The sequence below is a fragment of the Catharus ustulatus genome, chromosome 11 (genome assembly GCF_009819885.2).
Source record: "Catharus ustulatus isolate bCatUst1 chromosome 11, bCatUst1.pri.v2, whole genome shotgun sequence".
In the NCBI taxonomy this organism is placed as follows: domain Eukaryota; kingdom Metazoa; phylum Chordata; class Aves; order Passeriformes; family Turdidae; genus Catharus; species Catharus ustulatus.
This window is the reverse complement of record NC_046231.1, coordinates 2,904,442-3,189,081: the sequence shown is the minus strand read 5'-3', so window position 1 is coordinate 3,189,081 and position 284,640 is coordinate 2,904,442. Positions and strand designations below refer to the sequence as shown.

Here is a 284,640-nt window from a genome sequence, read left to right as displayed (position 1 = left end):
TTAGGAACACAGCAAAGGCTGGCTCTGGTTCCCAGGGTAGTGTTGAATTAAAACCAAACATGCCAGTGATGTAGGCATTGCACAGAACTCAGAGCTCGTGAGGCATTGGTCAGCAGGACAATCCTACTGGGAAAGTAGAAGGAAAGCAAATGTCCATCTCTCAAAAATCATTGAATTTTTGATTCCTTGGCCTGAAGTAGGAAATGCAGTGTTGTGCTCTCCATGGAGGTCACATAAATTTTCACTACCATGACAACCTGGGACTGTCCAGAGTCAATTGAATTTTGCTTGGAAAAACTGGGAGGAGTGAGAGTGGGATGTCCTGGATGTGCACATTGTGTCTCCACGTGCAGTGTGGTTTCAGGTGTGAGATAGCCATGACTGATGCTTAAGGGTCTCTATTTTTATGGCTGTGCATATGGCTGATCTCTATTTTGGCTATTGGCTGATGGAGTATATTTTTGTCTATTGCTGACCAGTTTTTGAACTTTTGTCGCTTTTCTATTTTTTTTTGTTGCACAAATAGGTTGGATCAATAACCTATTAATAACCTATTCAAGCCCAAAGTTCTATTCATCTGCACTTTCCAAACAAGAGATATTTCCATTGTTCATTATTACGTGCCACTTCCATTTCAACCCTGAACTCATAAATCATAAATGAGCTTAAAGTATTCATTTCCCTCTTTCAGCACTACCTTTATCTGGTATTTGCTGACATGGCTCATTATAAGTTATTTTTGAGCACAGTCCAACCTTGTTTTCTGAACAGATGAATTCATTGTTGGAAAAGACTCTATAAATAGAATTTAGGGCCCCCCAAAATGAGAAATTCTAGCTCATTAGGATCACAGCTGCAACAATGTGATCAGATGTACAGAAATTTCGAGCTGGTGAAGTGAAAGCAAAGTCTTAGCTAATTGGTTCTGAACCTATAAACAACACATGGGCAATTTTTGTATTACTGTTGAGGGTGACAGAAACCATCTGGAAAAAGAGATTCAAGACAGCATATACTGGAAGGAGAGAAAGAAGAAAAAATGAGGGCAGTTAATGCTAAGGAAAATAGTGTGGAATAAACAAATGATTTCTGGTATCTTCTGCTATTCTGGGCTATCTCCACGTGAGGCTTCCATGAAATTCAAGTCTCATTAACCACTGCCAGTCTTCCTCATATGCAAAAGGCAAATATGACTCCTGAATCAACACTTAATGCTGAGGTGGTGAGGCAAATTTATGGATGTGTGACTCTACTTCACTGTCCCAAGCAGGATTACTATTGGAAAATGCATAAAGCCTCTAAACCATCTACCTTCATGGAAAAATAAAGGCTTGCTTGCATCAGGCCACAATGAATTTCTCTGGGAATTGCTAACTCTGGGCACGCAGTGCCTCCAGAACTGGAACTCTGAACTTGGGCATGCATGAAGACTTTGCTCTAATTCCTCCCTTACTGTCACATTTCAAACACGGCTGGATGCCAAACCAGTCAGTTTTATTACCATGAAATAATACCCTGAGTAATGTCTTGATTTCTTCTTTCCTCACTGAGGAATAAAGCTCATTGTGCAGGGTGAGCACCCTGAGACCCATAAGGAAATGAGGGGGAGCTGGAGGACATTTTTCTGAGATATGACATTTGATATTTAAGAATTACATCATCATAAAATCCCAGAATGGTTTGGGTTGGGAGGGACCTTAAATCCCACCCAGCCCCACCCCTGCCATGGCAGGGACAGCTCCCACTGTCCCAGGCTGCTCCAGCCCCAGTGTCCAACCTGGCCTTGGGCACTGCCAGGGATCCAGGGGCAGCCACAGCTGCTCTGGGCACCCTGTGCCAGCCCTGCCCACCCTGCCAGGGAACAATTCCTGCCCAAGATCCCATCCATTCCTGCCCTCTGGCACTGGGAGCCATTCCCTGGCTCCTGTCCCTCCAGCCCTTGCCAATTGTCTCTCTCCATCTTTCCTGCAGCTCCTTCAGGCCCTGCAAGGCCACCCTGAGCTCAGCCCAAAGCTTCTCCTGTGCAGGTGAGCAATCCCAATTCTCTAACTTCTCCTCACACAAAACATACAAGAAAATGCATATATTGTAAATGCCTGAGAAAGGAATAAAGGGCACCCAGAGGAGTGGGAGAGTTTGCTGAGATCAGACCGTGCTAGAAACAGATCAATCCTGTGAGCCCTGGCAGTGCCAGCTCTGAGCTCAGACTCAGCCACAGGGCACGAACAGCCCTTGGGCAAGTCCTGCTTCCTCCTCCTCACTGTGAAGAGTGAAATGTCTTTGACATGAGGTGTTTTTCTTGTTCACACCCAGAACTGCAAAAATTCATTTAGTTATGCCAAGCATTCGATCTTTTGAGAGGACTATTTAAAGAGATATTTTCCACTTTGAAAAATTGTGTTGGCTAAAATTTTTTTAAAAAATAAAATATCTAATATTTGTGTCTGAAAGATAAAGATGACTTTTCTGTGTTCCCAGCACTGCATTAAGAAAAGAAGCAGTGATAATGGCAAGACTGGTAGTTGGTTTCCCCAGCTGTTTCTCACATGGCTTTTTGGGTGATCAGAGCAGCTGCTGGATTTAGACGAAACTGCAAATGCTTGTTTAGACCCACTTATACCACCCTAATGGGAAGGACACAGGCAGTACCTAAAATTACATTTTTTTAGTAGTGTTTGTGATTCGTTTATTTCTTGTGCTTGTCATTTCTGCTGTTAATGCACACAACTTGCGTAACTTCAAGGTGATGTCTGTCTTTCCTCCTGTGTTTTTTGACACTTGTTTTAGAAATCATCTTTCACTTCCCTGAAACTAGAAATTTCTTATGCACCTATGTAGATGAATTTTGTGGCAAAATTAGACTATCTAAATAGCAACTAGAATATTCTGAAGCCAGAAGAAGGAAGCCTGAAGCTTAAAATCACTGTATCCTTCTTTGAATTGTGCCTTATTACAATACTTCTCCAAAAACTAAAAATGCCCCCAAACCCTCAACCTCCACAGAAACAAACACCATTCTCTCAAAACTAAGCAAGTGTGAATGGGCAGTCAGTCTAAGCAGATTCTTAGTGTTTGTGAAGCTCAGAAGACTTGGAGGTCAAAACTAGCACCTCACATTCAGCTGACTTGATGTGTGAGCTGAAAGCACAAACTGACTTTAAAAAATCTATTTCAATTTTAGATTAAATTAATGATCTTAATTACACTACGGGTAGTGTAAGCCAGGACTGATTAAGGAAAAGAAAGTAATAGAAAATCATACATTGACCTGAAAAATAAATTTGTCATGCTCATTTCAAAATTACAGAAGTACTTCTTGCATGCTGGTCTTTTTCCTTTGGTCTCGGTGGATTTGCAAACTTTTTTCCCTCTGGCAAAGGATGTGTTGGTTTACATCCTATGCAATGCTTATAAAAAGAGACTAAAAATAATACATTGCCTAAATTTTTTAGGCATACACTCACAAAATTCACAAAGAGAAGTCTCAGCAAAAAGCATGAGGAAAGAATGTAAAATCCTCATAAAGTACAAACATTGGCAAGCAGAAGTAAATTTGGGTTATTCTATGTGAAAATCTCTGAGGTGTATCTTGCCTTCTCGTGTTAGTGATTTAAACGCAACAGTCCCCATCCATGAAACACAGATACTATGCTTGGGAGTGGCTGCCTCTGATCAAAGCTGCCAATCACCATTAGCTCACAGAATTTCTGCAGGAACTGATGCTGCCTTGCCTCGTTAGTCCCATCTGACTCACACCGTGTTTAATTGATACTGGCGGAGGAGGGAATTGTTTCACAGGAAATTAGGAACTGATTATGAATGTTGAGCTGAAGGAGGCCCTTCTGCTTTGTGCAGTGTCCCTGGGGGTGTTTAAGGAAAGGCTGGATGTGGCACTGAGTGCCATGGTCTGGTGACAGGGTGGCGTTGAGTCATAGGACGATCTCAAAAGTCTTTTCCAACCTGGTTGATTCTGTGACTGGGACTCTGAGACTGTGATTCTGTGATTCTCTGATTCTGTGATGTTATCCAGCCCAGGTGAGAGCAGGGGACATTCCCACACAGAAGGAGTGTCCTTGGGAGGGGCAGTTCCAAGCTGCCCATCAGGTTAACTTTGGGACACTGGAAAAATCTCCAGCAGCTCCCAACCACCTCAGTCATGCAGTCACTAGAACAAACAAGCTCAGGAGCCAATTTTAAGAAGCTGTTACATTTTCCCATCTTAAATCTTTTAAAGATGATGATTCACAATCTTTATTCATTAATGGGCAGCTGATTCATCTCTGGTTATAGGGGAAATTGATTTTTGTATTGGAGCATAATTGTTCAGATTGCTTTATAAAGACCATGCAATTACTTCTATGATTGAGGTCTATTTGGAAGGTTTACAAGTTGTCTGTAAAGCCTATAACCTGCCAAGTTACAGCATTAGGGCAATCACTAAAGTGATTTAAAGAGGTAATTTTTAATTTATGAAAAGGTTTTCCTTTAAAACAGTAAGTTTTAACACACAGCTTTTTCAATGGCCTATAGAGCTCTGATTTTCATTTAAAAATGAGACGTCATTTTCTGTTGGTTTAAATAAACTGGATTGTTCAGTCACATTTCACATGCTGATTTTCACAGGATAAAAATTGGAATGTTTGGAGGTAAGCAACAAAATATTAGAGGAAAATAAACTCTGCAAAAAAATTTTCCCCCCTTAGAGTAGGAATGAAAAATCTTAATTTCCTATGAAAAGGCAATTCAGAATTTCCATCAGCACTTTTTAAAGTTAAAAGGCTTATTCAAGTATTAATTTTAAAAGTTTCACTAAGAGTTAAGCAGGCTGGTCCAGTTGGAATCATAACATTACAGTGCCATTGGTCCTCAAGGCGACATTTGTTCCATTTTCCCTTGGGAAGAAACTCATGCTATGGCTGGATTGGGAACGTGCTGCTTCCTGCACAGTAGAGATGTGGATCATTCCTTAGGGAGAGCTTTACAAATCCCTTTGTGAATGCTCACTGCCTATTTCCTAATTTGCCTGGTAATTCCAAGGAGTTCTCATACTGCTGGGAGAGCTGAGCTGAGCCAACAGCACCAGGCTGTTCCTGGTGTCTTTGGTGTCTCAAGATAAAAGAAACTGGCTCATTTCGGGATACTTTAATTTATCATCATCATCACCACCATCATAATTATAATATAAAAATGTAAAACATTATTATTATTAATAGTAGTAGTAGTATCGTAGTAGTAGTAGTAGTAGTAGTAGTAGTAGTAGTAGTAGTAGTAGTAGTAGTCCTCCAATAATTTGGCTCCAAATACTCTGTTGGGCTTTCAGCAAGTCTTTGGCAAGCAGTAACTCTTGGTTGTCTCTCACTGTGGGTGTCTGCTGCAGAGGCTGGGACTGCTGAGCCAGGACGTTCACAGCTTTGGGTGTTCTGAGCTGAGGGAGTTTATGCCAATGATACTGTGAAATAATTATCTGAGAACACATTTGTCCTGGTAACAAGGACAGAAAGCTTTCCCTGTTGTTATGAAGTGATTGCTAGCAATCACTGCTCCTTCTGAGTTGCAACATGTGTAGGGAGTGGGTGAAAACACAAAGTTAAAACCTGGAATTCCATGGGGAAAAAAGGAAATCCATGAGAAGCTTTCAGATGGCCTGTCTTCAAAATCTGTTTGTGTCCAAAGGCCAGACAGTCCAGCTTAAAAACTCAAACTATAAACTTGTAGAAAATGGAGAAGCCTTGAAGCCAGCTGGGTCTTTGTGTGATTCTGATCTCCATTTTCAAACACAAGATCTCTGTGTAACACTGAGTGTGACTGAAGTGTAACAGCTCCCTCTAGAACACTGAAAACTCCAAGTAGCTGAGTGAAATCCACTTGTGTCAGGCAAGGATTGATGGTCTGCAGCTGATGGTTGCTGTGGAGGCTTTATCTCTGTCGCCTTTGATAGGTTCTCCTCAAAGTTTCCAACTCTGGCATTTAACCCTCATGTCCACTTGGACACTCGATTTTCATAATGTATTTTTTACAGTTTTGATGACAACTCTCTGTTTCATGTGTTGCTTTTTACTCTTCAGGGCTTGTTACCTCTATCTCATTATTATCATTCAAATCTTGTAAGAAGAGTTCACTCAGTGTGAAGGCATTTTTTTGGTAGTAAAAGCACAAAATGGGGAGCCATGAGTTATACTCAAGAGGTGTGACTGACTAAAGCTGTATTTATGTGAGCAGAAAGCAGCTGAACCTCTGAACATCCAAAATGCTATGCAGGCTCTTCACAGTATTCTCTTATTGGAGCCCTGATGGAATTTTCTATTTTCCAGCTTTGTAGAATACCCATTACTTTAATAGCAAGTGTGGAAATGTAGTTTGTATAATTCTAACTTTTACCACAATCCTCTATGCATTTTTTATTTAATATTAATACAACTAGTTGATATTAAATGTCTTATCTTATGTTACTGTCTTCTGAACTAATAATTGATGTCAAAATGAGAGGGTAAGAAAGGTGGGGAGGAAATATAATATCTGCTTAAGAGATAGCCTGAAGTGTATTTATATAGATTAACAGATATGCTTCATAAGTGCAACAGTAAGAGAGCCTAAAGTGTATTTATTTTTGTTGTTGTTCTTGTATTACTTTGAATTGGGAAAAGAATGCTCTGTTTTGTCACAATTTTCTCTGAGGCTCTGAGGACTGTGAATTGTTTAGAGGCAAAGTTAGGGAGTAACTGCAGCAGTGAGTGAAAGCTCTCTGTTTTCTGCCACACTTTAGACTGGTCAAAAAGAATTGGTTTTATATGTGAGTCTAGGTGGGAGATAGGGAATATGAAAATCCCCAATTCAAATTTGTGTTTTTTTCAGAAACTTTGGCAGCATGCACAGCTTTGCTCCGATGCTGTGGTGTCAGATCCCACTCTTCAACCACCTTATTTCTGTGTTCTTTTGTCTGGTGTTTCACCTCCTGGGAGGGAGCACAATAGGATTAATGAGATAATCTTATCTTCTACAAGGCATTGGAAATGGCATGAAATGGGAAGTATTAATACAGCCTTTAGTCTAATGTACAAAGGAGTTTAAACATTAATTCTCTGATAGGGCTTTGCCCTGTTACATTTAACTCAAAATGCAGATTCAAGCCAACAGTTGTGCAGAAAGAGGGATGGAACCAGGGGAGCATCCCTGGTTTACAGCTCAGAAGGGAAGTGTTCAGTTAAAGCCCAGCTGGTGCCTCTGAGCTCCTGTTAATCCACAGCTGTCAAATATCTGCAGTGCCTGCTCTGCCTGGGCACTCAGGCTCTGTGCTTTGGGTTTGCAGGGGATCAGCAATGAAATCTCAACCAAGGACACAAATTTATGCATTCAGCTCACTTGCTGCTGTATGGCATCCAAGATCACCTCTCTTTTAGTGGAGAGCTGAGGATTATTGTCCCTGGCTGGTTCCTGGCACGTCTCTGTGAGCAGCCAGTGATGAGACCATTCTGACCCTCCTGCTCATGACTGCATCCCTGTCACTTGGGATTTTCTGTACTGCAGCTGTGGCTGAGTATTTGTGTTCTGGAGTGGGTGGGGAGTCTGAAGCTAAATTCTGCTGTCCACTGGAACAACAACTGAAAGATCAGTTTGTCATGTAGTTTTTCTTGTATGTGTCTTCAAAGTTGCAGCTGGAAGTGCCTGAGATCTATGAAGCCTAGGCTGACTGAGCAGAATGTGTGCTTCCATTTCAGTGAGAATTTCCTGCTATCCCTATTTGCACTGGCTTCACCCTTAGAAGAGAAGAGCCAAAAGCTGTGCTACCAAAAATGTCTGAAATCCTCCTGAAGTCTCAAAGCCATCCTACAGAAGGGCACCCAGCCCTCTAAAAGCAAAGAAGACTTGAACAGAATCTGTGGCTACCATAGACTATTTTTAAAAACTAATTGCAGAATAAAAGTTTCCCATATATTTGGAAAACAGCAATACTCTCTTACAAGACTGAATCTTTTTGCTGCCTTTTTTTTTTTAATCTATGGCTATTTAAAAATTATCTCCTCCTGAGTATAAAAGTGGTAGTGTTCCACTATTCTGCTGAAAGTATTAACCAAGCTTCCCAAGACTTCTCAAAGTCTCAAATAGGTTAAGTCATATCCGCAGTTTGAAATAGCATTTGTCAAACCAAACTTTAATTTGAAGGTAAATAATATCAGTATGGGATATGTCCACACAGCATTCTGTTTCCTGGGTTTATGCACAGCAAGATTTGCCATCTCTAAAGCAGCAAACAGTACCTGATATTGCAGCACCATATTGTTGAGTTTTTTAAAAGCATATTTATGAATAACCACAGCCAGAACTTGCCTGCTAAAGAACCAGCATTCCATTTACTCATACTCATGGGGATGGGGAATAATGAGTCTGATCCACCACAGAGAGCAGTGCTGGACCTGGAGGTATGAAAACACACAAGCACTTTGTTCAGGTGCTGAAAAATAAGTTACAGAAGCAGCATTCAGCTGAGCTCCATGAGAGAACAGAGTCAAGCTGTGACCAAAACACAGGGTAGAAAAAGAGTAGAAGTAGTACCTGTTCAATTAGCTTTCAATATTTGTCTAGGATGCTCAAATAACCGATCCAACTAAATTAGAACAGTTCTGTTTTAGTGGAGTGGCTGCATATGAAAGCAAAGTAGGTAGCTCATTTCACTCCAGGCTAGATGAAATGCAATGTTGTTATTTATACATTTTGGCTAACTTTTTGTGTCTGTTCTGCAATTATTAGGCTGACAGCCTACATTTCAATCAATTCCTCTCAGGAGCTAGAATGCATTCTTTTTTACAGTTCCATTTAGACAAAAATGGCTCATCTGGCACCTTACAATTTTTTTTTTTCCAGGTATGTGGTGGAAGTGAAAGAGCTGAACTAAATGCAAGAAGGAACTGTGTCAGCTGTGGGTAGAATATCTAAACTCTGTGCCAGTCAAAGGAACAAAGCTGGATCTTTCCAGCTTTTTGCTCCAGGACACAAACAGTGGCTGGGAGTTACTTTGCTAGTGCCCCACAACTCGGAGCAGGTGGAAACACTGAGCACTGCCTGCTTACACTAAAAATATCCCAGCCCTTCCAGAAAAGAGGCAGGAAATCTGCTGCTGAAATCTGGAGGTAAGGGCAGCAGAGGTGCTGTGTGGAGAGATGCTTGGTTTTGAGAAAAGATCAAGTAGTTCAGGTTTTGCACTCTTTGCAATAGTGAAATGGGCTTTGACTGCAGAGCTCCTCTTTCCAGCAAGAGGAATGACAGCTTCTACCAAAAATGTGTTTCCAGTGCATCTACTTTATAGTACAGATTCTTTAGCAGTTCTAATTATGGACATTCTTTAGACTTCTATGGTTCTAATTATGGAAATACTTTAAACTATGTAAATCACTATGTGATTCCAGTCTTCCACTTGTGAGTTTAGAAATCTGCTGACACACACTGCGCTCACATCTGCTGAAAGGTCCATTTTGGGGTTCTCCCTCTGGGAGCTTAGGGAAGGTGAGCACCCCTGGCTGTGGGTCAGAACCCCACAGCTGCAGTGCAGGTGGCACAGGCAGCCAAAACTGCTCAGGTCTCACCTGGGAGCCCTCCCCTGCCTTTGCCCAATGTCAGTGACACCGGTGTCTGTCTGTCTGTCTGTCTGTCTGTCTGCCTGTCTGTCACGTGGGTGAGGGGGGCTGTGGAGCATCTGAGTCAGTGTTAGATGTGTGTTTTATCAGTCACCTGGGCTGCTGTCAGCAGCTCTCCTTTCCCCCAGCACCTCGCACTGGGCATGAGAAAAGCCCCCAAAGATTACGTGCTGGACAATTTGCATTGCACTCAAACAATCACATCTGACACTGAGGACTTCTAACAATCTTGGAAATAGACTGATAGCACTTGGATACAAAAACAACAGTCCAATATTTTTGATCTTTAATTTCAATTAATCAACTAATTTCAATTTTTCCCCTTTAAAAGCTAAATTACACGGCTATTTCAGACATTAATTGAGAGTTGTCTGTAGCTTAAATGATGGTCTTTGCTTTTTTTTAGCATTATTTCACGCTGAAATGAAGAGGATTCAGAATTATTTCCCTCCACTTGCCAACCTGCTATCAGGTTGTGTCCAAGAATGCTCATTGCTTATTTCTCTGAGTAGTGTAATCATAATACTTACATATTTCTTACATGCTTCTACATACTTACAGCATATAAATAATACTTCTAGGTAAAAACAGACAACCAAGACAGAAGAAAAAGAAAATAATCAAGATGTTGACCTATTGTTTTGTCATCAGTTTGGGGTCACAAAAGTGATATAGTGGGAGACTTGGCTTGGGTGTTTAGAATGGATCAGGCAGCTGCTGGTGGGCACAGCCATCACCCTCTGGAGAGTGCAGTGATAAATCACTGCTAAGAGGAGCAGTGGGTGAACCATAGCTTGTATATACCTGGGGAATTAGTGCACATTAGTGGCGTGAGTTGTGCTCTTTGTGCCATCCCCTGGACAATTTGCCTGAGCAGGGGGTGGGAGTGCCCAGCTGGGAGTGCAGAGGCACTGAGGGCTCCTGGGCTGTGCTGCTGTTCCTTTATGCAGTGCTGGGGTGCTGTGACCTTCACCCTGGCTCTGCTCACAGCTTCCTCAGGGAGGTTTGCACTTTTTCATTTTAAGGGAAAGGCATTGCCTTCTGCTCAGAGCATCTTTGTGCAGTGGACTGGTTTCCTTTCTGAGCTGCTTGCACACAGGAGATTGTGGACAATAACTACTAATCAGTATTTGCTTACCCTGACTTGCTGGTCCTGCTGTGAAGAGCCTGGGAGTCACTCCTGACAGACACCCCACACCAGGAATATTCAGCAAGACAGTTTCTTCCACTTTGATTTTCTGTCAGATTTTATAACACTAATAAATTGAGAGGAAGATGGTTTATGACAATGCAGCTGCTCTCTGATTATGGCTGCATCTCTCTTAAGCTTTCTTATTTAGCAGTATTTTAGCACATTTTCTGACAAATGGCAGAATTAAAAATCATTGCTGAATTTCTAAGGTAAGGGAAGGGAACTTTCTTCCACCCAAATTAACTCATTGTGTTACTACATATTTTTCTGATGCCTGTGCTCTGTTGACAGTGTAAATTGTGACTCTATTAATTTTGGTTTTGCCTGTTTTCTGTTGTTTTCCCAAGTAAAGCAGTTTTGGCAGATACAGCACAACAAGATGTAAAATCTTCAATGGGCTTTCCCTGGAGCTAGACCAGACTGTGGAGACCTGGAAACGGCAAAGAAGAAATCTGATCAAGCATAGGGACACCCATGCACAGGTACATGGATATTGTAGGTCAGCTTTAAAAATAAAAGGCAATTTTCCCCCTCTTACCTTAACCATAAGTGTAGTAACCTTCCAGTCCTTTTATTTTCATTTATTCTTCTAATGTTAGTGTTTCCATTGAAGGTCACAGTCCCTCTTCCAGCATTTGAAATGGTCAAATGCTAAAGGAGAGGGAGATTATGTACAGAGGAGCAATTTCCTAGTTGGATTAACAGCCATGAATAAATTCATTAGTGTGCCTTAGGGGAGAAAAGCTGAAGGGCTGAGGTTTCCTTGATGACCGGGGCTTTTACCATCAGGGAACAGCTGAAATGCATAGGTATATGAAAATACTCAGCTGTAGCAATTGCTTCCCAGGCTTTGAATCTAATCTGGTCAGGTTTTTAATCCTTTCAAAGTAATTGGGAAATGAATTGCATTCTGTGGTCTTAAAGCATACCTTGGGAATACTCTGTTAAAATAGGACAAGTTGGAATCACCCTACTTCCAGCCTTAAGCAGCCTTAATGCACTGGTATTTAGGACCAGATTTATTTCCAGAAGAAATAAGGCCTCATTCACAGACTTCTTGTGAAATTAACTTTTAAAATTATTTCAAATATTGGAAAATTGTTCACAACGCTGATTTTTTTCGCTTGTGCATTTTTTGCCTGGATTGGCTATAAAGTCAATATTGAAAGGTAACATGAGCAAGAAACTTCAATGAGAAGTTTTAAAGTACAGATGGGGATCTGTTCCAGCTTTTCTGATGCTGAGCCATGGATTTGTTTTTGCTGCATTTCTTTAGCTTCCCACGCTGTGTCTGTCCTGGGCAATACAGAAGCTGCTCTCTGTTCTGTGAATGGTGCCAGCTGCAGGGAGCAGAAACTCTCTGAACTGGAGGCTCTGGACAAATGAATTTCAGATGTGGCACCTTACAAGGCCTCTTCTCTCTTTTGAAGTTGTCCATCCAGAGCTGGTTCCTGTTTCCTGGTGTTATGTTTTCCTAGGTAAAAACTGATTTGTTATTTTGAACTAGTATTTAATTAGCTGCAGATGACGTGGTTGTCATGGAAATCACAATCTTCCTTTGGAAAATCTTGCCAGTGATGTTAAGATTGGTAAACTAGGTTAAGTGATAACCTAGATCTGATCTGGCCAGCATTCCTCAAGCTACAGGACATTTACCATCTAGACACCTTTCCTTGAGATTTGGCTCTGACCACAGCAGTAAATACCAGAAACACAGCTCCCTAGGATGTTGATAGCAATGACTAAAGCAGGTGGTGCTGCCAAAATGTTCCTATTCTGTTACCCTGCTGTACTGAACTGATGTGAGGTGACATAGTAAGGGCTCTGCCCACACAGGAGATTCTACTGCTGTTTATGGCTGGTAGAGTTGTACCAGAGGTACATTCTGCTTTAAAAAATGTGTTTGGATAAGGAGACATCTGCACCATCAATAAATAGTGAACTTCTATCTGCCAGAAGGGTGAATCAGATATCTGCCATTAATACCACATTCTCTTACTAAAATATAGATATATGTATGTGTGTATATATCTATATCCTCCCCATGTCATTAAATGAGGAAATGCATCAAAGTCATTCCAAGGTTACATTTTCCTTCTCATTAATTCAATTCCAAATTATTCTTTTCAGTTACATTGAGTATCAAACCATCAGACTTCTTAGGACTTCTTGAAGTGACAAATCCTTTAGACTGCAGCAACAATTTGGAAAACCTCATGTGACGGTACACTCTCCATTTTCTAGGTTAGTTATCCCTCCATGAGTACAAATGTCCAGTGGGATAAATATATTCCCTATCTTCAAGAAGAGCCACAAGAACTCTGACAGCACCTGTGTGCACAAGTAGTCATGTAAGCTAAAGATCATGAATGTTTTCCCGAGCCTGTGTGCCCAAAATAGCCCAGGTTTGGTATCTGAAATCAAAGGGCTGCTATAAAAAGCTGCCTGGGTGCCTGTGGAGTGTCCATGCATCCATCAGGGGGATATTTTTGGCCTGAGCGTTGACACTGCCACTTACAGTCACAGCAGGCAGGGAGGCACTGAGCCATGATCCCAGCATCAGCAGAGCCAGGCAGTGTCTGACAGAGGCAGTGTCATTATATAACTGTGTCCTGCTTGGTGGAGGCTTCCAGGACCTGCCTTTCCCAGAGCAACCCCATGTGTGGTGCCCTTTGTGTGGCCAGAGGCTGAGACACTGCCTTGTTATCAGTCAGCAGGGCTGGGCAAGTGCCACAGGACATGTTCATTGCCCACCAGCACAGCTGGGAGCCCTCTCTTATCACAGCCTTTTTTGACCCCCATACTTGAACTCTGGTGCAGCTGGGGGGTTTTTCTGATAGTTGAAGTAGAAAGCTGCTGTGTTTCCAAAAAAAAGGTTTGTCCACTTTTCTCATCCTCGGTGCTGTTGTATTCAAGGACTGTGCAATCTTATCCTCAAGAACCCCTGTAAAAGTTTTTCAGGCAGCAAACTGAGGCCCAGACAAGCCAACTACTTGTTCAAGGTCACAGAGGCAGATGTGAGAGTTCCCAAAGTGTGGCTGTTCTCTGCAGGACTACCAGCCTCTGACACCAGGTGTCCTCTGCTGGAAGACTTTACTGGGACACACAGGCTGGAGATTTATTGTGCTGGGCTTCTGCAGTGGGGCTTTACCCAAATGCCACTTCTGGCCAGGGTGTTCTGCACATCCAGGGTGCCACTCCAGCTTGGTGGGGATGGAGGTGTAAGAGTGGGAGCAGAGCTCTGCTGCCTGCTGGGCCTGCTCTGCCTGCCTGGGAAAGGACTCGGGGTGATCCCTGATTGCCCTTTCTATTAATTGAAACCAAAGAACTCCCCATCTTCACATTCCTGTTTCTGGCTGAGGAAGTTGAGGAGGGGCCTCAATGCATAAGAAATGGGCGAACCCCAGCTGATGGTGCCACAGCAAATATTTTGTATTGTGTACGGGATATGGATATTCAGCTTTCAGCATGCAGAGCTGAATGCAATATTTTTTAAGGTCCTTAACAGATTTTTATACACATTCTTCCATTCTCAGAGTGATCTGAGCTCCCTCATCCATCTATTGAGTCTCTATTCAGCTTTTGCAGGTGATGATAACTTTATTCCTGCTCTTCTTTTCTTCCTTTTAATAAGTTTTCTAAAAAAGGCTTTCCCTGAAACAAGGCTTTCCTCAGGAGCTGGCATATCCCATCTTTTCCCCCTGGATGCACTGTGATGAGTTCTTTACTCCATCCTGTGAGGCCACATTTTGGTCTGGCTGGAGCAGGGTTTGTGCTGGCACAGATGCTCTGGGAGCTCTGGGGGACCATCAGTGCTCACTTGTGCTCAATTTGCACCTCTCTGTTCCTGTGTGCCCAGCACACACAGACACTTCTCACCGGAAAATATCGGGAAAAGGACAAGAAACAAAGTCTGAGGGATTCCCCTCTTTCCCACAGATTATTGGGCAGTTCTGACCAAGTCCTGTCTTTCTGCAAGGTTCTGTTTTCATTTAGAGCCACGCCTCCATCGCTCCTGTGTCTCTGGTTTACACAAGATCCTCTTTGAACATGGAAAATTGCATCCTTGCATGTATCACTCTGTTTGCCTCCAGCCTCATTGTTATCATCTTGAAAATGTTGTAAAAAGCTCAGTTCTCTCCTCATGAAGTGGCTAAATAGATTAAAATAAATCTTAGTAGTGTAAATGCAGCGTGCTTCTAGTACAAATGTGAAGCAACTCTACCAATATTGGTCAATGAAATGAATTCAAAATCAATTTAACACGAGCAAAATTAGACTTTGAGAGCTGCTGACAAGGAATTTTCTGTTATACATTGGTAATGCAAATCTCTTTCTGCACAAGCACTGGGAAATTTAAATAATCTAAAGCAAATGCCATTAATTTGTGCCTAAATTCCTGTAAAACGAAACCCCTGCCAAGTTTCCAGGGAATGTGTTTGATAAGGAGTAGGCATCCTTGTGACCTTACTAAATACTCTCCTGGTGTGGGAATAGATGTTGCACGCTGTGCCCAGTGAGAATAGCAACGCTGCTAACTCTGTCCCAGATAGCTAAAAATGGGCTCCTCACACCTTGGGGAGTCACTGCAGAGCCAAAGGCTGAGGGGCCAGACCAGCGTGGGACACAGGAGGCTGGATTCAAAAATCGAGGGTCTGGGAAGAAAGGCTCAAATAACAGCTCCTGGGTAATTAAAACTGCCTAACCTGGCTCCTTTCTGACTCTGAAGTTACTCCTGATGGTTTACATTGCAGCCCAGCCCATTAATGATGGATAATTTGGGACACAGTTGAGCTCACATCACTCTGTCCACAGTTTGTTGACAGAAAAATGGCATTTCCCAGGTTCAAATTCGAGTGACAGTAAAGGTGCAGGTGACATTGCCAAACACAAATACCACAAAAATCCCTTCCATGTTATGCTGGGCTCTAGAGACCACCCCCTTTCTTCTCCCCCTTCCCAATTATTTTATATTTTAATGGACTGAACTGCAGAACCCAACATGTAGGTACAGAGATCTGAATGCTGCATTAACAGGTTGATAGGAAACTGTTCACTCCCCGTTTCTAAATCAAGCACAGATGTTGGGTTTTTAAATTCTAGTTGTAAAAACTCTGCTTTGTAGCACATGTAAGACATTTCATGAAATGTTAAAGTTAAGCCCAGGCATGTTACTAAGTGAGCCTATTATTGAAGATGACTGTAGCTGTATTTATTGTTAGACTCCAAAGTTCACTTCATACTGAAGAGCACAAATTGTTCTTGGATAGATTAGCTAACCAACAAAGCAGTGAACAGAATTTCATGTTTCACTGTCTGAAATAGATTGGGACCCATCAATAATCCATTTCAGAAATTAATGAATGCACTAGCACGAAAATGATCATTGTTGATTATATTTTTGAACAGACTTAACCCAAACTTGTGCCTCTATTTGGTGTCTCAGTGGAAATCTGTGATGGCTCAGTGCTAATGAACTGTTTAATAGAATTATGAATCTATTTTGCGTTTGACAAAACACAGCCAAATTTTCACAATGGGTCTTCTTGAGCCTGACTTTCATATATTCCTGCTTCAGGAGTGACAAACCATTTAAAAACTAATGATTAGCTCTGCCAACTGACCTATTTCAAAGCATAAAAGTACTTCAAATTTACATGGTGTAAGAGTTGGGGGAAAAGAAATAGATGCAGGTGTTTACAGTGTATTTCCACAGAAAACTTGGATGTTGAGTGAAATATGTATTTTACTTTTATATCCATGTGGCTCTCCTACTAAGTTGCTGTTCTTGTGGATTATTAGGTTTTCAAATGTCACTGAAGTATTTTAAGTCCCAAATTTATTATTTGCTACTTTCAACATGAAACTTGTGTAAGAAATTTGTAACGTTTGCAATACAAAACAAGATTTCACTGAAAGTTCCTACCCCGTGGCTGAATGGATAGCAAGGTACTGTATTTTGTCAGAAATTTGAAAGCACATTGACATTAAAATATTGAAATTCAGGTATTCTTGTCCAAATTATTCACATTCCCTCACACTCGCTAAAATATACTGTCTCAAACATCAGAAAAATCTCGCTTTTCAATCAAATGAGCCATTCATATTGGGTTTTCAGGCTTTTTAAAATGCAACTAACATTTTGGGATTTTAAAAATACATAAATTATCAAAATTACCTGGCAAACAAAACAAAATCAACTTTTTTATTGTATAGAACCCATCCAAATATACTCTGCTTTCCCACAGCTTTAACTGCAACACGCTCATTCTGCTAACAATGGGCTTTAAAAAATATTGCTTGATAAACTCCAGGCTATGCAGATATAATTTCCAACTGGAGTCTGCAGTGTTCTGGGAATCCTTGCACAATCTGGCAGTGGCTCTAAATAGCTCTAGCAGGGAAGTGTGACTCGTTAAAGCCACCGAGTGCTCGCCGCAGCCCAGCTCCCCACTTTGCTCTGGGGCTGCCAGGGCCTGGGCAGCTCCTGCAGCTCAAGGTGACTTCCAGCTGAGGGGAGCAGGGCAGGAAGGAACTTCCTGAGTCAGTGTGTTATAAATACATATTATGGTATTGGCTGTTCACAAATATTAGGGTGAATACTATATGGTTGAAATGTTTTTTAAGATACAGTTTTCTTTATCAGTAACACAGGCTGATGAAGTGTCTTTGCAGTGAGTGAACTGCCTGCTTGGTTGGATAACACCCAGTGAAGACACTGCTGCTGATGCACCAGTACCAGCACTGACTGTCTGCAGAAATTGAAGACCACAGCCCAAATTAAGACTGATAAGAAAAATAAATTAAAACCACAGCCAAGAAACACACATGCTCTAAAAAAGCAGACTCGAGGAGTGGCCTTGAGTAAAACAGTTCCTGGAATATGGAAAAGAGTTTATAGAAAAGTTTAAAAATGTATGATAGGTCTATAAGAATGCAATGGGCTGATGAATTTAAGGGGTGTCTCCAAAACATCAGGGGTGCTCTTGGCTGAATGCAAAGCACCCAGCTGTTATAAGCTTTTGCTTTATTATTTGTCTCTTATTGTCTTTTAATAAACCTTTTAAAATGTACCAGGAAAGTGAACCTCGTTTTTCACAAGTGCTTCCAGTCTTTTTCCCTTTCAGTGCCTGGGATATCCCACAGTGGGATCAGGGAGCCCAGGAGGGGCTGCAGGGCTGAGCTCAGCTCTGGGCTCTGCTGAGCCCTTGCTGTGGGTCAGCTGAGCCTTTGCCACTCAGAGGGTGATGAGGATGTAATTAATGAGCAGTTGTACCTTCACCCCATTTCTGGGTGCTGCTCACAGCCCCTGGCTGGCAGGAGAGGGGTCAGGGCTCCCACAGGAGCCACACAGAGACCACCCCAGGCACCAGTGCCCAAGGGAAAGCACAGCTCCCAGGAGGATGGAATGGATTTCATTCCTTTCCAGTTTCTCGTCCCATCTTGCCAGACCTGGTGGCAGTAACAGGAAGAGGAGACAACAGCAAGGCAAGAATCAGCACCTGAGTCCAGATTTCTGTCTGGCTGATGGTTTGCTTGCTTCCTTTGTGTTTGTTAGGTGCCAATCTTCAAAGGGCATTTTGGAGGAAGAAGGCTCCTTTTGACCTTCTCAGATCTGTGATTTCAAGGTGTTTTCTGTCTTAAGTCTGTTCCTGTGCATCTTTCTGAATCTGTACAAATGACTTGCTTCTGCTGTTACTATGGAAATCTCTGTAATAAAACTCCATTTTGTGTCATTTCACTCGCTTTGTCCGTGAAAGACAATTGCTTCTTTCTCATTGCTTTCTGTGAGTCATCACATTCTCCACTGTCAGGCCATCAAATAATTACAAAAGTCTACACTCTCAATAGCTGAAATGAAAAAAATCAGCCTTTCTTACCTATTTTCTCCAAAACTCCAAAGTATCCTGCTGAAGTATGAATCAAATTGGAGGATGACAGGAAGATGGGCAAGCAGAAACTCATTCCCATATCCTGGCTTTCTGAAGGTCTCACTGAAACAACTAGGTTACAGAAGTATGAAAAGAACAGAAGAAGGTAATTTTGGGTTTCTGTCATCCTCCCTGAATGAGGGGAAATGTTTTGTAGCTAAAGCATTACTAGAGCAGCCCCTCTTAGGGTTTAGGGTGAGATCACCACAGGAGGGGAATCCTGAGCCTGACACTCATGTGCCAGCTCTAGTGCACCCCTTTCCTTCCCTGCCAGGAAAATTTTGTGTGGCTGCACCACTTGTCTGAACTATTTCTATTTTAATGGGCCTCTGGAGCTCACTGGCACTGGTTTTACTGCAGGCTGAGCTTTGTCCCTCTGCTCCTCACCTGGGCACGAGTCCAACCCGAGCGGGAACAGGAGACCTTTCCTGCAAAACTGCAGTGCTCAACGGTGCTACAAGATACATGGAAACTCCAAAAATAAGTTTGAAAGCAGCTTCCAGGCACATGGTTGCAGCTGGGAGAAATGTTGGTATTTTTCACAGCTCCCTGCTGTTTTGATAACGTGAAAAGAGAATCAGCCACCAATTTCAAATAACTTCTGCAAAAGTCTCGCCTCTAGAAAGGAGAACTTGTACATAAAGCACAGTTCCAAGCTAGCAGGAAAGAGTCACTAAAAGGGATCTCCAAGTTTGCCTCTTAAGTGGATATGATGTACAATTTTTTTAAAAGAAATCAAATTAATACTTCATTATTTTCAAGGCTTGGAAGCCCCAAGAAACATTTGTAGAGCCATTATTAGCACTGACCCTTAAGTCGGAACTGTCAACCCTCTTCTTTAGTTCCACTCTGTTCCAAATCAGAAAAGGAGCATTTTTTGATGAATTCAGTAAAAATAGGAGACAACAGGCACACACTTATTTGTGACTTGCTGGAGTGTCAGGCACTATTCAGATTTTATACCCCAAACCACATTTTCTGGGCACTTTTAAACTGTTTTTCACCAATACCCAGGAAAGGTAAAAATGTAAAAACAGAATAGGAACTGGATCCAGAAAATCTTCACCAGGCCTTCCCATGGTACACACTGGGCTTTTTTCTTTCTGTCTTTTGTCACTGTCTCTGGAAAACCTGCAGAGCAGTGGAAACATCTTCCACTCTGGAGGTCACTGTCCCTGGAATTTCTTAGACAAGATGGTAAAAACGCTCTCTTTGAGGACAGTGACTTCAATCACTGGATAGCCTCAGCCAAAGGAAGAAACAAGTCTATGATTCTTTCCCAGATATGTCTTCTGAGATAAGGAGGAATCAGCTGAAGTCCTGGGAGAGCTCCACTGAACTCATGGAAGTTATAATCACTGACAGTAATTTTCTGTGTAGCTTAGCTTCTTACAAAAATGAGATTTATATTATCACACTCTTATCAGTAACATATTCTCTTTCCCTGGAGATGCTTTATACCTGTGGGACAATTTTAGCCAAAGCTGACAAAAAATGTGGAAGTCTGATTCATAATTAAGTTCCAATGAAACTGAAGGCTGTGCAGAAGAGAGAATCTGTGCTAAGTGAGGGGAGGAGAGGGACACCCTGAGTGCCACACTGTGCCCAGCAGGGCCACCAGGCCACCCCCAGGCGGGGAGATTTCAGAGCACACGGAGAGAAATTGTTCATGCAGTGGTGTAGGGGAGCATCTGTGGAGGTGAAGAACACAGACTGATAGAAAGCAGCCCCCTCATCATTTCCAGTCCTTATAGAAGAACTTGTCTTCCAGCAGAAGGTTGGAGACCTGCAGAGGTGCTGGAATTCTTCTCCATAATTACACTTTGATTCCTAGCAACAACCAGTTTGGTCAAGCAGTAAACTGAAAAGCTGCTTCTGAAAACTTGACACAGAATTTATCCTCAGTAATTTAGGTTTTCCTTCAGCAAGAGACATGCATATACCCTGAAATACATACCAGCAGTAAACACTTTTTAAAGTACCTTGCTGAATTATATTCAAATACAATAAGAAGCTGCATGTAATATTCTTCACTACAGAATAGTAAATCCCTTGACTTACTATAATCTTGATTCAAGCAGAATAAAGAAAAAACTATTACAGAAACAGACTTTTTTAAGATCGGGATAGAAAACCTGAAGTCCTTTTAAACCCCCATCAAGCTGCATCCCTGGCAGAAGTCGATATCTTGGCTTGACGTGCAGTATTGGAAGCGTGATTCCCAAAATAGCCCATGGCTGCCAACAGGCTGATATCTAACTGGAACAGAATCTTTTCCATTTTATCAGGCATATGATTTTTCAAAGAAGCTCAGCTGGTTGCTGTAACCACATGAAAGGTTTCCTACTTGAGGCAGGAATGGGCAAAATTCATTAGTGCTAAAAGAGACCAGGGTTAACCAGGGTTACTGAAGCAAAGCCTCTCTTTTTGATGTTATTATACCCAGCTTGGGGAGCCTGCATCACATTCATTGAGTCTTTTTGTGTTTTGCTGAGTGTCTTTAGCAATGGTGACATCAGGGATTGTCACTGTCCTTTATCAGTTCTGGCTGTGCTCAGACTGTAGCTCAGACAGGTTCTATTTGTAGCAGGGCACAAGCTAGAGTGGATTTCTTATTTCACTTCATGAACCATGATTGCTAAGAAGCTCCTGCTCTCTTCAGAAATATTGTGTGGCTAGTACTTAGAAGGGAGGGCAGATTCTGAATAAGAAGCTCAGTTGATCTGTTTAGAGCCATGATCAAACCATAAACAACCATTTCATTTGATTTTTCATTTAAAAAATATAATTAACAGAAACCTCTAATGGACACAAGAAGAAAAACCCAAAATCCTATGTATTTTAACAGTCTTGATTTGTATCTCATCACCTTTATTTTGGTTTTCTGTGTTCTACTGTTATTATTTGGGGGGATTGTACGGAAGGTGTTTATTTCCCATCAATGCTGCTTGTAATGTGCAGCAGTGCTGGAGGTGCAGCAAACTGGGAGTGGTCCAGTTTGGGTGCCAGTCCCTCCCTCCTGCCTGTGCTTTTCAACCAAAGTGGGAGTCACAGGGCTGGGGGCACACAGGAAAAGGGGTTGGGATTGAGCTGATCAAGTGCTTATCATTGTGGGATTGTCTGTTTCTTGGAAACAATAATATCTCAATCTTACCTGCTGGGAGCTCTGTTACTGTGAGCAGTTTTAAAACATTTAAATGTAAAATACAGTAATTTCACGATTATAAGACACACCTGATTATAAGCTGCAACTGTCTTGGGTTACAATACAGAGTGTGATAAAAGGTATCTATTCTATCACCATCTGTTGAGGGTGGGGGCAGTGATCCTTATCTCCACGGGAGATATTCTGCTAATGGGCCACCCATTGAAACCAGGCAGGGCATTGTTCTTTATCTTTTCACAACCCATCCTTCCTCCAGCGAGTCATTTTCTGCTAATGGCCATTGAGTCCCACTGTGGGACTGATAAAATTACTGCATCCCATTGGGAGTTGCTCCAGCCAGAGGGAAGAGCCCAACATTTCTTACCAAGATAAAAACAGAGGGTTTGGGACACTAAGGGAGCCCTTTCTCCACTGGACTCCAGACAAAAAACGGATTTCTCCACATCACCACTGGACCTCCAGAGGGAAACTGCACCTTGTACAGGAGCACTGCTCCAACTGAACCACATCTGTCACTGCAGGAGGATGCAGCCACCATTTAATGGGACTGCTACCAACACCCTGCCTGACGGGTGTCAGGTTGTACTCTGACTTTGTCAGGGTTTGGAGTTTGTTTCTTTGTAGTACTGCATTTCTGTTTTAATTTCCCTAGTAAAGAACTGTTATTCCTAATTCCCATATCTTTTCCTGAGAGCTGCTTGATTTCAAAATTATAATAATTTGGAGGGAGGGGGTTTACATTCTCCATTTCAAAGAGAAGCTCCTGCCTTTCTTAGCAGACACCTGTCCTCCAAACTATAACAGCAACGTTTCATTCTTTGTCCATATATAAGTCGCATTTGATTATAAGCCACACTTCGGGTTCAGACCAAAATTTTAGTCAAAATGGTGCGTGAAATTACTGTACTTTCAATAAATTCTTCTGAAATGAACAACATGCATTTCAGTGAGGTGAAGAGGGACTCACTTCCCAAATTTTCCCTTATTTTGGGAGCTTCCTGAAAAATATTTCTTCTAGGAGCCAATCTATTTGTAGAATCCTTAGGAAGGGAATCTCTTTGGGCATCCCTGTGAGCACAGGCACCGCGTGCAGCCCCAGACACCAGCCCAACTGGAATCATGTCCCAGGATTTTGTGGGAAAATCCAGAAGAATAGGCTGTTTGTGAGACTATCAGCTAAACCCTCTATAAACATACAAATAGACCATCTTATCATCAATAGATTTTTGGTTTTTCTGAAGGATCCTTTTAAAAACATAGAAATGTGAAGATTTTTTTTTGTTAAATCAGTGCTTCTGGATGTATAGAATAATTTCATGGAAGAAATGAGAAAATTGTTAAGCTATTACATGTTTCAGTACACTGATATGTCACTGTGTTTATTGATGATTCCTAACTGATAGGAAGGAGCAAAATAAATAATTTTAGGTTAAATTCAAGATCTCTAACATAGAAAGGTATTTTTTGAATGTGCAGCAGTAACGTTTTCAGCTTTGATGTTTTTGGGGGGGTTTTTCAGTGTTATTTAACATTGAAGGTTTCAAAGAAAATTTTGTGCAGCTGCAATGCTGCTTTTACCTGTTCTGCAGGATGTATGGAGAAATTTTCATGGGAAAGCTCTGGCACTCGAGGCTTGATACATACATGAGATTATTGGTTCAAAGAGCATCTGCTTCAAGTAAAGTCACTCACAAAATAAACAAATACGTTTAATATTTTCCTTTTCACCTAAATAACAAAGGTTTACTGCTTTAACACATGTGCAGGGCTTCCTTTTTGTGTCTGTTCAAACTCCACAGTGTATTTATGTCCAAGTTGAATTTATATCCACTTCGTTACATCTTTGCAGGTAATTTATGTTTTGTAAAAGCAATATTCTGAATAATTCTTATTCATATCCTAAAATTAGGTAAATAAAGATTGTTATTGGAAGATAATATGGTTTAAATAAAGCCATTAGAGAATGGGGGCAGTGTGGACAGAACCTCCCCCAGCAAACAGGCAGGGGCATGTTCAGTGGTATCTCAGAGACAAATAATGTCCTTGAAAATGGGCTTATCATTACTCCAGAATGGAGAGTTATCAGCAGCTGGAGACTAAGACATTCTAGAAAGTCAAAGAGAATCATTCCAGGAAGACTCAGCTTATCACCAGCTCCATCCCCCAGCAACATGGTAAGAAAACTGCACTGAGCCTTTCCTTAGCAGTGTCCTTAGAGACTCTCAGTGCAGGGAGCTAAAATATTCCAGGGTCAACTGTTCTGCCCAATTATTTGAAAATTCACTATTATCCTTGGAAAACTTTTCTAATGTCTAACCTGAAGACTATTGGGTTTTTTGGTTTTGTTTTTTGGGTTGGGGTGTGGTTTTTTTTTGTTTTATTTGGGGGGGGGGGGTGGTTGTTTTGTTTGTTTGTTTTCTGCAAATAAATATCTTTTTTTCTTCTTCTTCTTCTCCTGTCCATCTGGGGATCACTTATTTGTTTTCCCAGTTTTCAATGCTTTAAGCAAGACAATCCCATTTTGTTCGTTCTTACACAGAATTTTAAAAATCCTTCACTGTAGCTCTGAATTTTTTTAAACTCAGCAACAACTTTCCTGAAGAATGGCCCCAAAACCAGGGCCCAGAGGTGGCACCACTGCAGAGTAGAAGATTCCTTCACTGTCACTTCAAGCACTCAGGCTGCCACAGCCCATTTTTGCAGCTGCATTAGCGGTGTTGGCTCCCTGACTCATGTCCAACTCTGAGTCACTGAGGCTCCCAAGCTCAGCATTAATGTTTCCTCATCATTTATTCCCCACCTTGTATTTTTGCAGTGAACTATTTCTGTTTGGACCAGTAGAACACTTCTTCCTATTGACCTGCATCTCTTCCCAGACATTTATTTATTTATACTTTTATTTATCCAGGGCACTTGCAGGCTCAGCTTACTGGCATTTGCAAATTTAATAAGGACACACTATTCCATCTTCCAAGTCAGCACTGAGAGCACAAACAGGATTTTCTGGGACAGAATTAGGCACAAGTCCTTCAGTTTTCTCTGAATCACTGAATGTTGCAGTCTCAATGTCCTTTCTCTGCACAGGTCCTGCAGTAACTTCATCCAGAGGATACTTCCCTGTGTGGATGCTCCAGCAGACAGCAGCCAGGGCTTTACTGGAGCCCATACATTTGACTCCCACTCCTTTTTCTCCATTCCCAGGGCCAATTGTCTTTGAGAGAAAGGAATTAGATTTCCTTGACAGAATTTGTTCTCAGTAAATCCATGATGCCTGTGAATCTATGGGTTTCCCACATGCTTTGATAAAATGTTGGAAAATATGTCAGTACTTTCCCAGGAATTTTAATTAATGAGTATAATTTATAATTCCCTAGCTGCTAATTGCTTTCACTCTTTCTTAGAATAAGAACTGTGTTTCCTTTTTTTTTTTCCCCTTGGTACCCTTGTGCAGTATTTTTGAAAGAGAGCTATTATGAGCTGCAGCACTGCTTCAGTTACTTCACTAAATAACCAAGGATGACAAAATTCTCCAAGCCCATATGAAATCTCCCTAATTCCTATTTTTCCTCTTCTAGTTAAGATCCTGCCCCTCACTCACTGGTACTAATTCTGTTAGGCTCCTGCTATTGCAACCAATCTTTTTAAAAAGGGTGATGACAAAAGCTAATAAACACCCCAGTCTTTCCCAGAGCTGCCATTTGTTGATCTCTTCCAAGTCAAGTACAGAGATTTTCCTTGGACTTTTTTTTGCAAGCAGTCTGTTGGTCACACTGGCTCCCACTCCAGGAGATTCCATTCTGGAAAATGTTTTTACTGCTATTGTTCAGATTTCTTACAATGCAGTCATGCAAAGTGCCTGAAGCAGTGAGATTCTGAAAATCTCTTTGGCCAATCCTAGCAAAAATCTTTGTCTTGAGCAGAGAATATAACCAATAGGCACAATTTATATAATTTCTAAAATTTGGCTTGACTTTAGGCTACATACACTTAATTGTACCGTTTTCAGGTTTCAGACAAAATTTTTCAGAGAGAATAAGCAAGCAGAAATTAGGAGATTATCTTCAGAGGGATCATGAATTTAATCACAGGATTGCTCACAAGAACACAGATGCTCAAGTAAGAGTCACGTGGAGGATGGAAACGTCCTCATCACCAGGCTAATGGCGTCTTTAATTGCTTTCCTTACTTACAAACAGAATTGAATCAGTGGAGAGAATTACAATTGAGCTCTGTTTATGCCATGAACAAGTGCAGATCATATTTTATTTATTTTGGACAAGATAAGCTCCTAGGAGCATATCTTCTATATTGGTCTTATACCCTGGGAGATAGATCTTAAATTCTCCAATACATTGCAAAATATAAAATGCAATTAATTATATATATAGTGGAATTCTGACTGGCTTCAAGGCCAGATATATTCCTAACATTTTGGAACTTGATCTCAGGAGCAGACTTTGTATTCCAGTCCTTCAGGAGAGTGTGGAAGAGCAGCAGAAGGGATCTGCAGCATCCCACACCAAGCAGGCAGCTGTGTGCTGGTTTTTAGGGAAGTGCTGAGGACCAGCTGGATCTCACACACTGAGCTGCAAGAGATTTTATTCCCTACAGTCAGGGGACATCTTCTGTCCATTTGGATTCCACAGCTCTGATTCCCCTTCCCAACTCTGCCCTGTCTGCCTGCTCACCCACAGAACAGAGCAAGGTTTCCTTTTTGTCCTGAAAGGTTCTGTGGGAGGAAAGGTGGTGGTGGTGTCTCCTTTTCTGGTTAAGGCAGCTGCTCAGGAAGGAGGTATGGAAATGGAAGTTCTATTCATTCTTTTTGCTTTAAATATGTCAGAGTGTAAGAGCTCAAGACTGATTTCCATATTCCCTATGCTACAGAGCTGTTCTATCTTTATTCCTCTCTCAGAAAAACAGGGAAAACTAAAAATATCAGGCATCTCCAGATGGTTGAAAAGAATTCAGAATCACCATTTTGGTGCCGGTTTCCAATTAAGCCCAAGATTTATTTTCGGTACCAAAGGCCTGGATCCTCTGAGGTTTATCTTCCCAAACCCCATTTGACTTTCATGACAGTTTAATGAGAGTTAAGTGCCAAGTTACTCTCATAATTCAGGGCAAGTGAAGTCTTTGATTTACTCTGGCCCTCAGTTTTGAGCAAAAGACCCTTGGCATTTTGCAAGATCCCTCCTGGAGTGGAAGGTAGGGACAGAAAAATGTGGTTTTTCTTTCCTGTTTGATTGCTCATTACAATATTTTTTCAGTTACAGGAATTCATGTTCTTCACTTCCATGAGCACCTCCTGCCTCTGGAACTTGGCTGCTCAATGTGCTCTGGACTAGCTTAGGTTACTGCTTCCCTTCTGACTTGTTTACGTGCTGTTCCCTTGTCTTTGCTGTTGGGCAAATGCTAAAAATAAGAATTTGCTTATCTAATTTGTATGGATCTTTACAGTGTTTGTGATTTCACTGTCTCCCTTCCCCTCGAGCACTGGACAGATTTTCCAGGCCTTCTGACTGTGGACTCTGCATTCATTGCTGTCATAAGTCCCAGGATTTTTCTTTTCAATGCTGACATGTTAAAATAAGACACTCCAATTTTTCCATAGGGAATACATAGAGTTTGCAGTTTCTTCTTGTCCTGATTGAGCTCTGTACATACTAACTCTGTTCTGATTATATTTGTTACACATCCTGGAAATCTAATTGACACCTCGCAAATTTGTTTACAGTAAGCATGCTTTAAAATGTGCTTACACCTATGGAGTGATTTTTCATATTTCTTTGGACTAGATGGGTAAATTTTTCTTTGTGTCAGCTGAATAACTCATATGACAGAAGAAGAATCGGGGTAAGCTCCCCTGCGCTGACAGCCCCTATGCTAAAAGCTTTGCTTGAGATGCCATCTCAGAGAAAGATCAGGTTATTCTGCCTTCAAGCCTGTCCTGTCACTGCCCATTCCACCTAAGCTGTTCAGTATCAGTTCCTGTTTATCAACTGCAGCATTGTGGTTTTTTGCTTTTTGGAAAAGCAACTGCAGTACAGAGGTCACCAAATAGGCTTTTTCTGGTCCAGTTTGGATTTAATCAGAATAGGCACAAATTTCAATTATCTCTCACATGAATCAGTGGAGGTTTAAAAGGTCACCTCAGGATGGCACTTTGGGACACAGAGATGGCTGTTTAAAGTTATACAGACACAGTTCTGTGTGTACCCTTGCAGATACCCCAAATACACAGCCAGTTTAATTCAATATCTGCTACAAAATCTGGTGTTTGCAATGCTGAGTGTGTGTCTTAGGAGAGCCTTATCTGTATATCCCTAATGAACTCTGATCAGGAAAAAACTCACACACCCCTAGAAGCCTACAGATGGTAAGGAGCATTAAAAACTTCCCCTCTCTTCTTTCTGTATGCACTTTTTTTTTTTTTTTTAATTTGACCTGAGGAAGTGATACTTACAGAGCAGTAAGTTCTGTTTTGACAGTCTGGAAATCCTTTGTATGAAGTGTCCAGCTGTGGAAGTGTTTTACCACCTAGCAAACAGCAGAGCAAGGACAGGGATCAGGTGGCAGTGCTGGCTTGCACAGGGCTGTGATGGTCAGGGTGGGCTGGAATTTGTGTGAACACAATAAAATTAGCTGTGAGACCTGTCAAAACAAATAAATTTTTAAAAGGGCTGTACAAGAGAAATAAACAGTCTGCGCTATGGGAGATCAGCAGGGCTGAGGAGGATCCTGGGGGAGCCCAGCCTCAGTGCAGGGAGCACGGGAAGGGCAGGGACACTGCAGATATTCCAGGGGTTTAGAGCTGTACAGTTAAGTGACTTAACAAGCATGTGTGCACCTATTTACCCCCATGATTGTGTCCTCTCATGGATGGGATTTTGCCTGTGGAGGAGCAGACCTGGCACAGAGTTTGAATAAGGAGCTTTTGCCCAGCAGGTGCATCAGAGATGTCATGAACACCAACACCTGCACCTGTCTGGAGCCTACCTGGGCCAAAAGCATTTGAATAGCACAGCATGAACTCAGTTTAGCACCAGCTGGCAAACCTGTTATTCTGATTCTGATTCTACCCCAGCCACACCAATATGGACACACATTCATTTCCAGGACTCTGGATCTGTCCCGTGAGTCCATCGGCCCTGAAAACAGAGTTTGGTCCTTCTTGTGCAATCTTAGTTTTATTCTAGGATAGGTCAGATCCCCTGAGCCAATAATGAAACATCTCAGACCTCTGGCACATCTCCTGTCTGACAGTGATACAGGGCTAAAATAGGTCAGAGTAGTTCAGGGCTGATTTTGAATCTGTGAGATAGAATACACTGGAGTTTTTCTAATGCAGGAGAAGAGTCCTAGAGACAGAGAAATCACTTACTACAGGGAAGATGTAGAGAGAGAAAACACAGTTCTAAAAAAACCCCAAAAAACCCAGGAGATTCTAAGGCTGCTAAACCAGACATGATTAAATAAATTAATGACTTTCAAGTAATTCAGTACAGTGCTGACTGCCTTTTACAAATGCTTGAAAGGAGGTACAATTCTGATAAAACTGTAAAGTACAGTATATAGTGTGTGTGTGTGTCAGGGGGATATACAACACGTGACTTACACATATCTTCTGGACATATCAGTGTACTAAAACATAAGAATAACCAAAAAAAGTTTAAGAAGTTAAACCCAAGGACCAGATCCTGGCAATAACAGTTGGAGTCTGCAAGCACATATAGCTTGTAGTTTTTAAAAGATAGATAAATCACTATTCTAAACAAGATAAGTTTTTCCTCTTTAAATAGAGAATTAAATCCTGATTCTGAGAAAACTAATATCAGCTTTTGAAGCCATCTGAAATTATCCATCATCTGCAAGATAATTTCTGAAGGTATATCTAAAGGAAGAGTTAGTATGTTCTCATGACAGACCCAGACCTTTTAAAAAATCTGTTTAATGAAAAAGTAGAAGAAAAATAACCAGTAGCTGGAATTAGGTCAAGGCCTACAACAGAATATTTAATTTGGCTCAATGAAGGGGCTTGGATTTATCATTTGTTGTTAATCTAGGCACTCTGCTTGTCCTCATTTATCTTCCCTTCAAAGCTACTGAGAAGAGCTACAGAAATGCATTCAGCACACTGTGGAAACAGTCTATGCTCACATCGAGTAATGAAGAAATAATGGAATTAATTGCTGTTATGTAACAGCACTTGGCAAATTAACATGGACTGCTACACAGTAAATAAATAAAACCATGGGCTATTTCTGGAACAGCACTTAGAAATAGCTTGACCAGAGACCTGGAGCATGCAGACATTTGGCTGATGGGTATTTACACAGAGTGGCATCAGGGGCTGTGGTGGTGAGGAGGACTCTGGAGGTGAGAAAGGAGCCCATGTGTGCTCAGCTGCCCTGGCACACCCTGCAGCTCCTGAGCCCCTGCTCACAGGGCCCCTGCAATAATCCCAGCAGTTCCTGGTGTTGCCTGAAGTTGGGTGTTCCTCCAGTCCAGGGGTTTTCCAGATGCCTTGATGTCCCACCTGGGTTGCCAGAACTGATGCCTGGAAAGGCTGTCCTGGAACAGAGACTAGATAGAGCAAAAGGGATAAAACAGGTATTTATTGAAAGGATTCACCTTGGGCAGGGCAAGAGCCAGGCCAGGGCTACACCCAAATCAAATCCAAGATAGATCCTGTAACAAGTTTTACACTTTTATAAGTTTTGGTTCATCTACACATTGGGGTCAATTGTCCAACCACTGCCCCAGGCTATGAAGTCTCAGCCCCCTGGCTTGCCCCCTTTCCCTTGGTGTTGTTTCTGCTTTTTGGGTACTAGTTGTCCTTGATTCTCTAGCTAGGAAGGGATTGCTTTGTCAAACTACCCTGTGAAGAGAACCTACTAACATTTAATACGAAGTTTCAGAGTTGCACACTAAGCAGCAGAGATTCAGAAAAATATAAAAGCTAAAACTCAAGTCATCACTGGGATGCAGTGACACGTGTGAAACAAGGCCCCCAGAGCACAGGGACCCCACAGAAAGTCCCCTTCCAGGGAGCTCCCAGGCAGGGCCATGGTGCTCCTGCATGTGGAACCTTGGGGATGTCCTTTGGAGCTCATAACCTGGGATCTTTTCCTGCATGCTCCTTTCCTCCACACGAGGGAATTTTACCCCAGCTGCAGTCCATGAGAGACCTCCTGTGAGCCTGGAGGGTCCCTGACCTCACAGCCACCCACAGAGGCACCACAGCCCCAAACTGGGCTGGGCTGGGCTGAGCTGAGCTGAGTTGAGTTTAGCTGGGCTGGGCTGAGCTGGGAAGTGCTCCCTGCCAGGAGCTGTATGGGATAATCAAATAGTGGTCTTTGCACCTCTTAATTAGGGGTTTGTCTGAAGTTTCTTCTGTCTTCACTCAGAGCCAGGATTAAAAAACACGAAGGAGATGAATTTTCTCATGTTTGGGCTTGGTTGTTTATTAAATCTTATCTAAAGTACAGAAAGTTCTGCCACACTTCTAGCCACCAGCTACAAGTGAGCAAAATGGAACGAGATCCAGCTGCTGAAAGGTCTCAAAGCTCAATAGTCTAATAGAGAATTAACACCTGAATTATTTATACTTTTGACCTAATAACCAAACTCCTGTGACTCACAGTGCCGCACTGACTGTCCAACCAAAAGCTACTGCCTGAAAGAAGAAGGAGGAAGGAGGAAGAACACAGAAAGGAGACACTACCCAAAATCCTCCATCTTGTCCCATACCTATTACTATATTATAAAGACCCCAAATTTAAAACCCTTCACCATGTGAAATCACACATTCTATTTTACTACACACCTGTGATTTTAACTCCATCACTCAAATTTGGAGCCTTCTCCAAGGCCCCAGGTCAAAGCAGTGCTCTCCAGGGGGGTCAGTGCCAGAAAGCACAGAAAGCTCAAAAATCCCAGGTTTCTGTGATCCAACAGGATAATGGGACAGCTGCCAGGACAGGGAGCCCAGAGGCAGCAGCTCAGAGCTTAGCCCAACCTGTGCCTGCCCTCCTGGCACAGCCCTCAGAGATTCTGGTGGCAGCATCTAGACCTTGCTTGTTGTCATCCCCATCCTCATTCTAAAAGCTAAACCAAAATTAATCTTTTTGGGCTTGTAAATGGGTCAACAAATAAATGTATCTCTACTGTAATGGCTAGGAGATGCAGGTAGCCCTTTGCCTTGGTTTGAGAAATTTTATAGTAGATTAAATTATTGTTGCTATTACTACACACGTGCATCACAACCTGAATAGATTAAAATATTTTGAGGGGATAGCTTTTTTATTAAGGCTCTTACAACATTTCCAGTATACTATTTTAAAATTGTTCATCTCCCATTTACACTGATTTTTAAATTCCTTCTTCCTTTCCCAGTTGTATAACAAATCCCAAATAATAAATTTAAACTTCTATTTATAAAATGAGATGAGTGAGTTGGGGCTTTAGCTGATGATGAACTGAAATTTAGTCAGTTTTGAACCTTGATGTTTAACCAGTAATTGTTTCTTTGCTGTTAATCCTATCGTGAACAGAAAACCAACTGGTAAGAAAAGCAGCTGGGGAAATCTGATTTTACCCTGGGGATCCACTAACTTGTGATGTGATGTCTGCTTTGACTGCTTGCATTTTTATGCTGATAACTCCTTCTATTTGGGATTCTTGGACTGAAGCTGCTTACCAGAAATTGCCTGGAATGTAGAACTGAATACTGACTGCATCCAGCCCAGAGTTTGGTGCCATCCCCATGGCTGAGGGATGGAACTGGTGCTGGATGCAGGTGGAGGGATGGGCATGGTGCCACTGCCCAGCCATGGCCCTCAGCTGGCCTGGCTGTCCTGAGGGTCCAGGTGCCCAGGCAGGGGGTGGCTGTGGGACCTGCACACCCAAATGTTCAAATCCTGCCCTGGAGCCCCTCCCAGGGAGCTGCTGGCAGGCACTGATGTTCCTTGTGCCTGGGATGCTTCCTTACCCTTGGGATGTTTCCTTACCCCCAGGGTGTTTTCCTGGGATGTTCCCTTGTCCCTGGGATGTTTCCTTGTCCCTGGGATGTTTTCCTGTGATGATTCCTTGTCCATGTGATGTTTCTTTACTTCCATGATGTTCCCTTGTCCCTGGGATGTTCCCTTGTCCCTGGGATGTTTCCCTGGCATGTTCCCCTAGGATGTTCCCTAGTTCCTGGGATGTTTCCCTGGGATGTTTCTTTGTCCCTGGAGTGTTTCCCTGGGGTGTTCCCTTGTCCCTGGGATGTTTTCCTGTGATGTTTCCTTGTCCATGAGATGTTTCTTTGCTCCCAGGATGTTCCTTTGTCCCTGGGATGTTTCCTTGTCCCTGGGATGTTTCCCTGAGATATTTTCTTGTCCCTGGGATGTTCCCTTGTCCCTGGGATGTTCTCCTGTGATGATTCCTTGTCCATGTGATGTTTCTTTGCTTCTGGGATGTTTCCTTGTCCCTGGGATGTTCCCTTGCCCATGGAAGGGTTTCAGCAGGAGGAGGAAGGAAGCAAAGGGAAGCAGCCCTTGGCACACAGCTGCCTCTGCTTTTCCACAGTTCTGGAGCCCTTGCTGGGGCTGACAGGGAACCTTGCAGCTGCCTTTTCAGTGCCCTCCCAATTCAGCTTTCTCTTTGTATGAGTGTGTGGCCGAGGGCCAAGAGGAAGAAAAGGATCAAGGGCAGCTCTCTTACTCAGGGTTTGCTCACATCTGTAAGACTGATCTCTGTTACACAAAAAGGCTTTCCTCAGGCCAGGCCGTTGCCCAGTTTTAGAAAAACCCCTCACTTGCTAGCTTTAAATATAGATGCAAAATTTTCTTTAATCTTTGAAACTTGAGGATTTTTTCCTAAATTTGAATGCAAAAGTAAATCCAGCTCTTGGTTCCTGCAGCAGTGGTGCTGTGACTTGAATGTAAACATTTGAGAGCACAAAATATAGAAATGTTGGGGGGTTTTTGCATTTAAATTTTCATTTTTCATTTAAATATCATGCAAATTATATGCAAATATACTAATATCAAGTATATAAATATGTAAGTATGTCAGTGATCTATCTTGAGGATTGCTTGCACAGTTCTTGTGGCCACAGGAAGACTTTGCTCCAAAGTAATTCTGCCCCTCTGGTTCCTTGCACACAATATTTATACAATTGTTGTTTCTCTGAGTCATTTTTGCAGTATTCTCCACAGCAGTGTCTCCTTTTCATGGCTTCTTCAGGTGGACTCCAAACTAAAAAGCTCTGGCTCGAACAGAGAATCCTACCAGTGAGGTTCATAGCTGTTAAGTGGTGTGGAATCAATGTTTTGTCTGAGGGTGTGTTTCAAAGTGATTTTGGTTTTGTTTTTTTGGTTTTTTTTTTTCCCAAAAAGATTACTTTGATGTGTTGAGGATGTGCTAGTTTTGAGAATGTGTGGTGAGGGATCAGTCTTTATTCTCTTGCTATTTCTATTCACACTGTACCTGTTGGGACTCCAGCTATAATTATAATATAAACACCCTGCCAGCCTCAAAGTGCAAGGTATTTTAGTGATTTTGCTGTTTAACATTACTGGATTCTCATTTATTTCTATTTTTGTACATTCTTACTCTTTTTTCTTCTGCTTTGCTTACTAAATATGGGCTTTTTATTAATCTTTTTTATCCAAGAATTCCTGAGCTCTAATTCCATGTGTGGTATTTACTCTGTGCAGGCAGAACTTCTGACTCATCACACTCAGTCTAGGGAGCTGTTTCACCTCTCAGAATCTGGGCATTTTCACCACATTATGTGGGCAAAAGTGAAAGGCTGTGACCAGCTGAAACACCTGAGCATTTGTTTTTTAACATAATTTCAAGATGATCTTGTGCACTGCACATTTGGCACATCAGCTGTGCTGGTACAGTGGAAGGAGTGATGTGGATGCAGCTAAGAACAGGAACTTTCAAATAGGAACTGTTTAAATTGGCAACTTTTGCAAGAAAACAGAGTGAGGAACCCAACAGGGTGTGTGAGCCCTCTCTGGATGCTTGAAAAGCTTTGCCTAGTAAGGCAAGTGGGTGATGGGGAGCAGCCAGAGGTGGGGTGTCTGGTTGCCAGGGAGGGAAAAGGCAAAGTTCCAGTGGAACTGGTGTGGAAAAGATCCTTTTCCCAAAGCAGACTGACAAATGCTCTTGTTGCTAATCTCCTTCAGTGCTTGTCTGTGAATGCCTGCTCTGCTCAAGAAATGGGAGATGTTTGGAAATCTTTCCTTTCAGTGACAATGTGATTTTATTGAAGTCTGAAATGGCTGTGAATCTGCAGTTTTAGGATGAACATAATGAATGCAGTTTTTTCATTGAAATAAATAGTGAATGCTCTTTGTCTTCAAATTACAAGTGTGTAAAATGTTCTCCTTCCCAGGCAGTGGGTGTACAGGCAGGATGGCAATAAATGTACCTTGTACTGGAAAGACAATACTAGAGCAAGAAGTGATGCAGATCACCAAAACAGATCTTCAAGAGAAACTAATATTCTCACTCTGACTGGGAGACACTGATGCAACTTGGTTGTCTATTCACTTCCCATAGTTGATGGATTTTAAGTGAGCTTTGAAAGGCTGAAACTTGATATGAATCTGTATTATTTGGGAGGGAAATGCCACAGGAAGAGCTGAATGTGCACTTGGAAAAGCTGCAGCAGGAGTGTGTTTGTGTGATTATTGGACACCAGAAAATCCTCAGGGAGACGGATCTAGACAGGGGATGGATGATCTGGTGCTGACAAAGGTGAGTTCTGACTGCAAGGTCTCCCTTCTGTGCTTGTGGAATGGAGCTCAGCTCCTGTCCTTTCCCTCCCTCCCTGCTCTCTGTGTACCTGGAACCTGCAGGGCAGATGCTGAGCCAGGGCTATCAAGGTTGAAAAGGACCAGTTTATAAACACAAATCCTTCTCATCTCATATCCCATTTTATTTCTCATCCCATCCCATCTCATTGTACCATCTTCAACCCTCCCACATCTCCCATCCACAACCTTCCCTGCAATTCCCCAGACCATTCCTACATTTCCTAAGATTTTCTGCTGCCCTTCACCAGCTTTTCATTGCATTCCACCCAGAGTGTCCCAGCTGCCTGTCCTGGGCTGAGTGACACAGAGTGTTCTGCAGCTGACCTGGGGCTGTTCACACAAGGACTGGACACTCTGCTGCCCGGGGGTTTTTATTCTCTTGGGCAAGCACCTCATAAATTTAACTTATTAATAGTATTAGATGTTGCAATTTATGTGAAATTGTTCACCAGATTCAAAATATGTTTTGAGGTTGAGATGCACAGGTGATTACACATAAATATAAAGGTGCACAGATGTCTAAACTTCAGTTTTATAAGAAAGCAGTCTACAAAGAACTTAAAGGAAACATTTTACTTCAGAGCAATACCTGATGTGACATGGAGCTTCTACAGCCAAGTTACATACTAGTAGTAGTATTAGAAATAGTAAAGTATTGTTAGATTAGTTTCCCATGCAAATGCTTCAATAGGGAATGTAAACCTTGTTGGGTTCCCAACTGCACAGGCAAAACAGGGAACCTTTCATCTAAATATGTGACCATTCAGAAGTATAATTTGGGGTGAATTACACCTGAATTACCTGACTTTTCACTTAAACTCAGGTGCCAGGGTTACCAGTGGATTGAAAATGCATTTTCTCATCACACGTTTCTAGCAGGCCAACAAGTCCCATCTTTGTGAAATGGGAACTTCAATATATTTATTTTTTAGGCACATACAAAATGAAAATGTGTATCCATGTGTAGATCTGGGAGTATATTCTGACTTCCCTAACAGAGTGCTAGGAGATCATTGCTGGCTTACTGAACAGATTGCTAACAGAAATTTGTCAATACAAATGCATTTGTACATCAGTTGAAAAGATCAGTGTGGCTCTTCCTCAGCTCCAGAGCAAACATTTGTATTATTTAAGGTGTTGCACCATTCTGGGGATGGAAAAAGATTTAAAAATATGCTTCATGTTTGCATTCCTTGTGTATAGTGGCTCTATTCTCATTTCTGGTTTGTTTATTTAATCACTCATTGCTCATTTTTTGAGCTACTTTTGGACTGGAAACTTGTCTCATTTGGCCCCTTTTGATCTGGTGTTATTTCTGGGTCTGGGTAAGGATTGCACATTTCCACCATGAAAGCAGAAATTGTGCACGAGTTGTCAGAACCATCAGCACATCCCTGGGAACGTCTGACACTCGAACTGCCAGGATCTGGGTTTAACAAAGGCAGGCTCAGCTCCCCTCACTGCTCACTGCCTGAATGCTGAGGTAATTCTGGCACAATTTGCCTTCTGGGCTGCTAAAAATAGAAAGTTCACCTTAATGGCTTCAGTGGAATGCTGATGTCCTGCAGCCACGTTGGTGAAGCAGTCGGGCAGCTCTGGTTCCATTTGGGTAAAGAACACCTGGCTGCCCAAAGCAAATGCCTCAGGGCTAATCAGTGTGCTTGAATTACAGTAATTTCACGAATACAAGCCGCACCAATTTGACCAAAATTTTGGTGGAAACCCGGACGTGCGGCCAATATTCCGGGGCGGCTAATACATTAACAAAATTCTAAAAGCTGCCAACACGGAAGTGAGAGCCCGCGGCAGCCCCAAGCCAAGCTGGAGCCCGGCCGGCCCCGGCTGAGGTGGGAAAGCCGGGCAGAGGCGGGGCCAGCAGTGTTGGGGGCGGGCGGCAGAGCCTGAGCCAGCAGGGCGGGGCAGGGGGGAGGCAGAGCCCGGGCCAGCATGGCGGGGAAGCCCGGGAGAACTGGGGCTAGCAGTGCAGGGGAGCCCGACTGCATAGGGGAAGATAGCAGAAGCAGGAAGCCCGGCGGCGGGGAAAAGCCCCCTAGAAGCAGGGCTGGCAGTGCACGGGAGCCACATTGCATAGGATAGGATAGTAGAAGCAGGAAGCCCGGCGGCGCGGGGCTGCCCGGCGGCAGGGAAAAGCCCCCTAGAAGCAGGGCTGGCAGTGCACGGGAGCCCAGGGGAACCAGGGCTAGCAGCGTGGGGGAGCCCGGCAGTGCGGCGGCCAGCAGTGCTGGCCAGGGCGAGCCAACATGGCAGCGGCGGTGCAGACGGGAGCGGGGAGCCAGGGAGTCTGGCAGCGGCGGCGGCAGCAGCACCGCCCGCAGGGCAAGCAAACGCAGCAGTGGCAGTGCAGACGGGAGCAGGGAGCCTGGCGGCGGCGGCGGCAGCAACACCGCCCGACCGGCCCAGCCAAGCCGTAGCGCCGAGCCGGGCCATCCACCCCTATCGGCAACCATGAGCGGGCCGAGCCTGCCTGGCCCCGCCCCGAGCCAGTAAAGCCCGCTATGCCGCGATCCTGTTGCTAATTGGCCAATTTGTGAAAGCTGCGCACGGATTCTCGCTACGAACGAAAGTGCGGCTAATATTCGGGGTGCGGCTTATCTATTGACAAAGACAGCAACATTGTCGAGGCACCGGGGGTGCGGCTTATACTCCGTGCGGCTTGTATTCGTGAAACTACTGTAATTAGATAATATCATCAGAATTATCAGCTGAGGCCCTGTGGTTCAATTGGTCACATTTTGTGCAGCAAGGATTTTGTTTTGGAAATGACAAAGGACTGACTTGCTTCTCTCCTGCCATGAACCTCTTCCCTATCCCTCTGATCTTTCATGCCAATCCAGAGTTGTTGCTCATTGCCTGTTTGCTTTACCCAAGCTCTGCATTTTAACAATAAAGTCTTTTTTATAATGTGAATTTCACAACTATTCTCACTAACACCCTTGAGGATACTTCTGAAATGGCATCAGATTTGCAAGGATTCTCTCTAAACAAAGCAGTATTCTCCAAAAGGCTTCATCCAAAATGTGTGCCAAGCATTCATAAGAGACTTGGTTCATTTGTAAGTATTACCATTGTAAGGGAATGAATACTCATAAGAAAAAGGGAATCCCTGAATATCTCTTAGGGGAAATTTCATCCAGCTGCATCAAAACTGTTGGTGAAGTACATTAGTGATGGTTTTGCTGGGAAATACATAATTTTCCTGGAACAAAATGTAAACTAAACTGTACTCCATCTGATTAGCTTCCTTAATCACCCGACACAGCATGTTCAGAATCCCATGCCATGGAAGGATATCAATATTTTCTCCTTTCTCCTGAACACCACTCAGACTTGGCAGAAATATGTGCTAGAAAACAAAGTTAAACTGTCTTTAACTTATTAGGTTGCTTTTCCAGCCTGAGGATCCCTGGATAAGAATGGGGAGTGTCCCTCTTGCTCTGAATGCTCTGCATTTCAGTTAAACTTGGTCCTTTTCTCAGTAAGCAAGATGGACGTTTCATCAAAGTTTTCCCTTCAAACTTCTGTCTGCTCTGTAGAACCTTTTGGTTCTTTTTTTTGTTCTCTTCCCCAGAAAAGCTCATTAGATTAACTTAAAGGAGTTCCTACCTAGTAGTTTATTTTTAGCATTTTTTAATCTGGAAACCTCTTGGGACAGAGCAGCCCCTCAAGCTTCCACAGGTTTATAAAATTAGCTTCCAAAATATTTCTGATTTCAGTAATCTTTTTTTTTTTCCCTAAATGGTATTTTTTGGTTCCAAAAGTGACTGAAAACTTTGCTTTATATGTTTTTTTGTGGTTTTCAGTTTGATTTCTGTGCAGAGTTCAGTACCAAGCCTAAACAGAAAGTGCTGGTGCACTTCCACTGTCTCCCTGCCCTACCAGATGCTGCATTTCAGTTGTATTTCCAGTTATGACTTACTAAAAAATAGGTTCAGACATACAGGTAGTGGATTTAGTTATTTTACAAGTTCAAAACTCTGAAATAATAAATTATAAGAAAGCTTTCCCCCCTTTATTACAAGACAAGGGAAATTCCCTCATACGAAGTTCCCTTCATTGTTACAAAGGCACAAAACCACTCTTCTAAACCATTCAGGATGGGTATTTATTTCCTATCAATTATAAATGAGAAGTCTTCATTCTCTACCTGTATTTCAGTTTCCAGGGAGCATCGTTCAAGTGTGAGCCCAGCACAAAGGGGCTGAACTTTCATTCCACTGCCCCAAAGTGCCTCTGCAAGCACAGGCTGCATTTATTGAAAGTCCTTCCCTTCAGGCAGTAAAACTAACTTTTCTGTTGACAATTTAGAGAAATTTCTGCAGAAACTTGTACATGTTCAGCTTTAGGATTAGAGGAAGAGAAGATGCTTAACTGCTACCAGGGACAAAATAGATGTTTGAATTCCTGCTGCTTGACTCCACGGAATTCCCACTGCTCTTCCCAGTTCCTCTTTCATTTGCAATATGTGCTTGCTGGTTTCTGGCACAGAAACCTTGGCTCTGAATAGTCATTCAATGTATTTCCTAGCTTGGACTAGTGAGGCAGAATATTCTTGTCTGATTAAGAAGTTGTAGGTGCCAGTATATTCCTTTTTCTTTTTTTTTTTTTTTTTTTTTTTTTTTTAGTAGATACAAGAGGAAGGGATTGGCAGGTACAGAAACAAAACAATTCAAACAATTCACACAACCACAGAATCAGCTGAGTTGGGAGGGACCCACAAGGATCATTGAGTGCAGCTCCTGGCTCTGCACAGGACACCCCAAGAGTCACACCCAGGCTTGGTTAGAGTGCAAGGGAACAGGAGCATTGGCACCAAAACCAGTTCAGCTCTTCTCTTCATGCCAGCAAGTGTGTGACACTTGTTATCCTCAAGGAGCAGGGGTGGCTTCTGCTGGCTCAGGAACCTCTCCCCTTTGAAAAGCTGAGCTCCTGTGCATGTAGCTGAAAATTCCACTTTCCATACACTGGAGCTTGTTAAGAGGTAAGTGCTAGAGCTGTTTCAGAAAGAGGTACACTGACTTTTCCCACCAAAACACGAGTTTTCCTCACATCCAGAGATCCCAGGGATCTTTGGCAGCTGCCATGTGAATACCACCAAAGTCCTATTTCTTTAAAATCACTTCTGTGGGTTTGGAGGAGAATTTCTACCTTCCCCTCCCTCAGGTGTGCAGATACAAACAGCTGTGCAGTGACTGCTTTGCTTTGTCCTGAGAAGTCACCATCCTTCAGCTGACCTGCACCATGGCTACCCCAAACCACCCCTGCAAAGGGCAAAGTTTGAGTTTAACCTGGCTGGCTTTTCTCTGCAGTCAGGACATACAAAAAATGTTTGTGTTGTTCCAGGTGACAGAAGGAGTCTTTGGAGACAAAGCAGGAAGAAACCTGCCTGGCCTCAGTTACAGAACAGATTCCTTGGCCACTTGAACCTTTGGATTAGTACATGAGCCAAGTAAATTCACATTTTTTATGCTTTTAGTGATTTCTAGCTGATGCCTTAGAGCTGTGGAGCACAATGTAGAACAACAGTGCTTCTTACTGAATTTCATTACTGAAGGATGGGATACAAATTGAGTGCTGATGCTGCTGCTTTAACATCTGAGGATGCTTATCCAGTGCCTGGCATTCCATGGGTACAGTTTAGGAGCAACCAGGGAGGTATGTAGTGAACAGTGTAGCTTACAGATCACTTTGCTTATCAGATAAAACCAGCGGGTCATTTCACTTCAATATTGAGTAAACCTGATTGCATTTATGCAGTTTATAAACCAGTAAGTCTCATAAGCACTAATCACCAGTTCTGTTGATTTCCTTTGTGGTCCATAAATTTACAAAGCTGCTAAAAAAGCTTCCCAGACAAATCTGTAGCTATCCAGTGTAGTTCTTTAGTAAAGCAAATATCCTCATTTCCCACTTGTACTGAACTACAGAGATAAAGGACAGAAGAGTATTTTCTCAGCTTCAGCTGATAGTTGATAACCAGGAGCAGGAAGCAAGGGGTAAGAACGAGACATTCCTGTTTGAAGAGACAGGACTGAAATCCTGTTTAGCTACAATGGTTGTTTAAGATCACAGCCTGTGGTGCTGTGACCAAACACAGGGAGTTACCCATGGCCAATGTCATCAGGATGTTGTGCTACCACACACAGCAATGCTCCTCAGGGGCACAAGGCTATTTTCTAACAATAGATACCTCACGTGGGAAAAAGGGGAAAAAATTCTGCCTAATTAGGCTGCCATGGAGACCACACTAACTTCTCCTTTGATCCTGTCTTGAGCAAATACTCTACATAGAAAGAGCACAGGATCAAATTGGCTCTTCGCATGCAGCTCTGGGACCCCAATATAAGGACGTGGAGCTGCTGGAGAAGATCCAGAGGAGTCCACAAGGATACTCTGAGGGCTGGAGCCCCTCTGCTCTGGAGCAGGCTGGCAGAGCTGGGGGTGCTCACCTGGAGAAGAGAAGGCTCCAGGGAGAGCTCAGAGCCCATTCCAGTGCCTAAAGGGGCTCCAGGAGAGCTGCAGAGGGACTGGGGACAAGGGGGAATGGCTTTAAATGAGAGAAGGTGGATTTGTAATAGGTTTAAGGAGGAATTGTTCCCTGGCAGGATGAGCAGGCCCTGCCACAGGTACCCAGAGCAGAGCTTGGAGCAGCCTGGGACAGTGGGAGGTTGTGGGGACACAACACATCCCTCTGGTTTCCCTGGATGGTTTGAGACCCTGGCAGGGGGCTCAGGAGCCTGGGCACAGTGCCCAGAACCCCTGTGCCTTTGATTTCAACCCCTGGGAAAAATTACCACCCTTACATAAAGAATTACAAGTCACAAAAAATAAGTAGAATGTAAGTTAGATTATTACAAGGTGAAAAAGTAGGTTTTTAAGATTGTTTATAATAAGGGTCTGGGATCAAGATGGAGGAATTTGGGTGTGTTCTGTCCTTTCTCCTTCTTCCCAGCATCCATCTTTAGGGTGATGTTGGCATTTTTAGATTGGTTTAGAGTAGAACCAGACTGTACAATATAAGTGATAGGTATTGGAAGATAATTGTAAATAATGTTTACATAGTTTATAGTATAAAAAGACAATCCCACCCCAGGGGTGGGCAGTGTGCCTGGGGCTGAGCTGCTGAGAGGACCTGGGCTGGGCAGGGAAAGAACTTTCAGATTAGATAAAATAAACACCTCTGGAAACAACAGAAGAGTCTCCTGACTCTTTCTCCAGTGCTCGGGCTGGGACACAGAGACTCTAAAACAGCACAGGTGGTCGGCTCAGGGAACAGAGACACCACTGACCATAGGAGGTGTCCCTGCCATGGCAGGGATGGGATGGGATGGGATGAGCTTAAAGGTCCCTTCCAACCCAAACTGTTCTGGGATTCCACGTGGAAGCACTTTCTTATCTGAAAACCTGGAGATTAAACTCCAGTTCTGTAATAGACTGAGGAGGAGCTGTAGCTCTCAACAGAAGGAGGTTCCGCTTGATAAAGTCTTAATACTAATTATTATTAATATTTACTCAAACTTTCTAGCTTTTTTTGTTCATTATTAACATTCAGTAAGATAGTTGTTTATACCTCCTTTGCCAATTTTGGAATAGGGTGGAAGAAAATATGTGCAAGTGTTTCTGAACATTCTCAGAGTAGAAATCCCTGAATTTAGCTGGCAGCTAAATTCACCTTTGATTTTTTTGGTTTTGGTTTGGTTTTTGTTTTTTGGTTTTTTGGGTTTTTTTTGGGCGGGGGGTATGTTTGTTAGTTTGAGGTTTTTTGTTGTTTTGTTTGTTTGTTTGTTGTTTGCTATTTGTTTGTTGTTTGTTTGTTTTGTTGTTGTTGTTGTTGTTTTGGGGTTTGTTGGTTTGTTTGTTTGTTTGTTTGTTTGTTTGTTTGTTTGTTTGTTTGTTTGTTTGTTTGTTGGGTTGGGTTGGTTTGCTTTGGTTTGGTTTGGCTTGGTATGGTTTTGGAGTTTTTTGGGTTTTTTGTTTTTTGGTTTTTGGGGGTTTTTTTGCAGATGAGCAGCACAGCCAAACACAAGTGAAGAGCACAGGGACACCTGGTTTGGTGTGGACTCAGCAGTGAAACCCTATCTTAAAGGTCTGTTCCACCCTAAAAGATTTTTTTCCTCTCCTGAGCTGTAGATGAATCAGACTCTAAAGGACAGGTAAAAGCAAGGTCAAGCTGCATCCTAGTGCAAGGAGGAGGAGGAAAGGAGGAGAAGGGGAAGCAGCTGCCATGTGTCACACTGGGGCTGTGGGTGTATCCCCAGGAGAGCAGAGTGCTCTCAGTGCTCTAACAGACCTTTATTCACAAGTTAGGAGTTTATCTTCAGCTCAGCCTTCTTGGATTATTTTTACTGATATTTCTTCACCCAGCCTTGCTCCTAGCCAAGTGTGTGGTTGGACACACAGGGTGTCAGCTGTGAAAAGCCCTGACCATTTCACTGCCCTCACCTACTGCCCCAGGGAGAGTGGCAAAAATATTCCATGTATTTTTAGCTGTGACCAGCAGTGTGACAGGGAGAGATACAGCAAAGGAATTACTGGTAAAGTTGCTTTAAAATAGTAAAGAACTTCTTCAGCATAACAGCCTTCCATCCCCACTTAGCACAGTCAGCTGTATAAACCAACATTTTTGAAGCAAGATCTTGGATTAGGCTCAAGTTTATATTTAGCAGCCAAGTTTCAGTTCTGAGAATGAAGGTTTAACCCTAATATGGGATACTACTAGACATTGTTAGAAGTGGGTGAATGTCTTGGAACAATTAAATGGTGAATTTTAGTTCATGTATTGCTTGCAAATGTCTGCACCTATAAAATTCATTGTCAGTCAAAAACATTTGGCAAATGTTTCGCAGCAGGAAAAAATAGCTGTGTTACACTCCTCAAAACCTACAGGGAAATGATAAATAGATCTGTTCACTTCAATTTGAAGGACAAAAATAGTTTTTCAGAATTCAATCAGAGACCAAAGTTATGCCAGAAGTTGAACACTTATTATAGATTTTACAAATGCGCTGATCAGTCTGTCTGGGAGCTTGATCCAAAATGCTCTAAACAAGGAATCCCTTTGTGTAGCACAGTGGATCCTAATCCTTGAAATTTAAGGACTAAGATTCAAGAAGGGACTAGCTCTGTATATGGGCAATGTGTAAATTTATACTGATTGACCTTAGGACAAGTTTAATTGTTGTGTTCATCTCACAGCTCGAGGCTGGAAGAAGTCTCCCAGAGGGAATGGCATTGAGGTGAAGCTGTGGTTGTCACTCAGGGTGGCTGTGTGCGGTCCTTGTGCCATTGTCCATGAGCTCCATGAGCTCTGGTACCTCTCAGTTGGTCCTGGAGGCAGTACAGCTCTGATTTGGTAAAATATGCATATTCATATCTGCAGTTTTACTGCTCACAGAACTGGGATCAGGATCTTGCCTGCAGTACTGGGAGGCTGTGTTTGGAGCTGTCTGATTTATGTGACAAAGCCCATGCAAGGAGATTTTTTGCTGCCTGTCACAGTCCCTTTTTGCTAAGACAACAACCCATTATTAGATTTGTGTGGTAAACTCACAACAGTTGTGTAGGGAAAATTGTATATAAAATCAAGGCAACTCTGTAAGGTACCACTGCTGCCAGGAGATATGAACTGCACCCTCAGGATGTACTGGGAGCAGGAGCAAGAGGCTGGTGCAGCTCAAAATCATGTTGGATGCAGCTATGGCTGGAGCAGCCTCACTGTAAAAGAGCTGCATGAGCATAAAAGAGTCTTTTTGTAAAATTATTTCTTTATTGCAGCATGCTTTCAGCACACTTGAAAGTATGGTAAAATTGTGCCTCTGAATTGTTTATCACCACTTGTTTTAACAAGTCAATTATTACTACATTTTCTTACTTTTTAGTGCTGTCTTTTTAAAACAAGAGCTGTAGGATAGTGATCTGATTTTACGTGACTGAGACACAGTAGAATAGCAGAGCATAAATATTAAATGTTTCCATTTATCTTTTCAGAGTGTTCACACTTAGATTGTTCCACTTAACAACCCCTAAAATAGCCACTCCAAATGACTCCCTTCCAAACAAAGGAGAAATACATGCAGATGAATCACTGTGGCAATTTTTATAACAAACATTAAAACATTAAAGGGAGCATAAAATGCAAACATATATTGAATCATGGGCCCTTAAGAGTAAGTGCCTGCTGACCTTGTAAGAGATAATTGGGCTTTGAAACATCTTAGGGACTCAGCCAAAACACGCTGCAGTGCATTAGCTATTAAAAATCCCAAGCTCATTAAACAGGCAAATTGTGTATCAGACCATCATGCAGCTTCATCTGTTTCCAGTTCATGCAAAACCCGAGATCAGGACCCCACTGCAAAGGTAATCTCATGGAATAATGGAATTTCACGACAAATGTGAACCCTACAGCAAATGTGTCCTTACTTAGGATGAGGCCCTGAGTAATTACTGTGGGTTTTGTCCAAGTTTTGCTTTCACTTTGGTTTCCTTATCCATTGTATCGGGCTACAACACAGGATGTAACCAGAAGTATGTATTCTATCACCATCTGTTAAACCAGGTGGGGCAGTGATCCTTATCTCGGTGGGAGATATCTCCTGTTGATGGGCCAGCTGTTAACTCAGGTGGGGAAGTGTTCTTTATCTTTTCCACAACCCATCCTTCCTCCAGGAAGATATCATCTGTTAATGGGCCATTGAGTCCCACTGTGTGACTGATAAAATTACATCATCCCATTGGGAGATGCTCCAGCCAGGGGGAGGAGCCAAGCCTTTCCTACCTAGATAGAAACTGAGATTTGGAACACCAAAGTAGCCCCTTTTCCACTGGATTCCAGAGGAAAACCAGACCCTTCCACATCATCACTGGACCTTTGGAGGGAAACTGCACCTTCTGCAGGAGCACTGCTCCAACTGAATCACATCTGTCACTGCAGGAGGATGCAACCACCATTTAATGGGACTGCTACCAATACCCTGCCTGACTGACGGGATGTCAGCTTGGATTCTAACTCTGGCAGTGTTTGGGGAGGTGGGTTGGTTTGGTTTGGTTTTGTTTTGTTTTGGTTGGCTTTTTTTTGTGTGGGTTTTTTTTGTTTGTTTGTTTGTTTTGGTTTTTTTTTTAAATACTGTATTTCTATTTTAATTTCCCTAGTAAAAACTGTTATTCCTAATTCCCATATCTTTGCCTGAGAGCCCCTTAATTCCAAAATTATAATAATTTGGAGGGATGGGCTTTACATTTTCCATTCTAAAGAGAGGCTCCTGCCTTTCTTAGCAGACACCTGTCTTTCAAAACAAGACACATTGGTATCCACACCCAGGACTGCCAGGTCACTCCAGTGCCCTGCCAGGCAAGGCCCAGGATGGAACTTTCTCGTGTCCAGGTTTGTAAACAAGCAGGTGGCACCGGGTGCAGTGGCCCAGCTGGTAAAAGGAGCCATGTCCCTGAATGCACATCTCACAGTTCCTGCTGTGGCTGAGCAAACCAAAGAAGGGAGATTCAATTGTCCCTCAAGTGCCATCAAGCTGTGCTGCCCTAGGGCTGGATGACTCCTTCATGCTGGTTTCCTTCCTCTGGTCTGTGCTGGCTGGTATTGCTGGGCTGATTTTCCAGGGAGGCACTGACAGCTCAGGCACTCAAGAGAAGGCATGGCTTACATCCTGCACAGTTCAGTGTGGGGCAAGCACGGGCACAGGAACTGAAGGGGGGGCTTTGTTTCTGGCATTTAAACAGAGTGAAAGTGCTCAGTCTGAGGTGGGAGCTCAGCATGACCTAGAAGAGATCAGTTCTGGTTTCCTGCAGTTACAAATGGGCCCAGAACACCTCATCTGAAGAAGAATATACTGCCTCATCCCAAGAGGAACTCTACATCTCCTGAGCAGGCAGGTGGTGTCAGTGCCGGAGGTGTTACAGGAGGGCTTCCTTTGGATGTGAGCCCTTGGAGATGCTGAGGCTCATCAGGGAGAGTGGACTCCAAACTGTTCCATGAGTGGGGAAACCAGACACTGATCATCAATATCCTGGAAACAAGGAAAGAACATGGAAGTAATCTAGGAAATAACATGTTAGATGGATTATGCTCAATCTGCCCTGAGTGGTTGTTGTGGCTTGGTAGTACCCTACGCTCCAGCTTCAAACTCAAATGAACTTTTCCAGCAGCCCTTCCTAGTTTTGCATTTTAATCTTTCCTTTCATGGAAACAGATGAGGTCTTAATCAAGGACAATCAAGGAAGCTCTGCCCAGATACCAGTTGGCTATATAAGAGCAAAACAGGTCACTGCCCTCTTCTCTGGGTGGAAATAATTTTCTTCATCTGTGCTGCAGCAGCAACAGTCCTTGACCTTTCCACCCTGGTGAGTAAGGACCTGGAGAAAATAGTGAGCAATATTTATAAATGAATCTTGTAGGTCACTGACAACAGCAGGGGAAAAAAATCATTTTGGCAATCTGTTCTTAATTCTATTATAAGATGCCATGACTTCTTTAAAAGCAGCTACAACAACTTGGCCCTTCAAGGCCAGAGGCAAAGGTCAGCATGCAGGGTAAATTGAAGGCTGCTTTGTTAGACTTGTGTGATACAGGTGCTGAAAAGTGCTGTGGTGCAGGTTCAGATGAGGGCCCATTCCAGACTCCTGCCATTACTCCTTTTTCATATTTTAGTGTTATTTTCTCAGTCTTGTCCTGTTGTTCCCTCCACTTGATAGTCCACAAGGCTGTGAGGCCAGAGGTGTCTTTTCCTGAATGTGGATGATGTTATTTCCTGCCTTGGTCAGCCTCCTGTGTCCTCTGCACTTGCCCTTAAATAAATTTCATTAAGTCGGTCAAACAAGATTTACTATTTATGTAGACTTGTTTTTAACAGTTTATATATCTTGGTATTGTGATTTCATCTCTTATTCATGTGTCAATCTACCAAGCCATGGGAGACAAATTTCTGCTTCCCTCCTGCTTGCTTAGTAACTCACTTGTCTTCTGCAGTCCCTCTCTGCAGGTGGGTGCCATCACTGGAAACCCTTGACACTATGCCCCCAGTTTCTCCTAAACACACTTGAGCTGTTTTTCCACCCAGCTATCACTGCATGTGCTTGCGCCTATACTACAGGAAAAAAGCTTGCTAATGGAATTATTAAGCAGATAAATTCTGTCAAGAGTTTTCATTACTAAAATGTGTTTTTCAATTAAAATGAAGTATATGAACAGATAATTAGAATGGTGTTATATTGGGACATTGAACACAATCTAGATTGAGGTGCAAGAGAAAATAAGGTCTTGGGCAAGATTTATACTCTTCAGTTATTTTCTGCATTACAGGTGGCAAGACAGGAACAAGGACAAGAAAATAATTTACTGTCTAGATCCCACTGAAGTTGCAGGTGACTTACCAAACGCAGAGGCATTTGCTGAGCAGCAGCATGGAGATATTGGAGTTTTTGTTTTGGGACAGGATGACAGAGAGCTTCCATGGCACATTGTCAGATTAACAAAACTGCTTCTCCTAAAACCGTGTTTTGGAGAGCAGCTCTGAGCAAGGTAGCAAACATAGCATCAGTGAGAATGCATGGAGCAACCTTAACATAAAGCTGCCAGGAAGGCAGGGCTGTAACACGCAGTTCTCTGAATAATGTCTGGGGTTTTGTTTTGGTTTGCTTGTTTGGGTCTTTAAATAAATGTATAAGTATATATTTAAACAGTCCTCAGCTTTTAAGGAATGAAATGGGAAGCTAGTTTATTTTGGTTTGGAGTCTGGACATTGGGAAGCTCAGGATGAGTAGGCAAATCATAGAGACTAGCGAAATGTTCACTGTGAAGAACTCTTATTTTATAGATGTAGAGATTTTAAAGTCTAAATATACCATTCTGATCATGAGTCTGCTGGTGCCCTACATCCTTGCAGGTGCAGATTAATCAGGGAAGATAACAGAATATAATTTGCCAGGTTAGCAAAGTGCCCTGTGAATATCCTGGCGCACCCCTGGACATGCCTTATAGATAGCAGAGACAAATATTTAACTTACCCACTTCTCTCTGGAAGGTGTACAAAGAGCAAAGCTGCTCAGTGTAGTGTCTGTGTGGGACTTCCACCTGAAACTGCAGTTGTGGTGAGATCCTAGGAAGGGAACAACATGAGTTTTTTCCATCCTTGCCGTCCACTCTGGCCAAGAGAATCCCAGGAACTCTACTGGCACTCCACCTGTGCATCTCCTAGAGACTCTTTTAGTGTGGGCTTTCCGGAGCAAAATGTTCAACTGCTCTTTAATTATTTAAAACTGCAAGAAAAATACTGCAATAGTCTTTTACAGAATACCAAGCCTACGAGAATAAACCCTTACTCTCACACACGTGAGCTACAGTTATTAATGCCTGATATTTTGTAAGCATGGATTTAGAAGCAACAGCTGAAAATGCAGACACTGCTGTGTCATTCCAACATTGTTAAAAAGAACTCTTACACTGTCTATATGACTCATGTCTCAGGTGATGTCATGTGATGTCTGGAAACAGCAAATTAATGACTTTTAGTGTTGCATTGATTCCACTTCATTTAAAGAAATATGCATAATGCTAGCTTCCTATGCCCCCCAACTTTATTAAATCAGAAAGTAGATATAAAGGGCAGAGAAGTGATGATCAGAGCAAGAGAAGTTCCTGCCATGTGAGTCCATGGATTCCATATGATTCAAGCAGTGTGTGTGATTTGTGTTAGTATTGCTCAAATTGCAAATGTAACTTACACGTTTAGAAAATCTCTTCCAAAGCTAGTGGACAAAAAAGGGATCCAAACCAAGCCACAAATTCTTCTTATTTGCCATTATGAACAAATGATGGAAGGAGTAGTGTAGTGCTTCCCTTTGAATCTCAGACTGGGCTTGATCCTTCAGACAAAGGAAGTTTTGGATTAGCAAAAGTAACAACCCAAAATCTGTTCGGCCAATGTACCTAATCCTGGTCCCAGCACCCAAGTTGTGAATGCACCCTTGGGCACTTCCTGAGAATACAGAGCTCAGCTTCTTCCAGTCCTGATTTTGAAACTGTTCAGGACTGGTCTTTTGGAGTGCTTGACACTATTTATATTCAGGAATGAATAATCCCATTTGCTTCTCACTGCAATTGTATATAAAGAAATGTGGTCACAGTCCTCTTGTTGACCTTCCCCTCTTCAGTCCATGCTGTCAGTGATTTATCAGTAGCATTTGAGGCTGGCTGGGGATGGTTTGAGTGCCAGCCTCCCTCCACCTGGGCAGCTCACAGCAGCCTGGTGTGCCCCAGACGAGTTTAAACTCACAGCACTTGCTCCCACAGATGGTTCTTCCATTCACAACAGCAGGAGTAGATTCTCCATCTGCTGTCACAGCTAGATGTGATTCAGAGGCTGGAAAAAAGCATTCCTGCCCAACTTCCTTGGAGGGTTTGTGAGGTAAATTTGTTGGTGATGTCAGTGTGTGTGTCACTGAGGAGAAGCAGCTCCCGGAGCAGGGCATGGCTGGAGCTGGTGCTGGAGGGGCAGCCTGGTCCTCACATACTGCCTGGCACTTCTCACAGCTCCTCCCAGCCTCACCGGGCTGCAAAGCAGCTCTTGGGGAGGAGAAGCCACTCTGAAGTTTGGATGTTTGTGACACTCAGTGTGATGTGGCTGCCACCACCTTGACTCACAGAACTGAGACATTTCCAAGGTGCAGCTGTCCCAGCCAGGCTGCCAGGAATACTCTTTGGAACCAGGGGGAATTTCTGCTAAGGCCTTGTCAGGAAAATTAATCCACAAACACCAGAGGTTTATGTCCAAAAACGAGAGAGAGGAGTCCTTTTACTCTATTAGAATAAAGGGACAGGCCATGGGGCATCCCCTGGGATCGCTCAGATTTCTGGAGGATGCAGCCTCCCTTTTTATCCCAATTTTCCGGCCGCATTTCCGTCTCTCTTTCCCCATTGGCTGAGGTACTTGAGAGGCACAGACTTCCCAGAACGCCTGAGACCTGAGATTGCCCTCTAATGTATAACCCTTCCTTTTAATTTTTAATTCTTACAGAATTCATGGGTTTTCCCCATTGCTTATTTCATCTTTCAATATCCAGTTTCATTTATCAGCAAACCTACAGCTTGTTGGTAAAGACAAATATATTTTTCCATTCACCAATAAGTGGAATCCTTCCCATTGTTTCTTTTATCTCTCAGTGCTGCTCTTATCTACCAGCAGACCCAGAGCTTGTTTGTAAAGACAAATCCATCATTCCTCTCAGCCTTAAAACCAGCAAGAGCTGTTTAGCTTTTCCTGGTGTGCATTCCTACTGATTCTCAGGATATAATGTTGAGGCATTAAGGGACTCTTTCTCAATTTGGTTATGAAACCGCAAACTTAATTTTGAAACAACGGAAAGGGCTACCAAAGGATACTTGTTTTGTGTGGAAGAAAATTCTTTTTGTCACATGGCTGCAGTAGGTTGCAGTACGTTTTCTCTGTTGTAATCAGGAATAGAGTTTTGCAGGAATAAACAAAGGTTTCTAATAATCCTTGCAGTACCCGTAGTGCCACAGAATGCTCCCCACTGATCTGAGTGTGCAGGTAGCCTGCCTTTCCAGGAATAAATAACCCAAAAAGGAAGAATTTTATGGAGTAAGGATCTAAAATTAGGCAAGAATGATCTATCAATTTTGATAATTTCATCTGAGGGTTAAAATTAGAGGCCAGAAACTTCTATCTTCATGTTGCCTTCAAAAGTAAGAGAATTTTAGGAGTTTCCCATGTGCACTCTCTCATCATGTTCTTGGCCATTATTCTTTAGTTTGATTTTTTAAAATGTCCTAGCTCTTGAAATAGTTTTGCAGACTGTATATCGGGGTGTTGGAAGCTGGACGATTGTGTGTAATACATCCTGTAAAACAATCTTGTAATTTGGTTGCCTGCATATGAAATAGCTTTTATAATTCTTGAATTTTTTTTGCATTGGAGAATGGCTGTAAAGGGCTACAACAGCTCCATCACAGCAGAGAGCTGTGCTGGGTTGGAGGGATGTCCACCTCTTTTACCTGGAATTTACATGTACAGAATATTTGCAGGGGTGGAAAATGCAAATCACCGTCTTAGATGGGAGGAAGTTGAATTAAGGAGCTTGAGAAGGAAGAATCTGTACTAGACAGTCCAGGAAAAGAAACATCAATGCTAACAAACTTTCATCAATGCTAACAAACTTCTGATACAGATGTGGTAAGTTACCTGAAAAGGTGTACCGCTGGATTGACAGAAAAGAAAAATATAGATTTCTTTGAGTTCCTTTGTATGATATTCCCTTGTATTCAGTTCCTATTAACCAGTGATTTATCTCCTCTGAAAAGAATCTATGGTCCTGTGTTAATGTTATTTGGGACACATTACCAAGGCAAATAGAAGGGAATTTGAGTTGTAGACTGTGCTTTGAAAGAAATCAAGCTTTAGCTCATTAGTGCCTGTGTGCTTGCTGGCACCCATCAACCTTAGATACTGCCTCAGTTCCAACCAGAATTCCAGATCTGTGCTTTTACAGCATGGGCAGCCTTTTCACACTTGCCCTGGGTGCTCTTTCAACCGTTGCTGTGTCCACTTGAGGTTCTGTATAAAAAAAGGAAAGATTAAAAAGGAAATGTGCTATGCTGTCAAAAACCCGTGGTCTTTAAGGCTGACCTTGAGTGTGATAAATGTTTTCAGAGCATCAACATCTTTGTCATCCTCTTTCCTCCAGTGGCATCATCCAGGTGCTTCTGGAACCAGCTCAGTCTCTTGAGTGGATTTGACAAGCTCCCAGCATCGTTAAGGAAACAAAGTTCACAAGTCCTTTTGAACGAAATTGTTTCTCCAGTATCTTGCCTTCTTGATTTTGGCTGTTATAATCATTGGACAGCAAGGTGTGCAAATAAGGGTCTAAGGAAGAGTAAATAATACATCAATGATCCCAGCTACAGCTATGAATAAAATCTTCACATTACAGCTCTTGCCAGAACAGTCTTTACTGCCAAATCCAAAACATTCTTCATGATTTTATTTCTCTTGATACAAGACTAAAACTTTCCAAGAGTTTATGGAATAGATACATAGCTTTGAGTAGAAATATTAAGGAGCATGCAGCAGTGCTGTTGCTGGTGTTGGCAAACTTGCCCATGTTGTTATGCATGGAACAAGAGTAAAAATTTCTGCTTCAGCTGTCCCCTGTACTTGGCTGGGCTTTAAGGACCACATGTCACATTTTTAGCATCACTGCTCAAGGCATCCACATGTCACAGCTCAAGGTTTCACTCCTTGTCCTGCCTTTGGCCAGGGCACAGCTCCCAGTGCATCCTGAGAAGTTGTGCATTGCCTTCCCCTGCTCAGCTGTGTGTGAGCAGTGAATGGAGCCTCTGGAGGGTTTGGCATGTGGCCTCTGTGGTAATTAAGATAGGATAAAATCATTAAGGAAGAGGCATTTTCATCTCAACAGCTCCAAAAGACTGACATTGGATGATGTTTCTCTCATTCCAGAGGAAAGAACCTGAAATTCATCAGGTGAGTGTAGTACGTAGAGCTGTCCTCAATCCCCAAAGGGGAAAAATGAGCAGGATACAGAGGAGCCAAGGTTATGGTGCTATTTTCTCCTTGGGCCCTTCTTCTTCAAGTCTGGATTCTGTTTATGCTTTCAATAATTCAGTGTTTTTAGCGATTTTTTCAGATATCACAATTAAGCATTAAAATCTCCAAATTAAGTTAAACACCTTAATTCCCTCTACCTAGCCTGTGTCCTCCTCAGATAAACATTATTCTGAAGGAGAACAAAAAACAGTAAAGCAATTGGATGAGTATCTCTGAACTAAGAAAAAAACTGAAGGATCCAGATCAGAAGCAGTAAGGACAATTTCCCTGAATACCACAATAATCTGATGGACACTTGAATTTCCAGCTGTCTTGGATTGTGATTTACCTTCAGACCGGCCTGGCATCAAGGCAGTGCACAAACCACAGTAAAACTGTGAGACACAGCAGAATCATTTTGGCTAAGCAAACACTGAAACAAAGTCAGCATTTGCCTCAGAGATGGTAAATGGGGTTATGGTAATTCATCTCCCCCTTTAAGGGCTGCGCTGTAAACACAGCTCATACAAACTCAGGCCCTGTGCTGAGGGACTGTATTTGGGGTTACCTGTAATCATCTCTGGCTTTGTGTGATTTATGAAAAAGTGGGAAACAATTACTGTTTTCCCCAGTTAGTTTAGCCACAGTTTTAATGGCAGTGACATAGAAACACAGAGTAACAGAATGGTTTGGCTTGGAAGGGATCTTGAAGGTTCTCTAATTCCAACCCCTCTGCCACGGGCTGGGAACCTTATCCTGGTTTTAATAGCAATTACATGAACACTTGTGCTCCTGGGTGCCCCCTTTTAAAATAATCTCTGCAATCTCACAGTGATGGATACAGAGAATTCAGGACAGGCAGTGTGGTGCTGGGGATCTCCCTGAGACCTCAGCTCATCCTTCTTTGCTGCTTGCCACTCTCCACCTGTCATCCAGAGACAGCAATTCCTCCCTGGAGCTCTCAGTGGCAGGATGAGCTGAATGCTTTTCCCCTTTGGAACTTATTCTACAGAAATGTTACTGGCATGTTGACCAGAGAGAGAAAATTGACTGTCTCTTTCTTAGGAAGTCATGAATTTACCCTTCAAATTCTGCACTTCAGAAATCTGAGCCCAGCTCACTGAAATGAAAGTAATTAAGCATTCTGGAGAGTAAGACAAATTTAATTTAGTTTAGTTTAGCATTGGATGGATTTCTTCCTCAGACTTTGGGATCTAACTATCTAAACTCCATTCAAGATTTTGCCTGATTCAAACCCAGCATTTTGTGGACCACTGGCATGTTATTCATAAGTGTGCTGGTGTGGTTTTTTTAAAAACACTTTGGTCTTTTCTCTTTGTTTCTAAGCTTTCAGACTTTGGCCACATTGCCCACTGGGAATATGTTAAAGCCCTTTGGTCTCCTGTTTTCAGGCTTGCAGTGCATGAAAATACAATCTGACAGAGAGCTGCAGGGCTTTCCCCACATCCTTGTGGGTGGGGCTGAGGGCTGGTCCTTCCTGCTCCCCAGAATATGAGAGAGACACCCAAGGGAGGAAGGCAGCCAGGAGTGGCATCTGAACAGAGAGATTAAGGTCTGGAAAAACCCATGGAGCACAGGTAACTCTCATTTTTAAGGTATTTGTAAAGTACTGGCTCCTGAGACAGTGGAACCACTGGATAAAAATGTATTTTCATAATTAAAACCATGTTCCTTGGATATAATCTTGCCATATTCTTGTTTTGATGCAGAGTGTTTCCTGGAATCTGCTGGGATTCAGTAAGTTATGTTATTTGTTAAGGACAAAATGCCTTTTTAATTGGCAGCACCAAACTCCGCACTTTTGTAATCTGCAAATTGGATAAAACACTATTTTAACTTTTCAGATTCAAACCAACCATTTGAAAGCTCAGTTCTGAATTAACATCTTGTGTTTTGAACAGTTTGTACTAAAATTAATACTTGATAGTTGCTAGCCTGTACCTATTAAGTTATTGACTGAGAACATGCTGGCACCTGGGTCTGAATATTCTCCTTTATCTTATGCCACTTCCATCAGAAGCTAAAATTTCCTTGAAGGTGACATGCAGGGACTAAAGACAGCCTGTTCCAGCTGACCTCACCGGCAGGATGTTATCACTTACCTGGCTGGCTGCTTAGGAGCATTAGCCCTTTCAGTGATGACACCAAAAATCCCAGGTTTTACTTTCACTGACGACAGCAGCAAGGCAAGGCTGGCTTACACAGAAATAAACCAATAAGGATGCACTGCACGACACAATTACTAAAAGATAATCTCTTTTTTCACTGCCTTCATTTGTGACTCATGTGGTTCCAGGACAGAACTGGACACTGTGGTTTAATGACTTCTGTCATTGTCACTTAAACACAAAGGAAAATGAATCTCCAGGGCTCAGTTCTACCCCTCAGCCAGCAGGATTCCAGTGGGGCAGAGGTGGCAGCAGGAGTGCAAGGCCAGGCATCCACAGCCCCATCTACTCCTGGGGATGACTGTAGAAATAATTCAGGTTATTTTAACAAGGGCCCATTTGTTTTCTTATTCTGCAGCATCACTTGCCACTTCAATTACAGCTAAATTACCAGATTAAAGTAGAGGAAGAACAAAACACTAATTTCCAGAAGCTTAAGGCTATATTTTAGGAAGGAGATAATTTAATTTTAATTTTAGAAAAATAAATATTTGCATCTTCCTTTTCCTTTTGTAGCTTTATATCACATTTTGTTCTTTTCCAGGCAGGAGAAGAGGGAACAGTCTGGCTTTCATGGCAAAGTGAAGTTACTGGAAACTAGATTACAACAAATGGAAGGATTTTTATTTTGTTTTGTTCTTTTTATTTTAATACTGTTTCAGCTCTCTGGAGAGAGACTGTGGCTTGCTGTGATTCCAGCAGATTCTTAGTGACATGTAGGCATTTTGTAAGGACTGTTGGTAAATCAGAGGTCCAGCCTGGAGCTTCACCCAGCCCTTATCTCTGCATTGTAAGGATCTCTTCAGTTCTGGTGTTCCATTCACCCCAACCAAGCAGAAGCACCAGTGCAGTGAGTTGTGTGGAATGGGGGGAATTTTGTCCCTTTTGCTCTGTCTTTGCAGAGTGTCAGTGTCCCAATGTCCTGCCTGAGGAGCAGATTCCCATGTCACAGCTAACTAGTGAAAATGGTACTATAATAGTAAGAGCAGGGAGGTATTTCAGTCCATATTTAATTGCAGGAGAATGGGCAGGGAAAGTTTGAGCAGAGCTCTGCCTGCTCTGTTTGGCTGCTCTCCATTTGCTTTGGGTTTGGGTAGATCCTCATCTCAGGTAGAAAACCACAGGGAAAAAAACATACAGTAAATTCACGAATACAAGCCGCACTGAGTATAAGCCGCATCTCTGGGTGTTGGCAAATATTTCGTTTTTTGTCCATAAATAAGCCGCACCCGAGTATAAGCTGCTCTGTCGTTCGCAGCGAGGACCCGCGTGCAACAAAGTTGCCAAATAGTAACAGAACGGTGGCAGGGCGGGGTTTACTGGCTGAGCTAAGGCTGTGCAGGCTTGGCCCGCTCGGGGCTGCTGACGGGGCCAGGTAGCCCAGCCCGGCGCTGCCACTCGGCAGGGCCACTGGGGGCCAGCCGCCGCTGCCACTGGGCTCGGTCACCACGGCCCAGCACTGCCCTGTGGTGGCAGGCAGGGACGGAGCCCCCCACCACCTCCCAAAGCCGCGGCAGGGGCGGCCCGGGTCCCCCCTCTCCTCCCTGAGCCGTGGCAATGGCAGCACGGGGCCCCCCCGTCTCTCCCCCGGGCTGTGGTAGAGGAGGGAAGGAGAGAGCTCTCCCTCCTCTCTCCCCGCCCCCCGTGCTGCCTGCAGGCAGCCAGGCTCCACCCGCAGTGCAACAGAGTAGCAATTTGTAACAATCGCTAAATGCTGACTTTGCAGCTGCTCGGGTCTGCGCCCTGGCTGGCACTTCTGAGGTTGTAAATGTCAGAAAATTATTCACGTATTAGCCGCTCCTGAGTATTAGCCGCATTTCCGGTTTAGGAGCAAAATCTTAGTCAAATTGGTGCGGCTTGTATTCGTGAAATTACTGTAATGATAAAGCTGGTTTAGAATTTGTTTCTCAGATATTCTTCATGAGACACCAGACATGGGAAATATCCCTTTTAAAACACAGGACAGCTTAAAAAATCTCTAGGGCTTTGATTTCACACCACACATTTGTGGCCTTTATTTAAGTAATTATATGTGAGCTAAGTAGGAGGTAGAAAATATTACAGGTTAGTTTTAGGAGAGGTGAGCTTAATACACACCATAAGGGCATAGTGGTGACCCTGGGTAATATATTTTACAGAAAGACTAAAGTGCCTTTTCTCCAGAGGTTTTTTTTGTTGTTTTTTTGCTTTTTGTGGTTTTTTTTTACTTGCTGGGTTTGGGGTTTTTTTCTCAGAAGGTCCTGTGTTCTTTGCCCTACACACAGGGAAAAATAACACATTTATAGCAGTGAATTAAGACCCAAAAGGGTCATTAAGTCATTTTCAAGAATCCTGGTTACCTTAAATCTTCAGAAGATATTCAGGTTCAGAAGCCAGACTGAACTGCTTCTAAATAACCCTTGTTAGATGTTATGCTACAAAAAGGCAGGAGTGCTCTACAAGATCAGGCTGGCAAATACCTGGGAATAATAATTTAGTTTGTCAGATGCCACCATATTCAGGCAGTTTAGTACTAATAACATCTCCCTTGTCATGTGGTACCACAGTAAGAGCAAACTATGGACAGAGCTGATTGAATAAAAATTTAATTTTAAAAAATTATCATGCAGGTATTTCTATTGGTTTTTCATGCAACGTTAGAAATAGCATTTCTAGTTCTACAGTTTGTATTAGGAGCTGCCACTATTCTAGTATTTATTAGCTGAATTAGTCTAATGTCTGAGCTAAAAACACAGTGAAATTCTGTTTTCAATTCCAAGAGAAACCCAGCCTTACTCTACAAAATGCAGTTACTCTGGATTGGGGTTTTTAATGGCACTTTGAATTGTTTTCAAACTGGAATTTACTATCTAGCCCAGAGGTTTAAGTGTAGAAATTAGTTTAAACTGGTAAATCTCTTCTGCTAGACACTTTGACCTGGGAATTATCCCGTCTAAAAATACCAACTTTGCAATGCAAGTGTAACTTTCAACTTTTGATGTACCACAACACACGTGCTCTCAGTCTTTTTAAGGACCAAATGTACAAACAGCAACTGGCTGAATCAGGCTGTGGTTTTAGAAACTCTTCATGTGAACAGATTTTAACCCATTGCTTCACAAGCTTCAAATGATTTGGAATGAATTTGGTTATCAGCTCTACCTTCTGTGCTCCTGGCTGGTGTCAGTGCCTGCTCTGGTATCTGCACAGGAATGAGTCCCCTGTCCCACACATTTGTGCATTCAGATTTCCAGCTCTGAACTCATCTCTGGGACACAGCTGGACCACAAGCAGCCTGACTCTTCTCCCAGTGGAATTAATGAAGATTTTATCGCTGGCTTTAGTGGGAACAAGGTCAGGTCTGCCCTCACCCTGTGTCACAGCTGTCTGCATGGAGAAGCTGGCAAGTGGCTGAGCCCTGTGGGCCAGTGCAGGGTGAGCCCTTGGGGGTGTCAGCACTCCTGCCACAGCTGCCTGTCCCAGCGAAGTTTCCACGTCTGCTGTGTTAATCTGGCCCCTCTGAGATCAAACACTGCACCTTCTATAATAAGCCTGACAACGTCTTAGCAGGTCAGATACTTATCAGGGGTGCTTGGAGTTGCTGCTCTGTTGTGAGCTGTGTTTATCTTGGCCTTGAGCCCTCACAGGCTCTTCCAAAAACAACAGACAAATACTGAGATTGCGAGAAAGAGCTGTCAGTCTTACAGAAGCTGCTCTCAGTTTTCAGAGCATTTTTCTAACCTGAGCAGAGTGTATCTTCAGAAACCAATGGAAAGGAGACCTTGTCAAGCCTGAATGTGCAGGATAAAACTCTGACCCGCAGTGAAAGCCTCAAGACACACTTGGGATTTTGTCAAGCACATACAGGTGTGTAGCTACCCAAGTTAGTATGCCTACTGCTCATGCAGTTAAAATCTTCTGAAAACTGGTACTTTAATAAAGTTTTAACTCCCACAGATAGCATAGAACTGTGAATTGATTGAAATCCAGAGGTTTTTACAGTAATTTCACGATTATAAGCTGCACCATTTTGACTAAAATTCTGATCCGAACCCGGAGTGTGGCTTATAATCTGGTGCGGTTTATATATGGACAAAGAATGAAAAGTTGCTGTTTTAGTTTGGAGGACAGGTGTCTGCTGAGAAAGGCAGGAGCCTCTCTTTGAAATGGAGAATGTAAACCCCCTCCCTCCAAATTATTATAATTTTGAAATCAAGCAGCTCTCAGGCAAAGATATGGGAATTAGGAATAACAGTTCTTTTCTAGGGAAATTAAAATAGAAATACAGTACTACAAAGAACAAACCCCAAACCCTGACAAAGTCAGATTACAACCTGACACCCCGTCAGGCAGGGTGTTGGTAGCAGTCCCATTAAATGGTGGCTGCATCCTCCTGCAGTGACAGATGTGGCTCAGTTGGAGCAGTGCTCCTGTACAAGGTGCAGTTTCCCTCTGGAGATCCAGTGGTGATGTGGAGAAATCCGGTTTTCCTCTGGAGTCCAGTGGAGAAAGGGGCTACCTTAGTGTCCCAAAACCTCTGTTTTTATCTTGGTAAGAAATGTTGGGCCCTTTTCCCTGGCTGGAGCAACTTCCAATGGGATGCAGTAATTTTATCAGTCACACAGTGGGACTCAATGGCCATGAGCAGAAAATGACTCCCTGGAGGAAGGATGGGTTGTGAAAAGATAAAGAACAGTGCCCTGCCTGGTTTCAATGGATGGCCCATTAGCAGAATATCTCCCACGGAGATAAGGATCACTGCCCCCACCCTCAACAGATGGTGATAGAATAGATACCTTTTATCACACTCTGTATTGTAACCTGCAGCTTATAATCAGATGCGTCTTATAATCGTGAAATTACTGTAATTTTCTGCTTTCTCCCCTTCACAATTTGTGTGTAAATGTGTCTCTGTGTGGATGTTGGACTTAGAATAATGCCATGATCTGGGAGCCTTCTCTCTGATGTTTTTAACATCCAGAGATGATTATCCATGGTCTAATTCACCCAGTCACTACTGGGTGCATAAGCTGTACAAACAGATTCTGGACTGTACATCAGATACAGGCCCATGCAATAGCAGGTAAATCCTCCTGCACACCTGCAGAGGTGGTTCACACACACTTCCCAAAGCAGCACATATATCCACTGCTAGTCACAGAATGTACTCAAATACAGGCTTAAAGGTACAAAATCAGACCTATGGATGCATTTCCAGTCCCTCCAGCCCCACATTGTGCCTCTGTACAATCACAGGCAGGGCAACTACCCATGCATTGGCCAACAGGTGTGTGCCTATTAACTCATTAAAATATTGGCTTGTTGTTCATGGTTGATAAATACATTACAAATCTTTCCCAGCTTATTGGACTGCTCAACAATGGGGCTTCATGAACAGACAGGAGACAAGCCCACGGCTGTGATGATAATCACTGTGGGAGATGCTTCTGAGAAGCCTTTGCAGCAGGGAACATCTCCTGGTCACTCACACACTGCTCTAACAGCACTCAGCATGCACTGCAGGGCAGGAATTCACTAAGAACAGAACAGAGCAGCCCTTTGGGAGAATGGGGGAGGGCTGTTTACCTCCAGCTCATTAAGGAAAACGTACAAGAGTTGCTGAGAATGGGCAAGGAAACACAAGTGAACTTCTTGACCCTAAGGAAATATCTTTTGCAGAAGCAGAGGTTCTTTAACTGTTCTGTCTATCGCAGGATCTGTGATGTAAGTTTGACAAGAAAGAATCTGCCCTTCTGATCCAAGATCTGTTCTAGATCTGATTTCAAGAAAGTCAGGATAATGAAGTTGGAGAGATCTGTCCAGTCAGGGCAGTGTTAATTGTAAAATTGTCTGTGTATGTGGATATTCCAGGTAAAAAGGATTTGAGTCCAGGCTGGTGACTTCAGTGACTGCCACTGGTATTTGGAAGGCTGCTGTAGAAATGCCTTCGTCACTGGAGCTGCAGCAGTGCTGTGTCCCTGCTTTGCCGGGAGCCACAGGGGTGCCCAGAGCAGGGATCTCAGGGAGAATTTATTCCTGCAGAATAATAAACATTCCTGCAAATAAATAAATCAATCCTTGCAGGAACCTGCTGAGCCCAGAGCCACTGGCCAGGGCTGCTGCTGAGCAGGGAGGGCACACAGCCCTGGCACCCACATTGTCATCCTGCAAGGTTATCACTACAATTTCCCTGCTTATCATTCAGATGTCTCTGCCAGGATTAAATGAAAAGCCATTTGATACCTGAGCCTTCTGGCTCAGTGTCCCATAAGCTATTAGCCTATTAGTCTTTGAGTCATTAATATTCTCTGCTTTGGCTGTGATGATCTCACTTCCTGCAAACAGGAACACTGAGCTGAGAGTGAATTAAAAAAGACCCAACAGAAATACAGCAGGTAAAAAGGTTGTTTTAATGATGTAAATTCTTTGATCACTACTCAGCAAAAAGTTGTTTAGAGAGTTTTTGTCATAGATATTTTATAAGGAACGAGTTGCCTTGTAGAAATATAAATTAAACAAGATGTTAAAAGAAGCAGACATGAGAAATAAATAGTGAATATTCAGGTATTGTATAGACTCATCTCCAATTATATTAACGAGGTCTTTCAGCATTTTTAGCAAGTTTTTTCCTCATTGCTGATCTCTAAGGTTTTCCTCAAGGCTTTTTTATTACTTCATGGGTGATCATGTCTCTTGTAAATCAAAATTAATGAAAATTTGAGTGCTCTTCCCAGTCCTGTGCAAAAAAACCCAAAAAAACAAAACACACAAAAAACCCCCAAAATCCCCAAAAAAACAACAACAGAAAAAGATTCTCACTGAAGCAAAGGCTGTGAGCTGAGTCCTAAGTAAATTATTGCTCTTTGTCAGAGCTGTGGCAGGCCCATCCTGATTTCACAGCCTGGGTTACTGCTTAAGAACCATTCTCACGTTTGGCTCTGCTCCTTAAGTGCTGCCTGATAAAAGCCTGGCTGGATGCTGGCAGGTTGTCATTCCCATCCCTCCCCACTATCAGCACCTCAGGGGGGTCACTGGACAGCAGCCTGTCCCTGCTGCCAGCAAGAGCCCAAAACTTAGGCTGATAGAGCTCAAACTGATGAAAAAAAATCTATTTAAGTTATATGTTTAATTGAAAAAAAATAAATAGAATTTGGCATGAAAAATATAATTTGTGTAAAACTCTGCTGTGATCTGCAGTGTAGATACATACAACATTCATCTGACTTTTAATAGTAAAAAACATTTTGAAAATTTTTAAGATGTGAAAGGGGTTGAAATTGTTAAAGTTCTGTGTTGAGCTGCACACGCAGCTTGTGTTTTATATATACATATATATAAACCCTTGTGTTATATAAAACTTTTCAATAAGTTTTTTCAATAGATTACTCAAAGCCTAGTGCTATATTAGCAGAAATAATGGAAACAATGGATACAAGAGCAGGAGAGAAGAATACAATAGGGGACAGCTAGTGTGTTTAAAAAAGAAAAATTTTTAAAATTCCTTCTTTTTTGCCTCTGTCAGTTATGTTTTCAGTTAGAGGGAGGCATAAAAATTCACTGTTCAGCTGCTCCCTGCAGCATGTGGGCTGTGCTGGTAGATGCTCTAAACTTCAGAGCCCCTCTGCTCTGGAAGTGATGCCTCACAAAACAAGCTCAGTAGTCAGTCTTGTCCACAAGCTCAGAGTTTCTCCCATGAGCTGGACTACAAAGACAGGGCTAAAATTACTTTCTGTTTCTAAATTTCTCTGACAAGCATTGATCCCATGTCAAATGACACTGTGAGAGTTTAAAAATGAGAGTTTTTCAGTAGAGATCTTCAAACAGGGCTTTGTTGCATGCACTGTTCTCAGTTTCATAGATTCCAGAGAAAAACCTGGAGGGCTCTGGGTGGCCCCATCCCTCAGGGGTGTCCCTGCACCCTCAGCTTGATGTCACCTGCAGAGGTGCTGGGGGTGCCCTGTGTGTCACTGCTGCAGACATTCAGTGACACAGAGTCCTGAGGTGACCACTGGCCACTGATGTCCATCAGGGATCAGAGCCTTTGGCCACCACACTGACAGAAAATAACTGCAGAGTCCCAGATGGCAGCTGGAAGGCTTTCCTCATGCATGGAACTCCCAGGGCTCTTTCTATAAATACCCAGGACCATATGTTCCTGCATCTCTGAAACATCACTAGACTCTTTGCCCTTGCATCCTTTTGGGGAAGTGGGACAGGAGCATCACAGAGAGGACATCAGAAAATCCAGATGTTTTGGACAGTAATATCTGTGTTGTGTGCCTACCCAGCCTGACATTTGGCTCAGTATTCTTGCTTAATGGTGCTTGTTATGGACTGATTGATTCTAGACCAAATTTAGGAGGACATGAAACAGTATTTAAATCCAGGTTTGCTGTTGCTGCCAGACCTGTGTTGCTGCAGGTGTGCCCAAACTGCTTTCTGTGCCCTCCTTTCCCTCAGAGGGCCCTGGGCAGCACCATTAATCCAGAACATGTTTCTGTCCCCACTGGGCCAGAGGCTGGGGCTTTCATTCTGTTTGCAGGTAAATTACAGTTGGTATCCCTGGTATTTTGGGAGAATTGAGACTACAGTAATTTCATGACTATAAGGCGCACCCTTTTGACAAAAATTTTCCCCCAAACCCAGAAGTGCAGATTATAGTCCGGTATGCCTTATCTGATGTGCAAAGTTTGGAAATTTGCAAACCCGGAAGTGCGATCTGTGAGCTGAGCCAGGACCCGTGGGAGCTGCAGCCGTGTGGGGGGAGTCAGGAACCGCAGGAGCCGCGGCCGCCGGGCGGGGCAAACCGGGAACTGGTGCGGCTGCCGGGCAGGGAGAAGCGGGGGGAAGTGGTGCGGCTGCGGGGAAGCGCCAAGAAGCGCCACGGGAAAGCGCCGAGAAGTGGCGAAAAAGCGCAACAGAAAAGCACCGAAAAGCGGTGAAAAAGCGCCATGGGAAAGCACCGAAAAGCGGCGAAAATGCGCCGCAGGAAAGCACTGAGAAGCGGCGCCACTGCTGGCCGAGGAGAAGCCGGGACACAGCGCGGCCACGTGGTGGGAGCCGGGAGCTGCGCCAGCCGGCGCTGGGGGTGGGCAGGAGTGCCAGGGCCTGCTGCACGGGGAGGGCGCCTGGAGCTGCGTTTAAAGGCTACACTGATCTTTGAAAAATGTTTGCAAATCGAGCACCTGCCAGTAATTCATTAGTTTGTTGCGCGCCGCGCGGCTCCTCACTGCAAAAAAATAGTGCGCCTTATAGTCCAGTGCGCCTTATGTGATCTACAAAGTTGTGAAAGTTGCCGACTGCCGGGGGGTGCGCCTTATAGTCCGGTGCGCCTTATGGTCGTGAATTACTAAACAGAGTTAATGCTGCAAATCAAATAAAAATTAAAAATCTGAGTTGTATGTGAGAAATCACCTGGTTTATAGTCAAAGGGCAAATGCCTCCCTTAACCCAGTCTGCCTGTACTGGAAAGTTGATCTGGTTTCTGCCACTGGTGTCAGAGCTGATTCCTGCAGGAAGGAGCTGAGAGGGTAAGGCTCTGCACAGGGATAATTCCCAGTGAGTCACTGGGTGAGTGACTCTACCTCTGTCCTTTCCTTCATAGGATGGGTTAATTGCATTTCCTCACTGCCCACAAATGCTGAAGGGTTCCTCATTAAGGTGAGCATTAGGGTGGCGGGGACAGAAACCCGAGTGCTGTGAGACAAGGAGTTATTAGCAAGTAAAACATTGTTTTCCTGGCCTTATCTTTCAGAATCCTATTGTTCCACAAATGTGAAGTTTCCTTAACTCATATTAACAAATCCTCTCTGTACTCAGATGTTTTGAGCAGTACTTGAAGAAGTCATACTACAACTTCAGACTGTTTCTTGTATTTTGCCTTCCTATGCCAACTGTCACCAACTCTTTCTGGTGCTATGTAAATATTTTCAGCTGGATCAATTGGAAAAGAAAAAGAAAAAAAAAAAAGCAAAAAAAAAAAGCCCTGAGGGAGCTCCCTTTCAAACTGTAATGGACCTCTCTACTTTGCCTCTCTACCCATGAATCTGGATTCATGGGTAAAGTATTAATATAAATGAAATATTTCAAGTTTAAAAAAAAAAAAATATATATATATATAGGAATGTTTAAGTCTCAAGGACTAAAGGTCCCTCAGAAACAGCATTAACATTTTGCTGGCAGCTGCAGGAAGTTGCTGTTCAGAATAAGCAGGCATAGAAATGAAACTGCCCTGCAGTTTCAGAGCATTCAGAGCACTGCCCTGTACTGAGTGTGAAGCAACCTTGTCTTTGGTGTTAGCAGCCCTGGGTTTGTTCTTATCAAAAGAACTTAATCCTTTTTTTCAGTTTTTGTTTTTAGAGGGAGCAAAGCTGGGGACAGAGGAGCTCTGGCATCTCCCTGCAGTTCAGCTGTGATGGAGGCTGTGCCAAGGGCTCCTCAAGCAGTTTATTTTATCAAAAATGTTGAGATGTGGTCTGCTGGCTGCAGAAGGCATCTGGGAATGGAGAAATGCTGGGCTTGCCTCATTCTGTGCATCACTAAGCAGGGGAGTTCTGACTCTGAAGTTAACTGGTTTCTATTGGCTTTTACTGGATTTGTGAATGAGTATCTAAATACCCTGCATCAGTCAGTCTAAAATATAATAATAATTTATGCTTGTCTTAGGAAATATTGCAGGACTTTTACATGCAATTTTCTCAATCTGCTTTGAGACACTTTCGAATGTGTAATTATGTTATTATTCAGACCTCTGAAGAGATAGTGCAAGCCTCTACAATTCCCCGAAAAACAACATCTTATATAAAATTTAAGTGGGTAATAATTAAATTGAAATGAAATAATGAAATAATGAAATAAGGAAATAATGAAATAATGAAATTCTAGAACTTTGGGACGCATTTCCACGTTGTTACAGGGTGTAATCTTTCCATCACCACAAGCCAAAGCAAAACCAAATCAGTGAAAGCTTTGTCTGACAGCCTTTGGCAGACTGAAAGGTAACTCATTTTCAGATGGATTTGAATATGAAATTGAATTAGTGGAGCTAAAAATATTTCTGCAGTACTGCACTGGTGAAAAGCAATAAACCCTTTTATGCCAGATAGTTTATGGAAGACTGGACAGCAACCTCTGAGAAAATGATAACCTTTTTTTTGCTGTTACCATGACAATGCAGCTACACACACTTGTGTTTGGACTGTACAATCCTCATGAAATACAGCTTGTCAGTTCTTTTTATAAGCCATAAACCCTTTCAACTCCATGGATGCAGTGCAGCTCCTAAGAAGGAGAAAGGGACTGATACACATGGGGGGTGTGCAGGACCTCATCAGTCCTCAAAACACCAGGGCAAGGCTCTGATGGAGGCTCATTCTAACTTAAACATCTCTTTGTTTATGCATTAATGTGTTTCTTGGGTGTTTTTGTTTAGGTTTTGTGCCTCTTAACCCCTCTAACTGCATTCCCAAAGTACATGGGAGCTCACTTCCCTCACTGCATTGCTTGCTGAGCTATGAGGAAAGGCAGGGCAGTCTCTAATCCACGTTTAAAATAAGAGTGTTATTTTAAGCAACCTTTCCCTACCCCTTTTGAATCTCTGCATGCTTGAGGGATTCCCTTTGGAGTCCCAATAAATAAAACAGCAGGCTTTACTCTGCTTTGGGCAGCCCTGTGTTTCTGTCACTGCTGAACGGGCAGTGAGGGCTGCAGCAGGATCCTGGGAAAATGCAGCAGTGAATTTGGTGAATTTAGCAGTGAATTTAGTTATTCCCAAGAATGTAGGGGTCAGAATGCAAAAGTGTTCAGCATTTCTCCTTTAGCCAAGGAGAAAAACCAGCCTGTCGGTCCAAAGCATAGGCATGCAGATGATTTTAAACCCTTCATGTACGTGAACCACACTTGTCAGTTGTCCCTTGAAGGTCCCTGAGAGCAGTTTCTGATCCCCTCATTAAAATGGGCCATGTTCCTCTGCTGCCACGTTTCCCCTTTGTCTTCCAATGTGCAGCACACAGCAAATGTGCCTGTCATAACAAACCTGTGCACACAGCAGCATCTCTGCAAATGGACAAAAAAAAGGCTGAACTTAATGGGATTATTCATAAACCTAAATTAATCACAGGTTTGCAGCATCAAAGTCAATGTTCTTAATCCAAAGGATTTACCCTGAGTAGGTTTAAGATTGCACAGAGTAGATTTAGGATTGTGGGACAATCTCAGCTCATCTGAGTTTAATGATCTTGAAAATCAGGGTCTCCTGAATTACCTTGGAAATTATCTGAAGATAAGTTCAGAAGTACTGGAAGGAAAATGGCACCTGGGTGTTCTCCATAATTGCAATTTCCAATGTTGCTAAGGCACAATTTCCTGGAGACTGATTCCCCAAATCTTTGACTCTCACAATCAGATGACAGTTGCTGACCCACGAGGTGTCCAGCATAGAGCTGTCTTCAAAGAAGGGACACTTACCAAAGACATTTATAATTCTTTTGCAAATGCATGACAGCTGGTCCAGGAACATGTAATTAAGCTGCCTTTCTTGTTAATTGCTTCTTAATAATTACAGCAGCTACTTGCAACAAGGATGGTTCTGTATTCTTGAGTTTGTATATTTTTCTGTATTTCTGTACCTCTGTTCCACCCCCCTTTTGTTACTGCCAGCAGCAGCAAGGTCCTGAGGAAGCAAGAAAGAATCTGGGGGGTTTCTGGGACAGATCTGGACCACATTTTCCATTTTCCATGGCACCTCTGTGTCACTATTAGCCTTTCAGGGCTGTGTAATGATGGTGCTGTTCACTCACTGGTGACAGCCTGGGGTTACTGAGGCTCAGAATTCGCTTTCCTGCAGCCCTTGGTGCTGGGAAGGCAAAGAAGCCCTGCCAGGAAAAGCTCTGTGAGCAGCCCTGAATGAGAGGTGCTGGGGGAGAGGAGCAGAGCTCTTGGCTCACAGAAAGCTGCTGTGCTGAGGGTAGAGAAAGGGGCTGTAGGCAGGTGAGGAGCAGTCACCTCCATATCAAACTGCTCTGTTCTGGGCCACACATTGACCTGGGCTCACCCTCCCTTACTTGAGGGTGTGTGACAATGTGACTGCACACCCACAGGGACACTCCTTTGCTACTGCAGGCAGTCAGGGGGAAGAGCTTTCAAAATCTGGATTTAGGGAAGTTCCCTTTCCCATTTCCAGTGGAGGGATCTATTTAGACAAGCCAACACCAGCTGCTCCATCCTCCATCATGGGGCAGCCTGGTGTGCCTGGAGTGCCAGGGTGGAGGGAGTGAGTGAGGCTGGGCAGGGATGGAGGCTGGGATGGAGGCTGGGATGGAGGCTGGGATGGTGGCAGGGATAATGGCAGGGATGGTGGCAAGGATGGAGGCTGGGATGGTGGCAGGGATGGAGGCAGGGATGGTGGCAGGGATAATGGCAGGGATGGTGGCAGGGATGGAGGCTGGGATGGTGGCAGGGATAATGGCAGGGATGGTGGCAGGGATGGAGGCTGGGATGGTGGCAGGGATGGAGGCTGGGATGGTGGCAGGGATGGAGGCAGGGATAATGACAGGGATGGAGGCAGGGATAATGGCAGAGATGATGCCAGGCTGACTCAGGGTGACCTCAGCTTCCCCAGGAAGGGCAGCCTCACAGTGTGAGCTCCAGCAATTTGTCACTGGTGCCTCCTACCTCTCCCCCTGCCCTTCCAGCAGAAGGTAACCCTGCCCTTCCCCAAGTGCTTTGCAGTTCTCCTCCAGTTCAGGGCTTTGCTAAGTTCCCTTTGTGCCTCCTCTGTACAAGTAATCTCTTACTGGAGCTAGGAATGTCAGGTGTGGGAGGGGATGGAGGGCTTTATCTTATCTTGAAAGAGCCTGGAGGGGGGACAGTGATTTGTCTTTGAATGTTCTTCCCTCCTACATTTCTGTGGAGCTGGTGATGCAGTTTTCTGTAATGATTCTGCAGTGACTAATACCTGAAAGCCATGGAAATTTCTCTGCACTCTTGAATGAGGGAAGATGGGCACTTCTGTGAGGATGATTTGCTTTTGTACCAGAGGTGAGATTTGTATCAGATTGCTGTGTCAGTACAAAAGTTACAGCAGCCAGGAGACAGTTTTGAGAGCCTGGTGTTTTTCCATCTGTTTACCCAAAGCCGAGTTGTCTGGATGATGTTTTTCACTGTTAAACTGCTCCTGGAACAAAGGAAATCAACTGAAGCATAGCTGTATTTTACATACCAGAGGAGCAGGATTAGATTAGAAAAAAGTGGAAAAATATCTCATTTCATTTGAAGCTCTCTTTATGGTGTTTGTTGCTTAATTTGACACACATGTTCAGTGATAGCTCAGTTACACCCTCCCCATAACCTAAGAAAGCAGCTGTCAGATTGGCCACTGTTACTCTGCGTTACTCTGACCTCAGCCTTTATCTAAAACATAAACAGGGATCCCAAGTGACAGCCATCACATGGTGTTCCATAGGAAAAAAACCTATTTTCCCAGCTCCATAAAAACACTTAAATACTGTCTCAGCATTGGCATTTTTAAGTGTTCTTCCTATTGTGGTGGTGAGCTTTGCACAGCATAGGGAAATATAAAAATAAGTGAAAAATGCATTGAGGAGCAGTTCACAGACCAGCGCTTTTAATTTATAATTAATTAATAGAAGGTTTCCATGCTCTTGCATAAAGAATATGGACAGATGACCACTGTGCTGTTGTAACAAAATGTAGTCCTGTGCATTTAAACAGGGCATTGTGACCTGGGTTAGCTTCTTAAATGTTGAGATTACTCTGCCTTCCCAGTTCTTCCCATTGTTGTTTTTGCATTGTCCTGTTCTACTGTTTTATCTTCAAGTTACTTTTCTCTGTATAAAATGTCATTTTCAGAATGTCCAAGGAAGGTGAGTCTGCTACAGGGCCAGCTCCTTGCAGCCCAAGCCAAAACATTAATTTTTCAGGCAATATAGCGTATAGTTAAAAACTTCTCAGGCTGGATATCCTGTTTTGGGGGAGCAGACATTTCACCTTTGTAGTTCTCTTCTGCAATGTTGGACATTTATTATTTTGTTGGGTTTTTTTAAAAGAAAGTAATTTTTATGTGAGTATTTTTTCTCTCTTTCCCTTCCTCTTCTCTTTCCCACTGATGTAAAACAATATGCAGTTTGTTGACACAATTCTAAATTAAAGGTTTAAAAAAACCTAGGTAGATTTCTTTTATCCCCATCCCATACATCTGTCTTCTAACTGCACTTTCCAAAACTTTTTATGGCTGTTATGTTAGTATGGATTTAGTCTTTCAAGAATCTCATACAGCACAAAATGACTGCAGGCACATAAAAGGAACTTCAAAAAGACCTTTCACTGCACTCCAGAATACCCAGTCATTGGTGGTGGGGCACTGTGTGGGTGTGCACAAAGCATCAGGCAGTGTTTTTCAAGGACAGCAATCTGCACATTCTCAGCTGTACCTTATGATCTGCAGATTCAGAAAAATAATCTACTATAAAGTAGAACTTCCTGGATTTTATTCACAAAAGAAATGAGGGTAGGACTCATCAGGGCAGCATCATCTGGTGGGAGGTGCATTGGGATGTAATCTGGTGTGCAGTTCCATGCCTGGAGTCACGAAAATCTTGGTATTACTGAGATCATGGAGTTCCACTCAGTGAGTAATGCCAAGGTGTTGTGTTTCTGTTTATTTATTGGGTACTGCTTAGGTAACTTAAAATCAGAACCTGATGGAAAATTTTACATCACATATGACTAAAGGGCCTTGTTTTCATACAAACCCAAGGAGTTCTGTGATGTGACAGCTGCTCTGTTGGATGCTCTTGTTTCCCTGCTATGTGTGAGTTTGGTTATTCAGGGTTTTATCACTGGAGCAGCACAGGGAGCTCAGGAGTTTTTCTTAATGTCCTAGCAGCACCCAAACAGTTCTCCAAACCTAGAGCCTTACTCTAAAAGAGACAGTACATCCCTGAGCCTCTGAAAACATTCCTTTGTTTTGTTCACATGCTTGGCTGTGCTCTACAGGGTCTCAAAATAGAAAACTAACTTCTGTTCCCTAGGACTTAAGGTCTATAATGTTCCAACACTTCAATACAATCCAAGAGAGAACTACCCAGCTGTATCTTACCTTCTGCAGATAAAGAACTACCTTGTGTCCTTGAATCTCTCTGGGACATCTGCTCTGAGGGGTGCCTTGGAGCCTGTGGGAGGGTTTTGTACCATAACTCAGTGTTTGGTGTGAAGTGTTGTGGTTTCAGCCCAGCTGGCACCCACAGCTGCCTGCTCCTGCTGCCCTCACCCTCAGTGGGAGGGGGAATGGAGCCAGGGAAAAGTGGGCTGAGACAGACACAGATTAGTGGGCCAGGAAGTGAAGGGAAAATAATAATAATGATGATAAAACAATGTACAAAATGAGCAATGCATAATACAACTCATTGTTGTCAGTCCCTGGGCACAGATTCCTGCCCCATGGCCAACTCCCCCAGTTTGTGTGCTGAGGTCTGGAATATTCCTGTGGCCAGTCCAGGTCAGCTGTGCTGGCTGTGCTCCCTCCCTGCTTCTTGTGCTTCTGCTCACTGGCAGAGCACAGGAAACTGAAAAGTCCTTGACTTGGAGCAAGAACAACTTAGCACAACTAAAACATCAGCATGTTACCAACATTATTCTGTTACAGAGTCCAAAACACAGCACTGGGCCAGCTACCAGGAGGAAAATTAACTCTCTCCCAGCCCAAAGCTGGGACAAAGGACAGGACAGGACAGGACAGGACAAAGGGGGATCTGAGTCAGTGGCACAGCCAGGCCAAAGGAGGCTCCAGGCTGGAGGCTGCAGGTTGGCTCTGGTGGCACAGTAATTTGAAACCCAGCAGGGTCCAACATGACAAATCCTTTGTACAGACACACTTGCTTTCCCAGTGAGCATCTGCCTACCCTGAGCACATTAAATGCATTGGATTTATAGGCGTTTTGTATGGCACTTTGCTGGTTTTTCAGATGGAAAACCAGAGCAGTGTGTTCTTTCCCATCATCACTGTGTTCAAGCTGCTCTTGCATTCTCTGCCTGTTTAATGGTTTCTTTTTTTAAGCTTATATCCTTTTGGTTCTTAAATCTTAGGGCTGCCTTGGTTACCTTCTCTAAGTGAGGGACTCCAGGAAGAGTGGATATTGATAGCACCTTTCACCTGAGGCATCCAAGGGCCTCACTGTATTCCCCTGGGAAACTCAAAATTTCCAACCCTCACAGTATTTGTTGTGTTTTAGTTTCCCACTAACTCTTGCAGTATTTGTTGTCTTTCTCACTAACCCCTTTGCTGACAGTTTTGATTAGGCTGTGGTGGAACAGCAAGTTTTCCTGATTGCACAGAAAACCTTTAAAGTGTAGCCCGAGGCTCTGGGCACAGGAGGTTCTTTGCAGTTATTGCTCTTTAAACCCTTCAGCTCAGCTGGAGATGTTTTTCACAGGCTGTGCCTTGTGCCTTGGAAATGCATGGAGAAGGTACAGACAGCTTCTTGCTGGTTTTGTTCTTAAACTGTCAGGCAGAAAACTTAACCTGAGAATTTGGGATCCAAGAACTTCCTATGGTTTCTGTTACGTTTGTATATGTGACGTGTGCAAGGAGCACTGCAGGAAACAGAACAAATCTTCAGGCACCTGTGTGTCTCCTTGTGCCAGCAGGATCTCCTGGTGGCTCACCAAAGGTACAAAACGGAAACAAAACACAGTGTTTTGCACAAATTATGGAAATGCAGGGCACAGATATTGGTGAGCCTTGTCTTCACCTGTACCCCCCAGCTGGGATGGAGTATTTATTTCCTGTTGGATCCATGGGGTTTCCTTTTGCCTTCACTGAGATCAGCTATGGCACAAGAAGCCCAGCAACAACTCAGACATGAGTTCAGGTCAAGGACCCTCACTTGGGGATGGCAATATTTTGAAAACATTCATCCTCTTCTCTAAGTGAAACCCAATTCTCCCATTTCTCTAGCAAAAGTGTGAAGCAGCCACCAAACAGATGTTCTGCTTGGAGTGTTGGTTTAACTCAGCGAGTTTCTCTGATGTGAACAATGTTCTTTCATTCCTTTCTGTATTTTAACACCGTGCTCCTTACTTGTTCAAAATGAAACACCTTGAAGTAAACATTCACATTTTCACCTCTGTGTGGGCATTAAACAGCTGCTAAATGGCTTTTGTGTGCCACACTAGAGGCAGCTGTTTCTGTGGCCAAAACCTAGCCAGAGTCTGCCTGTGTGCCAATGATCTTCTGGACATTGTGGAGAATTTCCACGTGTTTGTGGCTTTTGCAATCAGGCAGCATTTGCTAAATGCAAATTCAATGGTGTTGCTGGAACCATTTGTTTCGACATTAGTGGGTGTCTTGGATTACAATACAGGGTGTGATAAAAGGTATCTATTCCATCACCATCTGTTGAGGGTGGGGACAGTGATCCTTATCTCAACGGCAGATATTCTGCTAATGGGCCGTCCATTGAAACCAGGCGGGGCATTGTTCTTTATCTTTTCACAACCCATCCTTCCTCCAGCCAGTCATTTTCTGCTAATGGCCATTGAGTCCCTCTGTGTGACTGATAAAATTACTGCATCCCATTGGAAGTTGCTCCAGCCAGGGGGAAGAGCCCAACATTTGTTACCAAGATAAAAACCGAGGTTTTTGGGACACTAAGTTAACCTTTTTTCCATCTAGGCTCCAGAGGAAAACCGGACTTCTCCACACCATCATTGGACCTTTGGAGGAAAACTGCACCTTCTACAGGAGCACTGCTCCAACTGAATCACATCTGTCACTGCAGGAGGATGCAGCCACCATGGAATGGGACTGCTACCAACACCCTGCCTGACTGATGGGATGTCAGCTTGGATTCTGACTTTGTCAGGGCTTGGAGTTTATGCTTTGTAGTACAGTATTTCTATTTTAATTTTCTTAGTAAAGAACTGTTATTCCTAATTCCCATATCTTTGTCTAGAGCCGCTTGATTTCAAAATTATAATAATTTGGAGGGAGGGGGTTTACATTCTCCATTTCAAAGAGAGGCTCCTGCCTTTTTTAGCAAACACCTGTTCTCTAAACTAAGACAGTGGGGAATCCCAAAGGAACTGAGAGGAGAAAAATGTGTCTCTTCTTTTTCTGAGGGACAGTGCAGGTCCAACAAAGTTTTGCAGAATTGCTTTGAGGATTCAGCATTAATAACTCAGCTAACCCAGCACAGTGGATTTGCAGTGATATGGAAATGTTGACACGTGAGGGTCAGTACTGGGAACAGCAGCAATATTTAGCAAACAGCTTTATGAAAGCACTGTTACATGAAATGTCAGTGATGTAGCACCGTGGATTGGAGCACTTCATTCCTCTACCCATTTTTCCTTTGTTCTCAAGACTTTTTGTTCAGATTGGAGCAAATGACAAGTACCCATTAAAACTAATTTAGCCTTCACATTATGAATCGCTCTGCTGCTGTGGTGGGAAGTGACTTTTTCCTCTCTTGCAAACATATGGAAATGCACAGCAAACCCTTTGCAAGGTCTACAATTTAACAAATATTGCTGTCAAAAGCCACCTCATGTGGCAAAATAATACAAACCAGCATGACCAGTGCAAGCCAAAAGAACATACTGAGGAAACCTTCACACTGAAGACAACTAAGTATTTCAGACAGAAAGAAATGTCTTGTGATTAATCAAGGATTTTATTCTCTGGCTTACACCTAATTTCCACCAGTATAATAAACCAGACCTCAGTGGAGTTACTCCTGATTTATAACAAAGTGAGAGGACTAGAGTAAGTACCAAATAGGTCACATTCTCTGCTGATTGCTACCTCACATCATGACTGCCTGACATCTCTGCTGCCTTTAAAATACTTTCTGTTTCATGTAGGAGCTTTTTATACCATTTGTACTTGCTGTGTAGGGGAGAGGAAAATTAATTGCAGTCTAAATTAAATCCCTTTGGCATGCATTTAAATGTGACTAAGAGGACTTCTAAAAATATGTTAACTAACATGCTTTATTGGGAAAAAAATTAGAACATTTTAATATATGCTTGTAGGTAAAGGTGATCTACAGACTAAGAATCTCAAGAAATTAGAGTAATATGTAGTCTGTCACCTCTCCAGTCTTGGACAATGTCCACTGTGTGCTACCTAAGGGGTGTAAAACCACCTCTTGTCCTTTGTGCTCCCAACACATCCTTCTGTGTTCTAAACACTGACAAGTAAAACGTGGTGCACCTGATTTTGCTGCTCTCTGGTGTTACAGACCACAAGCAGATACAGAGTTAATTGAAGTTCATTTAACGGACCTTTTTGCTGGGGAGCTGACAAAGCCCTGCAGTTTAACTCTCTGGGATGTTTCCGGCAGGTGAGTGGCATGATCTTTGCTGTTTGGAGCTGGTGCTGGGACAGGGAGCACAAAGAGCCCCTCAAGCACTCCAGTCCCAGAGCAATGGACCTGTGAAATGGGAATGTGTGCACCTGGATGAAGGGCAGCACCTGGCTCAAGGTTACAAAAATGATCAGAGGGCTGGAGCACCTCTCCTGTGCTGAAAGGCTGGACAAGCTTGGCTTGCTCAGCTTGGAGAAGAAGCAGCTCTGAGGAGACCCTTTTGTGGCCTTTCAATGCCCAAAGGAAGCTTGTGGTAAGATGGAGACAAACTCTTCAGCTGGGCCAGGGCTGGAACCCAGAAGTCTGGAAGTTTTGAACTTTCTGTGCTTTCTGACACTGACCCTCAAAAGAACACTGCTTTTGACCCGAGGCCCTGGAGAAGGCTTCCAAATTTGAGTGATAGACTTAGAATCACTGGTGTGTAATTAGAATAGAAATGTGTAGTTTCACATGGTGAGGGGTTTGGAATTTGGGGTTTTAGAATATAGTAATGGCTATGGGACAAGATGGAGGTTCCTGGGTGTTGTCTCTTTCTTCCTTCTTGTTCCTTCTTCTTCCTAGTTTTAGGTGGTACTTTTTAAATTGGTTAGAAGGCACTGCAGTCACAAGTGTCTGGTTATTGGGTCAAAAGTATAAATAATATAGATGTTAGTTTTTAATTGGATAGTTAGCCTTTAAAAGACCTGGTAACTGGCTAGATTCACCCCCATTTTCTCACTTTTAACTTGTTAGCTAGAAGTGCTGAAGAACTCTCTGTACTTTAGATAAGATTTAATAAACAACCAAGTCTGAACAAGAAATCTGTCTCTCAAGCATTCCATCCTGACTCGGGGTGAAGGCAGAGAAAAAAGCAACCACTTCCAGGCCAGTGGTGACAGGACAAAGGACGATGGTTTCCAGCTAGAAGGTGCGGGGAATTTTTCCCAGTGAAGGTGGTGAAACAGCAGAACAGGCTGCCCAGAGAGGTGGTGGATGCCTCTTCCCTGAACCATTCAAGGTCAGGCTGGACAGGGCTCTGACAAGTCTGATCTTGCTGAAGATGTCCCTGACCATTGCAGGATTCAATGGCTTCTAAAGGTCCCTTCCAACTCAAATCACTCAATGATTCTATTAACTCCTTTTATTGCAAAACTAACTTAGCAAGAATTTGGCCCTTTTTTACAATTGCACATCATCTGGATGCTCACATGAAAATAGATAATCTTCTTTTTACTTCTGATTTATGTCCTGAAAATTTAGACTTATATTTCCCCCATTTTTCTGACAAGCAGAAACATTTTATCATAAAGGAGTCAGGATCATTTTAACAGTAGCAGCTTAAACCACCAGCCTAACAAGTTTAAAGTATCACCCCTGAATGAAGGTCCTAAAATCACCCCCACTTCCATATTTAAACACTCTCTCCTTTTGACTTTACATTTGGTCAAGGAAAAACATTTGCTCTTCAAAAATATGTTGGGAAGTTTATCTATAGAACTAATGATAGAACAGACCATGTTTCTAAAATAGTCTCCTTTTAGCCTGCTTATCTCTCCCCTGACATTTCTTACTGAGCATCAGTGAGCAGGCAGCTTTGTACTGACATCTGAAAGCAAGGCTCCAGCAGCAGGCTGAGAGGCTATGGAACAAGCAGTCACATGGTTTCTATATTTTCTCTCTTTGTTTACTGTGTTCATAATGCCAAATGGCAAATTCAAAGAATGCCCTAATCCCAAAGAGTAAGGCATGGTATTTCTCCTTCCCACATGGATGGTTGTGATTATCTTTGGGGAGGGAAAGCATTTTGCATTTTATATTTGGGTTTTTTCTAATATTTTGTTCAAGTCTTCTCTCTGGGAATGCAAATAATTTCTGAACTTATTAGTATAAAAATGATGCAATTTATATAAAGTTAATTATTTTAAAGTTAATGAAATGTTAGACTGAATTTACAAAGACTGATATGTGTGGTCTGCAGAAACTTTGACTTTGAATGTAGAAGGAGAAACAGGAATGTCCCTTTTTAGAGGTGGGAGATTGGTTTGTTAAGAGCTGCAGAGAAGAAACACATCCTCGGTCATATTGCCTTTTTTCACCTTTTACTGCTGTGGTTATGGTCATGGAATTCAACAATTCTGGCTGCTCACCTTCATCTCTTCCAAATGCCAATTTTTAAAATGTGTTTTATAATACACATGGTGGTATTAGAGCAGTAGCAAAACTTCTATTAGCTGCTACTAATAAAAGGCATGTGATGTTTAAAGTGCAATTTAAAAAATATTTAAAATACAGGGGAAAGAAGCAGAATGAAGTGTGGAGAGAGATCTCCTCTGTCCTACCTGAATCTGTGCCTCATCTCCCCCTCAGAAAAAGGTGATGGGAACACAAAATCAGGCTCCAACTGAGAGCTCCAGGTAGCAAAGTCTCAGGGACAGAAACCTGGAATTGCTGGGGGCTACTTGGTTTTGCCGTGCAATGACCTCCAGGTGAAATGGTTGAGATCTAACACTACAAGTGGGGACATGACAAGAACAAGAGAAAAGGGATGTGGGTAAAAACACATTTTTGATAGATATTGTCAAAGAATATGTTGGTTGTGAAAAGAATTTCTGGGGTTTTTGACCTTAAGGATTTTGTCTGTATTCATTAGCAATAAAGTTTACAGAAACAGATGCATCTGAAAGTGATTTTAAGGAGAAATTTGTATCAATTTGTTATTTAAAGAGGTCCCACTAATACTTTCTGAGTAACCTTTCAAGAAAGATCAAAAATATCTCTAGAAATACTTTTCTACATGCATTTAATATCTATTTCAGTGCACAAAACTCAACTCTGCGCTCACACTTGGACAGTTATGCAATCCAAACACACTTTTAGCTCATAAAAACATTTTTTAAATCCCCTTTAAAAATACGTACTTTAGTTTCACTCCATGAAAAATAGCACAGTTGTATTTGAATTATATTGTTTCTCAGAATTTAGAAGGGGACAGGTGGGGAAAATAATATAAGACTAGGAATTAAGTCCCAGCAAAGGTTACACAAACCTGGAAAGAGGTTTTTTTTTCTTTTTTTTTTTCCTTTTTTTTTTTTTTTCTGCAAAGCATAGCAGCAATAAAATGGCAGTGTTCTGTGCAAAGTCAATTTAAGTACAGATTAATGAGTCACTGAAGCACCTGTGAAATGGCAGATGGTGCTTGTGGCTGAGAAGGAGAATTTCCATTTGTTATTCTAGCAGAGGGCAGTTACTGAAGTCACAGTGGTTGTTAGGAATTAAAAGGCAAACAGAATCAATGGCATTTGTTTTGTTTTGGTTGGAGGCTCCATGAAAACATTGAGCAGGAAGAGAAAATTCAAGTTAAGGGACTGTGTTTTTTTGAATAATTGTGATGCCTCCTCTAAATCTCCCTGTGCCTTATGAGACCTCAAGTACCCACCACACATTGTTTTCAAAATGTATTTTAAGTGAGTGACTCCAGTCAACAGCATTTATCCTTACAAATGTAGGATATTGTGTTTGTTTTCCACCATTCATTGTGCAAAGGTTATAAAGAATTGTAATTGTAGACCTCAAGACAGGCTGGGTATGGAAAAATCTTCATTGAAAATGTAGCTGCTGACTAAATGTGAAAAATCACAGCTTCAAGTAGTAAAGAATCCATTTGGAGACCCTCAGACCTTTCTAGAAAGTATTGTCTTATAGCTCTCCTCTCTTCTGTGGACCTACTTCCCTGTCATCCTACTTTTTTTTTAATTCACAGAGATGTGGAACTCCTAATGTGGAAGAAGCAAGAACACATTTGTGCTTTATGGGTGGCTGTTGCCTGTGAGGAACCCAGCTCCTGCTGCAGAAGAGAGTATGAACTGTGATTACCACAGCAACAAATTCAGGCCCAAGTTTTCAGGAGTTTTTAAAAAAGTCTTCTATTTTTTATTACTTTTAAATGATTTTAAATTATTTTTTAATAATGATATTTTTTAATGTGTCTCTGTTGATTTTTTTCTTGGAGGAAAAACATTTTCCAAATACTCCTTTTAAGCATTGAGATAATTCTTTTAAATTTTTTTAAGCTTTTATAGTTTCTTATTTACACTGAACTTCTATTCTCGGCCTGTTTCAAAAATGTTATCAGTATAAAAGATTCTTTGGATATGAAGCAAACAAGAGGCTGCTCAAGACAGAGATATTAAAATCAATATATTTTTATTTGATACTAGTGGCTTTTTCATGAATTTCCTGGATACCAGCCATAGGGACCTGGAGGAGCAGGAGGGAGTGGAAAGCTCACAGCAAGCTGAGATCCAAAGTTTCTCTTTACCTATTTGAAAGGTTTCCTGTCAGCAACAGCAGACTCTGGAGTGCAGGTGAGCCAGCTCAGTGTGTTTGGCTCATCCCTGGCTTACAGTGGTGTCATTTCATGGACCTTGGTGGTGCCACTAAATTGGAAACGAGGGGAGAGCAATAATTGTGTAGTCCTGGGTGGTTTTATGGCAGCATAAGGAACACAGTGAGATTGAGCCACCATACCTTTCAGCTCCCTCCACATATTCTAACAAGATATACTGTTAATAACAGCATAAAAACCTAAAAGATAAATTATATTTCTAATTCAGACAAAATCAATTGCAAATAACCAGAATGATGTCTGCTCTCAGCAATGAAACCAATACCAAACTCATTCAGTGCCATAACTCCCTGAAAATTAGTCCTGTTCTTCTGAAGTTGATTGATAGGCATTAGACCAGACCTTAGACCTCCTTTCTCCTCTTTCTAATCGGAATAATTGGATTTTTTATTTGTACAGTGCCCCTGAGCACAGAACAGAAATGCTCCTACACAACAGAATGGTTTGCATAGGTTAAAAACTTAAACACAACATTGTGTAGTTAATCTTCCCTTTAAATGTGGCCCCAATGGCTGAAATCTGGCTATACTTCAGGAAATGCCCAGACTGTTTCTGGCAGTAGAAAGGATAAGCTCTAACTGTGATAGAGGATTTAATCTTGAGTAGTGTTGGACATTGACAGTGTCCACTGAATGACATCCAGAATGTCTTTGTGTCAGGTTTCTAATCACAGTTACCTGAACTCCTCTGCCTAATCCAGAGCAGTTTTTACTGCTCAGGAATGAGCTCTGAACCAACCTGTGATTGTGCATTTGGGTTTGGTCTGAGCTCCTCAGCTCTCCTCAATACCTGGTACCAGAACCAGGCACAGACAAGTTTCTTGTTCTTTAATAAACTCCACCTAGCAGGTTATTGTAGTTAGAAATGGTCAGAAGAAAATCTGAGCAATAGATACCCCTGCCCTTCTGAGAAATTCTGCCTCAGGATAAGTTTATGGTTCATGATCATCTGAATAATCACCATCAACCTTGAATGAGGTCTGAATAAAGTCTTAGGGTAATTAAACAGATGGGCAGATTACACAGGTGGCTGCTCAGGTGACAGCACTCTGCACTTGTAAAGGTCATGTAGAAGAAATTCATCTCATTCCCATCACTGCAGAAACATTTGTTTGTAAAATCCCTGACCATCAGGTGACATGAGAAAGCAGAGAACACTTGAACTGGGACACTGACGGGTGTTACATTCCCATGATTTGGCTCTGATGTTTTCCACAGTTACATCCTAGGCAGAAAGAGTAAAGGAAAACTGAATGGTGTCACAAACCTATCACCCCATTTAATAATAGAATGCCATTAGGGCTCCTTGATACAAATACCATTACTCACACACTGCTATGACATCACTGATATAATTATGTACCAGTATAAAATGCATTTCTCAGATATGGGGTCCCTATTTGTATTAAAATGACCCACAGGAAAGACAGGATATCACACATATTGAAAATAAGTTGCCTCCTTTTATTTACTCCAGAGTTAACAATTCTTTGCCTAGCAAGCAGTGAGAGAAAAGCTTAGGCCATTACCACTCCTCTGAATGAAGGAAACAGGGGTTTAACCAAATCCTGGGTAAAACTCTAATTTGTACATTTGTATGATGCCTGTCCAATGAAAAATGGCTCAAAACAGTACAGATGTTTCACTGCACTGAAGGAAAAATTTGGAAGGTAACTTGTGTCTATTTGCTGTGTTGTGAACCACCACAGAGAGGGAAAAAGAACATGAATAATTATGGGCTGCTCCTATAACTCTTTGTGAGGATGAAGAGACCTCACAGGAGTGTTGTAAATCTTTCTGTAATATCCAGAAGAAGTGAAGAGCAAGGAAGTGGAGGCTGTGCTCCTTTGGTGCTGATGTCACCACACAGGCAGACGTCAGCGCTGCAAGAAAAACCAGTGACGTGTGCTGTGATAAATCCTCCCCTCTTGGGAAGTGTGGTATCCAAGTGAGACAAAGCACAAACTCACTCCTGCAAAACTCACAGTGGCTGTGGTTCAATATTCTGTCAGTGCACTGCTGTGAGATTTATCTCAGTCTTTGCAAGTCTTTGTTACGATCTCCTGCAGTGCTATCACTTTATTTTCATAATTTTTCTGCTTTACTGGGACACTGCCTTTGTCATCCTGCACCCTTTGATATCTAATTATGGAACAAATGCAATAATAAGCTGGCTGTGGATGGATGTGTTATAAGATTGTAATCCCAATCACAGTCAGGTTTTTGTTCATGGGTCAAACTCCTAGAGCAGGTTCGTTGTGTACTTTAGGGACAAAACCAACTCACACCTTTTGTGACCCAGGAAGAGAATCTGTGGTACAAAGGACTCTTTGGGTCCCCTGTTCCCTTTAGATCACAGTGTTATGATCCAAATATCCCATTATTATTACTGTGGAGGTGTGTCTTGTCTGATCACCCTGAATTTCTGAATATTTGGGCTTAGCTGGCCCTTGCTGAGGCCTCAGGCTGTTCAGAGAGCCCAGAGCTGAGCCTGTCCCTGCTCCTTCCCTGCTGTCACTCAGGATCAGTCAGCATTGCGTGGCAGTGCTGGGACACTGCAGCCCTGCCCTGTGTGAGTCTGGCTAGCAATGGGGTGAGGAGAGAGAGGGGTAACCTGCACAAATGGGATTTCCCACAGAAGCTGATGAGGAAAAAAAGATGAGGAAAAACACACCCAGTCCTCCCTTCCTCGGCCCCTCTTTTATCTACAGGCAGCTGGCACCTCACTCCAGTCCTCTGCTCTCCTTGCTGCTTGAGACTCACTTTGCATAAAAATCTAAAAGGGAAGCACAGAAGGGGTCCCTCTGTAATCTATTCTGATCTCACAGCAGTGTGAGTTCAGTTCAGTGGAATAACTCTTGATTCAGGCCATGATTCACCCACTTTCTTGAGCAGACTTCCAGTTTTAGGCACATGAATAAGGCAGCTACTCACAGGAGGATGACGACCCTGTAGTGGATTTTTTTATTGGAAGGGACTTTCCATCTTTAGGATGGAGCATAGCTGGGATCATAAGTCTGTACTCAACACTAAAAGCTTATTTCCTTATTTTAATGCTGATAAAATAAATTGAAAAAAATGAATGCTGTTTTATTTCTTGTCAGTGACATGATCACACCTATTATAATATTCTACTACTTCTCTTAACAGGGACTTCTGTTGAAATTCCTCCCTGGGAGGGAGGTGAGACTCTGGCACAGGGTGTCCAGAACAGCTGTGGCTGCCCCTGGATCCCTGGCAGCGTCCAAGGCCAGGCTGGACACTGGGGCTGGAGCAGCCTGGGACAGTGGGAGGTGTCCCTGCCATGGCAGGGGTGGCACTGGGTGGGATTTGAGGTCCCTCCCAGCCCAAACCATTCTGGGATTCAGTGATTGATTTTGTGCTGCATGTGAAGTCCTACAGTATCTCCTCCATGGAATCCTAAGGTATGCGTCACAGCAAAGTCATTAATAGAAGCAAAGGGCTTCTATTTTCAGGTATGAAAAGGAAATGATCAATAAGTGGGCAGTAAATTTTATTTTCGATGCTCTGAAATGAAACATAAGAACATAGCTAGAAAACTTTTCACCCTACTTTTATCATCTGGTTTGCTTAGAAATAATTTTTAAAAAATCAGAATACATTAATGGAGTAAGATGCAAATAATATGTTAAAATGTTATTAAAATACATATAGTTACCCCTATGAAATAATAAATTAACTAGGAATACACAGCACCTAAACAAGAAACAGGAAGGATTGCTGCTTACTCGCCTGGCAGTATCCTGCTATGCACACACTATGCTCATTAAATTTACTCTTGGACCATTCAGTCAAAAGAAAGAGTAAAGGAAAGAAACGCTGACTTCTTTCCAGAAGGTCTAACTCTAACCCACCATGCTTCTGGATTATTTTGTCATGTATAGCTTCAAAGAAAATGCTGTTTCTTTCTAAGGCTCAGAGTTTTAAGTAAAAAAGCCATTACCCTTGAGCAGCCTTAAACAGAGGTGCCTGCCAGGGGAGCATTTCTCAGGGATCTCAGCTGACACTTGCTCATTACAGACGGGGCTGAGCTGTGCCCTTGGTGCTGTGCTGGGACCTCACTGGAACATTTTTCCATCAGTGAGACTGATGATGGTTCTGTTCTGTTCCACACACCTGGAGCCTGACATTTAAATAGCCCTGTGAAAGGGAAAGGGATTTCAGGGTGAAATAAAAGCTCAGTTGTACCAGAAAACTGGAAGCAGCAATCTGATCAGAATGGAACATTAAAGACGAATATTTATTGTAAATACTATTTCTTAAAATTAAATGGATGATTATTAGAGTTGTGTGGAAATGCTTATGTTTACTGAAAGTGAATGGAAAAACAACAATATGTGAAAAAATTATTTTAAAGCCAGCTATGCCTGCTCTCTGGCTCAGTGTCAGAAAACTGGCTTAATTGCATCCCTGGTATAAACTAAATTAAAATAATTGAATAAATTTAATTGACCGTTCCCGTGATATAAAGCCACAAAATCCAACAGTGGATGAATGCTTTTGATTTCTCCTGTTTTCATGTTAATATTGGGCACTATTTTAATTTGCCAGTATTATCCTGATGTCTTTAAAGCAAATTATTCTGAGATAAAAAAATTGATTTGCACAAAAAGAAGAGCAATAGAGCAGTGGACATCCTGCTCAGTCACTGAAGCAGCAGCTCTGGAAATGCATGTGCACGAATTACTTTGAATTTTATTCAAGTAGCATCAAGCACAAGGCCAAATGTCAGCAAATCAGGGAAGGAGCAATGATAAAATTACCTTTATTGAAGCTGCCCATCAGTTTCAGTTCTGATCCACTCTTACACACCAGCCTGTGCAGGAGAGCTCTCAGCAGTGGCAGATGTGCTGGGAGGGCTTTGGGACACTGCTGTGATCTCTGAAATGTTGTTCACAAGTAAGGATGGCACCACTCAGGTGAGAAGCATCCAGCTCATATTCCATCCAGCCTTACTTTTAGTCCTGAGCCTTGAGCCACGGGTGTGGGGAGCAGCACCTGCTCCTGCTGGCAAAGAGCAGGGGAGAGAGAGCTGGGGCAGGTCAGCTCCTCCAAAACCCCAGCAGATGCTTAAATTCAAAATTAAAACCTTAAAAAATTAAACCTTACATCAAAACTGTTCCTCTGAACTCAACAAAGCTCTTCAGCAGCAGACAGTGTGGTGGAAGCATTTGTCTTTGTAGGACTCTGACCTCTGCTCTATTTTTAATCAAATAGAATGAAAGACCTGTCCACAGTTTTGTTGTGGTTAATTGCCTCCCAGACACAGAAACATACTTCTGCTTTTAGTCATTCAAATATCTGAGATGTTGGAAATGAAAATAATCAGGAAACCTTTACTGGGTTCCTTTTCCTAATTTCTCTGTCTGAATGCATCCATCTGTCAAAACATTTCTGTGTAAAACATGTAACATGAGGTACAAGTTTCAGATTCTTTCTGTGCATAGTTTGCCATTTTGTCCAAAATACCCTTGAAAATAGAAGTGTTTTTCCCATTTGCGTTTTATTCAAGGTACAGACTGCGTCTTTGCTGAGAGGAGATGCAGCTGGTCGGGTCTGAGGGAAAGCTCAGAGCCTTCACCAGGGTGGGTGGTGTTTATCACAGTGTATTCACCAGGCTCAGCAGGAAACCATTGTCCTCCCACTCAGCTCTTGGGGACATTCAGCTTTGTTCTTATTCCCAGCTTCAGGACAGCCCCCCAAAGAATTCCCTGTTTGCATTACGGATCTGCAGGGATCTCATCAGGAAATGATTCTGGAAGATAAATCACCTGAGTCCAGAACATCCATTCTCCAGGATGCCTTTGGAATGGGTCTAATTTGTGAAAGAGGAGGGAAAAAATGTAACATTCACCTTTAAGGCTCAGAATGCTCCTCATCCGTGGAGGAATTGTCTGGCTTTGGTTTTGACCACTTTGGAGCATGCTCCAGAGTGGTTGTGTTGCCCCAGGGCTCACAGAAATTGCCCTGCAATTATTTTGTTTCCAAAAGGCAAATGCACCGCTCATTTTCACAAGCTGATGCAGCCCCTCTCACAATACCAAGCTCTATTTTTGTTTTTCCCATAATGTAGCAATAACACAATTCTAAACTTTTGAAATATTCATTGAGTTTTACACATGCAATGCTGACATGTCTGCTGACAGGATGAAAGTGCAGGTGTTTCCAAAAGCAGGGCCTGAAACTGCTGACTCTCCAGGAAAGAGCAGGATCTGTCCTCTGAGCCTAATAACATTATTTGCATAAATATTCCTGACTTGAAGCAGGAATTACAAAGCTGTGTGTTCATTTATCAGCAGAGGTGCCTTCTCTGCCATCCAGGTAGGGACAGGAGAACTGGGAATTTCAGCTCAGGATTTTCTTACTGCTCATCCTTGTGGAAATGACAAAAAGCATTAAAATGCAGTCAATATTTTTTGCCCATCATTCTCCAATGACCTTAATAAGCATTTCCAATGCCATGTAAAACATTTCAGGGATTTGAATACTTTGGGCAGATTTTTTCACAGAATACAGCACAATTCAAGGAAGAGTGCAGAAAACTGGCTAAACTGCATCTCTTGGGTTAACCAACCTCATCAAGGATTTATTTCCTGAAATGAATGGATTTTGCTGGATTATGTTAGTACCAGGTGGAGTTTTAATTAAACCTCTATCCTGCCGTTTGAAAACAAAGCTTTACAATCAGTGAATTAAAAATAGCTTTCTTGGGGGAAACAGGGAGGGGAGAGTAGGAAGGATGGAGGTGATGCTTTGAGATGCAGGAAGTTTCCCAGCATGGCATGGAACAGCAAACTCCTCCTGGAGCACTTTGGAGACTTTTGGTCTTCTTCAGGCACAGCTCCTTGTTGAAGTCAGCAATCCTCGTGCTGCTTCTTGAGGCAGCTCAGAGACCAGGAATTAAGTGAATTAAATTAATTAAGGAATTAGTGCAACTGATGCTTTTATCCCTCCTCTGGTTGTCCCTCCTTTTTCTGCCCAGCCCAGGATTTGGCTGGAATCCCTGGATTTGGCTGTGGAGCTGGGGCAGGGAGCAGCTGGCATCAGGGGTGACCCAGGGTGTCCAAAGCACCTGGACCTGCAGGATCCCTGTGTTCTATTTCTCCACTCCATCCTCTGTCTGAAAATTAAGAATCCTAGAAAACTCAATGTAAAATAAATGTGATTTTATAGAAATACTTCATTTTTGATACTTGCCACCAAACTCACCCTGCTCAGCACAAAACTGAAAATTTAGAGTACTTGGATGCTTAAAAGCTCTTAAATGAAAACAAAGCTATAAAACACTGACACATTTTTTTTACTGACTATACATTTATTAATGAGAGTATTAAAAGTTGTTGTCCAGCTGAGGAGGACCAGAAGTTACCACTCAAAATACTAATTTGCCTTTACAATATTCACAACATCCAAACTCCTGTCAAAATTTGCCTGTGGTTTGTTCCTTTGGACTTGACATCTGCTCTACATCAGACTCCTCAGATGAATACTGTATTAGCAGTAGTCATTCAAACAGAAATGAAAAAGCAGAAAAGCAGGAAAACCACTCGAGTGCAGGGCTCACTTCAGTCTAGAGATGTCCTCACTCACACTGGAGGGGGACAGGAGAGAGCAGGGTGAGTTTAAAGGGTTTGCAATACTAGCCAGCAAAAAAAGAGGAAGTCAACCAAATCACAATTTCTGTGGTTAAAATGCAGTGCTCCTTAATGCATCTTACCCTTGAAGGGCAGAACGTTACTTTAGCACTGAAATAATAAAGATTTGTTCCTTAATTATTTAATCTGTAATTAAAAATGAGCCAATTACTAGCCAAGCCAAGGTCTGTAAAATTTAAATAAGAATTTAATTTACTACTGATTTTCTGAAGCTTGAGTATAAAACTGTTTGTTAAAAAGCTTCTAACATCTTTTTGGTTTTGACTATGTTTTTGTAAGATAATGTACTGTTTTCTAGAACCCCTGAAATCTTGCTGACCAGAGTTGGACATTCTGCTAATGAAATCCCTGGGAAGGTAGAAGGTACAGTGATGTTTATTTGCAGCCTAAATCTTTGTGCTTGAGTGTAGGAATCTGTAGGACCGATGGTGGGCTGGATGGTTGGGACAGACGGAGAGATCTCTAAAGCCAGGTCTTGGAACTCATGGTTTATTGCAAAGGGTGTGGGTGAAAGAGCCCTGCTTGAAGCTGCCAGCTGCAATACAATACGATAAATCTTCTTCTGTGTTGAATATTCTAATTTCTACTAACCAATATAATACAAGATACAAATCCTATAGCATTTGCATACAGCCTATAAGAATCATTACATTACCATACTGTGTTACACTTTAAACCCTAAAAACTTCTCTTGGGACCCCTTCTGCCAAGCTAGCAGGGTCTTCTCTGACCATTGGACCTGCTTGCAAGTAGAGGGAATTGTTTAATCAAGAGGGGATTACTTTCAGCTGGCTATTCTATTGTTTTCTAGTTATTTAGTAACTAAGGTTTGGTATCTCAAAGATGGCTTTCATTTCAATCTCGCTTATAGTTTCTATATTCTCAAAATCTTTTGCCAGGCAATCATATTTATAAGGTTTTCCTGATTCATCCTTCCCAGCTGTTGGGGGTTGGAGGAGTTTTTACTTTTTCCCTTGCTGGAGAAATTTCTCCCATTAGCATGTTGAAGGAACCTGGCCGGGCAACTCCCTGGTTTCTAATTACTCAAGACAAAAGAGAGGGGTGGGGATGGATGGCCATGAGTTGCTTTGTCATGGCAAGGGGATAGTCGCTCTCACCGGCCTGAACGCAGAGGAGAGAGGTTCTTTTTCTCCGTGGTGGGACCAGGCCCTGCGCTGCTACAGCTTCCTGCTTCTGAAAACAGCACTGAGAACCGGGACACAAACGGTGAGTGGAGGTTTCTTTTCCTTCACCCTTCTCCCTCCTGGGACCCCCCTGTCGCTGCCACCTGCCTGCTCCTGCAGTTGCTGTGACTGAGAGAAGAGAGAAGAGCACTCCCCCCCTGCTCCACCTGGACCGTGTAGAGGAAGAGGTCATCTGACTGGAAAAAAAGAACTGAGACTGAGTTTTGTTCTGTTTTGTCGCTGATTTTTCCATAGCTGATGTTGTTCTTGTTTGTCTTGTAGATATACCAGTAAAGAACTGTTATTCTTAAACCCATACCTTTTACCTGAGAGCCCCCTAATTTCCAAATTATAGTAAACTGGGAGGGAGAGGATTTTCACTCTCCATTTTGGGAAAAAGCTCTTGCCTTTTTTTTTCTGGCAATTCTGTCCTCTAAACCAGGACACCAACACTTGAGGACTTGGCTGTTCAGGAGTTTTGCTGTGGTACTTGGCCAGGCTCAGCCTTTGGATAAATGTTGTTCAGAATGCAGGAATCCCTCAGCTCTGCAGGGTCTTGAAAACCTAACACTCAATATGAGATGTGCAGGAGGCATCATTTGCTAACTCAGTGCTGTCTGCTGCCTTATTTTCGTGCTTATTTATTTCTAACTTAGACCTCCACTGTTCTTTTTAATCACTACCTGAGAAGAAAAAAGGGAGAAACCCAGTTCAGCAGTAATGACTACATGTAGATGCATTTGTTGTGTGTTTATCATACATATGACTTGAGGGTCTTTATTTGCATTATTGGTAATGACAAAAAGGATGATTGGAGCAGCCTGGTCTTGTAGTTTCCATTTTCTCTACTTCTGTGCAGTTTACTACAGAGATTTAGATCTGCTGCAGAGTATCATGAAAAACACAGGAAGTATTTTTATTGATGAAGAATAATAGTTCAGTGTTTTCTATAAAATAGATTTTTTTTTTAATTTAATGGACTATCAAAGTGCTGTAGACTGTGAGTTGTAAACCTTGCACAGAAATGTTGATTTGTTGAATAATATGCTTTTATTAGTGCCTTTCAAAATCATGCAAATTTTGCAATTGCTCATATCATTCACCTTACTTGTTTCCCCTGATATTTCATGTGTTAGACTTCTAAGAAGATTTTCTATGTGGGGCTGGGCAGGAAGGATTGAGACCCAAGAATTCATGAGTAGTGAGAGGGCAGAGGAGCATACACAATAAAATTCAATAACCAAAAACTACTTCCCTTTAAAAAATGGGTGGAGAGTAAAAATGAGAGGCAGCTATTGGATTCCATAAGTTTTGCTTTCATTTCTGCATACACAGATTAACTGAAAATCTTGCATTCCCTTTGTCCTGCAAATGCAACCAGAGCCCTGACATTCAGGAAGAGAGTAATTTTATTTGTGGTGCTGTCTTAATCAGGGACTTAAGTGCAGCAAGATCTGACATTTTTTACCCAGCCAATATTAGGTAAAGCAGTGATCTGGTGGCTCCAGTTCGTGTCACAGCTGATGATTCCCAGGAAGTCGTGCAGCAGCAGAGCAGTGCAAGGGGGACAGTGTTACCATGGAGGCTGCAGAGATAAAGCTGCAGCTGGCACGAAAAGCATGTGACAAAGGTCCCCACAACTGAGACACCCAAAGGTGAAAAATCTGTGAGAATGTGAGAAAGTTGTTCAGCAGCTGGCTGATACCCACAGCTCCATTCTTGTTTTCATTGAGGGATGGTGGTGGACTCTCCTCTCTGAATTCCAGGGGAAGGAAATGCATGGATTAAAAGCTCCCTGTGTGTGAGAGTCCAGTCAGGCATCCCTGACCTGTAGAGGAGCAAACAGGGCAGAACCTCCTGCAGGTCCCAGGGCAATCCAGGTGTCCTTAGCTGCCGTGGCCCCAACACCTGCAAGGAGCTCCCTGAGTCCCTGCCACCAGAAATGCAGTTTGCTCTTGTGGAGCACCCCAAATTGCAGCTGCTGACTCTGTGATATGTCCAACAAGCCTCACAGCCAGCCAAGAGACATGTAACAAAGGCATTTTAGCCCTGGGTCCAAGGCCATTTCCAGCCTTTTTGTGGCCATCGCTTCCCGTGGGAGTGTGGGAGCCCAGCCCTGCACACAGGAGTGCTGGGTTCCTTTGCCACTGCCAGCTCCATCTCCTGGGCTGCATTTCCCACCTGCAGCTCCTGGAGGCTCTTTGTTAAGCACGAGGCGTTACAATAATCCAATTCAGATTGGCCAAAATTACTGTCCCCCTGCCAAGGCGTGTTCTGAGCCGAAAACTTTCATCCCCAAAGAAAGGGTCACAGCCTTCGGTGGGACTGCAAGCTTAACAGGACCGTAATTTTTATTGTTACAATTATTTATGCTAATAAAGTGAGGCTGATGGAAGTGGGACTTACTGCCAGGAACAAGCTGAGGAGATTTTCCTGTGTCTTACTGAACTGTTCTGAGCAGGAGTACTTGTGGTCCAAATCCTTTCCTTTCTCCAACCTTGTGTAAAGAATTCAGTGAGGCTTTTTTTAGGAGGGTGGGAAAATTAAAATTTTCAAACACATTTTATTTATCTCTGTCTCTGAGCACTAAATTGTAATTCAGATTAATATTTTCTTCATTTCCTGTGATAAATAAGGAAATTATTAGAAAAAGATCTGTAGGCTCCTAATTGGTTTCCAATGATTCATTAAGCAGCACATTTATAAATAGGAAAAAAGGGGAGGGGGAGAAGTCAGCAAGAGAGAGGAAAGTCTGCAATGCATACAACTGCCATTTTAACCAGCGGCCACAATATTTCTGTGGTACTTAACTGAGACTATTGTTTTTATGAAGTAAAATTTTTAGCCTGCTTCCAACTTTCTAATGCTGGAATCCTTAGAACATTTTTAAGTTAAACAATGTTGTTCCCTCTTGAATTCAGAACAGTGGCTACAGAAACTTTATTTGCAGATATACAGTTGGGATTTGTTTTCTCTTTTACTTCTCTGTTCAACATCCATGGCATAGACCACAAGGACAGTGGATGTAATTTACTATTTCAATTTTTAGAGATTTGTATCTTCAGTAGCATTGGTGTTCAGGTGCTCCTTTGTGCAAAGAGGAAGTCAAGTGTCCATTACAATGCCAGAGGTATTGTGGTAAATTATGAGTTGAAGGAACCTCCTGGAATGCGCAGGCACCACTTCAGATTGCAACTGCAGATTCATTCAGATCTCTGAAATGGACCTGAAATTCAACCAATTTTCAGAAAAATTTAGGGCACTGAAGTAAATTGCAGCATGATATAAGTAAGCATTAACTCACTTTTTTTAGACCATTTTCTGTCATACACTGCATTCTTCATCACTGCCAACTCACTGTATTTTCCTTCTCAGTAAGGAATGGTGATGTTATGCAATGTTACTATGTAGATCATGCTCTGGTTTTTCTACTCCTATTTTGAGAAAATGCTTCTGAGTAAAACTTCATTTTTGGTGATGCCAAGTCTTCCCCAGCAGATAACATTTCATCTATATTTATGTGACATGATTTCATGCTTCGTGTTTTTGGCAGGTGGAGGAATGATATTTTTCACATTTTTCATATGGTGAAAAATGCACAGAGTCTAGTTTAGCACAGCAAGCACAGAGGGTTTGATTTGTTTTCCTAACATGTGTGTCACACATAAAAGGCAATGTCCTTGCTCTCTGATTGTTAGTGACTGGCTGTTCCAAATGGATTTGTGCCAGCACAGAATCCACCACCACAATTAGCAGTAGTAGGAACTTCAGCTGGCAGCAGCAGAGAAAGCAGTAAAGATTAAATGACTGTGTGAACTGTCTCTCCAAATTAAAACTGATGTGCATTGGCAAAAATATAAGAAAACTCACATGTTACCCCTTATATTTCGTTTTACTTGGGTAATAATTAGAGAAAATGTTGCTGTCTGCAACTCATTATTTTTCACATGATAGATTCACCCCATTAATGATAAGAATATGGGAACCACACCAGTAAAACATCTCAAATTACAAAAACTTAGAGATGACTTTCAAATGCTTGAGGATGCCTTTGAGATAACCTTTTGAAGAAAGTTGATTTTTAGAGACATTTTTCAGCATGTTACTGGTTTTTATCTAGTGCTGCATATGTACTTCCAGAAAGGCTGCTTGGAAATACAGGGTTTTTTCTGGGTAGAATATCTTCCAGGAGCTTCAAAATTGCTGCAAAATAGTGCTCATGATAATACTTCTACAGCATAGAATATGGTCTTGGTCTAGAGGAGATTACTGTCAGAGCTGCAATAAGAATAAACCTTCCCCTTCTCAAGAGCCATGCCTGAATTATGCTAATACCTGTACAAACAAATGAATGAAAAAAAAATAAGTACAATGAGGATTTGAATAAGTATTTCATAGTACAATATTAACTGGTAGAAAACATTCTAGATTAGCCCATGATTCTTTAGAGTGACTCACAGTTTATTGTCTCGCAGTGTCCTATATGACTTACTTCCAAAATACAAATTCTTTTCTACAGTTTAAATGAGCCACTAACAATGTGCTAGAGCTCCTCAGAAATGTCTTAGGCTTAGGAATTGCCCCAAACTGACCTTGGAGCTCATGAACAGTAAAAGACATCTGATTAATATGTCAGTGTGCAAAAACCACAGCTGGAAACCTTAACCTTGAAGAAGTTTTGCAGCTGCAGTGATGCAACACATCATTGTCACTTTGTGAAATGCCCAATCTTACACTCTGTGTGTGAATCCCATTCCTGGCATTTGTTATGGACAGGATTTCATCCCACAAATCAATCAGACAGATCAGTACTTTCCTGTGAAAGCAAAGGGCAACCAGAAGTCTGAGGCTTTGCCAACAGGGAACACGATGGAATTTTGTCATTAACCTTGGGATGTACCTGAACAGGGATGTGCCCAGTTTGGACACTCTTGCTATAGAATTTTCAGGATTAGAGCAATTGCTTTGGTGTTGCCATTAGAAGCTTTCATGTACACAGATGCCTGGTGCCACACTCTGACAGTGGTCAGGTGTCCCATAATGGATAAAAATCAATATGTAATAGATAATGATAGATAAGTAACAGAAAATAGCTTGCCAGGAAGCAAGGCTAGTGGAAAAATAAAGCCAAGTCCAGTTAAAGTGACTGCTCGGGTTAATGTGAGCTTTGACTGCAGGACAGAACACTTCCCTTCAGACCACTCAGAACACAAACCACCTCTTTTCACAAGAAATGTGACCTGTTAGCAGCACCACAAGCTAAACCGGGCATGCACCCAGCAGCACAGCAGGAGATGCTAATTTGCTAATTCCCACATTCTCCGTGTGAACTCCTGCACTGCTCTCTGAGGAGTGCCCCAGCACTGGGATAACTCCATGGAGAGTTGTTTGCCCGAGCTCTGGGAGCTCTATGCAAGGTGTGAGACCTGAGGAAGCCTCCCAGAGGTTTGGGAAAGCTCCCAACCATGGAGAAACTGGGTTCTCAGGCAGCTGGAATGATCTCTAATGAACTGAACTCAGGCAGGGACAGTGGAAAGAGGCAGAGGAATGTGTGTTTTATGGGTTTTGAGAACAGAGTTTATGGGTTGTTTTTAAGAGAATGTATCCTATGAAGAGGAATTTATAAAGAAAATGCCCTAAGTCCCAGTTGTGGCACTGCAACATGTTTGGTTTTAACTCCCTTAATAGCAAACAGGGAAAAATCATGGAAGAACATCAATTATAACACACTAAATTGCCACAAAACCAGAACTTGGGGCCACTGTACACAACTGAATGCTACAGCTCCTTCAAACACCCTTGCCAGCCTACTTTGAACTTCTTGAAAACACTGGAAGCTATCTAGAGGAGTGGGACAAGATTGGACAATTACACTGCTGCCAAATAGGAAAAAAACCTCCTGCATTTGCTTATTGGCTGTAACACAAGACCTTCAAGCCAGCAGAGGACTTCAAACATTACAGGGCTCAATTTATCGATATGAACACAACACATCAGTCTCACTAAAGGCAGTATATAAAGCTCAGCTCCTCCCAGGGCTGATGAGAACCAGGTTGAGGATGAACAATAATATGAAGGGTCAGAGGCTGCCTTCTCAAGAACAACTGTTGAAGTAGAGTGTGCATAAAAGCAGGGTTTACTTCTTAAATAAACTCTCTATTAAAGAAAAGGACAGATGATTTTCCCAATTAATCTTGTTCCAGAACTTTATCACATGTAAATCTTCAGTCTGTGTATAACATTTGGAGAAAGGTCAGTATAAAAATACTGCTCTCTCATTCCTTATCCACATTATGAGAAAAGCACGGTTTATTATTACAGGAAATAATATTTTATTATAAAATCTGCATGTAAACAAGTAACCAATTAATTGAATAACAGTTAATGGAAGTGCAAATTAACTTCATAAAATGATATCTGTTCTGTATTTAAATATATATATAATTTGTTTTCTCCCATTCTACTGTGGTTCTACTCCTCCCTCCCCACATTTAAGTTTAAAAAGATTCATCATTGCTTTCTTTATACTAAAAAGAGTGTACGAGCCTGCGTACAAGTTTAAGTTTTGCTCTGCAAACGAGACAAGTCTATGGTGATAGTTATCCTTTCTTATCTTTGCATCTCGGGTATCCACAAGACAAGAAGATATAGAACATACGTACACATGGGCATGTCAAGCCTCATACTTCAAGTTAGTTCGTTTACTTGCACACACTGAAACTTAAACCATTTATCAATGAAGCACTGTAGTGTAACTTCCAGCCTTGCTTGAGCACCTTAAGGCATTAAGGAGAGTCTCAATGGGAAAGCCATGGCTGTTATCACCAGCAGGATCATCTACACTTCTCTGAGCAGGCAGCTGCTTGTTCATCCCGTGTGCGACACCCGCCCTTGCCAAAAGCTCCTATAGCACGGACAAGTCATGGCAAGACTTGGATTTTGCTTTGAAAGCCATCTTCTTATTGTTCTTTGCCACGATTCTGCCGAGGAAGCGCTTGGCCTTTTTGCTGATGCTCTCCCTCCTCTTGGTGTTGGCCATCCTGCGGGCATTGTCCTCCTTGCTGTCCTTGCGCAGCCGGATCTGCCGCACGATGCCCTCGAACAGATCCTTCACGTTGTGGTGGAGGGCAGCCGAGGTCTCGATGAACTTGCAGTCAAACACCACAGCACAGGCCCGGCCCTCTGCACGGAAACACAAACAGCAAGGTGAGCGGAGATGTTTTCTCTCCAGAAAAACAAAACAACATCTGGCTCTAAGGAAGGGAAGCACCTTCAATGCCATGAAAGAGCTTCACTGCAAAATAGGAAAAGCCAAATTTGCCTTCATGGTTTTGCCCCCTTACTCTTCTTGGTTTTGTTGTGCTATGGTCAGAAATCTCATTTGATCAATGGAAATTAATATATGGCAGCAATATTCCTACAGCCAGACTGTTCCTGTACTGTTTAAGAGCTAAAGCTGGTTCAGGAGAGGCCCTTGGAAGCATGCTTGCTGTTTGATAGGGAACAGTGCGAGGTACAGAAAGAAATGGGGTTCATTCTGAAAGCTATTGCACAATTCTGCACTTCTGCTTTGCAGTAACAAGTGAGTTTTCCACACCAATAGAAGCGGAGCTGATACAGGCCACAAGGTCAAGTCATTGAACACATCAGTGGAGGTCACAAAGTTGTGCACCACTGATCTGACTGGGGCTGAATTTGAAATACAAGATATTCAGTGCTCTGGACATAAGCACTTAACCCTAGAACATGCTGCAGCACAAATTTTCACAGTCAGCTGTGGTAAATAACAGCAGAGCTGTAAACCTGAGGAAAGTACAGATGTCAGAACTAGAACAGGTCAACCATGCCCTGCTCCAGCCTGTAAAAGTGATCTCCTGATGAACTCCACTCAAATCCCTGTGCAGGAACTTAACACTGGGAGTATGGCAAACCAGATAGGGAGAGACTGTTCATCATCAAGGCACCAATATTTCAGAGTATCCTTTCCAATGGAAAAAAAAAAAAACACCCCAAAACAAAACCCAGCCAAATAGAAAGCCTCACTAAGTGTTTAAATAAGCAGAATCAAGACTGTGGTGTTGGCAGTGGTTCCTGTGCTCCAGGTACCTAAATGCCAGCTTGAACTGGCTGAGAGAATTCTCAGTGATCACAGCTGGAGAAGATACACAAAAAGACACTTGAGCTGTGTGAGCCTGGTCCCACCAGTTCAGCTCAAACGTGGAGTCACCTCCAGGAGCAAGGGTTGCATAGGCTGCATGGGACTCCCTTTCCTGGGGCTGCCTGGGGTCTGTGGCACAGCACTGTGTCCCTTAAGGAGCACAGCTCAGACTGTCACAGCCCCAGCCTGGCAAGTGCTGCTGCACACATGCCACAGAATCAAAGCCTGGCTTTGGTAGTCTGCAGCTGATGCATTTTCCTCTCACACTGCAGCTCAGAGCTCAGCACAGCCACACATCTTCCCCCACAACCTTCCCCAGTGTTTCCTGTGGCACCAAGCCCTTCAGCACAAAGCAGCTGGCTCCACTTGCCCAGTGATGCTCAAATCCCACATTTTTCTACATCAAACCCAGACCATTCCTATTGGCCACGATCTTGCATAGCCTTTGCTGCTACTTTAGACAGCACCTGTAAAATTCAGTGTCTCTTACCATCAACTGAGACCTCCCGGGACCTGACCAGGTCACTTTTATTTCCCACAAGGATAATAGGAATGTCCTCTGTCTGCCTTGCTCTTCTCAGCTGGATTCTGAGCTCAGAAGCCTTTTCAAAACTAACTTTGTCTGTCACTGAGTATACAATAATATAGGCATCTCCCATTTTCATGCAGTGGTTCTGGAGCCATTGGCTGTCATCCTGAAACAACAGACAAGAAATAGTTTTATTATTCTGAAAAATCAATCAGCACTGAGTGATGATTTGTTTCTCTAAGCACTTCAAAGCTTTTTTCCTTAGCTTTATTATGAAAAGTCAGTAAAAGTAAGCCAAAATGTCAAAGATTTTGTTATTTAAAATACAAAACAAAATAAATTCATCTTGTTTCCAGAAATAGTATCAGGTCTGCACTGATCAGATTGGCAATCTAATTTTACAGTAATTCCCTGGGCTGCTCATGTATGACACTGATTACTCAAAGCATTAAGAGAGTCTCACTCAGCTCTATTCAGGGTTTTAAACTGCCTGCCTAGCTACAAGAAATTAATTCCAGAGAGAACAAAAGGCAGTATGAATTCTAATTTTTTAATGTCACTTATCTGATTGAACAAATAGGCACAGTTGTTCCATTTATGCTCTTTTTTTTTTTTAAGAGAACTACCGACCAAGTCATAAAGCAAAAAGCATGAGGAAAAAGCTGTCAGTACCTGCTCCCATATATCAAACACCACGAGAGATGCTTCTTCTCCATCAACTATAATTGATCTGTCGTATGTGTTTCCTATGGAAAAATTTTAAAAATAAATGTTAAAAAAAAGTCCGGCAGAAAAGTTGTTCTCCTCCATCCCTGCCTGGGATAGCCATAGGGGAGGCTCCGAGCAGGGGTCCCCGAGCCCGCTGTGCCCTCACCGGCCTCCTCCGCTTCCGCGCAGTCCTCCACGCCGCCGAAGATGCGCGCCAGGCTGGTTTTGCCGACGCCGTGCTCGCCCAGCAGGATCACCTTGTAGAGGCTGCCGTCCGAGTCGCTGCCCGACGAGATGACGGAGTCGGAGGAGTCGGAGGCCCAGCTCTGGCGGTGCTCGCCGCCGGGGCTGTACGAGGTGCAGCGCACCAAGCCCGACAGCTCCTCGGGTGGCAGCGCCCGCAGGTCGCGCTCGTCCACGGGCATGCTGCGGCGGTGCAGGTGCTGCTGCGCCGCGAACGGCGTGCTGCCGCGCCGCTTGTCCCCGCGGTTCAGAGTCATGGGGCTGCGGGCAGAGCACGGCTGTGAGCCCGGGCTGCGGGCAGGGCACGGCTGTGAGCCCGGGCTGCGGGCACAACACCCGCACAGCCCCAGCCCCGCACATCCCCGGTCTCGCACGGTCCAAGCCCCGCACAATCCAAGGTCCAAGCCCCGGACAGCCCCAGCTCCGCACGGTCCAAGCCCTGCACATCCCTGGCCTCGCACATCCCCGGTCTCGCACGGCCCAAGCCCCGCACATCCCCAGTCCCGCACATCCCCAGTCCCGCACATCCCCAGTCCCGCACATCCCCGGCCCCGCACATCCCCGGCCCCGCACATCTCCAGTCCCGCACATCCCCGGCCCCGCACATCCCCGGCCCCGCACATCCCCGGTCTCGCACATCCCCGGTCTCGCACGGTCCAAGCCCCGCACAGTCCAAGGTCCAAGCCCCGGACAGCCCCGGCTCCGCATGGTCCAAGCCCCGCACATCCCCGACCTCGCACATCCCCGGTCTCGCACGGTCCAAGCCCCGCACAGTCCAAGGTCCAAGCCTCACACAGCCCCGGCTCCACACAGCCCCGGCTCCACACATCCCCGGTCCCGCACATCCCCGGCCCCGCAGCCGCGCTTACCTCGGGGCGCTGCACGGAGCGAGGGATCGCTGAGGGATGGCTGAGGGATCGCTGAGGGATTCCCCGGTGGCCGCCGCAGGAGCTCCCCGAGCGCTGCTGCCGCCACCGCTCCCCGCGCCGCTCTTTATGTCCCGGCGGAGGCGCGGGGCCGTCCCTGCCGTCCCCTCCCCGCCGTGACGCTCGCCGGGCGCTCCGCCAGCGCATCCTCGGCAGCGCCACCGCCCCCGCGGGCTCCGTGCGCTGCGCGGGGGCGGCGGCGGCGCGGGGAGCCCGGCAGGAGGCGGGAGCCCCCCGGGGGTGCGGGGAGGCACGATCGGCTCCGCTCCGCTCGGCTGTCAGCGCGGGGATCCCGCCCGTGCGGCAGCTCGGGGAGAGGCGCCGGGGGAGGCGAGGGCTGGCCCGGGAGCGCGGCCGTGCGAGCTGTGCGGCTGCCGGGCCCGGCCGCTCTCGATGCCCCCGCTGCCCTCTGGATGCCCCCGCTGCAATGCCCCCAGCATTAGCTGTGTGTGCCGCTGGTTTCCCCTCCCAGCCCGTGTGAAAGCGCGCAGGGAGCTCCTCTGGGCTCTGTCACCGCGCGGATTTGGGGCGTACCCCCGGCATGTACAGTAGCGTTAGAAAATATCTGCCAAGAAAATGTTTGCATGCCCTGTGCTGGCTTTTCCCAACGCTAGGGAAGCACACGCACACACGGGAGTGCCACTGTCCCACGGGCTTGAGAGGTCAACATCAAAAGTAAAGGTCAAATCGTCCTCTCGCTTTCACCTGAGCAGCAAAGTGGGACAGAGAAAATCTTATCTCATGAGCAACACAGTCACTCGCATGTGATCGGGTGAAGAAAGGACTCAGCAGATAACTATACTTGTCTCCTGCGAGGCTCACCCAGCGCCCTGTATACAGTTTGTTGTTTTCCTAGCAACCGAAACATGTCAGACATTGTACGGCCAAAATAGCCCCGGCCCCTGCTCCAGAAAGATTACAGCCCGAGCAGAGTGGGAAAATCCCTGTGACTCTGGACATGGACCGCTGCCATCAAATTCGTGTCAGTTTTAGAGTCTCCAAATCAGTGGCAGAAACAAGGTTAAAGAAGGCCAGAACTAGCCAGGTGATGGAAACGAAGTTAGGAATGTAGGGAATAAAGTAAGGGGAAGAAACCTCTCTGGGATTGGGCTAGGTGGGTGAATATTCTGTTATTTTCAGGAGCCAATTATAATTCTCCAGTCGATGCTTTTGGGGTGGTTTTGGCTGCTTCGTGCTGATAAACTGCAGTTGGGAGTGTTAATGTGGTAGTTAAAGATCACCAAGTGCTTGCAGCAGGTTGTATCTCACAAAACAGCAACCAAAATAGCCTTGCCAGTTTGAATAGTTGGAGTTTGGTGGCAAAATATGCGTGCTTCAGCTAACTGAGCTGAGTTAGAAACCTCTGGCTAGCATTTGGAACCATATGGGAAAAAATTATGGTTAGCATTGGAACTACACTGCGGTTACTTTAGCTGGATAAACTGTAATCTGCCAAACTGGCTTGATCGTTCTGAATTGAGAGACAATTAGTTATGTAAATACTCTTCTAGATATGGTTTGTCTTCCTTAAAATTTGGGGGTTTTCTGCCTAACATTGTCACTTGAAACTATTCTCAGGGAGTTTTTATGTCTTTTGCTGCAGCCTTTGCTGCGTGGCTTCACTGTGTGTCAAGGTCACACTTTAAAGCTGAAATGGGGGTATTTTTAATTCTTTTCTGCATGAAAAAAGAGAAATCTGAGAAGCAACAGAACCAAAGAGACAGTGCCACTTCTGTGCCACAGAGAGCACTATTGGACTGGAAACACACTAAAAATGGGGATTTCATTGGCACGACTTAAAGAAGCTGTATTTTATTCTGAGCTTTTTCTGATGAAAATTTTGGATGTTTCAATGCTGTAAATGTGAGATAGACCACTTGCTAGCCAAAATCTATCAGGAAAGGCATGTGTCAAAGTGATGAATAAAAACTTTGAGAGAACAGTGTTTCAGCAGGAAAAGGGACTAAAAATAAAATGATACCCAGTAGAAATCATACAGAAAATTCAGGACCCCACGGCAAACACTGGGGTATTTTGCCAGCACTCAGGTACAAGTAATGAATTAACAGTTATAGAATACCACCATGGTCACAGGATCCTGCTCAGGAGCTGGCACTGGGTTCTTTGAGTGCCTTTACTGGAAAGTGAGATGGCCTTGGACTGTGCTTGTTCCTGGAGGGAAGAGCAGCTCGGTGCCAAGGCTGTTCCTGCTCCTTTCTGCCCAGGGCAGCACTGGGGTCACCAGCTGGGTCACCTCCTTTGATCTTAATAGATCCAGCTATTTTGTGAAGCTGGAAGACATCAGCTGATAATTCAGGTTAATCTCTTGAGAAACATAACATATTTCTTCACATAGCATGTAGTTCTGTTTGCTGGTAATTATTGCTGGTTTTTTCCTATTTGCTGGTGATTACTGCAATTACTATATTTTCATGTATACATTACTGTGAGTCCACAGGCTTCAAATGGTGATCTTTCAGTTTCTTTGAAGGACTTTAGGATCATCTCCTTCCCACCTGCCCTCCATTTCCACTTCTGTGTGACCATGCTTCTAACAGTCACATGAACTGTAATTTATTTCAATTTAAGAGAGATTTTCACGCCTTGCTTTTCTACCCTTGTTTTCTATTGTTCTAGCTTCTACTTTTCTCTAAAAAAAGGATTACCTTTTTTAAAGTTTAATTTCATCTTTGCATGATTTTAATTTTCCTCATTTCATATACTTTCCACTTTACAGTGCCTTTCTTTGCATTTCACTGTTGTAGCATACCCAGTTTCCTTTTCCTGTTATCTCTTTTCTGTTTTATTCTCTCTCTGTTTCTTTTCCCTCTCACTTTTCCTCAAGCTTTTGAGAAATGCCGCTGTTGATTTCTAGTGCACTCTCTCTGCCTGAGTACATTTCATCATCTGGCAAATGCAAAACATGCAGTTTGATCCTGTTTTTCCAGTTATGTATTCCTGGGGTAACAAAACCAAAAGAGTTCATTTATTCTGTACTAGGCGCAGAGGGCATTTCATGGTCTAAATGCTAAGCACAGACTTTGCAGGGGGTGCAGTGATAACCTAGGTTAAACTAAACTAAAATTAACCAAGCATGTAAAACCTAACACCCTCCCCTTTGCATTTTCAGCTTAAAAAGGAAAAATTTGGGGGCTGCATGAACTTTATGTGATTCTTCCTCATCAGTGTTTGTTCAAGGTCAAATGCCATATTCTAAATAGCATTTATTTTTTTTTACATAAGTTAATATTTTTACTGAATTCCATTTTTTTGGGGTTGCTGCTGTCTTACATCAAAACTGTTTCCCAAATGATTAGGAATAATAGGAATATTTTGAATAATCCCGAGGCTGGATTAGCAGCAGTGAGGTTTGGAGGTCGGCATTGTTCTCAGCGTGGCTCTACACTGAAGTTGTGGGTTTCTCTCCTCCTTACTTTTCAACTCATCTGCACAGCTCAAGTCTAATTAATCAGCCATTATGTGGGTGAAATTATTTCTATACAAATGGTAGAGATACCCACAAGGGTCTGTTCTTGCCAAGTTATATGAAGCATTGCTCCTGCAGAAGCATGAGCCTGGCTACCTCCCAAATACCTGGACTGAGAAAGAAATAACAGCATTTGTTGTTATTTTTATTACAGAACTGACACACTCAGGCCACTGGGAGAAGAGGCAGAGGCAGCAGCATGACATATATTGGGGTTTTAACCTAAGCAAGAGAGATAGAGGCACAGGGAAATGCAAAGCAACATTTTTTTGCTTATCCTACAAAAAATAGGATATAGTGCAAATATGGTATCAAGTTTTCCTCACCATCACCCCTAAAATCACAGATGAGCATGAGCAGAACAGCCCTGGACTAACTGGTTCAGTTTGTATCAGACCTTTTCACAAGAGGCATGTTTATATTCCGTTGCCTTGCAGGTAAAAGCAAGGGGCTCTTTGAAAGGTACCATAAGCAGCAGAGGTGGAGCTTTCAGCCCTGCAGCAGCTCCTTTGTGGGAAGGTGACAAATGTCACATCCATGCTGACCCTGCCTTTGGATGCTGCTGAGGGAAGGCAGCACGCCCAGTGGCCAAGCTTTCCCTCATAATTACTCTAGGATTTAATGGCAGGTGACATTTTAAAATGACTAGTGGTAGCCATGAATCGAGGCATGAAACAATAATGTGAGAAATATGAGCTTTGGAGGCAATAGAAATCAATACAGCTTAGAAAGCTCACACGGAGTGCCGAGGGGGAAATGCAAGCAGAAGCCCAACTAAATCCATTGTTATAGCTACAAAACTAATAAGCCTTTCATGGCTGCTGTGCTTCCTCTCAGCTCCAGACCAGAAATTCTGAAGACCACTGGAAAAGAATGAAGAACTGTTTTCATTTTCAGGTAGAGAGTGATGAAATAGGCACGTTTTAAGTGCATGGCTCATAATGTAAAGCAAAGGCCTGTCTTAAACTCATGTAAAGGAGTGCAAAAAATAACTTGGGATGAGAGTAACTGGAAATGTGGTTCATCTTTCAGCTGCTCTGAATTTCTCACAGCTTTGAGTAAGCTATAAAACTTCCAGCACTAGATAAGCTGATGACCAGTGGAACCAGGTGAATCATGGCTCCGGAAAAAAGGAATTGCACAAGGGGCAGATCCAATTTCATTGTGCCCATGCAGCTCCTCCTCTTCTTTTCCACAGACTGTTAGTAAACTACTAATATCTGTTGGGCTATACTTGGGGAGAGCATTCTGTCTTAGTTTAACTTCAAATTCCCAGTTCATTTTAGTCTCCTTCTCAGCAGGGCAGTAACTGCTTGTGCCAGCCTGGCTGTGGGAGGCAGAGTTTGGGTGCTTGGATCCCCCCTGGGTCCCAGCACGTCCTGGATGTGGTCAGCTGTTTGCCCCTATTGCATTTCAACTTCAGAGTAAAAGCAGAACATGACCTAAGATATTTCCATAACTGTTTTCTTTAATCACCCCCAATTCCTCTTTTTTGGAATGAAACCTGTCATAGCCAATGTGTGTGACATACATCATGCCTCCGTGACTGGAATGCCAAATATCCTCTTACAATTCCTGCAGGATGTGTTCTTGGTGGGGATTTCAGAGCCCCTTCACAAGAAATATCTGGAATTCAGAGAGCATGAGAAGGTTTCTCAATTTACAGACAGTTGTTTTAGGGAGTGGGCAAAGTGAGTGGCTGTCTGTCTTACTAAGGATTACGTAGTGCTAAGGAAGCAAAGTGAGAAAGGAAGATTTATTGTTTACCGGCAATAGCTCTTGGCAAGAGGAATGAGTCTATTTACAATAACAAATTAAAGGAGCCATCCTGGGTCAGACTCAACTTACAGCCAGTTTCCAGCAGCTGCCTGTAGCAGATACCTGAAGAAGAATGGACAATAAGAACATGATAAACACAATTACAACTCCACATACACAACCATCAGAGGCTCTTGATGTGGGCTTTTTCTGCATATTTTTCTAATTGTTCTTTAACACATGTAGATTTTCAATACCCTGTATCACCCCCATTTACTGTCTGGTGAAGCAGAAAATAAGATTTCCCTCATGCCTTCTTCACACATGCAGTGGTTTTATAGCTTTCTGCAGTACTTTTCTCTTGTGGCTTAGGAACTTGGAGTTCCTCACTTCATATATAAACATGAATCCCTACTTGCCCTTCTCTATCTTTACTAATACATCTTTTTAAACGTTAGGGGAGAGAAAGAACAGATTAGTAACATGGATTATTTGAACTACATGGTCCTGTGGACTTTCACTGTGGATAATGATAATTTCTAAGATAATTTCTTTGTTAATCCCAAGAATTCCTAGCATCTGTTTATGCTGTCAGCGGAGCACTGAGTAACATTTTTGCAGACCTACTTCTATTTTATTGAGGGCCTAAGCATTTAAATGGCAGGATATTGGGTGGAAAACAGCCTAAAGCCATCCTTGCTAACCCACAGAACTCATTTCTCCATACACTTGCAGGACAGTCTTCAAATGTTGCCTGTTAGCAGCTCTGAAAACCTGGATAAAGTTGTCATAATGTAGATATTTCCATGGAAATGGCAGGTGAAGAAGGAAAAGTCTCCCTGGACTGAAAACCCATAACAGGAGCAGCCCTGTGATCATCAGAGGAAACACCCAAGAGGCTTCCAGAATTCAGAGCCACATGGAAGCATTGCTGGGGGAAGGACACAGGATAGAAACACAAAGTGTTTATGGCAATATAAAGTAAAACTTCAGCTGTGCTGCCCTCTTCTGTGTACCAGATAAGAAAAAAAAGGACAAGGAATGTTTGATGTATCTTTTTTTACACAGATGCCTTCAGTTCTGTCCAAACATGCCTTTGCAAGGCTGAGAATCGCTGCACGTTACGTGAGGCTCCTGGTGGGGACAAAATCAGAGCTGCCCTTCTGCTTTAGGTAACAAAGCTTGTTCTTGTCTCCTTTGTGGGGAAATCCATTTTCCTTACATTTCAAGAAATGAAACCTTGAATGGGGACAAAAACTCACAGTCACAGGGGAAACTTAAGAATTTGAATTGGAAAAGCTTTGTACTTCTTTATAAGCCAGTGCAGAATTTACGATGCCTTTTCCTGTGGTGAGTGGAATGGTCTGTGTAAAGTGTGTGGGAATTTGGATGTGAGAGATGTTATCATCTCCTCCAGGAAAAACTCAGAATTTGTCCAGTTGGAATGTGCTGAGTTTGGCAAATTCCATATTTGCATCATAGCAGTAAAAGGAATCTCTGCTTCCTTTGAATGTCACATTTACGGCTTTGCTGCTATACAAGACATTTTGGTAAAAACCTTCAAAATTCTAATTGTAATGCTGTACTAGAATGAAAATAACTATCTTTTTTTATTTTTTCCATTTTAAATTGTCGAATTTCTTTCTGATTCTATTCTTGAGAAATTATGTAATTATTATAATCGTAATATGCTTCATTATCCACCATTCTCTCTCAAAAAATATAAAATGGTCAGTATTTAGGCTCATGATTAAACACAGAGAACAAGCACGAGCCTGGACTGAAGTATGAGAATGGTATGAACTGTGTTTCTTATATAAAGGGGTTTATAGGGAGCAGACTTGAAAAATGTTATCTTGTGAAAGCAGATGCAGATCTTCATTTGAAAACCAGCCCTAACTAGATAAATCTGAATTAGCACTCCAGTGCTAGAAGTCTGTCACTCTTAAAGACAAAACTGCAAAATTATGATGGGTATCAAGGATATCCTACACCAAACCAGTTACAGTGAAGCAGGTAAGAAATAACTTTATTTCCCTGCTCATCTTCCCAGAGGCAAATCCCCACATTTAGGGAATAGCAGCACAGTGGAGTCTCCAGTGAGGCTTTCACCTCTGCTCACCTCCCCTCACCTCACCTCCCTCCACTCCACTCAGCATCCTGAGCTGCCGATCACGTTGGGAAGGTGACAGGGAATTATTGTTCTGCTCTCAGTCTCTGCATGTCTCATGCATGAAGAGTTTCCAGTGGAGGTTTTTTTGACAGGCACATCACAATGTAAACCTTTGGGCTTCAGGCACTTCATTTCCCAAGTCATCAAAGCTACTTATATTCAGTGAAAGATTCGGTGATCATCCCATTCTCTGGTGCTAATGGAATTCAGCACATACTTGCTTTTCACGGCATTTTCCCACGTAATAGTTTTGGAAATGAGATCAGAATCAGGCCTCAACATTCTTTTCCCTCCTCTACGCTGACTCAGAGCAGTAATTAACGTGAACCAGGCAAATGTTTCCTTGGCATGAGACTCTCACATCAAAAACATCGAGTGTGTGTGTCAGTCACTGCCTGCTCATGTACCCCGGGCCGTGGGGTGAAATGGCCTCTATTCAACCATTAATGTCATAAAAGAACATGACATACACAGTAAATTGCTTTGCTGCAAAGCCTTTCTTTCACACTCACCCCTTTCTTTCATATCTTTACAAGGGTTATAAATTTGCATCACTCCTCTGTTCAAGCACACCAGCTCCACCAGAAGAATCTACAGCCTTCTAAGGTAACAGCAGCATGTAGCTAGGCAACAAAAAAGAATATAGTATTTTTCAGGAAGGAGGACTTTTCTGGATGATCTCATACAGATGCAGTGCTTTTTTGCCATATAAGAAGAAAATGGTTCATTGGAGAAATGAGTCTGTCATCCTGGCACCATCAAGCCATGTTGATGTATAGGCTTCCCTTGATTAGCTGTGACAGAAAATAACAATGCATTCTATTCTGTTCCTATTTATTTCTCAATATCTATTACATATTTGTGAGGTTTTTCTACAAAGGCTAAAGCCACAAACGATTTTGCGGCAGATTTCATTAAACATCACCCAGGTTAGAATGGAATGCTTCAATAATTATCAAGTCAGCTGAAATAAATTGCAAGTCAGTTCAGCTGAAACTGTGGTAGTTAAAAAAAAAAAAAAAAAAAAGATTTTATGAACGGAAAAGACATCCTGTTGTAAGAACAGTCCATCACTTTAGCTAGGGACAGAGCTGCTGCGGATGGTATACACTGATTTTTTGCTCTTGAAGGGATTTAGTGAAGTGCAAACGGAAAAAACAACATGATCCAGCAGGATCACGCCTTGGAGCCCGGGATCAGGGTGATGAGCCCGGCAAAAGGGGCGGGCAGAGGTGGTGGGCTCTGTGTAGGAAGCAGGAGAAATCCCATCCTGGAGCATCCCGAGGTGTGCTGGCTGTGCCAGGCTGGGCTCTGTGTAGGAAGCAGAAATCCCATCCTGGAGCATCCCGAGGTGTGCTGGCTGTGTCAGCCTGGGCTCTGTGTGGGAAGCAGAAATCCCATCCTGGAGCATCCCGAGGTGTGCTGGCTGTGCCAGGCTGGACTGAAGAGCTGTGGGAAGCAGGAGAAATCCCATCCTGGAGCATCCGAAGGTGTGCTGGCTGGGCTCTGTGCAGGGCTCCTGTAGCGAGCGCTTTTCCTGGCCCAGACTTGACTGTGGCTGATCAGGGCCTCTCCATCACAGCTTGCACCACATCCTTGGCAGCTCTCATGCATTTCCTCTCCTTGGCATCTTGTTTCATTTATGTATTCCAGAGCCTGCTGTGTGAGCTGGCTTTCATTCTTCCCAGCTGGACCAAGGCACGGTTCGTGTCTCGCCCATCCTGTCAAAGCAGGGATTGCCCAGTGAGTCAGGAGAGAAGACACAATTCCACAATTCCTTTGTACCAGGGAAAGACTCGAGCAGCTTTGAGAGGCTGAAGCCCACAGGGCAGCAGAATGCCAGAGGAAGGTGTACCAGCTTCATAACGCTCCCAGGAAAATTCCTGCAGTTTTAAGGGTTAGCAGAATATATTGCAAGGGCTAATCTAATGTGATGCATTACCTGATGTGTACAGAATTTGCATCTAAGCTACAGTGTTTACTTATTCAGCCATAAAATGCAGAAAAACAGTTAATTGTGTGACTTGGTGACTGCATAAGTACTTCTTCTGTGCAGCCAAGTGCTTAAACTACAGTGGAACTCAACTGTGTGCACCCAAATGACACCTGCATTTAAAGCAAGGCAGATATGACTGAAATTAAAGTTGATACAATGTTTACTTTTTGTTTAAAAAAATAAATTCACTCACATTTTACTAGGAATGGCCCAATGTTGTCCTTACAAACAAAGATAAATGTGACAAAACTTCCTCACTTCTATGCTAAAAATACAATCCAGAATATGACCCCACATCTTAAGTTTTCAGGATCAAACCCAAAATGGTAAGTAGAAAGGGGAAGACATTTTTTCAATAACAGCTCCTATTTCAGGCTTCAAGTCAATTTTGTCATTATTAAGAAGCATTACTAAAGTGGAATTTGACAGGCTTTTTACAATGTTGACTTATGTTTCAAAAAACCCAGTGCATAAATGTGTTATTATGAAAATAAGTCAGTACAAATGTGAAGAGAAACAATTTATGTGACTCAGCCCTAATTATTTTGTTTCTGCCTAAAAAGCAAATGTTTGGTTGGCTTTTTTCTTTAAAGTTGGCTGCAGTGTTAGTGAAACTGTTTTCTGATTTTCAGTAATAAAGCCTAGTTTTGTTGTATTAAAACTGTTGGGGAAAAAGAATGGAATCTGCTGGCATTGATTGTTTTTTCTGCAAGCATTTCAGATTATGTGGATGATTTATTTGCCACTTTGCAGGGGAAGTAAAAAGTATTTTCCTGCTTAGATACCTTCATAATCCTTAGGCAGAGCATGTGCCAGCTGTCCCATTAGCAAAGGGGAGAAATCGAGTTTCCAGGGGTCCCAGGGTTAAGCAAGCTCCTGCTGACCTCCTGAGGTTATTTCTGTCAAAGCCACATGTGCCACGTCTGATGGGAACTCACATGCAACAAATTTGGGTAGATTAGGGGGAAAGTGCTATGATAAACCATCATCTTCGAGTTACACCAAAATAAGGGAAGGATCAGCTCCAGAAGGGTTTGGCAGAGATGCCTCAGCAGGCATGGCTGGGGTCCTGCTCAGCTCAGCACAGACACAGCTGTGCCCAAACCCTTTGGCCACTGGGCCAGTGTAACAGTGGGGGGTGTTTTGCACCACTTAATTACTGTTTTGTTTGCAGTTTCTTTTGTTTTTACTCAGAGCCAGGATTAAAAAAAAATACATGAAGGAAACTGATTTTTTTTGTGTGTTTGGGCTTGGTTATTTATTAAATTTTATTAAAAAGTACAGAAAGTTCAGTAACACTCCTAGCTACCAGCTAGAAGCAAGCAAAATGGAGGAAGCTTTAGTTAGTGACAAGGTTTCTTAAAGCTAAACAGTCCAATAGAGAAATAACACTTATATTATTTATTTTAACCTAATAACTAAATTTCCATGACCCTTAGTGTGGCATTAACTGTCCAACCAGGAACTTCTACCTGAAACCATGAAGAAGGAAGATGAGCACCAAAAGAGACACCACCTAAAATCCTTCACTTTGTCCCAGACCTATTCATATATTATAAAAACTTCCAATTTAAGACCCTTTATCATGTGAAAGCACACACTTCCATCTAATTACATACCCATGATCCTAACTTCATTACTCAAATTTGGAAGCCTTTTCCAAGGCTTCAGGTCAAAAGCAGTGTTCTCTATGGGTCAGTGCCAGAAAGCATAGAAAGCTTAAAAAATCCAGGTTTCTGGGATCCAACAGGCCAGACTCTTTGTCAACCTAAACCATGGGGTTTATGGGAGAGTGGTTGTCCTGGTCCCCCTGCTGTGTGTGCCCCACCTGCAGTGAGGCAGCAGTGCCCTGCAGCAGCACAGCCACTCGGGGATGTGGCACAGCCCAGCAGGAGGGCACAGGACACAGGCTGGGGCTGCAGCTCACAGGAAAGGAGGAAAGCAGAGGGCAGGGAGCTGATGGTAGCTCACTATTTCCCTGGCATCAGGACAAAGCCTCCAGCACAGAAGCTCCATGTGGGAGCACTGGCAGCACAGTGACATCCCTGCCATTCCTCTCTCTCTTTCCAAACCTCCATGGCAGCAGCTGCTCCTCATTCCCAGGTCATATGTTTTCACAGATTTAGTGAAAATTAACTTCTGGCCTGTTGTCTCCCTCCTGTCCTGCTCTGGAAGCTGAGCTGCAGCAGGAACCAGAGCCTGTCTTAGCTCCTGTTCAAGAACCTTGCTGTCTGAAGGGTGCAGGTGCTACAAGGCAGCAAACTGATGAGACAAATGGCAAGAGACCCTGAGCAGTGGTGGAATGAAACTGGGACAGCAGGGTTTCATCCATCCAAAGAACCAGGATGTTATCACTGCAGACAGTGCTGTTCCTTAGACCCACAAAAGAAAAGTTACCTGTGTGTGACAGGATGCAAAAGCCCATTAGAGGTAGGACATAAAATAAATGTATGAGTTGGTAATAAGAGATAGGTAAAGAGGCCACAGAGTATGACAGAATGTCTTCTGCAGCTACTGAAGTGTGTTGGACAAAATGAGGGCTCTCTGCTATTCGTGCATTTTGTGAAAATGCCCTGTATTTTTAGCATTTTGTGGAATGAAAATTTTATGTGCTATTAAATGTTGCCGGCAAATGGTGGGAGACCAGTAAACTTAAACACACTTCAACTTTCCCTGCTTTGGTTTTCTTTGCTGTTACTTAGTAACATCAGAGAGATTTTACTACAGACTTTTCTTTTTCCTATGGAAAAACGTTGACTCTGCCACTTCTTCAGTCTGTATTTATGCCAAACAGCACATTTGGTAAAGGAAGGGAAAGTGGTCCTGTTCTCTGCTTGACAGACCAAAGAGAAATGCTTTTAACAGCTATAAAAAAAATTGTAAAAAAACGAGTTTATAAATTAAAGCCCCAGAAGGAGATCTTTATCAAAGCCCTCTATTGACACAGACACATCACTCGAGCATGGCCAGAATACTGAAACAGCTTTCATTAACATTGCCAGTGTGTGGCACACGCTGCTCCACCCCAGGGCCACAAGAAGGAATGCCATGCAAAGCTGAAGCTCTCCCATGGACAGTTCAGCTGCATCCTTGGACACAAAGCTGCTGAGCTGCTTCCCTGCCACTGCTGAACCTGAGGCATGCAGGGGCTGCAGCAGGGTTGGATGCTGGGACAGCAGTGGGGGGATCCTGCTCCCATCCCGAGCTGCTGCTGTGGTCTGGGGCTCAAACACACTCCAGAGCAGGTTAGTGCAGGGACAGCACACACAGCTGCCCTGGGAGCACACAGGAGTGGGGAACGCCATCCAGACACCCCTGGGAGCACACAGGAGTGGGGAATGCCATCCAGATACCCTGGGAGCACACAGGAGTGGGGAATGCCATCCAGATACCCCTGGGAGCACACAGGAGTGGGGAATGCCATCCAGATACCCCTGGGAGCACACAGGAGTGGGGAATGCCATCCAGATACCCTGGGAGCACACAGGAGTGGGGAATGCCATCCAGACACCCCTGGGAGCACACAGGAGTGGGGAATGCCATCCAGATACCCTGGGAGCACACAGGAGTGGGGAATGCCATCCAGATATGCTGGGAGCACACTGGGAGTGGGGAATGCCATCCAGATACCCCTGGGAGCACACAGGAGTGGGGAATGCCATCCAGACACCCCTGGGAGCACACTGGGAGTGGGGAATGCCATCCAGACACCCCTGGGAGCACACAGGAGTGGGGAATGCCATCCAGATACCCTGGGAGCACACAGGAGTGAGGAATGCCATCCAGACCCCTGGGAGCACACAGGAGTGGGGAATGCCATCCAGATATGCTGGGAGCACACTGGGAGTGGGGAATGCCATTCAGATACCCCTGGGAGCACACAGGAGTGGGGAATGCCATCCAGCCATCCCTGGGAGCACACAGGAGTGGGGAACGCCATTCAGATACCCCTGGGAGCACACAGGAGTGGGGAATGCCATCCAGACACCCCTGGACGACTCTGCCCAGCGCTCAGGAATTTGAAGCAGATGTCTGCTCCTGGCATTTTTCCTGGACTTGAACAAGGCTGTGTTCAACACAGCTGCTCCAAAGGGTCATAGTTTCCCATTTCTATTACAAAACATTCCAGAGTCTAAATTTAGGGGTGTCATTTTGGAGTAATACACATCTGAAAAGAAATATTTCTAACAAATTAGTATTTTCTTCTCCCACTTTGCTCCATACAACAGGAACCAGGTAATGGTCATCAAAAGCAGGATGGAAGGTTTTCACCAGAACTGGTGGTACATTTTCAGCAAGTACAGAGCTAAAGGTGCCTGGAAAGGAGAGGCTGGGGCCTTCAGCAAAGTCACTGTGGTTGCTTCTATCATAAATACAGCACCTACACCACTTAAACAAACACACCAAATCTAAAATAATCAGATTCTAAAAAACAGCAGAAGTCAGACCTCTTAAAAACCCACAGTAGATGCCCCTTACTGAAAAGTCATCCCCTAACTATTAACTATAAACATAAACCATCAAACACATTCTGCTGCTTCTGAGCAGCTAAATGGTACAAAGTGCATCCCCAGGGCTGCTGTGCACAGTGTGCTTCACAAGGCAAGTGCCAACATCCCAATAAATTATTTAACACTAGTATTATGTAGTGGTGAAAGCCAAGCAGAGAGCTTCAGCAAAGCACCATTTACTGATCCCTTCTCTGTTTGGAGTGCAGGGGAAGCAATCTGTTGGCAGCTTAGTCATCCTCCTGTTTTCCCCCTGGCATACACGTGCAATTCTTTCTTCCCAAAATCTGGGGGCAAAATTTGTTTTCTTTTAAAAAGCAACCAAAAACCAGAAAACAAAATCAAACCAACCAAACGTGGTGCCCAGGAGCTGCCTGCATGCAATACCACGGCTGGAGTTTCATCTGTGGTGCAAACATTGGCAATGTCAGGACTAATCAGTTCAGTGACCCAACAAGAGGCAGAGGGAAGCTGGGTCATTCTGTTCCTCGCCCAATATTAATATTACATAAATACTGTCTTTATTTGCAGTTCCATTCATACATCCCAGCAGTGCTGCCCATTCACAGGATGCTGAGCCAAGTGAGCAGGCTGATGCTGTGCAGAGTTGTCTTTCTGCAGCCCCGAGCAGACAGGAGGCTCAGTTCTGAAATGGGAAAGTCTGGCTTTGTTTCTCTCCTGCTTTGCTGTGTGACTTTCCATGCCACACTTGGAGCACTGGACTGGACTGCCAGGCTGAGCTTTTCACAGTCTTCACAAGCTTCACGCTTTTCCAACAGCATCTGAGACCCTCCCAGAGAAAATGCTACCGGAGTACAAGCACTACCACCAAACTGGTGAGCACCCAGATTTTCAGAAAGTGTATTTCTTATTTTCCAGATAGCTGATGGCAAAGAAGGCAACATTGTAATGGGTGCATGCACCAAAATACCTAACAGGATTTAATAACTGGTTGTTATTTTTCCATGTGGTCCAGGACTAGAGACATCTTTTACAAAAATTCAAATTAATTCTTAATGAGTTTTTTTGTAAATGTCTGCCAAAGACAACAGTTTAGTGAATGCCACAGTTCCCAAACCAGAAGTATAGTCTGGGTTATAGCATTAAATCTCAAAGCATTTAGAGCAAACTTTTCCTTTAGCTGTCCAACACTACCAGGACAGTCTTTCAGCAGAGCCTGCAGGGCTGTTCATACTGAGAACTGGTAACAACTCCTGTATTGCAGGTGCACAAACAAAACCCCCTTCAAAGATACTGTATTTCCTACCACAATGAAGTAGTAATTAAAAATAATTCATGTTTTACACAGCTTTAAAAAGCCCTCTATATCTGACTAATCTAAGATATTTAAAACCAGACACATGATTTGGAAGTGTGGACACTTACTACTAATTGTCCTCCAACTTTGCATGCACCAGCTTGTTCCAATTGTGGTGTCTGAAAATAAACTGTATAAGCAGCCTGAAACTGTCACAGGAATGTAAAGATTTTAATTAAAAGTTATCCTGGTGGACTTGTAAAGTCCAGTGTGCAAAATCCACTTCTAAAATGCAGCTGGTAACTTATTTTTAGTAGTGAGAAACCAGTAAAAAACAGGTTGAAAAAATATTTTTAATGGAAAATTGTACCTATGCAATGACTCATACAATTAAAAAGACAATTTTCATTACATTTTTGTAGCTGTCTGTAAGTTAATTCCCCATATAGTGTTTTTTGAAAAAGCAATGTTTCCTCAAGAGAATTTAAGTGACTTTATTTTGCTCATAGATTTATGTAAATTGTAACATCACCACTTATATACAAAATCAGTTTAACACATCAGAATACCAATGATTTCCTCACCAGGCAATTATGACCGAGCAGTCAAACACTGATTCACCACTTCCAGCAGGTGAGAGTTTTCCAAAGCAGCTGCCACACGTTCTTTATCAGCGAGCTGTTTATTAACTGTGCAGGAAAAACCCACAAGAAACCAGTCAGGACATTGGGACTTGGTGTCTTCATGATGAGCCACATAATCACAGTTGCCATGGAGCTGCAGTTCTGAGGATGCCAAGTGCACCCCAGAGCTGCTGTCTCAAAGCAGAGCCTCTCTGTCATCACAGCTTTGCAGGGAGCTGGCTGTGATTCAGCAGCAGGGATGTAACACAAGAAATCTCATTTTCCTCCCCTTTTCTGAGTGCTCAGGGAAATCAGTGACTGTCTGAGAGCACTGGCTGCCTGAGGAGATGCTTAAAGAGCACCACAGGACGATCTAAGTGACACTCCATGTTCCTGTTCTGGAACATCCCCCAGAATGTGACGCACAGAAAGTCCCAGACACTGAGCGGCTGCCCTGCAGCTGTGGGAATCTCCCTCCTCGCTAATTTTCAAAATTAAAACAAATAGAGACCACACAAGAGAGGACTAAAAGCCTTACCTGCGTGCTCAGAGGCATGTGTTCCTGGTGTTATGTGAACATCCAGCTGAAACAGCAGCACAAAAGAAACAGGGGATGAGCTCAACAAAACATTGGAAGATTAAGTCCAAACTAACAAAAATAGGATAGTAACAAAACGAAGGGAGAAAGGACATTTTTGCCACCATCGGTTACTCTATACAACAGAACAAAAGTCTAAAACAGCAGAGTATTCTGCATTTGCATGTGCTCAAGCCTGCTTCAGACAAGGGTGAGACCTCTCCTCCTGCCTGACCCAGAGTACTGCAGTGATTCCCCTCAGAACCCCGTGGCCCACGACAACAGCCCCAGAAGCACAACTGTGCGCTGCTACTTCACCCCACTGCCCTCTCTGCTTCCTGCAGTCTTCCTCATTCAAAAAAGAAAACCTCTAGTTATTTTGCACTGCAAACTAGTCAGCACTTTTTTTTTTTTTTAATTCTTCCAGACACAACTCCTTTCTCTTGCTTTGCCCAGTGGTTTGACTGCTCACCTTGAACCTGTCGGGCAGAGAGCGGAGCAGTTTGACCTTGATGGAGAGGCCGATGAGGGTGGCCATGCTGCAGTGCGGGATGGTGGGGGTGAACTCCACCGACACGGTGCTCTCGGCATCGTTCACCTGCGGCAAACATAACAAACCCGCCGCTCGCACCCGAACCTCCCCGGGGGAAAATTCCACTCGCTCATATTGACATTTTTCAGCACTACGTTTAAACACTACTATAAATATATTTCAATATTAGCAAAAAGCAATTTGTTATCGGACGGCTAAGGCAGCACATGCCGGCGGGATCTCACTTTCACTCGCACTTGCTCGACGACGTTCAGCTCCTCCAGGGTGAGCGGGTGCTCGGGGTCATTGATGGAGCGGATGAGATGTGCGGGTTAAGGAAAGCGGCGCTGCCCGGCCCGGCCCGGCCCGGCCCGCCCGCGCCGCCCGGCCCAGCCCGCCCGGCCCAGCCCGCCCGGCCTGCCCGCCGCTCCCGCAGGATATCGAAGATCTCCCGGTCGTCGATGGCGTCAGGCAGCTCGTCGTCCTCCTCGCGGGCCGTCACGGGGCGCTCTCCGGAGCGGCGGTAGATGAGCGGGTTCGCGTTCTCCAGCGGCGCTGCGCCCGGGCCCACCATGGTGGCACCAGCATCAGCACCGGCACCACACCGGAACCGGAACCAGCCCGGACCGAGATCGGCGCCGCACCGCGCGGGGCCTTAGGTGGGAGCGGGGCCGAGCCCGGTTCCGAGGGCGGCTCCGGGGGGCGGGAGGGGGCCGGTTCCGAGGGCGGCTCCCGTGGGCGGTTCCCGTGGGCGGAGCTGGGCCCGGTTTCCGAGGGCAGTTCCCGGGGGCAGGAGCGGGGCCGGGCCCGGTTCCGGAGGGCAGTTCCCGGGGGTGGGAGCGAGCGCTATTCCTCGGGCGGCTCCCGGGGGCGGGAGCGGGGCCGGCCCCGTTTCCCTCGGGCGGTTCGCTGGAGCGGGGCCGGGCCCGGTTCCCCGCAGCGTGGATGAGCTGCAGCAGCAGTCTGGAAGCGAATGGAGTCGGCGGCGCAGTGTCCGCCCGCGGCCTCCGGGCTGGGCCCGGTGCTGCCAAGGATGCTCCGATTAAAGTTGGTTGTCTCATCTGTTCCCTACTTTTAGGAGTCAAACAAAAATAAAACAAATTTAAACTGAAGTGATGCGCTGTAGTGATGACGTACTTTGGCTTCATATACCCCTCTAAAAGAGAATTAAAGCAAGAATTAACTATTTTGATTTTTTTATTGTTAGTTTCTAGTTATTTGTAATCTGGTCATGGCTGGGTGGAGTGTCCAGTTTTTATTGCTTTGTTTTGCTTGTGGCGGTGTTTCGGTGAGGTTTTTGTTGTTTTAAGGGGTTTTTAGGAAGGTTGCAGTATTTAAATTCAGCCCTGCTCGCTCTGAGGCGCTGGCAGCAGGTGAATGACCTGCGCTTGGCGCTGCGGGCGGTGCTGGGCCCTTGCCAGCCCCGGGTTACTCGGGCTGGTTCGGGGATTGCGCTCGCAGTTCAGCTGCTCCGTGCAGCCGGTGCCCTGGCTGGGACCTTTGTCCCCTTTCCTTCGCTTAAAACAGGAGAGAGTCACCGGGGCCCCGTCGGTGTGAAGATGTCTCCTCTGAGCCAAATCGCGCTGCTCTGTGCCTTGTGGTGCAAAGCAGCGTTCCTGGTGTGTGGGACAGAAGGTGAGCCCCGCGATCTGTTATTGCTGCTCCCCGGGGAAGCCACTGCACCAAGTTCCGATGATTTTTTCAAAGGCAGTAAATCTCTTATGCTTTGGTTACCAATCTGCAAAAATACCTTCATGATGCAAAAATTATTCGTTTTGTGAGATGAAACTGTTTTTGAGATGATTTAATGAAAAGAAAGTTTTCTGTATTTTTTCGAAAGGTAGAAAGCAGCAACATTTCTGAATTCTCTAAACAAAAAAAACCAAAAAAATCTTACTGAATGATAAATTTAGGAAATTTTAATGGTTTTGCTATTTGCTTGGTGCCTAAACTCTGCTCTACGTGGCTCCAGGTGTCACTGGCAGGAGGGTTTGGCAGTGTCTGTAACTGCACCGAAGCAAAATGAAAACTGAACAAAATTGAAAGGAATAAGCTGAAATGTCCTAAATTTAACAGTCCATTAAAAATACTTAATAAAAAAAGTTCTGTGTGATAATTATGAAGGTGGAGTTTAATTTCTTTCTTGTCTTACTTAGGACAGAGTGGTGCTGAGCCAGAAGTGGCTACTGCACTTGGAAGGCTCAGAGGAACACAGACAAATGTGAAGGGGACAGACAAGCTTGTGAATGTTTTCCTTGGAATTCCTTTTGCAAAAGCCCCTCTTGGACCCTTGAGGTTTTCCCCACCTGAACCACCTGAACCCTGGACTGGTCTGAGAGATGCAACTTCTCACCCACCACTGTGAGAGCTGTTCATTTGTAGATAGAACCTGTCCATGCTGGTCAGAGCTGTGATTATTGGGGTGCAGAGGCCTGGTTTTGCTGAGGAGTTTATCTTTGGTAGTGGATGCACTGCCAGTACTGGAGTATTTCTAGTACAGGTGTGGAGATGTGCTTTTACAGGCTGTGCCTCTCAAAAATGCAAGCACCCTGTAGGGATTCAGCCAGGGGCAAAAGAAGTGTTTTCTCTACCATTGTTACATTGATGCTATTGCAGATTTAGTACTAATAATTGTGCTGCCTTTTTTTCCCCTCCTTTTTTCCCCTTGCTGCTTTGTTTTTGTTTTGTTTTGTTTTTCTTTTGGTTTGGTTTGGGTTTTTTTTGGTGAAGCTGTCCTCAAGATCTGTCCATGTTGAAAACAGCTGAAAAAAACTTTAAAGAAAAACACCTTGCATTCCAAACTTCTGAGGACTGTTTGTATCTGAGTGTCTACAGCCCCGCTGGCTCAAGCAAGAAGGACAAGTTACCTGTATGTACCATTGAACAAACTTGTGTTTTATAAGGCTTGCAAGTAATGATTGCTCCTAAGAGACTTAATTGCTCTTGAAAATGTGGTGCTGCACCAGCAGAAATAATATTAGCATGTAAAATTCAAAGTCCACCAATCTGAAATGCAGCAGCCATTGTCTTTGGTTATTTGGTGTTCCTAATTCTCTGATGCTGTTTTCCTTTTTCAAGTGAAATCTGAAAACCAGTGCATAAAGGTGTGTCTCACCCTTTTGTTTCCAAGGTAATGGTGTGGATCCATGGAGGCAATTTTATATTTGGTGGTAGTGCTCGGTATGATGGCTCTGCACTGTCAGCCTATGAGAATGTTGTGGTGGTAATAATTCAGTACAGACTGGGACTCCTTGGATACTTCAAGTAAGAACGCCTATTTCACCTTTTACAAAGTACTTGCTGTCATGCTTAAAGCATGAGTAGGTCTGTTTGCTAAATCTGCTGAACTTCTGTATCAGCTTCCCACTGTTTCAGAGGTTCAAATGAGCGTAATTCACTGACATCAGGACATCAGAACACCGAGAAATGTCTGTAACTTGCATCTGCATGGTCTTGTGATTGCAGCCTGCTATCACATACAGATATGGCCAGATAATAGCTGGGCTTATCTGGTGCTGGACAGGATGTTTGTTCTGGCCTTTGCTTCCATCCTCTGCTGTGTAAAGCAAAATCTCAAGGTAGGGTAAAGGCCAGGGATGCACCTGTGCAGAGGTGAGGAGGAAGTAGAGGGGAGTCAGGGGCCAAGGTGTGGGCATGAGGGGCTGTGGGTCGCTTTGCACAAAACACAGATGGCTGAGACTGCCTTTGCTGTGGTACTGTTCCTGAGGAATGGCTCTGCTGCTTTCCTTTCAGTACTGGTGACGAGCACGCCCGGGGGAATTGGGCGTACCTGGATCAAGTCGCAGCTCTTCGGTGGATCCAAGGAAATATTGAGCACTTTGGTGGAGACCCAGCATCTGTCACTCTCTTTGGAGTATCTGCAGGATCTTGCTCTGTTTTTGCACATGTAGGTATATAGCAGACAAAAATAAAAATCTTCAAAAGCTCAATTAATGTAACATTTCATGCTTAATCTGGTTTTTGACAGTAAGTTTAACAGCACATTGGGCAAAATCTGGAGATTTAGCAAATAAAGTATAATTCCCAACTGAATCCAGGAGTTGACTAGACTATAACTAGCATAAAGTTACATGGTAGGGATGTTAATATAGAATAAATACTTTTTTGTTCTTCCCTTCTTGGCAGGTGTTATCTCCTTTATCTAAGGGTCTCTTTCATAAAGCAATATCAGAGAGTGGAATTATAATCCCCCCCAGTAAAAATTTAGATCATGCAATGGATCTTGAGGTAAGATAATTTTTTTTGCATTTTAAAATCTTAATAGCCTAAAATAGGATATTTCTATGTGATAATTTGTTTAAAAGAAAAAAGGGGGACATCTCATTGCATACTGTATAACAAAGTTGATCCAATTTATTGTTGCAGCACCTGTTTAATTTCAGTCTGTTTGGTGTTAGAAATAGATTGTACAGCTGGGTGATTACAACAGCTGTGGGCTGACAAAGGTATTTTCAGTCACATACCCTCAAAGATCTGTCAAGCTCACCTAAATCTGCCACTAAATTAAGCAATTTACAGCAGTGTGTATCAGGGCTTTATAACAGTGCTTATCTTTGTTGATAATTTTCAGAAAATTGCCAGTATCTTCCAGTGTGAGACGAGCAGTTCCCTCTCCCTGCTGAACTGCTTGAGGAAGCAGGAAGCAGAGCACATAGTCCATAAGAGCAAGGTAGGTGAGACTTCATGGCAGCAGAACTTTTTAACTTTAACTTTGCAAAACTTTAGCTCAGCCTCTGATCAGAGTTCATTGATGGTCCGTTCCAAAGTTGATTTTTCTTATCTTTTGCCAAAATACTCCTTAAATGTGGAAATCATTTCAGACGTAATTTCTATCTGGAAGTTTTGACAGTGTCACAGCACCTGTGAAGTTGTGAGCAATGTTTGAGCATCCCTATGTTTTAGTGTCAGAACAGCACAGGATCAGGAACCCATTACATTCCACCATGCCTTGACCCAGCCAGGCCTGCATTTTATACTCCTGTGCCAAACTAAATTTTGTTATAGTGCCTGTAGGTCCTTGAACTTCTTAAAGCCTTTTTTTGCACTCAGGACATTTAATGTGGATATCTTACATGATTTGAAGGAAAAATTGGAAATGCTATTAACAACTAATTTGATTTTTTTTCTCTCTCTCTTCCTTCAGGAAATCTCATTTCTACCCTTAGTTTTGGATGGAGTGTTTCTTAATAAGCCACCTGAAGAGATACTGGCTGCAAAAGAATTCAATGCAGTCCCGTTCATGATAGGAGTCACCAACAATGAATTTGGCTGGAATATTAGATCGGTAATTTAATGTCTATTCATTATTTAAATGTGTTTTTAATGTTTGTGTTAAGTGATAGGACAAGTCTTTGCATTGTTGGAAATACCTACAAGGCAAACATTACTTGCATCATGGCTCTGCAGTGGCCCAGAACCACTGGGTCACAAGAGGGGGAGAGAGGCTTCCTCCTGCAAGTTAAACCACATGGGCACATCAGTTGGAACATCAATTTTGACCAGTGTTTTCTTATCCTAAAGTTTTAATCCCTCATCCAGGCAGAGAGAGGAAAAAGAATGCAACTATCAAGGACTTATTACTGAAAGACAAATAAAGCAAATCCTTTCCCCTACAAGGCTCAGTAGTCAGGGTTGGTACAGAGTGTGCTTAAAAATGTGCCACTGATCACCTAGACCAGCTTTCCCTGGGTATCATTATCAGCCTGCAGGAAGAGCTTTCATTTGAAAATGACAACTGGGGCAGAGTGAGGGGACAATGCAGGTGTCCAGCCCTTTCTTTTGGGAACTCAATGGGTAACTCCAAAACATAAGCAAATGCTCTCAGTGCACAAAAACTGCAGGAGATGGATTTCTGTCCTCTCTCTTTCTTACCCCTTCCTTTTATTTCCTAAATATTCCAGTTCCTCTCTGTAGTACAAAGCATTTGTTCTGAATCTAGGAATCAACTGTCCCTGGAAGCGTGCTGGTTCTAAGTCCCAGAGCAATGCAAAGTGAAATCTGTTTCAATTTATTTTGCAGACAGAAGAGTTGTTTTATGTAATGCTATAAAAGAGGAGGAACATTGCATTTTCCTTATTTCAAAGAGCTCAGACAACTGGACTAGAGACAGACTGCCAGTGACTTTTAAGATCTCTCCCAACAGAATGAATATAAGCCTGTGAGACAGAAGCAGCTTTTTGCTTCAACTCTGCCCTCATGTTTTCTAATCTTACAAGTTTCTTAACGTTGATTTAAGGATAAACTGTGTATTAAGAATGGTTTATGTAGAAACCAAGGCAACATTTACTGCAGTAAATACAAGCTTTTCAAGACAGCTGCTGCATTGTGCTGCACTTTTGCATATGATATGATGCTTCAAAAGTGAATACCAGTAGTAAGAACTAATGGAATAATACAGTTCCATTGTTTAAAATAATGGAGACATTGAAAGGTGCTAATAACATTGGTGGTTTTTTTTTCTCTGTACAGACATCAAAAATAAAAAGTTTGAGGGAAATAGGAGATAGAAAATCAATTGCATCAACTGTAGAGGTTTTCCTACCAATGATTGTAAGTACTGCTGCACTAATCTAATTTGAGAAGTGAATTTTCTTTTTCATGTATGTAACAAATTTGGGTCTCACTGCTGGAGTCACAGTGTTACTGAGGACTGAGGTCATGCTTTGGGGAGAGTCCCAGCAAAGTTGACAGGACCAGGGTGTATGGAATTACACAGAAATAGGATTGAGTCAGCCCTGGGATTTGGGAAAATGCCTTTTTCATTCTAGACCTCAACCAATGCTTTTATCTTACATATTTGTGGGATTACTAATAGTAACAGGGTAACAAATAATTACTAGCAAATTCTAACCCTGAAAACTTAGCTTGTGTTTGGAGATCCCATTGGTCTCATCCTCTTGTCTAATAGTCCATAAATCTTTCAAGGACTGAGAATTTACTTTTGTGATTCTTTCTCCTGAAGAATACAGAAGCTGAAGATACTGTCAGGAGAAATTGCTGGATCTTCACTTACTCCTGTAGAGTTTTAACCCATATAAATCTGGTACAAATATGACCTGAAGTGGTTGGTTTGGTATTTTTTGCCCACAAAAAGCATGAATAGGTTTTGTTTCCCATCAACATGGGTACTGTCCTGGACATTTGTGCCTTTGCAAAATCTCTGAAGTTTAAAAAATGGCAATTTTAGCTGCTAATTCAGACAGTGATTGTTTGTCTGTTTGTTTCTTGTCTCATAGGATGTACCCTCAGATTTTCTGCCCATGATCTTAGACGAATATGTGGGAGACACAGAGGACCCTGCAGAGCTCCGGGATGGATTCCTGGACCTGCTGGGGGACATGGCAATTGTCATGCCAGCCATTAGAGCACTGAATTATCACAGGGGTAAGCTGATCAACAGCAGTGGGACACTCAAACCTCCTGCTGCAGGCTGCATCAAATGATGCAGACACAAATCCTCTCATATGTAGGCAGCCCTTCTTGAGATGCCCCCCGGGAATACGAGGAATGATGCAGGTCTGCAGAGCTGTGTGTAGTCCCTTATCTCTGTATAAGTGTCTTGCACTGTGCTCATAATCACAGTATATTGTGAGCAGAGTATGGTAACACAGGTAAATGCTTGCCTACTGAAGTATGGAGGCTTTAAAGTTAAAATACATCAAGCAACTTTTGTCCTTTGGCCCATGGCTACTAGGGAAGTCAGCTCTATAGTCTGTAAATTTTTAGGTGCTTATGTGTAGACAAGCCATGCCAAGATACTCAAAAGTGGAAATAATTTGATAATTTGTTTTCTATAAGTTTTCTTAGGGTGGATCTTCCAATTTTATTTCTTTTTTGTGTGTAAGTGCTGAGTTCTTAATTTGAATGTAACAAGTACACTAGAGATGTGCCCAGTATAAAGCTTTGTTTAAAGTAGTATTTTAAACAGCTGATGACAGCTGTAGTTTATGTATCTCTTCTGTAACTCTCTAAATGTTATGTCTTGCAGAGTCTGGAGCTCCTACCTACTTCTTTGAATTCCAGCACCGGGCAAGTGCATACTGGGATAGCAAACCAGCCTATGTGAAGGCTGACCATGGGGATGAAGTTGGTTTTGTCTTTGGGGGGCCATTCCTGGCTGGGGACATCCAGCTCCGCAGTAAGGAACAGACACCATTCACTCATGAATTGCTCCTGTAACCCTGGCATTTCTCTATTCAGTGTTCTATTCATTTTCATCATATAAAAGTGCATATACTGGCAGTGAGATCAAGCCATAAGCCTTTCTCCTGGCAGAACTGGTCTTATGCATTTAACCATCTCTCCTTTACAGTTTGCGTGTTCTGAAGCACACTAAGTTCCACACCTTGTCAGCAATTCAGTAAATAGGATATTTGCTAGAAAATTCACTTATCCCAGCACTGTGCATGAATTTGCCAAATAGCTTTGGCTGAAAATGAAATTGAAGGAAAGGTCAATTAAATTTGCAGAGTGCTTAGGAAGGAGGAAATCCAGGATATCTTATTCTCCCGAGGAGTTTAGGCCAGTGTCTCCTCCTTGCCAGGAAATCCCACAAGCTGTCAGGCTCCAGAAAATGGGGGACTTGGTCTCTTTTGCAGGAAGTTATTCCAGCTGTGTTAAGAGCAAGTCATGGAATTCCAGTGTTTCATTTTCTGTGTGAAGATCTAATGGTTAGGTCTGTTTTGCCTCATAATTCAATTAATACTTGAGCATTTATTCAAATAGAACCAGTCCAGTGAAGGAGGATTAAGAGTGGACTCCCAAAATTTCCATGGCATTCTGGAAGTTCTTTCTGGTGGAATCCCACCTTGTTACATTCCCAATAAATCTGCCAAACACTGAACAGTTAAGAAACATGATGCTACTTCCCAAGGATCATTATTAATCCATTAATACCCTTTAATTACATATGCTTAAAACAGTAATACTCATCATGGAGTATTTTCTTTCCCATGGAACTGATTAGGAACAGTTCTTATTTTGACAGAGACAGAAGAATTCTGCTTATTTTAAGTGAATTTATTATTTTTTTTCTTTGCTTTTATTTTTGTCATTTGCACAGTAGTTCATAGTCTGGTCAAAGCCTATATAAGTGAAAGTATTTCATTTTACTCCTTTGAACTTTGGAGCAATCCAGCTGTGTTGTAAAACCCTTTGTTAATCTGTTACCAGAGCCTTTTCCTTTTGCTTATATAAGTATGTATATATATTACTGTACTTACTTTGACACTAGAAAACACTGAGCAGTTCTTTTCTTCTTTGCCTGAATTTACAAAAGGCTTTAAGATACCAAACATTCTTAGTGCATTGAGATACATTTATAATTAAAAACACATAGGAACTGAAATAATTCTCACCTAGTGGTACAGTGAGTTTATGTGTAACTATATTCAAAGAAATACTCTTGAAGTGCTGAGAAATGGAGTGGCACCATCTTGTGTGAGAATGAAGAAATGTTTGCCTAGTCATGCTCTGAATAATAGGGAGAATTTCAGTCCCACAGAACTAGAATGGGATCCAGGAAACACAGCCATGTGTTTCTTGGAGTTGTACTGGGATGCAGGACACATGGGAGGTTTTTGGTACTGCTCCAATTTCCTGGAAGGTTACAGGCGCACCATCTTCTTTCCTTGTTCTTGAATTCCCTGACTTTTGCAGTAGGGTAATTATGCTGAAATCATTCATGAGGAGTGCTGAAATCCCACGATGCTTCCTGTATTTACTGATGTTTTTGCTGGTGATGTGGCTCTGTTGCAATTGCCAAATTTTTACACCATATTCACGCACAGAAATGCTGCTGCTGCTGCAGTAGCAGTGTCTTGATTTCTGCCACACAGAGTAACTATTCTGTGTTTTGTCTTTCAGGTGAAGTAACAGAGGAAGAGAAGAACCTCAGCAGAACTCTAATGAAGTACTGGGCTAACTTTGCTCGAAATGGGTAAGAATCATGAGATTCATGACATGCTTTGCACAGGCTTCATGGGAAATTGGCTGGTTTATTGATTCAGTCTTAACTTGTGTGATTGAATTCCCCTGTGGCTGAAAAGGGCACTCACTCTTTCCTCTTGCTTACAGTAATCCCAATGGAGAGGGTCTGGTTGAATGGCCGTCTTACAACCTAAATGAAGAATACTTGCAGATAAATCTACAGCAAAAGAAAGACAGAAAGTTGAAAGAAAAGAAAGTGGAGTTCTGGAAAAAAGTGATCCTTGAAAAGACAAATAAGAAAAGCACGCAAAACAAGAAGTTTAAATTAGAGTTATAGGTTACAGTCTAAACATGCACATAATATGCAAATTATTAGGATAGTTTAAAAGTAGTAGCAATGGTTTTTTTAATAAAGTGAAATCAATGCAGACCCAATTTGTGAGTAAGACACTCTTGATGCCAAATTTATTAGTGGTGCAGAAGTTTTGGTGTGGTATAGATACAGAAATGTGGAAAGAAGATGAAACTACAGAATGTTCTGCTTTGTCAGTTGGTTTTACAACTGAGACAGGATAGTTTTTATTGTTGTGGTTCTTAGTCTGTAACATTAGTGTTGGGATTAAGACTTCTCCCAAATGTTGGAAAAGAGAGACAATTTCTCCAGTACCCACAGTTCTCTACTTTTAAATTTAGTTGTAACTTCCCTACAAGGATTAACACTTCTGTCTTTTCCCCAGTGCTTCTCTCTGTGCTCCTGGCTGTCTCCTGTGCCTGTTTGCACTGGCTCACAGCCTCACTGCCAGCACTGGCTCTGTCCCAGGGCCACTCCACGGCCCTCACTGGCTGATTGGTGCTTGGACTCTTCATGGCAGAGTTGTCAATCACTTCTCTGCCAGGTCTTTGTCTCCTGTACCTGGCCCCTAGGCTGCTCCAGCTATCCCAGCCACATTCCTGGTCACTGGTGTCTCACAGCAGTGATGCAGCTCCACAGATCCTACAGGGCAATGAACATCAGCTTCCCCTTCCTTCAGCTCCCCTCTGTATCTCTGGAAGAATTTTAAATGTCCTACAGCAACTAGCTAGCCCTCCCTTCTTTCCAGATTACAGTAAATTCACGAATACAAGCTGCACTGAGTATAAGCCGCATCTCTGGGTGTTGGCAAACATTTCGTTCTTTGTCCATAAATAAGCCGCACCCGAATATAAGCCGCTCTGTTGTTCGCAGCGAGGACCCGTGTGCAACAAAGTTGCCAAATAGTAACAGAACCGCGGCATGGCGGGATTTACTGGCTGAGCTAAGGCTGTGCAGGCTCGGCCCGCTCGGGGCTGCTGACGGGGCCAGGTGGCCCAGCCCGGCGCTGCCGCTTGGGGCTGGCCGCCGCTGCCACTGGGCTCGGTCACCCTGGGTCGGCGCTGCCCCGCGGTGGCAGGCAGGGACGGAGCTTTCCCGCGCCCGTGGTGCCGGCGGCGGGCCGGGACGGAGTTTCCCTGCTCCTGCCGCGGCGGGCGGAGACAGAGCACCCCGCCTCCTCCCCGGGCCGCGGCAATGGCGGCGCAGGGCTCCCGTCGGCTCCCCGGGCCGCGGCAATGACGGCGCGGGCTCCCCCCCTCCTCTCCGAGCCGCGGCAATGGCGGCGCGGGCTCCCCTCCTCCTCCCCGGACCGCGGCAATGGCGGCGCGGGGCCCCCCGTCTCTCCCCTGGGCTGCGGCAGAGGGAAGAAGAGAGCTCTCCTGCCTCTCTCCCCGCCCCCCGTGCTGCCTGCAAGGAGCCACGGCAACACAGTAACACTGTAACAATCACGGAATGCCGGCTTTTACTGGCAGGTGCTTGGCTCGGTGCCCTGGCTGGCACGTCTGGGGTTGTAAATGTCAGAAAATTATTCACATATTAGCCGCCTCCGAGTATTAGCCACACTTCCGGGTTTCCACCAAAATTTTTGTCAAATTGCTGCAGCTTGTATTCGTGAAATTACTGTACTTTACTAGAAGAAGTATGCTGGGATTTTCTACATCTTCTAGCCCAAGTTCTGTTGCCAGGCAGAACTCGGGAGCAGAGTGAGACTTTTACCACTGCAGTTTTGGTAAGCAGAACTTCCTCCTAAGCATCTGTCCTTGCTTTTTTGCTTTAGTTCCCTTGTTGTGTGAGGGGAATATAGTTTCAAAACAGCCTTGCTAAATCTTCATTGCATAAATCCTTGAGGTCTGTGCCACCTCCTTTAAAGGGAAATAAACGGGCAGTGTTGCATGGGTGTGCACAGAATACATGCTCATCTTGTCTATGCAGAGAAGTGTGGTTTAACTGATTTCCCTGCACAGGCCAGTACCAAAAATAAATCACAGTGGAAAATGTCAGAAGATCTTACTCATGTCTATGTAGAGATAAGCACTGTGATGCTCTTATCCCTGAGCCCTCCTGAGATGAGATTCACAGTCTCTGAAGTGTCCAAGCTTCAGAGGCTCTTGCTCTAAGTTTTATATTCTGTAGTTTAACTGAATCCCCAGCAGGGGCTGTGATATTTGTGTATTTTTTTCAGCTACTGAAATCAAGACAAGTTCATTAAAGTACAAAGAGGCAAAGGTCATCGTGTGGCAGGGTTCTTTGACCCTTGACTTATGCATTCACTGACTGGGGGCAAGCTGAAAAGTCTCTTTAAATTAATGTTAAACAGGATTCAAGAATTGTACTCACCAGGTATGTAGCACTGTCCTCAGATTCTACAAGTCCAGTCTGTGTCACTGGGGTAAGATTCTCCACATTTTCAAAGCATATAGGTCATGCTTGCAGATTCACCAAAGTATCTCCAGACAAGGCTGTAGGGATCAAAAATCCCATTTTTTGTTATCTTACTGTAAGTAAGATGGGAGAGTTGGCAGAAACTGGTTTGCACATGTAATAGTTTCAGAATAGCTGCTTCTCTAAGCCTGTGGATGGGATATGGGCTCAGACTTTTTGCAGAGTGGGTACTTAACAAAGAAGGAGTGAGTAGAACAAAAATTGAAGAGAAAAGCTTGGAATAAAAATAGTAATGAAGGGGGGAAATAAAAGGAAATTACAGTAATTTCATGATTATAAGCCGTACTGAGTATAAGCCGCACTTCCGGGTGCCAGCAACTTTTCATTCTTTGTCCATACATAAGCCACACCTGATTACACGCCGCATGTTACAGTACAGAGTGTGATAAAAGGTATCTATTCCATCACCATCTGTTGAGGGTGGGGACAGTGATCCTTATCTCCGTGGGAGATATTCTGCTAATGGCTCATCCATTGAAACCAGGCAGGGCATTGTTCTTTATCTTTTCACAACCCATCCTTCCTTCAACAAGTCATTTTCTGCTAATGGCCATTGAGTCCCACTGTGTGACTGATAAAATTACTGCATCCCATTGGAAGTTGCTCCAGCCAGAGGGAAGAGCTCAATATTTCTTACCAAGATAAAAACAGAGGGTTTGGGACACTAAGGGAGCCCCTTTCTCCACTGGACTCCAGAGGAAAACCGGATTTCTCCACATCACCACTGGAGCTCTGGAGGGAAACTGCACCTTGTACAGGAGCACTGCTTCAACTGAATCACATCTATCACTGCAGGAGGATGCAGCCACCATTTAATGGGACTGCTACCAACACCCTGCCTGATGGGGTGTCAGGTTGTATTCTGACTTTGTCAGGGTTTGGAGTTTGTTTCTTTGTAGTACTGTATTTCTATTTTAATTTCCCTAGTAAAGAACTGTTATTCCTAATTCCCATATCTTTGCCTGAAAGCCCCTTGATTTCAAAATTATAATAATTTGGAGGGAGGGGGTTTACATTCTCCATTTCAAAGAGAAGCTCCTGCCTTTCTCAGCAGCCACCTGTCCTCCAAACTAGGACAGCAACTTTTTGATCTTTGTCCATATATAAGCTGCACCTGATTATAAGCCACACTTCGGTTTCGGACCAGAATTTTAGTCAAAATGGTGCGGCTTATCATCATGAAATTACTGTAAATGGGAATATATAGAGTCTAGTAAAATCAGGAGATAGAAGATAAATTGGTTTTGGAAATAAAGTTTGTTAGAGCAAAAGGAGAGAGCAGTAGGTACAGTACAGCAGCAAAGGACCCCTCCTGCAGCTTGTGGGTCACAAGTGAGCTGAGGCATGAACTCCCACCAGTGTGGGAGCTGAGCCACAAGGAGGGATTCTTGCAGTTCCACCTTGCATGGAAACAATATTCCCTTGCCAGGAACCAAAGCAGTCCAAGGTAAGAGGAGATAGTGAGAGAATTTACAGCAGCACTCAAGCAGGCAAACAAGAGGGCAAAGTTTACTCCTGTGCAGTGCTTCTGAGGTGTCTCAGAAACCTTCATCACACAGATAGAGGTAAAAGATAACTTATTCTCAGCTCCATCACTGGTACCCCAGGCCCCGTGCCATTAATTGCATTAGACCATGCACACATCTATCATTACTGCACAGACTGTACATTCAAGCAGTGCAGACTACTCCCAGACCAGTTTTATTGACCTTTAGTGTCCCTCTTGAGAATCAAGGCAAAAAGTCTGCCACTGACCACTTATAGAGCCACAATTCATTGTAATTCTGCACCCAAGTTTTTCACCTCATTTTTTTCTCAGGAGCTCAGACTTACAGCATTTCCCTTCTGCCAGTGCACAGTGAGCACTGGCTGTGCCCTCAGCCTCAGGAGCTGCACTGGGGCAGAGCTCAGGGGCCATCACAAACACAGCACAGGCTGGAGACACAGCATGCACTGCATGGCATCACCTGCAGTGCCTGCCAACAGTTTGCTCTGTGAGCAGCCAGGTTAAAGTTGACTGGGGTTTATCTCCAGGGGCTGTAAATCTCACCTGTGCACATACACAGAGGAAGATTAGGAGTAAAGTACAAAAGCAACGTTTGGAGTGTAAAGTGCCCAAGCACAGACACCACACCCAGGGTTAACAGATGCATAATGTGCAAAACTAATTTAAACTCTGGGTCTTGTAACCCACTGAGCTGTAAAGAGAGGTGTGAGCAGAAATGCATCTGTAGAAATGGAGCACCTCTCCTGTGGAGACAGGTTGAGAGAGCTGGGTTGCTCAGCCTGGACAAGAGAAGGCTCTGGGGAGACCTTAGAGCCCCTTGCAGTACCCCACGGGAGCCAAAAAGAAAAATGGAGAGCAGCATTTGCCAAGGGCATGTAGCAACAGCACAAGGGGGAATGGCTTCAAAGCAGTGAAGGTAGGTTTAAATCAGATCTGCAGAAGAAATTCCACCCTGTCAGGGTGGGCAGGGCTGGCACAGGGTGCCCAGAGCAGCTGTGGCTGCCCCTGGATCCCTGGCAGTGCCCAAGGCCAGGTTGGACACTGGGGCTGGAGCAGCCTGGGACAGTGGGAGGTGTCCCTGCCCATGGCAGAGGTGGGATGAGTAGAGCTTTGACATTTCTTCCAACTCAAACTGTTCTGTGGTCATACCATATGATTCTTTGAAATGCTCTTTCTGACAACTGAGAATTCCCATGATCTGAAATTACAAAACTGCCTTTCTGGGGCAAGAGCTACTGAGTCAGGGAAGAAAAATAAGAAAAAGGCAGAGCCTAATACCTGCATAAAAACAACACAACCTCTTCGTTAATGTGAGCAGAAAATCTCTATTCAGCTATTCTGTTCTTTTCATATCATCCTTTAATTATGGACGTGAAAGGACTTGAAATAAATCCCCTGGATTTTCTACAGGCATTAGATATATTTAGTTACCACCCAAATACCACCCTTTAATATTTCTCCCACATTACAAAAGCTGATGATTCACCTCTTTATTGTTGTAACTGTATTACAACACTATACCAAACATCCCTGAATACACACAACTGAGTGACAGCTGTCACCTGCACCCTGAGTAAAAGCTGGGATTTTTCTGATATTAGTTTTTTTTGTCAGAAAATACACTTTTATGAAAATAAAAATAATACAACCTATATTTCAGTAAAGGTACACTTTTCAGGGGTATTGGTGGCTATATTGTGTTTCTTACACTGAGATCTTAATACCAAAATGGCATGAATGTACTAAAGCAGAATCCCGGAGCCTTCCTGGCCTCTGCAGGGCAGGGTGAGGAACCCTCCGGTCCTTGTCCCAACCTGTGCTGCAGCAGGACACCGCTCCCGGTCAGCGCGCGGCTGGCTGCACAGCTGGGTCTGAGATTCGCACAGCTGGGTCTGAGATTCGCACAGCTGGGTCTCAGACTCTGTAAGACTGGGAAGGAGCAGTGGGGAGGCAGCCGGAGCCCCGAGGGGCAGGAGGGCTCCGTTCCGAGCGGTGCCGCTCCTGGCCCGCAGCCCGAGCGCTCCCGCGCCCCTTCCGTGTTTGCCTTGCGTAAGGCGGCTCTGGGCGAGCCCTTAAAGCCTCAGCCTGCGGGGCCGGAGCCAGTGGCACCATGGCATCGCCGAGGGACACAGCACTGCTGGCCTGCATCCTCTTCGTCGGGGGCACGGCGCTGGTGGCGGCAGGTAAACACCGGGGCACCTGTCCTTTGGTCCTGTAGGGCCAGAGGGCACCAGCGGCTGCCTCCCTGTGCCACCCAAGAGCTGGGCACAAACCCTGTGCTGAGCCGGGCACCAACCTGGGGCTGAGCTGGGCACAAACCCTGGGCTGGGGCTGGGCACCAACCGGGGGCTGAGCTGGACACAATCCCTGCGCTGAGCTGGGCACAATCCCTGTGCTGAGCTGAGCACAAACCTTGGACTGAGATTGGCACAAATCCCGGGCTGGGCTGGAAACAAACCCTGGGCTGAGATGGACACAAACCCTGGGCTGAGACTGGCACAAACCCTGGGCTGAACTGGGCACAATCCCTGTGCTGAGCTGGGCACAAACCCTGTGCTGAGCCGGGCACCAGCCCGGGGCTGAGCTGGGCACAATCCCTGGGCTGAGCTGGGCACCAACCCTGTGCTGAGCCGGGCACCAACCTGGGGCTGAGCGGGGCAAAATCCCTGGGCTGAGCTGGGCACAAACTCTGGGCTGGGCTGGGCACCAACCTGGGGCTGAACTGGAGACAATCCCTGCGCTGAGCTGGGCACAAACCCTGGACTGAGATTGGCACAAATCCCGGGCTGGGCTGGAAACAAACCCTGGGCTGAGATTGGCACAAACCCTGGGCTGAGACTGGCACAAACCCTGTGCTGAGCTGGGCACAAATCCTGGGCAGAGCTTGAAACAAACCCTGGGCTGAGCTGGAAACAAGCCCTGGGCAGAACTGGGACAAACCCTGGCCAGAGCTGGGCATAAACCCTGGGTTAAGATGGAAACATTCCCTGGGCAGAGCCAGGCACACAATCTGAGCTGCAGTAGCAAAGAGTTCATTTCACTTTTAATTTACTTTCAGTCATTTGTCTTAATTGCCTTCTTTGCAAATAGCAAAATCAGATCCCTGTCCCAAAATGTTGCCTGCTGAGGCCAAGCACGCACAGTACCACGTCTGTAATTTGATATTAGAACTTTGACACAGACCTTGAAATGAGTCTTGCTTAAATGTTAACAGGATTATTTGTGCCAGATTTTTTTAAGGTATGTTAGAAGCTTTTTCTTTTGGCTGTATATACTGTCAAGGGTCTGGAATAGATTTTCTCCATTCATTGTCTTTTCTGCATGAGAGCAATCTACTGGGTTTTTATCTAACAACCCAAGGCAAAAAAAGATTAAGATCTATATGCAACCACTAATGTTTATGTGGTAAGACAATACATATGATATGCCTGAAGGAGATTGTACATACAGATCAAGCAAAATGAAGGCTGAAATAATGTCAGCTGTACTGATTTAATAAAGGTATAATAAAAGTGTCAGAATAAATCAGTAAATCTAAAATTTAAATGAGTAAACACTAGTAATCAAATTAGTAACATAAATTAGTAAAATAAAATCATAAAATAAAATAGCAGATTAGAATAGTGTACTCTTAAAATTGATTAGAGTTTGTTGAAGTTTTATGTATAAAAACTACTCGTTTAAGTAAACAAAAGCTGTATCTTTAAGTAGCAAATCTAGCAGTTACTTACCAACAGACCAATTATGTAATTTTGTGCTCCTGTCCCACAGAACAACCAGAAGCAGAGACCAAATATGGGAGAGTCCGAGGGTACCAATTCAATGTGGACACAGCTGAGAGGACTGTAAACATCTTTTTGGGACTTCCTTTTGCTAAGCCTCCGGTTGGATCACTGAGGTTTTCTGAACCCCAGCCACCAGAGCCATGGGAAGGTGTCAGAGATGCCACTTCCTACCCACCAATGTAAGGCAGTGATAAAACTTTTAGAAATGTTATCCCCTATGCAATTCCATGACACTGATGTACACACAGTGCCATCCATCCACGAAGAGAAATTCCTCGGTGCCCTCTCATTGCACCTGCAGCTGTTTTAGTGGATGCATTTCTGAGGACACTTTATGAGCTGCTCTCTTGACCAAAGCTGCTGTTTCATGTTCTCAGTGACAAACTGAGATGGAGCAGCACTTTACAGATAATGCTCTGGCTCAGGAGCACTTGGCCATCACTTACCAATCTTTGGAGCAGAGACAGAAAGAAGCTGAGGAAATGTTGGAATACAACATTAGGGAAAAAATGCAGAGTCAAGTGCTTAAAAGGGCACATAAGACATGCAGAGCAATTCTAATCTACATTGTAAATGTCTCACTCCCATTGTCCTACTGCCCTTGTTTAGTGTATCGAGGCTAATATCTACCATTGCAACATAAAAACTTATTGGAGATGTAAATGATTAATTTATATTTTCATTGAAGTAATTTATAGCCATATGTATTTGCTGATACATTTCTGTGATATTTTGAGACATGCAAAATTGTGTCTGCATGTCACTGTATACTGCAGTGGCTTTATTTTTACAGATCTTATTAAGGACAGGTCAAAGGAAGAAAATATATTGAAAACAAAAAAATGCTATGTTTGCAGTTGATACCAATCTAGAAATGTGCTAGAGATCACTTTCTGGTTGGCACTTTGTTGTGGAAAAACAACAAAACAACAAAAACAACAAAAAAGCTTCTCTTCATGGGTTTCATGTTTTAGTTAATTCTGTTGCTTGTTACTTTTTCATTTATTCAGGTGTCTACAGAACAAAGAACAAGGACAGATGTTTTCAGACATGATTACCAACAGAAAAGAAAAAGTTCGTCTCCAAGTATCTGAGGATTGCTTGTACCTAAATGTGTACACACCTGTTCCTACAGGAAAACAGGAGAAGCTGCCTGTAAGCAAAATCCTTTTAACACCTTGAGCAAAATTATCTGACAGCAAACCTTCAGCCTGTGCCATGAGCACACGTGCAGGGGCAGTTTTGTAGTGATGATCAACTTACATGCTTTGCCCCAGCAAATATTAGCTGAAATTAAGAAGAGACACAAAATCTTATTTTACAAGTAAAATTGTACTGGCATTTTAGCTAAGCAGTGCTTGATTTAATCTAAATGATCTGTCCAAAGTCACAGGGCATTGACACAGTGTAGACATTTAACAAAATCAATGCCATTTTGTAAGTCTGCAGGTGTTAGATTCAGAAGATTTCTACCATTTGTGAAATGTGATCTGCAAGAATCAGGAGTGAAACAGCACAAAATATTATATCTTGGGTTTTATTTAGTTTTTATGACTGGGAGCTCATACCTGTGCTGGGTTGATCCTGTTTTTCCAGGTCTTAGTGTGGATCCATGGAGGTGGATTAGTTTTTGGAGCAGCTTCATCATACGATGGCTCAGCATTAGCAGCCTTTGACAACGTGGTGGTTGTAACAATTCAGTACAGATTAGGGATTACTGGATATTTTAGGTAAGATGGTTCATCTCAGTTTTTCCTAAGTGGTTTCCAAAATGATCTGTGCAAAGCCTTTGTAGAGAGAAGTGCAGAAGACTTGCTTATGCAAAGAAACATTTCTGAACTGTATCTGCAAGATTTGGGGACAATTCCCAGTCCCAAGGCAGCTTCCAGATCTGTTCTTGTGGGGTTGCTGCTCCAATCTTAGAGATTTCTGAGCCATTCGTTTGTCAGCTGTATTGAGAAGTTTCGTGTGGAGAATGGCAGATGATTTCTCACAACACAGATTGTATTTTCCTCAGCCTTTTTGCTTGCATCGGGCATTTAAGCAAATCTGTTCTCTCCCTGCAGCACTGGTGATGAGCATGCCCGAGGTAACTGGGGATATTTAGACCAGGTAGCAGCTCTTCAGTGGATTCAGGAAAATATCATACATTTTGGAGGAGATCCAGAATCTGTCACTATCTTTGGAGAATCTGCAGGAGGAATCAGTGTTGGTGCTCTTGTAAGTTCACAGTAATATTGAATTTTAATTATTTTAATTACTATGGGGAAAAAAAAAACCTCCATTCATTTTCAGTATCTACGTGAGAAGTCAGTGAGAGAAAAGGGACGGTGTTACAGTGACACATCACCTGGGCCTTCGATACAACAACAAGGCAACAGCACAGCAATACAATACAGATTTTGATTGATAAAAATGTGTAATTTTCATACACAAAAGTTGTAATTAAGTAACAGAATGTTATTACTCATCTGCTGACTTAAATTCTGGTTGGTTTGGGGTTTTTTCCAATATAAAAAATCCTCGAAGTCTAATCTCATGGTAAGAATCCTTTAAGAGGAGTTGTGGACTCTTGCCCATTTTCTGTTTGCTTTGACAGCCACTTGTGCAAACTGATCAAGGTGAACAGTGCTGATGGCTGAAGTAGCCTGAAGTTTGCGACCCAGTGATTGTGTAAAACCTTTACTCCAACACAGAGTACAGTAATTTCACGATTATAAGCCGCACCAGATTGTAAGCCGCACTTTGGTTCGCAGCGAGGATCCACGTGAAACTTTCACAAAGTTGCCAAATAGTAACAGAATGGCAGGATCGTGGGGTTTGCTGGCTCGGCTCGGATCGCCGCTGCCCCACCAGGGCCGGGCAGGCTCAGATCGGCTCGGGGCTGCTCTAGGCTCACACTCCCAGGTTGGCAAATTTCTGAACTTCATCCATATATAAGCCGCACCTGATTATAAGCTGCACTTCTGGGTTTGGACCAAAATTTTAGTCAAAATGGTGCTGCTTATAATCGTGAAATTACTGTACATTGGCTGTGACACTCTCCTTCTCCAGTCCCTCGCACTTTGGTACAGATCATACAGCCAAACCAGGGTTATTGTACCTGGGATACAAACCCCTGTTTCCTCTGGCCAAAAGCTCCTTATTGCCCTCCTCCAGCACAGCCAGACTGCCTTTGGCACATTCAGGCTGTACCTGGCTTGCAGTGTGGCACTGTGAAGAGCTGGAAGCAAAGTGCAGTTGGAGGGGAAAGGCAGCTGAGCTCCTCATCCCTGCGAGTGCTGCCAAAGCACACAGCTGGACTGCAGTCAGAGGCTACACAGGAACACTCCTGCCACATGGGCTTTCAAAATGTTCCAAATGCCCAGTACTGATACTGAAATCTGAAATCCCTGGGTGGAACACAGTGCTTGTCATGCTTGTTCTTGCTTTTTCACAGGTTGTATCTCCCCTGGCCAAGGGCTTGTTCCACAAGGCCATTTCAGAGAGTGGTACTGTAAGCCTGGGCTTGTTCACTGACCAGCCTAAGGAGGAAGCACAAGTGGGTATTTGTGGTAATTTTAATTACTTTTTCCAGATAGTTTTGCATATCTTAAACTGTTCAGTCCAATATCTAGAAACATGTTTTTTTCCTTGTGAAACAAAATAGTCATTGAAGACAGTATTTCTGTGTGCAAATAGTACGTTTAATGATGTGTTGCTTTTCAAACATCCAAATATCCACAAAGAGAGAAGAATGAAATGTAAAGGAATATCATAATATGTAGTGTCTTCGAGAAAAGTCAACCTGTACTTTTTGGCTGGAAAATGGTATCGGACTCAGAATACACTTCTCTTCCCCTCCTGTTTGATGCCTGTAGTGGGCAAATAAACAAGACTTTATTCAGGTTTTTTTTAAATTTGAGAAGTACCAGATTCCATCCCTTTCTTTTCTCTTCAACTACAAGGAACAATTTCCAGGAACCTGGAACCTGGCACATAAAATAGACAGCTCTCTCTAATGACAGCTCTTGCTCCAGCCAAAAAGACATCAGCAAGAGTGATAGAATATGCTCTCTGTTACCCTGCAGATGGTTTATTCTCCAACTCCTTTATGCCACCCAGCTGTTTCAGTCCATCATATTATTTGCCAGAATTGTCTTAGAATATTTCTGTATCAAAAAAATCTGGAGGCAGAGGTTTTTTTCCTTTTGCCCAGTCTGTGGTGTGAAGGACTGTGAGGGCTTCCAGTGCCCTCCCTCTGGAGCTGGGACAAGCCAGGCTCCAGCAACTCTTGTGCAGGAGCTTTGGCTGCTTCTGCTGAACTCGGTGTCTCATAGAGCCAGAGAGAGGAAATGTGCCCAAAACTGTTTGTTTTCACTGCTTGCAGAAAATTGCTGCTGTCGCTGGCTGTCAAAAATCCAGTTCAGCTGCAATGGTTGAATGCTTGAGAGGAAAAACAGAAGAAGAACTAATACAGGTAACACTGAAAATGGTAGGTGAAATTTTATACTTCTTGCATTAAATGACATCTCAGACTTTTTCATAACAGAGAATACTCTGTGTGCTGTAATATTAGCAGGACCTGAAGTGGATGTAAAGTTTGATTTTTTTTTACTTTTTCAGGACATGACAACACTGCAGCTCTGCAGCAATGACTCATCTGGAAAGTGTGAACAGGTTCCTATCCTTCCATTCTGCATGCACTTGGAGCTCTCTGTGGTTTACTGTCATGCTCTACCAGGGCAAGGAAAAGAAAATGGCACAGATCATTCTGGAGAGCCTCAAAATCAAATTATATATTACGTCCTACTAAAAAGCTCTTATCACAGTACTTATGTGCCTTTGAAATTTCCATACAGAAATTGTTTTTCTCCACTCTTCTGCGCATCCATGGCCATATTGAACTAAAAAAAAAAGATGTAAATTCAACATAATGATTTATGTTTCACAAATATTAGAAATATAATGTTAATCATCACAGAATCTCCTGACTAGGGCAGAAAATCAGTCAGAGAAAATGTTAAGATGGCTTGGATACCATTACTTCTTCTAATTTTCATTTGGCTTCACTTTGGAACTGCAGTTAAATTTGAACTTCTTTTAAAAGCAAAATGAATATATTAATTAAGCTTTCTTTTCCTTTTTTTCCCCTTTTGTTCAGGATTTCTTTTTCATCAGTTCATGTGTAGATGGTGTATTTTTTCCCAAGAGTCCCAGGGAATTACTATCTGAAAAATCAATCACTACGGTCCCATACATAATAGGAGTAAATAATTGTGAATTTGGATGGGGACTTCCTATGGTAAGACACTTAAAATGTTGTTATTTAAACATCATTTTGTAAATAAAAGTCTCTTTAGTAAGTATGATTCTCTGTATCACACAGATTATGAAATACCCTCCTTTTGTGGATGGTCTGGATAAAGATGTTGCACATCAAATTTTACAGGCCAACTTGAAAAAAATACTTAAGGTAAGAGATCATTTTCACAATAATCCAGTGCTGCTGCTTTGCTGGTCTGGCTGTTTTTACCCCTAGAGGGACATATTTCACAGGGAAATGCCATTGTGCTGGACAGCTCCCTGAATTGGGGCAGAAATGGGCAGAGATGTGCTGCATTCCCGTTACCTCTAGAGACTGAAAATACTCTCTAAATTTCCAGCCTAAATGGCCCTCCATCTTCTTAAAAAGGAGTTCTGTGGGAATCCAGGAGTGATGCAGGTACCTAAACACAGGTCTCTTGAGACATTTTAGATACCCCCAGGTTATGCAGGACACGCAGAGTACCAGCAGGCATGACAGGAGACCTATGGGACACAACCTCCTACAGCAGTAGCTGGGCACTGCAAAGGAAAGCCCGAGAGGTTTAGGGTGCACTGACACCTATGTTCAGCTTTCTTGAGGTTTTGCTTCTCTGTAATTTACAAATCTCTTGGCTTCGTGGTGCCTTTGTGCTCTCGTGAAACTGCTCCATAGAAAAATACTGACCAAGAGGTAAGAATCAAGGTACTGATCCTTGCAAGGGATCATTCAGTGGCACAAACATCCACCATGAACTTAGAAATGCAGAGCCCAGGCTTGTTCTGAACAGGAGGAATTACAGTCATCTACAACAATCAATGGATTTTATGAAAACCAGCAGGATTTCTCTGCTGTTATGAGGGTTGTTTTCACAGCAGAGAGAACAATCAGCACCACTGACTGTTTAAGGTGTTTGATCCTTTGATCCTGCACCCCTCTTTTCCCTGAGATCACCTGTACCCATAGCTGTGTAACTCCAATCCTGAGCTCTGAGCCACACTCTGACACAGCTGAGGATTTTCTCTGAAAGGTGATGTTTGGGGATTAGCCAGGGATGTGCAGATGCTAACTCACTCACTGCTGATAATGTTCATTATCATTATGAGTAATTTTTATTGCTGTTTCAGGGCCCTGCGTCTGAAATTGCTGACAGAGTGTACAAGGAGTACATTGGGGATGCAGAGAGCCCTGCTCAGATCCGAGATGGCGTCCTGGATGCAATGGGAGATCTCTACTTTGTCATCTCATCTGTGGATGTGGCCAGACACCACAGAGGTAACTCAGCAGCTTCAGAACAACTGTAGAATTCTATGTGGGGGAGGTGTGGACAGTGTGCAGCACTTTTCACTATCCAGAGAACTGGCAGTGTTTTCATTTACAGTAATTTCACGACCATAAGGCGCATTGGACTATAAGGCGCACCCCCCGGGAGCCGGCACACTTTGTAGATCACATAAGGTGCACCGGACTATAAGGCGCACTTTTTTTTTTTGCAGAGAGGAGCCACGCAGTGCCCAACAAAGTGACAAATTGCTGGGAGGTACTCAATTTGCAAATATTTTTCAAAGATCGGTGTAGCCTTTAAATGCAGCCCCAGGCGCGTTCCCCGTGCAGTGTGCCCCGGCACTCCCGCCCGCCCCTGGCGCTGGCTGGCACGGCTCACTGCACCCGGCTCCCACCACGCGGCCACGCTGCGTCCTGGCTTCCCTGCGGCCAGTGGCAGCAGCGGTTCCCGTTGCTTGCCCGCGGCCGGCGGCCACGCCGCTTCTCTCCGCTTCCCCGGGGCTGCGCCACTTGTCGCCACTTTTCGGCGGCCGCAGGGACTCCACCAGCACTGCAATTCGGCGGCCACAAGGGGCTCCGCCAGCGCCACGATTCGGCGGCAGCGGGGGCTCCGCCGGGGCCACCTTTTGGTGGCCACAGGGCCTTCACCACTGCTGCTCCGATGCCGCCGCTGGGCGGGCTCTGCTCGGGGTTGTTGCAGGCTCGCACTTCTCGTTCCCTCCGCGCCCGGGCCAGGGCTGCCCAGGTTCTCGTTTCCCCCTCGCCCGGGCCGGGGCCGGCACCACCCGGCTTCTCGTTCCCCCCACGCCCGTGGTGGCGCCGCCCGGCTTCTTGTTCCGCCCAGGCCAGGGCCGGCGCTGGCTCCCTCCCTCCCCTCTTGGCTCCTGCCAGCTGTGGCCACCCGCTCCCGCCCCACCTCGCGACTCGGCGCTCCCACGGCACCGCCCCCCCATCGCGGCTCGCACTTCTATTTTGGCAAATTTCGCAACTTTGTCCGCCAGATAAGGCGCACCGGACTATAAGGCGCACTTCCGGGTTCGGGGAAATAATTTAGTCAAAAGGGTGCGCCTTATAGTCGTGAAATTACTGTAACCAGAACAGTTCTTAATAAAAGCTTATCATCTTTGGAGCAGATATTTTCAGCTCTCAAACCAGTAATTTTCTGTATCCTCTAGATGCTGGTAACCCAGTCTACTTTTATGAATTCCAACATCGAGCAAGTTCACTGGATGGTTTGGTACCAGCGTTTGTAAAAGCAGATCATGGAGCTGAGATTCCCTTTGTCTTTGGAAAGCCATTCTTAGCTGGTGATGTACCCATGCTTACTCCATATTCCTTTTCAAACTTTGTTATTACTCCTTTTAATTACTGCAGGTCTTTAGAATAGAATTTCTCTCTTATAATCATTATAAACATTATATATATTACAAACATAATTTATATATCATAAGCATTATTATGAGCAAGAACATTTTCTGTCTTCAGTAGTAGATACTTTTCATTACATCATTCATCTGCAGCTCTCTCCTAGAAAAAACTCCAATAGCTCAGGGCAACAAGTAGAAGTGTTGCAACTGATATAGCTGATGCTAATTACTTACTTTCTAATGTGGCCATTTCTTCTCTCCCTTTGCAGGAGGTGCTACAAAAGAAGAAGATAAACTGAGCAGAACTATTATGAGATACTGGACCAACTTTGCTAAAAATGGGTGAGGATTACAATGCTAATTACAGCTCAAGTTTTGTCTGTGTAACCCAGAACATACTTACCCGCCTGAAGCAGTACCTATATGGTGGTTTCTAGAAATTTGGCAGAATTTAAGAGAAATATTGCAGCAATTCCTCTTCTTAATGGTCTTTGAAAAGAACCTGCAGACACAAGGAGAAAAAAAAAGTCTAAGAGCTGTTACTCCATCTGCAATGGAGTTTTAGATCTAAAATTAATGGCAACTATTACTCTTTTGCTGTTCCAGAGATGAACATTTTCATAAAATACTGTCCATTTATTCAGGTACCAGAATGACATAATCTGGGCTCCTGTTAGTTTTCTGAAATGCTCTGAACCTGAGCAGTCAGAGAGCAGTGGCTTGGCAAATGGAGAGCTAACTTTTCCTTCTATTATTTCCAGAAATCCCAACGGAGAGGGCTTGGTCCATTGGCCTCAGTATGACTTGGAGGAAAAATATCTGGAAATAGACCTGGAGCAAAAGGTAGCAGAGAAACTGAAAGAACACAGAGTGGAGTTTTGGGCACAACTTATGAAACAAATTCAGACTGGAAGGAGAAAATACACAGAATTATAAGAGCTGTGGAGGGTACAGTTCACTTTTAAAACCCAAAGGAAAGTCAAACAAAATGAGTTTGTCAGGATGTAGAGTAATAATCACCTTCTAACTCACTGTTGTGTAATTTGCTGTCCTAATCACAGTGAAAGGAGAAAAACAAGGGATACTCAGAATGTTTGTTGGACTAAAAATCACTTTTTGATGGGACAAGCAGAAAAAGACCCCACAATCTTTCCAGGTCCAAACAGACCATGGTACCTACTCAGTGCATATCAAAACTTAGTAATGAGGTTGGAATGGGCAAATGAATTGAAATCTGTAAGAAATTATCTATACATAATATACCATAAATGTCAAACTATTTTATATGCTTATTCCCCTCTTCTTTCAGAAGAGCATGGTCAGTTGTCCTTCCTAGAGCCTCTTGCTGCTTTCTTTAACTGGAAATAGCTTGTAGGCAGCAGAGCACCCACCAAACTACATCTGTGAGGTGGGTTTGCCATCTCACAAAAGAGGACAGAAAATCTCTACTTGTTTTATTGGTTTGTGAATTGTCACAAATAAATGTTGCTTTGATTTTTTGGAACTTCCTTTTCTTCCACTTGAGTAACAGAGGCTAATTCCCAGAGGTTAAGTCACACCCAAGAAGCCAGAAATGTGCCCAGTTTCTTTCTTCCACTTAAACGCTTCCAGGTATGAGTCTTTTGGGTTTCTGTGCAAGACCTGAGGCTTAAGGCTCTTTCACAAACTCTTCTGGGGTATGACTCTGTGTCCTTCAACCCTTCCTGACAAATTCCCAGTGCAGTGCTGGCAGGACAGACCATGCAGGCAGAGCAGGGAGCAAAGGCTGGCGGTGTTCCCTGCACGAGAGAAGATCTGCTGGCATGCAGTGTGCACCCCCAGCCTCCCACAGCTGTGCAAGACTCAGGACACACACAGTCACCTGGCTTTCTTGCCAAGTTACACGACAAGCAGGACAAAAAGGGACAATGTGGGAATCCGGGAAGGCAGGAGAGCTCTCCTCATGACCAAAAACAAAGAGCCCTACTCCAGCTACCCCTGTAACTGGTGCCCCATATCCCACACATCCCAGGGGGCTCTCACAGGGACACCCAAGCTCCTGCTGCAGATGTTGATCCTTTGTAGGTGTTTTCTTCTTCCTCCTCACCTCTGGCTTCACTTGCTTTTGCAAGTGGATCTCAAGCAGTGTGATCTGCACTACCCTTTTATGCATTTTCCATAACCTGTGAAACCCACCAGGTATTGCAATTAGTAACAGCTAATTGCAGCAACCATACTGCTACTTCTGTCACACATTTCTTCCCTTGCTTTGGTCTGGCACAGCCTTTATGTCCGTTATTGGTGTGTTCGTTGCATCAATGTGTCTGTCTTGTACATTCATAAAAAATATCTTAACAAGACAGAAGAAATCCTGTGTCTTTGGGAATGCAAAGCCATAAGTATAACTCCTGTGTAGAAGGGAGGTATTTTATTAGGCACACATAATCACAAAGCAGTTTCTGACTGTGTGAGAGGAAGTGTTCTGTCCATCTGTGGATTTTAAACCCCAGATATAAAGACTGGTACGCTGTCAAACATTTGAGAAAGGAATAACACCATGGCCACAATGTATAAGCTACATTTAAGCAGCAGATTCTGACATTATGTTCCAAACCTCATTTTATTTTATAGCTTTAGTGTTCACAGCAGTTCCCAGCTGCATCTATATTTGAAGAAATTCTTATCAGTGTTCTGTTTTTCATTTCCTGTCAATAAAACCTTCATCTTTTTTCTTTCTTTAACGTGTGTTACTTATCCATAATTACTATAATTGCTTTTCCAAGGTGATCCCCAGGTATGTCTGTTCTGTGGCAGCTGTGCTTTTCAGATCATCTTGTTGCTAAATGTGAAATACGTACATTTTTATTAAAATAGGATGTTCTTTGCTGTTTGATCTTTGTAACTTTCAAGCCTAATCAACAAGGAGGGAGATTTAATCCGTGGAACAAAGCGGCCAACAAGCTCTAAGCGATGTCCAGCTGTTGGAAACACAAATTCCCGGTCAGCAGAGTTGCCTTGTTGAGGTTTGGGGCTGGACATGCCCCAGTGATCTCAGCCCTGGGGAGGTAACAAAGCTCGGGGAGAAGGATTTCCTCCCATACACGAGGAATGCAGAATTCGTGGGCCATGAGGACATTTGGCAGAACTCCCAAGATGAGGAAGAAACAAATAAAGGCAACTCAGAGCTGTGTGGAATCAGCTCCGAGGGGATAAAGGGGAATTAAAGTGGCAGGGGCAGACCAGGAGCACAACTGATGGAGCAGCCACACAGGAAAGTACCGAGCCAAAGGAGGAGAAGGAGAGAGCACGGCAGTAACTGGCGTGAAAAACGAGATACTCATTAACCAATAGAGGAGAGAATACTGATTAATAAGAGAACTGTGTAACCTGTAGCCAATAAATATCCATGCCTTTGTTTGCTAAAAGGTGTAAACAGCACAAAGTTTTGCCGGTCGTGCTGCTCGCTTGGTGCATATGCCCCCCAGCGCCGTTTCTGGGCAGGAGTGTGAACGAGTCGATGCCGGGGCTGCCTCAGGGACGGGCCCGTCTCGGCCCAGCCCCGCGTCCCCGGCCGAGGCTCGGAGCCTCGCCCCGTGAGGGCGCTCCCGTGAGGGGAGCGTCAGGCCCGCGGGCGCGCGCACGGCGGGTCAGGCGGGCACGCGCACGCCGGCGGGGCTATGGCGGGTGGGCCGCCCGTGCTTTTGGGGCTGCGCGACGCCGCCATGGCGGGGCCGGTCCCGGCCGGGCCGCTCCCCGCATGGGCCACCAACAAGCTGGGCGGCACCGCGGTAAGGCCGGGCCGGGGCGCGGGGTGCGGGGAGCGGGGCGCGGGGCGGGCCCGGCCGGGCTGAGCGGTGCTGTCGGTGTTGCAGGACTGGGTGCCGGCGGTGCGGGCGGGCCCGCCGCGGTGCGCGCGGTGCGGGCGCGCGCTGCTGCTGCTGGTGCAGGTGTACTGCCCGCTGGAGCGCGGCCCCGCGCACCGCGCGCTCCACGTGTTCGCCTGCGCCGCGCCGCGCTGCTGGGGAGCCGCCCGCAGGTGAGCGCGGGGCCGGGGCCGCCTCCTTACCCTTGTTGTCGTGATTATTGTTATTACTGTCATCGTTATTCCTGCTGCTCATCAGCTGTTCCCCTCACCCTTCGTTTCTCTCTGCCCGGCACATCGAAGCTGGAAGGTGCTGCGCTCCCAGTACTCGCAGGCCCAGGATGAGCAAAGCCGGGATGTCAGCGTCAAACAGGTACAGCTCAGCTCTGCCACAACGAGCTGCATACCCTGCGTCTCCTTGTTTGAGTAACCGGAGCCTTCCTCCAGAAGCTGCACTGTGTCATGGTTTCCAGTCACATTCTGTGGAGAAGTGGGCACGGTGTTTCTGTCATTGCACTATGCTCTAAGACAAATGGTGTTTAACCTGCTGTTTGTGATCTGTGTCAGGCTGGTTTTAAAGTGGAGGTTGCAGTCCAGCTGTATGGCTAAAACTGTACTTAATATTTTAGTTAGTTTAGCTGACTAAACTTTATTTTTCAACTTCAAGTGATTGGGCTATACTGTTTGGGTTTAGATCTTTAACCTGGTTTCTTTGTCTTCTATTTTAAATTAATCTCTTCAAATTTAACACCAGCTTTTTTACTTAATGTGATTGAATTATTAATATACTTGTGAGGAAAAATGGCATGTTGTCTGCAGCAGGTTGGAAGAGTAGGGTGGCACCAAACTAGTGGAGGAGGCAGGCAGGGAGTGTTCATTCAGTGGGTGCATTTGCAATGTGAAATCTTGGCCTGTGGTAAATGAGCTTTTGCTCTGGTAAAATGATGGTGGTGTTATTATAATTTCCTTCTGTTTTCTGCCCTTTGGGTACAGAATTCCTATTGGGTGCAGCTGGCAGGGGCTGTGCCACAGCCAGGGCATGGCAGCTGGAGGCACAAGGGCCGCACAAAGCGCTGATGAATTCTTGCTCTGATTTTCCAGTGTGAGGTGTTTTTGCCATTACTCTGGTGATGTGAGAAGTAAACGTGGGTGTGTTGGGTAAGGAGAGTAGTTGCAGTAACGCTGAGCATTAGGTTAAGGTCTCAGTTCTCTCATCTCTTAGAAGCTGAATTTGAAGTGCATCGTGGTGGCAGACCTTGGCTGTGTTCTCTTCCCTTTTTTTTTTTTTTTTTTTGGTTCTCAGAAGCAAGAATCGAACTTTGCTGCAAAGGACTGGTGTGAAGATGCAGATGACTGGGGAGCCTGTGATGGAGCAGAGCCTCCTGCATGTGCCTCCCTTGAGCTGCTTGGCCTAAAGGAAGCTGTGAGCAGTGAGGTGGAGTGTGCATCCCAGCTCCAGCAGCTCCACCTGTGTGAGCCTGCCCATGGCCCAGCTCCCCAGGACACACATCCTGCAGCCAGTGAGGAAATTGCGATGGCAGTGGCTGAGTCAGCTCCTGTGTTCCAGCCCTTCTACATTAATGTTGTGGATGAGGAAGACTACATGGGTTTGCTTGATACAGATCATGCAGATAAGCTGCTGAAGGAGTATCAGCAGAGAGAGTGTGTTGATTTGGAGCAGATGATGTCAGAAAGGTGAGAACAGGTCTGGATTTCATGGTGGGTTGTGTAGTTTCCAGTATGCCGGTTGGTAATCTGAATGGGACACTCACAAAACCTGAATGATGTTGTCTGGAAGCTCCTTTAGGAGCCATTGGTGTGCTGTGCAGGAAGAACAGAACAGTGCACCCAGTGCTGCCAAATCTGGAGTTACTCAAAGATTTCTGAGTGACTGAGCACTTGGAGGGGTCATTGGCTCCAGGTGGTGCAGTGGGTGGTAAATCTCTGAAACAATATTTATGCTAAATGGCATGACTTTATATTACGATACTTCATGCTTTTTTCTTTACAGGGCTAAAGCTTTTCTTACATTTCAGTTGCATTTTTAAGAATTTTATTTTTTAGGGATTTTGGCTAGAGACCAGGATGATGGTAAGACACCTGAAAGTTTAGTAAAGATTGCCTGAAAAACAGTTGTTGAGTGTGGTTACTTTATTAGGAAAATACTTTCTTAGTAAAAGATTTGACTTAGGTGGTCACAGTGAGGACTTTCGATCACTTGTGCCTGAATTGTGGACAGTATTGAATTTGTTTATGGCCAAAGCTGCTGTCAGCTGCAGAATCTGTATTTTTACTTGACCTTTATAAAATTGTAGAACTTTATTTATGCTTGATTCAAAATTGAAAAAGACAACATCATAATTTAAAAACCACAGAAGTTTTTGGGAAATTATTAGAGGAAGGGGTTTTTGATGGAGTAAGGCAGGTATCTGGTAGATTTGAGTCCCATGTGATAGTTTGAAATACTGTTAGTAATTGTAAGTCACCAGAAACCAAAGAACTAGAAGCAAAATGTTCACTTGCAACCACTTATCAGGAATTTTCTCCTAACCTGTGTCTCTTTTTTTCAGTGTATTTAGTATAATTTAATGTGAGTTTATAGTAACCATTCCTTATTTAAAACATTCATGTCATACTGAAAACCTTACTGGACAATTTGTTTCTTGTCTGGACAATTTGTTTCTTGTCTTCATACAGTTTTGCTGGTGAAGGTGGTAATGAAAAATATGAGAAGAGTGAAGTCAAAAGCTGGGACTACACATTCCATAAATTCATGAAAAGAATATCCATGTGTCCTGAACAGATTCTCAGGTATGTTGATAATCTGGTTGTAACAGGGAGATAGAAGTCATTGGCATGAATGGTTGGTACATCAAAATTAATTCTTTAAAACAAAAAAAAACCCAAAAACTGCTATGGAGTCTGTTGCCATGTCTTTGGTCAGACTTCACTCCCTCTTTGGGCTTTCTTTATACGAAGTTTGAATAGATGAGAAGCAAAGCAGGATCAGAGACCTAAGCTCTGGCTATGGGAGACTTTTGACACAAGGCCTGATGAGAAGAGAGCCTGACTGTATTTGCAGCCTCACTGAAATCCAGGCACAGAAGTTTCCAAGAGAATGTGTTGAGGTGGAAGTATAACACAGTGGTGGGTTATTGTGATAGATTTCCAAGGCTGTCTGCTCTGAAATTTTGTGGTCTCTTTGGAATTTCTAATGTCTGTCCTGCAAGGAATTACTTCTTTTAAAGCCCCAGTTCTGCAGCTCATTGTGGACTCCCCTCAGCACTCAGCAGTCTTCAGGTTCTGTAAATCTCTTGCTTTTCCTAGAACAGAAGCAGGTGTAACCTCAGAGTAGCTGCTCTGAGAGAGGAGTTAATTGTGGATGGGAGTATAGCAAAGAGTAAATCATAAGTCATTCATAGTACCAGAAAATCCAGGTTTTCATGGATCGCACCAGCTGTTCCAGGGAGTGCAGTGCTGCCTGTCTGGTCAGGCTGTCTCAGTGCAGTGACAGTGTTTTTGTTTGCCAACTTTCCAGTACCAGGTGGAACTAACTGAACCCTTTTTGATGAGGAGTTAAGTCTGATTGACTGCTTAGACAGAAAAGAAACATGAGAAGCTTTTATTAATTGTCTAAGATTATAGAGGATATTTTCTAATGCAGAGTGCAAGTAGCATTTTCAGACAGCTTTTCACTGGGTCTGTCACTTTGCAGTATTGTGCTCTTTGAATTTGCCATTCCTCTAAACATCAGCTCTGGTGCTCCCTGGACTGTCCCTTGGTACAGTCTTTCTGTAGGCTCCCTTTGCCCTCCCTGGGGATTGTCAGTGTGCTCTTAGACTCCCATTTCCCCTGCCTGCAGGGTCCCTGTTGGCCTTCAGCAGAGCACAGAATCTCCTGCTTGGCATTGCTTGGAAACCATCCTTGGTCTTTGTTCCTGTTAGCTGTGAAGCTTTGATAGCTCTTGCAAATAAACCATCCCTTTTGAGCCATAGCTGTGATTGCTTTGAGAACACTTTGGTATTAAGTCTTTTATTTGTTGAAATTCATCTTTTATTGCCACTGTTTAGGATTCCATTTTTCAGGGAAGTGTAGTTTGCTTAATGAAATTATTCCAGTGCAGCATATTTTGGAGGTGTCTGTTCAAAGCATTTGTCTCCTCTAAATCCAGCTCTTTCCTTAAGATTTTCCAAGCATTAACTTACCAAGTATTTCCCCCTCCCTCTCTTTATTTTTTAGTTCATGACTCCTTTGAAGCTTCTGATTCACAGCTGTGTTTTTACTTGAAGCAGGTTCAGAGATCTCAGCAAATCCTGAACACTGTTACCAACATAGAAGATTTCCTATCAACTTTAGATATTTTAAAAAATGATAATTTTTTTCCTCCCTGTCTTTTCTCAGATACTCTTGGGATGGCCAGCCTTTATTCATCACATGTCCTCCAGCCAACCTGGACCGGGATATTCCAGCCTGCAGTAACTGTGGGAGCAGCAGAGTGTTTGAGTTCCAGCTGATGCCCACGCTGGTCAGCATGCTCCAGAGTGACTCGGGTGCTTGACTTGTTTGAATGAGAATTTCTAACAGTCTCCTTTTTGGGAAGAGGGCAGTGAACTGCAATTTGGGTTGTTCCCAGCTACCTACATGTACTTAAACACAGTGGTGGTGTTGAGAGAATCTGCTGTCTCCATTACAGATTTCACTGAGCAGAGAGAACTCTGCTTTATGGAGACACGCTGATTGCAGCTTGAATTGCTCACTAGTGAACTTTGGTAGCTGCAGTAGGGATGGTTCTGTGGCCTTGGGAGTATTTGTCTTTATTGCCTCTTAAAGGAGGCCTTGGAAAACAATAAAAGCTGTGAGATAAGAATGCAGGCACTTAAAAATCTCTTTGAAAATTCTGATTCATTGCCTTTAAAATGTTTACCATTAGAAAATGCTGTTTACAGAGAAGACTGAATTAATTAGTGCAAAGACTGAAGTCTAGTGGTAAGCAAAAGCCCCTGATTATTTCACTTTTCATACCCTTATGTACCTGTGTTGCTTTGTTTTTAGATCTGTCAGTGGAATTTGGAACTGTTATAGTTTACACATGTGAGAGAAGCTGTTGGCCGACAAATCATCAAACCCCTCTTGAAGAATTTATTTTTGTACAAGAAGACCCGGATCAGAGATTGTTTAAATAAAGAGTATTTCTCTGCATAGATGAAAAGTCTGTTGGGGTATTTTGATTTCCTTTACTACAAGTGTAGAATTTTCCTCAGATGTGGTGAAGAATTAAATTTGTTTGATGGCGTTGTGCTTATTTCCAAGAATAATTGATTGAAAGATATTAGCATGCCTTTAAAATGTAGTGGCAAGACTTCAGTTACACATGAAAATTGAAGTGCAGAGATTGTCTCACAGTTTTAGTTACTCTTAACATTTGGGAAAGGAGAAAACCTTTCTCATATACTATTAATATCCATCAACCACGCAGAATTTAGTTTTTAGAAACTCTTAGCATTGGAGAACTTTAAGCCAGCCTGATTTTAAAAAGCAATTCTGTTTTGATTTCACCACAGATTGGAAATTCAGTGGGGAGTGGCTGAAGGGCCTTGCTGTCCCTGCAGCCTTCCAACATGAAGCTTTTCTTTGTTTTTCCAGTGAAGGAAAGGTTTTATATGTATGGTAAAATGAGCTGTGGCAGTGCCATGGGTTTGGATGGGGAGAAGATGCAGGGGTGAGTTAATCCTTGTGTTCTCACAGGTACAGAAGTGGGGTGGCCTCAGCACCTGTCTTGGTTAAAACCAAGCTTTGGATAAAACCATTGCATTCTCCTGTGCCTTCCCTGTTGGCTTAGGCTGAACTGCAGTATCTTCACTGATTGAAGGAAAAGTACTTTACGTGTCCTTAGAGCATTCTGTACAGGTTTAATGCCACAACATAAATTAATGCAATAAAAGTGTGGGCTTAAAATAAGGGGGGGGGAGGAGAGGAAATGACACATGGGTGATGGAATGCTTGCAAAACTGCTTTTAAGGAAGAAGAGTAGCTTACCATGTCAACTGCTGGAGGCAAGTTAGTTAACTTAGCTGAAGCCATAAAATTAAATATTAAAAAAACACATTAGAAATATACATAAATGTATTAAAAATATCATAGAACATGCTGAGTTGGAGGGGACCCATCAGGAACATCGAGTCCTGGCCCTGCTCAGGATGTCCCATGCATCCCACCATCTGCTTGGGAGCATTGTCCAAATGCTTCTTGAGCTCTCTTTATAATAACATAATACATAAAAATCTTAAGCATATAAATATATTAAATGTGTATATTTTAACTATAAGTATATTAAAAATTAACACAACAACTGAAAGATCTCCTGTTGCTCCAGGACCATGCTTGGGGCTCCCTGGCGGCAGCGGGGCTCGAACTCGCGGCTCTCCGGCCCTCCCAGCCGCGCCTTGTCCGGGCACTCCGCGGTCCTCCGGGCCGGCAGGGGGCGCTGCGCGCGCGCCACTCTGTCCCGGCGGGCCCGTGAGGAGGCGCGCGGAGCCGCCGCCGTGTCCGTCATGGCGGCGGCGCTGTCGGGGCCGCTGAGCCCCGAGCTGGCCCAGGCCGTGTCCCAGGCGCGGGTCCTGGTGGTGGGGGCCGGCGGCATCGGCTGCGAGCTGCTCAAGAACCTGGTGCTCACCGGCTTCAGCAGCATTTACGTGGTGCGGGTCGATGGCGGGGCGGGGGCTGGGGCGTTCCGGGGCTGGCGGGCGGGGGGAGGCCGAGCGCGGGGCCGCGGGTGCCGCTCGGCGGGGGCGCGGTGTCGGCGGGGCCGCTCCGCTCCGCGGTGCGTGCGCGGTTTCAAAGCGCCCCGGGCCGCCAAAGCCGCCGCGGGCCCGCCGAGCCGGGGCGCCACAAAGGGGCCGCGGCCTGCGCGCCATCGCCGCCCCCCCTCAGGCCGGGCTCTCGCCGGGCGCGGGAGCTCCTCCTTCTCCCGCCGAGGTCAGGCCGCCTTCCCGGCCAGGCCGCGGATCTCCGCCAGCCCGCGGAAAAACCGCCCGGGAGAGCGCGCTGTGCCGTGCTTGCTGCCCGGCGCGATCCTTCAAGTCTTTAGTTTTGCCGAGTGCCGCCTTTGCCGGTGCTGGGGGTGAGGGTCCCGTGATGAATTGCAGCGAGAAGCCCCCGGGAGAGATGAGCTCTGCTTTCAGATCCCGAGCTGGAACCCCGTCAGTGCTGGAGCTTCCCGCGGGCTTTCGCTTTTGCTTCCAGATATTAATCTGTGAATGCGTACAGGAAGGGCAGGTGTGAGAGGGTAGTAATGAAAAGGAGAGAAATACTGTTGGTCAGACTGATTGCCTGATGTCCAGACCTTGATTGGTTTCTTATTGTAGTAAAGAAGAGTATATGGTTTTAAATCCAGCGAGAGCATAGGTCTGTTTCCTTCAATACCTTTTTACTAACGTGCCCAGGAGTCACATCTGAGTTTTGTGTGACAGGTTGTGGGAGTTTGGGTTTGTAGTCAGACTTGTTGAGCAGAGCAGCTCTTATCTAAAACTGTATCAGCTTCTAGAAGAAAACAGTTACTTGTTTGCCTTGTTGTTCTTACAGCTTGGGCTTTCCTGCTGGAATGTTTTTTAAACTTTTAGAGTATGTTTAATTCCAAATTTTCCTTTTGGTTTGAGAACCTATCTAATTTGAACATTACCAGGGAATATAAATAGGGAAGGGATAATCAATAACTGCAGAGGAGTGGAAGCATTTTCTGCACTGTTCCCCTCGTTCCCCCCCCGACTGTGGTGTGTCAGTTATGTACTCCTGTAGTCCATTATAACAGAGCTTAAAGCTCCTGATTTTCCAGTTAGTCATTAGGCATAAATCTCATCGGGGTGTGCTTGTTTCACTTATTACAGTTTGGGGGTTGGTACTGCCTTTCAGAGCTGACTTGGTGGGACTCCATTAACTTAAAGGCATGTTGGATCAGGGCTGTCTTCATATGACAATACCACTGGCAGTGTTTTATGTAAGACATGATGTTGTGATAACATGGGGAACACGTGGGTACAAGACAAGGTGAGAGCAAAAGAAGACTTGTTACGCAAAAAAGGAATTTGCTGTTAGCAGAATAAATTGCTTTTGTCAATGTTTGTGAGATTTTTGAGAGTTTTCTTGTTACTAAATATTAACAAACTTGAACATCTGAAAATACTTTTTGTTTTTGTAATAATTATGATTTTTTAAAAAGAATATTAATACTAAAAATAAAAATTAGTCGTTTTGAATACCAGACACTGATATGTGACTTAAGTATAGTGTGTTGAAAGTCATACCCTTTTGCTAGGAATGAAGAACAAAATTACGTTTTTTCAGGATCCAGGTCTGAATTAAGAACATGAGTAAATGTTAAGTTACGATGCCTTTTCTTCCAGGTTACCAAAATGGAAACAGCGTAGTTATCTTATAAGTGAGCTGTTAAATTCTCATCATTCTTAGCTGGACTGAAGCTTCTGTTGAGGTCTAATGGTCTCAAGTTTTCTCCCTGGAGAACTCCCTTTGCTCCCTTTAATGCTGTAATTCTTGTTCTCACTAGGAGCTGATGTCACTTGTCATCCTTTCCAGTTGAAATATTCAAAGCTTTTTGGGTAGTGAAGGTTTTAACAGAGTTTTGCACTTTACTGTTTTCCCTTGAAGTTCTTGGGCTTTCTGGCTTTGGACTAAGCAAGCTTTCTGTGTGTCTTTTGAGGGAGGAACAGAGGTAGAAATGTGAATGATACAAATACCATTTTCATGAAAAGAGAAGGCCTCAGGTAGTTACTGTGATACTGTGGTAGTAATGTTTAACAGTCTCAGCTCTATTATGTATTTTTAAAACATTGTATCTTCTCTGTGTGCTCTATATCCACAGGAGCTTTTATTAACTGTCTAAATAAAGCTCTGTTGCTATTGCAGTTTTTAGTATGTTAAAACTTAGTCCTTCAATGGAAAATATTCCCTTCAGAAAAGAGGTGGATGAATCCTGGGGCTTGGCTCTCTCATGCAGAGGATGTTCAATGAGTGTGTGCTGAGCTTTTTTCATAATTCAGGTTTGGTTAATGAAGTCAGAAATGTGTGAGAGCACCCTGAGGAGGTAATTTTTAAACTTCTGCACAGTCACTCTGAGAGTGCTCTGTGAGTAGCTGAAGGTGTTACTGTGCTGAGTATGTCAGCATTACCTGTGGGAATTTGGGAGAAGTATCTCTGATGCTCAGACAAACTCTCACTCTCCTCATTAAAATTGTTAAGGACAGGAGAAGACTTCTAAAAACAGTTGTTGATCAAAGAAACCTTAATTGCATGAAAAGTAGTGGTAACAAAGCTAGGAATAAATGTCAAAGTTCTAGTTAAATCTTTTTAATTCTTGTGGAGGCTAAAGATACTGAATGTATGCTGTTCCTGTGTATTTATTAATAAATAGAAACATAGCTGTTGGGAGAATTGTAGTCAGGGTATCCATTGTGTTCATGCTGTGTGTTTTTAAACATTTTGATTGTGCAATTGGATTTTTTATAGGTAGACCTCATAATTTGTTCCTGTGCACTTAGGCAGTTAGTCCTGGGGACAGTCAGTAGAGACTCTTGCCCTGCAGTGTGTGTGTAGGATGGCTGTGCAGCCCTTGAGGTACTGATTGAGTGCTTAAAGCCATGCTCTATAAAGTGGAAGGACCAGTTGGTTTGGAGCAGCCTTTGCTGGGCCCAGGGGAAGCACAGAGCCAGTGCTCAGGGTGGGTGGTGAGGGAGAAGCTGGCTGGACCTGTCTCCATGGATTTCTGCATTTTCCCACCTGAGCTTGCTCTATGCTCCTCAGGAATTGCTGCTAAAATCTTTATCCTGTGCAAGCAGCACCATCGGTGTTGGCTTTCTACTCACTGCCATGGGATGTATCTCAAAAGTCATGAGCTTTCTCAGCAGGGGCTCTCTGCAGAAAGTTTGTTCTCTTGGAGCCCTGCACTTTTGTCATGGTCCTCTGTCAGCAATCGTTGATAACTTGGGGATTCCTGAAGATAATTAGGTGACCACCTGTGCCTCTTTGGTTGCTGTAGTGCAGATGTAACACCTGAAAGGTCTGAGAAGGGCTCCGTAAAGTCTGCATTTTGCCCAGTCATCTTTTCTTCAAACTGTGTTAATGGTTTTGTACCTTTTCTTCCTGTGAAAGTGAAATGCCTCTCTTGTGTGTTTATAGATTGATTTGGATACTATTGATGTCAGCAATCTCAACAGACAGTTTCTGTTTCAGAAGAAACATGTTGGAAGATCAAAATCACAGGTGAGGAAAAAGTCAAAGCTCAAGCCTCATTACTCAGTATTATTTTATGTGTAGTGTTAGAAACATGTCACAGTTTAGTTTCTGCTGGGAAGAGGTAAGTGTTGGTTGGCTGATGGTGGCTGTCCACAGCATTTAATTATTAAAGTATTTAAATCTCTTAAGGTAGTCAACTTACTCGATACACAGCTGGTATCAAGTCTGTCTTTTAGAAGGAAGGAAGAAATAATAAGTGTTTTTTTTGTTTTCTTTTTTTTTGTTTTGTTTCTAGGTTGCCAAGGAAAGCGTGTTACAGTTTTGTCCAGAAGCTAATATTATAGCTTACCATGATAGCATCATGAAGTATGTTTGGTTTTAAGCTCTAATTACATGTTTGATTTGCAAGTACTGTGTTATTTAAATGCTACATTGGTGTACTTTAAAGTATTTTACAAAGCTTCCTCAGTAAGGAGAAATACCTGTAAATGTCAACTACCACACACCTGAGTGGGAGTGCCACTTTTGCATGGGTTTTAAGCTCTGGTAGTAAGCTGTAATCATTTGTTTGTGTCTGTTTTTCATTTTATTGGCAACATTTGCCATATGAATTTCTACTGTAAGGATGTCCTGATGTCTTGAACAATAATTAAATTAAAAGACATGTGAATGTTGAGTCTGTGATTAAAAAAAACTAAGTCCTTTGTATGTGTGTGGGTAACTAAGTGTCATTTATATTTGCCCCAAGATGCTGAAATTTAGTCTTTATGACCTGCAACCAATGAGTAGAGTACAGAGTTATGTAGGGTTCCATTAACTATTCCCCATGTTTTAATTTATATTTGCCCCAATTTCTAAAAAATGGGTCTCCTGTATCATGGAGGTTTGAGCTCTGATATTGCTGTTAGCCAGTGAAACACTGACTCACCACATCCTTCTCCTGAAACTGTTAATCCTGTTTCCTCTTTTCTCTCTCTTCTTCTCCACCTTCTTCTTTAAGTCAGAAAAATGTGATGTAAAGATAACTGAGGTGCCAGGATTTAAGGTCCCATTGGCTCCTTATTGGTGTTGGCTCCTTAGGGTATGGCCACACAATCAAACCAATGGAGCTATCACAGCACAATGAATTATGCACAGTCTGATGAGCTGTGGTAATTACAGTGTGCATGTTTTAGCCACAGCTCATGGTTTTTAAGGTCAGTTACCACAGCTCAGCCAATTTACTCATTAGGTCAGAGTAGTTTAATCACTTTCCCTTGTCTGCCCATTTCATTGGTCAAATTAGTACTAATTGCAGTAGCTTCCTTCCAGCAGCATAAAATTCGTGCTTTCAGCCAGCTTTAAAGTGGGCAGAAGACAAATGGGGCAGTTAAAGGATAGCTAAATTTATAAATGTATAAGATGTGTAATTTATCATATGAACATCAGTTGCATGTGTAGAGTTTCTGTTGTGCAGTACTAACCAAGAACTCGGATGTGCCATTTGAAATGTTGTTTTTGTTTTCTGTAGCCCTGACTATAACGTAGAGTTCTTCCGCCAGTTTACGTTGGTTATGAATGCTCTGGATAACAGAGGTGAAGTTTTCACTATGATTTTATATTACAGATGTTGCTTGTTCCCTGCTGCAGAGTCATTTGAATCACAATATCCTCCTAACCCATCTGCAGTAGGACTAAACCTCATGTGTTTTGCTAAAAACTTGAAGGGGGGGTTAGTGCTTCAACAGTGTTCTGAAAGGAAATGTGCACTGCTAATTGCTGCTTCATGGGACCTGCTGAGTGCTGTGGGTACAGTGTAGCTTTAGTCACTTGAGTTTGCTGTTTATTAATGTCCATATATCTTGTGAGAATGGGAAACTGGGCTTTGTGAAAATGGTGTAGTGCTCTATAGAAAAACAAGGTATGGGAGAGATAAGTGCATAGGATGCTAGTTTGAATTTGGAGAAGTAAAACTTTATTTTTCTTAACTATTCCACTTTTTTCTTTAAAACCTTCTTGATTTGCAGCTGCCCGTAACCACGTGAACAGGATGTGTCTGGCTGCTGATATTCCTCTTATAGAGAGTGGAACTGCAGGCTACCTTGGACAAGTAACTGTTATCAAAAAGGTTAGGTGGGGTGTCACTCTTGTCATTGGCTATTTTAGACAACAGGGAGTGGGTGTTTGGAGATAGAGTTACAGTTCATCTGTTAATAGCCCAAACTGTCAGTAGCCTTCTTGGAGTGACAAGTAAATACTTCATTTTTCACAGGGAGTGACAGAATGTTATGAATGTCAGCCTAAACCAACTCAGAAAACATTCCCAGGCTGCACAATCCGAAACACACCCTCGGAGCCAATCCATTGCATTGTGTGGGCCAAGTATTTGTTCAAGTAAGTGACTTTTACAAAAAAATAGGTACCGTGGTTCATTCTTTTGGTTTCTAAACCTACAGAGAAAGAAATAAATTGGCATACCTTTTCCCCCTAATTTATTGTAATGGATTTTAAATTCATTTAAAATTGATTTAGATTGATTATGGTAAAAACCTCAGGTTCCTTGACCTGGGTACTGGGGTGGTTATAAAGATGGGAAGTTGATTAGTATTAGGCCTTCCTCTAATAGTACAAAAAATCTGGTGGAATAGCTTGGCACAGCAGTGTAGACTGAGGTTGCTTTATTCTTCATCCTTGTATGAAGTAAGCACATTTTTCAGTTTAATGCGTGTTTTAACAAGTGTAAAGTTTTTTTGAATCTTGGATATCCCATAGGTTCTAAAAATACATTTAGTACTGCAGTGTAAATATTAGGCTGAATATTGGGTGAGCTACTGATGAGTTATACAGAAAACTGTTTTGCTGAATTCATTTTTGTATTGGGCATTCTGTGTTGTCCATGTTAAGTCCATGTGCACTGAATCGCAACAGTTTAAATGAAAAGCAATGTATGAAGTGGCAATCTGTCTGAAAGCAAGGAATCCAAAATGAATATATATCCATGTCTTTAACTAGATATGCTGAAATTCTAGTCTTGTTCTTAATTGTTATATAGCCAGTTGTTTGGAGAAGAAGATGCTGATCAAGAAGTCTCACCTGACAGAGCTGATCCTGAAGCTGCCTGTGAGTGTGACATAAGCTGGTGGTTTACCCTGTTACTGAAATGTTCTGTTTCAGAGATTATGACTCCTTTCTGTATGTTTCCTAAGATTAGAGAGTTCAGCTCTATTTTCTTTAAAGAAGATTCTGCTTCTGGCCTCTGGGAGGATTGTAGTTTGAACAAGTGATGTTTGTAGTCACTCTGAATTTTCCACTCCTAGCTGAGAGTTTGCAAGGAACTTCAGGAATTGTGTTTCTGCTCTTCTACCCTGCAACACTTGAGCATTGATCTACATAGGAAATATGCCCATTTTGAGCGATATTTTTATAGCTATTCAGTATTTTTCTGTAAGGACAGTGAATATGAGGTGAATAAGCATCATTGTTGGTTGCTTCTTCTGGATCCTTTGATAGATGAATGGACTTGGGAGCTTAGAGTATCCTTTGACTCTTCAAATTCTTTGGACATCAGATAGTAATTACTGGACAGGTTGTTCCTACAGGAAGTGCAGAATGAAATTGGTGAGTCTTTAAAAGAGTGACAATATAAAATCACTTAAAACAATGGCTGCTGAAGTAGTTGACAGGTAGCAAATGCAATGCCACTTATTTAAGTAAAGAGAGAAGGGCAGGTCCAGGAGTGCAGAGCTGGAGCCTGGTGTCTGCAGTGACAGACTGGCCACAGTCAGGGTGCTCTGGTCACACAGAGGTGACAGTGGCCAGCTTTGGCCACAGCTCAGAGCTCAGCACTGCGTAGCCCTCGCTCACCGCCCCACCCAGAGCAGGGAGAACCACAAGAAAAGTGAACCTCACAGGCTGGGAAAGAACAGCTAATAATGGAGACAAATATGTTCTAGTATTGATAATTATTGGAATAGAGAGAGGAGGAGTAAAACTCAAGACAAACAGGTGATGCAGTTGCTGACTGCCCTCTGGCCAGTGGATGCTCAGCCAGTCCCCAGGCAGAGATCAGCCCCTCCCAGCCAACTCCCCCAGTTTATGTGCTGAGCTGGACGTTCTGAGGTCTGGAATATTCCTGTGGCCAGTTCAGGTCAGCTGTGCTGGCTCTGCTCCCTCCGTGCTTCTTGTGCTTCTGCTCACTGGCAGAGCATGGGAAACTGAAAAGTCCTTGACTTGGAGTAACCTCTTGGCAACAGCTGAAACATCAGCGTGTTACCAACAGTATTCTGGTGCAGAATCCAAAACATAGCACCAGACCACCTACTAGAAATAAAATTAACTCTCCCAGCCCAAACCAGGACATCCAGGGAAGGGTCAATGCAACATTTATGAAGGGAAGTCATGCCCACACAGCTCTGTGGGTCCATGGAAGCAATCAGCAAGCCTGTACTGTGTGTCTGGTTAAGGCTATTCTGAATGTGCTGGGGGCAGATCCAGAAACTGGTGAGGGGAACCTGAGGGACATAAGCGGCCAAGGGGACAAAAGAAGGCTGAAGATCCTGAAGTGGATAAACTACTTGAATGATAGAGATAAATGGTGATTAGAAGAGTCTCAGATGGGAGATGTGTGCTGTTCAGTGCAGATGATCAGGCAGAGTCACTCAGAATAAAAAAGATAAGGACTCAGTGCAAAAAGTAGTAGAAAGCTTCACAATATGAAGTGACTGGGCAATGATACATGAGGCAGATAAATATGAAATAATGCAAATGATGCATTGGTGAAAGGGGGAAAACATTCAGATTCACAAATGTAGACATAAAGTGATGGTCTCTGAGTTGATTTTTCTCTTGCAGTCAAGACATTAATAGCCACTTCTATGAAAACATCAACCTGGTTATTAGAAATCATGATTGCAGTTGTTGGATGTGACTGGGAAAGAAAGAAAATTGTTAGCATCTTTATAGAGTTGAGGGGTTTTTGTATAAAAAGAACCAGAGATAGGAAACCTGTTTGTTTGTTTATTTGTTTTGAAATCCCAACCAAACTAAGATTCTTTAGCCAGAAAAGAGACTATTAAAAAGGGGTGGTAAGACATTTCTGAAGTAGCAACATTATGTAGAGAAAATTAGTGAGAAACAATTGTTTCTACCAGTAAAGGAGTTGTGTGTTATCGGGTTAAATCAGTGAGTTGCAGTTGCAGGGGCAAAGAGGAACAGGCACACTGTGCCCAACTCAGCTTTTGTTGGGTACAATAAAGCCATTTCATGCTCCCTGCATAATTTTGGTTATTGACTCTGGGGATAATACTTGGATGGGATTTTTTTTTTAATATTGGTTATCACTTTATTAATAGGGGAGCCAGCAGAAGCAGAAGCCAGAGCACTAGCATCTAATGAAGATGGTGAGATTAAACGTGTTTCAACTAAGGAGTGGGCTAAATCCACTGGCTATGATCCAGTTAAACTTTTTACTAAGGTATCTTCTTTACCCCAAATAAATGTCTTTATTGAAATGTACAAGATGCTGTAAAGTTAAATCAAACCCCAGATTGGACATTTAATGCAAGCCATCAATTTTGTGATCCTGTTGTAACATCCACCAGTTTTGCAGTTGTGTTGGTCTCTTGCCACATTTGCTTGCTTCACAGGATTCCATCTGCATCTGTAGAGATGGCTGCAGCAGCCTGCCACTGTGCAGACAAAACTCCATTGCAATTACTTTTAATGGGGAAGGGCCTGTTTGACCTATGGAATTGCACTGGGCATAATCAGACCAATCTCAGGACCTAAAAGCTATCAGTCATCTGTGTTTTATCAGGCTCTGGCATAAGAAAAAACAAATTGATGTAGGAATTTTTGTTCTAAATAGTTACTGAAAATAGATAAATAAAGGAAATAAGGTTGTATGAGAATATAATGTTCATAGGATAGCAATAACTTTTCTTTGGAAATTCATTGGCATGTTCATTCACTTGGCTCAGAGAGGGCGTACAGAAAACTGTAGGGATGGCTTCAGTAGACAGGGAAAACCACTGTTTGAACTACTGTTTCTTGATTTTTCACTTATCTCCAGATTAATCTGAGCTATATCTGCTCTGTGCAGTGGGTGTTGAAGAGTGGGGAATAAGTTTTTAGAATCTTTTTATGTAGTTAAAAATGTTGTCAAGGAGAAAATCAAGACCTCATCAATGTAATGCTGATTTTTCAGTCTTTTTTTCCCCTTTAATTTTTTTTTTTTTCATATTTCCTAGCTTTTCAAAGATGACATTAGGTATCTGCTGACAATGGATAAGCTGTGGAGGAAAAGAAAGCCTCCAGTGCCACTGGACTGGGCTGAGGTACAAAAGCAAGGTAACTGTCCCTCCTCCTGTGTATTTGTAAGTTCTACCTGCTGTTTATTAATGCATCTCTGTGATAGACATTTTTTTACTGCTGCAGTTGAGTTCTGATAATGACCATATTAATTCTTTACCTTTCCTGAAGATTGCAAATTTTTCTCTGTATAGACAATATTTTTCTAAGACTATTTTGCAGTTTTTAGATGTTCAGTATTGGCTGTAGAAAATACACATTTAACAAAATTATGTCAGCTTATTCTGGGATACCTTACCATAAACACTTATAAGATTTGTCTCTGAAAGTTGTTTGGTTGAAAATTTGTAATTTGTTGTGTTTAGGTGAGTGATATCATAGTTATAGTTGCAGTTTTAAATTCAGATTTGTTGTAAATTTTTTTGGCTACTGTAGGTTAAGGATCTTGTTCTTAAATTTAGAAAATGCTGTATTTTGCTGCAACTGAAAGTCATTGGGGAGAACTTCTGTGGAACTGATAAATATTCCTGATCTTATTTTTTTTGTCTTTTTTTCCCAAAGAGCAAAACAAATCTGACCAGCAGAATGAGAGCTCTGCAGTGTTGAAGGATCAGCAGGTTCTCAATGTCAGGAGCTATGCAGACCTGTTTTCAAAGAGTGTTAAAACCCTGAGCCTTCACCTGGCTGAGAAGGCTGATGGAGAAGCACTTATATGGGATAAGGTTAGTTTGCCATGTATAAACTCTACATGTCTAATACAAATACTAGTTGGGCTCATTCAGGTTCCTTCCAAAATGCTACTGCTTAGAACAAAACTGTCTGGCACCTTATGGAAACACTTCCCATATGTAAATAAATATATTCTTTAAACACTATATTGTGTAACTCACTGAGGGTAAGAATTAACTGCTGTGGTATGAAATAACTTAATTCACCAAATTCTTCAGCTCAGAAAAGCATAAATTCATATGTATTTGTCATATTTTGATTTTTGAAAATATTTAAATAATGCAACTTCATTTTTCCTTTCTCATCTGTCTCCAAAATATGCTCTTAGCCAGATGTCAGTAGCTGGGGTTTTACTGAGGTTATGAGCAGTCAGCTGATGATGGGTGTGCAATACAAGTTCTGTTGAAGAAGACTAGAATTTTCTCTTATCACCACACACCATATCACTTCCCGTCATTTACCATTTGGCATAAGAAAAAAGCAGTCTGTAAATGGGGCGGGGGGGCAAAAATATTAAAATATTACTGCAACAATTAGTACAAATTCTTCTCTCTGAAACACCAGCATTTGAAACTGATTCAGAGTTAAAATTAGATGTGCAAATGTGTGAAACATTGTATAGACTTAGGATTTAAACATTTTTGTAATGTACAAGGCATTTTATTAGTACAAATGTACTAATTTACAACTAAAATACATGTTTAGGAACTGTTTTAGTATTAAAAGTACTGCTGCTCTGAGTACACCATCTGAAAGAGGAAGTATATTGACTTGGAAATGGAATTGTGTAGAGAATTTTTTTTTATTCTATTTTTTAAGGTTTTAAGAACCATGTGCTGCAAACTCTTTCCAATGAATAATCCAATTTTTAAATGCTTTTTGTATCAACTTCTTTTTAGGATGACCCTTCTGCCATGGATTTTGTCACTTCTGCTGCAAACCTCAGGATGCATGTTTTTGGAATGAATATGAAGAGCAGATTTGATATCAAGTGTAAGGATAAAATGTAACATTGTTTTGTTTAAATTATAATCTTGTTTTCTTTTGCTGTTATAAATCTGCATACTCTTGTTTGTTTTGCAGCAATGGCAGGAAATATTATCCCAGCTATAGCTACTACCAATGCAGTGATAGCTGGGCTGATAGTGCTGGAGGGTTTGAAGATTTTATCGGGGAAAATAGATCAGTGTAGAACGGTAAGTGGGAATAAAAGGCTTTTGCTTTCTTGCTATTTATTATTTATTTAAAAGTTACATTTAAGATTTTTTCACTATTGTGTAGTTTTACTGTCTCTCACTTGTCACTTCAGTAGATTCTGAATATGCTGGGAACTTTCAGTCACAATGAAAAGAGAAGTGCAGGTCTTAAGGATCAATAAATTCCTATGACTTAATAAAAATATGCTGCTGGATAGGTGAGAGAAGCAGGCTGCCATCACTTGCAGTGTGGTTGTTTGGTGTTAGAGCTGTTGGCAGGAGCTGCTCAGTCAGCACAGGCTGGACTGGTTGTGTGAGACTCCTGCTTAGCAGGCACAGCAGAGAGGATTAGGTAACAGGACAGCCTGTGAGACCAGGACAAGAAATCTGGGAAAACAGACTTCAGATGTGCTGGTAATTACAGAATAACCTGATTTCTTTTGTCTGTCCTCAAGATTTTTCTGAACAAGCAGCCAAATCCCAGGAAGAAGCTATTGGTTCCTTGTGCTTTGGATCCACCAAATCCCAATTGTTATGTGTGTGCAAGTAAGCCAGAAGTGACTGTGAAGCTTAACACACACAAAGTTACTGTGTTGACACTCCAGGATAAGGTAAATCTTGAGCTACAGTTACAGCTTTCATTTCAATTCTAATACTGTTGATTATTAAAAGAAGGTATTTGCCCAGTGTATTTTGACCAAGCATCTCCTGTTTATATTTACCCTACATTGCTCTCAGCTACAAGAAGAACTGATTAACCAATATGCTTCTTGCCCATGTGTGTTGTATGGCTTGTGAAACAATGTTTGCATTTTGTAAATTTTGATGGTTTTAAAGCCAATTCATATCTGAGAGCAAAAAACAGAATTTCTATTTTAGTTGAAAGTTCAGTAGCTGCATTACAGTTGTGGTCACAATTGATTTGTAATTCTGTCATTTTATGAAGTATTCTAAAAAACTTTCTAGCATATATGAACTTGTAAGTATCAGACCTCAAAAGTAATACAATAATTTTGTTCATGGAAGTGAACAGAAAGGTATAGGCTTTCAGTAGATGCCTGAATATGACCCATTAAAAAATCAACATAATTCAAGTGGATTTTTAAAATAAATCTTTCTAAGTCAGAGATTTGAATATATTTTAATATATTTGTGTTTTCAGATACTGAAAGAAAAATTCGCTATGGTAGCACCAGATGTACAAATAGAAGATGGAAAGGGAACTATCCTGATCTCTTCAGAAGAAGGTGAAACAGAAGGTATGTATGCTCCTGAGGGTTTGGGATAAGAGTAGATAAACCCTTGGAAGAGACTCTACAGAGTAGGTGTATAGCAGATGTTGCAGTTTGAAGAGAACTGGGTTTGCAAGGTTTTTAAGTGGCTTGAGGATAGCCAGGGGTATTGTGTGCAAGCTGCATGTGCAGCTCAGCTTTCCTGCACAAAGCACAGCTCAGCTGGCACATCAGGATTCCTTTCAGGAACAGGGATCTGCCTGCAAGCCCCCTGCATTTGCTGGCCTGTAGATGCTGCTTTGTTCATGATGCCAGAAACCATCTCCACAATGTTTCCAAATGCAGCAATTGTGAAGTGCTTGAACGTGAGGGCATGAGCAGTAAATAAATCAAACATAAGTAGCTTTAACTCCTAATAGTCTTAAATGTCAGCTTTTAATTTAAATATAGCTAATATGTGTTAGTCTTATGTTCCCACATAAAAGTTCTGGAGTAGTCCAGATTTATCCAGGTGTAAGGATCACTCTATGAATAGCTCCATACACTACAGGTTTTTTACTGTTTTTGCAGCAAATAACCACAGGAAGTTATCAGACTTTGGAATTCGAAATGGTACTCGACTACAAGCAGATGATTTCCTCCAGGACTATACTCTATTAATCAATGTGCTTCATAGGTAAGGATTCTGAAATAAGGATCTCTTGTGTTTATACATAGAGCAGTTCCACAGGGAATTATTCACTCACAATTTAAATACATGAATGAAGTTCAAAGATTAGGCTGCTGAAAGGAAATGTAGAGGTAAAAGAGGAATGATTATTTTTTATGAAATTATAATTTAAGGGTTTTTGTTAGGTTTTGTGTCTTTTTTATTGTAGTCTTGTTTTGTTGTGGTTTTGTTTTTTACAGCAATAACTGAAAGAGGTTTATTTCAGTAATTTATTGTTACACAACATAAGAATACATTGCAAAAACAAATTAACTTTTGAGGCAACCAACAAGCAAGAAACTGGCATTTAAAAAAACCCCTAAAATTTAGAAAGGCAAAAAACCCCCAGCCTGCTAGGATGATAATCCTCTGCTTGACTACCTGTGTTCAGAAGTCTCTCTGAACTAGCTGGGGTGTGTATTTAACCCTGGGTAATAACAGACATACACAGAAACTCACACTGCACGTTCTGTGGGAGTAGGGCTGTGCTGTTAAGGAAGAAAGGTAAGCTCAGGCAATGGCTTTTCTGATTCCTAAGCATTTAACTTTCTTAGTACTCGGTGGAATAGTGTTTAGGAATAGACAAAGCATAAATTATAAAAGAGGACTGAACAGATTTTCCACTTTTTCAGTATGTTTTCTCATTTTGTCACAGTTGCAGGGTCTGCTACTTGAATGGGTGGGTTTTTTTTGTAAAAGACTGAATTTTATTTTCTGGCTATTTAAAAGCGTGTGTATTTTTCTGCAGTGAAGACCTAGAAAAAGATGTAGAATTTGAAGTTGTTGGTGATACTCCTGAAAGAATTGGCCCTAAACCGTCAGAACCAACATCCAAGAACATTAGCAATGGTAGTGATGATGGAGCACAACCTTCAACATCAACAGGTAATCAACATTAAACAAAAGTCTTTCACTAGTGCAGTCCAGTTAAAGTTGTCTTCAGCTTTGTGATTTAACTTCACCGACACAAAATAAGAGGCATTTAAATTGCTTCTGTATATAATTAATACTGCATAGAAAAATGCACATTTACAATTTTTACTAAGGCACAAAAGTTTATAGTATATACACTTCAAAATTATGTTTTTTACCTGGTGTTCCGTTCTGTAAGATACGTGCACAGATTTAAGATACAAAATATGTAGTCCCTTCCTTCGTGTTTGAGGAAAAACTCAGTTTTAAGAGTTTTGCTAAAACTTCCTCCAAATTGTATGAAAAATTGCATAATTAAGCATAATTACTAAATTTTTACAGTGAAATTGTGTTTAAAACCAAACAAAATCCACTAGATGTCTTGAAAGTTCACATTTCTTCTTTCTTCTCTCTTCTTCATACTATCCATTGTTATCCTTCAGTTCTGTAAGTTTGCTCACCCTTCCACTTCTCCCTCTTTGAGGCTTCTTTCTCCTGGAATGTGGCCTCTCCTGGAGTTGTGCTGAGTACAGTAGGGAAAGGAGAGGCTGCTCTGCAGCTTGGTGTGTGCAAATCTTCTGCTTTGTACATGCAAAGAAAGTCCCTGTATTTTTGGCTTACTGCAGTATTTTCCACACCTGTGGTGAAGAATGAATACCAGTGTGCAAACTGTATTTTATAGTAATTTCAGGGACATTGAAGATACTCTTGCGGCTGCGTGGCAAAGAATTTGGATAAAGAATGCTCCAATTTTTTATGTATGAAAACATATGGTTCATGTTTAAAACATACTCTCATGGTTTGAGAGTAGATGTCTTTGCAGGATCCATTTGAACCCAAACCTGTGTTTTGCAGCTCCAGAGCAGGACGACGTGGTGATTGTGGACTCCGAGGACGAAGGTACTTCCAGCAACGCTGATGACGTGGAGAACAAGAGCCGCAAGAGGAAGCTGGAGAAGGGCTGTGAGTGCGTGGGGGCCAAGAGATCTCGTGCTGAGCAGGAGCAAGACGACCTCATGATCGTGGAGTCTGAGGATGAGGGTGCTGCCAGCAGCCTTGGGGAGGAGGAGAGCAGGAGCCACAAGAGGAAACTTGAGGAGAAAGGATGCGAGTGCATCGGGGCGAAGAGCGTGTGCTGAGCTAAGAGCAAGATGAAGAGCATTGGGGGGAACCTCCAAAATCACAGAGTGATTCACATGTCATACTGTAACAGCAAATTGTGGTGGGATGTGAAAAATGTCCAGAACTAGACTAACTCTAAGGCCTTGGTTCAAAGTGGATACCAAATTGCTGGCTTAAATAATTTGTGTCTGTTTCTCTTGATGATAAAACTCTCGTATCAATAGACTCTTCCAGAAGTTTTTTCTGTATTCCATATATTAAATGTAGTAGAAACATAGTCTATGAATAGCTACAGATAAGTATTTACCTAAACAGTCATGAAAACAGCATGGTATTTTTGTGTAAATACCTTTTAGGTATCATCCAACAGGACAAAAAACCCCTACTTTGGTTTAGTGAAAGGGCCATCATCAGATGCCCACATTTTAAGCAACTACATTTTTATTTTTCAGTGATTTCAAGTTTCCCAGCAGTGGCCTGCCTGCACATTTGCTTATCCCTTTGTGAGGCTATGTTGCTAGTGTGACTGCTCCACCTCCAGCATTAACAGAAACACAGATGCTTGAAGAATAACATTTTTGGCCTAGTCCTAAACATTTTTCACACCCTGAACAAGTAAAGAAGAAAATCCAACAAAGCAAATTAGTGCCATGTTCTAACAGTGTTCTTAAACATCAGCTGGCACTATGTACATTACTGTAAAACTGTTAATTTACTCCAGTTTTTCAGCTCGTACTGCCTGGTATGTCAATGTAAGAAGCAAATTTTTGTGTATTGTTACAGTTTCAGGTTATTTATATTTGATGTTTTGTAAACTCAGATACTACTACTATACTGTACATCTGATGGACCAAATAAATAACATCTGAAATACTTGCTATATTTGCTTGCACAGTCCAAGATTATGCTGACTTATGGGATTTTACAATGTATAGCCTTCAAAAATTACTGTATTATTTCCATTTTTCTAAACATAACCTAGTAGTACAGAACTTAAACTTCACTTGTTTGAGGTGAAAGGGGAATTTTTTTAATAAAACTTTTGTCAATGTTTTTTTTCTTGGACAATCAATTCTTGGGCTCTTCAGCTGCAGCAGTTGCACCACCACACATGCTTTCAGCACCTCATGCCTTCAGGAGGAGGAAAGTCTGATTTTTATACATTACACTTCGTGTGCAGGACAAAAGTGTAATGTTTAGAGTCAGTGTCTTAAAGCCTACTGCATTGGTGTTGGTAACTCAAAACTGTCACTGTTGGTTCTCAGAATGCATTAATTGCTCTACCAAAATAATCTCCCACTTTTGTGCCAGGGACCCAAAACTGCTCCCATTCATAGGTGAGTGTACTGTGAGCCTTACAGCGTACAGCAGTTGAGCAGCAAGATTTAATGTGTTTCAGTGTGCAGACTAAGTGAATTATAAAACAAATGTGAATTTTATAGAAGGAGAATGTTAAAAAAACAAAGGCCAGCTCATCATTGTGTTAAAATTGCCAGTGCTGTGCAAAACAGCTTCTACCAGGCAATTAATGTTTTATTTCTTCTTTTGGGCAGCAGCAGTCATATGCAGTGGCTGGTTTGGAGGCATAATAGTTTGCAGTGAAATCCTTTTGAGTTAGTTGCTGCTTGGCTGGCAGGAGTGAAGAGTGAGGTAAAGGCATAAATGAGAAAGGATTTCAGTGCTGCAATGGAAAACTTCTTGCCAGAAACAGCTGAAGAACTGGCACTTAATGTCTAATATCATCTTCCAAAAATTAAGGCTGACATATTTTGGTTTGAAGCTTTATTAAAAATAAAATTACTGCTTTATTTCGCTTTCTAACTTTTTTTAAAACACCAGTAGAGGGTGTAATCCTGGTTTTACTGAAATTGGAAGCTGAATGGAGTATGAGCTGGATTGAAACATCACCAACAGATTCAAGGGTAAAAAAAAAGCAGGGACAGTTCTACTCTGTCTGCCTGGCTGCACCCCAGGGTATTACTTGTTTATTGTTCTTAACCTTGTGTCATCGTTTGGTTTGCAGCATGAAAGGCCAGAATGAAGTGCACAAACAATGACCTGGTGATGTTTAGAAGGTGCAGTTGTGCTGCTCGTGCCTGGGTAGTGCGAGAGTGTTCCTGGATCCCTCCTGTCACACACCTTGAAGTGAAGGATTTTTGATGTATTTCCTTTCCATGGGCTCCTCCCACAGAACACGGGACAGCTCTTGGCTGTTCTTTGGAAGTTTGGCAATACAGAAGGAGCCACTAAATGCAAGCTGCTGCTGTGTGAAATGAAAAGCTGCTTTTCAGAACTGGTGGAGTATGAGTGTCCTTAATTGGCTACTAGTCACCAACATTGTATTAGTGTAGAATTTTCCGTCTTAAACTTTCCTTTGCTCTTTAGAAAAAATATAAATTGAAGTGTTAATTAAGCTTTCAAGTAATTTAAAAACCCTCCATTTTTCAAATGACGATTTGTTCAACTCCTAATAGAGTAATGGTCATATGGAAGGAAGAATAGTTGGAAGGCACAAAATCTAAATGTTAAAATGGAGGAGAAATTCTTCCCAGTGCTTTGGCTCAGCAACCTAATATAGGCTCTGTCTTCACTAACGATTTTGGAGCCAGCTCATTAAATCAGTCTACAAACTGCTTTTTGCAGTGATACAAATTGGCTCTGCTGTCACACAGGGTTCTCAAGTTGTTTGTTTATACTCATTCAAAATTCTCTAACACAGATAAGCTTTTCTGGCTGCTTTTACAGAGACAATTCTTGATGCTTGCATTTTTAATTTACTTGGTGAATTTGAGTGCCATGTATGGACAAGAAAATACAGATTATTACAGAATGTACCTAGTGTCTGCCTGCAGTCAGTTCAATATCCCTTTTCTGCAGCAGAGCATGGAAAGGAATATTGGCCATTGGTGATTGACAGCAGTTAACCAGAGATTCATTAAGCTGTTCTGATGGAGGGTGAAGGAATTCCCAAAGCATGGAGAGAATCACCTTTATGAGGCAAATGACAACCATTCAGCAGAAAGAACTCTGGGCCCCGGTGACAAACAGCCCTGTGCGAGCTCATTTCCTAAAGAGCCACTACAACTTGCAGATGACCATTTAGTGTTTGTGGTGTTTCTGTGTGACATTTTAGCTTTATTTTATGAAACCATTCCATAGCTGAAACACAGAGATAGGTGCATCCTTTCATGGCGTCTCGCCTCTGACAGCTGGGAGCAGATTGATGTGCCATTTCAAGTTCTGACCTTTACAACAAAGACCTCTTGCTAACCATTTATTAGACTTCAGAAGATAAAATCAGCTTGTATTCAGTCTGTAGATACCACTATCTGCTTCAAGCCTTACTTCTACTGCCCCAGAATTTTAAATTTGGATTAGAAAACTGAATAAACATAGAATTAAGGGAAATTGATTTGGTTTTGTTCTGTTTCTGTGGTAGAGACATTTATTTTCTTCGCAGCTGAAAGGACAAAAAGCCCTCCATTTTGTGCATCAAAAATACAGAATGTGCAAGAAAGCAGGAACTAGGATCAGGACAATACAGCAAACTGTACACAAGTCAGTTACCTGATTTTTGCTTACCTGAGATTGTTTCTGGGCTGGTGCCTAAGCAGAATGACTACAGGGAGCTTATACCTGTAGACAAATGTACATGAGGGAGAGGCAATGCTTTGATTTGGAGGCCTTGATGCTTTTAAGGGAGGAACAGGATGAAGTAATTACATGTACTTGTAGATGTAACTTGATATCTGTTATATTAAAAGAAGAAAACTGCTGTTTAGATACGTGTTATCTTTATCTCTCCCACTGGCAGACTCCTTCACTCATGAGAAAAAGTTAGAAGTTTGCAGAGCAGTTTCCAAAAGAGAAGATCCTGATGGAACTGCTCTGCCAGTCCTCTTCAGCAACACTTGGAGATACCTGCAAACGTTAAGCAATTCCAACGCTGCAATGCTGGAGAAGAGACAGATCCCAGAAGCTTCTGTGGTAGCGCTTTGGCTTTGGGGGTGTGGGACTGACACCTTTACTGTGGGTAAGTGCAGGGTCAGAGCTCTGTGGGACACAGGGCTCACTGGCCTGCAGCGTTATTGGGGATTTGGAGAGGAGCTGCAAGCTGGAGAGTGCAGAGGATGCAGAATACAGAGACCAGACTTCATTGGTTACACTTGGGGAACAGCTCTATCCTTGCAAATTTGTTCATTGTTTTCAGTTAACAAATGATACCTTTATGATACCTTTATTATACCTCTAAAATACAACCAAATGTAAATGTAACTGGTGTTCTCAACAAACCAATGTCCTCCTCCTTCTGAAATGATCCTTCTTCTGAAGTGTGTTGTGTTGCCAGGTCACGAGGTCAGTGCTGGTAGCCTGCCTCATTTCTTAAATGGGTATGAAGAGGCACATACAGTCAAGCTCATACTTTTCACCACCAGAGCGGGGGTGGGGGAGGCAGGAAGCATGTGTCTGGCAGCCCAACCCTCATGCAGTGTTTCTGTTCTTTATTCAGTGTACTCATGCTCTCTGATTCCTTTGCTGGATGAAGATTTGTAGTTTTTTAATCAGGACTTCCATTTTATCATATCAAGAGAAATGGTAGCTACTTCAAGGGTCTGAAACCAGAAGCTGTATAACTTCAGACCTCCTTAAAAGTGCTAGGTGAGTGCACTGCTAACTGAGCTGACCAAGTAAATGATGGATTTATGCAAATGTAGTGGTTGCTAACTGATTGCATTGGAATATACAGTGACTGTGCCTTGTGAGTGCAAGGCATTATGGCCAGTGCCCTGTGCAGCCTCCAAAGCGTGACCCCATAAACTATGCTGGACAGAAATGTGATTATCTGAAATATGTAAGAGAAGTGGAAGATGAAGCTATAAAAGAAATAAGATACATATATGGTGCATTAATCATAAGTGCTTGGACAGATGTTGTCTGTCTACCCCAGCACGTTCACAAAGCGCCTGTTGTGACTGGAATTTTACAGGGTCTGTCCCAAGCTATGTTTGTGCAGCACAGTGAATAGCTGCAGTTGCAGTGAATAAGAAGAATGTAAAAAATGTTAAATAGTGTTTTATTGCAGATTTAGAATGAGAAATGACCTGTAAGCCTGCAGAGTGGTGTTAGTCAGAAATATTTTAAATAGTTGTGCCTAGCGAGGGCAGCCGTTCAAATACAGTGTGTGCTGTCTGCCAGAAGATGGTGCCCTAAAACACACTCTAGAACTGCAGTTTTTAGCAGCTGCGATCAACTGCAAATGAGAATTTTAAAAAACAGGTCAGAACAGAGTGATTTGCAAACAAATCACCCAAGACCAAATACATACTAATATCCAAACTTCATATTCCAAAATTTTCGCTTATACTTAAAAGTATTGCAACACAAATTAACATACAGGATCCAAATATGCAAAACAAAGCAATATAAACCCAATACAGCTACCACTTCAAAGAAAATCAAAGCTTCAATCTCCCATCCCAAAATATAAACACTTCTTAGCATAATTTTTAATTAATTTCACAAAGTTTTTTGGGGGGTTTGTGTTTGATTGGGTGTGGGGTTTTTTTCATCAGGCTTAAAACAGACCAGAGATAAAAGAAAAATCATTTATGTTCCTTACCAAGAAACCGATCAATTTTAAAAGTGGAAAACAGTTACCTTGTATATACCTTGTGTCAAGGTATAATTTCATTGATTTTTTAGTGCTGGAGACAAAGAAATAAATTGCAAAGAAGCAGGTAGCATCCAGTTCAGTAGGCAAATCTGCGGAGCAGCTTCAAATCGTTCAGCTGATGAAGTGAGACAAAGAGCTCTCTCCTGCATTGTGTCAGGTCTGATATAACACACACACCACAACACAAGTCATCGGGGTTTTGCCATTGTCTTCACCCGAGCTAAAGTTTCCACGGGGAGTTCTTACACTGACAGATTCCCTGCCTTGCTGGCAATAAACTGTTTGCAGCTCAAGGAAGCAAAGCCCAGCAGAGCAGCAGCTCAGCCTGGCTGCTGGCTCAGGCTGTGCTCTTGTAGCCACTGGCCATTGCAAGGAACAGGAGCGCTCTGCCTGGGAGGCCCAGGCAGCTGATCCTCACAGATCAATAACTCCACCTGGCCATTCTGCTCCCTTTAAGTCTTAGACAATGGAGTTTATTTAACAGAAGCAGCTGGCTTTCCTTAATATCTGATTTACTGAGATAACTTAAAATCAGGCGTAAGGATAACCACACCAAACCATGAAATGAAGTTCAGTTTTAATAACACTCCCACAGCTCTTGTGCTCTTAGTTGCAGAAGTGTCAGGCTTTTTGCAGGATATACATGTTACTGCTGGTTGTTATAATTTATAAGCAAGTATTTTGAGGGAGAAAACCACCCCAGGACTGTCAAGCTGTAAGTACCCAATAGCCTGGATTTTCATGTATCTAACAGTGAGGAGAATGATGAGGCTACTTAGTACAGCAACAGCAGCTTTAACTCCACTCTGTTTGCACAACCTGGTACAGCTGGTCCTCTGTGAGCAGTGCAGCAGTGTTGTATGTCCTGTGTAAACTGCAAGCATATTTATCCCACCTGTATGGCCCACACCTGGGCTGTAGTGTGGATAAATGTGAGCTTCTTCATGTGTGGGACACAAGTACAACTCCCTGGAGGGCCAGGAGCATTGTCGCTGCAGCAGGGCTCAGATGGTGGTACCACGATGTTACTTAGCAAGCATAAGCTTTCTAACAGTAAAAGTGATTTTTACCATTTGATCCACACTGCTTACTAAACAGGCTGTTTCCTTAGACTCCCCAGTATGTTTTTACGAGTTCATACCCAACAAAGCCAATGCTTTCTTGACTGAAGCACCAATACTTAGTGCAGAAACCTGCTGGCAGCAGAAACAGCACAGAACTAGCAAGGTGAGATTTGTGGCTCAGGACAGAGCTACAGAAGGACACTTGTTGTAAGTTTTGGCTTCAGCTCTGTCCTGCTGTAAGGATACCTGCCCAAAATGCTTCCTTGCATGAACACACGGGCAGGGGTTCTCAGCATGTCCTACCCAGTTTGTCAGATTCATAATAAAGCTATCTAGTGTTGTAATGTTAAATAACAACAAACAAACAACAAAACTGGCAAAACCCACAAACAAACAACGAAACCAAAACAAGACACCCTTAAAAGAGATTACACTTTCTTGACATGTGCTCTGATGGACCAACCTTCCAATCTGCCCATGAACCTCTCCAGTTTCTCGGGAAGACAACCTTACACAAACTGACTCCAAGTGGTGCTAAGTCAGTAACATGAGAGAACAGCCTTGTACAGGCCCCAGGAACGACTGAAAGAGCTCTGCAGCAGCACGCTTGAGGGCAGCAGGCCACGAGATGCCCACCGCCACAAAAAAACTTCATCCCAGGCAGAGCAGATGAAGCCTCAAGTTAAAGGTGGTCTCCATGTGCTCTGTGAGTGGAATTTCTCTTTGTTCTTGGAAGGGATGTGTCCATGTGATGTGGCTGACAGCAGTTTGTGTCTGTGCTGACAACTTTACCAGAGTCCATGGCTTGAATGGGATGGGGACTTGAGCTGCTGCTTTGATCCCCCCACAGCCAGGGCACATTTGCTGGGCAGAGTTTGCTGTGGTGCCCTGCGTGAGCAGGAGCAGCGAGGGACTGCACCAGGACACAGGGCTGCAAAGGTGCCTTCCACCATCACACACCTGCAGGCTACAGCTGAAATGTAACTTGTTCCACAAGTACCACACGTGCTAACAGCCGGTTTCAGAGATGGGCAAAAGTGCAATGAAAGATGTGAACATAGAGGAGTCATTGACCCCCAAGAATTGCTTATGTATGCCCACATGGATGTGGACTACCTCTGTCATGCCTAAGAGATTTGTTTTTCAGGTCTTGCTCTGCACATTTACATGGTTTGTTGGATTTCTTTTCCTACCACCCCTGCACACACAAGAAAACATATTGCAAATCAACTGCCCTCCGCTACTGGGGACACTTTTGAGTTCACAGTTGCTTTTAACCTTTAATTAGTTCTGATAACAGAATAACATGTTCTTGGCACAGCAGAGTGCCTACAGCTCAAACCTGAGCCATATTTCTCCCCTCACAGGGTGCTCAGCACCCAGCAGTGTAAAGACACCCATCGGGTACCTGTTGTTTTCAGGTTTCATCAGCATTTCTGCCATCAATGCAAATGATTGTCAGGGAGCTGCAAAACAAAAAACCAAAAAAAACCCCAAAAACCAAAAAAACCAAAAACCCTGTAGGCTATGGTTTGTATAGGGGGTCTTGGTTCAGTTGCCCTTTTGAGGGGCTGTTTTCTGACACCCTTTCCTGTTCAGCACACAGATGTAAATAGCAAGCGGCGCTGCGACGTTCGTCACCGATCAACAGATGAAGCTCTTGCAGTCACACACACAGTAGCTGCTTTTTTACACTCCCGTCAGCTCACAGATTGCTTTAGGCCACAATATGTTTATCATATGTCTTAGCGCTGCCTTTTTTTTTTTTAAAGACTTAATAAATAACTGGCAACAACCCTCAGCTGCCGTGCTGCAAACACAAGTCCTTTCAGCGGAGGCACCTGGCCAGCGCTGGGGACTCCGCACAGGTGCGGGGCCGCTCCCGCTCCGCGGCCCCGCAGCGATGCCGGTGTTTGTGCGGGGCAGCCCCGGCCGCAGGCGGGGCAGAGCTGCCTGTTCCCCAGGGGCCGCGGGTGCTGCCGCAGAGCTCCAGCGAGGGGCGCGGGCGGCGGAGCCCCCCCGGGCCGGGACCCCGAGCGCTCCTGCCCGGGCGCTCCGTGCGCGGCTCCCCGAGCCCCGCGTGGGGACCCCGGCGCGGTGACAGCCCCGCCGCCGGCCCCGGGCTGGGCTCGGCCGGCCCCAGCCGAGGAGGGAGCTGCCGACCCCGCCGCCGAGCAGCGCCGCGGCCGCCCTCTCCCTGACTGACTCGGGGAAAATCATTGTTTGGCTCCGGCATTAACTACATTCCAGCGGGACGCAGCGCCCAGTCTCCTTCCTCGCATTCCTGCCCCACACAAAGGAGTCCCTGCCTCGCCGCGCCCCGCGCTGCGCTGGCCGCGCCGCAGAGCCCCTCCGGGCCGGCCGCCGCCTTCGCCCCCGCCCGGGGGTGCGGGAGAGCCGCGGCCCCGCCGCGGGGCGGCCGCCGGGGGCGGCGGGGGCCGGGACCCGCCGAGCGCAAATTCCTCCGCGCAGCGCGCCATTGACTGGACCGAGCAACTTATTTAAGGCTGGAAAGTGACACAGGGGCGCCTCGTCTGCGCCGGCCGCGCTCCGCCGGGCAGCCCGGCCGCACCGAGCCCAGCGCCGCGGGATGCCGCCCGGGTGACCGCCCCGAGCCCGGCCGCCGCCTCGCCGCTCTCCGGACAAGGAGCCGAGTCCCGCCGCTGCCCCGCCAGGACCGCGGGAAGGGGCTTTCTTTTGGGGTGCTTTCTGTGTTGCCGGATTTGGGGATTTAAAAATTTTTTTTCTTTGCTTTTTGGCCTTTTTTTTTTTTTCCACCCCTCTTCTTTCTCCGCTCCGAGCTGCGCTTTCGCGGAGAGTTCACCGCCCTCCCCCGCCCCGCGCCGCCGGGCTCCGGCCGAGCATGGAGAAGTACGAGGAGGACATGGCACTGAAGGCCACCAAGTTCATGGAGGACCTGTCTCTGTACGAGCCCTGCCCGGAGGGTCCGTACGGCCGGGGCGGCCGCCGGGACCTGGCGCTGCACCCCGACCTGGAGGAGACCAAGCGGGTCATCGCCGCCCACATGACGGCGGAGCAGCGGGGCCGGAAGATGAACGGCACCGCCGCGCCGCCGCCCGCCGAAGGCTTCCCCGCCGCCGCCCCCTGCGGCAAAGCCGCCCCGCTCCGCGCCAACGGCCGCGCCGCCGCCGAGCCGCCCGCGGGCCCGCCGTGCTGCGAGGAGGGGCTGTGCACCCGCTCCGAGGTGGCGCTGCCCTGCTACAGCGGCTTCACCGACAAGGGCAAGCGCTACTCGGCCGAGGGCTACCGCTACGCCGCGGGCAGCGCCTACGAGGGCGGCTACGTGGCCAAGGGCGGCGGGCGGGCGGCCGGCGGCCCGGACGGCAAGTTGGGCGCCGCCAGCCCGCGGGCCAGCCTGGCCGCCGCCTCGTCGGGCCCCGCCGCCGAGCACGGCAAGTTCTCCAGCCCGCGCTCCAGCCTGGGCGGCGCGGTCGCGCTGCCCTACGAGAAGTTCTCCAGCCCCCGCTCCAGCCTGGTGGTGCCCGGGCAGGACAAGTTCGGCAGCCCCCGCGCCAGCCTGGTGCAGTACGACGGAGCCGCCCTAAGCCCCCGCTCCAGCTACGCCAGCACGGCCAGCGACACCAGCAAACACTCCAGCCCCCGCGCCAGCCTCACCGGCTACGACGGCGGCGGCAGCAAGCCCAGTAGCAACCGCACCAGCGGCATCAGCATGGGCTACGACCAGCGCCACGCCAGCCCCCGCTCCAGCACCGCCAGCCAGTACTCCTGCACCGCCAGCCCCCGCTCCAGCTACTCGGACTGCAGGTACGGCCCGCCGGGCAGCGCCGAGCCCGAGGGGGCGGGCGGCCCCGGGCTCGCCCTGGCCAGCCCCCGCTCCAGCCTCTGCGGCCCCGAGGGCCGCGGCTCGGCCGGCCCCGCCGTGGTCAGCCCCCGCTCCAGCATCTCCAGCCAGAGCTCGCGGAGCTCCCGCGGCTCCATGAGCGCCTACCCCGAGCTACAGCTGCCGTCGCCCCGCTCGTCGCTGCTGGGGCCCGGCCTGCCGGAGGACGGCGCCGTGCCCGAGCTGGGGGACGTGTACCACCGCATCCATGCTCAGTCCCCGCCGCGGCACGACCAGCAGCACCCGGCCGGCGCCCCCGAGCCGCCGCCCCCCTACGCCTACAGCCCGACCAAAGGCTCCGCTTCGGCTCCCAAATTCAAGCTCCCCTACCAGGTGACGCCGTGCCGGGAGAGCGGCCCCAGCCAGGCGGAGAGGCGGCTGGAGGCGCTGACGCTGGAGCTGGAGAAGGAGCTGGAGATGCACATGAAGAAGGAGTACTTCGGTGAGTGGGGCGGGGGGAGCGGGCGGCTGGAGGGCGGCGGTGTGCGGGGCCTGCCGTGTCACAGAAGGCGGGTGTGCGATGCCCGGGGCTGCTCTGGACCAGGTGCCTGCTGAAGTCTCGCACGGCCACAGACACTGTCTGGTGTCCGAAGTGCTTGCACCATAGTTCAGTCCCGGTATGTGAACTCTCTCCCGTCTCTTCCTAACGCGGTTTCCCGGGATGTGTGATGCTTCCCTTTGCACGTGCGGATGGGAGATCTGGCTGAAATGTGGCGAGAGCTGTTTGTGCAGTGGGGCTTGCAGTGACTCTCGTTTGTCTCCCTTCCTTACGGGCTGCTGAAGCTTTTCTGCTAACCTCCTGCATCCCAGGGGCTGTGGGGTTTGCGATCCTGGCCTCGGTCTGTGGTAACTTTTGTAGATGATGAGTGTAGCTGGTGGAGCAGTTGTGTGCTCGTTGAATGAAATCTTTGTGCTAGCTCGCAGTACCTGTGGGAGCCCAGCATTGTTCCTGCCCCGCGAGGCCTCGCACGGTCTGCTCAGCACCAGGGACATCCCTGGGACCAGAGAGGAGCTGGGAGGAGAGGAGCCCTCGCTGAGGTTAAATCGGCCTCTTGGTCATCTGAATTCTTTATGGAAGAGTGACTTCTTGAAATGCGGATGAGTGCACGTGTTTTAAAGCCACACTAGTTAGGATTAGGCTTCCCTGTCTTTCTTACTTTGTACAGGACAGCAAAGGCTGAAAACACGTGAGAAGCTGATCTTGGAGCTCTGGTGAGCCGGGGCAGCGCTCGGGAGCGGCTCCTTCGCTCCCGGCTCGAGCCGGAGCGAGCGAGGGCTCCGCGGTACCCCCGGGAGGAGGAGGAGGAGGAGGAGGGATGGCAGGTGAGGGCTGTGGGTGAGGCAGCCCCACCCCAGCCCTGTGGGGGAATGGCTGGCTGCGTGCTCTGTGTGCTGCCGGCGTGGGGAGAGCCTGCTCCGTGCCCGAGGATGGAGCTGGGCCGTACCGTGGCGGTCCCTTGGCGGTCGATTCAGGCGCCGGGCTCAGAGTGCTTTTGGTGTGCTGTGCAGGGAAGGAAGAAGCTGCAGGGCTGCCTTCATTGTCTGCGAGAGAGACCTGGGCCGGTCAGTGGGGGTAGTAGCTAAGTGAGCAACAACCTCTCTACCACGAACACCTTTCTGTAATCTGCAGTGGCAGAGTTTCTGCAGGCTTTTGTGCCCACACAAAGGAGGCTGAATGCAGTGCTTACTGCCTTCCTTCGTCTGTCTGGGGCTGATGAGGAAGCTGATGGATCACCCGGTGCAGGGCTGGCACCTGGCAGATGCTCCTCAGCAGCTGGGGGATCCTGCTGGGAGCAGTTCTGCTTCCCTTCCGAGCATGTGCATGGGGCTTGTAACACACGACCTGCAGGAAATGTTACCTTTACCTTCGGCATTTCCATGGCACAGTGAGAGACTGAGGAATAAAATGTAAGAATAAGAAACAAGTTATGTCTTGAGCCTGTGGGAGGTGTTTCTAGTGGCCTGGGAAAACTGGATGTGTGATCAGGGGCTCCAGGAGCAAATGTGGGGACTCTGTGTTGTGGATAGAGTTTCTTATTTATCAGAGTTTGGCTGTTGTGAGTGCCCCTGCTTGCAGGTGTGCTCCATAGGGAGGTGTTGCAGCAAACCCTGGGAGATGCAGGATGAGCCTGTGCCTGGGAAGCCTCTGAGCTGCTCTGCAGGCTCCTGCTGTGGCAGCATGAAGGACCACTACTGTGACTTCCACCCTAGAAGCAGATGAAACCACAAAACTGGGGTGCTATGAAAGAGAAAGTTGCTTTCTGTGAATTGTTGAGGTTTTGAGAATGGTGGATTTGATCCCACGTCTTTGGTTCAGATGATCCATGTAGGTGAATATTGAGTTTTGGCTGAGCCAGTCCATGAGAGGCTAGCAGGGCTGACCACAGGCTGTTGGTCAGAGTCAAGCAGAGTGAGAACAGAATAGGGAGAAGTCTGGTTTTAGTTTGACTTAACCAAGAGTGTCTTAAGTTAATAAGAAGAAGCAAGGAAAATGCATTGGTTTTAATTGCAGTTTGTATGTGCTGCTGCTGTGGAGTGTCTGCTTAGCTAGTGCTGGTGACTGGCACACTCCAGAGGCAGTGGTGGGTGTTCTTTGGTAACTGTGGAGAGCAGAAGTGTTGAGCCAACAGGTCCAACAAGGTAGAGGGAACAGAGGAGATGCTTTACTGCTTCTTAATTAGATGAGCTAAATTGTCTAACGAGTAAATGCTGATATGAGGACACCAGGTATTTACTGTGCTCTGTGTCCTGTCATCATGTTGTTGTCTTCTCCCCACATCCCCAGTGAAATTAAAAATTGAGCAGTGTGCTGTTTGAAACTGAGGCCAAGGGACAGGCCAGCTCTGCTTGGAGGAGGAGCAGCTCTACCCTGGTTGTGGATCAGTCTGTATGAGTGTTCTCCTAAGGGTGCTGGTGCTGGCAGGTCCTGGCTGCTTTCCCACACCTCCCTGCTCTGCTTCAGGAGGGACCTGTAGTCTGGGACAGATAAATACAAATGGGGGAGGAGTGCAGGGTCTGATCTCCAGAGAGGCTCTGGGGGAGCCAAGCCAAGCAGGGTGCAAGCCCTCAGGTCTGGTGGGCTCACAGCTGTCTGCCTGAGCAGTGCTGTGCTGGGAGCTTTGCTTTACTGCTCCAGCTTCTCCATCATCCCCTTCCTTCTCCCGGGCTTCAGTGCATCTGTAGAGAAAAGGAAGATGCCCTCCTACACCTGGTTTAATCTGAGTAAAGATGCCAGTGCTGCCAAAGGAAGGCAGTTGGACAGATGAGGGGACAGCACCATTCCACTCCCAAGCGCTCCCACCAACACCCTGCAGCCACCTGCACTCACTGATCTGATGAAAAATCCTGCAGAAGAGGAAGGGGAAGAGGGAGGGCTGTCTGGGGCTGGATTGGTGAGCTGCTCCAGCTCATCCTTGTGAAAGAGGTGGCTGGAGCTGACCCCAGGCAGAAGGCTCCAGAAAGCTGAGCCCCTTCCTTTGGCAGCAGCCTAATTGGGTGAAGCTTTGAGACTTTGTTCCCTTGTAGCTGCTTCCTGTGCATTCCCTACCCAAACTCCTTCCTTCTTAACCCCCTGAGACCCCCTGTCAAGGTACTGACAGTTTAGTAAATGTGCTTGGTTTAGTGACAGATGCTGAGAAGTGAGGTAATAAAAAGCACTTTCACTCATTTTCATAACTCTTTTGAGCTGAACATTGTTATAAGGTGAGTTGAAAGTTGTTTCAGGAATGTTTTTTAAATTGCATGTTCCTCCGAGGCATCAGCAGGACATTGGTGGGTGTTGGAAACTCATGAGCTCAGGCACTGTCTTAAATTCTGTTTTCTCTGCAGAATACTTCAGTCGATGTCTAGGTGTTGAAAAAAAAGTGTAAGGTTGAAGTTGTATTTTGGCACACCCATCCCAGCTGTGCATCCTTGTGGGACTGTCTGTGAACCTATGGCTTGTCAGCTGCCAGCAGGGAAAGGTCCATGTTGAGAGTTGGATTTGGCTGTTTTGGAAGCAGATCTGTGCTGGTGTGCTGTCAACAGTGGCAGGAGGGTGGGTGGAGGGGTGCAGGCAGCACTCACACTGCTGGCAGCCCTGCTGTGCTGCAGCCATCCCCCAACAAAGGCTCTGCTCATCTTGGTGCTGCACTCCAGCACAAGAAGTGGCTTAATTGCCACATTGTCCTCTGCCAGAGCTGCAAGAGGCACCTGATCCTGGGGAGCTGGGGGTGCAGATGTCCAGGGAGAGCAAGTCTGCAGCTCTGCTGCTGTCCTTCAGCTCCCCTTGTGCAGGGAGTGCGCTTTGTGAAGGTGCTTCTCCCCATCTCTGCACATCCAGAGCCTTCCCCACCCCTGGCTGCCGCCTCACCCTGCCTCTCACCCTGAGAGGCAGGAGCAGAGTGAGTTCATACCAGTGTGGTGCTGCTCAAGTGATCCTGTCACAGAGCTGCCACCTTCCCTGCCTTCCACAGGCATCATCTTCACCCTGCAGGAAAAGGCAGGGGATCTGAATTCCTGGGGAATGAAGGGGATTTGCCAGGGGAAGAATGATGTTTCAGAATGAGACACAAAGTCTGAATTCTGTTAATAATGCAGTCCTGAGTCTAGCACAGCCCCTGCCTACCCTGGTGAGTAGCCTTGACTTTGGAGAACTCTCTTTTTCCAGAAAGGCATCCAGCAGTACCAGCACATGTTCTTTGGAGCACCACCAAGAAACAGTGCTGATAACATGGTGTTGAAATGCCTTTGGCCTGGTAGGTGAGGGAAGGGAAGACCTGGTGAAGGGAAGGAATAAATCTCTAGACCCATCAGGTCCTCTCTGCCCTTTATGTGCACAGTCCTCCCTGTAAATCTGGATTTGAGCCCTGCAGTATGCTCATGAATTCAGAGCTGTATGGTTGTGCTTGTTCTGTGTGTGCAGATTGATGTGATGGGAGGATGTTTATGCCAGTGAGACCAAAATTAAGGCAGGTAACAGTAGTGAGTATCTAAAAGCTGTATTTGCATAGAGATGGAATTTGGATGAAATTTAGGTGAGCTTGCAGTTGGTGACCAGAACACCTGAGAGATTTGCTGTGGAGTTGTTTTCAGTCTTAGGAATTCTTGAAGGTCTCTTTGTGAAATGTTAGATCTTTCCTGTTTCTGTCAAAGTAGAAGTAAAGATTAATACATTGTATTGTTTGGGGGGATAAGCAAAGATTTATTGTTCGGTAATTACTTTATATTTCTCTTTTGCTGGGCTTAGAAATGCATTCAGTGTTGGTAAGCAGCTGTTGTCCTTCAGCATTTGCAGTTGAGGCTGTCCTGAGAAAAAAATTGCCTTTGATAGGCAAACACTTTAATAGAAATAAACTCACATGGTCTCCTGAAGTGCTCAAACAGGCTGTGTATCTCAGGGTTTTGTTCTTTTCTAATCTCCCCATTACAACGGGAAAATACATTGCTGCAACTAATCTGAGAGTGGTCAGGCTTTTCTGAGCCCTCTCCAAAGAGCAAGAAAGCCCTCAACAAGGGGCCAGGCAGGGGAGGTGTTCATGGGGCAGGTGCAGGACGAGCTGCAGTGGGAGGTGCTGGGGTACCTGTGCAGTAGCAGCATCCTTGTGGCTCAGGACTGCCAGGAGCCTCTCCCCTGAATGGGGCAAGGAAATCATGGTACAGTGATAAAGTCTGCAGCTGGAGCATCATCCAGAGAGAGGGAGGAGTAGGAAAGTGGGGGGAGAGAACAGAGAAGGAATTGATGTGAAAAAAGCGCACAGGATAACAGCGGTCTACAGAGCTGGGAAAAGGAGTCTTGTCTGTGGCATGAGATGTGCTGTGAGGGATGCTCCTGAGATGGCTTCTTGCAATCCCTGCTAGCCATGCACATCCTTATTACTCTTCCTGAACCTGGGAAGTGATGTAATAACAGCAGGGGAGAGCTGTGGAATATGTATGGTTTCATTTTATCAAAGTACTAGATACATGTAACATGTACAATTAACATGAAATGGGAATTTGGATGCCTGTAACTTGGACAGAAGCCTCTGTTATGAACGGAGACAAACCTGTTCTTATCTTCAGTTGCATGACACTTGACTGTGGATGGGGAATTACTTCATAGCAAATGGGTTTTTTGTTTCTTTTTATTGCATGTGCTTTTACTCTGTTGCAAAAGCACTGTGTATAAAAGGGAAGAAGAAAAGCATTCTTCCAAAGAGCTGCCGGGTGTTTGATTAGAGGTACCAAGGTGAGTTCCAGTGCAGAGGTTTGTGTCTGCAGGAGGATTTGGTGCAGGCAGGAGCTCTGTGTTCCTGTGTGTTCCTATGTTCCTGCTCCAGGCTTTGGAGCCAGGCTGGGCAGGGGAGGGAAGGTCTGCAGGGCTGAGTGGAGCCTGTGCTGCAGTTTGCCTTGGAGTGGGAATGCTGTGAGAAACACTGAGCAATTCTTTGCTTCTGCTCAGCTTTTGTCACAACCTGCAAGCCAAGGCTGTGTTGCTTTCCTCAAGGATAAATCCCAGAAGTAACATCAGGCTTTTAAAAATACCCTTCCCCCTTTGCCTAGCCCGTCACCCCCCAAAAAAAAAACCCCAACCCAGTCAGTTCTGCTGTCTCAGCTGGGTCAGGGAGACATCCTAAGCAAGACTGAAAGTCAAAAATGCTTCTGTAGCAGAGTTGAACTTGTATTGGCAGTTGTCTGCCTCACCTCTGTGCTGGATTTTCCAGAGATTTTTGGGTGTGAATGTCCCATTTGAGGTCCAGTCACTCACTGGAGGGTCATACACAGTGATATGTGAATTGGGAGGAAGTCCCACTTTAATGACTTTAATGGGTTCAATGGACACTGTAGTTTGCAGAATAGAAATGGAAATAGAACAGAAATTCTCTGCTGTGAAGGAACAGATAACTGTCTGAGTAAATGTTTTCATAATTTGATTGAAGTTGATTTTTTTTTCAGTGGAAAACATCCCTGAAGTTGTATAATTTTTACATCTAAAATGTGTAAATAGTACAAGTTTGTGTGTTACCACTGACGGCTTCATGGCAGCGGGTCTAGGCTGAAATCCTTAACATCCACAGTTAATAAATTAGGATGTAAATGTCTCTTAGCTGTGTGCATGTTGGGTACTTAGAAAACATTCTCAAAGGAAGAGAATTTGCCTAATCCTAAAGTGATTGTTTTTTTAAAATCCTAAAATGATTATTTAAAAAATGTCCCAAACTTGGTAAAAGTGATTTTCAGGTATATAATAGGATTGTTCAGCAATGGAAAGAAAATAAACTAACAGTGATAAGCCAAATAGTTTTACTAAGATCAGAACATTTATGCAGACATTTAATAAGCTCCAGGCTTGGTCTTCTGCCTGCATCAGATGTCCCAAATATCTCAGGACAGCACTTCACAGCATGTTGGCAGAGTCTGGTTGGTTGTGTCCAAAATAATTTAATGTTCTGTGGCTGGAGAAACTGAGTGTCTTAGAGTATGATGATTTTTGTGCCCATCCTGGACAAAGTGCCTCCTCTGTGACAGGGATGGGGATGTGTGAAATCAAGCAAAACTGAAGCAGCCAGAAGGATGGGATTCAGGAATGTGCATGTAAGGTTATCAGGAGCTTGAAAGGCTCTCTTTGGAGGGCTGTGTGCAGCTGCCTGAAAGGTTCAAGTCCTGACAGGACCATGGTACCTGGGGTTGTGATGTGGCGTTGCTTGGAGCTGCTCCAGGGGTGTGACAGCTCCTGGGGCTGGCAGCAGGATTCCTGCTGGCTTATTAGCCTTCAGCTCTGAACAGAATTAGCAAATGTGCTAATGATCAACCAATAAATGTGGTGTTTGGCTGGATTTGTATGCTATTTTTCAATGTGCCTGTGTGGGTGCTGTCTCTGGAAGTGGATTTTCTTTTTTTCTACATTGGAGCAGATAGTTCCATTCTGTGGCATGTGTTATCTCTTCTTATTAACCTCACTGGGTTGTTTTAGCTCCCTGCCAGCATAACCTTGCTTGTCACTGTGCTGAGACTGAGCACAAAAAAGTGGCCAAGCAAGTCATGCATCTCTTCCAGCTGGAGTATTTCACCTTGTCTGAAACTTCATTCCTTGTTTTTTGGAGCAGTTTTTTACTAAATCTCTCATGTCACATTTATGCTTTCCAGCAAACTTTTAAGAAAAGGCCTATGACTCATTAAGGAGAAAGCCCCAGAGCACAAACACCCATTTAATGCTCAGCTGACAGCTGCTGTGCACAGCAAGGTGGAAGGGCTTGCACAGGGGGACTCAGCTGGGGGGTGGGGATTTATTGCTAGTGACACCTATTTCCGAATTTGAGATGCTGCAAAAGTTCTTATTGGCAGGCTTTGCATGAAAACCTGTAGGCAGTAGGGTTTGAGCCTCTGTTTGGTGGGGCTGGGATGGGGCACAGGGGCCACTGTCCCACCCTCCTGCTGCTGAGGGAAGGGGCAGCTCTGCCTGGCCAAAATCCATCTTGAGCTGGTGGGGTTGGTGCTGCCCAGCAGGGCTGAGCTACCCCTGATGGTGCAGCTGGGCTCAGGGACCCAGCAGAGAATTGAGTTCCTCAGGTGCCAGAGATAAGAAACCAAGTGACTTTGTGTGCTAGTTTTATATTAATTAGTATTTAGAAGAAGGTAGGAAGGTTTTCTTTATGCCCTTTAATTTTTAGGCCTGCCTTACTTTTACTCCTAATTCTATCTCACAGCAAAAGTAAGTATATTAAAATTAGCAAATCTAAACCACTACACTAAACTTGCTTTCAAACTGAAACCAAGACACTTTGAAAGAGGGATATGATTGAGTTGGAGTGACAGCACAAATATTTTATCATCTCCAGCCTTAATTGTGAAGTGTTTAATTGCAGGCAGGAGCAGAGCAATGATTTGGGGTTAATGTGTGTGTGTTTGGGAATGTGGGGAGAAGTGCAAATGTAAAGGGTGTTAATATCAGAGGTTAGCATGAAACAGGGAATGGATCAAATGGACAGCCAGGAGACATTTAATGGGTTAAAAAAGGTCATGTCTCGCATGTAATATTGCTCTTTTAATAATTTGGCTGCACAAACCTTGTTTCAGTTCAGAATGTATTTATAGTTTTTTGGGAAAGTAGATGGCTATTGTGGAAGAACTGCTAGGGACTTTCATTGTTTCCCAGCCATCCAAACATTTATTTATTTGGTGAACTGTTTCACTGCTGACACCTCAGAACTCCTGGAAAGAGAAAACAAGATGTTTTCTCCTTTTAATGTGGTCACTTGAAAAAATTAGAAAATTTCAAAGTTAAAATGAAGAGAGACAAAATACCATTCCTAAATGCAGTTTGACAGTTGTGCATGTTTAGATGCTTCAGCTGGCTTGGATCATATTTCCTGTGGTCTGTGGAGAGCCTGTGGCCTCTCCCAGGCATGGGAAATACCCTTTTGTTCTGGTGGTCATGGCACAAAGTTTTCCCCTGTGCTGCAGCTCGTCCTCAGGGGTGCCAGGAGTGAAGCTGCTGGGCTGGGTGGTCCTGGCTCTTTCTCTGTGCTGGCCCTTCCCAAGGGGGCATCAGGCAGGGATCCCTGCTTGGGTCAGGTGCTGTTGGCACACAGCTCGTGGATGTCCCAAATTCTAATGCCAGGAATTTGAGGCTCCTGTCTGTGTGTGTGTGGATTGGAAACCTTTGGTAGGAAGGGATTTCTAACCAGGTGGGAGAAGTCTGGAGTGACTGTGATAAATCAAACATGGACTTGGCTGAGCTGAGACAACCAAGGGCTCTGCTGCTGAGGCTGGTTCTGCTTTCTTGGCCTTGTGGAGATGACATTACCTTCAGCAGCATTAGAGCAGGATCTTGTTTTTTTGTGTTCTGCTGGTGTGAAATTCCTGCTAAATCCATTGGTTTGGGTCAAATATTGAATGACTGGAAAATAATCACTGATATGGAGTAGTTCTGAGCAAGGGGATAGTGAATAAACTCAGTCACTCTCCTGTGGTTACCCCTGCTCACAGAAGTGTGTTAACCTGGCCATGTGCTGCTCTCTGCTGCCCTGCCTGTCCTTGTCATCACCATGGAATGCAGCAGGATCAGACCCATTGTCTGTGAATGCTCTCACTGTCAGTCTTTCCATCTCTCCACAGCTGTGCTGGTTCAAAGAGAATGGTGATTTTTGGTTTTCTTTAAAGAAAAAGGAAAGAAGCAAAAGATACTAGAGTGCAATGTCAGCTAAGACAAAATAACTGTGTGAGTAGGAAGTGGAAAGATCTGTAATTGGTTAAAATCTTGGATTCTCAGTGTTTCTCTGCATTTGCTCCTAACCTTGTGTAACCTTGCTCTAATCCCAGATGTAGGTGCATTCTCATGTGTAGGTGGGGCAAACAGGCAGTTCCTCAGGGAACCAGGCAGAAGTTTTGATGAATGGCAATAACTATTGCAGCTCTATGTTTCTTTATTTGTTTTTGCCAGGCAGTTATGTGAAAATTCCCTGCAGTTGGTGGGTTGCCCGTTTTTAATCAAAGCCGTGTTTCCCAAATCTACACACTCAATAGAAAACAGACCTGCACACCAATCAAGTGTGTTAGAGTCCATATTTGGAGCTGATTTCAGAAATGAGCATGTAATTTTTTTGAAGTGTAGGTCAGTAGCTGGTTGTCTTGGAAAGTCTCTTGGCTTGTTGTACCTGTTCCTGGCTGGGGCTGGGCCTTGGCAGTGCAGAGCTGCAGGGATGCACTTGCTCTGTTGGAAACTTGTAATGGTGGTATCTGCACCACTTAATTAGTGGCTTGTCTTTATTTTTTATTTTTGTCTTCACTCAGAGTCAGGATTAAAAACACAAGGAGATGAATTTTCTTGTGTTTGGGCTTGGTTGTTTATTAAATCTTATCTAAAGTACAGAGAGTTCTGCACTATTTCTAGCTATCAGCTAAAAGCCAGTGAAATGGAGGTGAATTTAGTTAGTTACAAGGTCTTCTAAAGCTAAATAGTCCAGTTAAGAACTAACACCTATATTATTTATACTTGTGACCCAATAACCAAACTCCTGTGACCCACAGGGGAGCACTACTGTCCAACCAAAAGCTACTGCCTTGAAATCATGAAGATGAAGGAGGAAGAACACAGAAAGGAGACAACACTCAAAATTCTCTATCTTGTCCTATACCTATTACTATATTCTCAAACTCCCAATTTTAAAACCCTTTACCATGTATAATCACACACCTGTATTTTAACTACACACCTGTGATTTTTAACTCCATCACTCAAATTTGGAAGCCTTCTCCAAGGCCTCAGGTCAAAAGCAGTGTTTTCTAGGGGATCACTGCCAGAAAGCTCAAAAATTCTGGCTTCTGGGATCCAAACTCCCCATGGCTTGGGTGCAAATCTTTGTGGCTCAACTCGGCAGGGGGAACCCTCAAGATATCTCAAAATAAAACTTATGCAGGGTATTTAGAAGATGAGGCACATGTGATGAACCCAGTGCTGCCCCATGATTGTTTCTGACAGCTGAGAGTCACCTGGAGTTGTTTTTATGACGCCACAGAGATCATGGAATGAGTAAATTCACAGCAGTGCTTTTCCCTGGCTGTGTTTCTCTGCCTGGCCCAGCTGCCCCTGCAGCTCCCAGGCCATGCCCCCATGGAATGCTCAGGTGTCTCTGCTTTGTGTGGGGCTGTAAAAGCCACGTGCTGTTTGCCTGGTGTTTTGGCAGGTAAATGCTCATCTGACAATTTGCAGGAAATTGGTGGCCGTGAGCAGGTGGAGTCAGTGGTGTGGGACAGAGCTGTGATCTGTGTCCTGTGAACTCTTTCAGCTCCTGCAAAGTCACTTCTGGGCAAGGACTTCTCAGATTGCTCCTCTCTCAGGACTGGGTGGAAGATGGGTGTGGTGGGATGGAGGCTGTGTCCAGATGTGAGCTGTGCATCCTCTGCTTTTCTTCTCCTTGCTCCCTTCTGCCCAGAGCAGGATCCTTAAAGGAATCCAGAGCCGAGCCTGGAGAGGATGTACAGCACAGATGGGGTGATGCACACGAGCTGCAGGTGGTTCTGGAGATCACCCTGGTGTTGCCTGTGCTGAGAGAGGTGCTGGGGCTCAGAGGGCTCTTGCCATTTTCTTCCTTTGGTTGCCTTTTGTTTTGTTTTGCAGCAAAATAATAGGTCCTGCCTATTTTTACTTAATGTCTTTTTATGAAATCTTGGCAGTCACCAGGTGAGAGACTGAGGTGCTGTTTCACAAACAATTAGAAAAAGCTTGTTTTGCTTTGCCTGGGAAGAGAATCTCCCAGTGTTTGTGTGTGTTGGTTTAGAGGGAGACATTCCTGTGTGAGGGTGGTGGGAGTGACAGTGCTGGAGTGTTCCCTGTCCACGGAGAGTGGTGCAGCCACACCAGCAGCCCCTGCAGTCTGTCATGCCCAGTTTGGAGAGAGGAAAGGACCCAAATCCATGGCAGGTTTGGGCTTTGGGTGCAGCATGGATGAGGTTTGCCCCTTGCAGGAGTTTCTGGTAGAGTGAAGATACGGCAATCCACTCACCAAATCCCACATTGCCTGAGAGCAATGGGGCAATTCCACATGGGGAAGAATGATTGGAGTGCCAGACCACACCTTTTAAAAAAAAAACAAACCCAAAAAACCTCCCTGACCTACTAAGAAGATATAAAAAGAGAAAGGATAGGTTGGGTTAGGCTGAAACAGCCTTGCATGCTGTGTAAGAGCAAATTGGTGACTCTTTTGGGAAAAGGCTTTCTCAGCCCCTCTTTCCCACCTGGGAGGAATCCAGCCCAGAAAGAGGAGCTCCACAGAGGCTGCCCCGGAGCAAACACTCTGAAGTTGTGCCAAATGCAGACTTGCAAATCATTTTCCTGCTGTGCCAAGTGTGTGAAGCTCTGCTTTTCCCTGCTTCCCACCTCCAGGGGCTTTGTCTGACTTCGCTAAGGGGGTGCCAGGAGCAGGGAGCAGCTCCGACCCATGTGGTGGCCTGGCTTTGGCTGGACACCACATCTCACTTGGTCTGATCTGCTTCTGTAGCTCATGAAAGGAGAAAAAATGAACCCACAAAACAAAACATCCACGCTCCTGAGCTGAAGGACGAATCCTGGACTCCTTTGTGGCAGAACTTCCTTTGAAATTTCTGGGTATTTTGCTTGGTTGGACTGGCAGAATTAGGAAAGCTGGTGTTAGATTATTGTAAGGTCAGAGAAAAAGTGCATTTCAAGATTGGGGGGAAGGACTATATTTTTTTCTGACATAGTACCCCTTGAATAATGAGCATTGACTTAGAGCTCTTCTGTTCCCAGCTGGGGAAATGCCTGCATGGGGAGTTTCTAACCCTGCTCCAGGTGTTCACCAGTGTGTGCATTTGGGGAGATTCTAACTTAATGTTCCCATACAATGTGGAAAAGGCAAGAGAGAACTTAGATTAAAAAAAAAAAAAAAAAGGCTGCTGAGAGTTCTGGCAGATACGTGGTAATATTTGCTTAAGTTTCTGAGAAAAACATTTTTTCACTTTTATAATGACGCTTATGCATGCGTATTTGCATCCCCCTAAGTGTTTTCTGGGGTTTTGCCATTTCAAGGCAATGTCTGTTGGTCTAGAACTGCCAGTGCCAGGGCTGAGCTGAAAGTGATATCAACTCAGTTTGGTTTTAATTTGATCCATTTTTATTTTGACCAGGGAACCAAATTATGGGGGCACTGTGAGGGAATGTTAGCTCATTATTTCAGTTTTGCTTGTACACGTTGTGAATCTGACAGGGAGTGCAACCAGAATGCAGTGAGATGAATGAGAGCGGAGAGAGCTGCACACCCAGGTGACAACAATGTGTAAAAAATCTCCCTGGAGAATGGACATTAATTCCTGTTTTGAAGGAAGATCTGGGAACTGGATGTGCTGCTGGTGCAGGCTCAGTTCTGCATGCACTGTTTCTTGCTGGAACACTACTGTTCCCCAAAAAAATAGCTCCCAACCAGAAAAAGTGTCCAGTAAGCCTGCAAATCAATTGCTGTTGGAATTTTTTGGACCATGCAGCTTGCAGTTCCTCACCACGCCGTTGACTTAGGTCAACAAAGTAAGTGTTGTCTCGCGGTCTAAATGAAGAAAGGCTGCGTCGAGGTCAAGTGTGACCGTTGGGGAACAAACAGTTGCATGTTTGTGCTCATCCTGCAGCCCAGGGCAGGGCACAAGCTTGGAAGGGGAGGGAAGAAGGGAGATAAGGATGTTCTGTGCAGACTGGAGTGTAGGGATCAGAACAGGTGATAGCCACACTTTAGTCCTAAACAGGAATAAAGGAGTTCAGATGTTCTTCTCTGGAAGAGCTCCATGATCGGGTCATGAAGAAATAGTGGCAAGGGTCGTGCAGGGAAGGGGAGTTTGGAGCCTGGGGCACAGCCGGTGTCTCAGTGTGAGCTGGAGGTGCTGAGCTGTTGCCTTCCCCAGCAGGTGAGGGACTGTATGCTGGCTGGGACTGCAGCCTGGCCCTGCAGAGGAAGGGGCTGTGGCAGGGCAGGGTGCTCAGCTCCTCCCCAGCACCCAGCTTTGTGCTGCTGGCTCAGGGAGGGACAGGGGTGCATGTTCCTCCTTGCACAGCCATTGCTGCCAACCTGGCTCACTGGCTCCACTGCAGGATAAAAGCTGTGACTCCACCAGCTGAAAAACAATGGGGAACAACATTTTGAGTTGTTCTCTTAGGGTTTGGGTTTTGTTTTATTTTGGGTTTTTTTTCTGCTTTGCTTGAAGAAACATCTCTCTTGCTATGGTGGAAGACAACTTTTGTGACTGGTACTAGAGTGAAGCACAGTCTGTTTTAATTGAGGATCAACAATGATTCCTTCTCTAAGAGGCACAGTTAGCTCCTCTGGAGAAATTACAGAATCCTTCATCTGTCAGAGAAGGGAAAAGCAAGGGATGTGTAAGCACCAGCTCAGTACCAACTCTGTACTTCACTCTTAACCTTACAGAGAAAGCACAGTAAAGAGTTTCATCATTGATTTGATAAAAGCTGCCCTTTTATTTTCATGGATATAATTACAGAAGAGGCTACATTCATCTACAGACAAAGGCTCTAGTATTTAAAAAAAAAAAACAGAAATGAATTTTAAAACTCCCAACAACTGAACAAATTCTTTTAGCTAGTTTTCAAAAGATAAGTTTTGTGCGTTGTGTTATAGTTGCTTTGTTGTGTTTTTTTTGTTTTTTTCAAGGGAACATTGAGGAACCTATTTCTTGGTGAATACAGTGATAGGAGAGATTCCAAAAGGGCTTTTGTGCAATTAACAGAATGTTTGCATTAGGTTGTGCTGCAGTGACTTAACACATGAGAAGGAAAAATCCCAACTGAGTGATTTACACACTGATCTCGAATGTTTTGATCAAAGGTCAGACTCAGAAATGCATTTATGCTTGTTTTTACATCCTAAGGGAATCCAGTGGGGAGTTAAATCTTTATGTAGTCATTTAATGTGTAAATATTCACAGGTAGCTCTTTACTTAGCCATGTCATTTTGCTGTGAATTTTGACAGGGTGAGATTTACTTGGAGGCTGAAGTCCAAACTGTGCCAGTACCATGACAGGGGAGAGCATTTCTGTAGACTGAAGTGACTTTGCATATTTCATATATAAATTCTGTATTTTACTAACTTATAGGAGTTCTAAAGTAGGTAGGGAGACATGAAAAGAGGTCAGGAAAGCTGGTTGATTTTTCAAGGCTTGCAGTCTCCAGGTTCAGGGATGGTCCATCCTGACATGCAGGAAGTGGCAAGGGGTTCTGGAGAAAGAAATGAAAAGGATTTGTGTAATATGGAAGGGGTGAAAGCAAAGGCAGGTGACCTGGGGGCAATATCAGGAGACACAGGGCTTGTCTGGAGCTGGCCCTGGTGGAAGACAGGGAAATCAATAAATGCTTCAATGTGAGAGAAAGGAAGACCAGGGAAGACGTGGAGCAGGAGTACTGGGGTGGCCTTCTATGATAAAAAGCTTGGGGAATTAGGGGAGAGCAGTGGTGTTTGATCTCAGCATTAGTAAAGGTTTTGATGCTGTCACCCACAACATCTCTCTGGACAAAGTGGTGCAGTACAGACTGTGAGATGGACTGAAAGCTGGCTGAGCTCAGGTATGACCAGCAGGATGAGGTTGAGTTGGGGCCAGTCACTGGTGGTGCCTCTCAGAAGTCCCTGCTGGAGCCAGTTCTGGAGTCAGTGTTTGATATCTTCATTAATGGCCAGGGTGATGGACAGAGCCCCCCTCAGCCAACCTGTGGATTGTACCACCATGGAAAACTGCTTGATGGGCTGGATGGATGTGGTGGTGCTCAGCAGGTCCCTGACAGGCTGCAGAAATGCAGGAATAGGAACCTGATGAAATTCAACACAGGGAAAAGCCAAGTCCCACACCTGGGGAGCCACAGCCTCCTCCAGTGCTGGGAGCCCACTTGGCACAAGCAGCTCTGCAGAAAGGCCCTCTGGGGTCCAAGGTGTGTGTTTTGCCAAGGAACCCAACAGCAGCCTGACTGGAGTTCAGGCTGACCACCCTGGATCATGGGGACACTGAAGCTGCCTGTCCTGTGTGCCCCTGTGCTTGGTCCAGCCTCAGTCTGGGCACTTAGCCCACAAAAACTGTGTCTGAACCAGGGGCTGGGCTGTGTCAGCTCTGCTGTGGAACACTCCAGCTGTGCCCAGGTGTTTCTGCGAGATGGGGAGCTCAGCTCTCATCCAGGCTTCCCAAACACAGCCCCTCCAGTGCCCACATCTCAGGTGGGCACTGACACCTGAAAGGGCACCAAACAACTCCCACATAGATTATAAGCTATGGATGTGAATGATCTTTTATTGCTTTGGTCGTGATCCCAACCTGAACCACTGCTTTAGCAGTAGGGAAAACACCACTGACGTTGTGAGGTTTCCAAGGGCTCTCCAAGGATGGATGCACAGGCAGCAGCTGAGGTGGAAAGGGTTGCCTCTCTATCACTTCTCTGTTTTGCTGAGTGTTTTAATTAAAACCAGATAGAGGAAAATTTCTCACACTGTTTCCAGTTTTTAGTGGTTTCACCTGCTGTTGAAAATTGCATCAAGACATAATGGTAAAGGGGTGATGTAAAGAGCAATGAATGTTCCTTTTAGTGGCTATGAATAGAGGCTTCTCATATCAGTTAAGTGTTGACTTATAATTATGAAAAGATTATAGGTTTCTGCTGGTTTTTAGCCAGTTCTCTAACACATAAATTAACTAACATTTCAACACTTCGTGTAACCTTTCAAAATGGAGAAGGGAGGTTTGAAATGATGAAATTCATAAGATCACATTTATTTGGAGATGTTTACTGTAACTAACAAAGTGAAAAATTACCTTTCTAACCCTCTTCTGTCTGCTCACGCTTTCCCTGGTTATGCAGCTCTTGAGGAGGTGATTTTTGCTGTTTCTAGAAAGATTTTTAAAAAATAAAAACTTCAACTCTGCTTTAGTTATACTTTTTTCTAAAAGTTGCTGAAAATTTAGCCATGACTCCTTTGCTGTCTTGTGACTGTGGGTGGTGGAGCTGATGAGTTATTTAGTAAGAGATGTTTGGGTGGTGAAGTGTCAGGAGTGGGAGAGAAGAGTATCTTGTGTCTTGTTCCTCACTTTGACTTGAGTCTGGCATCCAACTTGTAAGAAACAGTCCATGTTCCAAAAATCATCCTGAAAAGAGGATGCCTGTGTGTCCTGGCATGGAGATGTTGAGGAGGGTGTGTGGGGAAGGCACCCAGTGTAGTTTTGGGCATAGGGTGATGTGTGATTGGTCCTGAAGTGGATGGTGGCAGCTGTTTTGTAAAGACAAGGCTCTGCCAGCACTGTGCACAGGGGTCATTAGAAAAGAGAAATCCTTTCCCCCTCAAGCAAATTGCTCTTTGACAGGAGCCATTGAGGCCAGGGGTGTTTCCCTGTTTACATCTCAGTGCCAAGTGCTCTTGCAGGACTTTGAGTGTTCTTTACCAGCAGCAGCTTAGCACTCCAGCTAAGTGGCTGCATGTTTCTCTGCAGGGCTTGTGGGCCACAGCTTTGGCTGCAGGTGCAGTGGGCAGGTTGTGAAAAGAGCAGATGATGCCAAAACCCTGGTACAGGTGGAGGCTGCCTTCTGTGTCGGGTCCTTTCCAAGCTAAGTCAGTGCCTTGGACATTTCTCCCTCCGTGCCCAGGTTTCGCAGAGCAGCCAGGCACTTGTGCCATTGCTCTGTCTGCAAGAACAGAAAAGGTGGGTGGCAAAAAAAAAGTATGATTTTTAGGCACAGTCTGCCAGCTCTGACTGCTGATTTGTCACTCTTGGGAGATTTAACTGTCCTTCTTAGCTGAGTGTTGTGATCATATCCATTTCACACCTTTTTCATCAGAGAAAATGAGCTCTATGGGCTTCTTTTTCTTTTTTCTTTTTTTTTTTTCCTTTCCCCAATTTCTGCCCTTTTTAACCCACTTTGCTCCTGTTTCATGTCAAGACAACAGTCTATGTCAAAGTAGGGGAGAGGGATGATCCTGAGTGTAATATTTGTGTATTTCTGGATCATTCGTTGATACTACTTGGATGTGGATCAAGTGTGTGTTCACATTTGTGTTGAATTAACCAGACAGATCACATACCCTGGAGTTTATTCCAGCTGCTGGAGAGCAGCTTGTTACCTGATCCAGCACTGACAATACCTGATCCAGCAAAAAGTCAAAGCAGTCCAGACAGAAGATACTTGACCTCGCAGAAATCCTGCCAAGATGAAGTTAGCTATCAGGACTTTACACTGTGGGCATCTTTCTCTACAGTACTAAGAACTGTAAAGCTGGATTTATTCAGGTGTTGGAACTTCAGTGGAAAGTTCAGTGTCAGTCAGGGGGAAACCTGTGCACTCCTGCAGGTCTGGGTGGTGCTGGGGGGAGCCAGTCCCTGAAGGTGAGCATGGAGCTCATGGTTGTGGGAAGCTTGGAGTTGTCCTCTTGCAGGAATCATTGCAGACAGGAGTCTGACAAAAGCCTGGCACAACCCCCTGCCCACCTCAGGTCTGCCTTGGAGAGCAGCTGAACGCATGGGCAGTGTGATTTTATAACTTGATTTTCTAACTTTTACTTTTCCACCCCCCAGTTGAATTCCCAGGCAGGAAATGAGCCCACATCTACAGCATTTAGTGCTGCTGTTTCCCAAAGGTAGAGGAGGCAAAATTAGAATATCCTGTTTACATGTCCTTCGAGCTGTATTTGACCAGCTGTCCCAAGGGTTTTCAACTTGCTAGATCAGGACAGGCTTTTCTTACAGTCTGAGCATGTTCCTGTGTGAGTGGAGGAATGTGGCTGTTTGCACTGAGCTCCTCCCTGGGCTGAGCCTTTCAGCTGCAGAGGAGACAGCATTTCACTGTCACCATGGTGGGGAAGCTGAGGCTTGCCAGGTCCTTCATGACTAAAGGTGGGAGAAACCTGTGGCAGATTACAGGAAGGTTTATTCCTGATGTTCTCAAAGCATCCTTCAGTCACTGGGCTTGAAGTGGCTGAAAAAAACTGGTTCAGGGGGTTGAGGTGACAGAGATTTTTTTTAAGTCACTTCCAGCTTTTCTTAAGTGAATAGTTCAGCCTTTCTAAATATTAGTTTGGTGTAATACCTGCCTATATGCATGTTTGTGTCTGAGCAAGCCTATTTATGCTTCTGGGAGTAGTGAAGAAACTCCCTGGGGCAGGTGTGAGCTATGGAGAGGTGTCAGCACGTTTTTGTGGGGTGGGTGCTGGAACTGTGGGGCTGTGGTGTCCCTGTGGGGCTGGGAGCTGCTTGTGGAAGGAACTGCGAGTTTGTAACCAAGGGTGGTTACGTAATTCTGTGCCTTTTCCAGACTGTCATGCTCGTGCTGGAAATAGAGCATTATCTAAGAAAATAGGAAAGTGCACCTGGAAACTTTTAGACTAGTCTCCTTGTTTAATCATGAACCCATTTGAAATATGTCAAGGAAGGCAGCTGTAATATATGACCTTTTTCTGCCATATATTAGAGTGATGACTCATAGGTGCAATGGCAGGAGAATGTAATGAGAAGTCTCCAGGCTGATGTCTGTGCAGCTGATGTTTGCAGCTCTGACGTGCTGTGGAGTTCAGGGTCTTTGGGCTGTGTTGTTGGTGCTTTCAGTATCACTGTGTTGCCACCTGGCTGCATAGATTTCTGTAAGCTGAAGTATTTAAATTGATTCTGTCTCTTCCTTGTCATCTCAGGAGGTTTTTTCTCTTCTTCTCTGAATGAATGAAGGAAATGAATGAATATTTGTAAAGCAAGCATCAGTGTAACTAAAGGAGTGCAGGTAGCTATGGAGCTGTGCTCAGCCCTGTGCTCTCAGAGGCTCCACACAAAGGGGAGCTCTGCAGAGGCACTGGGGCAGGCTGAACCATGCAGATAGTGTCAGTAATTTCATGCTTCAGAGCAGTAATTTCACATACTGTATAGAGCAATAAGCATTTGCTGTGCTGGCTTCAGGCTTTCACTGTGTGGTGGGGTGGATCTGCTTCAGCAGTAACAAAAGCCTTCCTTCCAGTTTGCAGCAGCTGCTGATCAGGGCTGATCCTGGCTCCCATGGCATCTCCACTCTGCACTGCTGGTCTGGAGTTGCTTTAATTCACTGGCACAGACATGCCCTGGCCTTGGAGCTGCTAAAATGGGGAGTCAGGGAGGGGATGGTATTTGTGAATTGTGTCTGTGGCCTTCTGTGTTCCCAAACACTTGCCCATCACCTCACCTGCATTTGAAACTCCAGAAGGGTTAAGGACAACACAGGACAGACAGCATGTATGGCTGCTTTCAGAGCCGGCAGGACTAGGCTGAGTCCTGGCAGTGCTGATCCCTCAGGCAGGTAGAGCTTGGCTCTGTACTCTGATCTGCAGCACTGGAATTCCTGGAGCTGCTCCCAGTGCCTTCCATTGTGGCCATGACCTCTCCCAGCAGCTTTGTCCCACGCAAGCCTTGTTAAGCAACAGGCAGAGTGGAGGTAATGAAAGTTATTCCAGAACCTAAAACTATTCCAGAACCTGAAACTTCCAGTGAATGTGAAGTTTGTTGCATTTGTAACCAAACATAAATTATCTCAAATTTTGATTTTTCTGAGTAAAGCTTTCCACATGCATCTCTACTGTGTATTAATTGAGTAAAGCCTCCTGTAGCTGACAGGCACTGAAGTGATGGAGATCTTTTTAAGTCAGCAGATGCATATCTCAAGGCCATAAATCGTTTATGGTTTATTCCTTGAGGATGAAAGTAAGGTTGGGGGCAATCTCAACAAGGTTTAACAGTGACAACAAGAAGTTTTCCAGTACACAGGCTGCTTCTTGTCTTGCTTTGCCTAAGCTGTGATTTGTGTTAGGTGTTGCTGCCTATGTTCCTGCAGTGTAGTGTACTCCAGCACAGTTGGTGCAGGGAGCACATGGAGACATCCAGGCTGAAGTTGGGGCTGTGTTACCAGATGGCATCAGCTTCCTCTTAGGTGTTGGGCTGCCAGGTGTGGATAGGCTGGAGCTTGGCAGGAGGGCCTAAAACATTGACTTGAGCATTTCTCAGTTTTCTTAACCTGTCATTTTCAGCCTTAACTCAAGTTATGGTGTCTCCTGCTCTTTCCTGGGGCAGAGGCAGTGCTGGTAGCTTAGCCAGGCAGTCCTTCCATCATTTCTATCACAGGATGTTGCTGCTTGGTGTGTCCAGGTTGTGTTTATTTATAGGTTGTATGTACCAGATTTCATTTCATTCAAAATATCCTTGAATCCTTGGTACATTTGCAAGGTTTCTGCCAGGTAGCAGATGAAAGCCCTGCAGTGAGAGCTGCCTGTGGTGGTGAGGGCTGGGAGGGTTCCCTAGGCTGCCTCCCTTGCTCTGCCCCGTGCAGGTGCCTCGTGTCTTCTGTCTGCACCTGACTCAGGGATGACGTGTGTGTTGGAAGATCCCTCCTCCTGTGGTTGTTGGAAGGAAAGGAGCATTTTTCTGTCCTGAAGTCACCTCTGTGATCCAAGCTGCTGCAGCCCAGGACGTGCACAGCAGCTGCTGGGAGCTGAGCAGGTTCTGCAGCAGCAGTGGCACAATTGCCTGGGCTCAGGGAAGCTCTGGGGCTTCCCTGGTTATTTGCCTTCTTGGCACAACACATTTTACAGGCAACAGCAGCAGCCTCTGTGAGATCACTGGCTGCCGGCAGTGTGAGAACACCTCCCCTGGAAGGGGGGCACCTGCAGGTGTCTGAACCAGCCCTTCCACAGCCCTCTGCTCTTGCAGTTCTTGCTGCAGTTTGGCTTTTTGTTTGGAGCTGAGACTTCTCTCCTCTTTTGTTCACCCTTCTCCATGACAGTGGTTGTCCATTTCCCTGCCCCTGTGCGATGGATAGGATGCAAGTGTGGAGACTCTTGTTTGGGGCTTGTGTAGAGATGGTTTTCCATCTCTGAGAGAAGAAAAGGGGATTTTGCAGTGTGATGTTCATCCGCCCTTTTCCCAGAACTGCAGAGGCAGGGAGGGAGTCATCTGTGCCATGTGTTAGTTGTTAATTTTAGCTTTACCATAACTCTTGATGACAGGGCTTGGTTGTTTCCTACTGTAGGCAGCATGTAGCAGTTTTCCTGGAGGTGCGGTGTGGCTGTAAGGCAGTAAAGCTGCAGCTCCTGCCTGGGCCATGGTGCTCAGTCTGTGTAGCTGGATTCTCCCAGCTCACACAAGTGCTGCCTCCTGGAGTTGAGCCACCTGGTACCATTTTTCTTGCATTCATGCTAAACCTTTGCCTTTAAGTTACATAAGGATGGCATCAGGCACAGGCTGAATTCTACCTGTATCTGAGGACACAACTTGGCCAAAAGGTGGTTAAATATCTGCCATGATATGCAAGGCATTTATCAGTCCTTTTCCTAATTCTGTCTTCCTGGTGAAGTCTGTATGAAGTAGCAGCCTGTACTGGCATGGCCAAAGAGCATTATAGGATCTAATGGACAGGTCCCAAACTGAACTTCTTGTAATGCACAGGGAACTCTTACAAGTACCAGCAGGCTGAAAAATAGGTTGTTGCTGATGCCTTTGCTAGGTATAATGCATTGCATTTGGTCTCAAGTTTGGAGCAAAGTCACTGAATGCATCTGTCTGATGTTCTGCTGGTGCTGATATCCATGTTTGCTGGTGTAGGAGTTATCCAGGGAGCGTTGTGCCTCTGTCTGCTCTGTTGCCATGCAGTGCTGGAGGCTTGCCTGGCTGGCATCCAGCAATGATGTTCTCACTGATGTGGTCAAACTCAGTGAAGTGGACTGGTTAAAGGTGTGGGGAGCACTGGTCATGTGCTGGAGTCCAGCAGGGAGTCTCTGGGAGCTCCTTCTCTTTCTAGTACCATTTTTGTTGATGGTCTTTTGCTGCACTCCATGGGGTGTTTGTTCAGCCTCTATGCTTTGTGAGGGTGTGAACACATCTCCACCTCAGCCAAGGACTGCTGTGATGCTGTACTCAGCCAGCCTTCATGGCAACTTGGAGCATATGCAACATCTTGTAATGTCTTTTTCTGGGTAGACACACCAAATCTGTGGGAGAGCTGATGACCTGGGTAACAACATAGCAGCTGATGTGTTGAAGATCTGGGGTGCAGCTGACTGCTCAGAGTCGAGGTGTCAGGAGGGGCAAGGAATTCTATGAAGGCAGAAGTTGATCTGAAATCTTGTCAAGGGAAGTGTCAGAAACGAGACATGCTTGCTCTGCAACAGAACATTCTTCATAGGTGGTTTAACAAGCCTTGGAATTAAATCTGGAGAAGGGGGGAAAAGTGACGTAGCTGTTATGTCAGGGCTTCACAAGCCCACAGTGTGCAGTCTGGACTGTGACTGGTGGAAAAGCAGACCTGAGCAACCATGTAACCAGGGCTTTTTCCTAGACAGTTATGAGCTCACACTAAACTCACACTGCAGCTGCATATATATTTTCCAAAATACACTTCTGGAATTTTACATACACTTTTTTAGTATGCTAATCATCTCTGTGGTCATTCATTCCTGGAGTTAATGACTACTCTCTTGGAGAAAACAAGTTAACAAACTGACAGCTGCTCCTAACAAATCACTTGCTTGGAGAGGCCAGTGCAAGTTTAACATCAATAATAAATCCTTCTTTTGCTTCTGATGGTTCAGTGCAGCAATGGCAAAGAAATGAGGTAATAACTTTCATTTATCAAAGCACTTTGGACTGTAGTAGATTTGTGCACAAGAGCTCAGAGCCAGAATTGCCAGACTTACAGACTGGATTCCTGCTCTTTGAATAGCACTAAGTGTAGATGGGAATACATAGCTCTGTCATTGTAACCTGCCAGCCCATCAATAGCTGCCAGTGTTGGCATGAAAAGGTGGGCAAGGAGTGCCCAGGAGCTGGGGGGTTCTGAAGGGGCTGCTCTGTCCCCACAGTCAAGAGTGAACCGAGATGCTGGACCAGGGCCTGAGGCTGAGGTGACACTGGCTTGTTCCAGGTGTGCCCCCTCTGCTCTGTGCAGCCCCTCCAGTCCCAGGGTCCCTGCAGAGCCCCAGGGATGTGGTGGGACAGCAGCAGTGTCCTGGGCTCTTTCCTCCTGCCGGGAGTGAGGAATTCCTGCAGCTGCTGGCTCACAGGACACCTCTTACAGTCACAGTGTCCACAGCAGTCAATAGCCATCTTTGATCAGTTAACCTTTAACTCATGGCAAATACAAAATGTTTTCCATAACATTTGGTTACAAATAAATGAATAGACTTAGCAACCTTGGATAAGACAACAGATGTTCTGAAATTCCCATTTCTTGTGTCAGGGCTGAGCTCGCCCAAGGACTGGCATTTTCTTAACAAATTGGCAATAAACTGATAGATCTGCCTGGCAACTAGTTTGTCTCACTAGGTTTAGCTTGGGTAGCTGTTATCTTCTAGTTTTTGCTTCCCTAAATTTCTGAAATCAGGTTGAAGATTTAAAAAAAATAGTAATGGATTCATTGGATTGTAAATTTATAGTTTCATTTGACAGATAATCTGAAATGGCAATATTGTGCCAGGATGTTGAGCTAGCTGAATGAAAGGTATGTCCCTTCATGACATGAAATAAGAGAGTTAGAGATATAAACACCAATAAACCCTGTGATTTAATGAATGGTCTTTCCATGTTAGTACTGGAATTCATAGTATAGGAAGTATTTGTAGTATATTCCAATTAATCTGATCACATCCCACAGCTCATACTGATGGCTGTGTTGTTGCTGCTCTGAACTGAAGCAGTTCAGTATTAGAAAGGGTTTGTTGCACTGGACTGGCATGGCATGGTATTGGTGGAGATGTGGCTTTGTGAGAAGCTGCCAGAAGTTGCCCCTGTGTCCAGCAGAGCCAAATTTGGGCCCAGCAGTGACAGTGGCAGCACCTCTGGGGAACATTTAGTAAGGGTGAGGAAATCCCCGTGGAATTGCAGCTGGGTGAGAGGAGTGAGGAGATGTGAGAGGAGCAGCTCTGCAAACCCCCACGGCAGGGCAGGGCAGGAGGGGCAGGAGCTGCTCCAGGTGCTGGAGCTGAGGTTCCCCCGAGCCCAGGGTGCACCCAGGGAGAGGCAGCTGTGCCCCTGCAGCCCACGGGGTCCAGGAGGGAGCAGAGATCCCCCTGCGGCCCCTGGAGGGCCCACATGGGAGCAGGGGGTGCCTGAAGGAGGCTGTGACCCCACAGAGAACTCCAGGTTGGAGCAGCTCCTGGCAGAACCTGTGGCCCTGTGGAGAGAGGAGCCCAAACTGGAACAGGTTTGCTGGCAGGACCTGTGAGCCCACAGGGGACTTGGGCTGGAGCAGCTCCTGAAGGACTGACTGCACCCATGGGAAGGACCAGGAGCAGCTCCTGAAGGACTGACTGCACCCATGGGAAGGACCAGGAGCAGCTCCTGAAGGACTGACTGCACCCATGGGAAGGGACCAGGAGCAACTCCTGAAGGACTGAAGCCTGTGGAAGCTCTCACCCTGGAGAAGTTCATGGAGGGATGTTCCCCAGTACAAGAGAGGGATGCGTGTTCATAGTACCCTGATCTTCTCCCAAAGACTTTGCTGGCTTTTTTTGCATGCATTACATAGAACGTTCACAGTGCAGCATGGACGATTCTGGAAGAATAAAAGCCCAGCTTTGTAGTTCTGCAGTTCCTGTTTTTTTAGGTGTATTAGCAGTTTCCTTCAGCTAATGATTAATGCGAAGCTTGCACATGCACTTGTAGAAATAGAGCCTCAAACAACACATGGAACACAGCAGTTTCTTTAGAGTTGTTTGAAGCAGAAAAACAATCTCCGTTTTTATTCTATAGTATTTTAAAAATATCACCAGCCTTGTCTTGATTGGACTGTCCTGCTAGGATTGAATAGAGACCTATGGACATCTCAGAAAAACTTAAAAATCCCAATTGTGTGACAGAAGGACACAGATTCCCCAGAGTTTAAGTTCTTCACAGGGAGACAAAACCAAAGTGATCCTTGAATTAATTCCCTTTCATTTGAATTTAGAGAGGTTATGCATAGTTAGAAATAAATTCATAGGCAAAAGAGTAAAAACAAAAAACTAACAAAAAACCAACCAACCAAAAAAAACCTTTGAGGAAATAGCTTTAAATATTCCCCAAAACCAAACCATCCAAAAAAAGCCCCTATTTGTTGAGCTTACTGAAATCATGACCTTCCCTGTGAATTTGCCATGTGTAGAGTTGACCACTGACTTGTTGGCTCCTGCTGCCTTGGTCTCCTGAGGACTGGATGGGAGCCATCCCTGGCATCACTGGGAGCAGGCATGGGCAGTAAAGATGAATTTCTGCACCCACTGAAGCACAGCTGCCAGACTGAATTTCTGCCCTGAGACCAAAAGGGAGGCAGAGGTTTTGCTGTTTGGTGTGGTAAGGTGCCAGGTTGTGTTTATGAGGTTGCATCCTCTGTTCACAGGAAATTAAACAATTATGAAATGTGACTGACAGATCCATTTTCCCAGTGGCTTTCACTGCAGACAAACATGCTTGATGTTGTGTTTGTGGAGAGAGCCAAGGAGAAATCTTTTGGGCTTGGACTGAGTTGTTTTATCAGTGATTGTTGAATGTCATGTGGTGGAGCACTTTGTTGTGAAGGTCTCATTAAATTATTTCTTGGGCTGGCAGAATTGTTTGCAGGGTGTTCGTGGATTTATCTGTCCTTTCTGGCCTGTACCTGCCTCCTCTGGATTTCTGTCTGCAGCCAGCCTCAGTCTCCCTGCATTGAAACAGCAGCAGAGGCTTGTCCCCCCCCAAGCCTCCCTTAATTTTGGGTTAATTTCCATGCATTTGTTTCACTGCAGCCACCTTCTGCTCTCTCAGGTACTTCAGTCTATTCAGGGTGAGGAGCTCATTGATTTAGGGCCTGATGGGGGTGTCATGAATCAACAACTTGGAGCTGTGGAGGATTTTAACTTTGATTCTCTTTCTGCTTTGTAGGTATTTGTATAAAATGTGGAAAAGGTGTGTATGGAGCGAGCCAGGCTTGCCAAGCAATGGGTAACCTCTATCATACCAACTGCTTCACGTGCTGCTCTTGTGGTAAGTCAGATCTGCCATGCCCTTGCTGTGCGGCTTCCTTCAGCAACTAGTGTACAAAGTGAGACCTCATCCTGCCTGCTTCCCCAGGCAAAATTCCCACGCAGGCCTCCAGCTTCAAAAGTTGTTTTTTATTTGCCATCTGTAAGTGTTCAATGGTGTTTTCCTAAGCAGCAGCCCAGAAAAGTAGTGTTTTGTTGTTTGAAAGGCTGCATTTACAAAATGGCTTCAACCTGGCTGTTAGAAGCACTGGATGCTTTAAATCATTTGCATTTATGGAACTCTTATGTGCATGTATCATTTTTATAGAAAAAAAAGGTAAATTTTGTTCAGCCAACACCATAGTTTTGTCACTTTCTATTTGCAAATGCAAGTCTAGTCAGGCATGTGTATTTGTCATTTCTGTGTATGCACAGTGCTCAAAAATTGTTCACTTATGGTTGAATGTGACAAGAACAAATAGAAACTGTGTGTTGAAATGCCTGATGCTATTACAAGATTTTATTTTTGTGGGGGAAAACTAGATTATAAATCACTGTTTCCTTCTTGGTGTTCTCAGAACCTTTTTAGGTTTCCCTTTTAATCTGAAAGAGATGTTTCTGTGTGTGATTTGGGGAAGTCCTGGCTTTGCCAGGGGAAATGGAAAATTCAGGGCAGCATTTTCAGAAGTGTGCCTTAAGTCAGGCATTATGAACTGAAGTTGGAGACTTCCTCTGTGTCTTGTCTAACTGCTGAGAGCTCACAAATTCCCACCGAGCTCAAGGGAAGTGTGAGAGCTCAATTTTCAAGAGTTGGGTGATTTTTCTTGTTTTATGCACGCATCTGGTAAGGTTCCTTATAGGTGAAAATATTTGCCTGGATATTGAAGATCTTGTTATGATACATATCAGCAAAAGATTTATGCTGAGCACAGATTGTTTATAAAAAGGATTAATTAAGGATTAGAAAAAGAGTAAAATATTATTGGCATAGAACCAAATAAGTTGATAATCAGAGGAACATTGTAAAGTTCACTTCTGACAGAAGTGTTGTCTTTTCTCCTGAGATTTGTACTGATAAATATTGGTTTAAAGAAACCTTCAACCTGAATATAGAATTTAGTGACCTTTCTAAACGACTCTGGACCATTACCAGATGTGGGGTTGAACTCACCTCAGACCCTCAGGGATTGCTCGTGACTTTGCTCAGGTCTCACAGTAAGTGAGTAACTGTTTTGTTGGCTCCCAAAGTGAACAGCATCCTGCTTAGCAAAGGATTACAAAATAGGATATCAGATAATGTCTATCCACAGCATTAACCTAACCTAATTGAATGGGTGAACATTCCACCTTCCTCTCTGGGGCAGAAATGTTGTTTTTAAGTACTTGGGCTGCATGTTTGCTGCCGTGGGGTTCTGTATGCACGTCACTGTTCCTTAGAAAAGAGTATAAGGGACAAGAAGTGTATTTTAACAGCAAAATACAAACACAGCTCAATTATTTAAACACATAACAAGCTTTTCTGACTCTTCTGGAGATGTGTGTGGCCAGTGTTCACCTACCACAGGGCAACTTGAGACATGTCCACTTGAAGCATTGTTTGCCCCACCCTTCAGTGTCCTGGAATTTGGTGATTCAGGCAGCTTCCCATGACTCACCACACATGGAGATGCTCCAGGTTGTCTTCTGAACCTCTCACTTTGCTGCTCTGGGCTGGAGGGCCCAGCAGGACAGTTCAGCATGTAGAAAGGCTTGGATTTCCTTCTGTTTGCAATCTCTGGTACAACCAGAGGAGAGTGTTTGGGCACTTCCTTAGGCAGGCACTGGAGAGGGGCTGTGCTGCTGCTGGGGCAGGAGAGCCCCAGGGCAGCTAAAGCACCTGAGCAGAGCTCAGGTTCAGCTGCGTTCAAGGGTGAGTCTGTGCTGGTTTTGCACCCATTTTCCACATTTTGTGAGGAGGGAAGAAGGCACCCACGGAAATGATTTTTTCTGAGAGAAGATGCTGAGAGCAAAGACCAATCGATGATTGGTTTTGGGAACTGACAAGCTTGAACCACTGAGGAAGTCAAACACGCTTCTGTGAACATACATTTTAAAGTGAACAAACCTGGGAAACTCTCTTCTTTCTTCCACCTGAGTACAGGTGCCAGGCTGGCTGGTTGGGATGCTGCGACAGGGCCGGGCCCGCATGACCCACAGGCCTGGGAGCATCGGGCCGAGCCCGGCCCTGCCTCTGCTGCAGCGCTGGGATCCCCTCCAGCATGGCTGAAACGCTGTCACTGCTAACACCAAGCTGGCACTGAGCCGAGCCCTGCCCTGCCCTGCATGGCCTGTGGGCCTGGGAGGATGGGGCTGAGCCAGGCCCTGCCTCTGCTGCAGCGCTGGCAGGTCCAGGTTCCCTCCCCACCCCAGCACGGCCAGGTGGGCCCATGGCGTGGCTCAGATGCTGTCACTGCTGACATGTGGCTGACATTAAGCCCTGCCTTGCTGCCAGGCTGGGCTGAGCTCTGGGCCAGGCCCGCTCTGCCACCTGCAGGGAGCCGGGTTGGGCCCCCTGGCACTGAACACAGCAAAAAACAGAAAACAGCCATGCAGCCAGAGCAACCATATCTCACTGAGCCCTTGCTATCCTGGCCCAGCCCCACTGCAGCATGAAATACTCCACCCCAACTGCTCCAGCTGCTGCCCGGCCAAGATATTCACTCTTTCAGTGCACAGATGAAACCTGAAAACATCGCTTCTCTCTCCTGAGTGAAAGAAAAGGACAGAGATGAAAATCCATAGAGAAACAGCATAGAGACATTGAGGTCAGACAAGAATGAAGAGTCAGGTCCCTGATAGGAGGGAGTGTGAAGATGTCTTGGACTGAAATTCTCTTGGAAGCTATGGAGAAGGTATGATTGATATATCAGACTTTTTTCCCTGTAACTCATGAAAAATATGGGGCAGTGGAGCATTTGCATTGTAGACATGAACAAAGGCATTTGTGCTGAAGTAAGCAGATGTTGAAGTAGCTGTGATCCCATGAGAAGTTTAACCAGAGAGAGGAAGAAGAATGATAGAGACCCTTTGCCCCAGGGAAGAAGAACTCTGTTCCCAGAACTGAAGATGATCTCAGAGTTAGATGAAGAGAACTTTGCTTTGAACTGCTCAAACTCCTTAAAAATAGCACCCCATAAGTTGACATGGTCCTTGAAAACAGTTGTGGGAAAAACTAAGTTGAGGAAGGGTCTTGGACACAGCGATCAGATTTCCATTCTCCTGGGTGGCTGATTCACTGTGACATTGAAACCACGAGAGAACTGTTTTCTTGTGGAGAAGTCTCCATAGACTGACGAGAGAGACTCCTCTTCCTAAGTAAATTAGAGAAAGACTATTTTAGAGATGGTAAACTGACTGGTTTGTTTCTGTACATTGTCAGTGTAAGAGAAAAAGCGTATGGGGGGAGGACAAGTGTTCTGAAGGTTGTATTCTGATTCTTATTATTTTTTCTTTTTGTTTCTGTTAAAATTTTCTTTATACCCTTCAAAGTTTGAGCCTGCTTTGCATTCCCTCCTAATCCTATCTCACAGCAGGAAATGAGTAAACATTTCTAGTGGGTGCACTGGCAATTTAGCTACCGCTAGACCCCCACATAAATTGGTGCATTGGCTGGGAGATTTCAAATTGGCAAACTCAAACCACTACAAATCCAAAGCAGAGCTTTTCCTCTCAACTCGGCTCTGAAACAGGATCAACATGAGCGTAGCTGGGAGGATGGTGTTGCATTAACTCTTTTGTTTCTCACTGTATTTTGGGCTCTGCAACCCATGGAGAACCCAGGGGGGTTCAGTACAGTGCCAGTAGATCCAAACGCTGGGACCAAGGCATGCAGGTTCTGTCTGTGGGAACTGCACCCTTGAGAATGGTGCTGAAAAAGCTTTACAGGAGTTCATGGGCAAGCAACCTAATGGAGACTTCTCACAGGACTGCAGTTTATGAGCAGGAAGTTCATCTTGTGACATTGCTGGGACTCGTGTGAGAATCCTGAGCTGTAGGTTTGGTGCCCGTCTTTACATAGGTGAGAGTAACCAGGCAGGACCCAGAAGAACTTAAATAGATGATTAAAGGCTGGAGAAAAGCTAATCATGAGAGCCCAGTGTATTTTGGGTATCTGAAATTACGGGAGGGACATGTGGCTGGAGCTTGTAAGCACAAAACAACATTAGAAAGTGGTCTCATATGTATTAGGGACAAACACAAGAGAGAGCTTTCCTGGAGGCTGAAATTACACAATTCAAATAGGAAATCAAAGATTTTTCTGCAATGAGGATGATTAACTGCTGGAACAGAATAGCAAGAGAAGTGGCAGATCCTCTATTCTTTGTCTTCAAATTAAGACCAAATGTCCCTTTGGTGAATGTTTTAAGTTGAGCCAAGCTTTAGGTAATTGGGTGATCATTAATGATGTTTGTTAGGCAAGGGGTCACAATACACAAGGCGTGCTCCTTCTGAGCCTTTGATAGGAGAGTAGAGAAGTCCATTGGTTCTCTCTGCCTAAACCAGTGTCTATGCTGTAGTTGCTGTGCATATTTATGTGGTGGTTGGCTCTGGCTGGACACCAGGTGCCCACCAAAGCCTCTCCATCCCTGTCCTCCTCAGCTGGATGGGGAGAGGATATAAGGAAAGGCTTGTGAGTCAGGATAAGGGCAGGGAGAGCTCCTTCATGAGTTACTGACAGAGCAAAACAAAATCTATTAACAACCAAATCAGAGTAGGATAATGGCAAATAAAAACTAAATCTTAAAACACCTTTTCCTTGCCCTTCCTTTCTTCCCGAGTTTAACTTTACTCCCAGCTTTCTCCACCTCTCCCCTAGTGCAGGGAGATGGGGAATGGGGGCTGTGCTCAGCTCATCCCAGGTTGTCTCTGCTGCTCCTTCCTCCTCAGGGGAAGGGCTCCTCACACTCCTCCTGTGCGCCAGTGTGGGGTCCCTCCCCAGGAGACAGTGAGTTCCATGAGCTGCTCCAGCCTGGTCCCTTCCCATGGGTGCAGTCAGTCCTTCACGAGCTGCTCCAGCCCAGGTCCCCTGTGGGCTCACAGGTCCTGCCAGCAAACCTGTTCCACTTTGGGCTCCTCTCTCCATGGGGCCACAGGTTCTGCCAGGAGCTGCTCCAACCTGGAGTTCTCTGTGGGGTCACAGCCTCCTTCAGGCACCCCCTGCTCCCATGTGGGCCCTCCAGGGGCCGCAGGGGGATCTCTGCTCCCTCCTGGACCCCGTGGGCTGCAGGGGCACAGCTGCCTCTCCCTGGTGCACCCCAGGCTCAGGGGAACCTCAGCTCCAGCACCTGGAGCAGCTCCTGCCCCTCCTGCCCTGCCCTGCTGTGGGGGTTTGCAGAGCTGCTCCTCTCACATCTCCTCACTCCTCTCACCCAGCTGCAATTCCACGGGGATTTCCTCACCCTTACTAAATGTTCCCCAGAGGTGCTGCCACTGTCACTGCTGGGCCCAAATTTGGCTCTGCTGGACACAGGGGCAACTTCTGTCAGCTTCTCACAAAGCCACATCTCCACCAAAACCTGGCCATGCCATCACAATGCAAATTAGAAAGTGAGAATAAGAGCACAAGATTGTCAGTCTTTTTTTCCCTCAAATAACAAGAATTATCTGAACTCACCTCCAGCAATTTTGTTTTACTCTCAGTAGAATGGTTGTAGAGAATAAAAGGCAATAACTAAAGAACAATAATTCTGCACCTGAAGATATCTGATTTAGATAAGGGCTCAATACTTAACCAGCTACAATTAAAAAATAAAATAATATTTCAAACCCTTGGGAAAAATTGTGGTTTGGAGACCACTCAGACTGAAATGTGATAATGAATGATGGAGCCTCCAAGGCCTCATTTCATCACTTGGCAGTGAGTGTTTTCAACTCAGCAAAGACAAGTGCAGTTGTGCAGAGAAGTGGAAATTCTGCCTGAGTCAGAGCCCTTTCTTAGGAACTTTTTTGAGATTATGTTCAGTTTCAGTGCCAGGTGCTGTCTGCAGGGTATCCTGGTTGAAGAGGGCAGTGTAGCCTTCTGCCTAAAGCCATGCTCCTTAGATAGCTTTTTTCCAGAGGTCAAATACTTATCTTCAGGTAAGGTAGAAGCCAAAGTGATCTGATTTCCTGAGATCAGGTATTTCAATGTAGATCTTTATTCACAATCTCTTAGAGGAAACAACTGAAGCTCGTTAGGATGGTTTTAAAATTCAGATTCTGTCTCAGCCCTGATACCAACAGAATCTCTTTTAGGCCTTGATTCAGAAAAGCACTTAGATGTGTTTAAATATGTTATATTAGTCATATTTAAAATTGCTTTGCTGAACTTTAAATAACAGATATTAATTCGGGCAACAACATCATCTGTCCCTTCTGTTAAGTATAAAATCTTGGCTTTGGCAGGAGTTCAGTTGCAGATTTTGCTTATGGAAGACAAGAGCTGAAAAATATCTGCCTGAACAGTTCATCATCTAATTCCTCTTGATAGTATTTCAGAGCATGACAGGATTTCTTGAAGGGTAATTGCTGTAATGCCAGATTGCTTGTGAGATCTTAGTGCAGGTGAACAGTTGCAGGAATTAATGGACTCTGATTGATACTCATTAAAGAAGAGAACACAACAGGCACCTTCAGTTTGCAGATCATAACATCATCCACAGCGTCTTTTCAGGCTGAAAATTTTAATCCAGTGGCAATGGTGGCAGAAACTGCCCTAAGATAAATCTTTACAATGAGGAGTATCAGTTTGCTGTTTGTAACTCAGAGGGTGTAAAGGAGTGAGCTTTGCAGAGCTAAGGGTTTGAAGGCCCTGCTCTCAAAGCTGAGATGTATTTCACCATAAAACCCAGGAACATGTTCTGCTCTCCTACGTGAGAGCAAATGCTTGAGCATGCCATTCATCTTTAATTGAAGCTATTGCTGCTGGTTTTAAGGCACAGAAAATCATGGCAAGATCAACCAGAAGCTTAAAGCAAACTGTTTTATCCAAAGGGATGCAGATCTCACCCGATGGCTGTTAGCCAGCCTGGAGCAATCACAGGGGCCAGACAACACTTCAGTTTTGAGGGACAGGTGGTAAAGGTGTCACAGTTCAGCTGCTGATGGGCAGTGCTGCTGCCTTTGTTCAACCTTCACAAGCTCATCCAGGTCTCTGGGAGGGGATCCCAGGGAGGGCTGACAGACCTGCTGGTTTTAAAGGCTCAAGTGGAACAACCACAGTGGGAGTATTGTTATTATTACCCTGAGGGTATGAAGAGCACTACTAAACCAGCCTGTGCCCCCAGCTGATGGGGAAAGGGAGTCAGTTCATGGCCACAGTCACAACCTGCCTTTTCATTTCTGTCTGAGGCCACTCAGTGCTACTGGATGTGGATGTCTATTAATAGGAGGTTGTTCATGTCCCAGAGAAGTTCCTTGTGACACTAGAAATGGACTTTTGCGTATTTGCTGCCCCAAGTTGAACCTTTGTTTGCTCTTGGTGGTAGTATGGCACAGAACATCTTAAGGAAGCTGAGTCCCTTCAGTGTGTATTTACAGCAGTTGGTGAGTTTTTAAAAATACCCAAATTCCCAGTGGAAGGTTCATTTTCAATTCCTATTTGTTCTATCCCCACAGTGTATTTATAAGTTTGGCATGAGTTGCTGCATCCAAATTGCACACTGCCTGTACTTGCTTTGTAGCTGCAAATTAAATTGTTTGTAAATGTGACTTTCCGAGGAATAAAACAAAATTCAGTGTCAAATCTGTGAGCTCTACAGTGTGTGTCCACCAGTGTTAGAGTTAGTAATCACAGTAGTACAAATGTGTGGTTTTGTGTCAGCAGTTCACCCTTGGTGCCTCATGACTGACTTTTCACTGAGTTAGCTGCAGGTTCAGTGTCTGTTCATCTCTCTACAGGCACTTTGTACAACTCTTCTGGGCATCAAGGAAACCCAACAGGAGCCCTGAAGGGAGAGGGGCTCGTGGGCATTGCTGTGCAGGGCTGTGCAGTGACAGGCTCCTGGGTAGCTCATGTCCTTGTGCACTTTTCCCTACAGTTTTCTAACCACATATTGTTGCACTGAAACAGGCTGAAATGTTGGGATTTTTGGTGTGGAATCCTGCCAGAGGTACTGGCTAATACCTGGTGCTCAGGGGCCAAACTGAGGAGTGACTCAGTGCTGTGCTGTAGGAACATCCCTCAGATCACACCCTGCCATTGTTGCTCATCCCTGACTTTGGCCCATGGTTGGCTTCAGTCTGTGGCCACCAGGATATTTGGTTGCTTCCAGGCCATGGCTGGAGCTGGCAGCAGGTCCTGTTGTGTGTGGGGCAGATACTTGGAGATGTGATTCCCAGAAAAAGCTGAGTGCTGTGTGGAGGCACAAGGTTAGGTGGGAGGGAGGATCTGGTGTCTGTGCAGCTGACAGTGGCTGCTGTAGATGTGTCACTGAGATAACTCCTGTTGCTGCTACAGGAGGGCAGAGCTCTGCCTGAGTCACTGCATCTCTGGGATGAGTTACAGCCTGTGCTCAGCCCCGCACTTCCCATTCAACACCTATCAGGACAGATGGATAAAGCCATTTCAAGTCTGTCTGCACCAGCAGCCCCCACCAGCCCCCAGTGAGAACTCAGGAGAGGGAGGTGCTCGCTGTAGAAGGGCAGTGGATGGCAGAGATGACAGCTGGCTTCACATAGTTTGGGCCTCCCTGTGCAGGACTGAGCCATGATTGAGATGCAGCAAAGGATTGTAATCCTAATTTTAATTGAAAGTCAGACTTGGATACCAGCCCATGTACCTTTGGAAACTGATTGCTACAAAAATGTTGTATCTCAATCCATTGTCAGTCTGATAATATCCCAGGCTTTAGAAGAACAAAAACAATGGGATGGAAAAGGGTCATCAGAAATGTTTGAGATGGGATAGACACAGGAAACTCTTCTTTATTTAAAATTTATGAAGTTGGGTTATACATTTTAGGAGGCACTTTTTGTTTCTGTGCATTGCTGTCTGTTGTCCCAGGTAGTCTGGCCCAGCAGGCACTGATCTGTGTGCTGGGCTGGAAATGAAGCAGTCCATTTCTCAGTCCCTTCTACAGACTGTGCTGTAAATACTGTGTCATGAAATGTTTTCAATTCTGTGACAAATTTAATTCAGCTCTAGGAGAGAACCTGGATTTTTTTAGGGGTGGCTTATCTGATTGCTTTACTTCCATGGGGACATCCCAGATATTGAAGATTTACATGCTTAAAGCTTTTTCTGGTTGGGGGAGTGTGTATGATGGTACAGTGCCACTCTTCTCTGAGAGCTGCTTTAGCAGCTGTGGTAGAGCAGGAGGCTCAGTCCCAGGGAAAGGTGGTGGGATCAGTACCTGGCTGACAGGGAACTGGGAAATGCTTCTCTATTGCTGATGATCAGAGGGCATGTGATCAAATGTTGGCTGATGGTTTGTCTCTGTCTCCTTGTTTCCTTGAAAGGCTGTAATTGCATTCTGCTATTAATGATTCCAGCATGAAATACATGGCTTTTGCTGGTTATTTTAATTGGTGGGGGTTGCCTGGCAACTCATAATGGAAATTTTCTTCTGTGTTCATTGACTGACCATAGATGTATTCCTTTCACAACGTTTTTGTATTCATAACGTGGAACCATTCACTGACAGCACCTGTGATCCTTTCAAGGGTTGGAAAACATATAAAGTATAAAAAATATGCTTTAATTGACAAGGTTTCTGTCTCTAAAAACTCCAGAGAACCTAATCACTTCTTTGCATAGTTTTGTAGGTCTGAAATGTCACCTATTGTCTAGAGTAAGAAGATTTGGTCAAATTTCCCCATTTCCCTATTGGCATCTTTTATCTGCAGGTCTCAATGGTCTTCTCTGAAACCCACATCTTTGGGTGTTCAGTCTTCCCTTCTGTGTTTTTGTTTTTTCGTTTCTTACCTTCCCCTCTAGCCATTTAAAATGTTTTCTTGGAACACACCTCACTTTCTACAAAAGAAGAGATTCCCTTGTGCAGCTGTTAAGTTTGTCTCTCAAAAGGGAAGAAATCCAGATAATCCAGAACAGACCACAGGCAAGTCACTGACATTGTCAACAGATGTTTCTGTTTCCCATTTCCAGGTTCTGTAATTTTTAAGTGTTATTAAAAAACAGGTGGAAGGAAAAAGTGGAGAAGAAAATGAATTAAAGGAGGAACACAGGGTTGGTTTCCTCTAATTCTGTTGATCTGTTTCTCCTGTATGTTGTCCCTATGTGTTTTGCCAAATGCGAAAAATGCTTTAGTGGTGTCCTTGATCTTTGCTTACTGAAAACTAAACCTGCAGACTAAACTCTGAAATAATTTCTTACATAATTTAGATCATCGTCAGTTTTTCAACAAAAAGTCAATTCTCTGTCCACACAGGCAGTTAATCAGTTTTGTCCTTCAGCATGCAGGGAATCTGTTCTCCCACCCACAACCAACCCATGGCTTCTTTCCTGGTGCCTGTGTCAGTTCATTTTATCTTCATACAAAACCTGTCCGTGTGTATAAACACATTGAGGCTCTCATGTGCTTAACCTATCCTAAAGCCATGGATCACCTGGATCCTCTCCTGGCACTTGGGTGATTCTCCACTTGTTCTTTGCCCTGGAGTTGATCTCACCATTGCTGCTCTGGACTGACCAAAGTGTGGTCAGTGGGCCACCATTGTTTTCCTGGTGTGTTGGAAGGACTGAACTTCAGTTTTTGTCTCTGATGCATTCTGTGGGAAGTTTTCCATTCCCCATGTGCTTTCTTTTTTCTTTTTTCTGCCTTCATTTGCTCTGATGTGTCTGCTCTGCTAGTGAAGAATTCAAACCTTCTTACTGTTTCTGTGTGGGCATCTTTAGTTTCCCATCTCAGACCCAATGGATGACTTTAATCACGATCTCAACTGCATGTCAGTACCTTTTTCTCCAGAAAGCAGTGAGCACCTCTGGCACTGTTTGCACTCTTACTGTATCCTGGTAATCTCCTGTTTTGATTTGTTGTGAGCATCTTTTGCTTTTCCTGGAATTCCCGGTGTCTGAGAACTGCTGGCAGCTCATCATCCTCATATCAAGGAGGCAGGATTATACCACTTTGCAGCCATGGAACCTTCAGTCTGTCCTTCCTCACCAGCAAAGCTCCTTTACCAAGCTTCAAAGTAGGTTTTTTTTCTTATTCCTGTTACCTGTTTTCCTCCTGTTTCTTGTCTTAGACTTGTTGCTGTTGTTCCCTGGTGACAGTGCAAGGACAAGACCTCTCCCCTCCTGCCAGGCCAGCTCCCAGTCCAGCTCTGCAGGCCCAGCCTAACGAGGACTGGAGCTCTTAGCAGAGGATACAGCATGATCAGGAAATCTGGTTTTTGCTGCTTCTGTTGCCTTTACCTCCTGTGTGCTGTCTGACAGGAGAGCTCTGGCTTTGCTCCTCAGCCATGCCCCCTGTCCAGGCTGGGTTATGATCTCATCCTTAATTCTTGTTAACTGCTTATTTCCAGGGAGAGTTGTCTGTATGGCCAGAAAACAAGTTAAAGTTCTCACCAGAAAGGAGCCTGGGTTTTGCAAATTCATTTTACAAATCAAAGATTTCCACTGCCACTGTTCACCTTAAGGATGCTTTGACTTCTTGTGGGTCTAGAAAAGCTGTTTCCCATAAGAATATTGCCATCTACAAAACAAAATAAAGATTTTAAATTTTTTTCCCTAAGTTTGTCTTCACACTTATAAAATATGCAGTTGCAGCAAACTTCAGCATTCTGTGTTTGAAGCTTTCTTCTGGCAGAGGATATTGGCACACGACAGAGGAAAAATTCTTAGCTGAGAGGATTGGTAGGTTGGTGGTCACCAAGGGGTGGATGAGCCCAGTGAGGCAGAGGACAGGGCTTTGCTCCATTTGCAAAGGCTTCCTTGTCCTCTTGGGCATATCACTTCACCTGTTTGGCTTGGCCCATGTGGACATAATCCTTCTCTCCTCCCTCACTTGGGTGCTTTCAATATTTTGAAATTATGTGGAGGTCTGAGGTCAAAGCACCAGAGAAGTGAGAAGTTTTTTAAATCTTTCAGTAATTATAGTTATATCACAAATAGATGCATTTGCTGGAGGAAACACTTGCAGTGTCTGGCAGCCAAACCATACAGCTGCTACCGCGTGCTACTGAAACTAATTACTTGCTCAAATAATGCGTATTTACAGTTTATGGGGGACCAGTTTGAGGATTATATATCATTAAATAAATGGACTAATGCAAGATTTTAAAAAGCCTGCTTTCCCAGCACTGTTCCCAAGAGCCCTTAGTGCCTGGGCCACGTCAAAAGCGTTCCCATTCCTCTGTCCAAGCCCAACGTTGTGTTTTTAATTTATTTTCAGTATCCAAGGAATGCTGTCTCCAGTATTCAGAGGACTCTAAATCGGATGTGAGACACAAATGCACCAGAGAAGCTTATCAGAGAAACAGGCTTGGCGTGAAGCCTACATAAACAACCATAAATTTTTCTCATTTAAATGAGAGGACTCGGGAGGATTGGCTGATTATAGCGGCAGTGGGCTGGCCTTGGGCACCAAGGAAAGGGCTTTAGTAACCCCTGGTATTTGACATGACCTGAATGTTTTCCCTGCTTATAAACTTACTGTTACAGACTGACCAGCTTGGTTCTGGTAAATTCAGTTCTACAGGTGAGAGTTATTTACCAGCAGCGGATGTTTTCTCCTCTCCTTGCTCTTCTCAGGAAATTTTAGCTCGTTTTAACCCAGGTAATGAAGAGCTCTTGTTTCCAACCACCCCTCACTGCTTTACTCCCTTAAAACAGAACAGGAAGAAACTCAGTAAATTTAGTCTTGGCCAGAAAGCTAATTTTTTCCCTTGCTTCCAATAAATATCTCATTTCCTGAAAATCCTGACTTTGACCAAAACTTCTGGGACTTTCTAGATTTATCATCACTCATGGCCAAATCCAGTTTCAGTTAGTGTTGGGGTAGTCTTGAGTTCATGGAGGGCAGTCTGAGCTCTGAGCTGGGCAGCAGGAGTTTGTTCCCATCACACTGAAAGTAATCCTGTGGTTTGCCCCAGGTGAGTCTCTTCCCTGTAGCTGTATAAAAAACCATGTAATTTTGCAATATGGCTTTGATTTTGAGCACCATGCCAGAAACAGTAAGGAATTATTTTATGGTTTTGTTGTGAAATTTCTATTATTTTACCAGCATGAACCCTACACGTGGGTGCCCTGCACTGAACTGATGCAAGTAAAAATAGGCAACTGTCACACTTGCAGACTTGATCCCACAGTCTTGACTTAGGTCCAGTAAATGCTTTCTGAAAGGAAGCCTGAAGCAGACCCCACCATGACCTCACCAGTAGTCAGTCCATCCATATCCAGTGCTTCTCCCCTTATAGGGAGTTCTCCCTTTATAGTGGTTCCCTCTGGCAGTTCCCAGGACTGGTGTCTCATGGAGCAGAGATCCTGTGCTGTGCTGTTGTTGCTGGGCTGGAAATCTGTGCTGGGCTGCCCCTAAACAGCCCCCTCTTGCTGGCCCACTCTCCTGGCCTCAAATTAATGAGGATTATTTTCTTCAAGCAGTGGAGAGAGCAGGAGTGTAACAACTTCAGGTGTAGTTCATGTTCCTCAGCTGTCTCAAACATCCCTGCAGGCTTAGGGCACGCAGCGAATGAGGAGGGAATGGTGTTGAGGTTTCTTTGGGAATGGAGTTGAGTGTTTGCTGGACACATGAGCCTCTCGCTCCATTTCTCATGGACGCTGGGCACTTGGGAACAGGTTGTGTTCTGTGGTCATGGGCCAGAGTAACCTCCTACCATTGCCTTGGGGTGGTGGGTGCCTTCAACACTTCACCCACAAAATGGCTGCTCCTGGGCGATGAATAACCCACCCTTTACGCTGAAGTGACAAAAAGCGTTTCAGTCTCTGTCCCGTGATGGGTGAAGGTGTAGCTTCAGTGTGTTTTTGTGTTTGTGTGTGGCATGACTGGAGAGGCCTGGCAGCCTGTGGGGCAGGAAGTGTTGCTCATCCTCTCAAAGAATCTTCTGCCCAGTGGCTTTTCAAGTGCCCTGGTCTCCTGTTTGGGAGAGGCACTTTGGGGCAGGAGGGTGCCCGGGAGGCTGTTTGAACATCATGGCCTGTGCGATGGGGTTTAAAAACCCCAAGGTAAACTCCATTGCTTTTGAGGTTACTGGGGCGCTGTAAAGCCATTCCCAAAATCCCCATGAGTGCTTTCTGCCTTGTGGTTTAGGGGCAGGCCTGGGGGATGACATTTCAAGTCTGACAGAGACCCTCCCTCTCCTCTGCCTGTTCCTGCCATGGGGTGCTGGTGGCACAGCAGCACCGGGTGCTTGGTGATGGGGTCCCTCACTGCTCTGAGCACTGTACTGCTCTTACTGTCTCCACAGGCTCCTTCTATGGGTGCACAAAACCCAGTGTTCCTGTTCTGGGCCCATGCTGTTACTGCTTCTCGGTGGTGGCTCGGCCCTGTCCCTGCCATTCCTGCTGCACTCTCAGCTCCTGCCCTGCCATTCCCTGCTCCCTCAGCTCCTGCCCTGCCATTCCCTGCTCCCTCAGCTCCTGCCCTGCCATTCCCTGCTCCCTCAGCTCCAGCCCTGCCATTCCCTGCTCCCTCAGCTCCAGCCCTGCCATTCCCTGCTCCCTCAGCTCCTGCCCTGCCATTCCCTGCTCCCTCAGCTCCTGCCCTGCCATTCCCTGCTCCCTCAGCTCCTGCCCTGCCATTCCCTGCTCCCTCAGCTCCTGCCCTGCCATCCCTGCACCCTCAGCTCCTGCCCTGTTCCTGCCATCCACTGCCGCTCCCTCATCTCCTGCCCTGTCCCTGCCATTCCCTGCTGCTCCCTCAATTGCTGCAGCCCAGCCTGGGCCAGGCAACCATCGCAGCTGGGGAAGATTTTCCAGCAGTGCTCCCTGCTCTGGATGCCCCCATAAGCTTGGTGCTTTCTCCTCCTCTCCATCAGCCCCCAAGTTGATTTTTTTCTTACCTAAAACCTTCCAGCATTAACCATGTGTTGGAGTAGTGGTAGTAAAAGTGAATGTTGAGCCTGGCAAGAAACAAGCAGGAACTGGTGGAGAGACACTTTTAAAGTATCTGCTGTAAGAAGTAGCATCAGCAGTGGCTCTGAGTCCAGCCAGCGGGGCTGGCTCTGCTGGTGTGGTGCTGTGCCAGCACACAGCCACAACACCTTCCAGCTCTTCTAGCTGTGCCTGTGCAGAGTGAGAGGTGTCTGATTTAGTGCATATCTAAGAGCAGTGTTTAGCAGTCGTTCTTGATTACTCACTGCTGCATCTCTGCAGTTGTCCGTCAGTGTGCTTAAAACACAAGTGTGCTATGTCCTGACATTAAATTAGACACAGTCACAGAACCTCAGTCACACAACTCCCCTGGCTGCCTGGGTACTCTGCACTGTCACTCTTCCAACTGCACTGCCTGCAAAATTTTTCCTGGAAATAATGCAAATAACTTTATTGAGTGAGTGAGTGAATTACTGACCTTAGGAACCACGGCAGTGTAAATTCAGACCCATGGAAACAATTTGCTGAATCAGTATTAACAGTGCAGTGGTCTCAGGGCAGCAGTGTCCAATGTAGGGTGCAGGCTCCCCAGAAAAGTGTTCAAGATGATCCCTTAGGGTGCAGGAAGAAAATACTTCACAAGCAGATGTATATAATTTATAAATATATAAATGTATGTGTATTCTAATGCATGTGCAAACATTTTTTACTGGTAGGCGACAATGATCAAAAGTTTGGACTGGGGGAAGAAAGCCTAAAGAACACACAGCCACCAGGGCTTGTTCTGCTGATTCCATGAGTTATTTAACAAAGCAGAATGTGTGCACTTGGGAAAATAAGGCTGGAAATCATCTACTTAATCTCTTAAGAAAGTATGTAGGTGAGAGCCAGAGATCATGTTTTCTAAGCCCTGTTTTTGAAGGGATGTTATTTTTTATTACCCTGTTTAGATTGAAGTAGCAAATCATCGGCTGGTTTGGGCCGTGCTTTGTGAGGCTCGTTCAGGGAGAGGGGCTGGTGACTGCTCTCTCTGAAGTCCCCTGGGGTTTGGGTGATGATGATGAGGATAATTTGGTTCACAAACAGAGATGGCAGCACAAAAGCTGACAGATCATACATGCACACTGAAACCTCGAGGAGGGTTAAAATTTGCACAAAGGGGAGGGAAAGTCCTTTATCAGCGAAGTTCTGCAGCTGATCCTGTGCAGTTGTGAGTGATTAACTTCAGGGCCACAGGAGCCAATGCATTTGATGTTTGTGGTTTGCTGTATAGCTGCTTTTATGTATTTGCTTCTAGAGCCTTTTTCTCCTAGCCCAAATGTTGGGCAAGTGAACAGGATATGCAAAACACAAAAACCAGGGGAAATCAGAAGGAGTGACCAGCTTTGATAGAAGCATGGCTGAAAGCAGAGGTTTGCAGTGTCTTAGTCACCAGTGGCTGCAGTGGAGAGCCGATATCTCATGCTGGGTAGAGAAGAGAGGAAGGAAGTGGATTTAGCAGAAAATTGATTGCATCTACTTGGGCTCTTTCCAGCTGAATCCTGAGTTAAGTACATTCATCCTGAACTAATCGTTGTGGAGAATTGGCTGAAACCTCACATGCTTCTTAAAAGGAAAGCTAAGCATTAAAGGAACAATATCCTTATTGTACCTGAGTGCCAAAAGAAGTGAGTGTACTGTCAGGAGCTGTACCTATTCAGCCCTCTGGCTTGGGAGCTGCTTGTGGGTTAAGAACTAATGTGACCTGTTGCAGGAAGCTGTGGTCAGTCCAGCACAAAACATCAAGGGCAGCCCAACGAGGGCTGATCTTTGATTAGATTTCAAATTGGCTGAACAAACCCCAGGCCATTTCAGTAATTGAGTACAACTATGATTTTCAGTTTTGTTTTGTTTACAGCAAAGAATACTGGAATGTTGTCCAAAACACATATCTAAGGTCCTAGCGAGGTTTTGTTCCAATTTACCCAGGATAAATCTGAAATAACATAATCTGAATTATCTGAATTATCGTCATTGTAATTGTTGACCAGTGTAGGCAACAGGAGAGTTGTTCTCTGTGCAGGTCTTTCAAAGTTACAGCTAAATAATCTAAACCCAAAGAATGTCCTTCAGAACTAGCAGATACTTTAATACTTTGTCATTCTGAACTTTTTGACCACTCCCTGACACATTCTTCCACTGTCCTATGAAGAAAAGGGTTACAGCTGTTGCTCAAGATGTCATTTCTAGGCATTGTGGATTTTAACAATCTCACTTTATTGCAGAGATTTATCTCAAGGGAAACAGAATTGTGCACTGTGAGCTTGGTTTCCACCCCACCAGCATGGGGTGCCCTTGGTGCTGGCTGCTGAGCACTCTGTGGCCATGACTCAGCCCAAGCCCTGGTGTGTGAGGTTCAGCGGCAGCGCCCTTTGATGCTGCTCACACCGGCTGCTGACTCACACGGTGCTACTGCGAGGAAGCAGGAACTTTGCAGATCCATTCTTGTTTTTGTGAGACAACGCAGGAGAGAGTTTAGGGAAATTGCTCATCTCCCTCGAGGCTCTCCTGCATGTTGTCACAGGACTGGGCTGTTTGAACTGCTTTTGTTCAGCATACTTGTTTGTATGTTAGGAGAGGTGATGCATCTTCCATGTGAAGATGATATTCAGCAACCTGCCAGCTCTTGTTCAGATTTCTCTTCATCTGTTTCAGAGCCTGGCTAAGATGGGACTTCTAGTTGAGGCTGAACTTCAGTGGAGAATAATGACTTGCAGGAAAAGAAGATGATAGCGATGATGAGGGGTCTGCAGCAACCTCAGTCCAACAACCTTAGCCAGTGTGTGCTGGTTGTCAGCTGGAGCCTCCAATGGGTTCTTGCCATGCTCTGAATGTTCACATGGCACTGAGGACCAAACATCTTTTTTTTCTTCTTTCTTTTTTTCTTCCTTTAGTCTAATTGGAATACAGCAGCATCTTCTTTTGGATGTATTTCCATAGGAATTGCCTCCCGTTGTGTTTCTCAGCAGCTCACCACTCACAAAGGCTGCTCAGGAACTCGAGGCAGTGCAAAAGTTGGGAGGTTGGTCCTGTCTTCCTCAGGGAGATCACAGTGTGAACTGGATTCAGGGACTGTTCCGTGTGTGTGTCCACACCTGTGTTGTACAAAGGAGACCTGAGCAGAGTCTCAGAATGCTGCTAGATAAAAATACCAGTTGTGCTGGAGATGTGCATCCCATTCATATCCAGGTGCAGCTGGAGTTTCAGACTTTGACTTAAAGAGCTCTTTAGTCTGGTGATGATGACTGCAGAGACTGGTGAGTTCTCTAGGATGCAACAGAAGCTTGAGATCAGCAGAGGTTGAAAAGAAAAAAAGGGAACATTTAATACAATGCACAGTGAAATTGTGGGACTCTGCCATAGGGACAGCGTGGAGGCCAAAAATATAAATGATCTCATAGAGAAATTAAACAAATTAGAGAAGAATTGGTCCAGTGAGGCTATTAAACATAATAGTTATGATGCAACCTGTGGTGCAGGAAGGCCTTAAGTGCTGGCTGCTGGAAGCTGAGAGGTTATTCCTGGGAACACTGCAGCTGTGTGAGCCCTGTTTGTAATGCTCCTTCCCAATGAACTTCCACTCTTGGCCAGATCTGGAGCCAGGATGCCAGGATAGGTGGATCCTTGTTGCTGACATTGTGGTGGCTCTTGCTGGGGGCTAAATGAGAGCCACTCACCATGACACACACAGGCAGGGGCCAGCCAGGCTGCTGGGAGGCTGTGTCCTGCCTGGTGGGCTTGGGCTGCACTTTGGGCATGGATTTACTCTGACATAGAATGGGCTGGCACTTGGACCCTGGGACAGTGAGATAAGACAAGTACTCTTTTAAGTCCTGGCTTACAGGCAGCAGCTGGAAAATTGGAATTCTTTGCTGATAACAAACAAGAGGCTGTGATGGAATGGTGAGGCTTCCCACAGTGGAAGCTACCTGGGGGGAAGAGCTGTACCCCCTGCCCTCCCAGCTCTTTGAGTGGTGGGGAGGCCTCTCATGGTTTGGTGGGGATTCTTTGCATTTGTAAATCCAGCCCTTGGGGAAAAACATTAGATTGAAGTACACTTGGAGCTTTATTTTACATTTTCTTGTGTTACCACTTGCTGGCTTGTTCAGTAATATATTTTAAGATATATGTTAATATATAGACCTAAAGTAGCTGTTAGATCAATGCAGGCAATTGTATTTCTGCTTTTAAATATATATACTTGGCGTATGTTTTTGCAAACACTTTTTCAGCATAAGTTCTTATGTTAGAGCTCTGTGGAAATAATTTATGTGTTAACCCTGAAATTGATGGGTGGTATGGGATAGAATAAATATGTAAGTGGGAGAGAAAGGAAACATCTGCCAATTTAAACTTCAGCAAATTATATGGAAGCCTGGAAGTATCTGCTAAGTTTATAATACAGTCTGCACAGGAACGCCTCGCCAGAGTGCCAGAGGTCAGAGAGCTTCTTGTCCCTGCAGCTTTAAGCAACCTTTCGGTTAAATAACCTGACTGAAGAGTAGGAGGAGACAGAAAGGAAGAGAGAATTCCACACTAGAGTAAACATGGCACGAAGATTATGGATACCCTGCCAAGAAAGGTGGGGTTTTCCAGCAAGGTAACAAAAGATGTTAGCTATCTATCTACATAACCCTGCTGGAGGCTGACAGCTGCAGACATGCAGTGAGGTTGGGGCAGAAATGTGCCCTCCGTGTCCTCAGCACCCACCTGGGGCTGTGGTGGGCTGGGTCCTGCAGAGGTCTGCACTGCAGGGATGCAGGATGCAGGGGGCTGGATGCAGCCAAGGAGTACCTACTGGGTGCAGAGGTGTTCCCTTCCATGCCATGGCTGCCACGGGGCAAAACCCCAGGGAAGAGAATGAAATTTTTCTACATCATGGCAGGTTAAAGTAAACCGCAGAGGAGAGTCTCAAGATTACCTTGGGCTACAAACATGTCAGAATGACAGAGTGCTGTGTTTTCACCTGGATTATAGCACGTTAGTGAGTGCAGAGCACAGACAGCATTTTGTGTCAGGGTGGTTCCTGGGCAGCTCTGCAGCCCGGCCAGCGCTGCCTCCATCCCCAGGAACTGCGGGAGCTGCGGCCGTGCCACGGCAGCACCCGGCAGAGGTGGCACAGGGCACAGCCAGGAGAGCAGCCCAGAAGGGAGATGGTCATTGCATTACACAGGAGTGTGCTTTTGTCAGAGTCCAAGTAAGAGCTGGGTATGGTAATTGGGAGGAAAAATAGTTAACTGTCATCTGCCTCCCCAGGGCAGAGCGACGAGATGGAGAGTGAGAATAAATGCTGACTTTGTAGCCACGGTTAATTTGCACTGAAAAGCTCAGTTTTGGTGTACAAATATGAATAAGTATAGGAACTTAAAGTAGAGAATGGTTTCCAATTATTAATTTGAAAACAATTTATTTTCAATTATAATTTAAATTATTATTTTACACCATTTTAATGCTTTTTCCGCATCAATACTTCATGAAATTTAATCTCCTAGTCTCTTTAAAGTGTTTGTTCATATCTTGCTATGTCTGCCTATCTGATGATAATATTTTACTAGAATCTGTTCACAGACTGAACACTCTTTCCTGAAAGAACCTATGTAAAGGGAGAAAACAATACACATCCTGTACTCCACCTTCATAGGCCTCCAACATACGATGCCACCTTTTGTTTGCAGGAGTTTAAATTTCAAATAAAATCCCAGCATTCTTTTGAAAAAAAGGAAAGGGCCTCTCCCCTGCTTAGATTGTCAAATCCCAGACTAGCCTGGAATTGAATAGGCCAAGTCAGTGACCTCAGGCAGAAAGAATGTTGGTTATTTACGTAGGGCTTCTGCTATTTTAGCAGCAAACCTTTTCTTCTGAAAGGACAATGTATACTGTTTTGTGTTTATGGCCGAGTAAAAAGCTTGTACATTTGAGATTTGCATCGTAATAGCCTCGTAACTCAATATTCAGCATCCTCAAAAATAGCAGTGCAAGGCTCTGTTTTGTCTTAGCCAGTGCAGGTCTTTTAGAGGCTTTTACAAAAGTTCTCTGAAAAACCGACCTTAAGATTCAGCTGCTTATATGTTTGCTTTGGTGGCTTTTTTTTTTTCCTCCTTTTCCCGGAGTTTTGCTTTTTTTAAAACCTAAAACTACACGTGGTTTCTTTAGCAGCTATCAGGTCAGTGCTCAAAATATTTTGATGCATCTCAAGCTAAGCTGTGCCTGCAGCTTGAAACCAGGAAAACGTGTGAGTGTGTGTGTGTGTGCAATCCAGACACTGAGCATTTTTCCTGAAATAATGGGAGATCTTTACAGGCATTCTGGCCTGGTGGATGAGCCTGCAATTCCAAATGGTTTTTAAAGTGTGCCTTTCTGAATAGATCCTAACCATGAGGAGCTATTGTGTGAGTAAAGCACACATTTAGGATCCAATCCTGCATTCCTTAAAGTCAATGGGAGTCTGATCGTGAAAGGAATGCAGGATTGGGTCCTGGAACAGGGTAGCAAAATTGTGTGCCAGATTGCTTTGAAAAGAAGAATACAGCACATCCACAGTAGCCACTTTTTAGTGTTTCAGATTTCAAACGGCTGGAGTCTGTGAAAAGTGGCTTCTGCCAACATGCAGTATCTTCTATTCAAAGGAATTTGGCATTGATTTTTTTTTCTTCCCCTATCTTAAAACCCCTGAAAACCCTAGAAATTCACCCCTTCTTTCACAAAGCCTGAGCATTATGAGGAGGGGATGGGGGCTGTGGCAGTGGGGGATGGAAGTTTCTCAAAGCCCAGGGGCTGGGCTGGAGCTCAGTCCCCTCCTGGCACCCTGACTGTGGTGGCAGCTTTATCACGGGACCCCAGCACAGAGAGCTTGTGCTTCGTGGCTTTGTGTGAGTCTACTGTAGGGGACCGAGGAGGAAAATTTAATTAACAGTTATTGAGAGGCTAAAGCAGCCTTGGTTTTCCCTGCTCGCAGTGGGTGGAGTGGCAGAAGCCCTGTTGGAAAGAAAACCTCTGCAGAGAGGCAGTGTAAGCCAGAGGGAGGGATGAGGAACTGCAGGTCCAAACTCACATGTGAGTGAAGAAAGAATGGTAACAAATAAAGAAAAGGTATTAGAAGCTTTTGTTTTCTTTTGACACATCTTCAATTCCTAGGCAGGCGAACCTCCTCTACTGCTTAAAAGGAAACAACTCTCCTGGGTGAAATTCTGCTCCAGTTTTAGCCAGAGGTGTCTGGGCAGAGGAGGTACCAGGAGTGGCTTGTTATTACTTAATGTTTTCAATTATTTATTGTGTTTGTATAACTTGGTATTTCTCTCGAAGTTTCAGCTCCTGGACTCATCTGATGACTTAAAATTTTGCTTCCACTGTTCAGAAATAGTAGCTGTCCAACCCTAGGGGTTTCTGAGGAACTGGTTTGGGTTCTGGAGGTTTCACTTGCCCTCCAGCTTTTGAGCTGTGTGTGCTGCAGTTCCTCAGTCATCAGGGGGTGTCACACAGGTGAGGACAGTCACTGCTTGCTGCCAAGAGAAGCTGCAGCGTGTGCCAGGCGTTGGTGCCCATTGTGATGCTGCTGGGCAGGACCTTCGGGAGGATCCTGGGCTGGAAAAGTGCCTTTGGGATTGTGGGCAGCCCATGGGGGCACCAGAGACCAGCTCAGAATCCAAGCAGCCCCAGACCAAGAGACAGGGAATTTTGCAAAACACAAACCAGGTTTGGCTTGGTAAAATTTGCGTTTCACTGAGCAGTGGTGGGGAGTTGGCAAGGTGGGCAACGGGCAGACAGAAGCATTTGCTCAGCTCAAACCACCTTGTGTCTCGTTCCACTTGCACAGGGCTTTGGGGCAATACATGGGGATTTTCCTTCACTGTTAAGGTAGCTGGGAAGTATTTGAGCAAATGTTGTGTATTAATCCTCTGTGTGTGTGTTTACACATCACTGTAGTCTGAAGGCTTTGGGACACTGTCACTGAAGGTGCTGGGATGAGACAAGAGCTGGTGCTGCTGTCACATCAGTCACTGCCGAGATGGCATCTGAAGCAGTTAACAAGCAATTAGGTCCATGTTTAATATTGCTAACTAAAACAGGCACAGTTCTTTGGTCAGCCAGGCATGAAGAGCTCGGGCTGCCGCGCTCAGGGAGCTGGGCAAGTCATGGGCCAGAGCTTCCAGAGCACAGAGATCCTCGCTGCGTGTCCCCATCAGCCTTAGCACTGACAGTTACTTCAGTAGGAAGAAGGAACAATCTCAAGGAGAGAAGCAATGTGAGAATTTTAATTTTTTTTTCCTCCATAAAGAGCTGTTAAAGAAAGATGCTGTGGGTGTGTCTTGCTGCTGTAAAACAAGTCAGGAGCTCCTGGGTGCCCCTTTCCCAGCAGGAACAGGGCATGGCCATGCTGGGGGCTCTGGCTGGTGCTGTGCAGGGCAGGGACAGTGACCCTGCCTGGTCCTGCCTGTGGCTTGGCCACTGCACCCCTCACTGCCTGCACCTTCTCTCTGCTGCACAGCCATGTCCCCAGCCAACAGGAATGGCAGCCACTGAAGTGATACTCCACGGTGTTAACTGGGGCTGTTCAGACTGGTAATTAGCTCTGCTTTAATGAATTTCCTATCTTTAGCAGTCATACCTACGACTAAACTCTTGGATTGCACTCCATATGGGAAGGTTTCATTACATTTTGTGGCTAAAATACTATCCTTGTTCCACACAGCTGTGACATTAGCAATAACAGGACATTATTAGTCACTTCACTCTTTGTCCCCTCTAACGCTGAAACTTTCCCACATGGAGTTAAAAGAGGCAAATCTCTGCTGAGAATACCACGAGAGGGATCCTGATGGTGGGGGGGTGCTCTGCTGTGGATTTTGCAGCATGCTGGTAATCTCTGGGATGCACCAGGCATTATCTGGGAGGCAGGGCTGGGGCTGCAGCATTCCCATGATGTCAGAGGGGAACTGTTTGTGTTTGAGTAGCGTCAGGCACGGAGACAATGCAGGCTTCTCACATGAACTTGCTTACTCTCCAGTACTACTAAATCATGATTACCAAAGGGTTGTGTGTTTTCAATCATCAAAGCACTTAAAATATTATAATAATGCTTGGCACTTTTCAACTTCAAAGCAGGCTGCAAACAGTAATTAGGTCTAATAACCCTGCTGTGGCAGTGAGACATTCCTATCTCCTGTCTTACAGCAGCGAGGGGGATATCAGCCCCTGATCCAGTTGCATCCATCCTGTGTGAGACAGGAGATCTTCCACTGAAGGCTGTGATTGATAAACTGACCTCCCCACAGGCAAATACTCCTGGCCAGCAGGGAGGGCTCAGAAGGTGCTTTCCAGGCTAGAGGGGAGGGGGCAGGACAATTCCAGTGCTCTTTTGGGCCATGTCCCCAAGACTGTAAAACCTGGGCTCATTCACATTTTGTTTCATGGGAGCCTGGGGCAGCATTTAAAACAGCATTGGAGAAAAGTTTTACTCGTCCTTGGCTTCCTGGCTGGTGTGTTTTCACCACCCAGCAAAGTGTTGTGGAGACGGGGGAGAATACTTGTGGACAGCCTGTGTCAACTGGGGGTTATTTTTCCTTTTGCAAGCTGTCTTTGACTTGAATCCTTTGATAAAAGAGCAGCTCTCCCATTCCTTCCTTTTAGTTTGTGACATGCAGGGGATAAAAATTGTGCAGAAAGTAATTGATAGATACATTTAAATAACAGAGACTTAGAAACTGTTTAAATGTCCCAACCACTGTTAAAAACTTAAGAGATGGTTCTGCTGTAATTTATTTTTCAGAGTTCCACAAACCTGCATTCTTTTGGATGTTTGTCATGTTGGTTGCAGTCACCAGTTGTGATGGGTGCTTGGGATAGAGTAATTTCTAGCTTTCATTTTATTATCTGCTAGATTATCTCGTGAATGTTTGCACTGTTTGCTGGAGTGTTGTGAGGTCTCTGCCTCCCACCCCAAGTAGTGGAGCTCCCTTAGCCTGGGGCTCGCTCCCCTGCAAGCTGGGAGTGTCAGTAATGGAAGTTACTTGTTTGTCACTGCAATGTTTGAAAGGCTGGAGAGCACTTGGGGGAGAAGGGGCTTCCCCCAAAAGCTGCTGGTGGTGTCAGGAGCCTGCACAGCCGGGTGGGATGAATGAATCCCTTGCACATTCATTCCCTGTTCTGCTGCTCTGCCAGCGTGAAGCGGAGCTGCCTCCTCGCTGCTGCTGCTGCAAACTGGTCTGGCAGGGCAGGCGTGCCAAGGTGGGAATCCAGCAGCAGGAGGAGCCAAGTGCAGTGTTTGTGAAACCCCACACTCCTGAACTCTGCGCTAGGCTGCTCATTGTTATTATAATGAGCCGTCAGCAAGTTGCATCAAGTTTTGTCAGAAGCTCTTGACTTTTTTTGTTTCAATATTATGAAAGCAAATAGTAACCAGGCTTGGCTAGATGCGGCCATTCAAAGGAAAGCCAAGCAGCAGGGCCTGCACCAGTGGGCAGGGTGATGTTACCTGCCCTGGCTGGCCAGGTGCTTGGCCCAGCTGGCTGAAGAACATCAGGGGGTTTTAAACTCATAATTTCTGCCTAATTGACAGTAAAAGATTACAGCCTCACAGAACCTGGTGCTGCGCAGGTCTCCGAGTTGCTCCAGGACCTTGAGAGGTGAAGCCCCTTGTCCAGCCCCTGGAGCTCAGGGCAGACATCCCAACATGAAGGTGTTGCACCCACCCTGCTGCCCTGGGGCTGGGGGCACCAGCACTGCCTCTCCTCAGGGTTCTTGTCTCCCTGGATGCAATTGCCAGCACTTCCCTCTTGATTGCAGTTTGCACATGATGCCCAGGCACTCTCAGGGTGCTGTTTGACCATGTTCAGTGCTGTCAGCCCCTTCCCAAGGGCAGTGGAATGTACAGGAATGTACACTTCTGCCCTTATTTCTGAAATGCAGGATGTAGAAACCAATGTAGGCATCCATGGTTGTTTGAGTGATAACTTGCTGTTTCTTGTTTATGAGATAATTATTGTATAGTCCTTGAATGAAATTCTTCTAAGGTAAAAGACCTGTCAATTTTATTAATCATTGCTAGTAATAGTCATTCTCATGTGAGCAAGCTGCTTGCCTGCTTTATGAATTTGGGCAAGTCAGTTCCCTAATAGGTGTCCTGTTTTTTTCAGCAGAAAAATGAGGGAAATGGCATTTTCCTTCAGTTTTGAAAGGTGTTGTGCTGGGAGTGTAGTGTGGTGCAGAGGTGGCAGGGGTAGGGCAGGGAGAGCAGCTCTGTGTGCTGGGCAGGTGGGGGCTCATGGGGCAGGCAGGGAGCAGGGATCCCAGGAGTGCAGGGATCCCAGCAGTGCAGGATCCCAGGAGTGCAGGAATCCCAGGAGTGCAGGATCCCAGGAGTGCAGGAATCCCAGGAGTGCAGGATCCCAGGAGTGCAGGATCCCAGGAGTGCAGGAATCCCAGGAGTGCAGGATCCCAGGAGTGCAGGGATGCCAGGAGTGCAGGAATCCCAGGAGTGCAGGATCCCAGCAGTGCAGGAATCCCAGGAGTGCAGGGATCCCAGCAGTGCAAAGCTGGTTCACGATGGGGTCTGGCACAGGGCAGGCAGCTGCCAAATGCAGCTGAGTCCTGCTGTGTCTGAGAGGCACTCCAGAACACTGGCTTTGCCTTTTTGGTTTGGATCAGAGGCTTCCCACTCCATCCCAGTCTGGGAAATCGTTGACCCCGCTGCTTCTGCCAGTGATGCTGTGCTAAGGAAAGAACTAGAGCAGAATCTGTGCCATTCCTATCAGCCTCAGCACTGGCAGGCTGGGGTACAGAGTGGGATGTTGGGGTCCTGCTGTCCCCCTGCAGTGCCTCAGGAGATGCTGGTGCCTCCCTGCACTGGCTCTCCTGCAGAGACCCTTCCAGCAGCCAGTGCTGGGATTTGTCCTTCAGCACCTCTGCTGCTTTCTCACCACAGTGGTGTGTGCTGAGGTGATGGCCGGTGCTCCTTCCCCTGCAGCAAACACCCAGCTCTGGGGGGAGCACAGGGGAGCTGCTACATCAGCACATCCAAGACAGGTGCCTGTTCTGGGTGGACACTTCATGTTCACCCACTAAAGACAAGTTGTGTGCCAAGGCTGGATCTGACAGAGGCAGCATGTCCTTCACAAAGCCATTCTAGCCTCTTTCCTTTTTTCCTTTCATTCCATGTACTTTACCTTTCCCTAGAGAGGTTTAACAACAGCTTTGACAAGCAAGAGGGAAGATCTAGATGTGGTTGCTCCTGCATCAGTTGAGAGAGGCCCCAAAGTCCCCTGATTGCTGTCTCAGCCCTGTGCCTTGTTCAGGGGATGGCCTAGTTTTACCTAAGACTCTCAGAGGGGATGAGCACGTTGCCCGTGTCACCAGGGTCCCCACCAGAGCCATTGGGCAGCTGGAAAGACAAACAAGAGCTGACTCCACCTACCAGCAGTATGGAGACAACAGCCCGTGAGATCCACAGCCTAAGAATGTGCACACAAAAGAAGCATTTCCCTCAGCCACGACAGTAAAACCACCAGACAACCGCATGCAGCATGTGATTTCCCAAAAGCATCAGCCCAGATCCCAACTCCTTTGTGCCACACACTGTTTCCCAGGATCAGATCACAGTGGCAACGTGTAAAAGGCGCTTTCAAACACTGAAAATTAATCATATTTTCCTCAACATTGTTTATGGAAACCATGGAGAGCACTCCTGCCCCTCTGTGCTGGCCAGCTGGCTCAGCTCACCAGCCCTCAGCACCAAACCCTCTGTGGACATCAGTGGTGTTCTGGTGGAGCTGGAGGAGACATCCAGGCTCATTCCATGGAGTGAAGCTCCGGCAGTGATCTGGGATCTGTTGACCTGTGCATTACCCTTACCCTCTGCCTTGCCCTGTGTCACTGCTGGCATAGCCTGAGGCAGCCCTGTCCACCTGGGGCAGCAGAGGGCTGCTGAGAACTCTCACGTGCCTGGGAGCTTTGGTCAGTGGGACCCTGGCAGAGCAGGAATGAGGTGAGGTGGGATGAGTGTGGTTTCCCTTCTCCCTCTTTGCTTTTACACTGGTGAAGCAGCTCTGGGGTAAGACGCCTCTGACCTGCTGTATCATACAAACTGATTTGGCTTGGTGGTTCTCAAGTTCCTGGTTTGAATTCTTTCTGTTGGGGCTTTCTGGAGTCTGCTGTGCATTTCTTCACTGTAAGGGGAGCTGCCAGGTAATGACTGTCACAGGCTTTGTCAGTTGAGTTCCACGTGGGCTAATGAAAGGGCAAATGTCAAAACTGGAATACAAAATCTCTTGTTTTCTGTGTGATTTTACTGCCCTTCCCTCTGTGATGTGTGCTTTGTACTGCTTTAGTGTTGCAGGGACCTGCTGTGGCATTGATGAGGAATATTTTTGAGGGAGGCAGGAGCATCCATCCGCAGTATCCTTTGTGTAGTGCTTTGGAGACAGGTGCTGCTGCTGCTGTTGATTGCAGTTGATGTGAGCTTGCTGGGATTTTACCTGCCAAGAAAATTGTCTCAATTTGCAAAGAAGCCTTTTCCCCCAAATAAATTTTGAGCTTAGATTGCATGTTTTTCTGTTTGAACTGTTATCAACTGGGTTCCATAACCCACACTTAAAGAGGTGACATTTAGTTGGTACCTGAGGCAAGGTTTGGAACCTGATTTGGTAAGGCCTGACAGATCCAGGAGCTTGACCCTCAGCCCTGGCTCTGGATGGGCCCTTCTGCAAAGAGAGGGGCCAGGAATAGACCCCACAGACAGGTACAGGGGTGTGCTTTTCACTTTGCATCCTGAACAGCTGGGTTTGAGGATGAGGAACAAAATTCTGATGGTCCTGTGCTTTAACAGGGAGAAGACTACGAGGAAAAGCATTCTACAATGTCAATGGCAAGGTGTACTGTGAAGAAGACTTCCTAGTAAGTAAGATTTTAGGCAATTTTTTGATTATTTTTAAAGCAAATAATTCTTTTATGTTGGCTTGTTTGCCTTGAGAGACGGTTCGATGATGCGGGGCCTCCTGCCAGTGGTGGAACTGGGAAGCATCTACCACTGCCTGCTTGGTTTGAAGTGGTGGCTGTAAAACCAAGCACATAACTGTCCATAAGCCATCACAAAGTGTAAATTACGAGAATAAACACTGGAGGTGCTCGAGCTTGGGGCTTGAATCGCAGCCACAGAGCCTGGGCTGCCAAGGCTGAGCTCGAAGTCAAACATCTGGGGAATACCAATCATAACAGGAGGGAGACGTTTGTGCCGGGAGCACGCAGGGTTCTGCACAAAGTTGCTTTGTTGAGGCACAGTTTAATCACTGCTCTGCTCACGGGGCTCTGGGGCTCTCTTGTGATTAGCAGGGAGCTGTTGGCCATGGAGGGGCAACTCAGGTTCTCTCCTGCTCACAGAGCTTTTGTAAGTGCTTTACTTTAATAGAGACTGAGTCGGGAAAAGAAAAATGAAGCCTGTTGCTGAGCTGGGTTGTTCCAAAAATAAAATATTCGTGCAATTAAGAGTGAGGATTGTGCAGTGCACCACAAATAAATGCAGACCATTTGGAATTAAGATGAAGAGGATGGCATGGCTGGGATTTGCAATTAGACAGCAATGATATAGTTCAGCTAAGAGGAAGATGAATTGCACAATCAGTATGTTGAATTTCTGCCACCTTATTTCTTGAAATACCATTAATTTAGAAGCTTTGGTCTTCCAGAATGACTTTCCATTTCTAATGAATATATAATCATGCTTCTTGCAAAGGAATTATTCAAAGTATATCCCACAAGAAAATTGTTACTGGCAGTTCAAAGTGCACAAATGCATTTCTCATCAATGCAATCCATTAAAATCATGAAAATTCCGAAAATACAAGCTATACTTGCCTTCGTGTGTCACACCTTTACTGTGAGCTGGAGCCTGTTGGAAAAGAAACCAAAATGTGTTTTGTGCATGAAATAAGTATCTTGTTGTAATTAAATGTTGTGACTGTTTTGCTTGCATTCTGGAGAGAAAATTCTTTTCCTTGCTTTTTTCAGCTCTTTCTTTACTGTGTTTCTGCAGAAGCGCAGGGAGGGGGAGAGAAGGTGGAGTGTGAGAGGGAGGGGCTCAAACCTTTGAGATTTTTCATTTGAACTGTGTTGGAATGTACTTTCCCCATGATCAAAACCTTTCATCCAGACTTAATGACATGATTGTTGTTATTAGCTTGTAATTTCAGCCTAAACACAAGAATTTTAAATCTAAAAATCTTAATCTTTTGGAGAACATTCAGTTTTCATGGGGTGGGGGGGGAAACTCTTTAGCTCAGGCATGTTCTGTAGTGGAAGATAGGAAGATACTTGCAGAGATTTTCCCAGGAAAGCTGAGATTAAGGACCTGGAAGGAATAAACTTTCTGCAAGTTAGGGAACCGTTGGGACATTTAAAGCACAGATTTAAAAGCCCAAACTTCCCACAGGTGTGTTTTAGCAGATTCCCAGTAGCAAAGGGATGGGGGAGAAGCAGACAAAGGGACACTGTGTAAGTCAGCAAAGAAACCAAATTCTGATTTGTCCCTGCTTGTGGTAATCTTGCTGCTTCTCAGGAAGTAATTGCATCTTCTCTCAGCTCCCCTGAGCAAATGTTGTAGCAAGAATCCTAGGAATTGTCTGGTATCACTAATGAAATCAAACAACCTTGCCCGTTTTAGGGTTCTGTGAACAGGGAAAGCACAAAGCTTGTCTCAAAGTTGAAAGGAAAAAGGCTGCAAAATAGCCATTAAAAAGGAAATTATTTTAACTACTTCATCCTCCCAAGTCTTCCTCTTGAACACTGGGAAACACCAATCCTTTCCAAGAAGAGGCATTTTCAGTCCAAAGCAGAAAGGAAATATTTTTCCTGTATAACTGAGAATTTCAGTCTCTACCATGACGCAGTTCTTTAGTGCAGCTCCATTAGTGCAGGATTCCCTGCTGACACCATGGCAGTGGAATGTTAGGGAAGTTAAGGCAGGGGGATAAGAAAAAGATTATTTCAAATTGGGGATCTAACTGCATCAGAATTGCATTGCTGCTGAGAAAACGCTGCCTGCTGTGGGTGTCCTTCCTCTCCCTTGGCTTTTGTTTGCCTGGGAATTGATCCTGTTGGATCAATTGGATGCTCCTGTTGGTCAGGGAGCAGGGTCCCAGCTCTGTGGATTGGCAGCCCCATAGCCCATGACCAGGTTATTTCAACCACAGCAAGGACTGGAAAGCAGAAAGCAGAAGATGTGGCAGGAGGAGCAATGCTGTCCCACTGGGGACGCTGGTGACACCCAGGTGACAGCGGGCTCTGTGTGCCTGGCTGGGTTGGCACCAGCCTTGCCATCCTGCCGCGATTCCCAGACTGAGAGCTCCATCTTTCCTTGCTCACAGTGCCACCAGATGAGCCCCTCATGTGCCTCCCAGCCAGAGGCACCCCGAGGGGAAGCTGCTGTCCTGTCAGTGGGGGACAGAGGTGGTGGCACCTGGAGGAGAGCCTGCCCCTTCCCAGCTCTGCCATTCCTGCAGAGCTCTGTCCACCCCCACTGCTGTCTCTGCTTATCCCGTTCATTTGCTGCAGGTTCTTCCTCCCCATCATCCTTGGGGTCACACTGGGTGTTGGATCCCAAAAACCTGGATTTTTCAAGCTTTCTGTGCTTTCTCGCATAAACCCCCTAAAGAACACTGCTTTGGACCTAAGCCCTTAGAAAAGGCTTCCAAATTTAATTAATAAAGTTAAAATCACAAGTGTAGTTAAATAAAAGTGTGTGCTTTCACATGGTGAAAGGTTTTGAAATTAAGGTTTTTGTAATATAGTAATCAGTATAAAACAAAAAAATTTAAGTAGTATCTCTTTCAGTACTCATCTTCCTCCTTCTTCATAGTTTCAAGTAGTAGTTTGTAGTTAAACAGTACCACATTAAAAGTCATAAAAATTTAGTTATTAAATTAAAAGTATAAATTATATAAGTGTTATTTCTCTATTAAACTGTTTAGCTTTAAAAGACCTTGTAGTTAGCTAAGTCTCTCTCCATTTTACTTGCTTCTAGTTGGTGGCTAGAAGTGTTGCTAAACATTCTATGCTTTTAACAAAATTTAATAAACAACCAAGCCCAAAGACGAAAAAATCCATTTCCTTCATATATTTTTTAATCCTAGCTCTAAGTAAAAACAAAAAACCTCCAAACAAACCATTAATGAATTAGTACAAAACACCCCCACCATTACAACTGTGTATGTTCTGCAGGCCATCCAGGCAGGACACAGTGATTTTGGGGCTGCAGTGAGTAGCACCTGAGCACTGATGGGCAGAAAAGCTGAAATGGCTCTTGATGTGATCAAATGCAGAAAATTTTGATGAAGAATGGATGTTATTTATGTGTTTCTTCCTATTGTAGCTGCTAGAAATATTGAACATCCTATAGATGTCAGTATTTTATTTCTCCTGCAGCACTGCATTTTGCTGTGCCAGACCAGCTCCAGCTGGAGCAGTCTCCAGAGCTGCAGTCAGTGGCTCAGATGGGATACCTGGTTCTTTAACTACCACTCATGACAAATCAGCTCTTCCACTCAATCAGAGGTGCTGTGTGGAATTCACTCAGTGTCATGTGTTGTCCCTGAAGCCAATATGTTGAGAAAAGCTGTTTTCCAATAATTTCAAATGTTTGGCTCTAGGGAGAGCCCTCTTGGCTAAAGTGTCCCCCTCAAGGTCCAGCCAGTGCTGGGTCCAGCTGCTCCAGGGTCTCTTCCATTTGACTGAGCTCCTGTGCGGGTCACATTTGAACAGAGCACAATTGTCACCTCAGTGAACACCTGAGAGCTTTGGCTTCCAAAAAATCAGCTGGTAAAAGTGTGGTGTGAGGAGCTGCTGGCATCAAACTTTCCAAACCGCCCCTTGCTTGGAAAAATGCTTTTGATTTGTGGACACAGGTGGTGAGTGAGTTGTGCTGGTGCTGCTGGTGAGCACTGGGAGGCTGCCCCAGGACACCCCACACCTGCAGGAGCCACTGGGTGCATCCTTTGGCAAATCATTTTCCCATATTTGCTCTTACTGAGGGCACAGCCCTCACACCAAGTGGCTTATCCTACTCTTTCTTTGCAGGGAAGAAGTGTCAGAAGTTTTTTGCCCCACTTATGCAGTTGTAGGTGGGCCAGGGATGCCCCAGTCCTGCCTTCTGTGGGGCTGGGAATGGATGGCTGAGAATCCCCTGTACCTGGAGGATGTGGAACACCTCTGCATCCCAGGGTTATTCCTGTCACCCTCCTGCTTCCAGCCCTGATTAGCTGCATATTCTCTCAGTGCTTAAAGCCTTACTGGCTAATTGAATGAAGTGAATGAATCAGATTTAAAAAAATAAATCCACGGATAATTCTACTTCTACCTAAGACATTGCCTGATCTGTGCCACTTCCAGAGGGATACTGCATGTGTGAGGAGCAAAAAGAACAAACACAACCCCTCAGACTTCACATTGCTTTGCTTCAGCTCTAGGGAAGATCCTAGTTGCTCCTTTAAATGCCACCTTAAAGTAACAAGTCCAGCAATACCCAAGTCTTGCCCCAGCCCTGTTAGGAGAGTTATTTCATGAAAGGAAATAAAACAAATGACAGTTTAATCCTTTCCTGAAAGCTCTTTGGACACAGATGGCTAACTAGCCATAACAGAGACACTGTTCCTGGTGAAGTGAACAAAAAATAAATGCCTTACTGTATAATAAATAATCCCAGTCAGATGTTCGTGTTTCATTTTGTTGATAAATTGCTGCATAATCATGGGTGAATGAAAAATAATTTTAATTTGTCTTTCCTTTTCTTTGCTTAAATATCAGGTAAAGAAATTCTTTTAAAAATACTGTTTTGCTTGGCAAGAAACACTTTTAGAATGTCACCAAAGCAGCCTGAACCTTAGATCTATTATCTGTCTCTTCTTTTTTTTCCCTCTTTTTGATAGGCTTTTCCTTTTTCTCTTGAGGTAATGAACATTATTGAGTGGGGGTCCAGTAGAGGTTAAGAAATGAGAGAATTTCCCTCAAGGGAGGAGATGAGAGGGAAAATGAACCTCGTGACAGATGTTAGTTACATTGCTTAATGCACTACTGGAAGACGCTCAGATGCTCTGGAAATAACCTATTACAGACACCACAGGCTGCAGTACATTGCATTAAGGTCATCCAAAACTTCCCCTTTTAAGATTTTCTCTTTCACTGTCTTAAAACTTTGCCAAATTTTATCATTTAGGCTGAACTTCATGCTTGGTTTTTGCCTCTGGCTAACTTTGCTGTTATTAGTTGTTGAAAGTTTCATCTAGAGCTGTTCATCCATTTCAGTGAGTAAGAGTGGAGGAACTCTGCCTATAAATCCTCAAAGAGAAAGGCTCTAAAAACTGCATTGTGCACATGACAACATAAAGAGACTGTGCACTGCAAACCTGCCTTTGGGTGTCCCCTCCCTGCCCTCCCCAGGAGGGATCTCACAGCCCCAGCAGAGCCCCTTGCAGCCCTGCAGTCTCTCTCCAGCCTTCCTTCTCCTCTCCATGCAGTCTGGTGGGCTTCTGGATCCCTGTCTCCCTATACCAGCCACTGGTCCCCACCCAGGACACTTCTCTTTGCTGGTCACCGCAATGCAGAAGTTACAGAGGACATCGAGGGCCTTGTCTTATATCCACAACTGCAAAAGTCACAGTGGTTTCAGAAATGCAAAAGTATCAGGGTGTGCAAGACCAGGAGGCAGGTGGGAAATGAAAATGCTCAGCCTTTCATGGGGGAAGGGGCAGGATATCACCTCAGGAGTAGCTGAGTGATGGGCAGAGCAGGGCTTGCACCTTCATCTCCTGCAGCACCAAACACAGCAAAGACCCTTACCCCAGCCAGGGCCCCTGGGCATGGCTGCAATGTAAATATTAATACTAATGAGGCTTTTCTTCTCAGTTTGTGCACATGCTGTTTTCCAAGCCTGGCAGTGTGGGAAATGGCCTGTCCCACTTGCTGGGGCCCTCAGAAGATAGTTTTTATTTAGTGTAATGGAAGCTGGTGTCAGCTGGAGTCAGAGGTTTGATTTTCCATTTCAGTGACTATAAATGTTTGGAAGTCCCCCTTGGGAGGGAGCCCTGGGACTGGTGCATTAGTCAGAGAGCCCATTTCTGCTAAGTGAGACTCGTAGAAAAAAATAGACTCAGTTGAAAAGGTGAATGATTGAAGTTGCAGCTTGTGTCCATTTCCTATCTAATGGGAATCACAGAGCACATGGAGTTCTAGATAACTGGGAGGATGTTGTATTTAGGAGACTTGCTGTTAGAAGCCATACTTCAGTCAGAGAACAGACAGACATGGGAGTTTATTGATATGTTCAAAGAATGATGGAATCAAGGCTTAGAAAAGGATTTGCTGCAATATTCCTGGTGTGCAGAAGCATAAGGAAGTCTGTGCTGGTTGCTCTAGGTAGGGACAGAAGGTTCCAGAGGCATCATGAATGCCAAGCATTGCTGTGCTCCCATATGCTGTGACTGAAAACAAAGGCAAACGGTTTATAGCATGTTCCCAACTGGGGCACAAGGGAGTGCAGTCATGTTGCTGCTTGTGTATGTCTTGCACAGCCCCTCCCTGCCAAAAAAATTTGAATATTTTCCTTCCTTAGTTTTCCCTAAGTTTGTATTATGCCAGTGGTCCTGGGTTTATTTTATAAATGAAGTTGACAGTAATGATGATTCATTGGGGTATGCTGAATTGAAGCAGTGGGTCAAACCTACAGACGGGCTTAAAATTCTAGTTTCATACTATCTAGGGATATAGGTCAAATATTGGCCTGCCTCTGCACTTTGGACTTGGACATGAATCTGCATGAAGAGTGTGTAGGGCTCATTTTGGGTTTGCCTCTTATTGCATCCCAATTCCACAGTGCTGTATCCTGGATCAAGAAGTTACAAATCCACTGAAGCTGGTGGCAGAAGTCCCCTTGTCTTCAGGGGGACATCTGGGTTTTCTCCAAGGGATTCACCCCAGAGGACAAAGTCTTAAAGCTGGGGCCCATAAACAATGAGAGAAGCTGAGGGTGAAGGCTGTGAGCACCATGTGCAGGACACACCACTGGGCAGCACTGGGCCACAAGAGGAAACCAGCTGGAGTGCTGAGACATCTCAGGTTTATAAAAGAGCAATACACAGGCAGTACCCAGGCCCAGATGATACTGCAGATAAACATAATGAAATTTCAGTGTCAGTAAGGTCTGTGTTCACTAATAGGGCTCTCAGCATTTCCTGAACTGGTGGCAGATTGTTAAATGAGTCTCAGGAATCACTCTCTGACACATGGCAGAGGAGACAAGGACAGTTTTTTTCTGAGAAGTATCACTACTGATTACCTTGTGTAATTATCCTGTGTATTACGTTTGCTGGTGGAATGTTGGAAGTGCCTGTTAGGAAGTCCAGTTGGTTTCATGCCAGATCATCACTCCCCTGTTCCCTCTTGAGATGGTGATCCAAATAGTCAGACTATCCATTTTTCTTAATATTACATTGAAAAGTAAATTATAATAACTGAGGCACACTTAAAAGAACTAGAGCTCTTTCTAATTATGTCTTAACTCCTGCCAAACACTTGTAAGCAGACAGCATTAATTTTTTTCTAGGGGAGGGTCAGAAAAAGACCCATGTGAGAAAGTGGCATGTTTCCACTTTGCTAATAAATGTTGGTATTAGCTGCTCTTATGTTCTGAGTTGAAATCTCTCAACAACTGTTTTGAATAAAATCCAGATAATTTTTTTCCAGGAAGATAGGTTCTTGTGTAAACAGTTTCTTTCAGTGTGTGTAGGAGATGGTAGCAGTGACAGTGAACAACCTGCAGCAGAGTATAGCCCTGTGCAGTGTGAAGGGCTTTACAGTGGGAATCAAGTCAGTAAATGCTGGGCTCTGTAATATGATGCAGAGTTAAAGCTGTTGATTCAGCCTTTTTTCTTGCTCATTGTCACTGTGAAGCTCCCACAAGAGTTTGTTAAAGGAAGGTCTAGGTAAGAAAATCCTTAGTGGCTCCTAATTAATCACACAGCAAGTAGCCTTGGTGTGTGCTCGCCCAGGGTTCCTGTAGGTACTGTAGGTGTAAATGGCTGGTCTCTTCTCAGGGGCTGTAAAATGCCTGAGTGCAGAGGCAGAGCTCAGGATCAGCTGAATTCCTGGCAGAGTTTTGTGCATGGCCAGACCACCTGCTACCTCTGTGCAGAGCATGGAGTCCTCCTTGCCCTGTCCTTGTCCTTCAAATACAACAAAGTGGAAAAAGAGAAGCAAGAAGGCAAACTGCTGTGTAATGTTTCCTCACAGACAGCAAGACAGAGTGAAGCAACAGGACATATGAAAGGCTTTCAGCAGGATGAAGAGTAAGGTTCTGGACTATTTTCCTTTGGTTAATCTGTCACCTGCCACAAGGCTTCTTTATCTTTGAGCCTGAGAAGGCCCCATTTTGTCCAGTTTATTTTAATCACTGAATTTCAATATGTGTGTAAAAAATAACAACGAAACACCATCTGCATGAAACCAAATTTGATATTTGCTCCCGCTCTTAATGCGATCCCATGAATTTCTTACATTGTTGTGTCCCATGTAGTAAGGGTCCCATGCAGAGAGCAAACAATGCAGCAGTGAGAAGACAGATGCTCTGCTAATGGGAAACCAAGGAGCAGAGAGTCTGTGAGGGATTACAGGCAGCCTGGGGTTGGAATACATTATTAGCATAGCACCCAATTCAGAAATTAGTTTTCAGAATTTAGTGCCTGAAGCATTTTGGCAAAAACTCCTTATCATCCACTCAAAAGCTCTTAAAGCCTAACAGAGTAGGAATCTCAAGCCTGGGCTGAGCAGCCCCGGTGGGTGACTTTGCAGTGCTGCACAGTGAATTGGGGATTTTACAGCTTCATACCATTACCGGGGCAGCAGCTGCCACACCCACTGAAATGTAACCCACTCGCTCTGCTTCCACAAACCTTCAGCAGGTTTTGAACATCCTCATCAAAGCAGCAAATGGGCCTGAATGAGATTCCAGGGTCTGTTTCCAGGAGGAAGGTTTTGTTTGGCTGAGTGCATAACAGCAGGGAAGAGCAGCAGCCCCTCCTTGGGCACGGTCAGGCATGTGAGGGAGGAGCAGTGACATGTCTTTTCAAAGGCTTGACATTGCCTAAGGTAGAAAGTTTGGGTCCTGAAGCCTTTTTCAGGCACACTGTTTTCTGAATGTTTTTCTTTTGAAAATCACGATGGGAGCATCAAACTTTAAAAGACCCCAGTAGACAACCAAGATTTGCTATAGGACTGAGAACAGGCAGGAGAAATTGTATCTCATAGTACTTGGTGGGATTATCCTCCATGCATAATTGTTCATTATATGCTCAAAATTCATTGTTAATTTCTTTTAGATATATTGCATATTAGAGAGAGGAGTTATAAATCCCAAGATTATCACAGGAGGATACTAACAGGCCTAAATATTCAGGACAGAAGGGGTCTTGTTTTCCTCTTACATTGAACAAAGAATCTTGGACAGGATCATTAGAGATTTTTTTTTTCCCTGTTTGATAATCAAAGTATATTGGACAGCAAACAAAAGAAAAGTTCAGCCAGCCAAGTCTTCTACTTTATTTTTACTCTTCTATTCTAACATAATTAACATATTTCTCAAGGTTTATTTTGTTTCCCAGAATCCTATTTTATGTAAGTATCATTGAGGAGCTGAATTACAAAGTCTCGATTTGTGCATATAAAATGAGATTTTATTATCCTGGTACAGAAGACAAGGACAAGGTAAATAAGGGAGAAAACAGTTGAGACCAGACTGAGAAATCAGGAAAAATAATATGCCAGCTCTTCAACTTGCACTTTGTTTTCTTTGCATCCTGGTGTGTCCAGCATTGTACTCCTGAGTCACAGAAGGGAGAGTAAAGGGTAACACTTCATTTTCAGCTTTGAATTTCAGAGCTGGTCTTTCAATAACAACTTCTCTCAGTGTTTTTATATATGCTTAAGGAGTATCTGTAATGAATATTAGGGAGAGTTCAAAATTATGCTTCCCATTTGTTGTGGATACAGAGTGTCCATAGACTTCTGACTGTTTTCATCCAGTCTGAGATTGGTCTGTATTTACATCACTTTAGTGCTCTGCCAACAAAACCTTTTTTTTAAGAACCTGGCACAGAGTAAGGCTAGAATTGAGCCCCACACTGCTTGGATCCTGGATGAAATTGTGCCTGTGAATACCAGGGGAAGCAGAGCTGAGATTTGGCTTCTCCATGAGGGTCTTGCCTATCAGCCTGTGTCACTTCACTGCTTCACCTCAGCCTGTTTTTCACCTTTCCAGATTGGGAATGGGGGCTGGTGTGCTCTAAAGCTCTTTTTGCTCCTCCTACTCTGCCAGTGGTGAGAAAGGCTCCAAGTGCGTATAGTGAAACCTTCTCCTCTCTGTTACCTGCTCACAAGCTCTGGGATGAGAGTGCTTCCCCCTCCCAGCCATGCTGGGAGCCCACCCTGGGAAGCTCTTGGTGTGCTGAGAGACAATAAAGAGGCAGTTCTGCCTTGACTGCAGTCTGGAGCAAGTCACAACGCCTCTCCCCTGCACACACAACATCTGGGAAGGTTGTTAATAATCGACTGCTTCAAAGACAGACCTTGACAATTTTAATTAGTGTTTTAAGACTTTTAAATTCTGCCTCTAAAATTCAAAGCTTCGTACAGTAGCCCTGTTTGAACACTCCAAATCAGGATCAAACAATGCAAAGAGGCAGTTTACAGTAAGCTCCAGAAATGTTGAAAAAGGAATTTATTGCTTTATGTCCACAGCATTGCCATCCTGTAGAAAACAGTGCTGCTGCTGCTACACTGGGGCTGTTACTCTTTTCCAGTTCAAATAGATTTAAAACACAAGCAGTCCTGGATCCAACCCTGATCTCACTGAACCAGGCCTTCAGTCTGTCTGGGATTGACCCTGTGACCAGGAGAGAGAAGAGTGCAGTGGTAAAGGACAGCTCCCTGAGCCTGTGGAATATTTTGTCACTGCTGTTAGACTTACTGCCATTTTGCAAAGTCTTCTTAATGGGGTAATCCACTTCTGGATGTGTTTGTCTAATAACAATTCTCTTGTTAAAAACAAATCATGGTTTTAATTTAATAGGGTTAGTTATATAAAGAGTGATTTTGTGTCAGCAAAGCCTTTCTTTCTGACAAACAGTATAATATATGAAAATCTAGTTAGCAATAAATGCCATTAATCTGACCACTATGCCATTCTCTTCCTGGGGAATAATGTCCCCTCTTAATCAATAGCTGGGTGAATGCTCCTTTGCATTCCTTATCAAATGACAGCCAGATGGTACTGGTAAATTCATTCCAGTAGGATTTTAGAATTAGCTGGGTTTGTACTGTTGTTAATCCTCTGCTGTCTGTGTCACTAGGACCTGCCCACCTGTTTCCAGTAAGCCTGGAGTTCCCAGCCCTAGGAAGCAGTCTAGCCAGAGGGTTACTCAGCCACAGGGCAGCCAAGAAACTTCCCAAGCACTGAGACCTTTTTTCTGCATCAGTAAGAAGAAAGCAAAATCAATATAAGTTGTATCTTGCAGAAATAGCCATCTAGGACTGCCTGCCTCTGTGTTTGTTCCTCTACAACTGATCTCCTCTAGGGAAGTTTCAAAGTTTCTTAAGACTGCATGAGCTGTGTTTCTTAGGGCACAGTAAGTTTTGGGCTGTGACAGCTGCTATATCATTTACTGACTTCTGGGCCCATCAAGGTGCCTAAGAGACCTTTTCCTTCATAATCACTTTGTTGCATAGCAACAGTAATTTTGTCTCCAACCTATTGATCCAACATAACATGTAATCCCCTCACTCTAATAAAAAGGAAAACATATGGCAGCTCCAGGCAGGGAACCACAGGCTTTTGAAGTGAGGGGACAGTTAATCCCCACTAAACCAGGGGGGAATGGAGCAAGATACCCACTCTGTTGGGGCTGAGAGGATGCATTAGGTGCCTGAGCCAATTAACCTGTGTTCTGGGAGAAGAGTCTGGTTTGCCTTCATCCTCCCCTTCCTTGTCTTTTATTTTGTGCAACTAAAGCATGAAATGTGCTCTGCTAGAAGAGCATCACTGTGCAACACCCCCAGGTAGGTGGGCACCCCTTCCCTCTGGCAGGGTGGTGCATATACAGCTCTCAGCTGAGATGGGGCTGCAAAGGGTGAGGGGAAAGTTCAGCCCCTGCAAACACCAGTTTCAAATGTACATGGCTGGAGTTCCTCAGGAGGATATCTCTTGCTTGTAGGCTGTGGTTTGGTGGGTCAGTCTGATAACCTGAATGGTTTTCTGTACTTTGATACAGAGGGCTAAAATCAGACCTTGGCATCTGAAACAGGATGTGCTTTGGGGACAGGAACACAAAGTTAAGGACAGGACCACTCAGGCAGGGAACACAGAGATTTGGTCCCAAGCAGGCAAAGCATCTCCCCACAGCCATCCTTTGGCACTGACCACCTTTCTGGGGTACCCTACTGCTGTCCTTATTGTGCAGTGAGCCCAAGCTCCTGTGAGTGCACTGCTGGATTCTTCCCTGCCCGAAAGGCTAGGTATCCACAAGGCAGCTAAATCCTTCTTGGGCCTGGCTTCATTTTTCTAGCTTGCAGATAGCACTGAGTGAAATGTAGGTCCAAAGTCTGAGGTCACTAATTTGGGCAGGATTTTGGGAGGTGAGTCCTATGTTATTTAAAACAACCACTGAAAGAGTGAAAGCTAATTTCTGCACATCAAATACAAACTTTCCATACGGACTTTAAAAATAAAAAAATCAAACTTACAATAATACTGTTACATTGGGAATCTCGGTGGAAATATTGCAGTGGATCAGAAGGCCAAGCTGAACATGCTGCAAGAGCAGAGTGAAGGCTTCTGAATCACTGTCTTCCAAACCTGTGTCATACACAGCACAGGCTGGAAAATAGCACAGCCTTCACCTACAAGGTATTTCTGTGGCTAGAGGAGTGGCTACTAATGATCCTTTCTTTCTGTCATTTTAACAGTATTCAGGTTTTCAGCAAACAGCAGACAAGTGCTTTGTTTGTGGACACCTCATAATGGAAATGGTAAGAGACCTAAACTCCTAATGACAGGTAACTTGGGAAGTGTACTGTGAGACATCTGTTTTTCCCTAGGCTGGTATTGTGTCTTCACTGCTGTCAATATAGTTTTTGAAACTGAGGTAGCAAATAAAAATACTTTCATGCACTATTACTACTATTAAGTACAGAAAGTTGGGCTTCTTTGCTACCTAAGAATATGGAAGGCTGTTATTCTGCTATTTGTGAGTTAAAACAGAATTTTAATACTAAGGGGGAAAGTAGAGCACAGCTTTGTGTGCGAATATGGTAAAGGAACATGGTGGGTGTGCTCTGTAAGGTACTAGATAACAAGAGCTCAGAGTAGTGCGTGGAAACTGGGATAGAGCAGAGAGGAACATTATCAATAGTCCTGAGGTTTGTCACCTGCTCTGTGACTTGCTTTGTTTTACCCTCTGTTACTTGTTCCACATCATTTAAAATGCATTATTGTCACTGGGATTTGTAGGGAGCCTGTAGTCAGAGTTACTTTTGTAATAAAAAAAATCAAAGGGCTTTGGGTAGGCCAGATACTACTGGCATCATTTCAGTGGGTGAAAGTAGGAAGAGTTTTGTGTACTCTTCCTAAGCAGAAATTCCCAAACAAAATGAAGTGGTTTGCACAATGAAGAAGGGGAGATCCTGTAGTGTATCTGTTTTCCTCCTGCTTTAAAGTGTGCATGAACTTCCATGTGCCTAAGAGAAGTAGCTGTTGTGTTGCACATTGGAGGTTCAGTCAGAGCTGGAACGGAGACTTCACTAATGAGGATTCTGGCTCATATCCTGGCACCACTGGTTGGACAAGGATATTGTTCGTTTTAGCCCAACAGCAAATATCTGGAGTTGTGTCATGCTGGGAGGGGGAGGGGTCTCCTGATCTTGCATGCTTTGAGCTGGCCCTTAATTGCAGAATCCCAGGCAAGAGTCCATAATATCTCACTGGTGGAGCTCAGTAACTGGAAGCTTGGCAGGTGCTTGTCTGCCTCTCTCCCATCAGCAAGTGTGCTCTGACAAAAAGAAACAGCTCTGGGAGCTCCAGGAACTCAGCATTCATCAAACACTCTCATTTGGCTAATTCTGGCAGGTTCCTGCATGGCAGTGCAGCCCAGCCCTGCCGTGTGCTGCCCTGGGGCAGAGCTGGGGCTGTGCAGGGCTGTGCTGGGCTGTGCTGGGCTGTGCTGGGCTGTGCAGGGCTGGCTGAGGAGCTGCCCTGTGCTCAGTGCCTGTGGCTGCACAGCTGGGCCAGGCTAGCACCACAACACACTCCTGCAGCAGCACCAACCCCAGCACAGGGACCAGTTGGCCTTACCAGTCAGAGTCTGATCCCATTCAACAGGGCTTCCTCAGAGAGGGGAAAAAAAGGTTAAATTAAATTGGCCTCTTTTTTTTCTGTACTTATTTCCTCTTGGTTTGATCTTTCTTCTTAGAATCACCTATAGGGTCATGGGAGCTTGGTCTGAGTAGATTTTTCATCTCAAGCTTCCCAGCAGCTCCAAGCTGAGCACTGTGCTAGCAGCTGAAATTTTGAAATTACCTTCCAAAGATACTTCTTACACCCAAAATGTATGAAATCGGTCTTATAACCTGTTGAGAGCTGCCTGAAAGTGATAACTGGGTCTCCCCCTTCCCAGGGGCTTGTTCATGGGCTTGCAGCATCCTTCTCAGTGTTCTACAGTGTACCACACTGAGTGTTACATACAAGGATGTCAGGAGTGGGGGATCTGTTCTGTAGCAGTGCAGCCAAGGATGCATCAGACCTTTCCTTGAAACCTTTAAAATGCAGTAGGGAATGTCAGCATAGGAAAAGCCTGGGCAGGTGCATGGATCAGTATGCAAATGCATGGATAGTGATGGAATTTTATCAGAAACCAATGGGCCCCTATGACTGAGTGACAGCCAGTCAGTAACTGTGGGAGAGTAGGATCCTTAGTTAATAAAGAGGCACCTCTTTATTATTCAAAGAATTTTGTTATTTAACTTTTAACTTTTTGATTAATGACCAGTTTGGATTCTGTCTGTCACGGCCTGTTTTGTTAAATAATTCTGTATCCCAGTAACTTGTATTTGGGATTTCCCCAGAAGTGGTGATTTTTTAAAAATTTCCATTGGCAGTACTGGCCCTGCAGAGCTGAAGCTGATGGGCTTAGCCTGCTTTTCAATTCTCGCTCTTCATTGGGAGCATACTGAAACCCACTAAAATAAGCAAGTTGATTGTTTTAAGAGGCCCCTTGCTGACAGATCTGCAGAGTGGTAATTTCATCCTGAAGTGCTTTTCTCACTGTCACCATTAAGAATGAGAGAGACACAGCAGTTTATGGGGAAAGACTATCTCATGTAATCATGCATCCACTTATTTTGTTGTTCTCCTCATCAGATCTTACAGGCCCTTGGAAAGTCCTACCATCCTGGCTGCTTCCGCTGTGTGGTGTGCAACGAGTGTTTGGATGGAGTCCCCTTCACTGTAGATGTGGAAAACAATATTTACTGTGTCAAAGACTACCATACGTGAGTACACAGATCCACTGCATGCTCAGAAAATTCCACTAGTTAAATCACTGATGGAGTTACAAACCTTGTGACAGATAAAAAGGTCACTCCTGTTTGCTCAGATGTCCCTCAACTGCTTCTTTCATGTGTTGCATTTGTGAAGTATTTTAAGGTTTGTTAAGTTGAGCCCAGTATGGCATATAGTGGCCAAGTGAGGCTGAAAATCAAATTGTGTCAGAGGATGCATTTCCTGGGGGCTGTTCCTCTACGTTTTTCGGGACTACCAACACTGATTTTACCAGGCCACTTCTGCAAGTGTTGGTAGGTTCTGCTGGCTGTTTCAAGAGCAGAGGTTCTGGCAGTGCTTGACATGGGTGTAAGTTTTGTTAACTGACACAGAAGACATGTAATTAACAGTTAGTGTTAGGACAATTTGAGCCTTACCTGACAAAAGGTAGAGCTTAAGAGATTGCTTTTGGACTCCTTCCTGATTCTGCTCAAAGGCAGCGGATCCTCTTTGCTCCAGTTAACCAATAACTCAGTTATGCAGCAGGAGTCACCTGAATTCAACCCTACTGGTGCCAATCTGTCTGAGTTACAAGGACACAGTGTTGGCCCAGTGACTGTCACAAAATGCATCTGTGGACCATAAGCCCATTTGTTTATTTGGCTGATAGATTCTGGCCACAGCCCCTCTCCTGGGTTATGTCTATGTCCTCTCATGGTTATGTCTTTCCTGATGTCAGACAGTGACAGTCCCTAAGTCAGGAGCTGCTTTGTAGTCAAGCATCAAGGCTCTGGAATTTGAATAGTTTTATAAAAAAAGGAAGGAAAGAAAAATGGCATATACAGGAAGAGGGATGGATTCACTATGTCTCAAGGTCAGGAAGACCCAACCAATAAAGTTGGGGTAGATCAGTCTTTCCCAAATCTCCTTTTCATTGAATATCATCAAACAATTAGAGATGCTTCAAATCTCCATTTTACTAAAAACAAGGCATGATTAGAATGGCTCTCTTGGTTCTACTATTTGAAGATGCTTTAAATGTGATTGGAACACTTTTCTTCTTGCACCCTAGGGTTTTTGCACCAAAATGTGCTTCCTGTAACCAGCCGATCCTCCCAGCACAGGTAGGTGTTAACATGCACTGACTCTTAGAGAAAACAGCTCTTGGCATACGGGCATTTTCTAAAAACACGCTAAAGGCTTTTCCTTCCTCTCCTAGAATCTGTACTGTGTTAGATACTAAATTAAACACAGTTCAGCAGTAAAGTCACTCCCAAACATTCAGATTGTAATAATCATACAACTTATACAGCATAGTACTTTTATATCTTTAGGGCTTTCCAGGTCTTCATTAATTTGTCAGATTTAATTGAAAACACTGACTAAGGCTCCAAGAACAACTCAGGGAGTAAAGCCCTGGAAAGGGCATCTGATAGTTACCCTGACCCTGTGAGAAGGCCACACAGTCTGTTGTCCGTAGGTCCAGGACATGGAGTGAAAGTTCTTAAAGGGGTTGAAAAGGGAACAACAAAAATGGAACGAGGTGAAACCTGCTTGCAAGCTCAGCCTGTGCTGACAGTGATATTGGCACAAGTAGCCCAGAGTGGGGCTCCCTCATGCTCTGGTGAGTGCAGGATCTTCTGAGTTGCCTTTGCTGAGGTCACTGACCAGCTCATTTCTAAACAAGGGCCTTGGCATCTCCCTGCTTTTTCTCTGGTCATGTTTACAGAGCCAGAGCTTCCCTCCTGCAAGCTGCTGTGCCTCGGTGAAGTCTCGGTGAAGGCCTCTCACATGCCCACCTCCATCACTCTGCACATTACTCTCATTTGTCATTAGTATTTCTGTTAATTGGCCAAGTCTTATATAACCAAAAAACCCTATAAAGGCAGAACCAGAACTGTTTGTCCTGATGGGTTGTGAGGCGCAAACCTCTATGTAAATGTCACTGAATTTGGGTCTTAAAAAATATTTTTTTCTTTTCAAGAAAGAAAAAAATAAAAGGCAGTCATAGTGCCGACTTACCTGATGGCTAGCAGGACACACTCCATATTCCTTCCCAGGGAGATCTCTTAGGTTAGTTCAAGTCTAGCAGTACAGGTGCTAACTTGCCCACAGCTTCTCTCAGACATAGTCCACATCATATCTGGTGCTCTAACCACACCTGGAACTGGAAACAATGCAAGGCAACCAATTTAATGAGCTCTGTCTTCAGAGTGGATCAGGAAAAGAGCCTGTGAGGTTACTAGAAGGGTATTGGCTGCTCTGGAGGGCCTGGGGCTCAGCCAGGAATTGCACAACTCTGCTACACCCACCCTCAGGCTGAGGTTTGGCCTGTGCATGTAATTACCTGCCAGACTGGTACTTCAGTCCCTGTGGGGACACACAGTGACATGTGCATGTGCAGAAGATGGTTTGAGAGGAATGCAAGTCCTGGAAAATAGAGCAGTATGTATACAAGGAGAAGTTGCCCAATGAGCAGATTTTTGACTGGTAATTCAGATCCTGGGTGCCCTTGGAAGATTACTTGATTTCAAGACTGATTTGTTCCTTGAGGATGAGGTTTTGGCTACACTTCCCAAATGATCTGTGGAGCTTAGATGTGCCAGACACCCAGATGCTGCTGCACAGCTAAGGAGTGTGCAGTGCCATGTCCCAGGGCTCTGCTGCATGGGGGAAGAGGGGATCCCCCAGGGAAACAGCTCTCCAAAGCAACACACTGTGCACTGCGTGAAGACTGAAAAAACGCTTCTTACACACCATTGTCCCTTTCTGTCTGCCCCCCCAGGGCTCCGAGGAGACCATCCGAGTGGTGTCCATGGACAAGGACTACCACGTGGAGTGCTACCACTGCGAGGTGAGCCCCGGGATCGGCCTGCCCGCCCCGCCGCAGCCTCAGCCTTGGGTGACCTGCTCTGCCTCTGGGGACCTGCTCTGCTTGGGTTGACCTGCTCTGCCTCTGGGGACCTGCTCTGCTTTGGGGGGTTCTGCTCTGCTTTGGGGGGACCTGCTCTGCCTCTGGGGACCTGCTCTGCACTGGGGGACCTACTCTGCTTTGGGGGGGATCTGTTCTGCTTGGGGGGACCTGCTCTGCTTGGGGAACCTGCTCTGCTTGGGGAACCTGCTCTGCTTTGGGGGGACCTGCTCTGCTTTGGGGGGAACCTGCTCTCCTTTGGGGGGACCTGCTCTGCTTAGAGGGACCTGTTCTGCTTGGGGGGACCTGCTCTGCTTTGGGGGGACCTGCTCTGCCTTGGGGGACCTGCTCTGCTTTGGGGGACCTGCTGTGCTTGGGGGGACCTGCTCTGCTTTGGGAGGACCTGCTCTGCCTCTGGGGACCTGCTCTGCACTGGGGGAACCTGCTCTGTCTCAGGGGGACCTGCTCAGCCTCTGGGGGACCCCACGGGCTGCACTTGCTGGCTCTTGCACACCTGGGCAGGTAGGGCTCTGCCCCAGAGCTCCTGGAGGAAGACAAAGGGGTGAATGCTGCCTGGGCTGGAACTGGTGCTGCCATTGCCAGTACTGAATTAGTTTTGGAGGGGGTTTTTCCCAATATATTAACTTCAAAGCTGTGCTTGGTGTGTTGGGTTGAATTTTCTCAATACTTCCAGATGGGGAGTGAGCAGAGTACGTGGCAGCACTCTTTTCCTCATCTCTAGGTCAGTCTGTAGGGCTCTGATCTTCTGAAGAGACTTGAGTTTACATTGGCTGTGCAGGGAAGCAGTCACACTGGAAGGCCTTTCTAGGGGATCTGGCTTTTCCATGCTGAATGAATATTGATTCTTTGCTAGGAAACTGACAGGGATACCATTGACTTTCTGTCACTTTTTGGGGAGTAGTTTCTTATTGTGCAGAACATTTAAACATTTATTTCCACAGATCAAGTTGTGGAATTAGTGCTCTTGCTTGAGGGAGGAGACCTGAGTTCATCCTTAGTCCTTCATCCAGGAGCATGAGACAGGAAACAAACTCACTAAATTGGGATCAACCCAAAACTTCCTTTTGCCATAGGTTTGGCACTCTGACATGGCACACAAATATCCACACAGATCTCACCTGTTAGCACCAGGGTCATTCATGTTGTCAGAGCTTTTACAAAGAATCTTCTGACTGAGAGAGAAAGTAACAAAATTCAGGGCATCTTGAAATGTTCTGTACCTAAATGTAAGGAAGGCCCCATCCACTCAACTATCTCCTTTCAACAGACACCTGATACTCCATCCATTTCTGCTGCTTTTCCAAGAGAAATTGGCACAGGAAATCACAGTATTTTGGAGAGCTGAACTTGCCTTCTCCTTCCCCCAACTCTTGCTTTGTGCAGGCTTCAGCTGACAGCTCCCTCCCCTGCTCTCAGGCTATTGACTCTATGCTGCAATGTCCCACTGGGGGTTTATTTTCCGTTCTGTTTCATTATTCATTTCCCCATTCTCCTTCCCATTTGAGGCAAGTCAAGCTGCCTCCACATCTGCCCAGAAAGGCAGAGTGCATTTATGTACAGAAATCAGGAGTTAGCCATGTGTCAGCAGGAGTGGGTTACTGCCTGATGTTCTCAAATCAGGCTCTCTGTACACTGCTGTCCCCAAATGCTGCTGGAAAAGTGAGTGCCAGTATTCTGAGGTACACACATGAAGACTTTAGCAAAGGCTGCAGTGACTTAGGCAGCAACTTCTCATCTGCTGTTGGTGTCATCCTCACCTGATGGCCACACACAGCCAATGGTTAGGTTGGAAATTTTGCAGCTTTTCTGTGTCATCTCTTTCATGTGCAACCACTTGACTTCTGTGGAGGAGTTCAAGCCCTTTTGCAGATCACTGGAGCCCCATTCTGAAACTGGAATCCACTGACAAGGCAGGCTTTCTCCTTGCAGAAAGGGAATTGTGTTTTGGAGAGGGAAAAATATACAAACACTTGGCACATGTGTAGGGTGTCTGAAAATGGGAAATTCTAATCTTAAATCTTGTATAAATTGCTATAAAATCATTGTATAATATGTAGCAACACACAGAAAATTACCTTGGCACATACTGGTTTTAAGACCTCACTAAACTAAACTCCAGTTTTAAAGCTTACTTTAAAACCCATTTTCAGTCTTATTTCAGTATTGTAAAATTTGATGATTTAAACTTGAGCTGTGAAAGAAAACTAAAAAATTATACTTTGTGTTCAGTGCAAAGCTTTGCATTTGTTTTCAGTACTAAAACCATCCATATGCCCAGTTTGTTCTGTTTGGGTTCTTTTTTCTTTCTATCAAGTGCACAAATATATACTCAGAATCTCTGGTTTCTCAGAACTGATCACAGTAATAATTTCTAAGTATTTAACATACTTAAAACATGAAATCTGAGCACCAAACTTCAATGATTTCCAAATGCCATCAGAATTCCAGTGACAGCAGCTGAAAACCAGGATGGTCTCTAGTGCAGTGTACATAAGAGTCAGCAGGCAGGATCACTGGTAGTTGCTTTTCTGTTTGTCTCTGTCTGTAGTTAGGTGTCAGTCCCAGAGGTACCAGCATTTCCACTAAAGGTGGACCAGTGGCCTTGAAGTCTTTAAGTTCTTTTCATTCCAAATCAGAGAAAGTGTAGACCTGCTCCAGAAGTAAGATACGTCACCTGTCCCTCCTTTTCCCCTCCCCTCTCATTCTCTATGTATGCTCCCCCATCTTGCTTGCTGCCTTACTGCAGAATTAGCTCCTTCTCTGTTCAAGCCTCTTCCAGGTTGTATTTGTCAGGGCCCTGGCCTGCTTTTAGGCTTTTGATTTGCATCACCATTTATTGGGTGGAGAAGAGACCAGAATGGGAAACAGTGGTGAAAAAAAGTCTGGGCACTTCTGAAGCCTGTCCTGTTGGATTTCAGTAATGTCAGTGGGAGATGGTCAGGGTGCCCCTCCCAGAAGCTGTGGAGGCTGCTGGCTTTGGAGGTGGGGAGGGAGTTCTTGGGGCCATGCAGTGCTGTCAGAGTCCTGCCTGAGCCACTCACTGATTTGGGATGTGTCTCTCTCTTCTAGGACTGTGGCTTGCAGCTCAATGATGAGGAAGGCCATCGCTGTTACCCCTTAGAGGGCCACTTGCTCTGCCACAGCTGTCATATCAGGCGCCTTAATATTAAACTGCCATCACATCCACCTCCAAGCTACCCCATGCATGTCACAGAACTCTGAAAGACATTTCCATCACCAATAAGCCGTTGGAAAGAGAAGACAAAAATCTAAAAGTTACTTTCGTGTTCCTTTAAAGATGAGGTTCCAGTAATAACCATCTAAACCAGCTATTTATTTTTTGAATCAGAGGTGAGGGGTCCTTTTCTGATCTTGTACATATGCATTCTTTTATCTAGACATTTTCACTGAGACACCGTCTACTTGAATAAATAATTCACCACTTAACTGTAACTGTAAATGGCAGCATTTCTAAAAACAATGGTACAAAGGGCTGTTCTGCACTCCCTACTCACTTCTTTCAGTGGAGATTTCACCCAAGTAAGGAGTGTAGAATTACTTTCCAAAAGTTAGCACCTTATCATATTGCAGCAAGCATGATAAGATAAATGCTAGCATTTTAGCTAGTTTTGTTGAATTCTGGTTTTAGAGAATACTTAGATTCCAGAAGTAGGGAATAGGCAGCAAGCAGGTGTTTTAGCCAGGGCAGTTTTCAGCGAGGTTAAAGAAGGATGTTCTGTGAAGAAGTGTCAGGCCAGCTCTCCATCCTACAGGGTCCCACAGTCATCCAAAGATTAATTATTTAGCTTGTTCAAGAAATATGGCAAGCATCTGATGTAAAACCCATGGTACAGAGGATTGTATCCAAAAGATTGGCATGTGCAGGGTCAGCAGCTGCAGCCCCCTGTAATTGCTGGCTGTGTAGCCATGACTTCAAAATGCATTCCTATCAACTGGACCATTTGGCACTTACTAAAGAATTCATCTTTCAAACCTGTTTTTTGTTCAGTAGGGTTCTACGCAAAAGTACACTTGTCTTTATACTGCTTGTTTTATCCAAGACTTCATTTGTTACCAACTGCTTCATGATTGTATGTTGAGACATTATTAAAAGAGGTACAGTGGTTTGGTATTACCTTTTCAGCTTTGTGTTCTTTTCAAGATTAGTTTTGAACCGATTATGGTGATTGTCTTCATTAGAGAACAAAGTGCAGTATGGCAGGAATAGTAATTTAGAGAGTCAGACCACGAAACATCGGCATTTACAACAAGTATTAGCTGTACATGGAATGTACACACTTTCATGTTTTGCATAAGCTTTTACAGTACCCTCAGACCTCTGGGGAGAAATATATGTCTTCCATATAGGAAGTTAGATGAATCTTTTTCTATGGTTTGTTTTGTACCATGTGCTGGTGTTTTACATGCAAATCACACATCTGTATGTCAAAAAAATTCCTTGCATTCTCATGAGAATTGACCGAGCCTTTCTGAAGCTGCAATTTATCATTGCTGTCTTTAACTGTATTCAAAGTTACAATAAAACAAAATTCTTCAGCTCCAGAGGAAGTAGAAATACCAGACTGGATTCTTGGCATGTGTAAATTGGGACATTTCCATGCCAGTTCTCAGCACGTGAGAATCTGCCCGACCCGTTCGGAAATCATCCTGTGTTAAATTCAGCATGCAGACTGATGGGATGACTTATTTGGCAACACCATTGCAGTTTAGTTTCTTATGCTCCATTGACTTTTTGAAAGCCATTTGTGGTGCTCTTGAAAAGCACAAAGAGCATCCAATGGCCACTAATTCCTAAGTGGAATAATTAACTCCCTTAACAGAACTTTTTGATAGTCTGGAATTTCCTTATGGGGAAAGGTGGGGGGCAGGGAAACAGGAAAAATTCCTGAGAACTACTTTTTTCTGTTAGTAAGGAAGAAGAGGGATGCTTCCTGAACCTCTGCCAGACTTCCATTGGCCTAGATTAACCTGTCCTACTGAAGGCTCCTGGGCAAAGTCATTTTATACTTAATATATATCAGTTTATAATTCACATGTCTAATGTCAATGCCAGGATTTGAAGGAACTACAGTGCAATCAGTGCCCCATTTCTGCACTGTGATCCAAGAGGCCTGGCCTGCAGCTGAGAGGCCAGGAGTGCACGTTCACTCCTGCATTTGCAGACACTCCCTCTGTGCCCAGGCAGCAGCCCAGCCTCAGGTGGAAGTAGAACTACATGTGCCAGCAAATGTTGGAGAAAGGGGGAAAAAAGAAGTCTTAAACTGGATTGTATGACAAGGTCAATTCCTTCAGGTTATTACAAGCATGGAGGGTGCCAGAGCTTCAGGATAAACTTTTAGCATCAGCTGCAATGGAATGCTTTTTCCACTGTGGGAGAGTGCTTTGGACCACATTTAGATTTGAGGCATTTTCACTTGTATGTCTTTACAATATATATTAAGGGACCCAGATTAAGAAAAGATCATTAAAGTACATAGAGAAGATTTGGATCTGTTCCTGGGGACAAATAATAGTTATTTGCTGAACTGGAAAAATGTTTTGCTCTACCAGTAGAGAAGCAAAACCTTCACAGTGACAGTGGACAGAGCTAGAGGTGACTTACTCTGGCAATCAGCCCAGTCCTCAGCCAGCACCTTCCTGGACATTTGCCTCCATCAGGGGCAGGTTTAAGTTTCCAACATATTTTCCAAGGGCCAGCACACTTTCAACCATGTACATACCACACCATTTATTTGGTTTATTTTTTTAAACAATCATCCTGTAGAACAGAATAATAATTCATTTCATTTCACATGCTGATTTTTCAGTCTCTTGTAGTTCTGTGCAGTTCTGATCTGTTAAGTGTCATCATGGTAAAAATTCTGAAAGGTGATATGTCAGTATAGAATAAGCAATTTGTTTAAAACCAGAAAGCAGCAGTTGTTGTTCTAGTATTTGCTATAGACAGATGCATTCCATTACTTCATTACAAAGTACAGCTTTGCTTTTCCAGGATTTATTACAAAAACTGGGGCTTGAGTGAGATTTGCCAGGTTTGGTTGGGGTTTTTTTCAAATCAAAGAGAAAAATAAAATCAAACCTAAAATAATGACGTGCTGTACTCTTTAGAGCTATGACAGTTTCTGCACATTTTACCTCCTGCCTGGGGAATTATGTAAATGAGAAATCTTGTTTTGATGATTTTCTTACGGAACAGTCTTATGTTAAATCAGTTCAACACTGATGAAGACTTCCTAAGTTCATCTTACGGTGCAATTGTTCTTCAGAAGTCTTTACTGTACTTTCAAAATGTTTCCATAAAGTTACATCAATAACAACAACCTGTTCTCCTCTGTATCATGCCTGCCCCTTCCCATGCAGGAAGGGAATCCTCCCAAGCCCTCCAGCACAAGCTGCTGTGGGCAGTGCAGGGTCCCTCATCCATGGGAGGACGTGTTCCAAAGAAAGGACCAAAAGAATCATTTGAAAACAAAATGCACTCAGAGAATTGAGCTTACAGAGAGGGTTTGTTTGGGTTTCTTTCCTTTTTCCTTTTACTTGTGTGCACGTGTGTGTATATATTTTGTAAGGTGGAGCTTCAAAAGGAAAACATGGTTAGAGGAACTCTTTAAGACCAGAAATTCCAGAGTAGTAAAGTAAACCAAAGCTCTAAAGGAAACAAAAGCTGCTTTCTTGTGTTTCAAGAAAAGTTTAAAAGTTTGTGATTCATCCTGTAACTAATGCCGTAACTAGAGTATATAATTTGACTTAAATTAAGTTTTCATTTAAAAAATATTTTCATTTTCTTTAAAAGAATATAGTTTTCTTCCAAGAACTTGGACCAACGTTGATTTTTATTTTGTAGGAAATATATGAATTCCCAGTTTGTATATCATGTAACTAGTTTACATGCTGAAAATATACATTAGTTAACTATTTTTGTATATATATATATCCTTGTAAAACCTTTCAATGTGCTTCTGTCTTTTAGTCTTTAGAATTACTTGTGGTTTTGTGTTTCAGTGTTTGATTCCCTTGATTGTTGAAGAAAAAGATTGGGAAATGTAGATTTATTTATCTAAAGAAGAAGCTACTTGCTATCATCTTAAGTTATTTAATATTAAAGTCAGAAGTTTCATTTAACCTTAGATGCTATAATCTGCTTTTTTCAATAAAGACATTTTGTAGTTATCTCTGGTTTTGTAGTCTGTTGCATTAAGTATTTTATTTTTATTTAATCTATGTGGGCATCAGAACAATTTTCAGGAACCCTTGTATTGCCTCAGAAATGCCTAACTGATATTAATTGATTGCAGCTGCATTCATGAAAGATTTTGGTCCTCTAGTGCAAGTGTTACTAATTAAAGTCTAAAATATGCCCACAGCTAACGTTCTGCAGCTGCACTTAGGAAAGAATTTAGTCACTCTGGCACTTTTTAATTAAGCTTTAACCAGTTTGGCTAGTTCACATGTGGGACAGTCAGTATTGAGGAACACTTATTTTCAAAACTCTCATCATATTTGGAGTTCCACAAGAGAAGTATTTGCCTGAGCTATGAACTTAGACAGTTTGAAGCACTTGGATCTTGGTTTGGGAATTTTTCTCTATATTCTTGCTAAGTCACAGGAATCCATAAACTGTGGCCTCTGATAGGATCAAAGAGCTGCATGTTTATCTGTTTTGCCTTTCTGAAGCTTTTTGCCACTTTTCCTGTCTCAAATTTCATGGCATGGGTGGGAGCTTGGTCACATTTACCTTCCTCACCTGGTAGTTCTGCAGGAGCAGCTGTGTCTGACAGGCAGAATGTGCACTGGTGCCTTGTCTCCAGCTGAGCAGGGCAGAGGACAACAGCCAGTTCCTTGTTTACTCATGCTCAGTGCCTTCCTTCCCATCAGGCTGGGCAGTCTGCTCTCCTGGGCAATGTTCTCCCCTCCAGTGACTGGCAGACATCAAACACTCTCAAGCTGCTCTTTGGGTGTGCAGCCACCCTCCCATCAGAGGGGCCTCTGCAGCTCTGCCACCCTGGCTGGGCAAAGCCCAAATGGCTTCACAGCTGCAACAGAAACTTCCTGGAGGTTTTGCCACAACGGCTGTTTTGGCAAATTTTTCTTCTGCGCAGTCAGAATGGAAAGAGTTACAGATGCCACAATTGTTTTAGGGATACAGTCTGCACTTTGGTGCTTTGAAACAGATGTACCATACTTCTGTAGGGCCTTCACATACATTCTGTTTTCTCACTCATTATTTTCAAAAATTCATTCAAAATGAGCAATCCATGCCCTCCTTTAAGCAAAAAAAAAAAAAAGGCACAAAGACTGGCCAACTCAAAGCATTTTAACAGGGCCTTACTACATGGGTGACACAAATGTACTTAATAAAAATCCAGCACATCTTAATGTAGCAGGAATTTACACTCATAAATAGCCTGAAAAGAACAGAGTTCTTAAAAATCTTAACAGTTCCATGTGGGTCTCCATGCAGAAAGCACATTCTGGAGAAATGAGCATTCATTCATGGCAGGGTGAGTACCCCAGTACCCCAGGAGAGCACCCCCAAAGTCTGCAGTGTGCTGGGTCTGTCCCTGGGCTGGGTCCCTCGCCCTGGGCTGGGTCCTTGTCATGGCAGCCAGGCTGCAGCTCCTGTGTTCTGGCACTGTTAAATCCCATGGCTGCTAAAGCTGGTGTGCAGGTAATTTGGGAGGGCTTGGCCAGCCCTACTCTTCCACCTTACCAGCCATCCCTGGAGATGCATCCCTCACCTTGCAGCTACTGCACAGAACCAGGATTCTGCCAGGTCATCCCAGGACTGAGCCAGAGACATTTGGCTAGTTACGGAAACTAAGGAATATGTGATCTAAGCTGGTGAGGCTGCCTTCAGTCCCCCAGTTCACATACTCAGAATAAATGAGTCTGGACAAGATTTCATGTGATGCAGCACCTCACCATCAATACACACACACATACACACACACACATACACACACACACACACAGAGCAAAACGTGCGTGTACATGAATCATAGAATTGTTTAGGTTGGCAAAGACCTCTAAGATCATTGAGTCCAATCATAAACCCAACACAGCCAAGGCCACCACTAACCCATGTCCCTGAATGCCACATCCACACATCTTTTATATCCACCCAGGGATAATTATGCCAATGCTTGACAACCTGTTCTGTGAAAACTTTTTCCCTATTATCCTACCTAAACCTCATTAGGCACATCTTGAGGCCATTTCCTCTTGTCCTATCCCTGTTCCCTGGAGCAGAGCCTGACTCCCTCAGCTGTCCCCTACTGTCAGGGAGTTGTGCAGAGCCACAAGGTCCCCCCTGAGCCTCCTTTTCTCCAGGCTGAGCCCCATTTCCAGCTCCATTCCCTTCCCTGGACATGCTCCAGCCCCTCCAGGTCTTTCCTGTGGTGAGGGGCTCACAACTGAACAGCACTCAGGGTGTGGCCTCAGCAGTGCCAAGTACAGGGTGACAATCACTGCCCTGGTCCTGATGCCCACCTGGGCACTCCTGGGCTCATGTTCAGCCGCTGTCACCAGCACCCCCAGGCCTTTCCCTCTGTGCAGATTCCCAGCCCCTCTGCCCCAGCCTGTTGCTCTGCAGAGGTGGTTGTGACCCAAGGACAGGACCCAGCATTTGACCTTGTTGACCTTCACACCGATGGCCTCAGCCCATCCATCCAACCTGTCCTGGTGCCTCAGCAGAGCCTTCTACTCTCCAGTAAGTCAACACTCCCACCCAGCTTGATATCATCATTGGATTCAGCTGAATTTGCTACAACTATGATCCCAGTTGGTGCAACAGGCCTCATGCTTGGGGCAACTTGCAGATAAGAAAATCTGAAAGAGGAACTACTAAGGTCTGGAAATACTGAGCAAAAGCTACTGGACATGGAGTAGGAGACATCAGTCTTCACTGGGTGTCTAAGCTGGACATGAAAATGTCACCATCTAAACAGAGGGCATTAGTTTCTGGAATAAATTGCAGGTTGGTTACCACTACTGGGTTCATCAGCAGCTGATTTATATATTTTAAAAGCTATGGGGTTCACCATAACTTCTGATAAAACTCCAGAAGACAAAAAATATTCTCCTCCTGTTCAAAATTCACTTGAGATCCTATCATAGCGCTCGATACAATTCCCACCATCTCTCAACACTTTGAGACAACAAACCCAAGTTCCCATGTTGTTTAAGAACATGTTGTATTAAGAACTAGCTCATGTCTGCAGTCCCTGTGCTGTCGGTTTTGTCCTATCTGAAGACAATGCACAACATTAGAGAGCATAAATCACTGTGCTCACACAAAGAGCATAGGAGAAGAGCAAACTGAAAACTGTACAAAAAGTAAGAAACCATGAGGAGATCTGGTTTGCCAGAAGTGATAAAGTATCTATCCAGCAACACATTTAAGAACAAATTCTTAAAGGTTTGCATCACAGCTGAAAAAAGAAATCCTCAAACCCCCTCATTTGTATGTACATGACTGAGAAGCCTTGAAGAACAAGTCTGCTTTGGTTAGTCACAGTAACTCAAGTGGCTAAGTGGACTATCCAAAAGAAAAAACACGTTCATTAAAAATTTGGCACATTCAAACTATTGCAGGAATGTTAAAGCCAACTGATCAGTTAATTACTGGCTGCTCTGGCAAGACAAATGAAAGGCAGAGACAGCCTCGGTGCCTCCAGCACAGAAGGGCACAGTGACAGCACAGCTCCCAAACGGTGTCAGCAAGCCTGGCACTGCTGACCCTGGCACTGTGCTGGCTCCTGCTGCCTGAGAGTCCTCAAGGACATTGGGACAGGAGAGGAAATCACTGGATCAAGCTGTGTTTTAAACCTCCTGTGTCAAATGCACCAAGCATATCAGAGGGAAATAAAGCAGTGATAAATTCTGCTCTGTGAGGGTCAGGTGTTGTGGGGCTCTGGTCTCACCACAGTCTCTTGATCTGAAGTTTTCAAAGCTCACACACTATGGATGGATACATAACAGAGTAGTGCAGAAAATTAAAATGGCCATGTGGCAGGGTGCAGTGCCAAGGAAAGAATAACAAAAATTATCTGCAGTACCTGCAAGCCACATTTTAACTGCATTGACCTGTATCAGTGGACATAGCTCCCAACTTTTGGGTTTTTTTCCCCACAAAAATGGTGAGGCAAAAAAAGGGGCTGGTGTCCTGCATCAGGCATTGCTGCCTATCTCCCAAAAGGATGGTGATGACTCTCCTCCACACTTGGCTGTGCCTGGGCTCACTTGGGAGTTCATCCTTTTTCTCACTTCTTCCTGGGCACAAGGTCACTGTCACACGTGAATTCTTTGGTAAAAATGGCAAGTCTTGGTTCAACAAACATTATGGTCACTTTAGACACATTCTACTGCTTCTAGTGACGTCTTATCTTGTGGAATCATTCATTTGCTACCTACATTCCTCACCCATAAAAGCTACAGCTGCAGTTTATTTGGCTCGTTTTTCTTTTATCACACCAGTGTACTGCAGTTAATGGTAAAAGTGACAGACATGCAACTGTATTTAGATCTGCCTTTACTTGGCTATAAATGTTATTTCATTCTCTGTTTAAAAGAAAATATTTGTAACCTTTTTTAAAAATGACTTATTCTCCTTGCAATCAGCTTCTAGCTGCTCACCTAACCACAGCACATTTTCAAATCTCTAGATAAAAACTTATTTTTTAAAGCCAGAAACCCCAATTTTTAATGAATGTACTGCTAGTTAGTATATGACTGACCAATCATTTTCCAGAAGCCCCATCAGAATGGGGAAAAATGAACAAAAATGCCTGTATGGAAGAGTCCGAGGATGCTCCGGAAAAGAAGCAGAAGTCCTTAAAGAATGTGCAATTCAAACAGAATCAGAAAAGAAGGAAGGTGGAGGAAGACAAAGTTTTCTTTTAAAGTTTATAGGATAAGGCCTTGAGCAACCTGATGTGGTGGGAGGTGTCCCTGCACATGGCAGGGGGGCTGAGATTTGATCCTTAAGGTGTATTCCAACCCCTAACATTCTGTGATTCTCATTTTATTCTGCAACACACAGAAGAAAACCTGCTAAATCAATGGTTCTGGCAGCCATCAGACAATGCTTTGATAAAACATGATGGATTTCAGGGTATAATTCAGCTGGGTTTTTTTTTTTTCTGCATTAATCACAGTATCTTCAGAGGTGAAATATTTTCCTTTGCTGATGAGCCAAAAGATGGTGTGAAGTTAGACAGCTACTGCACTGCAGTGATTTCCGTATCACCTTTCCCAAAAGTTTTATGGCTTTATTGGCACCGAGGTCCAAGGATCTCCTGCAGCAGGAATTTGCTTGCAGACTTAGCAGGCACAGTCAGGGAGGACAAAGGAGGAGGTACCAAAGGCTGCTGTTTTCCTTTAGCTGGATCTTCTTGTGGGTGCAGCCCCAAAGCGAGCAGCCCTCTGTAGAGAGGTTGCTGCAGAGACTCAGCAGTGCTCCCGTGTGAAACAGGAGAGACAGGCAAGCCCAGCTGGGTGTGATGTGCCAGCTGCCCCTGTTTGTGAAGAACAGCAAAGCTCTCCTGATGTGGTGTATCTCTGTGTGCTTTGTCCAAAATCTTGGCAGTTTAGTATCACTGCATGTTGTCCTTTGCATCTGCTTGTGAAGAGGACAAAGGTTTTGTTTGTCCTTACAGCACCTCCCACCTCAAAAAAGCCCCAATCCCAAATACATGAACTCACTGCAAATACTGTACTCAATACATACAACTAAAAAATCCATTTGTGGAGGTGTAAGTGGGCTGAAGGGCTGTTGTGTGCAAAGTTCTCCTTTTAGAGGGAAGCTGGTCACATCAGATTCTTTGACAAAGGGTTACAGAGTATTTTACATTTTTCCCAATGTTATTCATTAGGGGCAGATGATAACACCACTTACATGAACATTTCCTCTCACTGAGTGACAGTAGTTACTCCTCACTCCCTCTCCAGCTGAAGTGTACCAAATGTCCTGTTTTACCAGGAGGAAATTCTTCCTCTCTGAGTTGCAGATCCACACCCAAGGACAGGCAACAGAGGCAGTGCCCACTGTGGCCATGGCAGGGCACAGCCTGGGGCCAGGCCATGGCCAAAGATGGGGACCAGACTGCCGTGCTGCTTTGGGGGTTGCTTCTGGATGCTGCCCCACAGCCTCCCCCAGCAAAGCACAGGTCTGAGAGCATAGCAAGATGAACCCTCCTGGGGTTTGCTGCGTTTGGGTCTCAGGTGGAAGAAAGAAGCTGCAGCATGTAGAGCCAAAGTAAAGGTGGACAAAAAGTGAGAGAGCCAGAGGTGACCCAGCCAGGGGCTGGACTGAAGAGCAATCGTCATTGCTCAGCCTCCTGCATGGTACCAAGTGCACCAGCTTTGAAGGACATGGGAATGTCACCAGAGGACCTTTTCCAGCAGAGACACCAAAGTTATTTCAGATACCCTTGATGAGCGCCCTCTGTCCTCCTCCCAGTGCTTCCAACAGAGCCAGCTACCAAAGTGAGCACTAGAAAGGCAAGAACAGCACCTCCAGTTCCTCTCCTCCTCTGCCAAAATGGCTGGAAGCTGAGGGCAGAGCAAGATCTCCTGGAGCCCCTGTGCTCCTGCCTGAGGAGAGCAGCAATGGTTACCTGGGACAGCAAGGAGAGCAGCAATGGTTACCAGGGACAGGGAGGAGAGCAGCAATGGTTACCTGGGACAGCAAGGAGAGCAGCAATGGTTACCTGGGACAGGGAGGAGAGCAGCAATGGTGACCTGGGACAGGGAGGAGAGCAGCAATGGTTACCTGGGACAGGGAGGAGAGAGGAGAGCCTGCTGCTGTGCTGGGAGCTGCACTGAGCTCCACTGAGTCCCACTGCAGCAAGGCCACGTTTCACTGTGGAGCTATCTCAATTTTTTTTTTTTTTTCATTTTTTGAGAGTAGAAGATTCTGGAAGTTACTAAAAATAAGTTTGTTTGGGTTTTTAAGCCTGATTCGAACATATTTGTGTCGTCTTTCAAGATGGTACCTCCCCCTTGCGCCTACTTGACAACAGATTTGTCAGTCGTGAAGAATGCTCTGTATGCACAGAAATATCTCGGGTTTCTTTTCCCATAATCAAAAGAAAACAAATCCCAGAGCAGCCCTGGCAGGCCACTTCCGGCCAGCACTGCTGCCCCCCTGAGACACATCAGGCTCAGCTGCTGCCTTCAGAGGGCAAACAAGGCAGTTTGCTTCCAATATAAAATTAGACACTGAAACAGACTGACTTGCCCCAAAAAACCAAAAAACAAACAAAAACCAAGCTCTAGCCCAAGTGCTTCTCCATGAAGGATATTCCAAGCCATCAGTTAGATGTGCACGAGTGCTTGGGCTGGAGGAGGCAGCACAGAGGTTCTGTCCTTGCTCTGCTCCGCTCCCACTGCCTGCTTGTGCTCACTGCCTTGCTCCTAAAAGCCCTTCCTGATTATAGAGGATTGACATTTAGAAGGAGCTGCAAAGTTTTTTTACCTCATTATCCTTCTTAAAATCCCTCCCTGATACCTTCATCTGCTGTTATGGTTAAACAAGTTTTGCCAGAGATGGTAACATGCTATGGCTATGGCCTGTGTCTATCTATCCATCCTGCTAAAATTTGGACAGTAAGTTTCTGAGGGAAAAAAATACCTTTTTATTTTAATTACAAGGAAGACAGCCTTGCAAGTAAACACCAACAAATCTTTCAGTATTGCCAAAATCTTGGCCTAATGTCATAACAGTTCTGCTATACGAGGAAAATTTATATCTAGCACTGAAAGCTGTCTTTATTAAAAATGAAAAAAAATTGTGTCAACAGCCATCCTTAGCACTACCATTCCTGCAGTGGGTTTACATTGCTAGGTATAAATTAAAGAGATTCCATAAGCAGTTTGCAATAATTTACTCAATTAGCCTTTTGCTTTCCCTGTCCATTTTATGTAACATTGGTGAGAAAATTGCTGGCTGCTATCTAGAATTGTTGCCGAAAGCTTCTGGAATGCTTTGCATTCTTGTGATGGGGACCTTAGCAGAGATCACTGTCGGCAGTCTTGGGTCTACAAGGTCAGATGAGTCACTGCAGCGTCTCCTTTTCACGTCTGATCAACTGTGCAAAATCCTGGGGACAAATACTCCTGCACATTACTCTTATGTCCTGGGGATCTTCATTCAAAATCATTCAGAGAAAACAAGCATGAAACAAGGCTGTGAAGTGACATCATTTAAGAATTTCAGCAGAGTTACAAAAAACATCTGGGGGCCTAAACCAACCCCGTGCTACCCACATACAGTACCCAGCACAATGGAGACCTAATGTATTATTGTGCCCCTAGATGTAGTGGCTTAATAAACAATTTCAGCAGACCTGCTAATTCATTAGATGTCTCACCTTATGCATTTACAGCAGCTTTGAACATCTCAAAATCTTTAATCCTCATCTAGGCCTCTTTCCGCAAAAATAAGTATGATCACACTGGTTGTGCCACCATGGAAATGCAAAATAAATGTTCAGTATCATTATGTCTTTTGGTGTGGAGTTGCACAAATTTCACCCCAGAGAGCTCTGGAAAAGAAGAAAATTACAGTAGTTTCAATCACAACAAAATATTCAGAAGATGAAGCTCAAACACATAAAGGATTCCAGTTGTGAAAGGTTTTTCACTGCTGTTCACTGCGAAGAAATAACCAGAGGCATCACTGAGCATTGTCAAACCCCTGCTGCATCAGCCTTTATGTATGTAGGATTCCACAAACCACTACACTGGGATTTTATATTTGTGTTTGAGCTAAAACTGAGTTCTTTTCTAATGAGAGGGGTAGGGCAGGGAAATGTACAGAGACTAAAGCACGGCAGAGAAAAGAGCAAGGAGGGAAGACAGTGCCCAAGGAAAACAACTGCCTATCTTTCATTTGGAGACAAATTGCTTCTCAGGGCTGGGTTTCATGAAAAACAGCAGCTGAGCATGGCTCCTGGGGGAATGTGTTGGCCTTGGCAAAGCCACTCAGCCTGGGGGCACAGCCAGGTCTTGGGACAACTCAATCCTCTCAAAGCTCTTGGTCCATGAGCAAAGCTTGGTGCAGCTCCCCACCCCTCAGGACACTTGAGGATCACCAGAAGTCTGGGACAGACCTACTGCCCTGTGTCCCCTGGCAGTGTCACCATCCCCATGTCCCAAGGGGAGCACTGTGTGGCCTCCAAGGAGCACGAGCATTTGGACAGATCTGGACCAGATATTCCACATGCAGACTCTCCCATTAATGTTCATATCCAGGCCTCTAAGCAAAAAGCAGGAATGCCACACAGCTGTGACAATCACAGCCCAGTTACCAGCATCACTTTTGGGGTGGGCTGCATGCCTCTACCTCAGCTCCACACTGATAAAAGTGTCTGCAGCCAGTGACAAGCTTATGCAATTAAAATGCCTTTATTCTTTGATTTATTTCTTAACCTTCAAAAAGATGATACTGAAGTAGAGGTGTGAAAACACAGAAGCCTTTTCATTTGAGAATGGCCCACATCCCAACTTTTAAAATACTTGTGTACAGGATAGTGCAGAATGCCATACAGCCACCTAGTGCTGAAACAAATCACTTCCCCCCAGCTGGGACTGTCCTCTGCAGTCCCACAAGTGCAGTTGAGACCAAGTGTCAGGCAAGGAGGAACAAAAGCCAAGTCTCTGCAAAAGTCATGACTGCATTTCCAGTTATGGACAGCAGCAAGTCTGAGAACAAAGCGGCTGATGAACTGCACACAGGAAACACGATTTTATCCTGATAAAGACAAGGAAAGAAACCTCACAAATGACATGACTGTGGCTTCTGTTATCTGGGGCTCATCTCCTCAGTACTCTGGGTTAGGCTGAGTAGCAAGCAGATCTCCTTATTTTCAAGGGTACCTAAGCTGCCCACCCCACTGCTGTCCCACCAAATATGTTGCTCTCTTCCTAACAGGGAGCTGCCAAGATTTTCTTCAGTCAAAACCATCTAATTTCACAGCAATTCCTTGCCATGATCGGACTGAGAATTCTTATCCTCTTATCTAATCCTGGCTATAAAACGAAAGCACAGCATGCTCCTTCCAAGTCACTTGCTCCTACATTCACCTGCTCCCGTGGGGTGGCACAGGCAGTTCTGCAGCTGTGCAGTGGAACAGAGCAGGGAACTAATTTAATCTGGGTTAAAACTCTTCCAGCAAAGAGAAAAAGACAGAAAAAAAGGGTTTGCATTCAGCCAGATCCATTACCTGTGTCCTGTTCACCCATGGGGAACCAGACACTTGTGCCAGCAGGAGACTGGCACGATATATTCAGGAAACTGCAGCCCCAGTCATCATCTCAGCCCCACCACAGCCAGAAACAGCCAGCAGAAATCTGGAATATGCCCTGCCATGCCTCCACTAGGACATAACCCTGAGCAAAATCAGGTTAGTTAGCTGAACCTTTCTTTGATGCCTGTGTTTTTCCATAGCTTCTAGACTAGTTGCCTGGAAGATGGCAGAGCTAACCCCACTCAGGGTGCATGCCATTTGAATGCCAGTGTGGAATATCCAACTTTACTGGGGAGTTTTTCCCTTAGAATTTGAAAATATTCTGCCATGCAGCTAGCTAACCAGGTCTTAGAGGGATATGTTCTCTTGCTTATAAGGGAAACTTGAAACAAATTAAAATTATACTGGCCTCATACTAAAGGTCAGCGTTGTGGGGAAAGATGACTTGTTCGGAATTCAGTCAGGAAGTTTAACACAAATAATCCAGCTTGAAGTTCTGTGAGAACAAGTCCCAGTCAACCAAAAAAAAAAAAAAAAAAAAAGAGCGCTGATAGAACTAATTTAAGTATTAAATCTGCTTCCAAGCATTTTTTCCACTGATAAGCCCAGAGGCTTTTAAAGCTGCCATGTGAAAAATTATTTAGCTAGGTGTGAAAAAGATATATATTGGTACCTTCCCAGATAAACCCAGGCTTTTATCAGGAGATTTGTGCAGGAATGAGCAGGAACAAGCAGGAGAAGGAACAAAGTGTTTTATTATGCATTACTGTGGAGATAAATTGCACTGTACAGAGTGTCACAAATACTTGTGGTAAAGCTTTAGGCTTCCTCAAACTATTTTAGCAAAATGTTCATGCCATGAAAAAGGGAGAAGAGCTAATAAAACCCAACAGCTTTTTGTAAATAAGTACTTCTTTGTTAGTAAAGAAATGCCTTGCATTTGTACAGATGATTTCTGTATCTGTAAAGCTACATTAGCCTCTATAAGGCTACATCATAAATTACATTTGGAACTATTCAGGACTTATCTTAAAGTCTTTCTGGGCTTTCTCTATTCTAATCCCACTAGAAACAGGTGTTTAAAAACAGGTATTAGAATTAGTGAAAAATAGTAGATGCTTTACCTTCAAGTCACTACTAGCCTGAAATAATGCCTTCAAAAAGAATTAGAAAGCATATCTGTTTTAGAGAATACAGTTGTGTTTGTATATGTGTAAATACCTATGACCATGTGGTTTTTTTACAAAGTCCATAAGGATGCAGTGGATTAGGAGATCCCTCCCAAAATTTTGGAAAAGAGAAGAACATGAGTAGTTGATTCCTCACAGATTTGTAACTCTCTGTTTGGTCTGACTGAAGCCAAAGGGACTATAAAGCATGTGAATCCAAAAATCTAAATCCCAACTCCACCAGTTTTTTTGTTTTTCTGACTGACCAAAAGCTTTTACCAAGAAATGAGACTTTTCATCCCTTCTGCCATTTCAGAGCATTCAGTTCCACCAGTAAGTGGCTGCTCACATCAAACTGGTTGTACCTGGGCCTGGAGAAACATTAAAACCAAATAAGCTTCAGTCTTCCTGAGACAGTCACATCACCCAGTGAGGTCAGGGGCGAAACTCTCCTGCAGACAGAAATGACAGGAACGAACCAAGAAGTCTGTCTTGTTCCTAAAAGAATGTCTGTTCATTTCCCGAGCTGCTGAGTTGGAAATAACTATTTTTTTTTCACTTTGAAAGTACACTAGGAACCTTTATATTCACTTCCTATATTTGAACCTAACAGGACATCAGACAATCTATAAAATCCTAATAATAAAACAGCTTTCATGTTTTACTGACAAACACTTGGATAATTTTGAGGTTAAGAGTTACTGTGACCCACATTTGGCCAGCAAATATGCACTTGATGAACATGAATTAGCACAATTCAAGCTCCAGACCTTCCAAAGATGTCTCTGCTGTATCACCTGCACATCCCATCCCATCCCATCCCATCCCATCCCATCCCATCCCATCCCATCCCATCCCATCCCATCCCATCCCATCCCGTGCGGTGCTGCACCACCGTGACTCGCTGCTGCCCTCTTCATTCCAGCAGCAGCTCCAGACAAACACAGCAGCGCCAGGAATCTTTCTCCCACCCGGTCACTCAGTCTCCACTACCAGACTATTTGTTTCAGCAAGAATTTCTCGGAGAGAGTTACACTTCACTTAGAAGAAAACCCCCATGCCTGCAGCCCGGGTTGGGGAGAACACAGCAGAAAGCAGAAGTGACCCACTGAGTGACACGAGGCTTTGCCACCCGAGGTGGTGTAACCAGACCAGAACAAATATCTGTTCCTTTTCAGCTCTAATGAAGCATCAGCAAATGGATAACATATCCACAGCCTCTTCCCTTTCTCCCCGTCTCTGGGAGGCAGGTGCAGCCTCCAGAAAGGTTCACAAAATGGATTCAGATGTGACAGATTTGTAAATTCCCAGGCAGCTATCTGGAAAAGCTTGCTGCTGCCAAAAATGTGCTCTTTGGAACATCACTGAATGTCTTCTGTGTTTACAAGAATGGTTTCACTTCGTTCTGTTCCTCAAGAGAAAGGATCAGAAGGACATCAAAGAAATATTAAACCTTAGAGTGTTCAAATGAAAGAGTCAGCACCAGTGCTCTTGCTCCAGCAGCGAGGGACACCTGCAAGTGCTCTCCCAGAGCAGCCGTGGTGTTTCTTAATGGATGTGGAACACTTATTTCAATGGGAATCCATTTGCAGATCTCCCCAAATCTCAATTTTCTAGATAAGGTTGTATAATAAAGGATAACTGCAATGAATCCAGCTCTGCCTTGAATGGGAGAGATGTTTTTAAAAATGACTTTTGGAAGTTAGTTTTTCTGTGTCATATAAAAAATGTGAATTTAATCCATGGTCACTTTTTATTTTTTGTTGACTTGTTTGGGACTTTTTTTTCAGCTGCTTGTCTTGTTTCTCAAACCAGCAAAAATGGAAAAATTCCCTGAAGTGTCATTTTTAATGCTGAACATTAAAGGCAAATGTTCCCTTTGGCCAAACCCACAAAAGTTCCTTCAACTCTGCTCTTCACTTGTAATTAAGAGTCAGACAGTCTATTAGTTATTCTGTTTCATGATTAAGTCTACAATGTACTGAAAAATAAGAAACAGCAACGCTAACCCAAAGAGTAAAATTCCTCTCAAATCTTCATTTATATACGTCATTCCAGCAAAGCCCTTTGGCATGTCTGTAGCACAACAGTAACTCCCCTTTTATGCCCTGTTTTTCCAACAAACCTGTTAAACTTCAGGCAAATTTACTAATGAGAAAGCCTTTATGTTTTCTTGCTCTTTGCTTGTGCATAATAACTATGAAACAGAGAATTAAGTTATCAAAGATGTCTTAAATGAGACCTTATCACTGAAAGACAGTGAAGATTCAAGACAGCAAAATATTTTGGGTTTCCCAAAAATCCCTCTTTCTCCAACAAAGGATATCAAATAGAGTCCTAAAGTATCAGCTTAACTTTAAGCCTATGAATCATGCCATGAGCAAGCAGAACAATCACCATTTCCAAGCACCAAGTCCTACAGTCACCTCCTGAGCAGCAGGGAGCTTGCAGGGGTGATGGTGTTCAGGAGTTTTGGAGTTTGCCATTAATAACTGACCGCATCTGAAACAGCCCCACAGCAGAGCACCGTGGTGTGCAACAGGCAGAGTCCTGAATTACTGCCTGATTAAGGGTTCCCTTTGTATTTGTCAAAGTCTCCTTCTCCAGCAGAGGAAGGTGAGGCTCCCTGCAGCACTGGCAGCTCAGTGTAGCACTGTCCCTCCCATGCTCCTGCCTGCAGTTAAACAACAGTGTGACAGCAGTGACACACAACAGCTGCCCCAGAACGTTTTCTTGCTTCCATGGGCCTGGGAGAGTGTCCCATCAGCAACCCCCTGCTCAATGTCACATCTACCTTTCTAGCCACTTGGGGCTTAAAAAATCTCCAGAGCAGCAGTGGTGGCATACAAGGGGGAAATAGTAAACCTCCTACTCCTCAATTACTCTTGCACTTTTTAGGGTACTTTTTGCCATCTTGGGGGGTTAAAATAGATCAGAAGGCCTCTTTTCCTATCCCTCCCCACCCCAGTTACTGATGAAGTCTTTCCATGGTTGTGAATGTTTCATAGGGCTCATGAGGAGTAGTAAGTAAACAAATAGATAAATAAATAAAACCTAAGGAATCATCCCCTCTTCCACATCGTGTTTTGCTGTAGCCACAAGCTCTGAAATAATACAAGGATGGAAAAAGGAATTCAGATGTTTACATAGAGGCTTGTATAGCTACAGCTTAAATACCTGAAAGTATAGCCCATGACTATAGTGACTGCAGGGCCAAGAAGTCAGTTGCACAAAAAAAGATTTTAGTTGCTAAATCAGACTCCAAGTGAGGTTTTAAGAGTTTCAAGAATTTTTGCTCAGGTACCTGCCTCCCTCTTTTATTTTCCAGCTACTTTGTTTGTTATCATTTTGCCATGTTCACTCCAGCCAAACCAGCCCAGCACTGACACAGAGAGGAGAGAGGGACCAAGATAAGCTGGCACAGGTCTGGTGTGAAGGAAGCTTCTTGCACCTCTCTGGTGCACTGCCTGTCCCCAGGAGGAGCTCAGCCCTGCGAGCTGCCTGTGCCAGTAACACCAGCCCTGAGAGCCAGATGGGCTGGCAGCACTGCTGCTGCATGCCTGGCTTTGCCTGAGTTCCCTGCTGACACCATGGTTCATTTATAGGGCCCATCCCAGCCCCAGTCCTTCTCTTCCCTTCATTTTGGACCCTTGCATATTGTCCCTCCTGTGGGCAGCCAGGCAGCACCACAGCTGGCTTCACCAGCAAGGTCAGCAGTGCTGAGTCTTGTCTCCATCCCAAAGAGCTTCTCTGTCCAGACACAAACCTTCACTGAGCTGACATATGCATCTGTGTTTTCTTGCTTTGCTTGTAGCACCACAATGTGATAGTATTGCCAAAACAGCAAAAGCCTGTATTGTGACTTTTTGGCAATGGGACATTTCTGGCAATCCAGCAGAATCCTCTGGGAAAAGTCTCCCACGTGTCCTGCTTGTCTCTAGGGGTGCAGGCACAGACCACCTGTTCACATCACAGTTTTCTGTGCAGGAATCACTGGTGTGCCCCATCACAAGATAAATCAATCCCCTGTGACTGAGTGGAAAATCCTGGAGACAAAATGGAAAGGTACAATCAATAGTTTCCAAATGCACGCATACCCCTCCCAAACTGGTTTTTATTTGTTTCTGCATGCTCGACCTTCTGAAGCCTAACTCTAGAAACTGAAACTAATTCAGATGTTTTTATGAAGTTTTAAGATAAGCATTGTTAAAGAGATTCAGAAAGGTCACAAGGATATCCCGTTCATGGATCAAAGCATCCCTTGGCAACTATTTGACAGTGGGTAAATAATTTCTGAGCAGAAGCCAGGCTGCTAATTTCAACTATATAAATAGATTCTTGCAGGATCTAGTCCTCCTCATTCCCCACTGTGAAAACAGAGGCTTGATGGAATCCAGGCAGCAATAAAGGTATTGGTCTGGGACTCACCCAGGTAACACTAAGCATGTGCCTCTCACAAACAAAGCAAAACACAGGTAACAGGGCTATTAGCAGGCTGCATAATTTGTAGTTACACTGGCATTCATCCTAAGGAACTGAACAACACCTTACAACCATGATCACACAGTTACACTGGGAAAAAGAATGGTGGGTTGTATTTATACACAGAACCAAGAAATCACTGCAGCTCCACAAATACACATATCAAGTGGATATTCTGAAAGGAATTAAATAGATGAAATAGCTTCATTCTCAAGAATTGCAATAAAGTTTTACGTGAAGAGCACCAAGAACTCTTTATCTTAATTAAAACCTCTCATAATGTTGCAGGACATTTTGCCCAGGCCTGTACACACCACTGAAAAGAATTCTCTGCAGTCTTTTTACAGCTACAAGCAAGGCAACACCAAACCTCAGTGCTGAAGAGTCAACGAAATGACAACAAAGACAAGAACTGCATTTTGAAACTTGAGCCTCCCTCCAATTCAGTGCAGAACAAATTTCCAAAGCTGAGATTTCCAAAAGGAATAGGGCTCAAAGTGCAAAGAGACATTTGTTTCCAAGTCTGCTATCATAAAGTTTGGAAGGGAGGCAGTGTGGGCTCCTGTCAGCAGAACAGAGAGCAGCTCCCTCATGCACTGCCCAAGGAGTGCGGTCAGGGACAATACTTCACACATCTGCTCCTGCCTTCTCTCACTGCCTGTCTTTGAGCAATTTGCTCAAGCCCCAGTAACCCATCCATGGAGCTGGAACAGCAACATCTATCTCCCAGTGCGATCCCAAGAAATAATTTGTTGATGTCTGCATGCTGATTGATTCTGTAGTGATGGACACAAGGAAGATTTAGAAACAGGTACATGTGGAAAGGGTTAGGGTAAGGGTTAGGGGTTAGGGTTAGGGTTATGGTTAGGGTTACGGTTAGGGGTGGGGTTGGGGTTGGGGTTAGGGTTAGGGTTATGATTAGGGATTAGGGTTAGGGGTTAGGGTTAGGGTTAGGGGTTAGGGTTAGGGTTAGGGTTAAGGTTAAGGTTAGGGTTAGGGTTAGGGTTAGGGTTGGGTTAGGGTTAGGGTTAGGGGTTAGAGTTAGGGTCAGGGTTTGGGTTAGGGATTAGGGCTTAGGGTTAGGGTTAGGGTTGGGGTTGGGTTAGGGTTAGGGTAAGGGTTTAGGGGTTAGGGTTAGGGGCTAGGCTTAGAGTTAGGGTTAGGGTTAGGGTTAGTGTTAGGGGTTAGGAGTTAGGGTTAGGTTTAGGGTTAGGGTTTGGGTTGGTTTAGGGTTAGGGGTTAGGGTTAGGGTTAGGAGTTAGGGTTTGGGTTAGGGTTAGGGTTAGGGGTTAGGGTTAGGATTAGGGTTAGGGTTAGGTTTAGGGTTAGGGTTAGATTTACAGTAGTTTCACGAATACAGGCCGCATCATTTTGACTAAAATTTTGCTCCCAAACAGGAAATGCGGCTAATACTCGGGAGCGGCTAATATGTGAATAATTTTCTGACATTTCCACCCCCAGAAGTGGAAACCGAGGTGCCAAGTCGAGCAACTTGCCAGTAAACCCGGCATTTCGCGATTGTTGCAAATTGTTACTCTGTTGCACCGTAGGTGGAGCCTGGCTCCCTGCAGGCAGCACGGGGGCGGCGAGAGAGGCGGGAGAGTTCTCTCCTTCCCTCCTCTCCCGCAGCCCGGGGGAGAGACAGGGGGGCCCCATGCTGCCATCACCGCGGCCTGGGGGGGAAGGCAGGGGGCTCGGTGCTGCCATCCCCGCAGCCCGTGGGGTAAGCAGGGGGCTCCTGCCCCCGCCTGCCGCGGCAGGAGCAGGCAGGCTCCGGCCCGGCCCGCCTCCACTGCGGTAGGAGCGGGGAAACTCCGTCCCCACCCGCCGCCACGGGCACGGGGAAGCTCCGGCCCCAAGCGGCCCCACCGAGCAGCAGCACCGAGCTGGGCCACCTGGCCCCATCAGCAGCCCCGAGCGGGCAGAGCCTGCACAGCCTTAGCTGAGCCAGTAAACCCCACCCTGCCGCGGTTCTGTTACTATTTGGCAACTTTGTTGCACGCGGGTCCTCGCTGCGAATGACAGAGCGGCTTATATTCAGGTGCGGCTTATTTATGGACAAAGAACGAAATGTTTGCCAACACCCGGCGATGCGGCTTATACTCAGTGCGGCTTGTATTCGTGAAATTACTGTATGTAAATCCAACCTTATGTAAATCCAACTTCTAATTAAGAAATATAAGTGAAGTAGGGTTTCTGAATGAATTGAACTACAACGCAAGGTCTTTGTGGCTTTTCCTGGCAGAATTCCAGCCAAGGACTTTCCTTTCATGGCAGTATCCCCACCAGTGCTTGGGAGAGGATATTTTGCACTGGACATTTATTCCCTCGTTGAGAACAATGATGAGATTAAAAGGGAACCATTCAAGTGGACATAAGGATTGCACTTCAGCAAGCAAACTTGGTGTGAAGATTAACAGAGATCAAGATTTCCTTCCCCACTAGTAAAGACACTCGCAAACCACATGTGAGAATCAAAGATTTTTGGTATAAATCAATAAAGTTACAATATTATCAGCAAATGTTAGATGTGAGACTCTCATGAAGTTTCTGTATCTGACCAAGCCTTGATCTGAGCTTCCACAGGGTTGCTGGTCTTAGACACCAGCACATCCCTGCTGCTCTGTTCCTAGATGGAGGATTCAGAGTGGTGTCTTGCTGAAGTCAAATGACACCACAACAACCTGTAAGCTGGCTCTTCAACACCAGAAAAAAATAATGTTGCCCCAGTAAAAACCTTAATCAAGACTTGAAACTGGCTGGGTGATGTGCATTTACTCCAATTCCAAGGGAGGTACAATTTAAGAGCATTACAAGTCATTCATCTCAGTGAACCAAACAAAAATGAGTATTCCTGGGGCAAACACTTCTGAGCTCAGATATGGCAGGTTTTAGTTATGATTAGTTACTGGTGCACTCTTTTTATCATTCCACACCCCTTTTTAGCTCTGTTAAGGACAACTCACATAGTTGACAAATACTACAAAATTTTCTGCAGTACAAAATTTGGTGGTATTGTTTCACATCTATTTTCCTTACTGCTTTTCTTGTCTCAATTCTAGCTCCTTCCACGGCTTCAGATTCACTCTTTTGGTAACCAGTCTGGTCAGTAGTTCTAATCCCACTCATTTCCCAAAAACAACAGCAGAGCAAAACAGGATCTCTTTTTTAACATTTACAGTGGTGGGGGCTGTGGGGAATACAAGGAGAGAAATGCTCTGGTACAGAAAGGGATGACCAGGGTGAGTCCAGCCAGAAGGTCCCAAAGAGTAGCTGAGCACTGTTAACTCCCACAGAAATCACTCTCAAAGCACAAGTCACTCCACACCTAATGAGTAGCTTGACTCAATCCTAACTGGAACAGATCAAGGACAAGGGGAGTCTTCTGTGACAGCTGGAAAGATCTGTATTTTGCACTTCTTTTTTTCTTTTTCCTTAGAGTAACACTGTATAAGGAACAAAACATGGATTTTTGGCATAATTCCTCTCAACAAACAGAAATGGCCATCAAAAACACAAGAGAACCTGCTGGGGACTTCACTGAGACCCCAAATTCAAGATTTCTCCTGCCATATTGCAGAGACCTGGACTGAAAATCTGCTTTATCTCAGACACAGCAGGCACTTGTTTTCCCATGTCCCAGGTGCAAGCAATCTTTCTTCTACCAATATTTCCTCCCCCATCTCCTGGTTCCAGAGATGCTCAAGGAAAGTGATGCATTTCAATTGCTTTTTTTTTCAGCCCCAAATAGTCTGACAATCTCTAATCTTAGCATTTTTCTCCTCTCCTTATTCCCTGTGGTCACATCACTTTGAATTGTGCTGTGTGAAAAGTTATTGTCTTGGATACAAAAGCACAGACAGAATATTTATAATACTTAGGAGACCAGCAAATTTCTGTGTTACTGGTCACAGAGAATCACTAGATAAAATCCACATGTACTAGCAAAACTAGGGCAAAAATTTTAGTTTTAAAGTTAGGGAGAACCTTTTACCATGTATATTAAAATTAACTAACAGTGACTTTTGGATCAGTGAATTCCTTGCAAAGGTACTCCTTGCAGGAGGGACTGTGCTTGACACAAACCCACCATGTATTTAGTACAATTTATATTTATTCAGGAGAAAAAAAAAATCACAGTGTTTAAAAAGCTGATAAACACACCCACACACCCACACCCATGCTTTCAAAAATATGCTTCTTAAGATGATATTATTATCTTGCATCAAAACTAAATTTCAAATTTCACATTTATGGGGCTGTTTCTCAGGTACTGGTATAACTGAAAAAAACCATGAAACCACCAACAGACAAATATTAGTAGAGAAATAATATTACATTTGGCAAACAGATAAGCATAACAAATAGTTACATTTACTTCAGGAGTATTTGAATACAGGTTTTCTACACAGCAAAATGTGAAAACACCTTGCATTCCAAGTGCAGTTGTTCTGCTATTAAGTAGGAAATAGACTTTTTAAATTCAAATCCTGTTAGGCATGTAGGGAAAGTTTTGGCAAGACAGATTGTTTTCCATCATTACATGAAATTTTGAAAGCTGTTTCCTAGTGGAACATTTCACTGCAAGTATTTTGGACACTTTCATGTGACTTGAATGTCAACTGAGATCCATGCTTGCATCTCTTATGGTTACAAGATAAATAGCAGATTTCTGAAGATAAAAATAGCTCTCCTTCCCAAGGCAAAACCTGGTTTTCAGAGGGAAAAACACTAAAATATTTCACAGGAATAGATGCATCTATTTCTATTCTTTAAAGAAATCCTTCATGTACTTACACAGTTACAGTTCACAGTTACACAGTGGCTTAATTTAATGTCCTAGATAAAATTTAAATCAACACTCATTTCCAGAACCTTAAAAATGGCCAATGTCCATGTTTGGGTGTCTGCTAGAAGTACAATATCCCCCGAGGACTTATGGCTAGGACTTTATGATCCTTGAATACTTGAATACCTGAGCAGGGCAGCACATTCCTTTCCTTGGACACAGAATGATGCTTCTGAAAAATCAGAGGTCACCACACATGTCTGCTGCATTTCCATGTGCTGTCACACATCAGTGCTTGTCCAGCATTGCACTGTTTGCAGTGATTGCACAGAGACTCCCTCTGCCCCCTCAAAGCTCACCAGCTTCTCTTGATACAGGGAGGAGATTCATCTCCAAGGGAAGAGCCAGGGACTGCTTTGAAAAATGGGAAATCAACACCAGGAGCAAGTAATCATCATGAAGGGCTCTATCATTCCCTTTAGAAAAAAAACCCCAACCAAACAAATAAGCAAAGCCAAAACTTGAAAACATTGTGTTTGTATGGCCTTGGGATGTGAGGCAAATAAGTTCCTCTTCCAGGGCTGGGAACCTTCAGGTGCCAGGGGGAAATATGCAGCAGATTCCTAGCTGATGTTCAAGGCACACGCAGGATTCTTCTCTCAGTAGTGAACTTTAACCACAAAAATCCACCTGAGTAACTCCTGAGTCAAAAACAGACTTGGAGCTTTCTACCAAGCCACAGAGAGTCTCTGAAAACATCAAACATCAACCTCAACCAGTGCAATAAGAATACAGTAATCTTTCCTCAGAATTGACTGAATTTATCAAAGGGAAAAAGGTGATAAAACCTAGAATGATCCAAAGAAAATAAAAAGGAATTTTTTCCAGTAATTATTTACAGTAATTTCACGAATACAAGCCGCACCAATTTGACCAAAATTTTGGTGGAAACCCGGAAGTGCGGCTAATATTCCGGGGCGGCTAATCTATTAACAAAATTCTAAAAGCTGCCAACACGGAAGTGAGAGCCCGCGGTAGCCCCAAGCCAAGCTGGAGCCCGGCCGGCCCCGGCAGAGGTGGGAAAGCCTGGCAGAGGCGGGGCCAGCAGTGTGGGGGGCGGGCGGCAGAGCCTGAGCCAGCAGGGCGGGGCAGGGAGGGCGGCAGAGCCTGAGCCAGCATGGCGGGGGAGCCCGGGAGAACTGGGGCTAGCAGTGCAGGGGAGCATGGCAGAAGCAGGAAGGCCGGCGGGTGGGGCTGCCTGGCAGCGGGGGAAGCCCAGCAGAATCGGGGCCAGCAGCGTGGGGGAGCCCGGCGGTGCGGGGGCCTGCAGTGCCGGCCAGGGCGAGGAAACGCGGCGGCGGTGCAGACGGGAGGGGGCGGCCGGAGAGCCTGGTGGCGGCGGCGGCAGCCCTGCCGGCGGGGCGAGCGAAAGCGGCGCTCGCGAAAGCGCCGCTCGGCGAGCGAAAGCGCCGCTCGCGAAAGCACCGCTCGCGAAAGCGCCGC

At 44.4% G+C, this 284,640-nt stretch overlaps 8 protein-coding genes across 16 annotated transcripts; 6 read left to right on the top strand and 2 right to left on the bottom strand.

The window, feature by feature from the left end:
• Nucleotides 1-96,428: 96,428 nt before the first annotated feature.
• On the bottom strand, nt 96,429-100,750 carry RRAD (RRAD, Ras related glycolysis inhibitor and calcium channel regulator). The gene is made up of 5 exons (XM_033070161.1): nt 100,628-100,750; nt 99,682-100,019; nt 99,480-99,553; nt 98,769-98,973; nt 96,429-97,302 (listed from the first exon to the last, which is right to left on the bottom strand). Exons 2-5 carry the CDS (start codon nt 100,013-100,015, stop codon nt 97,025-97,027), a joined length of 891 nt encoding a protein of 296 aa, XP_032926052.1. The 5' UTR covers nt 100,016-100,019; nt 100,628-100,750; the 3' UTR covers nt 96,429-97,024.
• A 5,158-nt stretch (nt 100,751-105,908) lies between these two features.
• CIAO2B (cytosolic iron-sulfur assembly component 2B) lies at nt 105,909-118,259 on the bottom strand. 4 transcript variants are annotated; one of them, XR_004419007.2, is made up of 7 exons: nt 118,038-118,259; nt 117,842-117,921; nt 117,537-117,662; nt 117,026-117,071; nt 116,449-116,553; nt 108,615-109,823; nt 105,909-106,052 (listed from the first exon to the last, which is right to left on the bottom strand). XR_004419007.2 is itself a non-coding variant. In XM_033069475.2 (6 exons), exons 1-5 carry the CDS (start codon nt 118,168-118,170, stop codon nt 116,456-116,458), a joined length of 483 nt encoding a protein of 160 aa, XP_032925366.1. In that variant the 5' UTR covers nt 118,171-118,259; the 3' UTR covers nt 105,909-106,052; nt 116,449-116,455. The 4 variants fall into 4 exon arrangements, 3 of the variants coding, with proteins under 3 accessions (XP_032925366.1, XP_032925367.1, XP_032925365.1); XM_033069475.2 differs by lacking the exon at nt 108,615-109,823; XM_033069476.2 differs by lacking the exons at nt 105,909-106,052; nt 108,615-109,823 and adding an exon at nt 111,981-112,495.
• On the top strand, nt 112,502-115,252 carry LOC117001280. Its single transcript, XM_033069473.1, has 2 exons — nt 112,502-113,411; nt 113,531-115,252. The coding sequence occupies exons 1-2, from the start codon at nt 113,168-113,170 to the stop codon at nt 114,196-114,198; spliced, it is 912 nt and encodes a 303-aa protein (XP_032925364.1). The 5' UTR covers nt 112,502-113,167; the 3' UTR covers nt 114,199-115,252.
• Nucleotides 118,260-118,348: 89 nt separating the features above from the next.
• On the top strand, nt 118,349-127,990 carry CES2 (carboxylesterase 2). 2 transcript variants are annotated; one of them, XM_033069472.2, is made up of 13 exons: nt 118,349-118,643; nt 119,753-119,957; nt 120,327-120,465; nt 120,727-120,860; nt 121,350-121,503; nt 121,743-121,844; nt 122,188-122,286; nt 122,761-122,901; nt 124,086-124,166; nt 124,853-125,000; nt 125,605-125,754; nt 127,482-127,554; nt 127,692-127,990. In XM_033069472.2, the coding sequence occupies exons 3-13, from the start codon at nt 120,346-120,348 to the stop codon at nt 127,879-127,881; spliced, it is 1,392 nt and encodes a 463-aa protein (XP_032925363.1). In that variant the 5' UTR covers nt 118,349-118,643; nt 119,753-119,957; nt 120,327-120,345; the 3' UTR covers nt 127,882-127,990. The 2 variants fall into 2 exon arrangements, with proteins under 2 accessions (XP_032925363.1, XP_032925362.1); XM_033069471.2 differs by lacking the exon at nt 118,349-118,643 and adding an exon at nt 118,671-119,231.
• A 5,949-nt stretch (nt 127,991-133,939) lies between these two features.
• LOC117001518 (fatty acyl-CoA hydrolase precursor, medium chain-like) lies at nt 133,940-146,246 on the top strand. 2 transcript variants are annotated; one of them, XM_033069933.1, is made up of 14 exons: nt 133,940-134,028; nt 135,617-135,809; nt 136,641-136,785; nt 137,227-137,360; nt 137,697-137,850; nt 139,070-139,171; nt 140,000-140,089; nt 140,236-140,289; nt 140,774-140,914; nt 140,999-141,085; nt 142,042-142,189; nt 143,374-143,505; nt 143,835-143,907; nt 144,327-146,246. In XM_033069933.1, exons 1-14 carry the CDS (start codon nt 133,956-133,958, stop codon nt 144,499-144,501), a joined length of 1,701 nt encoding a protein of 566 aa, XP_032925824.1. In that variant the 5' UTR covers nt 133,940-133,955; the 3' UTR covers nt 144,502-146,246. The 2 variants fall into 2 exon arrangements, with proteins under 2 accessions (XP_032925824.1, XP_032925822.1); XM_033069931.1 differs by having other exon boundaries at nt 140,000-140,104.
• Nucleotides 146,247-147,221: 975 nt separating this feature from the next.
• PDCD2L (programmed cell death 2 like) lies at nt 147,222-152,615 on the top strand. The gene is made up of 7 exons (XM_033069936.1): nt 147,222-147,332; nt 147,417-147,580; nt 147,710-147,779; nt 148,710-149,101; nt 150,104-150,217; nt 151,808-151,956; nt 152,459-152,615. Exons 1-7 carry the CDS (start codon nt 147,222-147,224, stop codon nt 152,587-152,589), a joined length of 1,131 nt encoding a protein of 376 aa, XP_032925827.1. The 3' UTR covers nt 152,590-152,615.
• Nucleotides 152,616-153,940: 1,325 nt separating this feature from the next.
• Nucleotides 153,941-170,892, top strand: UBA2 (ubiquitin like modifier activating enzyme 2). Of its 2 annotated transcripts, XM_033069514.1 has the most exons (17): nt 153,941-154,101; nt 157,595-157,678; nt 157,947-158,017; nt 159,162-159,226; nt 159,658-159,758; nt 159,903-160,024; nt 160,683-160,750; nt 162,982-163,103; nt 163,879-163,978; nt 164,501-164,661; nt 165,568-165,661; nt 165,752-165,864; nt 166,320-166,475; nt 167,027-167,123; nt 167,667-167,772; nt 168,554-168,690; nt 169,573-170,892. In XM_033069514.1, the coding sequence occupies exons 1-17, from the start codon at nt 153,958-153,960 to the stop codon at nt 169,854-169,856; spliced, it is 2,025 nt and encodes a 674-aa protein (XP_032925405.1). In that variant the 5' UTR covers nt 153,941-153,957; the 3' UTR covers nt 169,857-170,892. The 2 variants fall into 2 exon arrangements, with proteins under 2 accessions (XP_032925405.1, XP_032925406.1); XM_033069515.1 differs by lacking the exons at nt 153,941-154,101; nt 157,947-158,017 and having other exon boundaries at nt 157,605-157,678.
• An 8,301-nt stretch (nt 170,893-179,193) lies between these two features.
• LOC117001538 (WT1 interacting protein) lies at nt 179,194-262,565 on the top strand. 3 transcript variants are annotated; one of them, XM_033069957.1, is made up of 8 exons: nt 179,194-180,881; nt 207,789-207,890; nt 236,755-236,822; nt 249,927-249,989; nt 252,376-252,506; nt 253,568-253,619; nt 255,281-255,349; nt 258,497-262,565. In XM_033069957.1, the coding sequence occupies exons 1-8, from the start codon at nt 179,441-179,443 to the stop codon at nt 258,647-258,649; spliced, it is 2,079 nt and encodes a 692-aa protein (XP_032925848.1). In that variant the 5' UTR covers nt 179,194-179,440; the 3' UTR covers nt 258,650-262,565. The 3 variants fall into 3 exon arrangements, with proteins under 3 accessions (XP_032925848.1, XP_032925851.1, XP_032925849.1); XM_033069960.1 differs by lacking the exon at nt 179,194-180,881 and adding an exon at nt 180,895-181,056; XM_033069958.1 differs by lacking the exon at nt 179,194-180,881 and adding an exon at nt 199,727-199,781.
• Nucleotides 262,566-284,640: the final 22,075 nt, after the last annotated feature.

Bases quoted from the DNA above. Each gene is read 5' to 3' on its own strand.
- RRAD (XM_033070161.1), bottom strand. From the start codon at position 100,015: ATGACTCTGAACCGCGGGGACAAGCGGCGCGGCAGCACGCCGTTCGCG. The intron at 99,554-99,681 runs GTGAGGGCACAG...ATTTTTCCATAG, and splicing joins CGCGGAAGCGGAGGAGGCCG to GAAACACATACGACAGATCA. The intron at 97,303-98,768 runs GTAAGAGACACT...GTTTCCGTGCAG, and splicing joins CCGGGAGGTCTCAGTTGATG to AGGGCCGGGCCTGTGCTGTG.
- LOC117001280 (XM_033069473.1), top strand. From the start codon at position 113,168: ATGGACAGTTCAGCTGCATCCTTGGACACAAAGCTGCTGAGCTGCTTC. The intron at 113,412-113,530 runs CCCTGGGAGCAC...CCATCCAGATAC, and splicing joins GGGGAACGCCATCCAGACAC to CCCTGGGAGCACACAGGAGT.
- CIAO2B (XM_033069475.2), bottom strand. From the start codon at position 118,170: ATGGTGGGCCCGGGCGCAGCGCCGCTGGAGAACGCGAACCCGCTCATC. The intron at 117,663-117,841 runs GTGAGATCCCGC...TGTTTGCCGCAG, and splicing joins TCGAGCAAGTGCGAGTGAAA to GTGAACGATGCCGAGAGCAC. The intron at 116,554-117,025 runs GTAAGGCTTTTA...TTTCCTGCACAG, and splicing joins ACATGCCTCTGAGCACGCAG to TTAATAAACAGCTCGCTGAT.
- CES2 (XM_033069471.2), top strand. From the start codon at position 119,156: ATGTCTCCTCTGAGCCAAATCGCGCTGCTCTGTGCCTTGTGGTGCAAA. The intron at 119,958-120,326 runs GTGAGAGCTGTT...TTTTTGGTGAAG, and splicing joins GCAACTTCTCACCCACCACT to CTGTCCTCAAGATCTGTCCA. The intron at 122,902-124,085 runs GTAATTTAATGT...TTCTCTGTACAG, and splicing joins TTGGCTGGAATATTAGATCG to ACATCAAAAATAAAAAGTTT.
- LOC117001518 (XM_033069931.1), top strand. From the start codon at position 133,956: ATGGCATCGCCGAGGGACACAGCACTGCTGGCCTGCATCCTCTTCGTC. The intron at 140,290-140,773 runs GTTCCTATCCTT...CCTTTTGTTCAG, and splicing joins CATCTGGAAAGTGTGAACAG to GATTTCTTTTTCATCAGTTC. The intron at 143,506-143,834 runs GTGATGTACCCA...CTCCCTTTGCAG, and splicing joins TGGAAAGCCATTCTTAGCTG to GAGGTGCTACAAAAGAAGAA.
- PDCD2L (XM_033069936.1), top strand. From the start codon at position 147,222: ATGGCGGGTGGGCCGCCCGTGCTTTTGGGGCTGCGCGACGCCGCCATG. The intron at 147,333-147,416 runs GTAAGGCCGGGC...TCGGTGTTGCAG, and splicing joins ACAAGCTGGGCGGCACCGCG to GACTGGGTGCCGGCGGTGCG. The intron at 151,957-152,458 runs GTGCTTGACTTG...CTTTGTTTTTAG, and splicing joins CATGCTCCAGAGTGACTCGG to ATCTGTCAGTGGAATTTGGA.
- UBA2 (XM_033069514.1), top strand. From the start codon at position 153,958: ATGGCGGCGGCGCTGTCGGGGCCGCTGAGCCCCGAGCTGGCCCAGGCC. The intron at 159,227-159,657 runs GTGAAGTTTTCA...CTTGATTTGCAG, and splicing joins GAATGCTCTGGATAACAGAG to CTGCCCGTAACCACGTGAAC. The intron at 165,865-166,319 runs GTAAGTGGGAAT...TCTGTCCTCAAG, and splicing joins AAATAGATCAGTGTAGAACG to ATTTTTCTGAACAAGCAGCC.
- LOC117001538 (XM_033069957.1), top strand. From the start codon at position 179,441: ATGGAGAAGTACGAGGAGGACATGGCACTGAAGGCCACCAAGTTCATG. The intron at 249,990-252,375 runs GTAAGAGACCTA...TCTCCTCATCAG, and splicing joins GACACCTCATAATGGAAATG to ATCTTACAGGCCCTTGGAAA. The intron at 253,620-255,280 runs GTAGGTGTTAAC...CTGCCCCCCCAG, and splicing joins AGCCGATCCTCCCAGCACAG to GGCTCCGAGGAGACCATCCG.